Here is a 264,616-nt window from a genome sequence, read left to right on the forward strand (position 1 = left end):
GTCCGATGAATGGTTTTCCTGAAGTGTGAGCAGCTGGATGTGGTGCCTGGTTTAAGCAACTTGCTTCCCTAGAGCCTGAAAATAACCATGACAAACTACAGCTGCTTTATGGGAAATGGGGACAGACCATGGGATTGCACTCAGGAATTGTTTGGTGCCATTTGAATGGTTCTGAGTTACAGGGGTCATAAGCACTCCTGCCTGCTCTCCCAGGTGTTTCTGTGATTCCAGTCCCAGGGCTGCCAGGAGCATCTGCAGCCACTAAAACTCTGAGTGGGAACTTGAGCCCGAACTCAGAACCCCTCTTTTCCAGCCTGCACCTCTGTTCCCCTTTTAATGGCCCATGAGCTGCACTCCAGGACAACGCTGACAGCAGTTGTTCTGAAAGCAATAATACAATGGAGTGCAGATGATAAAAGTGATTTTGTCAAAGCAAAGCTAAGTTCAGGGATTGCATTACCCCCCAAAAACCACATTTCCCATCACAAATTAGACACTAGCAGTGCTTGTTTCAGAGACAATGAGCCCAGCTGAGGGCAGGCACAGCACTGAGGAGTGTGCACAGACCTTCAAAAGGACTCTGCACTGTGTTTGCTACAGATGGTTCAGAGGAGACTCAATTTTCAATGATTTCATGGTGTAAGTTGGGGGTATTCTGTGCCCAGGAAGGTCAGGCACACAGCCTTTTTTCTTTCATGAGCAGAAACTCCTTCTCAGAATTATGACTGAATTGCTGGCTAACATTTTTCTTTTCAACATGCTCTATAACCTGTCACTCCTGTACAGCCCTAGAGGAACAGTTTGCTCCCATTAATCCAGGTAAGTAAGTAAGAAGCTAAAATTTCAGCTTGTTCAGTGTGTAACTATGCTGCTGTATGAAGTTACAGCATCCATGAGCAGAGTCAAGAGGGGATTAATTATAGTACTGCTATCCTTATACATCACAAAAACAGAAAGCAGGGGAAAATAATTTTTAGAGACAGTTCTTTTGGGAAAACAAGGCTTAGCATTGCAGAGATAACTATTTGGTCTGAATTAGGATCTGCCTGTGCACAAATTACAAATGCAAAACTTTATTCATGATCACTCTCCGCCCTCTAATCTCACATCTTAGCTTCTCTTCCTGATAAATAACATAGATATTCATATAGACACACACACCACCTGCCCCCCTCTCTCTATATACGGCTTTTCTTAGCCTGATCATTCCCAGTAAATCTGTTCTCCTGAATCCTGTTCTTTCTCTATCACAACAGTAACCAAGCAGCCAGCCCTGGTACCTTGGGTGTTATCACTGATTCATTCTTCTAGACCCATGCAATGGGCTTCCGATTCCACTAAATAAAATTTTAAAATCTATTTCTGCCATTCTCTGATGCCAAATTGCTTGCTCTAAGCATCCCATACCAAGTATTGGAATGTCTCTTCTTTAGCCTTGTCTTAGATCTATTTATCCTGCAAGGAACAATTTCCATTTCAGTGTTTTAAACACATTTCCTCTTTATTCGCTTCTCCCCACTCTGCATTCTGTTAAGCACCAGTTTTTCTCTTCACTGAAGCTAAAATTTTCTCAACTGGAAAATATCAGTTCACCAAGGAGGAGGTCTTCTGTATAGGAGGAAGAAATTCCATTTCAGGATATTTTTCATAGAATCATAGAATGTCCTGAGTTGAAAGGGACCCACAATGAACATCAAAGTCAAACTCCTGGTCCTGCACAGGAACCATCACCGAGAGTCACACCATGGTCCTGGGAGCATTGTCCAAGCACATCTGGAACTCTGTCAGGCTGGTGACCATTTACATAGGGAGCCTTTTCCAGTGTCCAACCACTCTCTGGGTGAAAAACCTTTTCCTGATACCCAACCTAAACCTCCCCTGACACAACTTAAGGTCATTCCCTCGGGTCCTGTCACTGTCACCACAGAGCAGAGATCTGTGTCTGCCCCTTCCCTTCCCCTCATGAGGAAGTTGTAACTGCAATGAGGTCTCCCCTCAATCTCCTCTTCTCCAGGCTGAACAGACCCAAGCACCTTCAGCTGCTCCCTGTATGGCCCCTCCAGACTCTCACCATCTTTGTGGCCTCCTTTGGACACTCTCTAATAATTTAATGTCTTTCTTATATTGTGGTGCCCAAAGCTGCCCCCAGCACTCGAGGTGAGGTCACCCCAGTGCAGAGCAGAGCGGGACAATCCCCTCCCTTGCCTGGCTGGAGGTGCTGGGCCTGATGCCACCCAGGACATGGTTGGCTCTCCTGGCTACCAGGACACACTGAAGACTTTTGAATTTTTGAAAGCTTTGAAACTTTTTATTTGGAAAATATTTTGAAAAATATTATTTTAGCAATTTTCAAATTTTGATAATTTCTGGCTTTCTGCTTCAGAATTACTTGGTTTTTAAAACTAAGCTTAACACAGTAAAAATACATTGCATAGTCTGTTCGTGGAATTGCAGAGTGGCAACAGCTCTCATGTTAAAGATATTGAGGTACAACCCCAACAGAACATTACAACCCCAACAAAATCTTCCCTCATGCACAAAGCACAGGTCACACAGATGCTAGCCCAAGGGCACCTGAAAATTTGAAGTACAGACCAGGACTGGAACTATACAGCACCTGCACAACACCCTCAGTGGAGATTTCACTAGTGTGTCCTAAGTTGCAGTGGTGCTCCTGAAGCACCATGGGCTGAGCGTGAAAAGTGACATTTGCATGAAAGCTGGAACAACTTGACTCCCCAGCTGCCCTTGGGGATCATTCATGAGCAAAGCAGAGAGAACTTATAGCTTCTTTTCTATAATGAAGTCAAACACAACGGATTTTTTTTCAAGATCCTCACCAGCTAAGAAATATCAAAGCACTGTTACTAAGATTTCATTTTTTCATCTTGATAGCATATGTCTTGATACTATAAATATTTTGGTGGGATTGGGAGAAAAGCTTGAGCCTTTACTTCTAAGTGTCTTCACTGCTTGGTCTCTCCTCGACTCTTAAATCTAATACCCTGTCACTACAGAAAACTTTCTTCCCTTGCTAAAGATAACAGATTCTGTCATTTCTCCTGGAGACACTTTTATGTTTTCTCACAGCCTGTCCTCTAAATCATGGTAAAAATCTTCCCACAAGGTACCATCTTGTCTTCTATCAACTACACTTTTATGCTTTACCTCTGCCACGAATCCCAGGAAGCAGAGACTGGGGATGAATGTGGTTGGGGCTGTGGATGCCATACAAACGTGTTTGTCATGCCAGTATGTCCCTGCTTCACACCTCTGGCTGTGTCCCCCTTGTCACCCCTGTAATCCTGGGCTGTGATAACTTGAGGGCAGGGCTGTGTTTGTGCTTGTTGGCACAGTGCTACAAGGCTGGAGTGCTGATAGAGGCCTCCAGGCACATGTGATGAATAATAAAGTCAAACTACCTAAAGCTGGTCTCATTCTCCCACATTCTGATATATGAGCAATTCATAGAGAAAGCCTCTTATTCTTTTCCTTCCAATGTAAAGCTCTTGGGATGTGTCAGAGTGACCAGGTTAAGAAGTGAAGCCTGCCTTTGTTCCCTGAACAGGGAAAATTGAAAGGGAAGCAGAGGCTACGCCCCAGATGAGACTGAACAAAGCTTTGTATGTTTTAAACTTCTTGAATAGCTCCTATCTTGGTAGCAGCAAATAATTGCAATTGTTCCTCCTTCCATTTTCCCCACCAGTAATTTTAGGAACAATTTCCTTGTCACTAACTCTGAATCCCACAGTCCCTATCTGTCAGAGTATGGATCGCCTGAAGTCATTCTAGGACCCAAAAATCTGGAGTTTCAGCACAACACTAAGGCTGGGATCACATCCAAGTCTGACTTTTCCGCACAGATCTTAGGGAGACCTGCACTGTCAGAACTACTTACTGCTTTTTGGATGAGATGCTAAATTGGGGTCATATCTTCCTGCATCTCTCTGGGAGCTGAGAAGCATCTAAAAATCCCATGGTGATGTTCAGGAAGGGTTATCATTAACTGAGATCCTTGGCTTGCACTCTCCCTCTGCACCCTGCTGCACACACATCTTTGGGGAAAAAAGCTGTGATCCAAGCTGTGCTTGAGCTATTTCAGGGTACATAAGAGTTGCAACTTTAACTAGTTTGCAAATTCCACAGGGATGTCTTGAGTACTCTGCAGCAATTAAATATGCAGGAACTTGAATGGACTTTGAACGAGAGGGGGACAAACCTCTTACTTCCCAAGCTTCCCAGTCTGGAACCAGACTTCAGAGTCCAGGGGCCTCTTCTAACATGGGAGAGAAGACCTCTCAGCTGAAAAGCAGTGCACTGTTAGCCAGTTTTGTTGCAAAGGCTGCTTGGAGAAATAGCAAATGAGGAAACTAACAGAAGTGAGATTGCTAAAATTGGAAGTGTATTGTTGACCTTTATTTTCCCCAAAAAAGATGCCTATTAACCAAAGTCTGCATCAGGGCTCTCAAACTACAGAAGTCAGAAGACCCACATCCAGATCCATTCTCTGCTTCAGGAATCAGCTCCTTTGCAGCCAAGAGACTAATCCAGAATGATTTTTATGACACCAATACTTGGATCTCATTGAGAATCAATAATTCTGACATTATAATCTCTATGATTTAATAGCTTAAATATGGGTGTGCCGTCATACATTTGTGTTTGAAAACTGCATCTCTAACTTGATTTCATGTTTACAAGGTATTTGCAAGCTGAGGGATGTGGTTTCTCCTTTTTGCATTTTTCTTCTCCTTTCTACAATGACAGTGCTACAAATTGGCAAGCTGGATAGTGCAGTTGCACTAGCTGTGACTGCACAGTTTTCAGCTAAAAGCTTACTCATGTCTGCCTTTAAAATACCTTGTAAATGAATTCCTCATTTGTGATCCTGAGGTGTGGCAAATAAGCAATTAAAATTTCATAAGTATCACTATAGTGGCCATAATCTTGGCTGAAGTCCAGGAAAACAGACCAGAACCACCACTGTTAAAAGCACAGCTAGTTGGAGTCTAAGTAACTGAGTCAAGAATCAGTGATCACAACTGGGACAGACTCCCATCCTTAGGAGGTCCAGAACTTGATCTAGGTAGGGATCAAGTTCTAACACCCACTTAATAACAGATTACAATCCCCAAATCCTCAGGCTCATCTAGCTGTCATCTAGAGGGATACACAGTGACCACCAGGGCAGAATGGGTTACTTGTTCCTTGGAGAACTTAATTTCTAACTGTTGGCAAAAAAAAGTGTAGGTCTACAACTCTCAAAACAACAGATTATGTTCAGATTAGTTTGTAGTAACAACTACTGTTGACCTGTGTTAGCACCTCCAATGCTGTCCAAATGCCCTGTAGGGCATGTCCCACGCAGAAGCTGATTGCCTTCCTGTGCTCTGACATCCAGTCTCATTTTCTGAGCAATGTGTCCTTTCATTCCTATCACCCAGGGAAATAGCTCTGCTTTCTTCCACACTCATGCTCTCGATTTTGTTATTATTGGGTTTCACTGCACATAGTTGTAACCCACGAGTGAATGCAGAAAGAGCGGCACTTAAATATCTCATGCCCCAGCAGTATCAAACTCATTTTATAAAACACAATCCTGCAGCTCTGAGATTATGCAGAATGTACTTTAAGAGAGCTAAGAACAAATCAATCTTGTTCAGGACATTTGTCTGCACGAGTAGCTTCAGAAGAAATATGGTGAATGCAGAAGTCTGACCAGAATTAGAAAATGCTACAAAATCTTCCTCTCAATAAAAGCCTTTCAATAATTGGCAACCACCCGGGAGGTTGAAATGCTGAAATTTTCCACTGAAATGCTTCTTTTTCTCTTGAATTTCTCATCTTCACATCTACCCACTTAAAAAGCAACAAAAGTCCCTACCATGGGAAAAAAAAAAAGTGTATCCCAAGGAGTTGAGGATGTAGAAGGAAAACAAACAAATATGCCATGGTAAGAGGTGTATTAAAAAACTCTAAAACAGATGGCATTTCATTATGTAAAGGAGGCTTACAAGAAAGAGGGGGACAGACTTTTCAGCAGGGCCTGTTGTGATAAGACAAGGGGTAATGGTTTTAAACTAAAAAAAGGGTAGATTTCACTTAGATATAAGGAAGAAAAATTTTTTTGAGGATGGTGAAACACTGAAAAGATTTATCCAGAGAGGTGGTAGATGGTTCATCCCTGGAAACATTCAAGGTCAGGTTGGACAGAGCTCTGAGCAGATTGATCTAGTGGAAAATATCCCTGCACATTGCAGGGGGGTTGAGCTAGATGGCCTTTAAAGGTGCCTTCCAACACTTTGATTCTACGATTCCATGAACTACAAAGTCTTGCTCACTTTGTCATGTCCCATTACCATGATTTCTGTGGATTACTGGTTTTAGAAATGTAGGCCTCAGCAAATCAAGAAAAAGGTGATTTTCACGGTTGTGGTGGAGCCCAGAGCTGTCAGGACACTGTAAGCAGGTCTGTCCTGATAGGTGAATCTGCCTGCCAAACCAGCCAAACACCTCTTCCAAAATTCAGCACTGCCTGCGTGGGAGTTGGACAGGAGCTTATAGAATTTTAATAGCTTGAAACAGTGTTATGCTTAAAATCAAGAATGGGTTATTTACAGTGCAGCCAAATTTTCAAGGTGAGCAGGAAGAGAACGCTCAGAAAATATTTTACCAGGTGCCATATTGTAGAGATGTGAACAGGACAGTGTGGCAGTTGAGAGAAAGGGAAAGAAGTGTCTCAGCTAAGCACTTCCTTTTCTTACTTAGCCTCTGTTCCTTTCATATATTGTTCTTTTCTCTTAGATAACTTCTGCTGTAATTACTCATTCTCTCTCTTTTAGCTCTTTTTCCCCATTTGACATCTTTTGTTCTCCCAGTCCCTGATATTCTCCCACAATCCAATGCTCAGCTGCAGTGTTTGAATGCTGACCCTTGTTTGGGCACTCAGCTCTCTGAGTGCAGTTTATCAATATCAACTCTCCAGAGCAATAGCTGCTCCTGCACATCTCCCCTGCCTTATCCCTCTGCCAAAATGCTACAGTTCTGTAAAAAGATGGCTGGAAGAAGCACAGTGGCTCCTTATCCTCTTGCAGTCGATAGTCTGGCACAGTGGATCACAGAGTGCATTGTAAAGGATATCGTGGAGTGTCACTGAATGACTCCTCACTTGTTCCATCTGCCAGAACCAGCATCAGCTCGGCTGCCTTGCTGCTCCAAACACAGCTACAGCCAGACTGTAAACAAAGACTGAGGTGAACATAAAACAAAGGGAGACTCTAGTTCTTAAAAGTCATGTACCCACTCTGAGAACTCCAAACACACTTGGGAATCTCTCAAAATACTGTGGAGCTAGTGGGTGGCACAGATTCCCTGAGATCAGTCAGTAATCCCAGCATGGGTGCTGGGCCTGTGCTGAGTCAGTGTGTATCAGCTCTTTGGGGACAGCAAGACACAAACATGCATTTTTTAAAAGAAGAATGTTATAGGCAGGGGAGGGCTGAGATAAAAAGCTGCCCAATCCATCTCCCAGAAAATAACAGCTGGCTCCAAGGTGAACAGGAGGCTGTACAAGTGCTGGAAAGGCCCTCACTAGAGGTTCTCCATCTTTTTCACACTGAATCCCATCTTGCCTTTTCTAGAACTTTCCACGTAATTTTAGGGATATGGGAGTAACCACCTGGCTATTTCTCTTCGTTTCTTCTGGGTGAGGAGTCTGCAACAGGAGTCTGTCCCCAGGAATGTGAGCAGCCCACAGTACCCTCCTGCATTATTTTAGATGCGTGTTTGAACCTGTGATAATGCAGAAGCTACTTCTCATGTCCACATCCCAAAAATGGAAAGAGCAAGGGAGAACTCTCGGTTGCATAAATGTTTTTCTCTTGCCAAGGAATCTTCTCTGGGCCAGCAACCTGCATTTTTTTCCCTGAAAGCAGCATCCTCTCTTCAGAAAACAGGTACCTTTAACTTCATTTCCCACTACATTCTGGAAATTGCATCAGGAGGAAAAAAAAGAGATTATGTGAGAGTTAAAGGACCCAATTTTTCGAAGCATAAATTCCTGCAATGTCTAAGCCAACAGTGCACTTGTGATAGGCTGATTTTCCTCATGTGAGCAACCACCTCTCCAGAGTTACTGTCTAGACTAATACGACCCTGGATCACCATGGGGCAATGGGTTCACATCTAGGGAATGTGGCTGTCATATAAGGAGATTTTTTAATAAGCAATTTGAAAGAAATAGTTTCTCAAGACAAAAAAAGGAAAAAATCTCATGGATTTGTATCAACTTTACAATATAGTTGAGGCAAAGAAAGGTTTTCTAGTAGCATTAGATGAAGAATCCTTTTGACAAAGAGGTACCAAGGCTTTCTAGAGTGTTTTAAAATGCATGCACTATGCAGGCAGACAAATGTAGCTGCAGCATCCTGGGCTGTTAAAGCTGAATTACAGCTTTTGCTGTGATACTTACTTAACCTCTCCAGTTGAAATTTTTTTCATACACTGTCCTGGAACAGAAATTAATTCAGAGAAAGCACTTGAACCAGAATTTATGCACTGGTGTGAGAACAAAACAAGCCTACCATTCCCTGTTCGTTCCAGTGATTTTTTTGAGCCTGAAATGCTCCCACTTGGCTCAGCTGCTTTTGTATTTAAACTTGAATGGTTTTGAGTCAAAACTAAAGAACATCTGTTTGGCAGTTTTAAAGCTAGAAGTATTTCACATTTTTCCCTTGATGTGCACAATTTGATTCACTGCCCTGTTACACTGATGCTACTGGAGGGGCTTTATGCATGGTTTAGAAGACAGATTGGTGGTGTGGGACACCCGGGATGGCCCGTGGCAGCCAACAGTGCTGTTGGGCTGGGGCAGGGCCAGGAGCCACAACCTCCTTACTGAGGCATTTGTGAGAGGCGGTAGCTGTCAGCTTCTGGCTTAAACTGAGTTCTGAGCTCAGCAAGAGCTGCTGCCTTCCAGAGAGGCAAAGTACCTCCCATCAGCCAACCAGCTGCATGACCTTACTTCTTTGGGAGTCAGGATTGCCTGGTTCCAGACAGGTTTCCCTTCTGAGGAGAGAAAAATGAATCACTTCCAGACCAGCAGTGTAGCCCTCCTTATCCTGAACCTCCAGAGTGCTTCCCATTATTCTCCTCATTCTCCTCACTTAGACCTGCCAAGCTGCTTTTCTGCTCCAGGTCTGCTAAAAAGAAAAAAAAAAAAAATTAAAGCACGTGCATATTCTGGAATTTTAAAATTCTGAGAGAGAAGAAAATATTTGCTGTTTTACTATCAATTATTTTATTAGTTGGACTGTTTCTACTCAGTAAACTATTTTATTTATTAGAGGAAGTGTCAGATGTATGTTTTTTAAAGGCTGTAATTAAGCAGAGTCAGGAGTCAAAAAAAGCAGCATTCAAAAAGCCTGCTGCTTCCCATTAACTAATAGCAACTACCAAAACAAGTGGTTTTTTATAGACCAGGTCTAGATATAAGTGTAAAAGTATACTGGAGAGCAGAGGCACATATTGTACTTAGACATCTCATCTTCATGCCATAGAATGCCCTACTTGGCAATTTCTTACAAGATGGAGTTGAAAATTGCCACTTTCCAAACACTGAAATTACACTGAAATTAATTAGGATTAAACTGTCACCCTTTCCATAAAAATGGGCTTTGAAGATCTATTATGCCATGAGTCACCTTTTATCTTGAGATCAGCTATTTAAATTTGATGCAGGCTACACTTTTTTGGCTAGCATTTTCTATCTAGGTGGAAAAGAGGCTGAATATTGTGGTAGGGGATGTTTCTCAACCCATTAATTATGGCTCTTCTATCTTCTAACCAGTGTTAAATTGCAAATGTCATTGGAGAAAATGAGAAGGGTATAAAGGTGGCAGAAATGGTAACTTTCCAGAATAAAGAAAATATCATTTTAAGACCCCATCTTCTGAGACAGACAAATGTCAAAAAAATACCTTTATTGCACCAGAAAAAAAAAAAAAAAAAAAAAAGCCATAAGAAAATGTTTGGACACTGTTCATGTCACACCATACTATGTTGGCATTTCCATTTGACATGCAGACGTCAGTTTCAAGCGTAGCTGTGAACTACAGATGTTTTTAAAATACAGGCTAGAGGAGAATAGATTTCCATTCAAAATAGAACCTGTTCTGAATGTTTATTTCAGGTCTAAAAAGGACTGAGATTTACAGTCATACAGACAATTTTCCAGCTGTGCTAACAATGACGGAAAGAGAGAACATAGTGAGGTGCTCCCTGTCCTTTATCTTTCAAGCTGGTTTTGAAACCTCCAAACAGAAATAATTCCTCTGTTTCTAGAGACCAGCTGTTCAACAAGAGGTGGGAAATGAAGGGAGCAACAGACAAGCAGCTTTGAAATCTGTTCGTATTGGCATGGCTGAATTGTATTAACTCATCACCTGGCCAACAGCATGTAAAATATAACACAGTTCATAGAGGATTTTCCCACCTGTGCATTCCTAAGTACATACAAGAACATTTATTATACTATCTTTTTTCTGTCTCTCTGATGATAGACATAAAACCAAGTGTGACTGCTGGGGGGCATCCTTCGTCTGAGTAACAGACTTGCAGTGGCTGGGGCTCTCCACAGAATCACAGAATGGGTTGGGTCGGAAGGGACCTTAGAGATGATTTAGTTCCAACCTCCCCACCGTGAGCAGGGTCAATGTGTGCCACTTTTTGTTGGTTACCATCTCCTTCCAGAGTCAATGCTGATGTTGAGGAAAGGTGGCTGAACTGAGGATAGATTAAACAGGAAGCCAAGTTCCAGGCACTGTCCAGCCAGGAGCAGCCACTCACACAGTAAGCAACAACAAAAGGAATTACTGCACATCAAACCACCTACTTCGTGCTGTGCTACTGAGGAGCACCTGGATACAACCACCAGACCAAAATCCACCAGCCTCCCTCAAAGGCATCTCTACTTATGGGAGACCCAGACCACTGCCTGGAAATCCTCCTCCATATGTGCTTTTACATGGCCTCTTCGCTAAGTACATTTTAGTACTTTGCATTCATGTGCTGGGCTAACATCACATAAAATTTTCATATAATCATTGTTATTCCTCTTCTACTCTTAGGAAGGAGAATGTAACATTTGGAGAGCATTTATAGCTAAATGAATGATGTTTCTGTGTCAGACACATCAGGCCAAAAACTATCTTCCATTTGGAGGAATGAGTAATAACTTAAGAAGATCCTTAACTTCTGCAAGAGTTGTGTCCTCAGTCTGTGAACTACTCCCCAAAAATGCATCTACACTGGCAGTTATGACTGAGACAAAGGATCCCATGTTCTCAGCCACCTCCCTGCATCTGCATCTTGCTTGTCAGCACCAGCTTCCACACCATTCTCCTCAAACCTCCATCCAGCTCTGTCTGCAAGCTGTCTTTCTCCATTAAGTCAGATCTCTAGTTGTGGACAGCAAAGACAGGAGGAACAATGCCGTGTGGGATTGCTACTCACCACAACCCACACTTAGGTCATGCAAGCTGCAGCAACCGGATGAACGAAGTATATCATGTACTTCAGAAAAGCTTCTGGGCTCAGACTGAATGGCTGCTGAAGGTTGTACTTATGCTAATTTTTTCATAGGCACCTACAAAGTTGGAGATTGAAAGTGATCCTGAAGTTTTCTGTAATTACCAGGCATTTTCTTAGCCTTCTTGCACACCTGGTCTCCAGCTGGGGCTAACAGAAATTCTAAACTCTCTCAAGCTGAAGGGCTTTGTTTACCCTTGTGGTCAAAAGCTCCCCAGTGCCTTAGAAATAGCACTGTTAACTCCAGCCAGCACCCCAGAGAACATCATTTATAATTCCCAGGCCAGGCCACAGAGCAGCAGGGAACTAATAACTGAGACCTGGAGTTTGAGCACGGGAAGCCAGCGCAGAGAGCAGGAACGAGTTTGACATGCACATGGATGTTTGAATTGTTAAGGACACACACTGCAGTGCTCTGTAACAGTTGTGTTTCCTGAGGACTTGGGGCATTGTGCCAAGTACACAGTACCCCTGTAGATCTGAGAGCAGCTTGTGTTTCAGAAAGCTTTCCTCCACCTCCAGATCTCTTTACCAGCCAAATGGGAAATGGGTGTCTCTGGGCATCTTTCCGGAAGCCTCTGAACCGATGCCTTGATGCAGCAAAATTCAACAGGTACATTCATGTACTTTTTCACCTTGGTATTTGCACTACATGAAGTATTTGCCTCACCTTTGCTGCTCCTTTGGATGCCCACTGGCCTTCTGTCTATTTACCAAAGCAGGAAGTACCTAAGTAGGAACAAAACTGTCTGACACAGCAGTAGTATCTGGCAGACATCAACATTATCTGCCTCAAGCTTTTTAACAATCATTAATGTTAACAAAAGTGTTAAGCTCTATGGGTAGGTGTCCCTTCTGAAGTTACGCCACTGAGCTGAAATTTAACCCGTCTTCACATTTCCAAAAGTCAGTCAGGCTGTCATTGAAACAATGGAATAAAATCACCAGACCTTGCTCTATTCCTGTTTCTATTTAAAGGTGATAAAGAGTTGATTTTACATAAGATCTCATCAGCGTTCCTTAGTCAGCATGATTGTTCTGGACTTCCTGGCATTCTGACAAACTGGGCAAGTAAGGTTGTTTAGGAGCTTAGAGCTGGGATGGATGGAAAGGGAAAGGAGACAGTATGCTGCCACCTTTTGGTTACAGAAATGAGAACAGGTATGATCTGGGCAGATCTCTCAAGTGGAAATTAAGACATCTATGCTTATCTTCTGTAATAAAACTACCTGAAAGCCCAGATACTGCAAGATGCATCCCTTCATGTTCTAAACTGTTGCCATAAGCTTAGCTCCCGTATTTTACATTTTTTTCAGTCTTGCTTGAACTAATTAATAATTATCAAGCCATAATTAATAATTTATCTAATTTAAAACACAAAGGCTTGAGTTCTCTCACCTAAAACTAATGCTTTGCATCACTAAACTGATTTGAGGAACATACAAGATCTTATGAATTAGTAGCTTGTAAAAGTAAGTGACTGTATGTCATGATTCCTGATACTTTCATTACTAGGTTTGCTATCAGTACTTTACAAATTCAGCTTTAACTACTTGAATGAGATTTTCTGTGCTGGCTGACTGCTGAGGACCTGAAGGGTATTTTGTTTGCTTGTTTATTAAAAGATTGGTTCAGCTGTTTATGAGAATAAAAGATTGAAGAATTGCCATCTTAATAAAAGGAATGAAAGGCTGCTCTGTTAAAAAGTTTGTGCACCTCCTAGTTTGATGCAGAACCTCAAACTTTAGCAGAGGAACTCTCTGTATCAGGGATGTGCTTCTCACTGCTCCTATGAGTCACTGTACAAATTTGGGCCAAGTGATGAGCTGTGAAAGTCTCAGTTTAAAAATGTTCTGTAAAAACTTATGGGAGCCTGTGAGTTCAAGTCCATGAATGTTCTCTTACTTTCTGCTCCCATGAGCCAGAGGCTCTTTACATTTACTTCATTTATAAGCATGCTGCATCCTCATGCACAAAAATCCATCAAACACTTGATTTCTTCTTTCTCAGTGCTGGCACTGAGTTCTCTTCTCCTGACATAAGGGTACTGTAAAGGGGGATCCTGTCTGCCTGTACTGCAGAAGGGACAGGAATGCTCTGACCACTACCAAAGCTGTGTTGGTAGGCCTGTAATGTCCTGTTCCAGTGACACATTGGTCCTTGAGGCCTGAAGCACTTGATAGAGTTTCAAGATCCAGCTTTGGGAGTGCTTGATAGGGTGCTGATGGTCTCTCAGATGGAACATGGGGACAACAAACCCTAAGGGTGTCTGGCTGTGAGATCCCCCCACAGGACACTGCTCATGCAGTGAGCAGCACTTTGGTGCAGCTCCCACCTGGAGCAGCCACAGCCACTCAAGCACAGCAAAGCTGTGCAGCAGACCCGAACCCGGCCCTGCTGCCACCTCAGGCCGTTGTCACACTTCACACATGGATGCTCATGCAAAATGTCCCTGTCTCATCAGAGCTTGCAGACCTGTAATACACTAACAGTGCCATCCTACACCACCTGCTGCACACACTCCACTGCCTGCTGCACCTTGAGGAGTTCCAGGCTCTCCTGCCATTTGGAAGAGTATCCAGAGGTCTACAGACCTGAGAAAACCACTAGGAATTATCTTTTTTATGTACTCATCACTCACTGACAGTCCCAGCAGAAGCACTCAACAGCTTCCAGACCCTGTCATATAGAGATCAAGAAGGAGACCTTCAAGAAGGCTGTTGGTAGGAATTTTAAGGCAAAACAATCCCTCCCCTATGTGTTATCACTTCTTCAAGGCGTTTAGCTCCATCACCCATCAGGAAAAGGATGAGAGGAACTGATTTTATCTTGCTCTTTTTAAGAAGGGAAGTAGTGCAATGAATTACAGTGCTTAATCTCTCAGGGTAAGGGGCATCCTGTTACCTCTCACAGGACAGGATCACATTAACCATCTGGGTGGGAAACAGCAAGACACATCCTTCCAGAGCTAAATGAGGCCTCATTTTCCTACCAGCAAATTCCTCTAAGCCTTTTGGCAACCAGAATTCCTCCTCTCCATCTCAGCACTTGTCTTCCACACACCTCATGAGCTGTTTTTCACTCGTCATTCAAATAAAGACATTTAACCTACATGCTCAACACCAGCACAGGCACACACTGAAGGCCCATCAGGGTAGAGAGGCAGAGGAATACCAGGACCTGCTAGAAATATTTGAAGAAATGATCTTTTTTTCTCTCTCTCTTCTTTCTTTTTTTGCTTTTTTTCTCCCTACACCACTCTTCCATCATTTTTAGGGAAGCATATCTAGCTTGTTGGCATAGAGCTGTATATAGCAACTCAGTGAACAGAATGGACCATGGTATGGAGATGAGTCAGGATTTTGTGATGAATCAGATCTTGTCCAGAGAATCCTGGCTTGTTTGTTGCAGACAGTGAACACGGTGACTGCAGGAGGAAAAAAAGGTGTTCCAGGCTAAGGCATTTGTATGCGGCTCAGGACTGGATTCTATTTTTGTCCTTCTCACAGACTCCTAAATTAGCCACTTAAAAACCCATTTTTCATGGCCAGCCATGAACTAGGTACAGGGTTTTGATGAAAGCCTAAATTCTAATCTTGTGCTTTTATGGCTAAAAATGTAGCTGCAATGTAATGTAATTAGCTGTAATGCTATTTTCTCCTTAATTTATGGGGATGTTATCAAAATACACTGAATTCTGTTTGTGAAACTCTCAGCTTCTACCCTGTTGTATATCACTGAAAAAATGCATAACAAAACTGATAACTCTGCCTTCAGAGCAGGATTTGAACAGTAAGTAGTAAGGCATGGAGTCCCATGTCAAGCACCAAAAAGGGAACAAAATATTGAAGAGTGGCTCATTAAGTGACAACTGTCCTTTCTGTCCACTAATGAGCTCCTGTCATTAATGACTACCTTGCAATCAAATACAACAGAAGGCAAATCAAAATTTTTGCAAACAATGCAATTCCTGGCATCTCCTAACTGCAGAATGCTTGACTTTGCAGCCTTAAAAGCTTTTAAAGCTTTTATATTATTTTTGTGTGGAATTTAAAAATACATTACGTAAAACAAAGCATTAAGAACATAAGAGGAAGCCTTGTAGATTAAAAGTGCATCAAGAGTGATTTTTTGAGACAGGGTAACACATGTACAAATCTCATAAAATGGTACAAATCCCTTTTAGCAGGGATTGAGTCAATACAATCCACTGGCAAGTAGAACCACACCAACAGATATCAATAGAACATGTAAACCAACTTTATGCCCTCTGAAGAGCCCTATAAATATGTTCATCAGGACATCACCTCAGTTACTAGAATACAACAAAAGTCTTTATGAAGTCATAACAATAATCTTTTTTTTTTAAAGAAAGAGAATTCTCAGCACATCCTACTAATCTGAGTTAATTTACTGCATCTATAATGGATATGCAGTATCAGTTTGTTCCGAGAGTAGCAATATCTCAATAATTCATAAACAATCACATACAAATATTCTAAGACTGCCTGCAAAAGCTGCAACTTTGTAATTTATTATTACAGTTCTGGAGGAAATCCAACCATGCTGAGAAAATCCGTGCTGGAAAAGAGAGTTTGGAAGGAGAGGTAATATGTTTTATTAGATGAAATCAGACCAAATACAAGGACTATAAGCCTGAAAGTGTTTATTTTTCCAATTATATCTGATAAAATATAATTATGTTTTGGTACAAGCCTAACCTTTCTCACAGATTACAGAAGGATTACTTTAAAAGTAAAGCATTTGCAAGAAACACTTGTACAATAAAGCCAATAAAGCTTAAGATAACTTACAAGTGAAAAAAGATTAGAAGATTTATAATAATTTACATTGTTCTCTACATAACTCTAAAATTGTGTAGTCAGCTAGTAATCTTCCCCTGCTTATCTGGATTTTTCTCATAGCAATGAAAAGAGCAAAAATAAAAAATTTTGAAGTGTTATTTCAAAAACAAAAATAGGTGCAGAGAATTCACTGGCATAAAAAACCTTGAAAGGCTTTCAGTTCATTTTATCTTTAAGGGACTACAGTTCAAGTTCATAGTATCCCTTAAACTATGAGAGATGTTTTGATTTCAGCCAGACTCCTCAGATATGTTTATCTTGTCATGGTATTTGGAGGTGTCTGCCTTTTATTCCTACTGTAATCTGTGTTTTTCAAAAAAGACTCCACTTCTCATAGCAGAATCTGAACTAACACCAGAGATCTTAACTGTTAGGCACTAACTGGTATTTATGGTTTATTCAGACAAGCTGGAGAGCTGGTGAATTTTTATAAATTTTTGATTAATGATTTGCATTAATTTTTTTTTTGTGTGGGTGTGGGTGTGAATTCTTAGACTTTATGCTGGGAACTTAAGCAAATACTGACATAAGGAATCTCTCTTTTAATTATAAGAGTAAGAAATACATCAGCAGTAACTCTGGAAGGCTCACTGGGTCAGGAGCTACCATTAAAAGCAGGAAATTTTGTCTGTGAGAGTTATCAACTTCTAACTTTGAGTATTTCTATCTTGTTTTGCGACCACTGTTGATACTGACCAGGATTCAGAGCAGGCAGAGATGGGCTGTGAAATCAAAGTTCTCCACTGACTCACAAATATGGAGTTTCAGGCCCAGATACCTACATCTCCTAAATCACACCTGGAACATCCAGCTGTACCACACAGGGAGTATCTCAAACTGCAGAAAAGGGCGCATGTAACACAATACTGTCAGGTAACATTTAGATACTGTAATTCCTATCCAGATATTTTAGCATGTCCTTTCTGTGCCCCCCCCCCCCCCCCCGGCTTTTAAACTCTTTTCAAGTGTTCAGTGTGGGATCTATGAAAAAAAAAAAATCAGGTCTCTTTAATTTATACAGTGACACAGATAATGGTCCTTTTTGAGAAAACAAGGGCTGGGCTGCAGTCTGTCAGATGGTTTGAAAACTGGCTGGATGGCCAGGCTCAAGGAATGGCTGACATGCAGTCAGTGGAGAGCACAATGTGTGTCAGATGGTGACACCGAATGCACCCTGAGCAAATTTATGGATGCCAGATTAAGGAGTGCTGACATGAGGACTGGCAGAACTTAATCCAGAGAGATCTTGATAGATTTGAGAATTAGGCTAACAGATACCTCAAGCTTGATGGAAAACCCCAGGCATGAGGACAGGTGGGAAACTGGCTGAGCATCAGCCCAGGAGAAGGACCAAGGAATCACAGTGGTGTCAGGCTGAGCACAAGCCCATCTAGGCCAACAGTGCATTCTCACTGCAAATAATGCAAACTGCAGCCTGGACTCCATTGAGAGGTGTGGCAAGGAAAGCATTACCCTACAGTCATTAAAACAGAGAAATGAGGAGCAAAAAAATTGTCACAGAGGCTGAAAAATTCTACTTTAATGCAAAGTTCATCCAGTTTGCATAAAAAGAAAGAGGAGAAGCTTTCCATAGAAATGGGCGTAGTCTAGCTGGAAAATTAGAAGGTAGCAATCCTTGCCAGAGCAGTGACTTTGTGGAATACTCTTCTGCCTTCAGCAGCAGGATAAAACAATCAAGCCAGTTGCAACATGGAGTTTAATAGCTTATAAAAAGACTGATGTAATAATGTGGCACATGACAGCAAGTGGTCATGTAGGACATCTCATCCAGTCCTACATTCCTCAATTCTACATGCACGAAGAGTGATTAAAAATGAAAGAAGATAAAGAACGGTTTCTGAAACATAATAAAGAGGGGGAGAGAAAAGGAAAGAAACTTATGGGTGCTGGCAAACAAAGTCCCAGAGGATTATGAAGAGAGAAGCATTCTTCCTTGAAAACTTGGTGATTTCCTTGTTGGAGATCACAGCATTGTCTCAACATGCTCTGATGTCACAACCTTTAATACCCCTCATTTCACAGCACAGTTTCATTGTGACAGCTGCTGGAGCATTATGCTTCCGGCAAAATAACAATAGGATGTTTTATACAGTGTATTCCACAAGATGTCAAGTAGGAGATGATCCAAAGCAAGGCCTTTCTACCATTTGGCCATATCATCCTAAGCACAGACAACTTGAAGCACAGTGCATGGACAAATACATGACTTTGAAACAACAGATTTATTTGTGTGCAACACTTTGTGTTTTAGGTCCTAGTGGTTTTTCAAAACCTCTAATGGTTTTTAGTTTTGCACATTGTTAGGTCTGATTAATGGTATTTGTACTGCTCATAGTGATGGTGTTCTTATTTATTAAAAGTAATTGAGAGGGTAATTGAGCTCTGCATCCATAGTTTCATGTTTTAAATAACAAATTTAATTCCTCCTTTTGTTACATTAATACATTAAAAATCTTGTTAAAATCAAGAGTAAAAGAATGACAGTGGAAGAGGTGGCAAAGGCAACCAAACAGATCTGTTTCCAAACAGATGGGTGTTTCCTCAAGGATGGGATCTCTAAGGTGGGTGTGCTGCTCTACAGAGACTTCAAGGAAATTATTTCATCACTGCTGACCTTCAATGCTCAGGCCCCATCAGCCACTACCAGACATGAGAGCCCAGAGTGGGAGTGTATCAAGTGAAACTGCTCTAGAACAAGATAGAAGGGAAATTACTGTCTTCAGTTCTACCTCTCCCTCTTCATGGGCCTTTTTTGTCTTAGGTCTGAAGTCACTACATCATTTTGAAGTTTATTTGGGAGGGAAAATAATCACAGAATCATGTGGCTGAAGTTGCAAGACAGTATGACAGCAATGTAAGCATAACCCTGGACTCAGGCAGCTGGATGGAGCACCATTGAAACAATTACTGCCCATAGTGCCATGCCAATTCACAGGACAAGATGTACCAGGACATTTTTCATAGGTTTTGTCTTTATTTATCTTTATTTCTGCCAGAGGCTTTGCCTGCCAGGAAAGGGAGAGGGCTGTGTTACAGCTGACACAGGAGGTTCCCACGAGGAAGCTTTGCCTTTGACTTGGGGAAGTCAGATAATCTGGTTTTATTTGAGTAAATTCTCAGCCAGTGTTTCCTTTTAGGTCACATTGCTACAGCAAAGTTTTAAAATGGGTCAAATAAAACTCCCACACAAAATGATGCATCCACACAATTTCATTAACCCATAATAAGCAGCAGTTTACAAACTGAATTACTATAAAAATATGTAATGTATTTACAGGTATTAAAACTGACACTAAATATCATTTTATAAAATCAACTACTGCTTAATGACAATTAACTGTGCTCCTTAGACCCACTGACAAACCTCTGTTGTCAGTTACCATAAAGGATATTAGACTTGTACTACTACCAGTTACTCCATTAGTGCCCTTGAGAGCCCCAAACGCTTAACCCCACAGTAAACTTACATGCCAGCCTATATCAAAGGATAAAATTTATCCTCTTATTCTGCTTTGAAAACCTAGGAAACTGCACTTTAAAAGCATATTGAAAAGATGTGGTATTTAGAACTCAAGATACAAACATGAAAGTTCACAGAAAAGCTGTTACTCAGTCCTGATGGCAATGTTGGGGGAGCAGGGTTAATTATATGATAATACACAATCTACTGCTTTGTCTGCCTTCCTGGGCTGGCCCCTGTCAGCATGGCATGAATCACAGCCTAAAGCTTTGCTGGCTCAGACTCTGCCATACTTGCCATTGCAGGATGAAATGCCAGTGGGAACTTAGTGCCACTGCTCATGCCAGCGCTGTGTTTATTGCACATGCCTCAGTGCTTCCTTAAAATCAGTAAAGCAGCTTCTTGTTCACAGAGAGATCAATGCCAACACCAAAACTGAAACCTCTGCCTATGAGTGTACCAGATGCTGTGCTGCTTTCCCTTGAACCAGGATAACTCCAGGCTCTACCCCTGGAACATCCTGCTGAGTACACACAATTACCCTGAATATGACACGTAACACAGTGCAGGACTGATGCACCCCCAGCAGATACAAATCAATCAATCAATCAATCAATCTATCTATCTATCTATCTATCTATTTCAATAGGTTACAAGATAAAACTGCAGGTTGGGAAATTCATGGAGTTTTGGTATGAAACAAAGTTGCACCTTTCTTGAAACAATTATAAAGCAAATTCAAAGAAAAGAACCTTGCCTATGTCTGGCTTTTATTTGAATACTGTCATGACTGGATGAGTGAATCCAGGGTGTCTCCCCCGGTCAATTTTGTAGCAGACTCCAACTCTTCTCAACAATTTCATATTCAACATCACCATCTTTGAAATAGGGACCTGCAACTTAGAGGAGAAAACATCTGCAGACAATTATCTCTGCAATGCAACATCTTGAGGCATATAAAGCATTCCAGAGAAAACAAGTATGTCCTTTCCAGCTCCAGAAATCCCTGAGGAATGAGCACTTTTATATTTGCCATATTACTCTGAAAATTATTACTCAAGCGAAACAAAATTTAGGTTAAAAAAAGTAATAATAAAAAAGCACTTTATTCTACTCCAACAGAAATTGAAGGTACAAGTAGCCGGCAGGACAAAAGCTCTTACAGCTGGCTGGCACTTTGTCTTAATCTCCAGTGTCTGATGCCTCGTCAGTAAAGAGCCAAGAAGGACACATTTGCAGGTGATAGGGCTGGAGCCAAACTGACTGCAAATCTTTACATTCCAGAGACACATCACAGAATAGGCTCCCTTCTCAGGTCACACTTCAGATAAAAGCACAGAAGTGATCACAGCAGCTCAGACGAGATGGCCATGCAGCTCAGTGCTTTAACATTGAAGGTGTCCAAAAATAGATGCCTCGAGGAAAGCACAGGAACAGAATGTGTGTAATAGCCTTTCCTTAGCTTCCATCAGCCTGCAGTTAGCTCTCCTGAGAAAGCCAGCACCTAATCCCGCACTAACTTTACTGAAACAGAGCTACCCTTTCAAAGGACAGCCAGTCCACCCACCTGCACTGGTGGAGTTTGTGCCCTCTCACAGAACCAGGCTCTCTTACAGCTACTGCCTGAAGACAACCAGCTGTGCAAACGTTCTCTGATTTACGTCCCTCAACACAACTTTAAAAGGAGTTGATTATTTTTCTGCACAATTAGAAGGTGAGAACATCACTAATTTTCCTTGCTTAATTATATTTTTTTACACTATCTCATGGATTTTACCCTATTATTTTACCTAAGCATGCACCAAAGACTTACCAGTACTGCTGCCTACCTTTAGCACCTGGGTATAATCAATAGAGGGCAAAGGTTACTAGTGACAATTACACGTTGATTATATGACTTAACTAATACAATTCCTTTACAGTTATTTTTAAAGCTTTTGCTTTAATTAATTTCCTATTCTGTTTCAAATTAAATAATTTAATTCAGTTTCTTAGTTACAATTTTTTTTTCTGTACAAACTAACAGATAAGTAGTTACTCATGGACAAATAATTCCCCCCACAGCTACATACTGAACTCACATACTCAGACAGAAGTCAACTAAAATTCTGGATATTTGTGTGCTACACAAACTGCCTCAACTTTGATTTTGCTCACTGCATACAAAAGATCTGTCTTAAATCAGATTTGAGTATATGTTGTTTGATGGTACCAACAAAATGCATGATTAGGTATGGAAAAAAATTCACAATGTACTAATATATAATTTATTTACATAGAAACTCTTCCCTTCAAAATACTGCCACACTGACAGAAGTCATAGCACCCAAGAGCTGCAGACACTCAGCATTTTCGATATCAGTAAAAGTCAGGAAAAGAATACAATATAAAACTCCACGATGCTGTATTTGGATTTGATATTAAGAGAAATATTGTCACTGAAAAGGTAGTTAAGAATTGGAACAGGCTGCCCAGGGAAGTGGTGGAATCACCACTCCTGGAAGTGTTCAAAAGACGTGGAGATGTGACATTTGGTGACATGGTTTAGTGGTGGCCTTGGCAGTGCTGAGTCGATGTCTGGACTCGATGATCTTGGAGGTCTTTTCCAGCCAAAAGGATTCTGTGATTCCATATTGAGGAAATATAAAACACCTGGGCAACAATTGGTCTGTTCTCACCGAGAAATCAGGTTGTAAACAACGTCTTTTAAAGGCGGAATGTTGTAAAGAAAACGTTTTCATTCAAAAACTTAGGAGAAAGAGACCAACAGAATTTGCTCCGCACCCCTAGAACTCCTGTACTTTAATTTCAACCAGAGACGCGCTAAAATGAACCGTTTATGCTGCACTTGAAAACCTGCTGAATCTTCCGCGATTGAGGCAATTGATTAATTTTTCATAGTTAAATAACAAAGAGCCGAATCGCTAGGAAACACAAATCTATGCGCTGCGGGTTGCTGAGTGCCTACTCCCTGTGCTACGGACACCGAGGTAATCTCCTACACGGCTGAAGCACTAAACACACCAATCTCCGGGAAAAATCATGGAGGAGACACTCGGCCCCTATCAGAGGCAGCACCTCGGCCGGGGCTCCCCGCCTCGCCCGAGCTGCTCTGGGCGGGCAGCTCCCCAGGGAGGCGCGGCCATGGCCGAAAGCATTTAAAGGGGGCATTGGCGCCAGGGCGGGAACACGGCCCGGCCGCGGCGGGACGGGAGGGGCGCGGAGAGAAAGGGTGACCCGCCCTAGGGGTCATGGGGGCTGTGAGGGAAGGAGACGTGGTGCTCCGCCAGGCGCTGCGCCGGGAGGCGAGGGGACCCACCCACCGCGGGGAGGAAGCCCTGCCTCCCAGCCCCGCCGCGGCTCGGCGGCCCGCTCGCGGTTCTCCTCCCACTTCTGCCCAGAAGGAGTCAGGGCGGACTGTGACGGACAATGAGTGGGGGCTAACAGAGGAGCTTCTCTACAGTGAGGCGGCGCCATCTTACAATACGGATGAAAAGCTGTGACGGGAGCCATTTTGCATTTGGCTGAGAGATGAGAAGCGTCTTACTACAGTTCGCCTCCTGGGCGCCGCCATTTTAGGTTACGGCGGAGCCTCCGCCTTCCCAAGCACAACCTCATTGGGCGCCGCCATTTTGGCTTACGAACAAGACGGCGACCCGCAGGGGTCCTCACCCCCTCCCTTCCTCCCTTTAGGTGCCTTCATAAAATGCCCGTCGAGAATCCCCTCTTTTTTCGCCCCGCTCCCAAGATGGCGTCGATGCGGGAAAGCGACACCGGCCTGTGGCTGCACAACAAACTGGGCTCCACGGACGAGCTGTGGGCGCCGCCGAGCATTGCCTCACTGCTCACGGCCTCGGTCATCGACAACATCCGCCTCTGTTTCCACGGCCTTTCGTCGGCCGTGAAGCTCAAGCTGCTCCTAGGGATGCTGCACCTGCCCCGCCGGGCGGTGGATGAGGTGAGAGCCGGTGGGGAGTCGCAGCGAAGCGGGGTACGCGTGTGTGTGTGAGGGAGAGAGGTCGGAGATGGCGTGAGGGGAGAAGGGGAGGCAGTGCCAGCACCACCTCCCCCGCCCTTTTCTTTCCACACGGAGGCTGCAGGGAGGGGGGACCCCGAGCTGCTCGCGGGGCGAAGCCGAGCGGCCGCAGACCCTCAGGCCAGGGGCGTGTGATGGGGCTGGTCCCCACCTCTCCCTCGCAGCCTTCCTTGGACAGGGAGGATTAAGGAAAGAAAGTCTTCCAACTAGGAGGACTCGGTCCTCGGTGTGAGGAAAAGCGCCGAGATTCCCCGTGATAAGGGAGTGAGTGGAGTGGGAGCTTTGCCGCTGCTCCTCCTCTTCCTGCTCTTCGGGGATTCCCTGGTTGGCACTGGCCTTTTGTAAGCAGTTTGGACGTGAAACCCATTGTGTGGCCCACAAGGACTCGTTGTAGGGCTGTGTTTTGGGTGCCTTTTCGGAAGAGGGCTTTTCTGAGGCAGTGGTTGATCAACGGCTAAGACAGAGGCAGGATCCTTCAGGAGCGGTCGTGTGTGCTCGGTTTCCTCCACTCCTTCCTTAGTACTGTCAGCTGTGTAGGTGTCACAAGTCGAGCATCTCGGCTTTAGGAAGGACAGCAGCAAGTGCTGAAACTTTGGGAGTGGAAGATCTGGGGTCTGCACTGAGCAGTGCTTTTCCCCACCCTCCTGCAGTCAGGTCTTGAGTGAGGAAAATTGCTATGCTTTTTGTTTGCCTTTCTTTACCTTTCTGGGAACAGCTGGTGCTTTCCTCTGCTGTCCTACCCCAGCTAATAAAGTGGCCGGCTCGAGTCTGAGCTGGCTCTGCAAGCTTTTTCATTTGGCCCTGGACCATACCTCATCTGTACCTGGTTTATTCTTACCAGTAGGCAGCTACAGATGTTTGGGGCAATAGCTGGAGAATGTTTGGAAATCTTATATTTCTTCAGCCAGACTGGAGGAATTCCTCTCCTACTTCCATCATGTAAAGTAGTGTTTCCTGGTAACAATCATGGAAGTGGTGTGTAGTTAGATTTCACCTTCCTGTGTAGAGTATCCTCAGCTGTGCTTTCACCAGTTTCTTTCTTGGCTAAGACACAGCTGCTGCTTAGGTTTAATATACATATATACCTGGCAGGGTGTGGTATGTAACTTGGATTATTGTATGCTCAGCTTTTGTGCAGTTCTAGTCTGAAAATGGGCAAGCATCACCTTTAAGCAATAATTTAGTATATGTCAGTGTTTGTCTTGCCACATGCATCTGTATGATTCTTCACTGTGTTACACTGGTGTCACTTAAAAAAACCTCAACTTGTTCAGCACGTTTATGCTAATTTTTAAAACATGATATTCATGTTTAGTGCCTGTCCAGTGAACAAGCTGTCATCCTTGTGTGTGATAAATGGGGTCATGTTTTGGATAAATGAAATATTCAAGGCCAGAAAGGAGGATGGAAGCTCATGTGAACTTGTTGAGTTTGCAGAATTCTTCTGAACTTAGTGTGAAAATCCAAGTAGCCTGGAAGAAATTAGTATTGCAGTGTTTAGAAAAATCAGTGGTGTTTTTAGATTGAAAAGAGCTTCAAAAAGCTCAGGGACTTTCATAAATAGCACTCATGGTAACTCTTAGAAGGAGCAGCATTTAAGCGAACTGAAATAATTTGTTAAAATGCTTCAAGAGTGTTCACTGGGTGGGTAAAAATGTTTCAAACCAAACCCAAGAAAGATGGCAGCCAGAAGCTTTCCTGGATCTGTGCTTTTGTTAACCGTGGAGATAAACTGTATGTAGAGAAAAGCAAGTCAGTCAGTGTGCCTTTTAGTGTATCCTTAAAGTTATCAGTTGTGTTCCAAATGTAAAGCTCTTGTTACGGCTGTAACAGATTATTTTGGGATTTTTCAGTTTAGTAGAGTTCATGAATTCAATCGTAAGTTTAATCTTTCATTGTAAACTGATGATGCTTGATTGAAATCTACCCTTAGCATCTTTAATTATTTCAGGAACATGAGATTTTTTTTTTTCCCCTTAAACTGTGAGGAGCACCTTAAAAAAAAGGTTAAAAATAGAAAAACTCCTGAGGCAGAAGCCCTTAGCATTGCTAGTAGGCCTACTATTATCATTATAGACTTGCTTCTATAGATGGTAAAAATAGCTGATGTAGTCAAATTGCTGACAGAAAGGGCTGTTGTCTTATCAGATGCTCATAATTTGTGGTTAGTTGGCTAAGATAGTTCTATTTGGGCAGATTTGTCACCTAAGTTACTGTCAAGAGTTTCAATATTTTAATTGGCATGGAGTATCTTGCACACAATATCCAGAAAACAGATAAATATGTCTGTGTCCAGAATGGCTGTGCTGTGCACGTCTCTGTAGCAGCCTCTGCTTCTGTGTTGGGGGATGCTGGGGGTGGTGCCTTCCTGCCAGGACAGAGTACCTGTAGCTGCCTGGAAGTGAATTTGTCCTTTGGAAATCACTCCCATGCCTGAAAATTATTAAACTTAACTATGGAAGTGCTTAATTAGTCTCTTTGGAAAGTCAGATGTCTTTCCCATGCCGTGTGCCAGTCTGTATTGATCATGTGCGAGAAGCACCGAGCTGGCATTTGGAAGCTTTAATTGTATTGGAAAATACATTGCATCAGCTTTGTAAAGCTTTGGGAATCTAGATAGCAGCTATAGGATATGTTGCATGTTAAAAGATAGTCCCCTCTCTAGATAACAGATTCAACTGAGTTATTTTCTCTTCAAAATATTTTTTTTCTGTTTTCTGTATAGTAGCATTTTCATGAAGGCTTAGAATAACATGGAAGCCGTTTGGGAGCAGACATTTGAGTAAAAAGCAGTGTGGGAATCAAGGAAACTGGTGGTATTTGGTTTAGAAGGGATTTAATTGCTCCTGGTCCTTTCTAAATCTCTATGAAAGCTTCAGTCTAGACAAGTGAATCTTCAATGAGTTCTCTTGAAAGCTCAGTCCTTCACTTAAGTGGTTTTATCCTCATATGTAATATCTTTCAATTTGCATATGTTTTCATTCAAAACTCCAAATATTATATAGATATAAGTGACTTAATCCTCATAATACTCTTGTGGGAAAAGTAAAAATCTAATTTTTTATCATGCTGTGAACCTCATTACTACGTGTTTGTTCCTGCTGACTAATAAGAATAATTGGCTCTCATTTTAATTTTGTGTTTTGTAGGCAGTTACCAAAAATTCCTTTCCCACTGTAATTCTCTGGGCAGAACTTGCAAACTCTTGAATCTTACGGCTTTTCATCTGCTAAATTTTTTCTAGATAATTGCACTTATGTGAAATGATGCCTAAAGTTCAGCGTAGTGCTGACCAGAGTTTCAGTTATGAATTTGGCAGAACGGTTTTTTCTGTTTATTTTGCATATGATGTTCTTGTTAACCTGATTCACAATGACAAGTGCAAGCTTTCTTTTTATGCCAATGTTTAATTTATTTGTTCAGGGTTAGACTGAGATGTTACAACCAAGTCTGGAGCAAGGACTGTGCTTCTGTGCTCTCTGAATTATCTTGAGAGGAAGATCCCTGTCCCAGCAGGGACTTGCCTGTTTATTACAGTAGCTGCAAGAGAGCAGAAATCAAAACTGGTTCTTTGTACTGGTTTGTGTGCACCAGGAGTCATCTATGCATAGAAGTGGGAATTGTGGAGTATGGGTACAAAGGAGTAAGAGGGGACTTGACACTTGCATTTTCCTCTGTATTGAGAACACAAAGGCTGTTGTGCACCTTTCTGGCCTGCGCTTAAAGTTCACAATTATTCTGTGATGTAAAAGTAGTATATTTTAATCCAATATTTCTCTTGACCACTTCAGCTCTTTTTCATGATTAAAATGCAAACCACATACAATAGTGGTATTGACCCATCCTGGGTTTGTATTGTGTAAATATTAATACTGTGTTTTCAATCCAGTGCTTTTAGTTTAATGAAAATGCTCTATAATGATAATGTGGATACCTATTAAATATCATCTCTTCTATAGCTCTGAAAGATTAAAGCTTCATTTGGTTTATTAGCCAACTGTTGATGCAGTTGTCTAAAAGTATTGTCACACATATTAATTTAGGCAGACTATAAAGCAAATAAATGGGAATTCTTTGCAAGTAGTTATCTTAGACCTGTCATGTTGCGTGTTCCCAGTAACACTTCCTTTTTTTAATACGTCCCCACAGTCCTGTTTGTCCTTCCCGCACAACCATTATAATCTCCCTTTGGCCCCAGACTCTTCCCATCCTGCCTGAGCCCTACTTGCTAGATGTTTCTAGTTGTGGCCTGTGCTTTTTCTTATGTGCTAGCAGGCTGAGAAAAATACTTAAGGATCTTAAGTTTTAGATGAGAAAGACACTGGAACATATTACATCAGATCTTGACATTCATGCTTAACAAGATGCTGGTTGGAGCTGGTGGGAGTCTTACTGACCCAGTGTTGCAATCTTAGACAATTAAGAGCTTGGGATTATGGCTGTGCCCTGTAAAGTAACAGGAAAACTGCATGTAGAATTCCCTGTTGAGTTGCATTTCATGCATTCTCAAGCCATAAATGAAATGTTTCTTTTCAGCTGCCAGTTGAACAGTGAAGTGGGAACATGTGTTTAAATTGCCATTTGAAGACAAACCCGAGTCAAACTTGAATCCAGGCTTGTTAAATGCAAAGCCATATTCAGGCAAGGTCTCTGGTTAGCTCACAGTACTTGTTAATGTGCTTTGCTTCCCTATGTGTGATAGTGACTGTTCTTCCACCATGTTCTTTCTGTCATGAGGCCTTGTGATAATGTTATTTGCTGAGTGCTAGGCAAACAAATTGTTTCTTAGCTCCTTTCTTGAAGGAACCAAAGGCCTGTAAAGCAGTGGGTCGTGGCATAAATAGGCTGCCTGAACTTTAGCCCTAAGAGCTGTGAGGATGCAACGTGCCCAGACAAAAGCTGTACAGGAACTTAAATAGTATAGGCATGTAGCTCTGTGAATTTTTGGTACAAATAAGAATTTTGTGAAATAGATATGAAGAGTAAATTGTGAGGATGTAAGAGACATTTTTCCTCTAGCTATTGCCTGACTTTGCTTTGATGAAGGAAATTATATTCTGTACACTTACCTGCATTAGTAGTGTCCATAGAAAAGCTTGTAAAAGCTATGAATTCATCAGCTCTTCTAGGATGTTTTAGGTTTCCAGGTGTTTAGTGTCAATCAGTACCTTGATTCCTTAAGGATAGATAAGAGAACAAAAGACTTGGCTTTGATAGGGTTCACAGTCATTCTCTTCCACTGTAGAAATTACTTTGTTAAGGAGTTTAGGGTTAGAATAGAGAGATTGACAAGTGTGTGGAGGTTCTGGTGGGGTTATGTTTACTGAGGAAGAAATGAGCAATGGAGAACAGCAAAGACTAGAACCTCAGAAATCGATTCTTTCCGCTGGGTAAGCGTTGGTTAAATTTGACAGCACATTAAACAGTGTGTGGTCCTGGTTATGTGCTCAGTTTAATCTAAAGCAAATCAATGGCACTGCTGAAGATGGGAACTGGCTCGTGTAGTGTCTTCTTCCTGCTCTCCTCTTTGTGGTTCTGGTGTTCGTGTGACTGCAGTCAGTCACACCAAGGAGCTGGTAGAGCTTAAAGCTAGAGAGATGCTCATTTTGGGTCAGATGGACTGATGCAGTTTGTTTCACTGGCACATAATGTGTGAGCCCTAAAACTTGCAGGGGGTAAAGGACAAACTGGCTCTGTAGTGGACTTGTAAACCCTTCCAAAATGAGAGGGCAATAACATGTGGATGAAAGGACTTGAGAAATGTCAATGTTTGTTTGCCTCTCAGCTTTAAAAGTAGATGGGAGAGAAATGGGGAGCAGAAATTAAACTTTTATTTCTTTTATTTAGAGTTGTATGCATAGAGTAAGGTTATTTTATTAAACCTTTTAATATGAGTGCTTTAAATAAAGGGAAAGAAATGCAGCATAAAGGCAAAGATGAGTCTCTTGCTTGTCTTCCCATGTTCAGAAACATGATGACTGTAACTAAGCTATTTGTGCCACAATGGGTTGTGAAAAATCAAAATTCATGTATTTCCTTATACTTGCTTGTACATTTTTCAGCATTAATACAATGCAGATAGAGTATGGCAAACTACTTTGTGTAATTTTACTATTGTGTTTTGTGGCATGTTAGACACACAGAATATCTCAGACATCTTAGTTCTATGAAGCTAATGCTGTTCTTGCTTACATGAAAATTTACTTAGAAAAAAAGCAACTGTTCAGTCCTTGGGGATTTAAACTTGTAAATGAAGTAAACAACTAATTTAAGAGATTCACTGTGTAAACCCCTGACTGCAGTCACCTTGGTTTTCATTACATAATGCCAACAGATATGTTGGTTAGTAATTTTAAAAAATACTGTTACAATGAAACTTTTGAAATTCATTTCATGCATTATTCTGCATTTTTCCAAATAGAAAAATAACTTTTTTTCTGACTGTAGAAGCTTTGGGTAGATGAAAACTCTTGTTACTTGTGGCATGTTAGAGGGCTGTGTTTACTTCTGTAATACCTGATTTTTGTCAAACAGTACAGTATTGATTAGGTTATTTTGGCTTAAGCTTAAGTAATATTTTGAAGACTTAATTATGATGCAGATATAATCTGTCTGCTTAATTATGCTGTAGGCTGGCAAGGGGCACATCTTCATTTAGGTGCCTGTTCTAAGTTGCATAGTCCTATCACTGAATAGAAGGTGTGAGTCCACAGGGAGTATGAGTGTAGAATATAAGGAGACAGTAATGTAAAAATTTGGCTGTTGCTTTTAGTAAAAATGCCCAGTGCTAAACAAAGCTTTGAGCTGCCAAAAGCTCAAAACAAACTTGGGTTAGATTGACTGAAAGCAGTATAAAAAAATTACCTTGGTTCATTTTTTGCTTGGTTCTAGAGTTAATGTATAACTTTGTGGAAACAGTCTCCCTCTTCCCTCCCCCAGTAGTAAAACATTGTGCATGTTTGTGTCTTTTTAAAATAAATCCAAGTATAACCTGTTTAAAACTGTTTCCAATTGGTTCATTTTCTTTTTCTTTTTTTGTTAGATGAAAGGGGCACTGACTGAAATTATCCAGCTCGCTACCTTGGATTCAGACCCCTGGGTCTTAATGGTAGCTGATATTTTAAAATCCTTTCCAGATACTGGCTCCCTTAACCTTGATCTTGAAGAACAGAATCCCAATGTTCAAGATATTTTAGGAGAGCTTAGAGAGAAAGGTAAGCCTTTTCTGTTGGTGAAAATGGCAGGAATGTGGTGCCTTTTTTCAGGAATAACCTGTCATTTCACAGGCAGCCTTGCTATCTTAACAGTAGAGGTACCAGAACAAGCACTGTCTTGTCTCTGAGCTACCACAGTTCATGACTTGCATGTTACTGGACTGGGAACTGGTATTTGAGGAACAGTAGCTTTTTAAATTATCTTTTCACATATCATCAGAACTTAATGTCAGTTATTGCCCGGAGTGTGAAGGGCGGCACAAAAGTTGGTGTGGATTCATTAGTCTGAGAGGCAGGCTGTGCTGCATCTTAATCAGTAGAGGTTTTTTCTATGTTGCTCTTCTCACTTTTGTGGTACCAAGGATGCAGCAAGTTCTGTCTTGTGTGGACAGCCTCGTGTGTGTGTATGTGTGTAAACACCACCACTGTCCTGGGCAGGGGCTGCCTCTGCTGGAAGTGTCTGGGCAGCAGGTGATAGGTGCTGGAGGGAGACTGATCTCAGGAAGAGCTGTGCTGCTGATGGTCAAGTAGATAGAGATTGCCCAGCAGCTAAAAATACAGGGTCAGGCACTTGCACAGTTGCTGCTTCAAACAGTAAATGATGATGCAAAACTACTCCTACTTCACTGGGTTTATTTTAGCACATTGTCTAGAAAAAGCCCTCGGGCATCCATGGACAGACATGATCTCAGGGCTGGGATTGCAGCAGAACAATAATTAAATGACTTGGAGGTGGTAACAGTTTGTTTTCTTCCTATACACAAATGATCATTTGTCTGTCCACACTTGTGATTTGAATTTTCATTCAGTAGTTTGGTTTTCATGTATAGTTTTTAAGGAATCTGAGAATTCAATAATTTTTATCTTTCTTTGACAATATTGGCATATTCAAGATACCTATAATTTGACTAGGTATAATTAAAACAGAAGCTTTTATGAAGCTAATATGAAAAACAAACATACTAATAACTGGTTATATATTGTGTAATAATTGGAACTAAATTACTCTTGGTGTTTATACAAGTAGTCTAAAATTTAAAACCACCTGTACAGTCCAGTTGTAAAATGTTTTGTCATTAGCTGTCGAAGAGGTGCTAATACTCATACTGTGTTAACTCTTTATGCAGTAAGTGAATGTGAAACTTCAGCTATGTTGCCGTTGGAATGCCAGTACTTAAACAAAAATGCCTTGACAACACTAGCTGGGCCACTTACTCCCCCAGTGAAACATTTCCAGCTGAAAAGGAAACCTAAAAGTGCCACTCTTAGAGCTGAACTCTTGCAAAAGTGTAAGTAGTATTAAGACTGTGTACAAATTAAATGGTGAAAGGAAGAGTTATATTCAGTCTTATTCTCCAGTATGGTGATATACATTAAAATTTTCTGTTACAAGAGCTTTCGTGGATGAGGATGGACTGACGTGTGGAAGAGCAGGTGCAAGTCATTCCAGCCAGGATTGCATTAAAATGCTAATCTTGATTTAAATGCTGTTCAGATTTCAAGGCATACAAAGAGCTGTAGCTTTATAAAGCACAGATAGGTCCTCTCATGGGTATATTTAACAGTCAGTTGGGAGGACTTCTGAGGGACAGCTTTGGTTGAAGTTCCTGAAACAAAAGTAAAATGAGAACGTAGTTTTATTTTGGCTTGTGCTTTTGGAGCAGGGAGCAAGAGCTTCTAATTAACGCTTTCTTTCACTCAGTATGGTTGTATAGGGTGTAAAAACCAAGAGGGTTTCTCTTAACAAAAGGCAGCATATGTGCACATGTATGTATTGGTAGCTGGTTGAACTAAGTGATCTTAAAATAGTTTACTGCAGCTGCTGTTCTGTTGGAGCAGCTTGCTGCTTTCTTGCATGTAACTTGAGTTGGTCTGGTTAAATACAAGATTTGTAACTTTTTACGATGTGTCATATAACTTTTTAAAATTATTTAAAGTTCTATTGAGTGAATTGCCTGTTCTGGTAATTTCTTTTAGTTTAGGCTACCTTGTCCATTGCACAGTCATATTGATTTTGCATTTTCTTCAAATACTGTGCTTACTTCACATAAACAACTTGGGTTTTAATTAAAATACAATTCTTTCTTTGTTGCTATTCCTATCTCTTTATGTATTAATTAGTAACATTTTGTATAAGAAGCAATGTATTATATATTTTTAGCAGAGGTTCTGTAATAACTAAAGCCCTTCTTCCTTTTAGCAACAGAAACTGCGCAACAGCTCAAGAAGACTGCAGGAGTGCCTTTCCATGCCAAAGGCAGGGGACTGGTCAAGAAGATAGATACAACAAGTATGGCTCACTTTCATCAGTTCTCAGAAAGAAAACCTGATAAAATGGCCTTGATGAAGAAAAAAATTACCATCTGTTTTTCACAAAAGCTTAATTCTTTTTTGAAGCAAAGGATTTTTCCCTTTCTGCCTCCCTCTCTCCTGATACTTAAATATTTCTGACATGTCTTGTCAGAAGGAACAACAGCGTGTGGGGTTTTTTAAATGGCATGTGTATCTGCCATGCTTCTAAACTGTATGCAGCTAGATCATGCCTATAGACTTTGACAGGAATTTAATTTGTATCTCTCCAGGAATAACTCCTGACTAAGCCCTGTTGCTCCAAAACAGAGGAGAGTGGATCACACTAGTATGCTGTGCTCTTTGAAATGCTGTGAAGTAGACTGAAACTATCTTGTATTTGTATAATTCTGTCGGGAGAAAGAAGAGGGGACTGTGTTCTCTGCAGCCAAGGCTGAGCAGTGAATTCTACATGGCAAACCTGTAGAATGATCCTTCAGCTTTGTATTAATACATTTCAGCTGTTTGTTGAAGTTCCTGAACTGCTTGAATTTTTCAAATAAGGAGTGAGAAGAGTGTTCAAAATTAGTTACATACTCTTAAGTCACTGGCCACCAGTGTGAACATTTGCGGGATTTCTTGGTTTTGTGGCTGGAAGCCATGAAGTATTTTGTCTCAGTGCTATTTAAGGTGTAGTCTTGAGGGCTGAAGTTTGGCCTCATGTTCATGCAAAAATTGCAAAAAGTTTAGTTGTAATTTGAACTAAAAATTGTTCCATTATAGAAGAGGACTCTTAGTTCCTGGTATTTTGTGTAGCTGTTGAATTACTAAAGCCAGTTTTTAGACCTGGCCTTGAGAGCCAGTTGGCCTCTAGAAACAGGAGTTGAGGACTAGGTGAGGTTTGCTCTGCTGAAATGTAGTCACATGGGTCAGAGGATTGTCCTGTGGTGAAAACATTTTCAGTACAACATGTAGAGGGATACAGAGTCTCTAACCTCAAACTGAAGTTCTGTGTTTATCTTCACCTTACAGGGCATGACGAGATTGTCAGGAGGCTCAAAGACCTGATAGAGCTGTATATGTGTCCCTAATCTTTTAATAGTTAAGAGATTGCTGTGTTTAGTGGTAGCATTAAGTGTGAGGTAGAAGGGCAGCAGCATAGAGTTGGGGGAAGCAGATGCTTACAGGTGTAGCTGATGCTACTGAGTATTGAGCAAGTGTTCTGTTTGCACTATAGACCGAAATTGGGTCCTCCTCCTTGTGCAAACAGCAGCTGTAGAATTTCAAACCCCTGTGTGAGGCAGTAACTTACCTTTGCAGTAGATCACAAGCCCTTAGCCCTGCAGAAGCTTGGCTAAGAATTTTGGTTATATACAGTTTTACCAAGTAACTAGATTGTGAAACTCAAAGGGCAACTTTGCCAATAATTTGATTCAAAACATTTATGTCCTATACTGATACATGTTCAGAGTTTATTTTTTACAAGTAAGGAAAGCATCTGTGTGTGTAGGAAAAGTAGATTTTGTTAGCAGTGCACCTGTTTGATTACTTCATGTAGAATGGGGTTGCAAGCACTGGTCAGAGATTGGTTCTTACTCCTTTTTTGAAGGGTAAAACCCAATCTGACCTTTGAGGGACATGTAGTGTTACAGACAATTCGACATTATAAACACTTTAATTTAAAGGGGAAGTAGTGTGTGTGTTAAGAAGGGGAAGAGCTGAAGACCTCCTTTTAAAGCATTTTTCATAACCAATTAAACACATATTTCAATTGTTGCTTTCTTTGCTCTTCCCTAAGCACCACTCAAAGGAATACCAAAACAAGCTCCGTTCAGGAGTACTTCCGCACCCAGTGTATTTAGTCCTTCTGGAAACAGAACTCCTATTCCTCCTTCAAGAACACCTTTGCGCAAAGAAAGAGGAGTAAAGGTAGGTGCACTCCTTGTTTTTCTGCTCAGTTCTCTTCCCTCACCTAAAGTGAATTTCTGCTGCTGATTTGAATCAATATATTAAAGGCAAAGAAATTGAGGATGATATTTAGAGATAAACTACATACATTTAGCAATGGTTAGTAAGTTCTATGTGCTCTTTCTTTTTAGCTTCTAGATATCTCTGAGCTGGATATGGTAGGTGCTGGCCGTGAAGCAAAGAGAAGAAGAAAGACATTAGGTTGGTACAGCATTCTACTTACAAAGGCTATCAGTACAGCCGCAAATAGGATCAAGATTTGTAGTACCATTTTGTTCTTAATTTGCTAAAGCTTAGCCAGAGCTAAACTTTAAGAAATAAGGGAATGATACCAACTAACCCAAATAGGTTTTAAGGGAGGATTTTCACTTGTCTCAGTGCTCCTACTCATATTGCCTTGTGCCTAGGTAATATACCTCAGTCATGTGAAAGGATTGAACTAATCAGTTGTGCTTTGGGCAGCCCACAGGTGTGACTGGCTTTGCTGGTGGAATTTTTCTGAGTTATTTTGATATCCTCACTTCTGCTGGCTGTATGGCCAAGTAAATTAATTGAAAGTAATGTTGAAAAACTTTATAGCACTCTGCAAAATTCTGACCCAGAGATCTTAGCAAGTGAATAGTATCTGATACACTACTTCTAAGGCAAGTGACAGGGTAGTGCCCTTCTTAACCATATCAAGAAGACACACTGTGCAGCATATTTGTCCCAAAACAACTTTTTTGTATTAGTTACAAAAAAAAATAACACCTCAGAACAAAACCATAATTGCAATTAAAATGTTGCTTGGGCTTTCATGCTTCCTAATATCAAATTACTCAGTTACTGTATTGTGTACATTGGGGTTCAGTTCATTATTGGGTTCATTACAAAACTGTGTTTGGAGATTACTGTATCTATTTCAGCATATACCTCTTCAAGCATGTTTTAGCAGACTTTGAGAAATGTGGTTTTATACCTTTGTTTAAAAAGTATATTCAGTATTTCAGAGAAAAATTTTGGACTCACTTCCATTTTCATGCAATAGATACGGAAGTTGTGGAAAAGCAAGCCAAAGAAGAAACAGTAGTAGAAAATGCTACCCCAGATTATGCTGCTGGCCTTGTATCTACACAGGTAAAACCAAGCAAAATCGATCAAACAAAAACCAACCAGTCAAAAAAAACATGTGCTATTCTAAACCACTTAAACACTGCAATGGTATTTTACTCACTTGTTGAAACATGTCTCTTTATTTAAAAATTTTTACATATTTTTTTCAAATATCCATTATATTTTCTCCAACAAAAAAACAAACCAGTTGCTAGAAGTCATTCAGTCAGGGAGAGGGAGGGCAAGTCGTGTGTAGGCTTTTTTCTTCCTATTTCAGATACAGTATATTAGAAAATGTGGTGCAGCTTTGTTTTGTTAGTCAGGACATTGCTTCTACAAGAATGTTATGTCCTGCCCTTGGTTTTGAGTAAGAAACTGTCTGTTGGGCATGTGTGACACTCCCAAGGCCAACATACAGGCAGATCATGGTAGGCCAGAGTCAGGAGTGAAGGTTATTGCCTCTCTTTCTGCAGTGCTAAGAGAATCTTTCTTTTAGCGAGTTCCACATTTTACAGAATGTCCCTATTTTATATTGTAGGGCTACCTTAAATTATTTGTCTGTTAGACTTATTCCCCCCAAAACTTCTTTCCTGTCTCACCCCCTTATGTTTACAAGACTGGATCAGGCAGAGAAATCTTCAATCATGCTGCTGTCTTTATGCTGTGTACTCAGTGTCATGTATAATTAAATACAAAATGAGGCTTTTTCTGTAGCCTTATCAGCCTGGATGGCATCAGTCATGTTGGTGTTGACTGCCTGTTTCAGTGGGAACAGAGTTTTTACCTGTGCTGTTACTGCTGCCTTCTGCTTCCCTGAGTCCTAGAGGCCTTTGTGTTCTTGTGGGTGATATCCTAGTAGGCCTTATGCCCATGGATGAACACAGGTTCTGCCTGCTAATGGTGGAGAGCATGTTTTCTCTGGTCGTTCACTTAATCCTAGAGTGTAATTCTTCATAGAGTGCCATCTGCACACATTTCTAATGTTTGAAGTAGAAAGTTAGTGTTGAACAGATTGTTAGGTAGGACTCCTAACAGAGGAGTCTGCAATTAAGTTCCCAAAAGGAGTATCTTAGTAAAACTAATGTTGAAGTTGTATGTAAAATGCAGAAACAGCCCATGAATGCTTGCAGTGTGGCTTTAATACTTTCTTTTCTGTTTTGTAGAAACTTGGCTCGTTGAACAATGAGCCTGCACTACCTTCTACAAGTTATTTACCTGCTACCCCTAGTGTGGTGCCGTCTTCCTCATACATCCCAAGCTCTGAAACACAGCCAGGTAACATCCACTTCTTTGCTCTTGGGACCTGATACCTCCAACTCTGTACAGTTTTACTGTCTGGCTGCTCTTTTATTTACAAACCTGTCCCTCAACTCGAGTGAAACTCCACCTTAGCAATGTAAAATCCATTGCAAGACTCCAGCCTTTGGGTTTGGGGTAACCAGACATGTCATTTAACCTAAGTAAAGAAAATAATTGTTGGCTCTAAATTTTAGAGTGACTGCTAGTTAAGTCAAATAAGCAAAATAATTTCCTGACTTGTTTTTTCTTACACAGTAATGGAAAATCCGGCTTTTATAATCCCCAAAGAGTAATCAGTATAAGTCTGGAGTATATATTCCATGCACACACATGCTAGCACATACAAAACAGTTGCTCTCAGAAGTCAGTTTTATTTCTAGAGGAAAATGCATATTACCTTTCACACAGTTTGGGATTAAGCCATCCATTTTTCTTTTACGTTTGTATAACAAAGATAATAGCAGGACTCTTGCATATTTTGAAAAGTGCTACGTTATTTTCAATTCTAGAAAATTGCCAGTAGTAAAAAATAGTTTTTACAAGTCCTTATTTCCTACACTTTTATTTTAACCCACTTGATTTTATTTTTCCTTCCCTGTTCAGTGTGAAGTCTTTAAAGGGATGTGTCAGTTTGTGCTAACAGATGTGTGTGACCAGATTCATTACCAGATCTGTTTGTTAACAGAGAACCGACATTTCAGTTTAATACATTATTTTTACTTTTGCTTCTGAGGTGTGGCATTTTGGGCACTATGGAAAATTACATATGCAAAACCCAATCATTTCACTTGGCCTCAAAACAGTTCAGAATCTCTCTGAAGGTCCATGCACATCTCTCTCTGGCAGAAAATTGGCATCTCCAGAAGGAATGCAGCCAAGAACACATAAGTGTGTCAGCAACTATAGTACTGTTTTCCAGATTGGCATTGTGTTCAACAGCAGGAAAAGTCTAGTTTAAAATTCTTTATTCTCTATTCTTTTCTTTAAGAGTATGGAATATTTAGCTTTTCGTATGGACCAGGAACATAAAACTGTTTCCTTGATATAAGATGCACACAGAATATCCACAGATTGGGCCTCATATAATCTGAGGTTGCATAATTAAGACATTACTTTATGAAAGTCAGTTATTCTGACGAGATAAAGCCAGTAATGAAACTTGTACAAAATTAAGGAATAACTAATAGTTGCAAATGTTTATCCTCTCAAATGTTCCATGTCTACTGAAAAACATCAATATTGCTAAAACCATTGCCATTCCTGTGCCAAGGTGGAGAACCATAGACGTCTCATTTCTTAAAATCTGATCTGAAGGGCGTCAGTGTAGCTCTCATCCATATCTGCCTTTAGTCTGCTGCTAACACAGTGTAAACAGGTCAGCTTAAATCTCAGGAGGTTTGTGAAGGGTGCTTAAGCAGCTGTGCCTGTGTCTAAGTGCTGCAAAAAACCAGTGTCCACTGGGTAATTACCACTGACTGGACAGATGGTAACTTGCATGGTCAAGCTGCTGTTATTTCATAAGTTGCCTCCAGCTGCAGCCAAGTGGGAATACCATAACTTCCTTAGTGCAGGTGAATGGATCAGCTTTGAGAAAGAACAGAGTTAAGCCCTGTCAAAGTTGTGGGGTTTAAACTTCTAGCAGCTAGTGTTTAAATAATGAGTGATTTATGAAGATTACATTTAATTCTGACATCTGTTGAAGTGTATTTGTATTTTCAATATCTGTTACTTAATTGCCACTTCCTTTGAAAGCTGCTGCTACATTAGGTAAAAACTGATGAAATCTTTTTGGACTTGCTTCTATGTGATAGTACAGCAACAATCCTGGTAGGATCAGAGTACAGTTGTTACAGCAGTATAAGCTAAAAAGTAAATAAAGCAGTTTCAATTTGATTAATCTCATATCCATTAAACATCAAATTTCATGGTAAATATAGTGCAACCCATGCTGGACAGCTAGTTACTCTGTCATCTAATTATTTCTAAAAATAATTGAGTGGAAAGAGCATTAGCTCAACTTTTGCATATGGCTCTTAGATGGCATATTGAATTGTGGTGCTAAAATGAATCATCAGAGATTTTAGTTTTCTTTAAAGACCACTGGTGTGATGCTAATCCCTTTTGTGGATTTTAATGTTTTTAATTATCCTGACTGGTTTTTGCAGCTGGTTCTGCACGAGAGGCCTTGCAGACCAACAGACAGACTGAAGAGCCTGCAGCTCCAAATGCTACTACAACTCTCCCTGCACAGTTCAAACAAAGAACACCCATGTACAACAGTAACTCTAATCCCCCTGCAGCTACACCTACCTCACCCCTAACACCCACCACACCTCCTGCCATCTCTCCTGCGGCACAGGCACCACAAGTGGCCCCCCAAACTCAGCAACAGCCACCACCGAAGAAAAGCCTCTCTCTTACGGTAAGTTAAAACAGGCTCTTTTTGACTGATGATTTTGATGTGGATTGGATCTCATTTATGTTGGCATTTCTTGGCCTTTGGATCATGGAGTGGTTGAGGCTGCTTTTATATAACCGAAGATTACAAAAACACTTTGTGGTTTAGTATTGCTGTTAATCACAAGATTTTTAGTTGTGCAGTGTTAATGTTGCAGTAAAATGTCATTATTTAATGCCATTTGTTACGTGTGTTGCTCTTTAGAAAGAATTTTGGGAGAAAAGTGTATTTCCAGCAGAAGTTGCCCAGCCAATTGCACATAATATAAATTGCTTAAAATTGTCCTAACATTGCTGTAGTAGGAGAAAATATGTCAATAGACTATTTTAAGGTAAAAGGTTTTATTTCTGATCCACCTCATCCCCCCATTACACATTTTCCAAAGCCTGAGAGTGGGGATATATGCTGAAGCTTCTTATTCCTGGTACTTTGGTATGTATTATGTGCATGCTTGAAGTTCAATTCAAGATGCAGGTGATCTGAAGACTTTGCTAAGCACATCTGTAAGCCTGGGTTGCAAGATCTGAACTTTAACAAGCTGGGTGATCTCAGTATCTCTACTGCATTTATTAAAGGAAAAAAAATCCTCTGAGATTATTGCGAGCCTGGGTTTGTTGGACTGTAGAGAAAGCATTGGATTCTTTTCTTTTTTTCCTAATGTTATGAAGGGGACAAAGTTGATAACATAAACATTAAGCCTCTCATGTGTTTCTGTACCTATTTGAAGGTGGAGTTTGTTTTTTTTTTTTTGACTTTCAGAATTCAGTTGTCACTGCTGTGAATGTTAGGTGTAAGTATTACAGAGGGGAAGCCTTGAAATTAAGATGCCTTTTTTGTTAACTTTTTGTAGGTCCTACAAACTTTCACCTTATTCTTTTATGCCCATCTGTGAGTATTAATGTGGTCCCTGTTGGCAGAGTTTTTCTCCACTGGAATTGACATTTGTTGTATCTGTTACAGAGGGAGCAAATGTATGCTGCACAGGAAATGTTCAAGACTGCAAACAAAGTTACAAGGCCAGAAAAGGCTCTTATACTTGGATTCATGGCAGGATCCAGAGGCATGTATTGATACTAATTTAGCTTACTTCTGAATACACAAATCTGAAATACAGCCTAGCATTTCTAAATGTGCATGTGAGAGTGCTTTGCTTTAGCTTTGTCTGTAAGTGCTGGACTCTTTTTGCTTTACTCTGGATTCTACATAATATGGATTATAGTTCTAACTACCTGGAAATGGGTCTTTAGGGTCCATTTCCAGTAAGTCATCTGGTCTGTCGGAGCAGCTGCTGACCACAATATAACTGAACTCATTGTAGAATCATGGCTTAGGGTTGAAGAGAAACAAGGCAGCTGGTCAGCAGTGAACAGACTGGTTGAGTACTACGGCTCTGCCTAGAGGACCAATGAATGTAAATTCTTTAGTGGCAAGTTTATGTACAAGTCGGGTAGTACAGAACCTCTTTGCTAATTCCTTGCTTTAGAAACTGGCAGCTGTTATCTCAGAGACTTTAGATAACTACTGGTACTGTGAATCGTGGGGAGATAAGCTGTCTCATAGCCAGATCCTGTTATGTATTGCCCTTGATAGACCAAAGCTGTTTCACCTAGAAGATTATCAGATGTAAGATGAGAAGGGGCTAAAGAGTCCTTAAGTGAACTCCCATCATCTGCACTAGCTCTGATTTCTAATTTGGTATTTGGGGCTCTTATCACCAGAGTCCTGCAGCCTAAATGTGGTTCATGCATTTGGATTAACACAATACACTAGTGAGGATGACCAGAGCAGAGTTACTGTGGTGATCCCTGAGCTTTAAGTTTAGTACATCTTGCATTAATGACCGTGCTTTTAGTACTAGATGCTACTTCAAATTGCAGTAGGGGACTGTACTTTAATATCTACATGGACAGCTTTTTCTAACACAAGGTAAAATACTATTTTGGATGTGTGTGTGTGATACAGATTCACATACACATATATAGTAAAGTACATATTAATATAAATTCCTTCAGTAATAATGTCAGCACCTTCTGAAGGTTGGATGAATAACTGCCAACTGATATTCTTGAATATCAGTACCTTGAAGTGTAACATTTAATACTTCTACTGGCATGGAACTGAGTCTGGGACTTGTGGTTTCAATGAAGCTCTTTGGGCTTCTTTAACAGCTAAAAACTGTTGAGGCATTTAACTACAAAATGTATCCCAAGTAAAGGAAGTGGTAGTTCAAGTTTACTAACTCCCTTTTAAATATAAGCTTCTCTTCTGACTCTGAGGCAGACAGAAATGACACTGGTGGCTTTACTACCTCTTTTATTGTTCTTCCAATTACTTTAGCCTTGAGCTTCATCTTTTGGGGTCTGGTTTTGTTATCTTTAAAGCATGGTCTCAGGAGTGTGGATGCAGAGAAGATCTTGGGCTATGTGCTTTACTCAGCTTTGGGTCTGAGGTTGTTATTTGTGATTTTTGGGTTTATTTTTCTAAGCATAAAAACGCCTACCTTGTTTAATACTTTGTTGAAATGTATAACATGTTTCTCTCCTTGTTTCTGCAGAGAATCCTTGCCAAGAGCAAGGTGACATCATCCAAATTAAACTTAGTGAACATACAGAAGATTTACCAAAGGCAGATGGCACGGGCAGCACCACTATGTTGGTTGACACAGTCTTTGAAATGAACTATGCTACTGGTGAATGGACCAGATTCAAGAAGTACAAACCTATAACTAATGTTTCCTAAGAGATGCAGCAGCAGCAGACTGGACCAAATCAAGCTTAGAGTCAACCAGCTCATAGAGTATGTCAACTGTACAAAATGGCATTCATGTGTACATGTCTTATTACCCTCCAGAGTAGAAGCTGTGCTCTGCAACCAAACTGAGCTCAGTGAACACAGAAGATGATGGTGTCAAACTCACTTTTTGTTTGGTTTTTTTTTTTATTAATCTTGGGAGAGGGAAAGATGATCTTGAGGGGGGGAAGTTGTCGGTGTGTTTTTGTTTTCCTACAGTTCAAGATGCTGAAAAAGGAGATCACGTCTGAAAGGTTACAGATGAGAGCAGTTTACTTCTAAGTACAAGAAGAGAAGACTACTGCACAGTCATTCACGGTTTGCTGTTAACTGAGGGCACAGATCTTTATTGTAAAAACATTTTCTTTGGCAACATGAGTTCTATCATAAGAATGGATGTCTGAAGCACCACAGATCGGTGCTTCATAATTTTGTATTTCAGCTGCAGTATAACTATTGCAGATGGTAGATGTCAGTGCCTAAAGGTACCCACTGTATGTTTAGCTTATTTATGCTTGGGTCATAGGATGAGATTGAGCAGCTTTGTTAACTCGCTATATTGTCAGTGTACATGCCCAGCATGAGTTAATCTATATTTGGCATTATTTGAGATACTCAGTTTCCATCTATCATAACTTTCTGAAGAAAAAACCCATCAAAATCATAAAAGTAATGGTGGCTTGTCGCTCCTGAAGTGACAGTTTCTTGCCATAGGAGTCTTGGGGTAGAAGCTGGTCTATGGCTCTTGCATAGCAAGCCCTTTGCCCAGCGTAACTTACCTGGAGGAAGGGAAACAACTACATCACAAGACCAATGGGAGCTCAATTTAAAAATGGCCCTAGAAATGGTTGGACATGTATCTGAGAAGTAGTAGTTCTGTTGTCTTGAGGCGCTGTTAATGTATGTTTGGTTGAGCAGTCATAATGTGTTTGATTGCCGAGCCCTGACCCAAAAAGTTTTGAATGACTGTAGCTGTGGTTCTTACCAGTATAGTTTTAGCAGTATAATTGCTAATGTGGCCACAATTATACTGGTGTATAAATATGCCTTGTACTTGTCCTCTGCTAGTAGAAGCACATTTTTCTTTATAACTCTGTTCATACCACTGGTGTAATCTGGCTTTAGTAGTACAAACAAAGCTGGCATTTACTGAGAGGATTTATGTACATAAGTCAGGATTCCTTCTTGGGAGACTTGGCTTCATCATTTGAAGGAGTCTTCAGTTCAGTGTCTGGTTTCTGCCAGTACTTGAGTGTGGAGCTGTGCTTGGTTGGGAATGCTGCTTAGAAGGAAGAAATACAAAGATGAGTAGCAGAGTGGTGATGTGTTGAGGAGGTACCTTGGCTGACTTAAAGGTTCATGTTGAAGTGCAACTTCTAGGACGAAATGAGGCTTCCTTTTTTTTTGTTTGTTTCTTTTTTCTGAAAAGAAAGCAGACCAAATCCCCTAGTACACTTGTATACTAATAAAGACATTTAGATGTTTGATTAGATTCTTTTTTTTATTGGGGAATTTTTATTGAATTTTAACCTTAGTTTTTCAATCAAACTACCCAACAGGACAGGGCAAATATAAATATTATTAAAAAAAAAAACAACCCTGTATTCTGCAGTGTTTTAAGATATGACCAAAAGTGTAGATTTCTTAACTTTATTTAAGCAAATATACAGAATGTTCTAGCTCTGTAATGGGCAGGTTATTTGATAGTAACTGCTGCCATTACAGAGTGTTGTGCATGTTTTAGTGTGAAAGTTACATATTACTGTCACATTGGGGCTGTCCTCCCCAGAATTACCCATTTCAGAAACATAGATTGTAATTTTGGTTGCAACTTTTCTTTATAAACAGCTAGAAAACAGCTTGACAAGTGAGGATGGGTAGTGAGTTTTAGTTTTTAGGAGTTCAGTAGAATGTGTTATGGTTATAACTTATTTGATTTTAGAGTGTTACACAGTGAGGGCTAACAATAGGATATGAAAGTATTCATCTTTTAGAAGAAAGGTTTAAAGAAAAGTGACATTCCTTTTGTTGTCTGCGTTCAGGTCTTAAAGTTTCCTTGTGATGACCAGTTTTCTGTAAACATGTATGATACTTCTGTCTCAATTGTTTGTGCTTGCTAGATGAGCTACAAGTATCAGATACAGTTGTTAAGGAGCATTTAGAAAATTGGCTGGCTTGAGGGGCGTGTTCTGTCATTGTAAACTGTTGATGCAAGACCTGTGCAGTTCAGTCGTGGTCAGGAGCTGCTGTGTGGTGGCTCTTTTGGCTTGCTTGAGATTAATGGTGGTCCCTCACTAAACTTTCTGGGTCCACAAAAGTCTGCATTTCAGTCCTGTGCTGTAGGGTGGAAATAGCTGTCCCTCTGCTCTTAAGAAGCCCTTCTAGAATGCAGTGGAGTCATTTGAGTGCAGTAGTATGTAGGAAGCTTAACCATGCTGCTATTTGTAATTGCTGCATAATGCAGTTGGTCTCCAGGCCTTTTTGTCTAAAGTCAGTCATATGCAATAAATAGACATTTTAAATAGAGCTGTAGTATATTTTTAATTCCGTTGACTTGTTAGGATGAGACAATTTAACACTGCAAAAGTAAATTATTTTTTAAAGTCACTCTATGACCCTCAATACCAGAGCATTACTTCAACTTGATCTGTGTATCTAGAAAGTGTTTCTTAAATGCCTAAAGAAAGGGAAGTTTCTGCAACATTGTTAAAATGATACAGTAAGAAGTAAAACTACATGGAGTTCTTTGGTTCAGCAAATGAAATCATCAAATCTGTGTTCTGAAAGTAGGAATGATGCCAGACAAATCAGAAAGGGCAGTTTCAATATTGAAATTCCAATATATTGGAATTGTTACATACAAAACAAAATCTGGCCCTGGAACTTGACATTTTTTGTCTTGAATACTCAGTCATGTGGATGTGAAGCTATTCAGTGAGGCTCAGTGTGTGCTGTAAGGTTAAACAAAAACATTTTGTTACTCTAGAGTGACTTGCAGGTGTACTGATTTGACCAGAGAAGTAATTCAGAGTTTTCTTAAAGCTTTGGTTTTGTCCTTTCCTCATCCCTTTATCCAAGCATGAAGTTTTAGGAAATAGCAAGCCCAAACTTTAGAACTTTGGGCTTGAACTGCACCTCATCAAGGAGGATGTCCCCGTCTCTCTTGCCCTTGCTTGTAGAGAAGCCCCTGTCTGTGCAAGCCTAGGCATGATATGAATTAGCTTCTTTGATTTGAGTATGAAATACTGGAGAAAGAAGCAATGAAAGCAGCTTGTGTTTCCCCTTTGCTGTCCAAACTTTGTTTTCAGGGGAGAAAGAGCACATTCATCTTACCCAGGCTTCTTCAACAACTTGCCCTATAGTGAAGTGCTGGGTTTCTGAAGGCTCCATTTTCTTTTGTGTGTGCTGTGAGGACCAGAAAGAGTGCAATGAGTGTAATTAAGAAAGGGAGCCCAACAAGGGTGCTGAGCAAGAGTTCTGATCACAGATTCCATCTTTCTGTTCGTTCTTTTGCTACTCTAATGCTTTGTAGTTATCTCCATACAAAACAGTCTAGGCTTAGTACAGTTAACACTCTAGTATTGGGCTGGTATTTTGTGGTTAACCTGATTTTTCAGTGGTGGCTTTGCCATTTAATCTTTCAGTTCAATACCATAGGATGCTGGATGCAGTGGGGAGGAGCCTTTGGTAGTTGCTTGACATCTTTATGTGGAATTGGTCACTTCTCTCACTAAGTTGTGTCAAAGTGCAGACCACTTGTCTAGATAAAAGAATCTTGAGACTGACATGACACGGTTTGAGTGAATCACGTTTTCATTGTAAGATCTGACTGGAAAAAAAAAGACTAAGAAATGTTAAGCCAGAGCCCTCTGGGAATCTGGTGCCTTTAACAAAAACTGTCATTTTGTAAAATGTCACATCTATAGCATAGCCCGTATGTTTTCTATTGGTTTTTGTTTGGTTGGGTTTTTTTGTACAGATGTAAATTCAAAATATTCTGTCTTTGGGTACGTATTTTCAGTGTAATACAGTATGTATAATAAAAAATTTAGATTTTCTAAGGAAATGGACTGATACTCTTATTAATAATCGAGTTGTTCATTGTACTAACAGTTAAGTTGTTGTACCACCAGCCTGAGACCAAATTGCCTGATAATGTGTATTTTTTCATATTTGTGGCATTGTTTCTCTAGGTACATTTCCGAGTTGGCATTTCAAAGCTGACAAGTGCTGGTTTTGCTGGTTTAGGGTATTTTTGAGTAGATTTACTGAAATACCTGCTCCTGCTCTCTGGGTGGGTTCACTGAAAGCTGGTGAGCCCTGGGTGCAGTGTGTGGGTGTGCACGTGCGGAAGCACTCGAGCCACAGCTGAGATCTGATGGTATGAGGAGGATCTGCCATGCACAGGTTCTGTGGATGGGGTGTGGAAGTGTGGAATAAACCCTGTTGTTCTACAGCACTGCCTTTATCTGAATTGGAGCAATGGTGGCTTCTTGCAGTTTGAGTGCAGCAGAAGGTGGGTGTGTTTTGGTTTGGGATTGGTGGTTTTTTGGGTGGGGTTTGTTGTGGGTGTTTAGAAATTGTTTTCATGCTCATGTACTGTTCCTAGGGTCTGGTTCTGTGATAAGCAGGAAGGTTTGTCTTACAGTGTTATGTGGAGATGTGTTGCTGGCCTTATCCCAATTTCCTTATGTGCAGCTGTGTGAAATGGCTCTGTTCCACATGCCTGTGCTGGGGTGGTGCCAGACATAGTCTGAAGTTTTTGTTTTCTGTGTCAGGTTGACCTTATCAAATAGTCAGGAAGGGAATTCTGTTCCAGGTCAGCTGCTCTCGTAGAATGCCTGGGACAAAAGCTTTGGGAGAGGCTGAGATGCACACTTCATTTGCTATTTCATAGGGCACTTGCTCTCTGAGATTTCCTGGTGCCCAGACCCTGATGCACTCCACATAAACAGGGATGTGCCAGTTCACCTGCGTGCTGAGACTGGCCTGGGCAGAATCAGACCCATCTGTTTCTAGCAATCTGTGCCACTGGACACTTTGGAGAGGCTTAGCTGATACAAGGGTGTAGGGGATGTAAAGTTTAGGATGCTGCCCTAGTGCTAACCCTTAAGACTAATGACTAATGGACTAAACACTGACCTCTTCCAGACCTGGACAAACCCATGTCAGGTGCTGTCCTATATTCTGAGTGCCTTTAGACAGAGCTTGAGCATCTTGGACTCCATTCCTCTCCCTGCCATGCAGGTGTGTGTGTGTACAGGCTCTCCTGAGAGCAGGAAAAGGAAAATGAGGCAAGAAGCAAAACCCAGTTGTTCTAAAGTAAATGGGGTGACTTTATTTCCAGAACCTGCTGTGTTTCAAGAGACTTGCATTGTACCATCCCTGGAATTGCTTGAGGCCAGGTTGGATGGGGCTTGGAGCAATTTGGTCTAGTGGAAGGTGTTCCTGCCCATGGCAGGGGAGTTGGAATTGGATGATCTTTAAGGTCCCTTCCAACTGAAAATGTTCTGGGATTCTGTGACCTTTGCCTGAGGAATTTGGGGAGGTTCCTTTATTTGGCTCTCAGAATGTGGTTCCTGTGTAGCATTCGGTATTAAAATATACTTATTCCTTCCTGGTAGAAATTTTTTGGAAACAGAAAGCAATTGGTTTCTCTGAATGGTTGATTGAACTCCTCACTAGCATGTAAGCTTGGCTCTAGTGCCTGCCCCATCATTTGGTGTCACTGAAGTCCATAGTCTCCTTTTTCCTTTTCATCTTTCAATAAAAATTGTTTTTTTTTTTCTTGGCTGTTTCCTCACATAGGAGAGTTGTCAAGGCAAGCTGATCTTGTGCTAAAATTTTGTGATTATCTGCATTGAGCCAGAGCTGCTGGCTGGGGGTACCCAAGCTGTGCCTCAGTGGAAGGTGTTTCCTCCTTCCCTGTCCCAAATGCTGCAGGCACCAACAGCAGAGGCAAGGCTCCCTGCACTTGTTCTGCCTAAAGCACCCTGCTGGGTTTGACGTCCATCCTCAGAACTGACACCCAAGACACACTGGTCCATTTTGGAGGGGTTTTTTACATTTTAAGACCTCCTTTTTAACTGATGGGGGGAATAAATAAGAATTAAATGTTCTGTGCTGCTTGTGAGAAAATAAACTTCTAGCCTCTGTATATTATTATGGTTGGATAAACGATCAGATCCCTGCTGCAGTACAACACCTTTCCTTTGACTAGCTGTACTCTTATTATTATTATTACTATTATTATTATTATTCCTTCTAAATGAGGCACAGAAGAAACACATTTTTAAAAAGGTGTTAGGTTTTTGTTTCAAAGTGACTGTAATAACTCTTATTTTTTACTTAAATTCCTCCAGCTCCCTTTTGTGGGTTTCGTTATTCCCCCTCCACAACACGCACCGTTGCCGGAGGGTTCTGCTGGTGCGGTTTGGGTTTTGGGTGGGGGGTCCTGGTGCCGGCGCGGCGGTGTCCCCCTGCCCAGGCTGTGGTGCCACCGCGTGGCCGTTCGCTCACCAGCAGGTTTCGCTGTCCAGAGCACAAACCCTGCGTGTTCCTCCAGGAACGCTGGCGCTGCTTTTTTCTTCTCACCTGTGTCTTGGCCCCTTCTTGGGCGAAAGGGCTGTTGGCTGCTTGTTAGACCTGTATTCCTAAAGCCTGGACACCCGGCCTGTTTTAGGAGAGTCGGTGGTTATACCTTGGAATAGCTCTGCATCTGAAAGAGGGGTCTGGATTTGCCGTTGCTTCCCAACACAGCCCATGGGGTGGTGCATTGCAGCGGGTTCAGGAGTGCTGCTTCTTTTTGTCTGGAGAGGAGCAAGTGATACCTGGGGGCTGGTACCTCTTCTATACACAGCCAGGTCTGGGTATGAATCACAACCTGTATTGCTTGAAGAAAAGACTTTTCCAGGAAAAAGCCCCTGTCAGAATCCAGCTTGCAGTTTGCCTGAATATGTTGCTCTTTCCCAGCAGCAGCTCAGCCCAGCCCCCAGTTTCTAGGTCAGCAGCAGGGTGTGGGTCAGCAACACTGCCAAAGGATCACAGTCCTCTCAAATAGCCGGGTACAGCACACCAAGGACCATCATCCCAAGAGTCACGGGAACAGGACAGCTTTGCAGTACCTTGCCTGCCTTGGAGCATGACAGTCATTTGCCACTCCAACAGGTGTCTGTTAAGCCTAGGACACCAACAGTGACACTGGAGTGGTGGATAACCATGGAAAGAGCCTAAGAATACAAGGATAAAATGATCTGAGTCCAGAGGAGGACCAATAAGATCCTCAGGGGCCTGGAGCATCTCTGCTATGAGGACAGGCTGAGAGAATTGGGGTTGTTTAGCCTGGAGAAGAGAAGGCTCCAGGGAGACTTTACAGCACTTTCTGATACCTCAAGTGGTTATAAGAGAGCTGGAGAGGGACACAAGGACAAAGGGTGATAGGACAAGAGGGAATGGCTTTAAACTGAAAGGGGTCAGGGTTAGATTAGTTACTAGGGAAAAAAATCTTAACTGTGAGGGTGGTGAGGCACTGGAACTGGTTGACCAGAGAAGCTGTGGCTGCCCCATCCCTGGAAGTGTTCAAGGTCAGGTTGGATCAGTCTTGGAGCAACATTGTCTAGTGGAAGGTGTCCCTATCAGGGACAGGAACAGGGGTGTTGAAATGAGATGATCTTTAGGGATACCTTTCAAGCCAAACCACTCTGCTCTCCTCTGCTGGTAGTTAATACCTTCCTGACCTTAAAGAGTCACCTGGTGACTTACCCTTTTCAGGCTGATGGATGTGTCAATCTGCTGTCAGCTCAAGCCTTCTTCTCCTTTGCATTATCCCTGCTGCAGGTGGGACCTCACCTGGGGATGTTCACACCCACAGCACTTACTGTCACATCCCAGCTGACAAAAGCTGAGGCAGTGGCAGGTCACACGGGACACTGCAAAGAGGGCTGGTGTTTGAGAGAGCCTTCCTGCTCAGTGTTTCTTATTAAGTAGGTAGCTCTTGTAAACAGACAGATCACTTGGACATCTAACACCCAGGTGACTTGCAGACAGTTAATGCAGAGCCCTATGGTGTCCCTTGGGTTTGTAAACCTGGGAAGCTCAGAAATCTAAGTCTGCCCTCAGCAGGTGAGACCTCTAATGGCACATCCTCTGCTTGCTCAGCTTGGATAGATCTGGGCAGCCTTGGACAAGAGCTGTCCTCCTCAGGCTTGGCAAGGCCTAGGAGCTGGTGCAAGCTGCTGGAGTGTTTGAACAGGATGCCACGTTCTTGGGAGAAATGTCACTGTTCCTGCCTCTGCCCTGTAAGCTCTGAGGGTGGGGGGCACTATCTGGTTTATGTGGGGACACAAGGTCTGCCAGCTGTGGAAGAACAACAGAACTGACAAGAAGAGGGCCCTGTGCCAGCCTAGGACATCGCTTTTAATAAACAATGACACTGCTTTTTATTCTCTAGCAAAAGCATTTCATCTCAATGGAGACAGGCCCAGGCAGGTCAGGAGTTTATGAATTTGTCTGTTTGTACTTTTCTGCCCTGAAGTGGCATTAGACTTTCCCTGTCAAAAGTGTATTTCCAGCTTGCCTAGTTGCTAAAACAGTTGAGAGGAAAAGCAGCCTGTCTCATCTCTCACCTGGGCTCTGGTAGCTCATCCAGAAAGGGGGCTCTGAGGGGACAATTTCCCTTTCTCTTCCATGTGTTAGGCTGAAACTTGCAGTGTAAGTGCTGCCACATCCAGTTCTGAACTGCTTTTCCAGTGTGTACATGTGTGCAGTAGCTGCTCAGCAAATGTGTGACTTGGTTCTGGGACTGGGGAATGTGGGAAAGCTCCCCACTAACCAGGGGTGCAGCTTGTGGGATGGAGGGGCCTGGTTTCCTGCCAGCTCCTGTGGCAGGATAAATCTCACTGGGTAGCTGCTGGCAGTGTTTTACCAGTGTACAGAGCTGCTCCATCCTGCAAATGCTGCTTCTGCGGAAGTTGTCCCTCACTGCAGCGCCTCAGCCCACTGCGGAGTGGATGGCCCTGCACAGGTCTGGGTGGAACAGGTTCTTTACACAGACTGAGATCAAACATCCTGTGCAGAGACTTGTAAAACCTGTAAAGTGAAGCTGAGCAATGTCATGTTGAGAGCTCTCCTGCCTGCAGGGAAGGGGCAGCCCTCTACCCACCCCTGCCTTGCCCAGAGCCACTGGGCAGCGTCTCTGTGAGGGGCTGCCAGGGCCAAGTCCTTGAGCCTGATGTCGTGCTTGTGATCACTTTGGCAGTGATCAGTTCATGTTAAGGTTCTAGCTGACAGTGTTGGAAGCCAGCTGGTCACTGCCTGATCTGCACCCACCCAAACTGGTGATCCCAGAGTGCAGGAGGCTGCCCTGTCTCTGTGCAGCTACCATGAAGCAGGGTAGTTAGGCAGACTGTCACTGCCAGAGACAGGAGGACAAGAAAGTGTCCCTAGTCCCAAATTGACCCACCTGGGCCACTGTGAGGAAAGCCTGAGGGTCGGTGTTAGAGCAGGCTAGTTTTGGCTCATCATGGTGGATCCTGCTGAGGATCTTGGAGCGCAAAGGACACGAGCAGTGCATGACAGTGCCTGGTCTCAGTGCAGCTGTGGGGCCTGCATGTGGAGCATTCACAATCCTATATGAGTAGCCCTCTGTTCCCAAAATTTGGGCGAAGATGTGACATGAGAGATGTGGCATTCAGCTGAATACTAAAGGAAATACTCTCAGTGGGGGCTTGGCAATGCTGATTACTAAACAGTGGGGGCAGAGGGAAAGGGGGGATCTCTCAAAGCAGGGCTGCAAGGTGAGGAGAACATGGGGACATCTGTGTCCTCAGGTGGCCAGCAAGCAGTACAGACACTGCAACACATGGAAAATGGGGTGGGTCCTCGTTAAACTCAATGCCCTCACCTCAAAATCATCATCATCGGGATCCTTGAGCTTAATCCTGGTAACAACTTGATGCATCAAGTTGGACACCTTGAGGGCAATAGGGGAGGGAGGGGGAGTGAAATGCTGGTTGGGAAGGCTCTGTGTTCACCAGAGGCTCCATTCTGGTTACAGTGTGGTTGGTCCCAGCAAAAATGGGGACTCTTCTGGGGTTGTTTTTCTTGTTTCTCTTCTTTCAGGAAATCTTGTGTGTCTAAAAAATGAAATCCTCTCACTTGATGAGGTCACAGGGGCTGGCCCGTAGCCAGGCCGAGTTCCCGTGCTGCCCTGCCCGTTCCTCCCCAGGATCCCATCACTTCCTCCAGAACGCTCCTCTCACACGGATTTCTGCACTGCTGTGAGGAGGGGTCTGCTCATCTGGGTGCCTGGGGTATGCTCTGCTCTGAGGAGGCTGTTCCCTCTTAAGACCTGTTGCAGTCTCCGAATATAAACCCCCCTTTGTTGGGGAGAAGTTGACTTGACTGAGCCGCATGATCAGAGTCAGGTGACAAAACTGGGCACAAAAGCAGAGGAGAATGAGCAGCTGGGTGAGGGCATTAGCTGCTGATCTTGCCATTTGACAGGCTGTGTTACTCCTCAGGGAAAAATGAGTGCCTGGCCCTGTCCTCTGCTGTGGAGCTTAACCATGGTGTGTCTAACAGGTAAGTCCTCCCGAGACAGGGTTTCTCTTCCCTGCCTGGGCACAGGGGTGGGTAAAGCCATAATGGGACTGTGGGGGCCCTGGGCCTCACCGATGTGGGGTGCAGCAGTGGGCAGGGCTGGGGGGAAGGCAGGAAGGAAATGAGTGTTGAAAGACAGGCAGTGCTGGAAGTGGGATGTGTACAGTAAATGCAAAAATTTGCTTTTACAAGAAAAAAGAAAAGGAGAAATAGAGCTGTATTATTCTGCATATTGAGGATTTGCAGAGGCTTTAGCTTAAACCCCAAGGAACAGGATGCCTGCTGGTAGGTTGGGAAAGATCAGCTCTGTATCTGTCCCTGACATCCTCAAGGCTCTTGTTCATACCAAGGCATCACATGCAAAATAACACATCCTTCAAGTTTCCCTGGAGATAGTTTGGGTGATTCACAGTGCCCCTTAAAATAAAAAAAAAGAGGCTCTAGAAAGCAAAATCACTGTTCCATGATAAAGGCAGTGAAAGTGCAGGAGAGAAAATGGTTTGTCTGGTGAAGCTGATGTTGTTTGAGTATTGGTTTTTCACACCTGTGACTGACTATAACTGGTAAAATACACAAACACTTTACTAGGTACACAAAACTGGTTTTTTTCAGTTGCTGACTTCTTTTTTTTTCTCCAGAAATTGTTTAAATTATTAAGAAGTACTGGCTACCAAAGGTTATTGATGGCTACTGAAGTTTTGCAAACAACTCTACTATTTTAGTAGCATGTTATGGAAAACTACTTTCCATTTTAAAAAATTCCTCTTAACAGCACCACCATTTGACATTAAAACAACCAACCAATGAAACATATTCAACTAAACAACCCCCAAACCAACAAAATGCATCCAGCTGTGGGCAGTCCAAGGTGTTGAAACCTCTGCAGTGTCTCTGGCTGGCAGAGCTGAGCTGTTGGGGACAGGAGGGAGCTGTGGGAGATCGGACTTTGTTCTCAGAGGTCCTTCTGAGAGGTTTTCCCAGGAGAATTTTACAGTGCCCTTGACTTACTGCTTACCTAAAGATTACTTTGATGGATCTCAGGACTGACTCAGTTTGTTGCCAGAGGCGAGGCAAGAGCAGCAGATTGGCTTCAGCCCTTAAGGCAGGGGAGTCAGATGAGGGGAATTGTGCATCTTGGTTCTGGGTGGAGGCATGGCCACAGTAGTGGTGTCCTATGTGGGCACTGTGGAGCTGCTTTCCCTGCCTTGGACCAATGCTGGCACCTCTGGGCCTTGGATTTGAGCCTGGGGCAAACCAGCATGTTACAAAATGATCACTGTTAGGTCAGGTGTCTCTGTTTTAGGGCTGCAGCAAGGAATTGAGATTTAGCTCAGTTGGTCAGTGCTAATAATGCCAAGGTTGTGGGTTTGATCCACATATGGGCCATTCACTTAAGAGCTGGAGTCCATGATCCTCTGGGTCCCTTCAACTTGGACTATTCTGTAAATTCTGTAAAATGTGGATAGTGGCCCGGATGGCTGGGTGCTCATCTGCTTTACTCAGTAGTTACACCTACATGGGTTTTGGCCCTTGGTGAGGCACAAAGCAGGCAGTGAACATCAGGAGATAGCACTCCAGAAAAGTGTCTCCATGTGATCACAACCTTATAAAGACTCTTTTATCCACTGTTCTGATCCTGGTGCAGAACTTTAACTGGAGCTGCCATCAGCTTGGTCTGCATGTTGATGTTCATCCCATGGTACTGCTGAGCACTGGCACCCCACAGTGCCTGGCCTTGCATGGTGGGGACAAAATTGGGAGGGAAATTAAAGGCTGGGGGTGAAGTAGGGGTGGGGAAAAGGGATGTGGGTCTGACACCTGACAGCTTGTGCTGTCACCCCTCTTGTCACCCTGCCCGTGTCCTTCCTCACCTGCCTCCTGCTGTCGGGTGTCAGCTGCACTCTTTGACCTCCTTGAAACCCATAAACCAGTTTCTTAGGACTCCTTTTGCTTTCCATGCCACTGGTCATGCATTACCACGGGGGTTAGCCGTTGTGTGCTGCTTGGGAGAGCATTTACACCCCAAAGTATCGGCTCCAGTTGCCTACTGGTGCTATATAAGGTTGGATGTTTTCAGAAGTTGCAGTAAGTGTTGAGTAAATCCCTGCCCTGAGTTCCCGAACTCAGCTGGTGGCACAGCTGATGTGGCAGGAGCTGCCTAGTTTGGTTTTGCTTTTCTTCCTTTGCTTAGTACCACACTGCTAAATTAACAATAACTTGCTGCTTTCCATGCTTAGTTCCATGGGTCTCTCCTCTGTTAGAAACTGGAGGACATTCCCCATGCCTATGCCAAGGGATGACTTCCATCAGCACATGATGTTCCAGTCCACCATGTGTCACAGCAAAACAACTTGAGCTGCAGTAATACTTCCTTTCTCTATGGATTTCAGCAATCCTCACTCTGAGGGGGGATTTCAGAATTAAAGCAAGTCTTGGCCTGCAGGTTCCCTTCTGGTTACTGGATGTACCACCAGAATAGCTTAAAAAAATACTGAGCCCCTGACTTTTCTTGGCTGATCTGTTTTAGGGAGATAGGATAAAGCAGTCAGCTACTTGACAAGCATCTTAAATCAGATTGTCTTGAGATCTTAGGCCACTAATTATGTTTTTTCTTCTCCTAGGTATTACTTTAGGTCAGACAACCAGCACTGAAGCTGCCATTACATCAACCCCAGCACCTCTCAGTGCAACCAGCACTGAGGTCCCCATTGCATCAACCCCAGCACCTCCCAGTGCAACCAGCACTGAGGTCCCCATTGCATCAACCCCAGCACCTCCCAGTGCAACCAGCACTGAGGTCCCCATTGCATCCACCCCAGCAGCCCCCAGTGCAACCACTGCTGTGGCCTCTGCTCCCCCTGCAACACTCTCAGCTGGACTGACACCAACCACTGCAAACCCTGCTGCATCCACAGCAGCTCCATCTGCTGATCCAAGCACAGAAACCCCTGCCCAGACTCTGCCCACTACCATGGGGACTGTCCCCACCTCTGGCAGCACGGCCGCCTCTCAAGCATCTACAGGACTGACGGCCACATCCAGCAGTGCCCCAGTGTCCCCTCCAGGAGTGACCACACCCCCTGGGGTCCCGTCGGCAGCTCCGCTCCCCACCACCCCCCAGCCCTCCAACTGCAGCAGAGTGAATGTGACAGCCTGTGCCCGCTGCCCCCCAGGGACAGTCCCCAGCCAAGGTAAGAGTCCCTGCTCCCGGCTTCTGTGTTAGAGGGAAAAGGGATCTGTCAGGGGAGGTGAAGCCAGCACTTGTTCTTGTGTTGGAAGCTTGGACAGGCAGCAGGAGAGGGAGTTAATTCATTTCACCCTTCTGAAATCAAAGACTTGGTCTTTCCTGGCCTTGTGTTGTGCTTTGGTTTTCCTGAGGCTTCCCCCGTGGGGTGACAGAGCAGTGGGATTGTGGCACAAAGTGTAACACAAGTGCAGTTTGATTTTTTTGGCAGAAGAACATCATTTTGGGGTCCAGGGCTAAATACAAGGTCAATTTCCAGCTGTCTCAAATGTTTGAAAGAGAATCTCTGCTATAGAGACAGCCTTTCCCCATGGCCTTGAGAAAACACTTGATCAACCTCTGTTGTGGTCAGCAGTGCATAGTATCACCTTTCCCAGAAGTCATTTATGTTGTAACATGGTTGGATTTTGATTTCAAACACCACCACCCCATCCCACAAAAAAAAATCTCAGAAAAAGAAAATAATTCTCCAAAATACAAGCCATGTACTTTTTGCTTTTTCCCTGCACTACAGGGCACTTTAAAAAAGGGAAATAAGCAGCTCTGATGCTTTAGGGTGAATCTGCAGAGAACAGGAGTTAACTCCCACCTTCCTTGTGTGCAGGATCTTCTTTTACAGGGCCTTTTCCTCTTGCCTGTGTTGGTGGTGCAGCTGCCAGGACCGTCTTGGGCAAGCAGGGGGATGGCAGGTCTGATGTGTGCAGCTGCAGTAAATCCCACCCAATTTTTCTGTGTGGCTGGGATTGGTTTTGTGGAGCAGAGAGGGGTAGGACTTTCCTGCTGGGAATGCCATGGTACCTGTGCTCAAACAAAAGCTGTTGATGCTTAAGGCAGATCCTTGACTCTGGGGCTTTACACATCAGTTCTGCTTCCTACAAGCTTTAAATTATCAGTAATCTAAAGAAGTATATTGGGGTTTTTGGGGGGGAGGAGGGGTTTTGTTTTTTTGTTTTGTTTGTTTGTTTTGGTTTTGGTTTTGTTTTTTTTGTCTCTTTTTTTTTTTTTTTTTTGGCATTGGAGGGAAAACAAGGAAAACTTTCCTGGCCCCTCAAATTAAAGATGGAAAAAGCAGTCAGCTTAATTACTGGAGATTCACACTAATAGACTTGACTCCTTAGATCATCTTATGGCTGTTCTGCAGCTTGCTAACTGTGGGCAGCACCATAATTAGCATGAACATTGCAGTTTCTACCCTTTATGAGTGCCTTGCCAGAGGAACTGCATCCCAAAGCTTCTGCCTTTGTGGCAGTGACCTGTCCCAGCAGACACTGGGGTTTCAGTCAAGTCTTGCAATCCTGATCCTGACTTTTTGTTCCAATTTAGGCACCTTGAGCTGCTCGTGCTGCATGGGGGGCTTGTGCACAGACCCCAGTGCCTGCACACCCTGCCCACCAGGCCACTACCAGCCCCAAAGTGGGCAACCATCCTGCCTGCCCTGCCCACAGGGGTATTACACCAGGTGAGTGACTGAGCCCCTGGGCATGGGGACTGGATGCTGTTCCACAAAACACTTCCCAGCCAGAAAAATCTCTTCCTTTGGGCTGTAGGACAAGTGCTGCAAGGGTTGTTTCCCAGAGGCTAAATTCTCCTTCTCAGGAAACCTTGGTGTGGATATCCTTGTGCTGAGGGCTGTCCCTCTGTGGGCTTCCCTTTTTTACCCCCATGTCTTTTGTCTGCACTGAGGGAATGTGTTGTTTTGTGATGGGGAGACTCCTGGGAATGAGGTGTGGGTTCATCTCTTCAGCTTTTCTCTAGGATATGTCTGTCCAACAGGCTCCATCTCCCTGCTTTGCCCAATTACTTTCTCACTCCCTGTTTTCTTGCCCCCAAGGGATCTCATTACATTTAAGTCAGTGGCATCTAAAGCAATACCCTCAGCTGATAGAGTGTGGAAAATCTGACAAGACATCCCAGCCAGGAGCCCAGTCTTGCAGTTCCACCAGGCTGTCTCATCCAGGGATGCTGTACAAGTGTCCTCTGGCTGCGGGGACACGTGGATGTGCTGCTCTCCCCATTTCCATCAGATTTTCCCTTGCTGCATCCACGTCTGCAAACAGTGGGCTGTGTCCTTTGTGTGGTGGCAAGGACAGGAGGGGTGGCAAGAGCCTCCCAGGATTGTGTCCATTGCAGAACAGCTCCATTTGGGTCAGTCCCGGGGAATGGGAACAAAATCTGGCTGTAGGAAGGGTGACCTGACTGTGCAGTTTGTTTGCAGCAGCTCCTGAGTTTGAGGTGCCAGCAGGATCTTTCTCTGTGTTCCCCCCTTGTAGTTTGTGCTGTGAGGACCTGCCTTAAAAATATACCCCAAATTGCTTTAAAAAGACAATCAGGAGCAGCCTCCAGGGCACACACAGCTGCTGCTATTGGGATGTGGGAGAGGGCCAGGGACCAGAGGGGGTCAGGCAGCAGCGCTGTGCCAGATCAGGGACCAGAAGTGGGGGGTCTGGAAGGGACCTGGGGGTGCAGTGTGTGCATGGCCATCTCCTGGTGGCTGCCTGGGCCTCAGGGCTTCGAAGGGACCATTTAACACTTCTGTGGTATTTGGAGAATTCGGCCTCCCCACAGCTTAGAGCAGCTCTGGCTGGTTCAGGCCCTGTGTTGGTTTGCTTTCAGCAAAGCATTTGCTGTGTTTCCAACTGATTTTTGGTTTTTTTTTTTTTTTTTTTTTTTTCTGCAAATCTCACTCAGCCCTGGAGTTTCTGAAGGAATTAAAGAGCATGTCCTTGTTTTCCTCCAAAGCATCTCTGTTATCAAATTCTTATACCCACATACTTGTTGAGAGGGATTTGGCTCTGTTAGTGATGAATGTAAAAGCTTTCTCTTTTCCTGCCTTTCTCTCCTTTCCTCCCCCTCCTCCTGGAGGTCTGACATATTGCCTCCCTTTTCCCACTATGCTATTTAATGTCAGGGCTCTCACACATCACTGTCTGTGGTTTAGGTCCTTTTCTTCCCAAAAACAGAGCAGCTCCTTCTGAAATCGCTGATGGATGCTGAACAGCAAACACCTTCCCTATTCCATTTTCAAGAGTGGATTTAAGAGTCTGACTTGAAGCCAAGGGTTTTAAGCCTGGCCACAATGCATTTTCAAGACCTTCAGTTCAGATAGTCCCTTTCCATATAGCCCACAGGCACAGGGCATCTGTAATGTTAATAATACAGAAAACTTTAGCTTTTTACATTTTTTTTTTTTACATTTTTTTTTTTTTACATTCAGGTGAGTTCAAACTGATCACCTGAACTCCTTCTTTGTAATTGTTCTATTTCTAGACTTGTCAGTGTCATGCTCTGCTCTCTCTTCTCCAAGTGGATAGAGGCTTGGGTAACCTAAAACCCCATTCCACTCTGCTCCCTTCCCTCCCAGCTTCCCAAGGAGCACCGTGTGCCTTCCCTGCCCGCCTGGACATTTTGCTAATGAGCCTGGGGCTGCAGCCTGCAGAGCCTGTGAGCGAGGTAGGCTTCAGCCTGTGTTCAACCCAAATGCATTTTCATCATGTGATGCTTTTTCCCAGGGCCAGATGCAATTACCAGGTAACTTAAAAGCACTGAAGGGTAAACAGGCTAAAAATAGCCCAGCAGATCTCTTCCCATTCTGTTGTTATTAAAATGAAAAGAGCGTATCTCAGCCATGCTTATTCTTGCAACAAGTTAATGCTAACACTGTAGTGAAAGTCAGGAAAAAAGGTTTATGAAATTCAGTTTTAGCACAAGGGGGAAGCGTTGTCAGGAAAATAAAATATTCTCTATTTCTGATTGCAAAAATGAGTCTAAACCATCCTGGTTTTCATTTAGGCAATCTTCTGCAGTCTGAATATTAAGTGTAATACTCTCCTTAATTTCCACACATTAAAACTGGGGTTTCAGGGAGCTGCATTGCACCTGGCTAATGCCACTCAAGCCTGGTACAATGTGTTTGCAGACGGGTAACAGCATGTGCAGAACAGAACAGCTCTTACTTATGCAAAAACCTAATTCACACATGCAGTGCAGCAGCTCCTCTGCACCCAAGTGGGGTCCTGCTTGAACATGCACAACTGTTCCTTTGAAAATCCGCCCACCGAGCTGCCGGGCTGAACCCAAACCGTGGCTGTCACTTGCTGAGTTTGGGAGGAACAAAATCCGGCTGGCGACAGCAATGGGGTCTGTCACTCCCTTTACTCAGCAGATTTGAACACTCTGTCAGACAACAGGGGAGTCTGTGGGGGTGGCCCCTAAATCCTGCAAGTATAAATGTACGAAGTTCCTTTTTCCTTGCAGGGAGAGGGGAGGTGGGTTTGGCTTCATCCTGCTGTGCCTGCCTGGTGCAAATCTAGGTTTGAGGCAGATCTTACCCACACCACGCCCAGCTCCTCTCTGAACCTTACCTCTGTTCCATGGGGGCAGTGACCATGTTGTGCATCATCAGGCACCTTCCAAACCCACCTGAATTCCCAAGTGCTGCTCTCAGCTTTCCCGTTGGCATGGTGGGACTCACAGGTTGGGTCCTGCTGGCCCCTGGCCACACCCTGGGTGCTTTGGGGAACTTCACTCTTTGCTGTGCTTTGGGAAGGGTCTGTACGTGTCCTCCTGCCCGTCCTGGTCCTTGTGGTGCAGGGAGGGAGGGTTTGCTGCACCAGCAGAGCCATCCTGGCTGGTGGGTCTTGTGTTCTTCCTTTTGCAGGGAAGAAGATGCACCCCAGACTTCCTGGGGTGGGGGAAGGGCTGAGGTGACCAGAGGGGTTTCCCCTGGCCAGAGACCTGCTCCAGCTGAGTAACTTGGAAGTTGGCACTGGGATCACCCATTCCAGCTTCATTCCAGCTCAGCCTGTGGTGCTGGGAAGGGTGACAGGTGTCTCCTTGGTGTGGTTTTGAGTGATGTGAGATGTGACACCAGGGGAACCTGCCTGAGCCCTCCATGCAGGCTCAACATGGCAGAGGGCAGCAGGGAACTTTCATTGTTCTTTCAGAGCTTTTGAAAAATATAAACCCAAATATCCTAAATTAACCCCTGAAATGCCACCTGAAGCGTGTTGTGGAGAGTTGTTTGGTCGCTTGTAAAATGGACATGAGCAAATACACAACAATGTGGGGCAGAGATGTGGAGGCAAGATCCCGAAACCTTACTCTTCTCTTTTTCAGGCTATTTTAGCTCCAAGCAAAATGCAGCTTTTTGTCTGCCTTGCCGGCCAGGATCATTTTGCAAGTAAGGAGCCTCCTGGGGTGCTGGATCTCAGGTGGATAGGGAGAGGGGTGTTTCTTTTAGCCACTGAGCTGGAACCACCAGTGTAGTGCCCAAAGACAAGTCACCTGCCATTTCAGCTGTAGGGACACTGGTGCTGTCCTCGGTGAGAGAGGGACGGTACGATGAGGGGAGGATCCTGGCTGGATGCGGAGGGACCCTGGGATGAGGTGGCAGAGCATCAGCTCACAACCCACCTCCCCCATTCCTGCATTCCAGAGGTGCTGGTGGTACCTCACATGGCCCCTGACCTACTGTGTTAGGGATTCCTGCACAGAGGTTGGGGTGTTCACGTCCAAAGTGAACTGGCACATGGATACTCACCGTCCTTCTGACTTCCCTCGAGCTCCTTTGTCCCGTGTTATGCAGCAGATCTCTGCTGAACCCTGGTGAAATGGCCACAGGACTGGACCCTGGGCTTACCTGGCTGTATCGCAGGTCCAGCCCAGTTCTAACCAGTTCCAGCCAAGTTTGCTAAGGCATGGTGAGTTCATACAAGTTTCATACAAATAAGTGACCAAAGGCAGGACAGAAATGCCACCATGTGCCCAGCCCTAATTTGATGTGCTGGATGGGCCAGGCCAGATGGGGCTTTGAGCAACCTGGTCAAGTGTCCCTGACCATGGCATGGGAGCTGGAATGAGATGCTCTTTAAGGTCCCTTCCAACCCAAACCTTTCTGTGATTCTGTGTGAGAAACTGCAGTGGAGACACACCGACAAAATGGCAAAAGTTCCTGGTTGGTGTGGTTGACCTCGGAGAGTCTAGCTTGCAAGAGCTGGCTTTGATGGGCTGGGCTGGTCTTGGAAGTGCTCATCCTACATCGTGTCCTGCCTGCTCTCCCCTCGCAGCACCAGCAGCTGCTCGGCCTGCCTGCCCTGCCCCGGGGGGCAAGAGGCTCCTCGGGAGGCGTCGGAGGGGTGCGAGTCCTGCCCGCCAGGTAACTGCAGCTGGGAGGGGAGGCTGTGCCCAGCTGGGATCACACAGCTCCAGCTCCAGAGGCTCATTCCAGGCTTGTCCCACTCGACCCAGAGGCTGCAGGTCCCCTGCAGAGCAGAGCTGTGCCCTGGCTGTGAGGGATAGTGCTGGGGTGCTTTGACTGGGTGCTGGTGGAGGCTGTGCCTGTGCCAGACCTTCCTGCCAGGCTGGTTAATGGCCAGTTAACGGAGGTGTGCTGGTCCCTGGCATGCCAGGGAGCCCAAATCCACAGCTGGGTAACAGTTCCAGCAGAAGGCATCTTCACCGGTGGTGGTGGTGGTGGCTTTGCTGAGAAGCACAGCCTTGCTCTAGGAGATGGGGATGCTCTGCAGGGGCAGCCTGGGGCAAGGGGACACAGGAAGGGGATGTGAGGGACATGGCCCTGCTCCTTCCTGTGCTGTCTGGAGCAACACCGGGCTGCAGCAGGTGAGGCAGCAGGAGCTGGGCAGAGCTCAGGCAGAGCACTCCAGCCACCCCCATGACAGTGGCCAGCCTTCAGTCTGGACACAGCACCAGGGGCTTCTCGCAGCCAAGCTGCACTTTAAACATGCAGGAAAGCATTTACCACTTTGAGACTTGGAACTTCTGTGACCTGTCTCTCCCACAAAGCTTGGGAAACTGAGCGGTGCTTTGAAGTCTGCTCAGCAAGTTTCAAACAGCTGGAAAAAGTGTTTGAATCCAGAATTGGAGAGGATGAAACACCGCTGACCTCCAGCTCCCATTTTCCCTCTATATTAAAGCCAGAGCTCACTACTAAACCCCCCTCCCCCGTACTCCTACTCACACTACTCTGTTTGCCAAGGTCTGACCCCAAATATTCTTTAGTCCCTCTGTCCCTGTTGGTTCTGTTCTGACCCTTTGCCACCAAACCAGGACCAAAGTCCAGGCTCAGCTTTTGTTATGCACATGAGCACTTAATGCTCTTTCTCCCTGTGGCTTTGAAAGTTGATTCATCCATTTGCAAATACAAAGGGCCTGGGATCTAGTCTCAGACCTTAATTTTGTGCTTATTTGCTATTTAGGTACATTCAAAGGTCTCAGTGACAACAGATGCAAGGCCTGCAGGACAGGAGAGTACCAATTACAGCGGGGCAAGGAGAGCTGTGACCTGTGCCCAGAAAACCACTACTGCCCTGTGAGTCCCCATCAGCTGGGGGCAGCCTCTGTTAACCACAGAGCTGTCCCATGACAAGCTAAATACACTTCAATTAACACTTTTTTTTTTTTTTTTTTTTTTTTTTTTTTTTTTTTTTTTTTGGTAATCTGAGCTTCTTTTCTTTCAAACAGAGACAGGGCTCTGATGCAGGGAGATGGTTAAAGCTATGACTCCAGGAGCGTGGCTTTGTGCCTGGAGCTGCCTGCTCTGGCTGGGCCATGAGGGGATGGTGTGTGCATTTACGAGGGGGTTTGATGTATGGACTTGCTGTGTAATGACACCTTCTGCTCTTCCCCATACTCTAACGCTGCAGGAGCAGACAAGGCTGAATTTAATAATGGCAGATTCATTTAAAAATTTTTTTACCCCCAGTGCTAAAGTGTTACCTCCCTTTGCCCTGGTTTACCTTCTGCAGTTTATTGGTGCTGAGTTACTTCTTCTCTTGGGCAGAGCCCAGATGTGAACCCCATCAAGTGCCCTCCTGATGCCTTCTGCCCCAGGGGCAGCGTGGAGCCCACCTACTGCATGGAGCTCTTCCTGTACAAGGTGGGGGACTCCTGCCAGCTGACCCCTGCCATGATCATTGTCCTGGCCACCTTCTCAGCAGGTGAGTCTGGGTCCTCTCTGTCCTCTGGTAAAACCAAACACCCCTCCACAGTTAAACCAAGCATTCTCTGCGTGGTGTATTTTGTGTTTCTGGAAAACTGGATTTCTAATGAAAGTCCTTCTTGCTGCTTTCAATGCCAGTGATAGTCCTTTCCCTTGCTCTGAAGGAAGGTGGCACAGTGCTGAATGCTTGTTTGTCCCTGGGAAGCAGGGGTGTATATGGACCCTCAGTATGGGATTCCTTGGCCACAACAAAGTAGGAAAAATTTCCTTTTGGTATGAGACTTCATTTCCTGAAAGCATTCCTGCCTTGAGTCATGCCACAGCATCCAGCAGGATGGGGAGCTCCTGGCTCATGCAGCATTGGTTGTATTGATGCCATAATGTACCTTGTAACCCACAGAATGAAAGACAGCCTGAAGCTGCTGAGTGTGGGGAGCATCCTTCCAGATGCCACCTGCTGTAATTAGCTCACTAGGGCAAGCTAACAAGTGGATGAGCTTTTCAACTGGGAAGCTGTGCCATGAATAATCGTTCCAAAACAATGAATATGCATTTTTGGTCTCAGAAAAGGGAAAAATAGAGTTCTCTTGTTTTTAATCCAAGTTGGGGGGAGGTTTAATCAGAGAGTTATGATGAAAATGAGCATCTATTACTGCTATGGATTGCAAAAAGGGCAGATGAGGAAACTGGGAGGAGGAGGTTGTATCCCGTGCCCAGAGAGATGAAGAGAAATCCCTAAGTGCCATTTACACTACCAGAGATGAAAATCCTGTATCAAGAGAGCCAAGTCATAGAAATGACTAAGCCATCAGAAGATAAAGAATATCCAACAAGCCTCATATTCATGGTTTCTGTGTTTCAAGTGTATTTTATGTACCTTCTGACGACCCATTCTCCACTCAGCTTGCTGCTGTTAAAAGGAGAGAGAGGAGAGATTAAATGCATGTGTTACACCCCACAGTGAACAAGACACACACAGAGCAAAGCTGCTTCTCCAACAAGAAAGCAAGGTTCTCATCACACTCCTCTCTTGGCAGCTGAGGAGGGACTCCACGGGTGCACGGAGAGACAAGGGCAGCAGGGTCTGGAGGAGCTCTAGCAGCACTGTCTGCTGTCTCCAGGGGGCTGCTATGCCTGGTGGGAGCAGATGAGGGTTGTTCTCACAAGCTGTGGCTTGGAGCCATGAGAAAGCTCCTCCACTGACCCCTATCCCCTCACGCCAGGCTGTTGTCCAAAAATCTGCCAAAACAGATGCCATCTGAAGCGAGTATTAATTTGAAAAAAGTAGATTAAACTGAAGTATATGAAAAGACTGTCCAGAGAGGGACAATGGCCCATTAACCAGCATTTGTGATAAACAAGTCTGAGGGTCAGGGAAAGCATTCCTGCCTCTCCCAGAGCTTGCTGCAAAGAGGGAGAAAGGAAACAGCCCACACAGGAACATGCGAGTATTTCACGGCTGGGCTCACAGATCAAGTGTTTACCATGAGACTGTCTGCTCACACAACCGAAATTTGGGCGTATTTGTCTGGCCATATTGCATCACAGCGACAGATTTGTGCTCTTCTGTTCATATCAATTTTCTCTGATGATGCTTCTGCCAGAAACAAACGAACAGAATGTCGCAGTACTTGAGATTTGCCAATTACTTCCATGTCTATGCCCAATCCAAAAGTAATTTTTCCTGACAGCCCTGATCTCAGTCTAGACTCAGAGTTAATCTAGGTTAGTTACTTCTTGTGCTTCAGTGTGAGTGCTGCACAGACCAAACTAATTTCTCAGCAAGATCCTTTTGGTGGGGTCTGCAGTGGATAAGATGCCAAGTGGGAAATAGTTCCAGAGAGCAGAGAGTAAATGGGAGTAGGAAAACAAGTTACTGAATTACTTCATTAAAAGTTGCTGTTATTCCTTGCAGCTTCCAGAGTTAAGCTGAAATGCTGAAGTTAAATGTTATTACTGTTTGTGAAACCTTTTTTTTTTTTTTTTCTCCTTTTCTTTTGGGGGGACAGAGTATGTAGGAGAAAATACCCCTTATTTTACCAGAAGAGGATACCTGAGTTGAGAAGCCTTGGAGCAAACATCACCTGACACTTTACCTTCCCATCTGTGAATAACTACCATTCCCTTCTTTCCAGGTGGAATCGTTGTTGTCTTTCTAATAATTCTGAGGAGGCGGCAAGAGCATGGCAAGAAATCCTTGAAGTCCCTGTTGCTGCCCCGGGGCTCGGGAGGACACACCACATACGGGGGCACGGAGGACACAGAGCCAATCTATGCTGGCTGGTAGCACAGGCCATGATCAGCAGCCACCAGCCTCTCTTTCCCCTGGGGCAACACAGATGTGGAACAGGGCACAATGTTTAACCACGAGCAACCTATTTCTGTATAGCTAAACTCAGTGCTGGGAAATAAAACTGAAGTTTTTGAGTTGTGGCTACATGTGCAAACCAGCCCAGCTCCCTGCTCTGCTGCACTGGGCTGATGGACAAGGTCTTCCCCTTCCAATTCCTGGCTTCTTTCACAAGTAAATACTCTTCTCCTTTCTTCAGGACATTCCCACACAGGTGCTGTGTAAACCCAGCCCAGCCAGCTGTGACCCTGTGTCAGTGCTGTGCTTCACCAGCTCTCCACTGCCAGTAAAAACAGAATCTCTGTCAAAAGATCCACGATTTTAAATGAGTGCACAGAGGTGGGAGCAGGTGTTACTTCTCACTTCAGTCTTGCAGCAGCAGAGGTAGCTGAAGTAACCCAGCTGGGGTGGGGGGGGGGAGGGTAAGTGATTCTTGCCCTCAGCTGCTCATTCTCTCCCCAGGGAAGGTCTTAAAAGTGTTTAAAAAAATTTATAAATGTATCAGTTCTCTGATCTCTCTCAACTGTATCAGGCAAATAACTGGGTGGAAGAGTGGTACATCAGCCACTGTGGTCAGACAAGGTGCCCAGAGAGGCTGTGGCTGCCTCATGCCTGGAAATGTTCAAGGCTTGGAGCAACCTGGTCTAAAGGAAGGTGTCCCTGCCCATGGCAGCAGGTTGGAAGTTGATGGTCTTTAAGGTCCCTTCCAACCCCAACCATTCTGTGACTCTAATCTGGACCAGCAGCAACAGGGATGGTACCTACAACCCAGCACCCAGCATGGGCAGAGCTCCCTGCAGTCTCTCCCTCTGTGTATTTAGGAGAGACATGAAATTTCTCAGCTGGCCCAAGGCTGTGGTTCTCCGGGGAGCAGCAGAGGGACACAATCCTGATGCACAGCCCCAGGTGACCTCAGCAGAACCGTAAGCCACCAGAATCAAAGCAGGTCTCTGAAATGCTTTTTGAAAAAATGTAGCTGCTGTCACAGGTGGGAGACTTCACAAGTGAAGCCAAACCAGACCCAAAAAAACCTATCTGACAAAGCCAAACAGAGTCAAATTCAGACCTGACCAAGGAGGACCAGCACTTGTGACAGCAGAAGGACCCCGAGGGAGCAGTGCTGGCTGGGCTGGGTAGCTCCAGCTCGGTGTCACTAAAGCCTGTAAAATGATGAGCAACAGAGAGCAGCACTAGAAAAACTGGACTGCAAGAAATGTCAGCATTTCTGTGATAAGCAACAGTGTGAAAACAAGCCTAAGCACAATCATTATCACCTCCATGGAAGTGTAAAACAGTATTTCCAGGGCGTCTCTTAGGAAGGCCTGGAGTGTAAGTTTTCCCTATGAGAGAACAAAGCCCTGTTCCCTTGCTGCCAAACCATGCTTGCTTAGTCTGTAACAATTTCACTTTTTTCTTAAAAGAAAAAAAATAGTGCCAAAATAAGCATATAGAGCTGTTTTACAAAAGAGACTTAGCAACTCCTTAAATAACTAGGAATAGAATTCAACATTTAATAAGACATTGAAGTTTCTCAAGCAGTCAGACATGGAATAATGAGACTCAACAATGTGGAAAAATCCCATTAATACGTCTTTCAAGATATTTTGCTTTTCCAAGTAATTCATATAAAAAACCTCCTAAAACCTGACCATGAACACAAAGCTATTGAACAAAACAGACATTTACTTTGATTATTTTCCTAGGTTGTATGAAAATACATCTAACATACTCATCTGAAAATTGTTTCCATGCTTGCTCATGTGATAAAAGAACAACAAATTCTGAAATTGGCTGTCATGTATCAGCTTTTTGCTGGAAAAGGAAAGACATTTTGCTACTTTGACGGGCAAGACACAAAGAACATCATTTAAGGCCACATAATATGCCACAGTTAGATGTTTAGATTAATTTATAAAAGAAAAACCTTCAAGTTGCTGAATGCTAAAAAGTATTAAGTTGCATCATGAGAAAGCTCAAGTCTTAAGGATTGTTTTACCTTGTATTTCAACAGTGGGAAAATGAAAACAATGTCACAACTTCTCTTTGTCTTCTTTTTAAAACAAAACTTTAGCCTGGTTTCCCAGGCTGCAGAGTAAGGTACAGAAGCCTTCATTACAATGCACCTAAACCCCACCTGTCCTGGTACAGAAACCAGAACTCTCCCAGATCACCACCTGAGTGCCTGAGCTGAGCTCACAGGGTTACATGGCCAGTACGTATCAAGGGAGAATATGATCCACATTCCTTCTCAAGATCAGTCTACAGGACGTGCCCAGAAGAAGGAATGAATTTCTAGGAACTCACAAATGAAGTCCCAGTCTGCAGTCTCAGGGAAGCAGAACTCCGTGGGCCCAGAGAGTGGAGCAGTAAAGAGCAGGGAGAGGTAGAAGGAAGCAGAAGGTCAAACAGCCCCTGGCTCAGATCTGTTTGTGTGGACATGAAGTGTCTCTCTGTCCCCACAGGCAGACACAAGGGGTGGCTGTCCTGCATCCTGCCGTGCTGAATGTGCTTGTGAGTCCCCGGAGAGGGGGCAGGGAGCTGGGGGCTCCGTGCCCTGTCCCAACCCCCGTGGGTGTTGTCACTGCAGCAGTGCCTGTCAGTAACTGAGACAGTGGCTTCTGGAAGTGGGGATCTGCCTCTTAGGAACTGGGGTTCATTGTTCCAGAGTGACAGAGCTGTTACACCTACACGTGAACAGGAAAAAGCAACAAAACAACTAAAAATATTAACAAATTATAAAAGCAATGGAATGTAAAGGAAAAATTTTATAATAACTTATTTAAATGCATTCTTACAAAGCCTTCCTTACATGGTATAGTATTCAAAGAATGGTCCCAATGACATCAAATTCCTTCATTTTGTTTTAAAGCAATGAGGAAAATATTTCTGCTTTACCACCTGACCTCGTTTTCCTTCCCTTGAAGCCCAATATTAGAGAAACATCCATAATATCATTTTTTGGTTTTGATTCTAGGCACAGGACTGTTCTTCAGTCCCATGGCAGAGCAAAAGTTTCCCTCAAATCAATTAAGGAATCTTGAATTTTAACTTGAGTGCAAGGCTTGGCATACCATTTTAAAAAATGCAAACATGTAACACTTGCCCTGATTTTGAACTGTGCTATTTCTTCAAAATTATTTAAAAAGAAAAAAATTAACCTTCCAACAGTGTTTATAAAAACTGATTAAAAAAACCAAAGCATTTTGGTCACAAAACAGAAACCAAAGTGTTCAGCATAGGGCAATGCAACATCTATAACCTCTTTCAATTAGTATCTTCTAATAAAACCAAAATTTTTATGTGTTGGGAATAAATGAGGATTTTCGTAATTCCAAAAACAAAATCAAATCCTGAAGAAATACCTTGGAAAAAAAACCATACACTTCCATGTTACAACAAGGCTTCATTTTCAAAAGGGCTACACAGAGTTCCTGCACTATTAAGGGCAAACTAAGCTAGAACATACACAAATGGCTGAATGGACATGGAGGTGCACGTGCTGTTTAGGGAGGGTGGCTCACAATGGCACAACGCAAAACGTGCTTGGAACGCTGCCAAATCACACACCAAGGAGGTGCACTGGGAACTAAACTGGCCAAGATGTTTTTCTTTACCGTTTTTTCCTACTTCTAGTATTATTTCCATCAATACTAAGCCTTGTATATTCGTCTCACTGTTAGTGAGAACCTAACGCTAACAGGAGTGAGGAATTCAAAACAACTTTGTTGACACAACAGTGGTGACAGGACAGTCGAGAGCAGAGCTCCTAAAAATGTAATAAAAAATTTCAGTCTGTCAAGTCAAGAAGCCAGTTTTATACAAGCTTTATCAAAAGGAACAGTCAGGCTAAATTTCACATCAAAATTCTTATGTACTTCTTCAAAAATCTATTTCACTTTTACTTAATTGTTTTGAATTTAGTTTTTGCACTTTAGTCAAGTTTCACTTTCTGTTTCATTCATGGGGGTGGTTTTGCCCCTTGTTGGGCATTTCTTGCATTATTATAAAGTTGAAATGCTTGGACTCCTAACATTCCAAAGAAAAGTTTGCTTCTACATTTTACCTGACATTAAGGAAAAAAAAAATCAAGTAATCTTTTCCAAATAATAGCTTTTGTAAAATTTATTTTTATTAAGACACAAAAATCCTATATTATTGGGCCTAGATTGCAAGACAATATCCCTTTAAGTCCAGACCTTTACAGCTCTGCAAGATCAAGTAACTTCTATTTTGCTGGGATGAAATACAGGAAAAAACAGTATAGAAAAAAATCTCTTACAAAGTAAGATTCCCCCTCTCTGATACAGGGTGTGCCTTTCCCACCACACACCATATTTCTTGGTGGAAGGATATTTATGATTATGATAGCTTAAGAATCATTTTTGAAGAGCACAAACCAATTGTTGTGTGTGTGGCTGTAGCGAGAGACGCACCTGGGTCATGACTGGCATTCAAGCACTTGCTCAAAAACACACAAGGCAAGCAAATCTCATTGGGACCACAGACCAAGCCATTTCTTACTCAAAAGGACTTGAGAACTAACAACTTCTTTCAAGGATATACTATTTTAAACATCTGTTGGTTGACAAATACTATCTCAACAAGACTATGTTTAAGCCTACCTGGTTTGATTTTAACCTACCTCCAACCTGCAAGTATTTTGGAGGGAACATTTTACATTCGTAACAATTCAAGTGTAACTGTAATGCTGAGTAATAAGCTTGGTTTGTCCTGAAGTTTGCTGAACTATGCAGTTCGTTATCAGTGCAGAAGCAGCAGAAGACTGCTGTGGTTGGCTCAGTGGATTTATAAAAACAAAACAAAAAAATCCCCCCCCATTGTAACCTTTACAGAATATATGTAAAATTGTGTCCTTCCCTGGTCATATTCACAACTTATCTACAAGATAGTGTTAGCAGTAGAAACTGCAGTCCATGACTATTTGCATTCAGCTCTCATCCATCTGTTCCTCTTTCTCCTAGGCTTGAACTTGTTCAGTTTTTTGCGGGGTTTCTCAGTCTTCTGAGTTTCAACAGAATCCACCCCGAGAACATGTTCAGAGCAGCATAACTGTCCATTCAACATGGAATTTAGTACTGTCCTGTCTTGGTGCTCCTTGCAGAAAGAGTTTGGGCAGAAGTGGCAGAAAGAAACAGAAGGTTTGCCACAAACATCACAGTGGTGCCAAGGACACTCCCACTTCCCTGCAATCGAAACCAAAGAGCCATTAGTGGCGAGTAAAACACAGCATTATCTCTTAAAGAAGTTTTGTGTTGTAGCAGCTGAACACAGGCACAACTTTCCTGACAAAGCAAATGACAGCAACTACCGGGGCTGATCTCAACATTCCAAATGCTACATCATGCTTATGAAGCTCAGCTGGCAGCTGCAAGGAGCGGACTTGACACAATCTCATTTAAACACAGAAGTCAGCTCCAGCTAGAAGAAATGACTCAGGCTTCACTCAATAGGATTTTACAGAACTTGCAGGCTGGTAGAGCATCCAAACATCCGGTCAGCTGCTGCCTACCTTACAGCAGTCCCCGTCTGTTGCCAGTTTTGCTCAGGGATGACTGGTGTGCTTCACTTACAGCTGCTGTTTCACCACAGCATACTTTACCAGTCCTTGTTTTACTTGTTTCTGGGACAACAGGCTTTGCCTGCTTCCCTTCTTCACATCCCACCTGATATGGCTGACTGGGACTCGGTAACTCCTGTGATATCTGGAACCGCAACCTGATGTCTGCTGCTCTTACATTTCCCTACTTGCCTTGTTTCAGAAGCTGCTGCTGTTCTTCTGGTTTGAACTCAAAGGGCTTCATGCATTTCTTAGATAAAATCAACTTTCCTGTGGCAGGCTCACGGTGCTCCTACCAGGCGATGTGCTCAATTACCTACATTTGTAAAACAAATGCCTCATTTTGCCAGAGAGGCAGGAGGAGGCCATCATTTTGTCTTCAAATCCAAGAGGAGCTGCTCCCACACGATGCAAAAACAAAGTTCCTGCCATACAAACCCAATGTTTTCAAGATGACAATCCTGACAAGGTTTCAGTGCAATAACTGAGGTACCTGCACAAGTTATTTATACAAGTGTAAGACACGGGCTGACTCACCAAAAGGACGTTTCACCAAACCAAGACAGGAGAGATGATAAGCTTTAGTACAAGATTTCCTGTCACACAATACCAGTTGGCCTCCATCACCACAACGGAAACAATCATCTTCAGATTCTTTCTTCCCTTCATTTTTCATTCTGCGTCTCCGTGTTCTCTTTTTGGTCTTTTTGCCTTTTTCTTCTGAGGCATTAGTGGAAGAATTCTAAAAGAGTAAGATGTAAATCTGTAAATGCCAGTTTTGCAAAGGAAAAACATTACACAACCTAGCCAAGCTGTTGGCACACCTGCCAGACCATGCGCACAACCAAACTTGGGGCAGACCTGCCCAATGCCTCACTGTACTCATCTGTGTTGACAAAAAAACTGACCCTTGTGAAAAGTCATCTTCTCCCTACAGGACCTCTCTACTGCAAAACCCCCTTCATTTTCTCATCACTGACAAAATTTCCAGTCTAATCTACCTGTGGCTAATTTACCCTCATTATGTACTTGCACCACCAATCACTTCAATATCCATTTTTCTCTTCCTGTTGTCAATAGCCATGCTGGAATTACTAAAAGCTGCCTCCATTTCTCTTTGAGGTACAGACAGCAGAACTTCAGGAACTGTAGGTAATGATGGAAAGAATATACCAAACCTTATCCCTATTTCAATCTGACATTCTGCTGCTTGCACTTTAACTCTCCTTCACCAAATCATAATAAAATTTTGGATGATTTTTCAACATCCCTACCACCATTCCCTTCCTCTCACCCCAGTAATCACTATCTACTTTCTTTAAAATTAGCCCATTCTATCTACCAATGCAGACAGCCCCATTAAACTAAACTGTAACATTTAATTTCTGCATGGCTGGCTGTGTAAATGTTCACAAGCTTATGTGAAACCTCATTTAAGTCCATCTCTTAACAAAAACCAGCTGTGTGGGTTCTGAAGATTCCCAGTCCCCCCTCTGAAGTGGCTGGTACTGAGCAGTGTGAAGGACCACAGGAAGGTGCAGCTTATCAACATCCACAGGTGGCACTTGTGCCTTCCCTCACACTCCTATGCCAGCCCTTCAGGAAGCTCCATCAACTTCCGCTGGATACAGGCTTCAAACTAACCTGACAGGAATCATACAGATTGTTTATTGATACACTTTGGTAACATTTTTTCCTCATTTGAAACTCACATTTTTTATTCTTCACTTCAACTCAATTTTTTTTTAGTGAATCTTAACAAAATAATCATACTTTAAGGTTTAGATGAGGAAATATAAACTAAATGTCAGAATAATATCACTGACTACAGTTAGGCACATTCTCAGTCAGTCTGAAGCTTCTACAACCCTTCCCCCGACAAGACTGCCAAAATCTCTTGATGTATTACTTGCCTTTGGTCTGTCCCCAAGAAATCCACTGCAGTTTGGGGCACCACATTTGCAGACTGTTTTTTCATTGCCCAGACAGTCAAGGTTGTAATTAAAAGTCAGCTCCGTCCCTGAGCGTGAAAAGGACAAGGTAACAAATTCTATCAAAGTTATTACAAACAAATACAGCTTTTGCTATCTGTCTGCTGTTTTGGGATTTGCTTGTTTCCCTCTCTTTACTGCTCATAAGCACTAACAATGATTAGCTAGATGCCCATATAACATGATGTCTTATGCAATTACATTTTAAAATAAATTTGTTTGACTTCACAAAACTGCGCTTGTGTCTGGCCTACACACATATCTATCCACCCATCCAGCTAAATAGAGCTATAGATAGGTATGTATGTGTGTGACCATGTGCGCACACAAACCAGAACACAGATACATTTAAACAGCCTCCTACATCCACTCCTTAAGCTTATCATGTTCATGGAAAAGATGCATTTCAGAGCTCCAAAACAAAAACTTACTAAGGATACTTGCCCCAGAAGCAAGCAACAAAAAGCAAAAGACTCACAATTAAGAATCATTAAAGTAAAAGGCAGATCACAAAGCATCTCCTCTGTGTGATGAGTTCTCTACAAAAATATTTGCACTGAATCAGTTAAACGATGACTGTCCCAGTCATAACTGCACAAAAGGTTTAACTGAGCGAATGAAACCAAAGCCAAGCCGAGCTGATGTACCTGCAGGAATGTCACACACAGCAAAGAGCCCGACACGAGTGTCTCCATTCACTGTCCACTTTAGAGTTTCACAATTTGGTTGGCAGCTGTGATTCATAAACCGAGAATAGTTTCCTTTGGGGCCAGCATCAATAATACGGTCCTGGAGAACAAACCAGCAACAGGATGAATGTTTTTTCTCTCCCCTCTCACAAAAAAAAAAGAAAAATCATCCATAACTGGTTTCAGTAGTTGCATTTGGAACTGACATGGTGCTGCTATCCAGAGCACAGAAGCCAACTCCTGGTACGTGTTGTATTGGAAACTGTAGTGTCCCACATGGCCTGGAATGTGACACTCCCAAAGCAATACTTGTGCTCTAGCTCACATTTTCCCAGCACCCATCACAGCCACATGGCAGGATAAGTGTTCTTGTGAGCATTGTGGTGGGCATGTTAAGGAACCCCCTCCCCCAGGAAGCCTCAAAACTTAAGACTCAGTCCCTTTACCATTTACTTTGCATTCACAAAGCTGTGAGGCATCTATAAGTACTGTGCTTTATGGCATTTACCAAGTCACTGCATGATTACTTCCACAGATTACTAGCTTCTCTCCAGATTTCTTTCCTCAAATCAGCCTAGTTTACAAAAACAAGCTGTTGGTAAGCTAAAAACATCCCATCCCTAAACACAATTGCTTTTTCATTTCTATCTCCACCAAATATACCAAACATTAACAAAATAAAATGAAGTCTTGAAATTGCCAGAACTATGTTTCTTTGCAGAGCTGCTTGAGAAGGCTCTGCTTATTTATGAAGTATTATTATGGTTTCCTTCTACCTCATTTTCATAATGCATATGTACAAGTATCATGTCTGTGTGCACCTATTTCACTGCATGGGCAGCTCAGCCTCATAATGGCATTGGCACTTTTGGCAAAATAGACCCACAATGAGCGTTTATTAATTACAGTAAGAGTCAAATACATGTTCAGTTCAGATATTTAACACACTGACATTGTATGTCAATCTAGGAGAGGGCTGAGAAACTTTTAAGTGTTCAGAGAAACATGGTTTCATCATCCTGTGGTGGTAACTCCTGTGCAGGAACTCCTCAGTTACAGGACTAATGAAAACAGCAGCTGTGGAAATGCAGAGCAAGAGTCTTGGGAAAAATAATGGTGGTTGGGACTGAAAAAGACGCAGGACTGGCAGCCAGCTCTTGTTTATCTCCTAACTAGCTGTCTGGGGACTGAAGTAATATAATATAGATATAATGTATAACTCCTGCTGTCCAGGTTCTTCACTTTCTCCCACTCCTGAGGAAAATACTCAGAGGTGTGCACAGAACCACAGGTCCTGAATTATTTTGGTGCGTTAATTAATGTGCTGCAACAATTTGCTGCAAATCAATTTGTGGAGGGCTGGCTGGCTACTAACACAGAGAGTGCTTTCAGAAAAGAGTTTCTACAAAAGCACAAGCCTAGTTTTGTTATAAACAAAGCAAGGGACAGATGGCTGCAAAAAATATTAAATGCCCTATATAGGACACAGCCTCACAATTCTATTCCACATTCTCTCAAGTGAGAATTTTATTTTCTGCTGTTGAAATTTTAGTAGAAGTATTGCTAACAGCAATTCCTTCCACTGTATCACTACTATTCCCCCAAACTTCACACTTCATTTTAAGACTAGGCAGGTAAGTTTGTACTTACAGGTACAGGTAAGCACTGTACTTAATTTCAAGCAGCCTATAGACCTTAATATGCAATTTATTACATAACACAGAACTAAGGAGATTCACTATGTACATATAGAATGGAGAGAGCAGGCAAAGAAAATGCAATGCTGTGAATATATGAAACTGTGGTATGTCAAAAGTAGCAGAGTGCCCTACCAAGGTGATCAACAGAAAAAGAGGTCAAAGTAAGGTTGTAAGTAAATAATGGCAAAAACCATCAAATACCCTACCTTATCAATAGTAAGCATATAGAAGTGGGTGATGTCATTTTCATGTGCATATTTGATTCTTGCCATACATTCCTCTTCATCAATCAGCTCTCCCACATACTCATTGACAAACTCCCCCTGAAAGGCACCAAGCATCACTAGTCAAGTATATCCCAAACCCACAAACAGCATTGCAGGTCACCAATTCTCTGCTGGGTAAGAACAATTCCTACCTTTTTGATATCCCTCTTGGCAACCAGACCCCACCCTTTGCCATCAGTTTTGATGATCTTTGTCTCAGGGTACTGACGCTTTGTAAAGCACTGGTTCTGGCACCGCTCTCCCGCCGGACAAACTTGTGGGTGGCACTCGTACATCAGCATCCGATTGAGGCACTCGGAATCGAAGCCACAAGGGTTTTCATCCGTGGGTTTGCAGTTGCACTTGGGAATCTCAGATATATCAGCAGTGTATATCTGCACTTTACCACAAGGTTTATTCACCTGAAAAATACATTAAAATAGTTCAAATATGACTTTAGAACCATTAATTTTATTGTAAGAGTTCCAGTTACACAGTGGTTGCTAATTTGCTTTTGCAGCACTAGATGTTTCCAAAGCAAAATTTTACCATCTCATGACTGGGAAAGCACAGTTACCATCATTACAACCTGACCCCATCTCACTGCTCAGCTCAAACCTTCAAGTACCCAGTGTCATTTCCTCAAACTTTACCTTAATATGTTTGTATGGTGGAGGTTTACGTTCACTCTCCTGGGTTTCTTTGGCTTCTCGCTGTAGCTTTATTTCTCGAAACCGAGCTTCAGCTTCTTGCAAAGCTGAAAAAGATTGCAGCATCAAGAGAAATGCCAGAAAGAGGATTACTCCCCCCAAACTGACTTGCTCATTCCCATGTGTGTTAAAACAAAGCATTGTCTACTTCTTAGTCCCACCATTCAATTTTCTTGCAAACAATGCTTCTGGAGTGTTAATGCTCTTAACAGATGTATACATTCTACTCTTTTAGTCTCCCAGTCTGAGAGAGTCTACTCTCTCAGTCTTTCTTTATAGCTTTCCAGAAAATAAAAATCATCAGATATAATTTCAGTCAGATCCCAGTCTTTCACAAGATGTGAAAATAATGTTTTCATGCAAAGATAGTAATAGTGACTGCTGCCCAGGACACCACAAATTTGTTTAATTCAGTATTGTAAAACAGATGTTCAAAACCCAAGGCTATGTGTGAAGAAAGCAAAGCATGCATATCCTAGGATTATTTTTGTTTACTTTTAGCTATGTACCATTTTTGAAGACTTTTCCAATTCCTTTGATCCCTTGGTATCTACTCCCTCTGTCTCCCTCCATGTAAGGGAACACCCGTGCTTGGTGCGTCCAATAGTAATCCTTAGAACCAAAGAAAAACACAGGAAATTCTCCGATTTCATGCTTCATTTTCTGGATATTTGGGGGAACGTTTTTCGGATGGCAAACTTCTGCAGGCCACCATCTAGCACAGAAGTACAAATAAAAAAATACAGCATTTTAGTCAGGCTCTTTCTGCAAGAGACAGTTTAACAACATCACTTGAAACAGCAGTAACTGATTATTATTTCCAATATCCAAGAGGATTTAAAATCTTTTCTCCCCTCTCTCAGTAGAGAGTGAGAGAAGACTAGAAAAGGAAAGCCTGACACTCAGATCAGTGGGACTTCACCTGCCTGCAAGGTAAGCACACACACAGGACTTCCTCTGTCTGGGTGGCAAAACCGTCATCTTTACAAGGCCTGCAATTAGTGTAATTGTCAAAGATCAAGAGAAGATTGATAACACCCATTAATGTTACAAGGACAACCCCCAGTTACCTCTATCTCACTCAAATCTCATCCAAGTGTGAAACACCAACAACCTGAGTAACTGATGTCCCAGCCTGCAAGGGAGTAATTTAGCCAATTACCAGTTAGACCAATTTATTGGCAGGGATCTCTGAAACCAACAGGGGTTGATAGCTCATACACTGAAGGCAGAAGTCAGAAGACTCAAGGAGTCCTGTATGGGTAATGCCTTGGCCAAGAGCAACAGCAAAGCTGCAAGTCTTTCAACCTGAAGCTTGCAAGGAGGTGAGGTCCTTAGTTCAGAGAGTAGTGAGAAATCAGTGTGCAGCAGGACTGGCCTACAGGAGCAATCAGTTGTATGATCCTTAGTTAAACATGCCAGTACTGTAAAACAACACAAATTCCTTCATCAGACCTGTAATTTCCCAGTTTAACCCAAATAATATCCTGGAAATGGAGCTTCTTGCCCGCCCTGCAGTCGTTGCAGTACCAGCTCCCATCTGGCATTTCGATGTTTAAGCAGTCAGGGTGAAAGGCTGCCGGGCACGACTCGCAGCACAGCAAACTTCCGCCTGCAGAGAGGCAAAAAAAAGAAAAAAGAAAAGGTTGGAAAACATCAAGATCAAAATAAAAGTTTTGCATTCCAGACAGGTTTGAAATGATACACATGTGGTAGGTTCAGTTAGAAAATAAATGGTTAAAATATGCTGACCCTCAGCAACAAATACACACATCACTTTGTTGGGTACAGCAGCCAAAAGGTCCTGACTAATTTATATGCCTGGCAGACTCGGGTTAGTAACACATGCAAAATAACAAGCAAGCTGGTGATAAAAACGCCAGAATAATGCACAAATTATAATTACTTTGCTGTACTTTAATGACTACAATATGTTCAACATAGTTTTAATATATATTAACATTTCTATGTAGGAAAAATTTAAACCCCAACAGATACTTGTATGATTTTGGGGTTTTTTTCCCCCTCAGGGGGAGAAGGAACAAGGTTGTTAGTTTGTTCCACAAATTATCAAGTGGAACGTTGGCTGCAGCTTAAAAGCTGCTATGCTGCATATTAATTTGTTAACAAATCAGGTAAAGTTTCACTGCTACAAGTTTAATCAACACTACGCATTTTGTGGTTCTCAATAAGGAACAGATTTATTGTACAGGATAAAATGAAACACCCTTAATTAGTGGCAATCCCGGCAACAACTAATACTGACTCAATTTTCTGTCTGCTGCTAAACTAAGAGCAACTCTTCAAATATTTACGGTGCAATATTACATATTAGCAATAAAGAAACACAAAAAGCTTTAGTACATTGAACACAGGGGAAAGAACACAGAAATACTCATTAGATATCTCTTGTAAAGAATTAAATCAGGCTTCTGGTTGTTGGATAAAGCCCAGGTAAAACTAATTATTTCTGGAAAAAAAAGGGTATTTAAAGCCCTGAAGCAGCATAAGCTAATCTGACATTACAGCAAAACTTAACAAAGCCTAACTTCATATGCACATTTCGAACGATTTGCTATAAACAGATTAGAAAAACAACACTTAAACTGAAGAATAAAATGAAAGAAAAAAAAAGTTTTGATGCTGCATTTCTGGAGGAGTTCCCCACCCGTTTACCTTTGGAACAAACAAAGCACCAGCTGACATTGACATGGGCGTGGTGGCTCTTCCCCTTCATGGCAGTGAAGTGGTTGGTGCACACGATGCTGTTGGAGGCGATGACGGCGCATCCTGCGGCAATGCAAACGTCCCCGGCGTGGTATGCGACGGGGCAGCGCACGCAGCGCATCATCTTCCCTGGCAAAGCACAACACTCACGGGTTACCTTGGGACAAAACTGACTTGCAGTGAAGCACAATGCTGCTGTGTTACTTTGGGACAAAACTGACTGGTTATTTCAGCAAAAAAGATGGTAGTGCTCAGACACCCTATATGCACGCGCAAAACCCCAGCCATTATGTTTTCAACGCTTGCAACAATACTGAATTAATAAAGGTTTTTAGAGAACCCTACACTCAATTTAAAGCACTCTAAGACTTTAATTATGAACATCACGGTAGACCAGCTCTTCCTTAGTCATGTAATTCTGCCTGCAAATGTTGCCCAAAGCTAAAAACCTGCACAGAATCAAATGTTTCCACTTTCATTGAGCCTTGCTAAAGTGTCTGTACATTCTCAGGTCCTGCCCTCACTGCTTGGCCTCTCTCCTCATCCTCTATGCATTCTAGATTTCATTCTCTCTTGAGAAGAAAACATGGCTAACTATGGATAACTGAAAGCTAGTTAGAAAGAGAACACAAACAAGGTAAGTAACAAAGCTGACTAAAAATTATTCTATTACTACTTTTTTTAAGAATTCTGAATCAATCGATAGTCCATTTATGCCTAACAAAACCGCCGCTAGCAGCTCTCAAATAGGCACATTCCTTACCTTAGCATACCATAAATAAAATTAATTCATCAGTCACAAAAACGTAAAATCAAACTACCTTTTGAAATTCGTGGATGTGAGGGGTTACTAACATGACAACTGAGGCAGCTGTGGAGAGGACACCGAAACCCCCTGTTCTCGAACACAGTGAGATGAAATTTTTTCACACAAGCTTCGTGGTAGAATTTTCCGCAGTGAGACACAACACAGCGTTTCACATCTGCCTTTCTCTCCTTACACACAAAACAGGTGTGCACACCTGGTGGCAAAAGAATAAACAGAATGTAACTCATTTTTCATCCAAACACATGACTTTAAAACATTTCTCTCGTGCCTTTATGTTACGCATGAGGGAGTTGCTTTTCTTGCGTGCAGGAGGTTTATTTCGACAGATCAAATTGCATTACTTGATGTTGTGGATATTCGTATTGTAACAACTTGGTACAGCAATCTATTTACTTTAGTTCTTTAGTATTAAATACTGATCTGCTCAGATATAAATAAAATAAAGTTACAAAGCAAACCCATTTGCAGTTGAAGTATACACAACAACACCCAAAGCTGCACCAATCTGATTTTATGTTCTTATTTATTTATAAGTCTCAGTACGCCAGGACAACTATGAATTTTTAAAATTTTTTTAAACCAGTGAAATAGGATGATGGGTTGTCTGTGGTCCTGTGAAATTTCAAGCAGGACCACAAACCAAAGACAAGCATCCTCTAATCTTTTTTCTGAACTAGTTGGAACAGCTTTATTCTGAAGCAGCAGTTCCAACAAGGTTTACTGCATGTACTGAAATGAGCTTATGAGCAAGAACACAAATCTTATGTAAAGTTTTGAGATTAAGAACTTCTAAGCAGTTATTACAGGATTAAAAGCAAATGAAATTAATAGCAATAAGGTAGTCTTTTAACAGGAAAAGCAAAAGATTGATATAGACACACAAAGGACTGAAAAAGAACTTAAAATGTTTCACTCGCTGCTCTTTTTCTAGGATTTCTTAAGTCTTTGTGACAGACTTTAAATCTCATCTGTAATTGTACTCAGAGAGCAAATAATCTGTAGTTATTAAGGCAATGGAATTCTGATTAAATTAGCCACGTTACAAGAGAGTTCTCACTGAAAATAGGGTGAACTTTGTAAAACATGGCACACTTAGTGGAACTCTATGAACTCCCACCCTGTCAGGTCCAAATGGACAAATACGGGTTCTCAGAGGATACATACTCTGCCCAGGAGGATGTCCTAGAGCAATGGATGGGAAAACTATAACTTTTTTTATTTTTAATTAATAGAAAGGGACAAACTTGCCTGATGTACATTCACTACAAATGAATTTTCCTGCTGGTCTTCCAGAGAGCCCAAGGCAGCTTACATGAAAAGCTCGATAGCAAAGTCCTTCACACAGTAGGAGATCACCTGTTTTTTCACACAGCTTTTACAACACAAAGGCATTGAATGTTAAAGAAAAGTTCATATGTGGAAAAAAACTCTTTTCTTTATTCCTTTTCATACACTGCTCCTCAAAATATCTTTTCCCATTGTTGAAATCAAATTTAACGAGTGAAAGATAATTTTACAAGCATCATCACATGCCCTGGCTTCAAGCTGAAACAGGTAACAGAATCATTAAACCACTAGAAATATCCCCCCCCAGACCATGGTTCAGGAGTAAATACAACCTGACAGAAAAAAAGGAATAGAAAAAAAGCTTTAAGAAATATTCCCTGAGCACACTGATGCATCTAAGTAGGGTTAAAAAGCATCCTTTCTTTCCTTTTCCTTGGCAAAAGGAAATCAGTTCAGTTGGCACAATGATACTTCTGTGTCTGATTGGTTAGCAGTGATACATGCATAACTAAAGATGAACCAAACAACAGTGCTGGCAGAATTTAAGGACTACCCAACATTTATAGATAGATACAACCTCATCCTCACTATGTACAAAAAATGGAAATGTAACTGCTTGCCCAGTCTCATGGAAACAAATTTGATCTGTCTACTTGGATTGTGCTATCATTTCATAGCCTAAGAGCTATGAACAGTTTGAGAAAGGCTTTTGCTTTCAGTTCCTTCCCACCCGCACATCACGGCAGAGCAGTGCTGCTATCTCTGCTGCACACAGAGCACAAACCCCACTGGGCTGGACTCCTTCCTCTGAGCTAACAGAGAAACCAGCATCTCTTCTGCATCAGCTAACCAGTCACCTGGCAACACTCATGTGCTTCTTCTGAGGTACAAATTATGCTTATCTTACAGACCTGGAAACTCAAGCAGAAAGGCTAAGTCACTTACTGGAGGTCAAGAAAAATAATAATTAGGTATTAAGAATTCCATTTACTGCCATGGCAACCTCATCACAAACAGACATCTCAGACTCCCATGATAAACCTGTTTCTGGCCTAATATTGTCATTTTCATATTTAATAAGACCTTTTCTAGGAAAGCTTGGGAAACAGCCCAGCTAATGTCTCTCACCTGACACACATATTCTTTTTTTGTTCCTGCTCCTCGCTCAGATTTTTTGGATGATATAGATACTTCAGTCTGAGTCTCATCAGCACTTTCATAGGGGGACTCTGAGCGCTCATCTCCTTGGCCATCGGAGATCTGAAGATTAAACACAGGTGTTAGAGAAAGCAGCCACAGATGGTCAGTTTTGCACAGAGTAATAACTGATGGAAGCAAACACACTGCAATTCAGACTAGCAGATTTAGGCACGCTCTTCTGGTTTTGTTTCCCCCACCTTCAAAAGAATACCTTGATTAAAACCAGAATATGTATTTGTGGAAGACTCATAAAAAGGACTATACAACAATCCCCCTCATCAGCAACTCAGTAGCAGCCAAAACAGAACACCAAAACTTTGTAACATGGCATTTTATTTATACTCAGTTCTGTAATACAGTTAGCAAGAAGTGCCTAGCCAATAACACAGGGGTATCTTCAAATCCCTTGATTAAAGTTTGAGCATGTGGTTTATGAGAAAGCAACAGTCAGTTTTTAAAAAGAAACTTGGTAAACTCCAAGCTGCATATAAAAGCCTCTGACCCAAGTATTCTCCAAGAAAGTGTGAACAGCATATAGAAGAGAAGAAGAAAAGAACAAGCAGCTCTCAATATGTTTAAGGAACATTACCATCAACAATAAACTCAAAATACTAGAGAAGATAGCCCTCCTTGCTATGGATATATCTTATATAACAGACCTAGATGTAATAAATATGGGGTGTTTTTAAAAATAGTCATAATTTACTTTAAAAAAACCCATCCTTAGTAACATATTTAAAAGAAAATACAGGGTGGTTTTCAGTTCAATAGAATTTAAGGAGGTAATGGACAACCAAGTCATTTGTCTCATCTCACATTACACCAGAAGATGCAGAATTTCATGCTGTTGCCCCCAGATGGTACTCAGTAAGTTGTGCCTAAGTACATTCTCCAGGAGAAGACCACAATTTGGAATTGCAAAAGGACGCCATCACTTCTCTTCAAGCTCGTTCTAATGGTTATTCACACATACCATCAAAAGTACTGCCTCCTGTCCCTTTTGGGTTGTCTAACTGCAACTCACAGTTGATGATGCTTTCTCCAGGCATTTCAGCTATATTAAAAGTCCCTTGGAAGCAGACATTTTCCTCCTGTGGAAGCAGGCTGCAATTAAGCCCGTTTCAATCCTTTTTGTTCCGCCCTCTAATTTTCTCCCTAGGGGACTTTTTCCAGCATCTAGAGCATTTTAGTGGGGTTTCTCTAAACCTTTTCTGTGTTTTAAAAAGGCTGTTGAAAAATCAAGCATGAGAACTGGAGGCAATAACCCATAAAAGTCTTGTAAGTACCATATCCAAAGCAACCCAACATGATGCTATTCTTCTCCACTTCTGTTCTGCTGTGCAAGAATCCCCCCAAGTCTCTTCAATACAGCACTGAAACTCACTCTAAATTGCTGTGCTATTTAAGAGATCATTTTGCCAATAGCCATTTGTCAGGATACAGACACACCACTTTATATGAAGAATTTATTCTCTGTTTTCAGACACAGAATCTCATATTTATCTACAGTAAACCACCTTTTTCTAAAATTGGCCCAGCTACATGCCGGAGACAGCCACATGCAAACCCCCTATCAACCAATCCACGTAATGTACAAATTTATTAGAGGTAATTTATTTTGAAATCAGAAAGAAAAATGTAAGACCAAACCAGGCCTAGACTTAGTCTTCATAAAATCCCTTTAGAAACATTGGTTTTGAGTGATTAATTCTCACTGCTGCTGCCAGCTAACTTGCATTCCTCCATTTAACATTTGCTTTCCTTGATCACGTCTAAAAATATTTTATAAATTGGATCAGACTGACAGCTGCTGGTTGGTTGGTGGTTTTTTTTCCCACATTACTTGCAAGGGTATAAATTCATCTCCTCAGTGCAAATAAATACTATTAAAGCGATTCATACCTCCAGTTCACCTATGAATATTTCTACAGCTGGAGTGACTTGGGGATTCTGCCCGACCATTTCATAAGTGGTTAAAAGAAACTGCACGTAAAGTCATTGCTTTGTTCAGGCACCAGGAAATCTCTGTACCCTGGAAGGAGCTGTGAAATAGTAAACTGCAAATGTGACCTGAGTGCAAGGCCAGGAGCAGCCAGTTCTTGATGGGAAGGGGCAGATAAAGGAAGGCAGCGTGGGAGCACAGCAAAAACACAAAACCAGTTTCCCTTATGGCTTAAGTAAACTTACACACTTGCTCATTTCTGTTTAAACTATTCCCACAGAAACATTAATTAGTGTAAGCAGTGCACTGCTCTAACATTTTTAGTACCTCATTATATTCCTGTTTGAACTAGCCAGAATTAGTCATGGTTAGAAAAGAAAAAAGGAAAAATAAGCTGGAAGGTCTTAGATCTGTATTTCTTTCCTACCTAAAAACACAGCAGAACAAAACAAAGCAACGCAAAACAAGCAGTCTTGCTGTAACCCGACACTAGGTTTTCCACCTTTTCCCCACACCACAAAACACCTAAACCCTAAGAAAACCCATTTGTGCAGCACCCCTTGAGTTAATGCAGCATTCCCAGCAGCAAAAGCCATAGAGCCTTGCCCTTGAGGAAGGTGCTCCTCTTCCCCCAGCACACTGCTTTTGAAGACAGAGCAGAGAAATAGAACATATTCAGTGATAAATATATTCAGTCAAGAGAATAAATCAAAGTAATGCTTTCCAAGATTTTCCTTGGTTTATACACTCCATTCAAACGAAGGATGCAGACCTCTGTATGGAAACAGAACCCTATTGGCAGAAGGTAGTTTTTCAGAACCCCCTAGATATGGGTGACAAAATCCCAGCCATTTGTGAACCTCAGGCTGACATCAATTTTCCTACAGAAGAGAGATTTTACCGCCCCAGAACTAATGCACAGCCCTTTATTTAAATTAAATGGTTACTGAGCCAAAAAAACGAGCAGTGCTGGCAAGAATCAAACCCGAGATCACAAATGCAACCACAAAAGCCAAATACTATCAGCCCATTCAAGATAAAACTTGGCAATTTACACCCACCTATATATTAATGCCAGGTTTCAAGCACAAATACCAATACACAAAGCATGAACAAAATATCCTCAGCTCATCAACTGAATGGCTACCAGGCTGAGAATATCTTTCAAAATCTCTCCTTTACAGCTGTCAGGAGCCTCACACACGTTACAAATCAAATGCTCTATTAACCACCAGTTTTGTAACACACAGACAAGACCGAATACCTCCTTATGGCTCTCTCAGCTCCTGAGAGTCACTACATTCACAAGGAGCTCAGCAATACACTCCTGTGGCCTGGTGCAGGCTGCAGAATGCACCTCTTCATCCCTGCCACCATGACCAAAGGTTTAACCATCATCTCCAACAGCCATAATCCATGCACTGCTCACACACACTTCACTCCTATCCCAGATTTCACAGTTCAGGGCCCTAATAAATGGGAAGGCTAACAGATTCCCTGTTGTAAGAAAGGGAAGCATTTCTCTTGGATAATTCAATTTAATCCTTATTTGCATCTTGCAGAAGGTGAAGTCTCTACCAGACATCTCTGGGGAAAGCTCCCTCTATGAAGAGAGCTGGAATTCAACACTCAGCTCCTGAAGTTATCCCAGAATAGCCAATGGAAATATCAGGGAAGTAAAAGAGCATCTGTTCCTTAAGGCCTACGGAGAAGAGGCCGAGACAACCCTTCATCCAATGCTTCTTCGAGAGGACTTAGAACCTAAGAGAGGTACAGCATGAGGTAGTTGGGAAAACTGTATTTGTACCCCAAGCAAGCTGTAGCAGCACTAACAGGTTCTGATTCATCTGGGGGACACTGAGTTTTGCAATTAAAATATGTGTAGATTGAAACAGTCACTACATAAAGATGATTTGGAAGATTGCTAGAAATCAGTTCATGCTGATGTGACACAGCCACCTCTGCAATGAGACATAACACTTCTGTGGGTGGTTAACACAACTTCCCACAGTGGAAGGTCTAACAGGTCACATACCAGAGCCCAAATCACAGCCTTCAATACAAATGTGGACAGGTTTTGGGGGGCTTGTTACTTTACTTGTTGAGTTACAAATATAAATCTTTCCCTTGTAATCATGCCAGAGCTTGTCTTGTCCTTATTTTTGTAATATAATCCTCCTAGCAAAGTAAAGTGTATATAATTAACTCTTCTGATATTCAGGCCAAGGTTCAAAGTAATCAACATTTAGATTAGTGGCAAAATGTACTAATTGGCAAATTGTAGCTATTTTATTCTGCTTTACATTTGGAGTAATTTCTTATTTCTCATAAAGGCAAAGGACTGTTTTAAAGAGTGTAAATTTAGGGGAAAAAAGCCAAGGCTGTTCACTTCAGATTTTTAGCAAGTGCCAAGTTTCTGCACTGAAATTGTACCTGAACTCTTATCATCATCTCCACCTCTTGCTAGCAATTACTGCTGCTGTGACATGGAAGACACCCCTTCCCCTGCTGAACTAAGGATCACTGCAAACACCATCAGCCTTCCCATACTGCACATCAGTCACGCTTTCCTTCCTACTTCCTTCAATTACTGAATGTCAACATTATCTTGTGAGGACTTGCCTGTAGAGGCTTTCACACTTCACTGCCTGAACGCTGAGCAAGGGTGGTATATCAGAAATCGAATGCAGTTCTTTCTACTGGAAACTATGCACCTGCATACACAAGTGAGAAAAAGGGAGGAAAACAGCCTAAAAACCAATTCATGCTCTTCATATGGGGTGGGCCAGAACTTACTTCAGGGATTACTGAGGTTCCGAATACCATTACCACTCACAGAAGTGACAATTTCCCATCAGGCTCCTAAGGCAATCCTTCCTTTCCCACATCTCAGTCATTATTCCCTACTTACACATGTAAGACTCAAAAGGGAACATGTAGGGACACATTACTGCATTTTCCAAGTTCCCCATAGCTTTATTATTGGAAAAATACTTCACTACCAAGTCAAACTGGGACAAAATTTTGGCATCTCTGTGAATTCTTTGTGTTTAGTATTGTATTTTTACCCTTGAAAAGACAGAAATTGTAGCAATGGGTAATTAAAGAACTGGGTTTACTCATCTCAAGATATTTCGAGCATACATTTTATACTACTACTGTATTTTTGGAACAGTTACTCAGGCCCACAACAGTACAAGGATCAGCATATAAAGACTTCAAATCCCCCAAAGTATTTTTAATTTTCTTTTGAACTATATGCTAAAATTCTCTGTTCACAATAACCAAAAGAAGTGCTTAAGGGATTCTTTTAGACAAACATCAATCTATTTTTAGAATGACTATATAACAATGCTTATAAAAGCCATCTTCAGCATTAATTCCTAACTGAATGAACATGCTTTGCATACTGCAATATTTGATGCATAAAGCCAGATTACATCAGCAAGCCCTGCTGAACACTGGGTAATTGTTTAATTGCTAAATATAAGGATGAGATTTACTTTTTTTCCTGCTTCCTGGACTACTTTTACCTGTTATGTGCAAAAGGGACCTATACGAGCATACAGATGCAAGGACTGTTGGTGGAGTAACGGAGTTTCCTTGGCATGATTATATTGAGTAAATAAGTGTTTGGTTTTCACAGAGCATGCTGAGCAGGCTTAGAGGAAGAAATGTGTGCAACTCTATACAATAGTTATAATAAGAAAACACACTAGAGGATTGAAAGGAATTAAACTGAGTCAGCTATGTGCATTTTTTGAGTTTATATGTTTATATTTTTGTCTTTTTTTTTGTCTGAAGCACTCTAAAATGATTAAAGGGGGGTGGGCAGGAAGTCAATTTGACAGCAGGTTCTGTACACAGATTTTGTATACAAAATCAATTCTCAATGTTTTTCCTCCTGCAAGACTTCCTGCAGCTGCGACACGAGTCCTGCAGCTGCAACACTGAGTCTGAGTTAACTGCACAGCTCAATGCACCATCAATTAAAGCGTTCTAAGGTGAAAGGATAAGCACTAACATGGGGAAACATTTCTCACAGTACATGTTAACACTGAATCCAAATCTACTACGGTTTTTTAAGCATTTTTTACAACCAGGTACCTGATTCCAGTCACAGCCACACACCTCGGCAGAAATGTGAGGCAGTTCTTCATTCCCTCTGCCGTTTTACAAAAAGAGTTAAATGTGAGCTGGTACGTACACTCAGCTTGCATATTTCTAGAACCACATGGGTGAACTTTGCCAATGGTATTGCTACTTCCACATCCGGGTGGCTGAAATGTCACTTATTTAAAAAAAAAAAAAAAAAAAAAAGGTAGTGACACGTTCTCAGTTGGCATCTGATCATACTGATACATGATATAAACTGTGAATCTGTGAAAAGATAGACTGGAATTTAAAAATTCAAATCATGCTGTGGTTCAAAGAAGCAGGTGAAGTCAAATACTGATGTGGACATTTGCTCCACTTACTTGAAGAAAAAAAAAATTTTTTTTCCACTTAAAATTGTCTCCTTCGTTCAGACAGCTCCAAAATCAGAGTAAATACCAGAGCCAGAAAAATCACTGCTCTATAATTTCAAGGAAAAAAGGTCCAGAAATTCTATCTCTGAAAATAAAGTGTCTGTACTCATCCCATCTGGAGCCTGGGAATTTAAGAAGTTAGCACAGTAAGAACAAAAAAATTTAACTGTTCTGCTTGATCAGCTGGTGACCTGGCTATTAAATGTGCTTTTTGTTTTAGAGTTAGGATTAAATCTTCATTTTTAACAGCTGATCTAAGAAAGCATCCTTGCTGGCTCAGTGTTATCCTAGGAGGTGGGGAGGGGGTCATAGTGCATCTTTTTTTCTTCCCTGTAAGTACTTCCTGGCTAAAGGCTGTCCTAGACGACCAGAACATCAGTATTTGTTAAGGCAAAACCTTCTGTCTCAAGGAGCAGAAGCAAGTCCCAAATAATATCCAGTGTGTGTTGGCAAATGCAGACTGAACATCGACACTTCCATGCTCATCAGTTTCCCTGGGACTTCCCCTCTCTAGATCCATTTCAGACAAGGTTTTCCTGCCATGTTTGAAGGCTCAAAACAAATCTGGGAATTTAGACTGAAAAAGTTGCTAACCTTTGACCATCTATGGTGCCCACACTGGAACAGGCTCCAACAGTTGCTACTCCACCAGCCACACACCTCTTTAGACTTTTACAGCCACCAAAGTGCAATTTTTGTTCAAAAAATTTCTTCTTCAGAAAACTCACTTTATCAATTCATTCAGTATAATAAAAGCACTTCTTGTATTACTCATATATGCTTGTGTGACAGCCGTCTTAAGCCTTAAGAATACAAGCTTTGCTCTTAGTCATTCAAGACAAGACAACAATGTTCTTCTGTCACATTCTGTTTAAGCAGTAACAAAAACAGCTAAAGGGCAACATTTGAGAGCCAAAGAAGGCAGACTTCCTCCCCCCCCCCCCACTTCCCCTTGGTTTACTTGAGCATCACCTGCTTTATAATGCAGGCTGTAGAACATCAAAAGGAAACACACCCCACTATGTACACTTATCTTGAAGCTAGGGGTATGTAAAATGAAAACAAAGCATGGCAGGAAATTATTTCCTCCTGCTTGTTTGGCAGGCAAGTCTCCTCCACTGCAGGAGAAGCAGGATCCTAAAAAGAAAGGGCCCACAAAGAGCAACCTGCACCTTTTACAGGGATGTGTTAAGCAGCATCCTCTCCCATGTCACCTCCCATTATATATATCATGATCAGATGATATGAACAGATCATATAAAAAGATACGCGGCATCTTTTCACAGGCAATTTAAGAGGCACGTCTTCACGAGTTCTGAATGCTGTTGCCTACCAAGTTTCACTTTCCTTAACACTCAGGACACTGCTACAATCTCAGACTTCCTGACAAGACTTTAGAGTCGGTGATTTCTACACCACAGTCACCCAGGAGGAAGTGGGCTGGGCTGGGCAACAGCTCTCTCTAGAAAGCTTGGAGTATGCATGTTCTGATAAATAAACTCTTTAGCCTTTCTAAAAAATAAAACCCAACTGCATACTTTTTTCTTATTAACAAAATCCAAGCAGCTAGAGCTTTGGGTTTATTTTTTTTACTCTAAGAACAACTCATGTAAGAGTAAGTCAATAAGCAACATACAAACAGGTCAGGCTGTATTCAAAAGACAATCTATCGTGCACCCACACAGAGACAGAAAAACTGACAGAGCCAATTGAGTTACAGTTAACATTTCCTTTATTTCATATAAGAATTCCTGAACTGAATGAAGAGTGATATTTTGGCCCATACTGCTAGACTAGATAAATTCTTTAAGTATGCGGTGCCACAAGTGTACACAGTACTATAATAGCAAAAAAAAGACAGCCTGGGACAAGTTTCATTTTTATTATTAGCAGGAGTTAGACGTTTCAGATAAGGATATTATGCATTTCTGAATTTGCCTGGAAAGTTAATTAAAACTATGAGAACATTTTAAAACAGTATAAAATTGCCTACAGATATTCATGATACTTTGGTAGGGGATGTGGAATAAAAACCTACATCATGTAAACATTCAGTTAACAGATTCTCTGCACTCTGAAGCCTAAGTAACACACAAGAGGAGAATAATTACATAAGAAACTTAGTTTTCTACACAGAATGTGCCATCAAAGAACAAAAGTGACCTTAGAACTTTTTTCCACATGAAAATAGAACCATTGTAACAAAACTGTATGGTCTGGTGGATGATGCAGGTCATGGAAAATGTCAGAAGCTTTAGCAGAGGTTTAGCAAGGAACAAGTCCAACTACTTGGAGTGTTCCACAAAAATGTACCTCTGACTGCTTACTCGTGCTTTCAAATGGGAAAAAAATAATCCATAGGCATACAGAAACAAACACAGGAAACAACTGTCTGCTAAGTCACAGGTGGCACTAACTTATCCTTAAGCAATGTTTAGAAGAGAAAATTATATTTGAAGGAAGCTTGAACGAAATGCTAGAAGCACAGTGATCTTGTTTAACAACCTGGAAGGTTCACTGCAACTGTTCTTTCTTTAGGTCACTAGTTTGTTTAAAATAACATGAATTCCCTTCTTCCTTCCTGTTCTTAGGATCAAAAAATCAGTTATTTTTACCTTCAGTAAGAATTTTTAGTTGTATACTCTAGGACAACTAGACTCCAGGGTTGATAAATGGAGCTGATGTACTTTTTGAGTTGCAAGCTGTGCATGTCTCATGACTGCCTTCTCAATCAAACACCTTACCTTTTAAGAGCTGTACGTGTTTTCTCCTTTGTGTATACATGCTAATACCCATTAAAAATGCAGATAAATGAAATCTGTCTCAAATCAGTAATGGGGAAAAAATACTGTTTAATATGCAGAAAAAAGAGCATTAAGGCTTGCATTTTATAATTTGCATTGTTAGGCCTTGGAAACACAAGAATTTGTAGCTATAACCAGGAACTGAGCTTGTTTTGACACTGTGTGTTACAGAAGGAAGAAAGAATTCCTCTAAGGAAGATGTGATGAAATTAAAATAAAAGCACCTCTTCAAATCTTTCCCAGGCTTCTTTAAGCTGCCATCTGCTGGTCAGCTCAGACTTCAGGGTGTGATGAATAACAGGCTGGCTGACTTACAGAGTATTACATGTGCTTTATTTTGTCCTCTCTTAGGAAAAGATTACAGTTTCTTTGACAAAGTTTGTAAGTAGTACCTACGGTCTGCACGATACTTTGACACTTATCTGCTGCCAACAAATTCATCCAATTTAATGAAGTCAGACAATAATCACAAAAATTGATTGAAAAGCTAAAGCAGGTATGTTTCATGCAAACACACCAAGTGTGCCAATAATCCAGCAGTAATGGTAATGCAAAGTCTTATTTATTTATTAAAAAAATACTGATTACACTCTTACTGGCACCTACTACATTATTAGGGGGTGGAGGGCCAAGGTAAAAAAAGAAATTAAAATACACCACCTGTATCTCTTCTCACAAATATGTGCTTTTGGATGCTTACACCAAGTTTTACACAGCCAGTAAAAAACTAGTCTGAGCTTTTGCAGACTCCAAAGTGTTGAGTATCTTTTTCACATCTTGCCCTACCAGTTGCTCATTAAGAATTGTATTTTAACAATATCATATTTCACATAAGTACTGGAAGAAATTACTACTTGTGTCAAGTGCCTAGAAGTAAAATTATTTTGTTTCAAAATTAAATGCAGGTATGAAATTTGTTTATTCCTGTATAAACACTTTACTGCTTCTGTCCACCCATCTCAAAACAAGTTCAAAGCCCAATTTTTTGAAGGGAGTAAACGTTTAATCTCTAATATGTCACGTCTAGAAATCTGTTTGTACAAGTCCACATCCCCACTCCTATCTCTCTCCCAAAGTAATTTATCAACTGAAAATTTAGCCTTGCCTGATTTTATAGTATTTCAAATAAACCCCATTTAAAAAATATCCCCCAATAACAACAAAAAGCGTTCAAAATATTTTTAAAATGTCAAATAAGATGCATCTTTCAAACATGAAAGAAATGAGCACACCTTTCCTAGAACTTGGTTATAAAGGACAAACATTTAAGGGGTGTGCAGCTAACAACAGTTCTTGACAAATAACAGTCACAGCCAGGTTCCATTCTGGAACAAGTTGTCCACAAAGAGGATGGGAGAAAAAGAAAGGAGAGGGGAAAAAAAACCAACCAGAATCCTCGTATATACACCTTGTGGAGATGTACGTGCTTGTAGAATACAGAGAAATTTTCCTATACTTGTTAAGAGAGCACCTAAACAAACACTTAGAAGTATTATAGTGAACACAGAAATGTCAAAGTTAATCATTAAATCTATTTAATGTTGAAAAGAATTACACCCTATCCAATTAGCTGTGCAAGGCTTTCATCATTACCTGACTGTGTTCATTTTTTAAACCCTTTCCCTTAATACTGGGAAAGTTTCTCTCCAGATGAATGCTCTCAGGACACACACACATTTAGCCATTTAGAGAAGTGCTAAATAAAAATACAAAAGAGGAAAAAGTTTTTAGAGCCCCTCACACAATCCAGAATTTCTGTCTTTCCTTGTTTTGTAGAGCAGGTCAATATTAATTTCAAAAACACATGCCTGACATTTTTGTTTTATTTAAAGGCAAAATATATGTAATATAGGAAACAAACCGGGCCCAATCCTTAGTTGGTCCAAGTTCAGGTCAGTGTAGTTTTAAGCAATCCAAGGACTATTTGAGTCTACTATCTACTGCCCCCTGCACTCAGTCCCATAAAATATGTTATTTAACAAGGTGTGCTTTCTGTTATGCTGTTCGGGACTTTTTTTTTGTATCTTAACCCTTTGAAAACAATTAATTCACTTTCTAGTTTGTGTATCTGTGTTCTGTGAGCAGTATATGATGTTAATTTTTCTCACATTTTTTACTAGCAGTAGCTGAGTAAATTAGTGCTAAATTTTAGAATTTCCATCCCAGCCATATGTAAGATATAACCATCTCCTTTCTCACATGTGAACCATTATGTTACAACCCAAAATCCTACAAAAATGAGCCTTTAGTTAAGAAAGACTTCTGGATAATTTGTTTTACAATCACAATCTCTAGAAAGAGAAGAATCTTTCTCTTGAGTGCACAATATTTAGAGACACATATTTTGAGCCAAAAAAGACTTTTTTTTCTTTAAACTAGTCTGGCTGAATAGATGGTCCCAAATAAACAGCCATTACACAGCAAGTCCCGTCAGTAAAGCCAATCCAGCAGAAGCTGGTAAGCCAAAAGATGGGAGCCTCTCAATTGAGAGAACAAAGTATTACTTTACTTGGCTGCTGCTAAGGACATTCTTTCCTGTGGGACTTCCTTTGCTTGTTTTATTGGGGTACAGGAGGGAGTATTTATTGGGTTTTTTTTAGTTAAAATGCTTTTCCAGTTATAGTTAAGATATACAGCCATTAACATGCAATCTTTTTTCCCTACCCAAAGGTAAACCGTTTACTGAATATTGCCTAGATATTTTAACTGCATTCATTACAGCACCTCATGCATTTGTTAGGGGAGATGAATGTCTCTAGGAGAGCTGGAAGCCCTACTCCCTTGTTAGCAGGCAAGTATTTTCTCTACAGCTTTTGTAACACAAACTGGGTGAAGCTGTTTGTCTATGGATATTTTACTACATCCTACTAACTACAGATCCAAACCCACCTGCAAACAGCATGCATACTTCACCCTCATGCTGCCACTCTTTGGCTGATTGGTTTTAAGTGTAGATGACTTGGGGAATGGTTTAATGGATTATATGGATACACTTCTGGTACATACATTTCATTTATTGTATGTCATCTGAGAAGAATTACAGTTCCAAATATGCAGAGCTAAGACTATGATTAGCAAGTATCAAAAAAATACATCCTTCACTGCCTGTTTAACTCTACTGGGGATGGAGCTATTTGCATCACAGAGAAATAGCACTAAAACAGCCTGAAAACTAATTTGAGTTAAAAGGGGCTCTGCTCAGAAGACTGTCCAGTTCTAGATCAAACAGAGGATTAGGAAATTTGCTTCAATATAAAAGCTATGGCAACATGACAGTATTGAGTTACATAATGTAACTAATGTAGTACACTTACATAAAAGTCTGTAGAAGAAAATACAGAACACACTGGCATTTTACTTTGCCTCTAATAGAAGGTTACAATTCTAAAACGTTGTTGGTAAATACATTAAAAACCACAATAATATCTCGACGTCCCCAAATCAGACGTTCGTGTTACAATAAATGAATTTGCAATGCACACATTAACAGGTTTCACAGAGGCCAAAACTGTAACTTGTCTAGAGCACCAACGTTAGAGAATTCGCCTTTGATTTTTGCTTTTTTTTTAAAACAAGCTTCACACCTGATCATTTCTGTCATTAAATGGCTGTGTGCAAACACCACTTTTTTTTTACCTCATTCTCAGTTAAGGAAGCTGAAGGAGATGAACTCTTGCTAAAAGCAAGAGTTGAAGATTCTGCTGCTGAAGCCCGATTTCGCTTCTTCAGAGGTTTACATGCATCAGACAGATTTTTCGTTGCTGTAAAATAATTTTGGTTTACAAAGTGAAGTTTGGAACTTTAAAATGTTATCTCCCTGAAGCCATTTAAAATATTCCTTCACATACAGGAAGGAATTATTTAGGTAGGTCTTCTGGGCACCTACATAGGACTGAGCGAACATGAAGTTTCTGAAGCCATGTGTTTTGGCTTGATCTTAAAAATAAAGAGGTTTCCATTAATCAAATACGTGCTAAGATATGTTTTCCCAATTTCTTCTCATCTCATTTCTATTAAAATCAAAATACCTTGTGACTTAAGACCTCTTTAGAGCAGAGGTAACAGTTATATCAGAAGGCCTACATGATGTCGTCACAATCTGAGTACCACTAGCACTTTGATAAGAGAAAATTTATATACAGGAGCCAAGTACCACATATTAGCGATGGCACATCACCACTTCTACACCGTGCAGAACTTGCTGAAGCTCACTGGTCTTTGGCATATCATTGTAACACCTAAAGAGACATGCTCGGACAGAAGTTACCTTTAACTTGAGCATCATTAACAAGTCTGACTTTGGTGTTTCGATCCAAGGTTCTACAAAATTCCCTCTCATGCTCCACACTGCCTCCCATCAAGCACCATTGAGAAGGACTAAAACCCCAGAGTACCTGATGACACTGATGGCCACTGCACTTGTTTTAGTGGGCCAGTGCACCAGGCAAACGGGAGCAGCAGGGCTTGTTCCCTGCTCGCCAAGATCTCGGGGCACCAGCTTTAATCTGGTGCCATCACACGGTGAACTTGTGAACTGCTGCTCTCAATCAGCAAAGCACAATTTCAGTCCAGGATCGAGCTGCAGAAGGGCAGTGATGGAACAGGGCTCCCCCCCAGCTATGGCACAGTGCCTGCAACTACTCATTGAGTCAGTAGAATTTAGCCGGCTGCCTCAGACAACCTGGGCATTTTAAAATTATTTAATTGAAAAAGTTACATTAAAACTTATTCTGACCACATTACCTGACTGGTTCTTTTGTGAAGAGGAGGTTTCTGTGACCTTAGAAGAGTTTGTTTTTGCTGTTTTGTCATTGCTTGTCTCCCTCTGTCACAAAAAAAAATATGAAAAAATAAAAAAACTCCTAATTTATGAGTGGTTGGATAAAACTGGCAATTAGTTCTGGATTTATGTTATTAAAAAGAAAGTGTCTTTACAAATATCTGAATGGTACTGTAGTTAAACTAGCCCCACTTAAGTGAATTTTAAAACTCATTTACAGCACAGGGTACAAACCCATAAACAAATGAGAAATATTAAAGAACACAGTATTTCAGCATCCCACTTATCCATCCCAAATTCAGCATATCAAAAGGGGGAGTGCTAAATGAACATGGAACTTGTAAATTATCCTTACTACTCTTTGTACAAACTGGTCAAATTAAGACCTTTAATTATTAAAGGTAAACTGCACAATTATATATAAATTTGAGAGTAAACCCTGTGCAGAACTCTAAGTCTCAGAGAGGCTTGCTTTCAATTCCACAACTTATAGCAGTGCCATTTTTTAAATTACTATGGTTAAGATTGTTTCAGCATTTCCAAAATACAACCACTATTTTCAAGGGAGAATAAACAGCACCTAAATTTGCTCCAGAATGAGAATTCATAATTAAAAGTTTAGGCCAAAAACTGGGGAAGTTTTTGTCAAATCTTTGTCAAAATTAAGACATTGTTCCTTACACATGCCACTATTTTTTTCCATTTCTTATGTTAAAAATTCATTCAAGTTACTAAAACTGTAGCCTAGAATGCTTAACCCTGACACATGCTCATCTGATCAATAAGCACAACTCTATTGAACAGAAGGCTTTACATGCATTTCCAATGATTTACATGCTTTTTCACAGTCTTCATCTGACAGTTTTACCGAAGAAAGATGTGCAGGTGAACACCTCAAAGGCCAGAGAACTGATTTCCTTCGTAAAAATAAACACGAATGGCTATTGTACTACAGATGTGGCAAGCTGCGCTTTTACTGAGCTCCAAGCAGACTAAGCTGCCCTACCACCAATGCCACTGGAGGCTCCCAGCATCGGTTTTCTAAGATTACTGTTACACTTCTGGGTAAAAATGAAAGAAAAGAGGGTGTCAAGAGGATGGTGCCAGACTTTTCTGTGGTGCCCAGTGACAAGGAGTAATGGCCATGAACTAAAACACATGAAGTTCCACCTCAACATGAGAAAGATTTCTTTACTTTGAGGTGGCAGAGCATTGAACAGCTGCTCACAGAGGTCATGGAGTCTCCATCTCTGGAGACATTCCAAACCCACCTGGACACATTCCTGTGTAACCTGCTCTAGATGACCCTGTCTTGGCAGGGGGATTGGACTGGATGATTTCCAGAGGGCCCTTCCAATCCTAAGGATTCTGTGATTCTGTGAAAATGTACAGTATAGTTCATTCTTATATTTAAAGCATACTTTACAGAACCCCCATTTTGTTAACGTGCATTTTATATACATCATCAAAGCAACAATGAACAAATTAGTTTTTTCAAAACTTCCATATGGGTACTTATAACTTGGTTACTTTGTGTGAAAACATTCTGATTTTGTAAATAAGAATTAAGGACAAAGGGAGAGTATAACCCACAACTCTTGCGCAATAAGTAAAATGTAATGAAATTAAAGCTCCTCCTATCCAAAATGATTGTAACTAAAGCCTGCAGATAAACTGGGAATAGCAGAAAGAACATGTATGGTTAGTGTTTGCTTTTTTGAATCATTACATTGATATTTTCACTGTCATCCACTGAGTGTTCTGCTAAGCAGCAGCACATACAGCTGGAAGTGCCTTGGGCTTGTGAAGGCAGAAAAAAGACTAAGAATTCCTAAAACAAACTACAAACCGTATCTGACCTTTCTGTGGAGCACAAACCCTGCTATATGCATTTAGAGTTTCCAAACTACCTAATATTTACACACATCAGACCCCTTGTAAGCAGTTGTGATAAACTGACCAGAGAGAGAACAACACTTTTCAAAATGCACATTACAAAGTCAGTGTCATTAGGGCTATGTATCTTATGGGAATCATTCACCTTATTTAGTTTTTTATTTTCCTGCTGATACATTCACAGGTGCCACAGCACCACAGATACCAGAACCTCCCATGCATGAACTATACTGCAACCACCTTTCATCCTACTTCTGAGAATGTAGGCTAATTGTAGTGTACAAATGCTGGTGGGACAGGAAAGTAACTTTAGAACAGTCAAAACAAGGACTTTATAGTAGGAATTAATTATAATAGGTAAACTTCATTATTTCATAGATCTAGTGTATTATAATGTATTAAAATCAATTAGAGAAGTTTAAAAAGGTTTGAAAAACTGATCCTAGAAAATCAGATGAATATGCAACGACTATAACATTATGGCAAGAAGTGCAAAAACCAGTTTTGGCCCTTCTTTCTGCAAAGGTAACAACATTAAGAATTATCTCTGTACCTTGCTAGTCAGCTCATTAAGCCTATCTGAAATTATATATATATTTTTCATATTAAACTCTAAGTCAGCAAGTTGTCCTAATATCTACAGTATCAACTGAAGTAGCAAAATAACCAGCCTACCAAACAAACTGGCACCTACAAATAAGACCTCCATAACTCATTTAAAAAATAAATCCACTACCTTTCTTTCCATTAGGTTGTTTCATTTGATTGCTGTACCACTGAAGTTCTGAGCTTAGGTCTGTGGTACTCACACTAAAGTATGATACTGCAATAACACATCTGAACACATGTGTGAGCTAAGCTTTCCACACAAGTAAAACCCATTAAGTTCACTGCTCTATATGCATGACTAAATAAACCTGTGCCTAAGTCTCCACAAGGTTTGTACTGTGCCCACATACATAGTGACCTATGTAAGGAAAATTCTCATTCTCACAAGCAAGCTAACCAGAAAAGAAGCCTGTGATTTGTGTGATATACTTTCACTGCATAAATATCCATTTACTGCAGTTCCCTAACCCAAGAAATGGGTCAGCATGCCACTCTAAAATGTCCTATAGCCTTCCAGTTCGTGAAAAGTAGTTTTTCTGTTCTGCTATACTTGCTTTCCTCTCTTCTGTCTAAAGTAACTATTGACTAAAGGTATTTATTTTACATTCTGGTAAAACTAACTCCAAACCAGGAGGAAAGGAAAAGAACTACAAACCATAACAACACAGAGAGGTCATGACTCCCTCTGCACATTCCTCTGGGAAACAGTTCAAGCAGCAAGTGCAACTTGTCATACCTCTATCCTCAAAACCAAAGGAAAAAATCCCACAGTGGTAAGCTCACATGTATCTCTGAATATTGACAACAGTTTGGTATGATATATGGACATTTCTTTTTTAATCCTGAAAATGGAAATGCTGACAAACTTAACTACAGCAATGTGACTGGTGCTGCTATAAATCAACCCCAACAAACCAACAACATAATTACCTTCCGATTATTCTGTTTATCCATCCTGAGTCTTTTCCTAGGTGCTTCCTGAACTTCAAAATCTTCTGTAGGCTCCTTTGTCCTCTTTTTTTGGTTTCTTTTATTTCCATGTAAATTACCTTGGGATGGGGGATGGGGGAAACTTACATGAAAAATAATCTAAAACCCACTTTGAAATTACTTTGAACTGATCTAGTTATTTAAGGTACTTTTCTTTCAGTCATTATTTTTAAAACATGGTTAAACATTAATACAGTTTGATGACCTCTTAATGCTTAGGGTCTGGTTTCTGGTGCTGAAAACTAACTCTAGAACACATCCAGATCAACTGCTTCATACTCAAGTTATTTTACAAAGATGAGTCTACCTATACAAGCACTAGTTTAAGGTCTGGATGTTACTGCCCAACACTTATTTCATAACATCAGACTGCATGTGATTGATCTATACAGCTTTTAACTCTCCTGCCACTTTGTAACAGTGTCTTATAACCAAAATTAATTTCTTAGTCTCCTCCTTAAGCCTACTTTTAAGTTCTCCAAATGATACAGATGAAGATACTGGTGACATCTATTAAGGGGCCTCTGAAAAAGACAAGATATCACCAACTGTACAGATTAATTCTCTTTCTGGTATGGCAATTCCAGACTCTAACAAGGGGATTGTATTTTACAGGAGACCATTATGATCCCTTCCCTTTATGAACCAGAATCCTATGAACAGAACCACGTTGGCCATTTTAGACCACCAAATTATTAATGTATTTAGATGACTGTTCACTGTAAAGTTCAAGCAACTGCTAAATACAAAGGGTCAGTGAGTAGTCTACATACCCCTGCCACAGGTTCCACTACTGTTTGCACCTCAAAAAGACAGATGAGGGTTTGGGAAGTGGTCTATTTCATCAAGATGAAATGACAACATAATTACACTCTCCAGTACTCTCTAGTTTATGAAGCTACAGAATATTATTAGTACGAAAATTGCAAGCTCCAGGGGCACAAATACGGTAACTGAAAATTGTCCTACAGCTACAAGCATTCTATTCCATTGGGAACAAATACCTGTCAATATTAAAAATATAGCAACTTGAAAATATGGATCATTCTCAAATTAATGGACTTATCTAAACAATCTAGGACATATTCTGAATCCACAAAGCAGACTGAAATGGCTCCAGGAGAACCTGCTACTTACAAAAAGCCAGCAAAAGAAATCCCACAATAATCTTCCAAGTTTAAGATAAGAGGATTTGAGATGGGGAACAATCAAACTGACATATTTTCATCTGTAGGTAACTATAAATGTACACAATATATGTACTAGAAACACCTGGTACAGGTACAATTTCAATTACATTTCTTGCAATATGACACTGAGGAAGGTGAACAAAATTCAGCACTACAGTGTTAAGATATTTAATTTGGGATCCATTAAAGTTCTAACGTCAAGGAAGACAACATCTGAGATAAAATAAAGAGATTATGATACGTGGGCGATTACATAAAAAAATACACTCAATAGCTACTTATAATGATGAGCTATTTGCACACAACACAAATTTCAATTACTTCTGGATCTTGATCTCCTTTTAGGTGAGTCTTGAAACACTTTACGTTTGGCCTCTCCAATATTCTTCAATGATGAACCTTGAGAGATACAGAATGTGGTTTTTTTTAACTGATATCCAAATATTTAACACTTAAAATTTTAAGTTAAAAACTTTTCAATTTTCCACAAAATGATGTTATTTCACACACACACAGTTAACAAAACTGACTGCCATTTTTTATACAAGTTTTTCCAAGTCTCACAAACTTTCAAACACTCCCTCTCATTCTTGTCATTGCCCAAAGCAGCACCTGTTGGCTTCTAATACTTCCATAGTAAGTCTTCTTACAGTGCCGTAAAGCCATTTAAATTTGAAAAATGATAGCTAGGTAAATTTGATAAAGTTCATGCAAATGGCAAACTATCTTCCTCCTCCATTCTCAAGTGACTCCAAACCCCCTCAAATATTTTGTAAAGCAATCAAGACTGTTCATCAAAAACAAACACCAGAAAACAGCAACAAAAAATAAAAGGAGAAAAAAAAGAAAGTATTTGCAATCTTGTACAAAGTCCTAAAAACTTTGAGTAGCACAACAAAATGCCAAATGGACGAAGGTTTCAGAATAAAGTTTGGAATAGTTCTTCCTGAGTTGATGATGATGTGAAGTAATACACTTTAGGTATATATGAAGAAAAGGTGTAGCACTGATTAAATTTTTTAAACCATTTCTAACTGTTCTATAAAAACAACGTCTCAAATTTACTAGTAATAACACTTCATCTTCCCTTCTCACCATCCACTTTGTAACAAGCAGTGGATGCAATGGCAGCTGCTTATGGGCAGAAGAAGAATGAGACATCAGCAATGTCTAAACAGCAGAAGGTTTACATATAACAACTTTTCAGAACAATGAGCAAGAAATGTAGACTTCATGGGTTGCGTTTATTGTAACCATTGGCATTCCTTTGCTATTGGCACAAACACCAAGAATTAAAACTGGAAAACAGTGAAAGCTGTTTTCCCTACAGGGTCTCAAATATGTGCTTAGTTTAACGCCACTATGTATATCAAATTTAGTTAGAGTACACTAGCACAGTTTTACGTTTACCAGAGTCTTCTTCAGATTTGGGAGAGGTCACTATGGCAAACTTTGTGTTATAGCGAGCTTTCTGTTTTTCACTAAGCATGTTCCACTGCGATTCGAGCAGTTCTTCAATCTCCTCACTTGAAGCATCTGGATGTTCAGCAACCACCTATACGTGCAGAAATAGGGTTGAATTAAAAAAAGGGTGACCACTGGAAAGAATGGTGTACATACTTCCATCACTTTGGAAAACTGGATACAACAAGTTATCTAGTATTTCTGCTGTAGACAGAACTAGAATAAAACCTTCTGTATCCAGTTTTGTTTTGAATAACCACTTCTCTGCGTCTTAAAAAAAAATTCTACTAGCTTATTCAGAAGTGTTAAGACTAATTTTGGAAGTATCTATTCGCCTTTTAACATTCAAAAAATGGAGTAAGTGGAATAAATATAAATCCTGTCTTGTGGTCATTCAAAAAAATGTGTATTGTTTCTCAAAGAAGTTTAAATCTATATCCACAAACGACAGGTAAGCAATACTGGAATATACGTTTGCCTAGAAAGAAATCCATAAATTCATAGCAAAACTCATTAATCATAGAACTCAGTACCTCTATCTCAGCAGAGAGATTTACACAAGTTAGCATTTAATGCAACATTTTCCTGTATTGATTCATCATTTTTGTATTATGCATATGAACACTAGGAACTCACAAGCTGTGCATCTTTTTTAATGTTATAAGCAGGACACATAATATCCATCAACATGGAGTTTAATAGAGTTCTAGAAGTTTAATCAACACACAAAAAACCCCCCCAGTATTAAAAAGAAAGAAAAAATCCTCCCAAACTCTTTCAGCATACCCCTACTTCTACTTAAGGAAGATCATATTTGATTAATCATACAAGTCAAAAAACTCTACACTTGTACAGAAATGAAACAGTACCTTTAAAAACAATGCTTCTCACCTTATTACTCAGCATTCTCCAAAATCCTATCTGAGTGACGCAACCGATACCCCAAAAACACAGAGCAAAATAAAAACTAGGTCAAGAAAGCCAATTGTTCAAAGAGTAACACCATTCAACAGAACAGAAATACAATTTTTCTGATAAGGTGAAATGATTAAACCTAATTACTTAGAATTTAGGGTCTTAAAACTGCATTTCCTGTTATCAAACAGGATGCAAGTGTGACTGGTGCTTTTCCAGGTGTTAAAATAGTTGCAGTACCTTCCTTCCTTTGGAATTAGTCAGTGTCTAGTATGGAAATCCATGCTTCAGTTTTTCTCCTAGTAGAGTACTAAGAATTGTCTTGTTTCTATCTGGAATAATCCATTGCATAAGGCTTGAGGAGTACAACTACCTTTGCTAGCTTCTACTCCAAGTTTGATTAAAATCCAACAACTGGTTTCACATTATTTAAAGGGAGGAACATAAACCCACAAGGTACCCTCTCCCACAAATCCCACTTCTTCAGGAAATGAAATTAGCATCCATTTTGACTGTTGTCACAAATGTACAGGTCATTGTGCTCAATGAGGGCACAGAGCTATTTAATCCTCCAAGAAATAACTACATTTACTCAGACAAATGAGACACACATTAACACTACCTCCAGTCTCAACAAAACAAGAATAATAATAACTTTTATCTTACTAGGAGTACTGTGAAATAACAAGGAAAGGACACCCATAATTCTTAATGGTGAAGGGACCCTTTCAAATAAGGCCTCCAAGGAAAATGCTCAGTAGTCTTCTCTAAAGTCTCTATATCAGTGAATTTATTCCTTAATTTTCCTCACAACAAACTCAAGGCCCAAATCAATTAATGTGAATAGTGTAGCTGTCTGCCTCTCACTTGAATCATACCTTTATCTCCAATTAAGACACTCCCTTCCAATGCTTCCTAGGCTTCTATTTTTCACAGGGGAAGCACATAAGAATGCCAATAGTACAAATTACATCTTTACTCCTTTGGTAACAGCACGAAATACTTAATGCGTCACTACAGCCACAAAAGCGCTTCAAGCTTTCCGCAGCTCCCTCAGGGATGTGGGAAGTGTGTCTCTTCAATCACTAAAAATGTTCTCCAGCAGTTAAATAATAGTAAAATCTAACTGATGTATGAATCCTACTACCACACAGAGCCAGACTCCAAGCAAGACACAGCCGAAATGGCTCTACTTTTAAGAGAGCTCAATATTACTACAGGCCCCAAAGAGAAGTCTTCAGTGATCCCTTTCACTTCCACCCTTCCCAAGACTGGGAACAGAGAGCCTCTTCTGGGTCTGTAATTTTCCTTTCTTCTAAGTTTCTACATGCAAATACTAAGACAGCCGTACGCTAAACTCTCCAATGCCACCAATACAAGTAGCTCAAAAGCAGGTTTGTTTTTCAGCCAACATTATCACTCTTTCTAAAGCATCAGAACATCTACAACCCAACAAAAACTCTTGGTGAAAGCCATGCAAGTTGAACCAGATAAGCCTAATGGAAGGGGACACTCCAAATACTAGACTGGGTACAATCTCCACCTTTCACCAATGGCACAAACATGCCATTTTAAAAGCAACATGAAAGGCAAAAAGTATAAATATCTAAATTGGAATTTCCTCACTTTGCCAGTCCAATTCCAGTCAAGACAAAGGGAAGACAGGTTCTTCTGCCCTGATGAGTTAGAGGTATCTGCAGCTTTCACAGAAGCTCAGCAAAACGTTCTAGATAAGGAGGTTTTGAGTTGTTCAAAGATAATGGAACGCCCAGAAGAAATTGAGCCATGTCCGCAGAAAGAATGTAAAAGCTATCTACAAGCAGATTGCCATAAACAGCATAATCTTTGTTATATTTGCCTGAGCATGTATGTATCCATACCTATTATACTGTACATATATTAATGATAAAATATGGCTAATACAAAGGACTATTAGTTTATGTGGGAAGATACTAACACAACCTGTGCTTGAAGTACAAAGGCAGCATCACTATCGTTTTTACATTGCTCACTTACATTCCCTTCTTTATTTCTGTCTAGAATAAGATTTGACGCAGGCATACCTTGTCAAACTCAGAATATTATGGATTGTGCAGTAATAACTAAGTTTTGTTTAATAAAATAAAGAAGTTTCTTCAAGTACAGAAATGAGAAGAGGCAATCAACAATAATAACAGCTAAAAGAGACTAACCTCATCTCTGTGCTTCTGACAAAAGACCAAAAACTGAGATACTGCATCGCCCTTTCTGCTTCGTGGAGTAGATGCTGGAGTTTTCTTTCTATTGAGAGGGGAGCCTATCCCTCTTTTGGATTCTGCCTGTTCAGATGACTTTTGAGGAGTAGTATTCTTATCCTCCAACTGACTGCTCTCTTGCGTATCATCAGCAGCAGACAGTTTTGATGTCCTTCTCCTCCTCTTGCTAGGAATGCCAGACTCCTTCATTGATTTCAGATTTGGAGTGGTTTCTTCATTTGAGTAGGATGACTCATCCATCTCCTCCAAGGGTTCCACAGCAATGCCAACCTCCTTTGCCACTCGAGGATTAAGATGAGGTCTGTCCCTGACATAGATGAAGGTGTACTTGGCCTTGCGCTCGTCCACTGTCATGCCCACCGCTTCACTGGCTTGCTTCACACCCATCTCCCACTGTGGCCGCAGCTTCCCTGACACAGGCTTTAGCATCTGCAAGAGGAGACACAGTGTGAGGAATCTGCTCACTTTTCATTTCAAAATGCCAGCATTAACACAAAACAATTCCAAGAAAGTGTCACCCAGATCTGTAATTCAGAGTTCAAAGGGAGCTGTATTTGATAGTACTGATACTGTGCATAAATCCATGACAAAGCAGAAGAGTACTAATTTTTCTGAGTAACAAACAGTGGTAAATCATCCCATCCTTTGCATCTGTAAATGAAATGTAAGACTGCAAGCTCCAGTGAAACAAGCTGTCTTTAAGCTTTCTATAATATCTATATGTATCTGCTATACTTGTACATACCTGTAACGCTAAAAAAAAAAGCTGCAAATCTTGCCTGGTTTGGTAATGTCTTACCTTTATTTTCTCTGCTTTAGTGAGGGCTTGTCTTGCACTCTCTTGGCATAATTGTTCAAACTGGTCTTTTTCTTTGAAGGGCACCAGGCTCTTCTCAAATATCCAGGCTCGCTCTGGGGCATCTCCAAAAAACTGAACATGATATTGACGAAAACTCTTTTTCTGTCCTGAAAATTAAAACCACATGTATTAAAGATACAACTCTGGTAGTTCTCTGCACTTTCAGACTTGAAGTCTGTAAGCTGCTACAGTTGCCATAACAAAAGCATAGTAAAACTGGATAACCTTTCAAAAACCCACTTAACCAGACTGAAAGTCTCTAAGATATAATGTATGGTCTGACCCAAAAGCCCAACAGTTTAATTCCCAGCAAGAACATGCCTGGATAAATTAACTTGAGGTTACAATCACCTGTCAGTTTTCACATCCATTAACTTACATGTAGGACTGAGTGTTTCTGAAAATGCACTGAGTATTCATTTCTCAATGAACACTGAGAAAGTTCCAGAGGTTGGAGAGCTTGTGCACTCAGCCTCCTCCCTGAGCCTCCTAAACTTTATCTTTTAATATTCTTAAACAGAGACACATACTTCAGCTATTTTTAACCCTTGCAGTCACAACTTCATGTTAATCAAGATTTTTCAGGAATCAAAATAATCAATAAAGGATTTGGCTGGGGGAAAGGAGAGTGGAAGGATAAGAGAACAATTTTGAAACCTAAATAAGAAACATTATTCTTCTAAAAATAAAAACATTCCCTTTTTTTCCCTAGAAAAACTAGAGGAATATTGTCTCACTGTGGTACGATACAGGCATATTCTACCTTCCAAAGGTCTCAGCTATTCTACAGAGAAGGGGAAGACCACATTCAAAATTCATCGAAGTGTTTATAATTAACAATGAATTTCTAAAAGGAAGAGGTAAGAGATCAGACTTAAGATGTCCTCTAACACCTTGTTCATTACACCTTGTAGATTTGCTGTCTAAGTGTTCAAATTAAGGTCTTGTTTAAAAGTAGAAAAGGTTTTAATTGTGATGACCTGCAGTTCTGTGTTTGCAAATTTAATCCTGCTTGATCAATTATGCTCCCTACAGTATCTGTGGTTCCTCCAGTGTCACCACATCAGTATGTCCAACATGTAGACTGGACACCAGAGGAACTCGGGTAAGGATGGACACCCAACAGGAACAAGTAACAGGCACAATTCTCTGTTACAAGTGTCTTCGGACTAGATCTAGATTCCTCTAGGTTATTCATACACTGCATGTCTTCAGGCATAATCAGCAAATACATCTACCCGGTTGCTTCTTGCACTATTATTGGGGTTTCTAGACTTAGAAAGAACTTTCTTTTCTTGCTGATTCAGCCAGTGGTTATTTTAATAGGGGCTTAATCTTGTTGCAAAATGTGGCATCTGGAAGGGTAATATGAAATCAACCTAATTAATAGTATGGGCAAATCTTTGCTATCTATATCTATATCTATATCTATATCTATATCTATGTAATGTTTTATAACAATTACAAGCATACACATATATACAAAAACATATATGAGAACTACAAGAACAATAATGACCATCAGAGATCACATATGAGAATCTAGAGGAATGGCATATGCAAAGTCTTGGGATTGTAAATATCACACATCCAATCACTAGTCTAATATATGTTCCAGTGTTGCATGGTCAGAAACAATTCTCTTGCACAGTAATTACTTTGTCCTCATCAAGAAAATGTTGTTTAAGTAGGGGCTACAGAGATCTGATTACTTAATCTGTCCATGATGAAATAAGGGCTAATGTTTGTATTTTACCAGGATGCCACAGACTATGTTTACAACCACCTGTAAAGATCTGCTGACAGCCCATTACCAAGCAGACAGACAGACACTATGTTCCCTTTGCAGTGTAATGCTGGACACCTGTAACTGCCTAATTAAGGAGACTAAATAATAGTGCCTACCACTAGAGTCACTGAACCTAGCGGGGAATCTTCAGGTATCCTCTGAGAGTTCAATTTGTACCAATGTTCCTGGATAAAATAATGGCATTCATTAACAGTTGTTACATAGGGAAACAAAATTTTTCGCCCACAGAATCCTGAAATAACTAGTTGTTGGCAGTTTGGGAGAGTGTTCTGGGACCCCACCACTTCCCTGGTGCTTCTCTGTATCTGAGCATCTGTGGTTGACCACAGCAAGAGACAGTATATTCAATGAGATGGAGCTTTAGTCTGACTCAGTACATGCTTTCTTACACAAAAATGTACTTCCCACAAGTTAAAGTTATTAATTTTCATCAAGCCGAATCAGCTGGAATGATCAAATCAAGTATCAACATCCAGAAATTCAGACTGCTTATAAACACTTGATCCTAAGCCTAGAAATGAGAAATACAGACATAGCTCAGTATTTCTACAACGTCATGATAAAAGAACTTCTCTGTTTGCAAGAGGAGACTTTTGATAATGCCTCAAGAATAAACAGTGGGTGGAAGGTAAGACTGGAAATACCTACTGATGGAAATACACACATCAGAGTGGCATTTAGCAGTTAGGATGGCTGCTCAGACCCAGACTAAACTCCTTAAGGAAAAGGCAGGCCCAAGCCAACTCCAGAGCAAATATGAGAAATAACCATCATCCACATTACTTCAAAGAGAGAGAAATTAACACTACAAAGTGTATGGGCCCTTCTTTCTGCTCGTGCTCCACAGGTTGCATTCAGACATTCGGCACTGGGTTTTGCGGGGTCTGTTTCTATAGTTTCTGATGAAGAACTACCACAGACATTCTTGATAATGAAACTGAAACCTTGCTTCTTTCAAGGAACAGAGTAATTGTTAGGAACAAATAAACAGTTCTACTACTCTCAAAATCCAGCTCTTTATGCCATAATAGACCTAATAATCCAAAGACTAAAAATGACAGGGACTGCCTGATCCCAACACTGAAAGACCGCTACAAGGAAAATTTGACTGAGGAGTCAGTAATAACCATTCCATCAATTTTATTATGAATGATTCACACAGTTCTCAAGAAGCCATTTAGTTTACTACCAATGTTGAATGTAGCTATAATCCTAAAGATATTAATTTAATTTGTTCTTAAAAACCTCCTATGAATGAGATCAGACCATTTCTCTGGGCAATCCACTCCAATGCTTCACTACCTTCAGCCCTTCCAACTCTTTCTTAATGTGTACTCTAAATATTTATTGCTACTAAGCCTCAAAAGTGTCAGGTATCAGAACAGAGAACAAAGGTGCAAATGAGATTAAGAAATTGTACAGGCTCATACCTAAAATTTCATTAAAACTTGGTAGTTCCTGCATTTAAAATCCACCAATATTGTCTGTAGATAACAGTATTGACTCTATGAATCAGAGAAAATTTAGCTGCCTGAATTATGGATTGCTTTTAGTAAACCATAACCATCAGGAATATTTAATTCTCATCGGCTTTAATAAAATTTTTAGCCTGTATCAATTCTCCAAGCATCTCCACAAAAACAATGGAAAACACCATCAGGTTTGTGTTGTTTTTTTTTTTTTTTTTTTTTAACAAGACTCCACACAGTTTTACAGATCACAATTTTGGTATCTTTCAGAGAACCATGAGTTAAAAGACACACTGCTATATGCTCAAGAATAGCATTTACATGATTTTAACATTCCTGTTGACAACAAGTTGCTCATCAACTAAATAGATGAAGAACAGAATTTTTCCAAAGCAACCATTATTTACACATGAAACAACCTGAATGTTTGTAGCATCACTGACATACCTTTTAGTTTAGTGTAGGCATGGAGAACAGGATCAGCAGAAACCATACATGGCCACCATGGGAAACCAGACACTTTTGACCAGACTAGATCTCCTATATTATACTTCAACAGATGGACTTTTTCCTCTTTGATGGTACTTTGAGTTGGATCTCTCTTAGCAGAAGCCTTAAAAGATAAAAAGAAAAAAAAAAAAAAAAAAGCCAAACTGATCGTCATCTTTCTTCAGACATGCACCAGGATTACAAAATAGAATGAGAAAAGCCAAACCACAGTTCATATTCTGTTAAACACTCTCACTATACGTGAAAAAATACAGTGGTAATAGAAGGAGGAAAAAAAGAAATAGTTCAGAAGAATAAAGTGCTGTCATGTTTGCCAGTATACAGTAATTGCATTTCATGTGTAATAAAAACTTTAAGTCATAACTTTTGTTCTCTAACAGTGAAAAAAATCCACATTCCAGTTATGGTTTTGTTTTTAATTAGAAATATTGGCAAGTAAGCTGTGGTTTGCCTTTATCTTTTCAAATAACTCCGGAGAGACTAACAGAAAGGCTTACTTTGACTTTAAATACATTACCTGAGCACTGGATGTAGATGCGGAAGAGTCAACCTCCTTCTGAATTGAATATTATTAATCAAGTTAAGTGCTATACACACAAATGTACTCTTAGATTTTAAAAAAACCCTCAAAAACACAAAACCAAACAAAACCCCCAGACTAGAACAGACTGAAATACTGTCTTTATGTCTGACTGGAATCTACATAAATAACCGTTTTAAAACCCCAAACCCTCCAGCTTTCAGCTGTTTTTTCACATACGGAGAACTTGTAACATGAACCATTCCCCACATCCTTTTGTGAGATTTTTTTCTCTTCCAGTTCTAGCAGTAAAAGTTTGTGAGTGCTCCGTTCATGCTCTAAAGCTATTTTAGATATTGGAAAACAATTACGGAACTATTTCCACTTCAAGGCAAGGGAGTTTTGTGTTCTCCTGTGACAAACACATTTTTTACTATATCATAACAAAGTTCAGCAACACAGACATCTATTCACCCACTAAAACAATTTCACAGAGTTAGCTGCATTTTGTCTTTTTGTCATCTGTTCTATTTGATATGAACAGAGCGTACCTTTATCTAGGTAAGCACTAACTCTGTAGAAAAGCACAGAAGGTGTCTCATCACAGACATATCACATATTTTATAAAATCACATATTTTGAATCTCCTTTTTAATTTTCTAGTACTAAATTTATATGCAGCATGTATCATCCATCTTGTGTAGTACCAGCTCATCATTCAGAAGGCAGACTGGAGCTTCAGGTTTTCCCTGGATTCAGTGTTAGCGCTGGAGCAAAATTATGTTTTAAAATTAATTAGAAGTGGCAAGAGGAAAGAAAGAAGACCGTTAAGAAAGCAGAAATCTAGAATTGAGAAACAAGTACTTGGAGCATTACGCTGAATCAGAGTAGATCACTTCACCTTGTACAGATTTTCAAACCCAGAAAATAGCACCGTAAGTAATTAAACATTATTTTCCAAACACAAACTAAAATCTTTGATGTGATGCAACTTCAGAGAGATTTATATGCAACTTAAACATAGAGGTACATCTAGTCAAAACCCCTAAAACTTAACGTACTCAGAAATCCTTCCCTGAAAGCTTTTAAAGCTCTGCTTGGTAAACATACATGAAGCCATGTCATCTGATTGCTAGGGACAATTACTCATCCAGTGATTCAGCTTTTCTGATGAATTCAGACTCGGTTCATATGACTCCAGCTACAGCTATGCTCCCGTGTCTCAAGGTTTTTGGCTCACTAAGGATTCTCTGTCAGAAAACCCCTCCTGCGAGCTTGCCTCAAGTCCAGCACTCTCAACAGACCTAAAAGATTCCAAGCAGATGTGAAAAATCAAATGCTCCTTCTAGCAGTTAAACATGATGTGAAAATTTATGCTTAAAGGCTAAACATTCAGAGGTTCATATGCCAGGGGCAGGTCTTACACACACAGACCAACTTCAGCATTTCAACTGAAGAGGTAGGATGAATTTTTTTTCAATGAGTCAACTTTTCAGAAATGCGAAAGTTATGCAGGATTCTGAAGCTCATTTTTAATTTATGACTCCCTATATTCTTCAGAAAGTGCAACTAAGCTACGAAGATTTATGACTCCAGTCTGAGAGGGAGCTGGCTGGAATAATGAAAAGACTCTAGCAGTGCTTCTTACTGTAGCATAATCTAAAAGGGATGGCAGTACAGGAGTGAATATCGCACTCCAATGTGTCTACAAGTGCTTCACAAAATTTAAAAAATGCCCAGAATTCTTTTACTATACTGGATCACGATAAAAAACTTGAAAATGACAGGCTCTGAAAAAACCTGCAAGGTTTATCTATGCCAGACTTGGTGCATTTATGTTTTCTTCTATTGATAAAATGTTCATACTTTAAAAGAATGGCAAAATACAGCACAGAATTCTATATCCATGACTTTTTAAGAGCTCTCATATGAGGTTCTTTAAAAACCTATTGAAAATACCACCATGAACTTGCTCACTTCCATCTTACTTTCCCACACCATTCTGGTTTAGTTTGATTTTCTCATTCTGGGAATTGCTCTGATGTATTCAATAGGTACCTTAACAGTAGACAATGAGGTGCAATTCCTGGCATGTACTTTGGACATGCAGCTGTAGGACATCAACAATTTCTTCAATACTTCCTCTCAGAAACATTTCTGCAAACCAAATGCAGTCATATGTACAGATTTTACTTCAGTATCCCGGTAGGGTTTTTTAAAATTATTAATGGAAGGGGAGAAAGAAATAATTTCAAAACAAATTTTCCACTCAGTCCCCTAATGGCATCTATCTTCTCATACAATGAGGGCTGAAGCTTCTATATGAGACACTTGTATTCTCTGAAATTTTAAAGAATAGGAGATCACTGTCAAGTTACAAAGTGGTATAGAAAAAAAGTAATTTGGCTTGCAGATTCTTCTTCCTCCAGAAGAAAACAGAAATTGTTACTTAGGGAAGTTTGAACTCCTAACAATATGTGGTCAGACAGCACAGGGCATCTGACTGCACCCATGAAGATGGAGAGGCAGGACTGGAAGCACCGTCCTGGTGGGCTGTGTGAATGCACCAGAAGGCAGGGAACATCTCCTCTGCAAGACCTGACCAATTCTTCCAGTGATGATACTGAAGGAAACAAATTAAGATAGAAGACTCCCAGTTTAGAGCCCAACTGCAAAGTAAGGGAAGATTACACAAAATCAAACTATTTTAGAATACCTTCACCTCAAATTTTGGCTCCTTGTGTCTTTTTCATGACTTTTTATTTCTTGAAATTGTTCTCACTTGTAATTAGTAGGATCTCACTAGATCTCCTACCCATTTAATGTCAACAGGCTTCCTGTGCTGCACAGGAGCACAGAACACTCTCTGGTTCTATCACTGCTAAGTAAGTCTGGACTGCCCTGCATATGCCCCATTCCATTAACTTTTACTGCAGTTTTGGAAGAATTAAAACCATTTAATTGCAGAATTTCCTCCACCTCTCCTTCCTTAATTATAGGGAAGCTCTGCAGCCTGAGGGAACTCCCACCTCAGTCACCCTAGCCCCAAACTTTAGACCAGTTATGCTAAACATACGAAGAAAACAGCCTGGGATCGGATTACTTTTCTACTTTAAATAATCTGAGGGTTTTTATTCCCCTTTCAAAACACAAGACTGCAGAGAATTTACATACATGGAGCAAGGCTGAGGTGAGGAGGCGATGACTCCCACACAGACCAGTCCTAACACTGGACACGCAGGTCATTCCACAGGCTCTGCACTACTCAGTATGGCAGACACAGAAATTCCTGACTTTCTGCAATAATTTTCTGGAGTAATGAAACAATTGCTTGAAAAGGCATCTAGATGGATTTGAAGTTTATTTTGTCCAGGAGGATGTGGAGTGTGAAAATTGAGTAATTCCTTTATAGCAACTCAGTTTTCCTTTGAGAAATTACGCCTCGAAGAGAACCAGCATCCACAAAAACTCATCTGGGACAGCAGCTGCAATAGGCTGAGAAGGACTGAAAAATAAAACAAATTAAACATGCCTTTCCTCTTCCCTTAACATATGACAGATTTTGTCATTTCCCTCAGCACTTTCACAAGCAATGAGTGACAGGCAGATTGACAAGAATTTACAACACTGCTGTCAGCATTCTACCAGCCTGAAGAAGTGCCTTGGCCATCAAAACCACTAGTAGTTAATTAACTTTGGCTACACTTGCTCAAAAGAATCCAATCAACTTCCATTTAGTTCTGATCTGCCTAATGAATGAGACAAGGACACACCATGAATAATAGTTCATTTCAAAGCTTAAAAATATCTTAAAATGACCAAAACTTACTTAAGAAGAGCATCTTTACTGCACTGAGAGCTTTAGGTTTGTTTGTAGACTCTGCTACAAAAACACCATGATGAGGAGTGTTTAGTAAACAAGGGACAAAGGTAAATTTTTTTTTATAACACCTAGAAGGCTTATTAGGTGGTGTCAGATTGAGATTACTTTATCCCTTTAAAAAGTACTCAGTGGTGGTGTGTGTGTATTTCAGCTATTTCTTATGTATATGCTCATGTGCAGACATATGCAAGGAATTACAACCCTTCAAAATCACTGCAAATTACCTTGAGCATCAAAGAACTACTACTTCACTATAAAAATGTGAAAAGCTACAGGAGCCATTAAAAAAACCATCCTCTGTTAATTGTCACAAAGGGATCATACAAAGAACAATGTTGAGAATTGGTGAAGAATACATCACAAGAATTCAGTATTTGACAAAAAAGTATGAACTATTAAGACAAGTGAAGACAGTAAATGCTCTTTTCTGTGTAACATAACTTGGAAGTACATACTTCCAAGCTGCAGAGATCTGGTATTTCTGTTTTCATTTTCAAGTCAGTTTCACTCTGTACCAAAGAACTTCCACTTTCACTATAACAGAAGGCCTTGCTACAAACACAGACTGCTGTAGGTCCAGTTGCAGGCCAGGATAAAAACCAAGCTACTCACCACTATGAAGAAACTAAACCAAAATAATCAAGGCCCCTAAACAGAATATATGCATTTAAAATATATTTTGAATCAAAGTTAGAACATACAAACTTAGTCAAATCTGCTTCTTTCCTATGCAACAAGATTTACTATGGAAAAAGCTAAGGTTACTTGCTGACCAAACCCACGTTATTTTTCCATTCCTGATATCTACTAATGCTGTGCTTTGTCAACTAAAACTCCTATTATCTCTTATGGACTTATGTAATGAAAATAAAAGTTAAAAGTGAAAATGTTTTGTCTTGTCTTGCCTGTCTATCAGCACAGATAGAGAACTAAGGAAATGGTTGTAGAAAAAACTTCATTCCTTTCAGAGGTTCAGGAGAGGTGGTTGGTTTGTCTGGAGAAGAAGGCAGCCACAGAACAGAACAGATTATTTTTGTAATATTTTTCCACTTGAATTCCCCAATGACTCAGGACACTATAACCCAAAAAACAAAAAACCAAAGTAACAGGACAACAATCCCATGCCTTCCTTCCTCAAAAAACTGCCATAACAATTATGTTCTTAGAAAAGCTCTTGTTTTGTGAAAAACTCAGGAATTTTGTATGACAAAAGATAAATCAACATTCAGTCTTCAGCCAAAGGAACCCAGGGATGCAGCTACTATCCCAAAGAGTGATGCCCCATCATTCCAGACAGAGAAATGGCTGCTTCTCACTCTGTGTCTGACGACAAAAATCTCATTAACTCAAATCACTTCAAAACCCGAAACTACAACTACAGCTGATCAAAAGCAATGCAACTCAATATGTACTATTGCTTCAAATAAAAAGTGCAGCACCTTAAGTCTGTTAAGAAATGGCCAATGCTCATTCTAAGTGATTCTGTCTATAAAAATACAGTATCCTCACAACGCTGACTGCCTAAGTGGTTTTTAATTTTTTTTTAGAGATTATAATTCACACTTTATAGTAAATCTGTTTATCCCCAAGGGGCCTGAGAGGCCCTATGTTTATCCAAATAGCTCCCACCTTCTGGGATGTGGGGGAGTATATTTAGATAGCAAATGACAAGTAACTGAATACATTAAAAATAAAACTAAAACTTTTTTCACTTGTTATATTCTGTTCGCTACATAATGGAAGAATGCTGTGCAATTACATACTTGGCAAACCACTGCCTACAGAGAGAATGTTTCAGGCACAAGAGTAAAGAGTAAACCAGAACCTCACAAGATTAAGGGAAAATGTGGGATTATTACTACAAAATGGAGAAGGATGAGGAAACATAAAGAAAGAAGCAGTGAACTGGCAAAGTTTTATAATCCATCTTCAGTAAAACAGAAGAGGACACTTCAACAGAGCATTCAAGAGACTGCAGCTCCCACAAGGCCATTGCATCCATATCTGCACAATTAAATCTGCAACAACCTCATAAAATATACAGTGAGGTAAAGACTTCTGAGAGGGAAGAGGACATGAAATGTCTACATCAAAACAGAAAAGCATACAAACTTTATTTTAAATTGGTTTGTTAAGTTTTTCAGATTTCTATTTGTTTTATAACAAATTGGAGATTTAACTAAAATCTTCCAAATTCAATATTGAGAGCAATTACATTAAATGTATTTCCTCAGTTATCTTTCACTTTATTCTATTATTAACCACTTACTTGATTTCTTCTATCACTAAAAGGGGGTCAAATCTGGCAGGGTGAAAAATTATGTTTGCAGAAGACAACATATTTTCATCTTCCTGCCACAACCAGGATTTTTTTTTCCCCTCAATGTGCTTAGATGGTAAAGCTATAAAATAAGGTCAAAAAATGCTGAAGAAAATGACTGCAGATCTGAAAACTCTTCTGTGCTGGCTGAGGCTGTTTGAAACCACATACTAAGTTTTAGGATTTTAAGTTTGTTACCACCATTTTGTCCCACAAAATCATCTAAAGTAGTTTGTGGACAGCGGGTTGAGTATCACCATGCAGGACCCTCCTCTCCAGGAGGGAAAGCAAACAAAAGACAATGAAATTCATTTAAGTTTAGACAGGGATTCATAATGTAGGTTATGGATTTTAAAACAAGACAGAAGTTCAAATTTGTCTTTCAAATCAAGCACTAAACTCCTGGTTCCATTTCAATTCTTTTTTTTCTGGCTTTGGTTCCCTCATTAGCAAGTCTCTAGCAGATGAGACAATTTCATTTAAAGGCAAATCTGTCTACTCAAATCAGCAGTCCTCCTTTACCCAAACACTACACACGCAAGTATTTCAGACATAACATGGTATTTTAGTAACTAGGACACAACTCTTCTTTCGGAGTAAAGAGCTGAAGAGAAACAGATTCAATCACTCACAGATTCAGTAAAATGTGAATTCTGGAACACTTCCCAATCCTCGGTCTTTCTTAAAAATGTGGAGATTAGTTTCTTTCAGCTGTTTTACTGAATTTCTGCATTTACATTTAGATGATCTCTTAAATTTTAAGTTACTGGCTTATTAAGGAAAGGTTCCATGTTTCAGAAATTTAAGGTAGATAATGTTTGATCAGAATGAATAAGCCTACCTTTTATACTGACTATTAGAAAAAGATTTCTGCCTACATCCTGTGTCTCTAACCTTCAACCACCCTCAAAGGTTTAAACTTTTGATGTGGTATCTGGGTATATAAGACAGTGTGGATACAAGATGCTACAGAAGTCTGTAAAAATCTAACTGTAGATCCATGAGGAACTCTGGCATGAGAAATTATTATTTCTGAACAATTTCCATATGAACTTCACACAGGATAACAGAGTGAGACCTAAATCATCTCAGCATACCTACAGATTTTCAGAATGCCATATCCATATGTAGCTTGTTAGTTGCATGTACCATGGTCTCACATTCTTCAACACCAGAATCTGTATCAGGACCTTATCTTTAGCACTCTTCTACACCCTTACAGAATTTTCCCAAGACACTTTCTGAACAGGTATCCTCCTCCTGGCAGCTCACAAACATCCAGGATAGCATGAGTATGTGTTTTGAATCCCAATATTGATAGAAAACAGAAAAACCCAAATTCAGATAGCGCTGCCCAAAAGGCCACCAGATCTACAGGACGCTGTTTTCTGGTGAAGGCAGAGACTTATCTCTACCTTTTTTTTTAATAACAAGAACACTTCTGAAGGCAGCTGACTAAGCTTAAATAGAACAAATGCTGATTTGGCATAAAGGGGCTGTGTTATTTAACTAATATTTTGACATAGTCCAAGTACTACTTTGCTCTAGAGACGAGACCCCTAAAATTAATTCCCACACTTACTGCAGGCATGAGAGGTTTCACAGGTTGTGCTGTTACATATACCTAGTAGCTCCTCCTCTTCTACAGATGAAATGCCAAATCAGTGGTTAATAAGCCTGAGACAGGTGGGGGGAAGACAACCAACAAAATCCTGAACAGACAGATGTTATCTTGACTTGACAATGCTGAAGCTTATTCCTGAAACATCACTTATTTTCAGCAATAAAACATGCACAGAAAACCTGGGAAACTCCAACCCCATATGAACATTAAAATAGGGCAGTCTTTGCAGTACAAAATCATGATGCTCGTGACCAAAGTGCCATCAATTCCACCAGAACTAAGATCCCAAATTGTTTCACTTCATCACAAGCATCCACAACACACACTCACATTGACATTTATTTACCAAACAAACAAAACAGCAAAAAAGAAACAAAATCCAGCTTTTCTAGCAATAGTTGCTGCTATGAGGTCACAGATTCACTTCCCTTTCTCACACAAGCACAGCAGGGCTTGTTTTACAAAGACATAAACAAGATTCAGTTTTCCCTCTTCCAGTGAGCTTCCAAAATAGTAATTTTACAAATGGTCCTTCTGAAAAGGGAATTAATTTATTATTGACAATTTACAGTTTTAGCTAGTGCCATTCTATAGCACAGCAGCACAACTCCTGCAGGTACTTAAGGTATTCCCAAAAAGCAAAAATATAAACATTAGCCCAGTGGGACTTATTTATTTATAATAGAAAGATAATGAAAGATGGTAACAGACAAATATAACATTAGTGTCTGTGAACAAAGACCTCTTTTGGAGGTCCTAAAGTTTATCTGCTCTACATGAAATCCACCCTAGAACATGGAAACTTGTAAAGGAGGCGGAAACCACTGCTCCAAGATTGATCAAAATATTTTGCTTTTGCTACTTTGCTGAAGGGTTACTACAAAATACCTTTTTTCTTGACAAAAGGGGGCTATAAGGGCAAGAAATTACACCTGGTACAGATCACCAATGTTTCCCAAATATCTTCCTGTAAATCCATCCAAGTAACACAACCCTGAACTGTAGATCTAACTCTTTGCTACATGCAAGACTTAATACATGCATTATTTTAGTTATGCAGAACACTGAGCAGAGCAACAGAAAGGCTTTGCCATATCTTGGACAAAAACGCCCAGTGAAAACAAGCAGCAAATTCCTTGCCAAACCAACCTGTAGTTGTCAACACAGGAGGAGGAAGAGGAAAAGCTGGGATTTAAATCATTTAAATCATGACATTACCTGCGCAGTGACTGAGAATAAATCTGGTCTGCTTATAAAACCAGAAACTGCCATTAATCGCTCAACACCATCTGCTGCTGACATGTAAAGGCAAGTTAGCTCTTCCAAAGATGGCTTGCTCACTGCTTTACTTCATCTGTCATGTCCACCACAATGCCCAAAAGACCAAAATAAAACATAAAAAGCTCTGGAATGCACAAATGATTGATAAATATGAAACAATGCAAGAGATGCTGACATTCTTCGAATATGACTTAGCTACATCTGGTCAGCTCTTTTCTACAGAAACCTGGCTCAATGTTCAGAGGCAGTCAGCAATCAATCATATGCTAAGTATTAGTTATAATGAAAAATAATGAAATTGAGAACAATATAGAAATCATTAACATGCCACTGTATGCATTCACAAAACATTTGTATTTTGAATGTCCTCTACTGTGGTTCCTAATTCTCAAAACAAAAGAAACAGCAGAACCCAAAGGGCATTGCAGTTCAGAAACAGGATGATACCATGAACTAGCATTCTGGAATGGCTTCTATAATATGTGGAACAACACTAGAACTGGTCAAGCTGAAATAAAAATAGATCAGGTTTGTGAGAAGTCTATACGACAATCAGTAACAGAAGTCCATGATCCCCGTGTCTATCATTATGAGAGAATCCAGCAAAACGAGTAGGTAGCAAACTGAAAAAGAGCTGCTCTATTGCCGTTACTTAATGTCATGGATGCAAAAAGCTCACACTGGCTCAAAAAGAACCCGAGGTCTCCTTCCACAAATTTAGCCATCTACAGCCATTAAATACAAAGTCACCAGCTCCAGAAACCTCTGAGTCACAAACTGCTGGAGGCTGGATATATTCAAAAAGATCATCACTCCATGATTTGCCATGTCTGTACCCTCCATTATGCCTCCTCCACTGAACCTCACCCCAAACTGAGGTGCTGAATTAAACGGCTCCTTGATCCAACTTGGTAGTGCTATTCTTAAGCAGTATTTTTGTCAACACTTCAAGATATTATTTCATACTTGATTTGGATTCTCCCACCAATGTGTTTACGGAGAGGGCAAAAAATGTATTTAAATAATACATATTGAGACAGCAGTTTCACACAGAAAGTGTTCTTAATTCAGCCACTTTTACATACAAGAACAGGAAGTCTGGTACGGAAAGCCTGAACAAATACTCAGGCAATTTCTGCAATTAATTTTGTAGCCACTCTGAAAATACTCACAGCTTCTAATCTCCCCTCAAACCAGTATATTGCTGCATGCTTATTGGTGCTTCTTAAAGAACAAGTAGTTCTTTAAGACACTTTTCCAATGAGGCATTAAGAAAAAACAATTTAAAGTTCTGAAGTAACAATTACTGCTGCACATCATGAACTGCTTAGCACTAACAAGTTCCCAAGGCTTAGCTAAACTTAATCCTTTAGTAAGGGCTAATGCAAAACAGTAGCTCAGAAACTCTTCCAAAAAGGGTAAGAAATTATTTCTCTTGCTCCTGAAGAGATCAGCAAGAAGAGATTCTTAGGACTACTCCTTCTCCTTTCGGATCCTGGTGACATCAGCCAGATAGCCTGTGTTATCACTTGCCTGAAGACAGGATCTGATTTAACAGAACAGTCCATTAAAAAGGAAAACATAATTGAGTTCATTTTACCCTACAACTACAGATCCTGACTCCTGTGGTAGCTTAGCTGCACATTTTGTGACACATACAGTAACTGTACTTTACCAGGAATTTCTAACAACTGATGATAAGAAACAATCAAGTCCTTCCCCTGAAAACATATACTTATTTGTTTTTATTTTTGAAATTAAGACAAAACAAGCAATCTCTGGATCTGGCTGTACCATCTGCAACAGGATAATAAAACATTTGATGAACTCCTTTCTCCAATCTTACAAAGGGAGCTTGTTGCTTTGTGCTGGCCTCTACTGATAGATGCAAACATCAGAGCAATATCATCACCTTCAGTGTCCCCAGCTTCCTGTATTTAGTTACCACAGACACAAATTAGAAGATCACCCTCAGATTGCTTCTGTTCTCCCCTTACTGGGTCTTTAAATCTTTGTCTGTATGTAGATATTGGATATAATGGATCTGGCCAGAAGAGTTTTGTGAAGATGAAATGGCAACATAAACATATGACAAGGACTAGTGGAATTTCTCCAGAAATTTGCAGTTGCCCCCCATGTAGCTACTGCAAGGTCATTATAGGCCATATCCTGCAGAGAGAGAGTAAAAACCTGCCAAGTTTCTGTTATAATACTAGAAGAGAACTGCAAGAAAAGTGGATAGGAAGCTATGTGGAAGGTATCGTTTTTGGATCATGTACATATATTACACAGCTGGAAACCTTACACTAGCAAGTAGAGCAGTGTGTGGACTTCCAGGTTTGTTCTGGACACAGCGCTGCTGCTTTTGTGAGCTACTGCACCCGTGCTGGGAAGCCAGGCCAGGAAACCTAGCCAAAAGGGCAAACTGCCACTTGTAGGCCCATCCCAGCTTCTGCAGAATGAGCTCAGATGTGCCAGGATCACATACTGGGCTGCTCCCAGGGTCAGAGAGCACAGACCTACCCTGGGACCCACAGCATGAGAGCTGCACATGTGTGTACTCTGTTTCCTGTACAGAAACTCTGGATTCTCTAGGGATCAGACTCAGATTAATATATGAAATAAACCTCTGCCTTTCTCCTCCAAACAGGATTGCTTCACTTCTAACACAAGCAATGAGTAAGAAAATTTCATTCCTCACTGGTAGTGAAAACAGTGACTTGAAAAGCAGTCAGGACAAAATCCAGTCCCAGAGCACCCTGGCATGTGAGCAGCTACCAGAGCCCACAGGTCTGGTGTCAATTCAAACCCCCAGCATAGGATACCCACCACCCATAACACAGACCATTCAGGAGTGCAGTGCTTTGGCAGTAAAGTTGCTAAACCAAGCCTTATCATGAGAGGCCTGGATTTTAAAGTAAACTTCTCAGGTGAAGAAGATACTGGGGTGTAGGGAAGAAGGGTGAAAAGCAGGAGGGAAGGAGGAAAAGAGCCACAGGTTGTCCCATTTTATCTCCTTTACCCTGGGAAACGAAAGCATTACAGCTGTTTCCCAGAAGCCTGGAAAAGCTGGTGGTTATCAACAGAAATCCAACATCAGAGCTGGGCAGATCACATTTATTCCCAGCTGAAAGCTAACTCGCAGATTTTAAATAGCCTTCATTTCTGTTAACAAAAAATGCCCAAACAACAAGAACACCCAACAGCAGAGCACTGGAACATTTGTTACATGATATGCCTCTCACCTCAGTGCAATAGTAATCTGCTGTGTCCATCAGACAGAGATGTAATTACCCTACACAAAAGGCAGTATTCAAACCATGGTGATTTTTGCTAAATCAAAAGAGTAAGAGGTTGAACAACAAGAAATTGAGAGAGAAACCAGATGAAAAATAAAACCAGACAAACAGGTTCTACATTAACATGTAGATTAACATGTAACCTACAATAAACAGGTATCTGAGTGCGAAATTAATCAGTTTTTACTCCAAGGCCATTCACCTAATTTCCACTTTGCAGCCACAATCAGTTATATAAAACCACAGTATGATGCACTAACATTAAGGCTTTGGATGCTGGCCATGAAATAACAGCTAGAGTCTGAAACCGAAGAACACTGATAACTAAGATATTACAGTTATCATCATGGAAAAAGCATGTATGTCACAAGCCTGACAAGTACATGTGGACAAACATTTGAACAATCTCCTTCACATGTTCCCTCATATCTGTTTTTCCTTATTTTAAACCTGCACAGTTGCAAACCCTCCCTATGAGAGAAAGAAAAGCCCCAGTTTTTTACAACCAAGGAGTTATATCATAAAATAACATCTTGCGACTTTTAAATGCTTTTCCTTTTGACCTTTGAGCTTTGAAGTGCACTATGATAGGAAATAAAGAAGCCAGAAGCGTGACCCTCTGTTTCAAATTCTCTGAAAAGAACAGGGCTGCAATATTGCAAGGTCTGAGATCAAGCAGGTGGTTGCCTTGATTCAGCAGTTTGGTAGCTCAGGGGTTTGGCACAGGAGCAAATAACCCTATCACTCACCAGCCACCAAGTCCCAACCACTCTGGGAAACAGCATTGTCATGGTTTTCTCCTAATGATTTCTGCCCAAAAGACAACTCAAAGAAGCCAGACAAACTTTTCTTTTCATTTTAAATGAACTGCATACCAGGAAAAATTAAAGGCCACTCTTAATGGACAACCAGTGTAAAAGGCTTCAGAATAAACTGCATAGGTGGACATATTAAATATCACCTCCTCTTTCTGAAAAAAAACAAACTAACAAATCCACACAAATATGCTCCAGTTGTCAACGCTATTGACCATACCACCTTTTAGTCCAATATAGCCTCATTAACAATGAGCTGGACAAAGAATTACTCAAGCTATTGACTGTGCCCATACCTTTTACCTCTGAGTAATGATTCAGAAAAGTCTGAACCAGTTAGTGTTAAAACATTCTCTTTAACAAAATTAAGGAAAACAAACTCTTTAACAACATTCCTGAAAACATCAGCATTGATAATTTTAGGATGAATTATACAGTCAAACCATCAACAAATGATAAATACTTCTGATACCTAGAAACACATTTAACACAGTTCTGTGAACTCATTTATTATTTAGTTTTATTGAAAAGAACGGTAAATAAAATCAGCAATACAGCAGCTGTGTTTTCTCTCTGTATGTGTGACCTTGGGAGAAAGCAAGAATCAACAGGGCTGTGTTAATGGTAGGACTTAATGATCTTAGAGGTATTTTTCAACCCCTGATTCCATGATTAACTGCAGTTGACAGAAAACTGTAACGTTCATTCTGTGTTTAAGGTGTGCAAACCCAGGACCTTTTAACAAGCCAAAGCATTCATTAACATTTACCATTGTTATACAACACCATTCTCAATTATTAACTGAGAAACTTAATATACATTGAAGTATCCCTGCTATGTAGGGCTTTTCCTCTGAGATAAAATTACTGCAAACCACATTCCTTTAAATGGAATCTAGCAACAAAAGCTAAATAAACGGGGAAAAGGGCTCCCAGCAGCATTCTTATTTACAACTTGGTAAGGCAAATTGAAAAAAGCAAAATATCCATTTCTGCCCATGTTTAAAAGAAGCAAAAAACAGATGAGCTTGATGACAAAATTAATGACACCAAATACAAGATCTAGATATTTTCAATAAAAACAAGTCACTAAGTTATAGCAAGCAAAACCAGCTCTTTTCAGATGACAAATATGCAGAGGGACTACATTCCAATTGCCAAAATCTGATGGCAAAGAGCCCAGCTGATCAGCCAACTGACTGCTGAGTACATTGTTCTTTAATGCAGAACCAGGAAAATTGCTACATGTCTCGAAGTTTCTGTTTCATACAACACATCCTTCCACACACCCTGATTTGCTCTGGAGACTTATTTTACTGATACAGACACAGAATTTATTGGGTATTCTTATCCTAGGGAAGAAACAGGGACCAGAACTAGAGTGCATTCTGTCCTTTACTGAGACAAAGAGAGTCACAGAAAATGACTCCCCGTTCGTGGGAAGCACCTCCTAAATGCCTGAAGATGAGCACATGAACACTGAAATTCCAGTATGAACAAACTTAACAAAAGGGAGAATACATTAAAAAAGTACTACCTTCTTTTCAGTGGTGCTTGAAGTCTTTGATACTAACGCTGTTTCAACAAGACCCTGCTCAAGTAAGGAGTCATATTTTATGCTTCTTTTTCTGCTTCTCCTCTCCTTGTTTGCTGGCTTTTGTTCATTTTCCTCCGACTGAGACACATCAGCACCATTGTCTCCACAAATGGAGGATTCAAAAAGAGGCTTCCCATTCATGTAGGTTTTAGTGATTTTCAGCTTTATTTCTGGAGAGCCATTCTTGATAGGAGTAGTGTTAGCGGGTGTTCCAACTCCCTTTATTTCCTGGGGTTCAAAGCGCAGCTTGGCATCTTGGGCCCCGGACTCGCCATTAAACACCCGAGAGGTCAGATCTTTCAATTTATCAGCTGGAATAAATGGAAGAGTCTCATGGCCGTTATATTTTTGCATGACACCTTCCTGTAGAGTGGCAGAAAGTTGTGCTTTGCCCAAGTAGACAGAACATTCACGATTCACTTCACAATTCTGAGGTTTCCCATTGGTATTTCCAAGGATCTCTGGTACCTGCTTCATTTTGATGTAGTTAATTTTTTGAGTTAACAGTTGAGAACTTCTTTTGATGCTAAAGTCCATTCAGCCCAGATGTTTCCAGTCTTACACTGCTATATTGAGACAAAAAGAAAATATTTTTAATAAGAAATGTCAAAAGTATTCCGAAAGACGTCAGCACTAATATAAAATTTAATGTATTTCATTCAAGTTTTACTAAAAAAAGCTTTGTTTACAATCTTCACAACCAAAATGCCTCAGTATCTGTTAATATGCATTACAAAAAACATCCAAGAAAAACATATCTATGAATCATCAATTTTATTAAATCAAAAGCAGAAAGTAAAATCACAGCTTTCATTTTAACCATCTGTTAACCATCTACAGCATGAGTCTTGCCCACAATAATTACACAAAGGTACTACACTATTTAAAACAAGTAAGAGTTAGACCTAGGATAATATCATTAATAACAACATAAACCAGATGAGTTTATTTCAAGAGGTTGTGCCAGCATAGCAACCTCAGGGGCTGTGTTCCTGTAGCACCTACACCATGGACAGCAGCATCACAAGCTTCCCTTCCTCACTCTACAAACAGACATTCAATCTTCCATCGTAAAACACCTCCTGCAGAAGCACTACAGCTCAGACAATCTCCAGACATATCCCAAAGCATTCTGGCTGTAAGAATGAATAAAGGGTGAGCCTTTTGGGCCAGGAACACCAGCCTAACTGGGAAACAGCTAATCCTTCAGGCCAGTGGTCATACTGGCCAAAATTTAAATGATCAAAGCAACTGCTGTAATTTCGTATTTTTCATGATAACAGTATCATCTAACACCCACTTCTCATACCGACATTTGCAAACATGCAGCAAGCTAAAACTGCACTATTTGCTGCCCTAGATAGGTTCTCCAAGGGTTCTAAAAGCTAACCCTGCCTATTTCTACATTATATCATTGAAGCACACAAATCAATCTGGCAGAATGATTCCTTTGTGCTCTTAGACCAGATTATTTCAATTTTTAAAATTCACATGCACAGATTCTTCATATTACCAGGTCCGGTATATACATGATATAGAAAAATACACCATCATAAATATTATGAAAGCTCATCACAGTCATCACTATATCCATGCTCAAGGTAACCAATTTCATATATGATTAAGTCCAAGCATTGTCACATCGAATCAAAATTTCATCAAATCTAGTCTCATGTGCTTCCAAAAAAGTGCAGTAAAACACATGATGAGTAACTATTGAATTGTCAGTTGCTATGGAAGAAATCACTTCTGAATCTCACCACCTTGTTTATTAATGCCCATGGTTATAATGCTTACAACTGGCATATTCCTCCAACTTGCATCTTTGATACCTCTACATCAGGAATAGCAATGTAAACATGTTCATAACTGAGCACTGCTGAAGCCTGGCAAAACTTCTTAAGGATGTCAAGCCTGAATTCATTTCATGACAAACATGAAACCTTTTTAATTACAAAGATGCAGAAAAAAGAATTAAAAATCATAACTCCATCACTCCTTAGCAAATGTTCCCATCTCCCTAACATGCTGCTCTAAAATACCGACAAGATAAAGGGTATTTATCCACACAAACTATATAGCCTCATTTGAAAGATGAAAACCATTCTTGTTCCAGGCACAAACAGTAGGCTGAAAATCTGGCATTAAACAAGGTAAGAAGAGCAAGTGTACCTGAACTCCAAGTGAATCTGCAAGAGAAATGGTTCTAATCTTTCTTTAGTCAGATGAAATTTGAATTACCAATAAAAGCTCTCATAAAATGAGTAGGAAGCAGCCAACTACGTCAACTCTTCTTAAGAGGAATCAGAGATAAAAGGCAACGCAAAACTCTACTAGAACAGAATAAATGACTAAAGCAAAAGAGAATTCATGTCCTTTCACAACATCATCTCTGAAAACATGGACATGAGACAAACTCTCAACCCAATTAATAATATGACAGTGTTTCAAGCTGTGATTCAGCAGATTTAACTGAAATCATATTTCGCCTAAGAAACAACCAGTAACAAATTCTATAAATCTCTGGGCAAAAGGCAAACCCGCTGGGAAACATTACACTTACAGTTACAGAGTGCAAATCTCCTTAAAAAGAAAGTAAACCAAACCAAACCAAACCAAACAACCAAAACACCTAACTGTTGCTAAATCGGTACTTCCTTCCCAGGGATTCTTACCAGAGTAAACCAGAGATTTGCTCCGGGCATGTAAATTCCGAGTTCCGTCCGTCTGAGGCAGCAGCGCGCCTTCGTGCGGCCGCAGCGCCCCCCAGTGGGTGCCGGGCTCGGCGCGGCTCACCCCGGCTGAGGAACATTAGGATGGCTCCATAAACTGCTTATCAGGGTATGGATTTCTGCATCGGGACACCTGCATTTTTGTCATCCAGAATTTGTTTTGTGCTGCTTAATAATAATTCTTACTCTCATCACATACTACGTTAAGCTACAAAGCCATCAAGCTTGAGGCACACCTCCAAAAAAGCAGTAAATAATCCAGTTAGACTGTGTTACTGGTGCAGTCAATCTCAGGACACTGGATGAATTAAAATAGATATTTTAAGAATTTCAAAACATAAAAATCGCCACAGTCATAGAATAACTTAGGCTGGAAGGGATTTCCTCAGATCATCTATTCCAACTCCTTGCTTAAGCCAGATCAAACTGTTCAAGGCCTTGTCTGAAAAATGACCAGTAGATAACTATGTGAAACGCTATGGTTTAAAGAAATCAAGTAATTCTCTTCCTAGCTAATAAACCTAACAGTACTCACGCCATATCACAAATGAAAAAAATATAAAAGACCAATAAAGCCATGCAGTGAAAGACCCTGAACTTCTAGGAGTTACCTTGATTTGCCTAATCCATCTGAAGATACATAGATTCCAAGAACTTCAGTGAGTGAAGGTTCAGTTAATGATTCTCACTAATACAAGTCACTAAAAACAGCCAAAAGCACTGAAAAGGGCTCCTCAACTCACTGGAGCCTAGAGACAACAAATCCAGGAGTAATACTGGTAAAAGGAAGTTAACGTACCCAGGACAACAGTAAATGGGAAAATGAAGCCGAAGGCAGTAATTTGAGACTGTAAGATATCACAGCCAGCAGATACAGATTATAAAACGTGGAAAATGGACCACGTTTGTACAAAGATTTAATGGAACCAAGTGAGTAGAGGCTTAAAGTAAGAGGCAGAATAATGGGCTCTGACAGCAGATGTGAGTACCTTTAAGAAAATATAATCCCACTGGGGAGATGAGACATGTAGACAGTATTTACAGGTTAATCACCATCTCTAGAACAACCAGTGGGATGGAAATTATTGATACGCATCTCAGTCTTTCTTGCAAAAAATAAGCTACATTGTGGGGTCTGGTTAAATGAAAGTTAGCAAATCTACACAGAGGAATAACAAAGGGTTTCAGGAAAGAAGATCAAAATTAAAGCCAAGTACATTTTGCCCCACCTTTACTATAAAAAACTTCATGGTAACACCATAAGGAAGAAAAAGGACCAGGCCTTTTATGAGAAGAGGACAACAGAGCAGAAAAGAAGGGGTGAGGAGAAAATAACCATCAACAGATCACCAAGCAGTGCTGCTTTTGAGTTTGGAATTAATGCGAGGAGATCTAGAAGACAAGACATGAAAGAATGAAATAAGATAGGTCACAGACAAGATCTGGTTGATTCAAGTTGTAAGAGTAAGGTCCTGAAGCAGCTGAGCATACAATTAGATTTGGTAGCTAAATTCAAGTGCTCTCATGCTGGACCACCGCATCACACAGAAGCAAAAGCAATCCCTTATCTTTTTCTAGATGACTCTGTATCTATTGAAAAGGAAAATGGGGGGAGGGCAGGGAAAGGAAGGGGACAAAGGCACCACACGCTAGTAGCAGCTAATGAGCTTAAGCCAGTGTCGTCCCATATTGAATGTCTGGTGACCCAACAAGTACCATTTTGATTAACAAAGGGGAAAAAACCATTATAACCAGGAGTCTGCTGAATAAACATGGTATTTTGGCTTGTGAACAAACAGTTTTCAGTATGCAAAAGAAGACTTCTTATCAGACGAAGGTCTCTAGGATTTTTAATCATATAATGACAACTGGACAATCCTTGCAGCGGCTTTGTACACATTTTCAAACTAAAAGAACAGGTTCTATATAAGGCAAACTATCTTGCAGACATTTAAAATCACATATTAATTACTTGAAAGTTCTTCATCTGACAGGAATCATGAGCGAAATACAGTTACTGTGCATGTCAGATTCCTCCTTCACTGTCCAGGCCACTATCATTTATGTGATATTTATTAGTCATTTCTTCCACATCTGCTGTAATTTCAGGGATGCTTTTCTGGTGTGTCAGAAATAATGGAGTACTCCATTCCTTCCAATTCTGCCAAAGGGAGTGAACTCAGTAAGTAACCATCAACAAGCATCTCTATTAAATATCACTTTTGTTTTGTCTATGGGTTTTCTTACTCTGGCGAATTACTCATGGCAGGCACAGGGAGGTGGGGGAAAGAAGGGGAGGAAGACACACCTCAACAAAAATTCACACTAAGAGAACTTTATCCACAAAAGCTATTTTTATTACCTACAAATCAGGCTTTCAGCTGGCACTAAAAAGCTAATAGATGGCTGCTGCTTTTTTGTGTTAAGATTGCTTTCCGATAAGTGCTCTCTATTGTCTCATCAATTTTAAGACAGAAGGTTATTCCTATTTTCAGATCAGAATGAGAGAAAATACTTAAAGAGATTAAGAAGGTTACAACACATTTTTGCTAATACATTTGAAAACTTGAGGATGCTTACTCAGATTATCTTGTATAAAACCCCTAAAATATCAAATAGGAGTTGATATTTACAATCGTGTAGTACACTGTAGCTGTTCTTCACCATATTAAAACAGTGAAAAATTACTGCAGGATCTAAACAGAATCTTATTTTAGAAGAAAACACAACTAAAAAATTGCATTGCAAGTTTGCCCAAAGTTGTCACAAACCAGTTCTATCCAGAAAATTCAAAAGCATTATCTCTTTACTGTAGTAGCTGAGATAGAACTGAAAATAAATACACCAAACCTTTCTAAAAATTTACCACGAGTCTTAGGAAAGTTAAAAGAAAGCATTCGTCCAAAGGAGATGATTTTTAATGTAAAAGCACCTGAAGTAAAGACTTCATTAATCTTGCAGTAAATATAACAAGATAAAGCACATTTTCAAAACTCTGTGAAAAAATTTAGTGTACTTACAGTTGCACTTAATACCTAATATTACCTGCCACCAAATATTTTTCTTGGGGGAAAAAAAAGTATCCATCTTTTTTGGATTTGCTTTGTTTCCCTCGATGAATAAAATTTCAGAACTTTAATGTCACAGCCTATTTTCATGAACCTAAACAAGTACTTACTGCCTTCTTATCAAGACAATAGGCAATACCAACTTGTACACTTAAGAACTGTAGAATGGAAAGTCATTTCTTCCCTTTAAATGCCACTCGCTACAGCAGAAAGCAAGCTTACAAAATGGATGGACTTGACTTCTTGCTCTTCTTCAGGAAAGGCTTTTGCAACCAACTCTTTTCTGAGGACAAGGCTACAAGATTCTGTAAGAGAATTCCTCCCCATCAGTTCCTTCTCTTTAAAATAGAAGAAATATTTTTTTCCACTGCTGCAGGAATTTAATGTCAGTTCCACTCCTGCTGCTGGAGGTGGGTGAAGCAATGAGATGGATTTGAGTAAAATCAAATTCTTCTAAGATGTCATAATTCTGTCTGAAGAGAAACTGCAGATACCACTGTGGTGGGACCACAGATGAAATAGAAAAGAATGGCTTCTCCTCTGCACATAAGCAGGGAGGAACACTGGTGCGTAAAATGGTAGGAACTAATGGATATACCAACAATATTTAATAAGTACTAAAAGGCAGCCCCCAAACCTGAGATTTTTCTGTGTCCTGGAGAGCTCCAAAGGGAATGATCCCTTCTCTAGCAAAATAGGACTCATCAGTTCAGTACTTCCTCAGTTTAGGTCTTTGCTCACCAATGAAATGATGTCTCTCTCTGTCTTTCAGGTGGGCCAGAGTTGTGCAGTTGGCATCTATGTAGCTTGGGAACAAAGAACCAAACACAATCTCAAATAGTTCAGCACTATGATGCAGAGTTCCTTATTTATACTGCTTTTTCACCTGTCTAACACTAGTTTAATTTCCCACACCTTTTTTAATCCCACTGCCTTTTTTCGTCAGCATCCTAACTCTACTCCTTGCACCACACTTTCAGGATCTGGATCCTCTCACTTACATAATATTCACTGCAGCAGATGAACACACTATAATCTGTTTCCTCTTCACTGTGGCCATTGATTCTGCTCTTATTCCCATATGTGGTTGTGACAGCACAACAACTGCCTGAAGCTTCACCATGAGAATCATGAAAATTTCCGATCATGCAAATTCGGAGGGAATTCAAGGAAGGGAAGATCAAATCTGGGATGACACCACAAAATGTTTTAAGTAACAAATCAAACTGCAGTGTTAACAAAATGCTATCTGCTACACCTCTACAGAAGTAGTTTCCCAGATCTGACCAGACAGCAACTAACTTTAATCCAGAGGCTACAATCATTTTGCTTAGACCCTGACAAGTCTGCCCTCTTTGTCTATCACAGCATTAAAACCTGTTCATCCAAGTGGGTGCATTTAAATGCCAGAAGCACACTTGGTGCACAGGAATCGTTCTAAGAAGCAGCAGTGACACTGGTGATATATGAGGCTTTGCCAACACTATGAAGGCCCAGCTGTACGTACACAGAAAGGACATAGTAATCCTAGAGCAGTATTTGGCAACATCTTCTGTTGCTTACAGAAGCAGCAACACATTGCACTGATAATACACCTCTCTGATGTGGACAGGTAGTGTGTACAAACAGAAGATTTCTTTCACCCGGTACATTCAACTTCACGTCCCATAGCATTAGGTAAAGATCTGGAGGGTAAAGTTTGCAGGTAATTAATTAGGACTCCACAGCACTACAGAATTTTACTTACAGATATGCACCATTCACCAAAAACTGCACATATCCACATCTGAACAACATAACTGTCTGTAACATAATCCTGGCCATACTGTGCTAATTCTGATCTACTTCACACAGACTATAACCATTTACATGCAACTACATTAATAATTCTATCAATGTATTACCTTGAAGCAAAACACACACAGAGGGAACTGGCAGATGTATGCCAGGAACACTCAAACAAGGCCTGAGACTTCAAACATTAGACACTCTTCAAACAAATCCAAATACTTGCTACAAAGTGGCCTTTCTCATTTGGACATTAGTTGAAGTATTTCCCTGTGCTGGAGCTTTACCATACTCCTGCCAAAATGCATTACCACCATTCTCAGGGTTCTTAATTCCTTTCTTATTTCTTTTGCTACATCTACATCAAAAATCTCTCAGAAAGTGATTAGTGTAACTGTTACAGGTGGAGGTCTGGAATTTGAGTCTTAAGCTTCTGTAGATATAGCGTACCTTACCCATTCCACTTGGAGACAGAAAGATAATACAATTCCCTGTCTAACAAACCAATTCCTTCTTGTCCACTTTCCAAAACTTCTGCATAGAGAGGTTTGCAGTGGGTATCTCTTGCAATTTTCTGCTTTCCTTTCAGCACAGTACCAGCTTTGTGCACTACTTCACTGTCTTATCAAATTTAGTTCTTTGGACAAATTCTGTTGCACATACTTCTCATGGGAAAATCCAGTTCTGACTGCAAAAGTAAGTAGTGTTGAGCAATTTTAGTTGCTCTCCTTACTTGCAGAGTTTCTGAAGGCTCAGCTATCACTACCATTTTGAGCCAAGCTTTCACCTGATGAATAGGTACTGCACATGCACCTTCTGCTACACATTTTAAGACTGGAACTTGTTTTTAGCGCAACGGCTGAATTTCAGTCACATTCCACATTTAATCCCAGCATTTGTTTCTAGTTTGTTCAGGAGTGCTACTATAAACCAGCTTCTGATAGTCTGTCTGCATTTTACACTCACAAAAAAATCACAACATTAATTTCATTCTGAAGTATTTGATTGAAAGCTGTTGGCAACCACTCCATATAGGGAAATGATCCATATTCAAGTATCTTTCACCCTACACTGCTCTACAAGGTTCATACTTTGGCTTAAATCCCTCTGGCTTTACTATCAGCCTAGAATCTAGGCATTCTTTACTACAGAGATAACTCCCCAGTTTAGATGTTTCTGAGTGCCAGTGCAGTCAGGATCTTTGCTCCGATGGCATCCCACCAAGGCTGGCAAGTTCCACAACTGATTTATCTGATACATGATCTTGGGAACCTCAGCTCCACAGACTAACCCACGCCACAGCAGGAACATTTACGCTTCTGCTTACTAGAATGAATACGTATGTGAAATGGGTCCCAAACACCATGACAGAAGGCTGCATACTGCATATTCTTTCTAATGCTTTTTTTATTCTTTAATCAGTAGCTTTTCAAAATATTTCAAATTACATTCAAATAATATTTCTAATGAGATCTTCCCTAACCTCAGCCATTTCTCTTGAAAATATTTTTGTCACAGAATATCTATCTTCTGCTCCTCGGTGTATCTCGTTTACTATGGCAGAACTGAAGAGAACAGAACAGAACTCACTTGTGTTACATTTTTTGACTTTGGCAAAGAAAACATGGAATTCTGATCTTAGCCCTCAAGGCTAAATATGTTTGAAGATGATTTGTATATCCTGAGCTTGGCTCAGTTGGGTGGAGCATGGTGCTAATAACCCCTACGTTGTGGGTTCATTCCCTATACAGGCCATTCACTTCAGTGTTGGACTCAGTGGTCCTAGGGGGGTCTCTTTCAACTCAGAGCATTCTGTGATTCTGTATAAAACACATTTTTAATGTGTATTTTAGCATGGGTGTGAGATTCTAATGTTTTAGTATTTTGTGCAAGGCACAAGCCAAAGAGGTTTCACAAAGACAGTTAAATGGTCATCTTTGTCAGCCAACAGAACAAGACATCCATGTGCTCCTCCAAAGAGACACAGAAAACCAACAGTATCCTTCACAGACAGCAGAGGAAAAATCTTAAAGCTTCTATGAAAGTCGAGTTCAATAGTACATCATGCAGTTTTCCAGTCATTCGCCACCTATGTATCCTTACCCCAAATAGGAATGTAAAATAGCTCCAATTTGTGCTGGGGAGCTGAATACCAAAGTTCAAAAGAAGATCAAACTGCTATCTTGCACCAAGATAAAAATAGGACAAGTTTAAAACGATGGGAACAAAACTAGAAACAGAGCCATCACCTGTTGAGGAATCCTTGCAATTTAAAACATGCTTTAAGTCTCTTATATATTTTACTGGAGTCACAGTAAGTCAAATATGAGAACCTGCATCAGTGGTGCCCCAGGGCAAAGTCATTTTGCCCAACATATGAAAACTCTGAAGTACATTAGGTTAGTACTTCACTTTTCCATACTCACTAAGTGCAATTTGACTGCTGTTAAACATTCAAAAACATTTTCAAGCACCTACTTTCCACATGTAGCTCATCACACCACAGTACCATCAGAACAACTTCTGTGCCATGGTATTACTTCTTAACATTAGCAAGGTTAGTAGAAACCTTGCTTTTGGTTCAACCATGATTCACAGTTGTTTACTGCACACAAAATACAGTTTAAAAAATTCAGTTTATGGTATAATCTACTGTATTCTTTGGACAGAAGTTGCTTAATGAATGTACCAGAGAGTCCATAAATTATCTGGTGCTAAAGTTTAGAGTTACTTGTCAGGAAGGTTAATGCATAGTCCATCATGCATTACTTACCATCACAAGGCATTAATATATATTAGTATATATTCCTGCTCACCATGAACTTTGAGTATTTTTGTAGCTTGCTATTCAACCCAAAGGGCAGCAGAATAGAGTACGGTCTACATTTTCCTTCTAGACATTCTAAAAACTTCTCTTCCTGCTGATGCTAGAAAATATAAATTAACTGTTATAGATGTCACCAAATTTGGTAAAAACACTAAAAATAACACCTGATGTATCATTTTAGTAATTTCTGTTGGTGTAAAATGACAGGAAAAAGGCAAATACATTTATACAGCTACCTCCAATGACTGCAGGTCATAGAGAAGCTATTTGAAGGCACAATGAAGGGAGAATTTAGGTAGTTTCTCTCTTTTCCTTCAAAACTGTTCTCAGAATCAAAATCTTCCAAGTAACTAGTAACTGTATAAAATAGCTGACTGGCCCATTCAAACAACTACATGAATTTACAACCAGCAGGGTGACTACTGACACATCAACAAGGCTGTCCTTACCAGCCCCCTTTCTCCCAAGTGCTCCACAATTATGCGCCAAAGGAAACTTGGACTCACATGCCAAGCTCTGATGAGAAGTTTTTTTCTCTCTTGACTTCATCACCTGACCACCTATCCTGGGGCCATGTTCCATCTCCACTTCTCATTTACACAACCAAGATTCCAGTACATCCTTGGTGAAGATATTTCTGAAAGCTATAGCCTAACTGGAAAGTGATGTTTCCCTAGAAACACAGGACTTACTGATCCACTTAGATCCACTTGAGATGGGACTTTGGGCAACCTGGTCTCCTGAAAGGTGTCCCTGCCCATGGTGGTGGCAGGGGGGACGCGGAGCCAGATTATCTTTAAAGTCCTTTCAAACCCAAACCATTCTCTGATTCCATCATCTCCATTCTTCCTTCATCCAAAGACTAGATTTGGGAATTACAGCAGATCTATCACATTACTCAACTGTAAGGCCATTTTAATTCTCTTTGCAGGAAAATAATGAAAGAGCTCAAATGGTATAGCCACAAACATAGCACTAAAACATGCACTCACCATCATCCACTGCATTATTATTAGTCCCACCCAAGCACTTCTTTACTGATGCCTGATTACTGACTGCTAGGGAATCTGTTGTTTCCAGCAGTACCACTTAGTGGTTGCTTCTCACTGTGCAGCACACTGCTCCCGAGGTTTAATCTTTTCCTCCCAGAAAAGGCCAGGCCCTTTACCTTGCTCTATACAGGAAATACTTGTTATTTTCATGCATTAAACCATCTTCTGTGCTTAAAACCTAAGAAATGTCGTGTCGTTATGTAAGCAGGAATGACCAGTGGTGACCAAAATGCTGCAAGAATACTGCCTGTATCTTCTCCTCAGACACTAGATCCTTGATGCAGGAATCTCAGTGGAGCAGGTAAACATTTATGCACGTGGAGCCCCAATGCAGTCAATGGGCTCTGATCGACCACAAGGAAACGCTCGCATTTATCAGCCTGGAGAAACAAGACCTCGCTTGGGAAATGTACTGACACTGGTGGAACAAAAAGCAGGCTCAGTACAAAAGTGAGAGGTGAAAGGGCCGCAAATAATAGGACACTGAAAAACAATCTCTTCTTGTGATTCTTTTGCTATTTTATTAGTGCAATGTTTTGGACACAAACTCACATGTATGCTTATATTCACCACCCAGATACTAGAAAGCCACCCATCAGCAGTCATTTTCACTTCCAGTCTAAACCCAAGTAGGGTTGGTTTTGCAGTACAGGCAGTAATTTAAATGCAATAATTTCACCTGCAAAACTACCAGTGGCTTCAGAAAAGGAACGTAAGACTACAGATAGTAAACCACAATTTTTTTCAATTCTCACCAGCCATGTGTTGAATTCATTTTGAACTAAAAAGCAATGTATTTTATTATTATTTTCCATCTTCCAGACTACTTTAAACCTATATCCTTAAAGTATAATGACCTAGTTTCTTCTGACATTTTCAAATAATATTTGATAAAGTAGTAGGTTTTACTGTACTTTTAATATCTGGATTTTTCCAAGCATGTATGAGGGTGGATAGTCCTATAACCTTCACAAGAACTAGCCATACAGTCTCCAGGAACATTTAGAGCTTTATATTCACATACTGAAAAAATCTGTCAGATTTTCTGATGGTTGCATACTAAACAAAAATCCCTGTATGATTTAATATATGGGATATAGATAGTTACTGAAGCAATCAAAAATTGCATACACTGTAAGTACTGAGCCCTGAGTAGCCCTCCAAAACAGTGGTTTAATTTAATTATTTAATCCAACAGTCAAATAATCCACAGTCAAATTTGCCACACTGTGAGACTGAGGAGTTTATTAAGGTTGGTAAGCTGCATTTCCTGAGCAAAATTCCCACAGCAAACAAGCAAATAATAGCTTCAGCAATAAGTTTACAGATATTCTAATAACATATGAACATTTTGGTAAAGAACCAATTTATTTTTGCAGCTGAAGCCACACTTTCCATGTGTAAGGAATTTTAGTAACCATATATATGTATGTCTGCTTAAGTCACCAGCAACGACTCCTGGCAAAATCTATTACAAACTTCACTGCCGCCCTAGTGTTTACCTTCCCTGGATGTATGCAAAGGCTAAAAGCCAAACATATCTTCCTTCTTTTTTTTTTTTTTTTAGCAGACCTATTTAGCTTACTCAGTGTGGGCAGCACTAGCTCCTAAATTTAACAATCATTATAAACCAATTTTAATGCAAATAAGAAAATATTCACACTCACAAAATACATGGGTAATGACTGATACCCGCCTCTTGCTTGCCTTGGATCTGTTAGCAAGAAGACCATTTTCTCTGAAATCTGTTTAAATATGGTGTTTACCGTCTCTGTACTTGTACTAGTGTTTACTCCTCCTTTCAGCCGACATATTTAAAAAAAAGCCAAAACCAAAAAGCAAGTATAAATACGTTCAAGAAGTATGGCAAATTCCCTTCTCCACCCCCAGAGCAGTAAAGCCACAGCAGATGAGCTGTAACTATGGCCTTGGGAATACAAGTTCCCCAGGCTCTTTTACCACACAAATATCAATTCAAGTTACAAGAGCCCTATCCTCTTATACTTAATGAAGATTGAGCCAACGAACCCGCACGCCTTCGCAGGAATGTTTTCTTTCCGTTTTCCTAACAAGGCTCTCCTCCCATACCGGTCCAGGATGGACTGCAGAAGGGTGTAAGTAGAAGGATCATCACACCAGTGTTTAGTGGAGGAATAAATCAAACATGGCTTCCCCCTCCATACATTTCCAGAGTTACATTCACTCCTGCGGCCGTACAATCTCAGTCCTACCCGGCGGGAATGGGCAGGAGCAGCCTCCACCTTCCCACACCCTCACCGCCACGGAGGGGGGGCATTTGCAGCCTCACGACCCCTTAAGGGGGCGGTTTAAACCCTGGGGAAGCTTTTTTTCCCCCTTCCCATCGGTCGGGTCCTCCCCCTCCGGTTTTCTTTCTGATTTGCACTGATTGATCCCCCATTCCCCGGGGAGGGAGGTGGGACGGGTGGGCACCTCTCCTTTACCCCTTTATGCTGCCCCCGACCTCCCGCAGCGCCGAGGAGGAGGAGGCGGCGGTCAGGGGGGAAAGGATGAAGCTGCAACAGCCGGGACTCCGGCTCGGCATCGCTCCTTTCCGCTCCTCCGCCACCCAAGAGTCAGGCCCAGCCAGCGGCACAAATCCTGCGGCAGCCTCCGGGCGGGGGGGGGCGAGGGGCAGGCGGGGGGACCCGCGGCCCCGCAGCGAGGGCCAGGTAGCGGGGGGGAGGAGGGGGGAGCGAACAAAAAAACCCTTCTCCGGGGAAGAGGGAAACGGGAGCTGCGGGCTGCCCGGGCAGATGGAAACGGTAAGTTTGAGGGGAGCGGAGCCTAGGCGGAGGGGGAGTCCTCGGGGGAAGCGCCGGGGCGGCAGGGGGGCGCGGATGCTCCGCCACGGAACCCCTCGTTCCCCACGCCGCCTCCGCTGCGCTTTTGCCGGGTAGGGCCCGCGGTCCTGGCCCGGGAGGGGGCTCCCGGTGCCCGCGGCGAGGCGCGGGGCCGGGCGGCAGCATCCCCGCGGGCGGGCGAGCCTCGCCGCCGCCGCTCCCGCCTCCCGCCCGGGGCCTGCGGGAACGTGCCCCGGGTGCCTTCTCCCCTCCCGCGGGGAAGAGCCAGCCGCGCTCCCGGCCTACCGACCTGTGCCCTAGCGCATCCTTCTCCCCGGGGAGCCGGGCGAGGCGGCGGCGGTATCTCGGTGCCGGGGAGCAGCGGGAGCCGAGGCAACACAGCGGCAACAGCGGCGGCGGCGGCTCCGGCGGGTCCTGCGCGGCGGCCCCGCCCCCTCCTCCGGCCAGAACCAGCGCGAAAAATCGGCGGCGCTGATTGGCCGCCGCCGCCGCGCGGCCCCCGGAGCGGCCGTTTCAAATCCCCCCGCGCGGAGCCGCCCGCACGCGCGGCCGCCGGGAGCGCCGCCCGCCGGGAGCGGGGCCGGGAGCGGGGCCGGGAGCGGGGCCGGGAGCGGGGCCGGGAGCGCCGCCCGCCGGGAGCGGGGCCGGGAGCGGGGACGCCCGGCAGAAAGGGGACGCCCGGCAGAAAGGGGACGCCCGGCAGAAAGGGGACGCCGGCCCGGCTGCCAAGGGAGGGAAGGCCACGGGGCGAGGTGGGACCAGACCCGCTCGGGGGAGCCTGGTTCGCCGCCTCCAGGTGGGCGAGAGCGGGTCCAGGGCCCGCCCACCCCTGTGGGAAACGCTTTTTAAAAAATATCTTTATGTTGTTATTATTTACCTCCCCTGGGGTATGGGGATGCTGTCTGTGAGCCGTCCCCAGGCGCGCAAGAACGCGTTAACCTTATCCTCCCCTTCCCCCTCCCGCCCCGCCCCATAAGGGAATATACAGAGGTTGGTAAAAAATGTTTCGTTTTAAATATCTTTTATATTACTATTTATCTCCTCCTGGCCGGCTGAAAAGTGCTCTCCTCACCGCTGGCATCAGCCACTGTACACGTGCGCGTTCTGAAAATCCTGATTTAAGCCAAATGTTTTGACTTTCCTTACAACTGCACACAATTTGGAGGCTGTCGAATGGTTGTAAGAGCCGAAGTGTGCCTGGCTGCGAATTATCTGGGCTGTCTCTTCTGGAAGTATGGCCTCGGTTATTTTATTTTTTTTTACGCTTGCATCAAAATAAGTACATATGTTTGCAATTTGCCAATTGAAAACATAGCTTTTTTCTTTTTCTCTTTTTTTTTAGGTCAAATTGTTAAACAGCCGTCATGTTACAATAGGAACAAATATTCTCATGAACCGTTGCACCAGATAATGTAAAGCAGGTAATGGCCAGGTTTTTCAAGCTTTCGATGGGTTAATTAAGGATTTATGGAGCACTGAGAACCTGTGCTTGTGTGCAAGGCAGAGAATAGAGTTCCTTGGTGCTATGGATACTGTATTAACCTGGTAACTACGGACCTGTCGCAACTCCTGCCAAAGGTAAACAGATGATAATTGAGCGAGGGGAACACAACAGCATCATACTTCATGGATAATGGTGAAATTAGGCCATCTGTTGCAGAAGGGCTCTGGCTATTTTTTTTTTTTTAACGTAATCCTTAATTTACTTTCATATGTTAAAGTTTGTTGATGTTTTTAGGTGAGTGTTTAATGGTGGCTGCATGGCAGTTAGAAGTGGAACAGTGTGAATTTAGTGCTAAGTACTTAGTAATGAAAATCTTAATCGTCTGATTAAACTGAAGGTGGCTGGAGGAGATCTGTCTGTAGTGATAAAGGTACTTTAACTTGTTTTACAGCCTTTCTGTAAAAAAAAAAAAAAAAAAATACAGTATCTTCAAGGTGTTAGACAAACAAGATTTAGCTCCCTAATGTCAGTGTTTACAGCACTAAAGAGAAAGATAAAGTGCCATTACATTTTAAAATACCTAATTTGGATTAAGAGTCACGACAGTTTTATGCAGCTTCCTTTCTAATGTTCAGTTAAATGCAGTCCCAGCAAAACTAAAGATCCTTTCTAATTAAAAATAGAGATGCCAGTATAAATACAAATATATAGAAGTACAAGTATGTGAATCCTGTTGTTTACATAATGGAATACACAGGCTTGCTTTTCTTCTATAGTTGAACAATAACGCTAACATACTAAAAGTACAAAGCATGCCATGTATGCAGGGGTGTTTTCTGTTCCCTGCCCCCAAAACCCCAAACTTCAATGAGAAACATAATTATGAATAGTTGGCATGATACAAATGCTTTATCTACGTTCTCTTGGGAATAAATTCTGTGTGCAGGCCCAATGGTAAAAATTCATCTTTACATATGACTTACAAAAGAAACAGATTTTCATTTTGTACTTATCACTAATGCATAATATCCTACAGATAATACAGTTCCTATGTTTGCCTCCTGTGTCAGTTCTTTAAGGTGTAAGTGGAAGGATTTTGTTATCATGGTCAAGGTGACAAATCTTCCTTAGGCCTTCCAATTCCTGTAGATCACTGGCCTTGTCTATGAGACCAAAATTTGCAACTGTGTAATTACCTCCTGATAGACCCACCACGCAGGTTTCTGGGAAAGCTTATGCTGGGAGTTAGCACCTTTAACTGGAATACTACTTTATATTGTAGATAGACGCTGGTGCAAACTTGTCCAACATCTTGACCCTTTAAATAAAAACTGTGCTTGCAGGTTTTTTAATTTTCAAAACAATTAGCTGTTTCCTTGAGCTCTTATTGTGGTAATAAAGATACCTAATTTTTCCACAGCAGTACATAAAGAGGCTGGTCCTTTGCAAGGGTATATAGTTATATGACAGCTCTGAAAACTGAGTTCAAAAAAGCTTTAACTTGTCAAGGTGTAAATGTACTTGCAGTGCAGAACGAGCTTGTGCTGACAAATCACAGGCATGCTGCATTACACTTGAGTGATGGCTTTGAAGGAGCTGAAGGAAACATCCTCTAATCAGTTTCTAGTAGTCACAATTTCCCAGGCTGAACCTCTTGGAGATTTTGTTTTTCCATTATTATATTTCCTTGTGATTTTAAATTAGCCAATATTTTTTAACAGTTTTGGTTTCAATGGCCTATCCAAGAAATATCAAAGATGCACAACTAGAGCAGATAAAAGTATTCATTTATTAGTGACTCCTGTTTCATTTGGTATCTAAAATTTTATTGCGTCTTACTTTCAACTTCTATATTGTGTTAAACAGTATCACAATTGATATCGCTCTGTTCAACTCAAAGGCATTTAAATAATTGTAGTGGTAGCATATTGTCCTAGAAATATTTAAATATTTTGGAGATTATCAAGTAGTTACTAGGCCGAAAGATAATTTGCAATTCAAGCACTTTTTCAAGATCTCTTACTCAACAATAACTGAAGTCAGTGCCCCTGGTTTTAGGCATGTGCTAGGATGTAATGGAATTCTGAAGATGAAGGAAGTTTTGTTTTGTTGCTGCCACAGCACAGTTAGTGCTGGCCAAGCCAAGGCCTTGCACTGCTGTAGTTCCTCGGTTTGACAGAGCTCAGGAACAACCAGTGTGTGTGTGGCACTGCTCTGTGTAACAGTGCAGAGCTCCCTCCTTGGAGAGTTTGGTCAGTTTAATCTCATTGTAGATCTCTGTGGCAGGAGCCTCGTGTCTACATCTCTTTCCTGTATGGATGCTAAGGATTGACTGCTTTCTAAATTTCTTTCTTGTACCCTTCTTTATTTTTTTTAGGATTTTATATCATAATCTGTCTAGTATGTATTTTCCTGAATGCAGATTATCTTGGTGGCAATGTTAACTCAAAGCAGTGCTAAACTGAAGTTACATGAGTGTAGTCCATGTATTAACCAGATATTCCCAAATTCGTAGAGCAGCACAGCATGTTTGCAGTGTTTATTGTACTAAGGTGTTTAATAAGATAAGGCCTGTACTAGGCCATATAGAATCTACAGATGTCGTTTTTTGTTTCACAGACTCCTCCATGTATTGGGGGTGAACACTGAAGACATTACAGTTCAAGCTGTGAATACACTGGTAAAGTTAATGCTGCCCCTTGTCCTGTTTTGGTGTAGCACTGATGCAGAAATACCTGCTCAGTGTTATCCCTACTATCACTGTGACACTTTCATGCTGTCAGCCCATCACCTGTGCACTGACTTTTGCCAGCAGTCCATGCTTTTTCTTTGGATCAACAGAGTAATCATTGTTTTCAACCTGTCTGAACCTATCCTTAGCTATGTTAGGTATAGCTAGACAGAGACACTGATCTTCAGTCCAGGTTTCATCACAACTGTTAAGAAAAATCTTTATCAGCATGTATGTGTTCATGTCTTTGACCATGCAGCATATTGCATGCTGTTTAATATGGACATGGCAAGCTGCTGCTCTAGAATTAAGAAAGAATGAAATATGAAATTTAAAATCAGTGTTTCAAACTATTTTATATCAAGTGTACCGTAGTCATCATAAAATGATAGTAGTAAATGTGTTCTAGAGAACTTAGACATACATTTGCTAATTAATTTGAATGAAAATTCATTGAAAATGGTTACTTGAAAAATTTGATGTGTATTAGAATGACTTTTAAATTATCTTGAAAATGAGAAGGTACAGGCTTTTCCGACTTTTTGTGTAATCCCATTTAAAAATGGAGTAACAGTATGTTTTAAAAGAAAGTTGATTCCTTGGGAAAAAGAAAATAATCTACCTTGAGAATTTGAAACAAAATTAGTCTCTGTCCAAATGAGGGACATCTTAACTGCAGCTACAGTTTATGGCTTAAATACTGATCAGAGTAAAATATGATTACCTGATGAAAAAACACACTTAAATGTGAATGTTCTTCATACTACGAGTTATACACCAGCCCGTTTACCAGGTATGTTTTCAGATAGGAAATGAAGGGAATAAATGTCACTTTTCTTGCAAATATCTATTTGTGTTTGCATCATTTGTGCTGAAGGAATGGAAGTGTAATTGAGGGAGCAAAAGGAAGAGGAAAGTTGAAGACATGAGGGAGTGGGATACATCTTCAGGGCAAGACAGAGGCCAGGAGAAAGGAAAACTGAAGAGCATGTCCCTGCTGTTTTCCAGTGTTGGGATGATAAAAACCATCTGTATACAAGTTCTCAGCAGCTAACATGCTTCAGCCTGGTATAAGTAACTTCAGTGAATCAATAAATTTATCTATAGAAGTTATGTCTTTAATTATCTTCAACATCAGTATGACTTTATTCTGAATGTCAGCAATGTTTAAATTAAGTAAATCTAATCTATGTAGAAATGCACAGCTTGAGCGTTCAAAACATTAACCCTGCTATCTATTGATAGCATAGTATGTTACTGTGTTGCTAAACATAATCTCACTTAGAAGTATAAATTTCAAAATACATTTATAATCAGAATTAATGTTTAGCACAACAGAGCAAAAATACAGTTTTTTGCAATGTGTTTGGGATGCATTTCTAGATCTTAGAGGTAAGCTTTAGCCTTAAGCTAAGTCTTAGCTTTTGAGGAGCTGTAATGTAGGTTTGAATGTTAAATTCTTCTGCATTTCAAATTGCTGACTTACATTTAATCATCATGTAATTATTGGTCAGCGATAATCACAATGTGGTAAGTTATATAGCAATGGAAGTCTTGAAGAGTGGGGTTTTTTTCATTTTGGCAGAGAAGTGACTATTGATATTTCCATTCTCTGCTGATGCTGAAGAATAAAGTTTGTTAAGGGTTGAATAGGCCAGATAGATAATGCTACTACTGTTTTCAGCAGATGCTAATGCAATGTTTTATTTTGCACATATATTAATCTTTGCTGCCTCAGTACAGAGTGGTGAGGGTAACTATGTCGGTCCTAAAGGTTAATTTCATTCTTTTTTAAGGCATGCCATTATTCTGTTAACAGTAATTGCTCTTTTTTGAATGATTAATTTGATCATATGAACTGTTTCTAATTATGCTGGTGACTGGCAATTTCCTGTACTGAGAAATTGTAGCTGTGATCATATCCTATTTACTCAGTATATGTGCCTTGAGAAAAATGCTCACTAACAGGCATTTTCAGAAATATCCACTAATTCCAAGAACTGTTTGGAGACTTTATATAAGATGCTTAGCACTTGTTTTACATTGGTGTTGAATATGTGCAAATGTACTTGACAAATGAGGGCTGAAACAACTGGATGTGAGGCACAGGATGAGCAGGTTTGCAAATGCAGGCCTATCTGCTAAATTATCACCTGTGCTGTCACTGGTGTGAAAACTGAAAGGAGTGGGATGTGTTTCTTGCGCAGTTTACAATGTTCTTACACTCGAGCTGGATATGCTCACTGCTGGAAGCTCTGTTTGCTCGCTTCAGTTACTGTTAATGAGGCAGAGCGTGCGCAGTGCCAGTCTGTGCAGCACTGAGAAGCTCCTGCTTGGTAAGCCAGCCCTGGCAGGGAGCAAGGGGCTGCTGGGCTGCCTGCAGGACTCAGACTGTGCTCCACTGTCAGCAGCTCAGCCCTACACACAGCAATGACCCTGTGGAGGCAGTTCTGGCTCCAGTGCCAAATCTGCATCCAGTTTACAAATAGCAGAAAAACACTGGGCTGTCTCAGCTGCATTTACAGCAGCTGAATTTAACTGTGATTCAAATGAAGAATGTACCCAGCAGAGAAGAGGTGCTGGGCTTGGCCAGGGTGTAGGACACTGCCTACATGAAGATTCACCCATTCTCTGTTGTCTTATGCTGAAAGCTGGGCATGGTTGTAGTACCACTCTGCTAAGAATAGCATCATTCCCATGGACACAAGCCACCGGGAGTTGAACACTCCTCCTTTTGCAATTACTACAGCAACTGGCCATGTAGTATTTTCTGAAGGGCTGATGTTATATGCATCTTCTGGGCCTGAGCTGCTTCTTCAAAGCAGGAATAAACTGTTTGCACTGGTTCCACAGAAGGTGATAGGCACTTAAATGGCATTTAGAATCAAGGAGTCTGTGAATCAAAGCCCCAACTTCTGTCTCACCCCTGAAGTGCTTCAGAGGGCCCAGAAGAGGTATTTTTGCCTCCTATTAAAAGTACACTACTGATAACATAACCAGGAGCTGCAGTACCAGGATCCTGAAACTGAGCATTCTCTCTGGTAATCTGACATTCAAAGCCTTCAAGGGAAGGCATTCAAGGCTTTCAAAGTGCAACTAAGTGCTTTGCCACAACATACCATCTTAAATGCACATTCGACATGTGTTCCTTACTTCACCTACACTTGTAAAACTGTTACATTTGACTTATCTTTGGAATCACTCTAGTAAATATATGTACTTATCAATAAGTAGTCTCTGCAGCCCTACTTATGTATGCTCCACTACAGCTGTAATGCCCAGTGCCTGTGGGGACTCTGGTGTAGTAGCCTACTGTAGACCTGCAGGAACAAAGAGCTGCAAGCCTTTTTATGTACTCCCTGATTTACCTGTAACCTGTCCTCAAGGATTTTTACAGGCAGGCCTGTAGGCCTGATATTGATATGTCCCTCACAGTAAATTAAAGAACTTCATCAGCTGTTCACTGGCTCATCAGAGTGGCACCTGTGATCCCTACCCATTACACACGCTGCTGCTCCAGCTGCATATTGCCCTTCCTGATTACCTTTGCCACCTCTAAGGCTGGGACGTTTATCTCTGTGAATCAGCTCAGGCACTGCTGCAGTTCTCAGCCTGGTGAAAAAGGTAAAGCAGCTCCCTTCATGAGTGGATCACGAGTTCTGCTTTAGTGTTTTGAGCCAGAGAGCTTCTGCTGGCCAGCTACACTTCATTGTCTGCCTTCATCTGCCTGGTGCCATCCTAATAAACTATGAGGTGTGCTCTCAGAATTTACTACTTTGCTGACTGTACAAACAGCAAATAGAAATCTGAAGGATGCTTTGGAGATGCTGTTTACAATGCAATATAAACACAGTGAGTGGGCCTCTTCAGAAGTCTGTGGATGTGCTCACACTGGTATAGTTGCTGGGCCTAGCTGATTCAGGAAAGAACATAAAGTCATTGATTCAATGGGAAACATTTACCCAAGAGTTGTGTTTGAACAGCTTATGTCTCAGAACGGAATTCCACTTTGACAATTGTCAATATTCATTTAAAAACGTACTTTGGCTTCTGAGAATTAATTTCTAGGTTGGTTTAAATAACCAGTTATCATATTCTTTCATTTTCTTTTCATAGCATCATAGGCAAATTAATTGTATGTTAAGTCTTGAATAATTTTAAAGATTTAATTTATGACCCAACTATACTTGCCTTTTAAAAAGTCCAAAGAGCAGAGACTTATAAAGCCTTACATGTTCATATGGCACCAGTACAGGAGCCCTCAGCATGTGGGTGTCCTGTAAGCAATATTGAAATGTAAATGTTAAATAATGATGTCTTCTAAAGGTAAGAGCCATGGTTTTTCCAAACCTTTTGCACGCTCATGTGTATGTGGCAGGCAGACAAGTACTCCGGAGTTTGAGAGATTACTCCTTTTTGAACTATAAGCATCCCATCTCCGTTTGATTCCTAGGGAGAAAGTCTTGTTCCAAGTGTTTTGGATTTATGTAGGCCCTGTGGAGTTCACTGGTGGGTTTATTTGGCAGGTGGGCCTTATTAACCTGCCAGCAAGGGACTGTTTGACCTGCTTAGGTTTGTAGAGCTTGTAAATAAAGATTCTGTCAGGGAAGAGAGATTCTCTTGTGCTTCAGACTATTTATATCTCTTCTAACTGTGGCTGTTAAAGCTTATAAAGAAACAGAAGGTCTGGGATGTGAGACAGAAAACCCTGAGGGTGTTTTACATGTTGTATTTGGATTGCTGTGTTAATATCCTAAAATAAACAGCATGACAGAAAATGGGGAATATTTTTATTGTAATTATTATTAACTCAAAGACATAAATTATTGGTTATTGAATGGAGCATGGCTGAGCTTAGCTGCAGAGGACAATAAAATAACCTCTTAATTTAACACTAGCAGCTATTGGCAATCAATGGGAGCCAGACATTTAATCAGCTTCATTTCCCTCCTTTTTTGCTTTTTCTTTTTTTGCATTGTTCTCAAGTTTAATAATTACTACTATTAACATTTTTTACAGCTCAGGTTAATAATGAATACAATAAGTTTACATTAAATTGTAAACATAATAAAACTATGATAGACTCTCCATCAATGGAATTATTTTAATTGGACAGAAATATTATATTGAAAGGTGTGTTGTATTACAGATTGAAAAAAAATCCCTTTAAGAAGTCTTTTAGTCTGTCTAGTTCAGGTCTGATTATATGGTCCTTTCTAACTCTGCAACATGTAATTTTTAATAGGTGTATCTTATTCAGTGAAAGGACTTTATGCTTTTTTTTATATTACTTATAATGTAAGAAAATGTTTTTCTCTTACTCAGAAGCTATCAGTTTGGACTAGCTGAACAATCTTTTTGAGGAAGGTTTCCTTCTGTTTCAGCAGACCTACTCAGATACCCAAGTGCTACTGTAGATCAAATGACACGGGGTTCAGCATCTGCCAGAGTTGAGATTTTGAGTCTCTATTCCTTATTCATTCATTTGAAAGTCAATTTTGCAATATTTCTGCCTTCTGTCCTGAATGGACTCGATAAATGTTTTTTGACCTTAATCACGTTGGACTGATCTGTTATTTAGACATTCTAGGGATGTTATAAAATATTAAGTCACCAGTTTATAGAGAATATGTTGAATTTACAATTACAAACATACTGTCTGCAGAAGTATTTCACTCATGAGCTGCTGTTCTGGCCTGGGAGAACTGGCTATTGGGGAAGGAGAAGTAGGGTATTACTGCTGATGCACACTGAGTGTAGAATGGCTTCCAAATTCTTCTAGGCACCAAAACTTTACAAGTGGAAGCCACCCAGGAGAAATGTGAAGACAGGCCCTTTCTTCTTTTGTTTCACCTCCTTTCCAGTGGGCATCTCTTTTATGAGCTGGATGCCCTGGCTCCCAGCCCTGCTGTGATGTGGGACTGGCAAACTTCTGTGCACCTGTTCCAGGAGGATTAGCCACTGGTGACAGCCCATACCCAGAATTTCCTCCACAGATGGTATTACCCTTCAACAAGTGAGTCAGAACCACTTGACTTGGAGCTTTTTATAGTTGTTGAGGGTAACGATAATCATCCTAATAAAGTAGTTCTTAATCTCTCATACTGAATAGTTTGCCAGTGGTTGAGGAAGATACCAAGCTCCCATCACTCCCATCCCTATCAGTTTTACCAGCACTGGCAAAACACTGTTAAGCTTTCACAATCATCTGTCATTAGATTGGGAAGTGAGTGTTGTCTGGTGGATGAGATACCAGGCTGAGGCCAGAACTGACTCCGCTAATTAATTCACCATTGGGAAATCTAGAACTATATTACTTCCTCTGCTGTTTTGGTTTTCCTAACAATAAATACATTCATTTGAGAATTCAATAAACAGCTCATGCTGAAAATCAAGTATGCCAGGGTTGGTTTGCAGAACTGGGCTTTATGTTAAGTTTTCTTGTCCAAAAAATCAAATACTATTCTGCATTGTATTCCCACATGTTGATATGCACCATATTCCACTATGATGCTAATTGATTACAGAAGTAATATTCACAGGGTTTTTTCTCTTTTGTCTGCTGCTTACAAGATTTTATGTCATTCTAGTAGTACACAGTTTTTTATATAAATACTTTATTATTTTGAAAACTCTCCATATAGTTCAGAGAATAAATGTCCTAGATATGATTCCACCCAAGTCTCTAGTTTCTTTTTATCTTTTTCTCTTCTCCTTTTTATCGCCTCCTTTTCCCTTTTTTTCCTTTTATTTTTTTCTCCCTGTCTGCAAGTACATAAAAAGAATCAGGCACTTCCTGCTATCCCTAAGCACAAATTTAGTTCCTGGTATATCCACTCTAACATATTCAGGAAGGAAGGAATAATTTTTCTGAGGCTGTCGTGCTTTTACAGTGGCTGCAGTAGCTGTAGCTCAGGCTGTAGCTCCATACTGGAGGAACTGTGTAATGTTTGATCTTTGGAAGTAATAAGGAACAGGCCCATTCATAGGTGAGAATAATATGCATTGTGCAGTGCAGTGAAGCAGACAAATGTTCATGCATAGAGGAGACTACCATCTCCTAGAATTAAACAACTCAAACCAGCCACAAAATTCACTGAGTAACAATAATTTTTTCCTAAAATAAACCCTTCCATTTCCTGGCTAGGATAAAGTAAGACTGATTAGGTACCACTTGTAAAAGGTGGATTTTATGAAAGAAGAGGATGTTAAGTGCTCTAGAGGAGGATTTGCAGGAGAAGCATGATAAGATAAAGATTTGTCTAAAATAGGACTGGGAAATGGCTAAGTGGGAACTGTGAGCTGAGTGTGTGGGAGGGAAGGAGGCAAGAATTCATTTCACCAAACATTTAAGAACAGAAAAAAGGCACGGATGGAGGGCAGATTTCTTTTTGTTAGTCTGCTTAAAATTGACCTGTTGATTTCAGTTCCTGCAAGGCATTAAGACTGTGTTCAGTGGGCTTTTAATGTAGATTTATCAATCAGTTTGTTGTGAATAGTTTCTATCTTCTCTTTCTTCTAACTACTCTCTTTACCTCACCAAAAAAATCCAAGAGGTAACAACCAGCCTGATTCACCTTTCAGTTCAAGGAGATTCTACTTGATGTAGATCCAGCTGCTTTGCTTTAAAGATATCAGCTGTTAATTTTAAGCAGCACACTGTAGAGCACTGTGTGCTCTAGCTTTCACCTGTGAGCAGTCAGGTCCACCGTGCCCTCATACCCCTGTGTAAGCCTTCTCCTGGCTCCCATGGCAGCGGATGTGACGACAGAATAGCACAGACTGGGTTACACTGTTGGTGTGGGAGGGAAACAGCTGCCTGGTAAAGCAGCCTTTTGTGGAGTATATCAAGTTCTGGCCCTGTTTTGCCATAAATTAGCTGGTTTAATAAACATTTCCTGCAGCCTTTAGTAAACAGACTGTTTCATGCTTGAACTTACTAACATGCTCTTATCTTTGCTATAAAATGTATATAATCATGAGAGATTTCCGAGTGACAGAGTGGATTTGTGAAAACATCCGCATCATGTTTTTCCACTTGCTTTCAGCCCCGTTCATGGATTTGCTGGCTGAGACAATGTTTGGAGTAAAGTCACATGATCAATCTGCATTTTCTTGCAGTCTTTCTGGGCTTTTGCACCACTCTTCTTCATGCCAGGTATTCTGTTGATATATAGATCCAGGCTCCTTCTTTTAAGAGTAATAAATCAAAATCACACAGTGTTTAGGATTTCAGTCAGAGAGATTATGTCAGAATTAGAACATTCCTGAGTGAAGGTCATATAAATCAATCCTTCAGTTATTCCATTTTCAGTTTCATTGTAATGAACAGTCCCCTGCTTGCAGTGAGAAAGCTTATGGTGCTGGAATACTGATAAGATGATACTGCATTCAGAGAACATTTTCGACTACTGGATGAAATCTGCAATGCGATATATGACATATATGCAAGGGTCTGAGTTGAAAAGTCTTGAAATTGTCAAATTATAGCATTCTAGGAATGAGGCTGGTTTCAAAAATCGTTGAATCCTCTTTATAGCAGAAAAAATTTTAATGAGCAAAGTAATAGCAAAGGGCTTGTAGTAGAAATGTAAAAGAAAAACATACCACTCTTCCAAGCTAACATGTTAAACAGGTTAATGGTATATTGTTGTGCATGCTTAACATGGGGGTGTGATTTTTACCTGAGTACTAATGCGTAACAACTAACATCACTTTTCCTACTTAAAATACTTGACAAGTGATGTTGCTTGTAATAACATAATGTAGCTAAGTAGCCATTTTAATTGCTTGTGAAATTGTAACACTGAGAAGGAACTTGGTGTTGGGATCAGACTGATGGGATTTGGCGTATGCTGCCAATTACTCAGGTTATTGTCTTAATTCCTTGATCAAACAGACACCGTATATGTACATCCTAATGTATATATTGAACCTGTGCTCACAGGACAGTATAAAGCAAATACTACTCTTTGAACACACTCCTACTCACTTTACCCTGGGGAAATTGCTAAAACATGCACATCTCTATTTTTTTACTATACACAGCCCTCCACTGACGTGCCAATACTCCAGGGCCTGTATGTTCCAGTCTATTTGCTCCCTTCCCTTTGACTAGCTCTGCACTTCCCACCAGCTTCCCCCGGGTCAGACATATTTGGTTACCACTCAGCCCTGATTTGCATGTGGCTTCCTCCAGTTCCTGTGCACCCTTGCCCTGCACAGAAGCACAGCTGGAGGCCACAGGGAGGAGGAGGAGCTCTCCAGGGTTCTATTCAACCTGAGGTGCGAGGATCTGGGGAGAAATTCCTCAAATCTGCCCTTCAATCCAGCAAGCTTGAGTCAGCTTACAGAAATCCCCAATGGTATCACACTGGTAAAGGCTCTCCATCGCAAGGTTAAAAATGGAAAAGGGAATTCTGACAACTCCTTATCTACCTGCCTGCACTGTGATGTTCTGAGTAGTGCCCTGAGTGTGGAGCTTGTAGTCCTCCACTTGTTTCTGAAGGGATGGTAGACGAATGGATGTGGGAACGATTGTTACAGTGTGGATACTGCAACACGCATATCAAACAATGAGGCCCGTGGAAAAGAAATATCTATGGATGGATTCTCGATAGATGTTTCAGAGATGTTTATTTCTCCAGCTGCATGGCCGGGATCTGCCGAGGAACTGCTCAATCACGGGACCCGAGGTTCCTTGCCAGGGCAGGGGAACACAAAACAACCAATGGGGAATGAGGCTGACCAGGGGCAGGGAAACCCCCTGTCTCCCCCCAGGGCCCCTCTCCCAGGACCACATGGCAGGGGGGAAGGGACCCCAACAAATGATGGTTGTGGAGGAGGAGGTGACAGACTTCCAGGAGCCATGATGAAACTCTGAGCTCACCAGAAGTGGGCCTGCAGCTGACAGATTTGATTTCTGAGGATCCATTCAGGAGCAATCTCATCATGCTGGGAATTGCAGTTAGCCCTGAAGCAATGTGAAACATAGCTTTTAAACAAAATTTTTAACAGGGATATTTAAGGAGATGCCTTCAGCATTATCTTTCTGGTTTTACTGGGCATCTAACAGCATCACCTTTTTATTGGCAGCTTCAGCAGGGACAATTGAAAGAGTCAGCCTCTCTGTGCTACCTGATGGATTGACCTGAACTTGGGCCACACAGGGAAATTATCTGCAGAGTTTTTACACTGCACCGAGCCTGCTGTTCCCGAGTGTAGGAACTGAGGGATGACAAGCTTAAGACAAAGCACAAGAACCACAAAGGCCAGTGATGATAACCATGTGAAAAACAGAGGAGCCAGAAGGAATGGGCAAGAGATAAAGGGGCACAATAAGAAATGCACTGGGGTATTATGCAGCTCTTCAGGAAACAATCACAGATGTTAAGCAGCTCATTAGGGAGGAAGAAATCTCTCCATAATACCAGACTTGACCAAAACCAAACTGAATGCGAGTGTGGCTACGTGAGCACGGGTTGTGTGTGCCTCTGCACTGCAGAGGCTTGAAGGCGGGTTTGCCACCAGCACACATGAGCTGGGACACAGCAACGTACAAGTAACCTTGGTGACAGAGGCAGGACTGAAACAGTGGATTCATAGCTCCCAGCTCTGTGCTCAGACCACCAGACTCCGTTCTCTGTGTGTTTATCAGCAGTGATGAAATACAAGACACTGCTGCAGGCAGCACAGGCAGCAACGTTCTCTGCTCACCCCATTTCTCATACTCTTTCCCTAAGCACTCATTTCTGGCTATGACCAGAGATTGCATAAAGGCACTCACAGGCCCCCTTGGTTTAGCCCAGTGTAGTCGTTCTAGCTTCCATAATGCCAAATGAAGCCTTCATCCAACCTAAATAAAGAACAGGATGTGGCACTGTAAGTTTCTTTGTTTACAGTGTCTTAATAAATTCTAGAACAAATGTACTCAATTTGGATGCAAAAGAACATTCTCTTACTGTCAGCTCTACAAGCTAGTCTTGAAAGCTGATAGTCACTGAATTCTTTTTGTCCTGTACATCAATGCAAGGAAAACGGTAGAGACAAAACCTGTAAATTTCTTCTGCAGTACCTCTTCCCTGCCTCCACATCCTGCCTCAGCACTGTCTGCAATTCTTACCTTCAGCAGGTTTATGAAACGTCTCAGCTGAATAAAATTATGTTGTAACTGATACAGGAGAAGGATTGGAATTCATTTCATCTTTATTACAGTGAAATGAAATTAGTTATATTGGCAACTCAGTTATGAAGGGAGGAAAAGCTACAACATTTTTATACCCATGTTAGTAAAATAACTTGATGATATGCTGCATTGAAAAATTATTTTTGTATGCTGCTATTTCACAAAATAATGTAAATATATGCATTGCATAGGTGTTTCTAGGAGCAGAATTTGCTCACAATAAATAATCTGTGATCTTACTTTGCTTCAATAGAATTCCAATTTATCTTCATTTTATTCATTCTCCTTGTGATACCTATTTGCACATAATAAAGACTCTTGGGGTTCTAATTAGTGACTTCTGTGGAACACCATTTACTACAGTGATTTGAGGAAAAGGTCAGTGCCTCCAGGAACCTGGAAAATACTTGGATTGGAGCACAATGTCTTTCATGTTGTTTTATTTAGGTAATTCAAAGTTTTAAACAGAAAGGTAAGATATAATGATTAATATGATGCCTACTATCACTGGAGAAATATATTATCAAAGCCTGTCCTAAAAATTTCTTTCAACCAGATCTGTCATTTTTCATTTGGATAATATTGACTTATTCATCTTTTTGTTTGAAATGTGCTTTACCACACACATACACAAACAAAAACCTCCCAGAGTAGTCAAAGAAAGGAAATACCTTTGAGATTAATCCATAATATATTTCCATTAATCTAAATGGAGTAACAGCCATAGTATCCAGCCTATATGCTCTGCAAGGAGAGAAATGCAGTTCCATTGACAAAAGGCATGGTCTGGTTAAATCAATTTCTATAGCATCTTGTCTCGACATATTTGAGAGCACTATCCTTCTCAATTAATGTCAGCTCTGCTCTGGGAATACTCTTTGATAGTTAACTGTTGCTGTTAGAGAGCTAACTTCAGATTGAACACAGCTGGCTTATGTATTTTGATGTTGATAGTCTTGGTAATGGAACAACAAATGCAAGGGGAACAAACTACAAAGCAGAATGCAGATTTTCAACCCAAATAAATCAACTTTAAGGATAAGAAAACCGAAATGTAAATTTCCTTTGACTGACTCCTGATAAAAAAAAATAAATTACTAACTTAAGGTAGGTCTCAACGGTTTCCTTTTTCCCAGATTTACATCAAAGTCAAACAGAATCCCCTCAAACAGCCCAACTCCTCACATAACACAAGAATAGAGAAGGAGCAGATAGGATGTTTAGGGAGGGTAGGAAGAAAACATGTAATGTATGTGTGAGAAAGATCACAGATGAAAGAAGAAGAAAGCCAACTGAAGAAAGGAGATAAAGGAAAACAAGTGCAAGGCAGATTTTTAACACATCTCAGTATTGCTGTGGCTTTCATGGGTAATTAATTACCCACTAGAGGGAGATCGACTGTAACTTGTTGCCAGGCGGATTATGGCAGAAATTGGACTTTGTAAAGTGCAAAGAGGAAACACTGTGGTAAGAAAGCAAGAGAACATGCAAGTTCTGTTCCTTGGTAGAGTTTCATTCTGTGTAAGTTACCAAGTGGACCGAGATCTCTTCCGTTTCTGAAATGGCTTTCATTATATTTCTACACAAAAAATCCCCACCCTTATTAACTTATTTTTTCTGTTGGTGAGAGCAACACGTGGAGCTTAAGGGTGGCAGGAGGAGTGTAGTGCTTGTCTAGGACTAACCAAACTGCCATAGGTCCCCAGCATGGGGTGAGCCATGCCCGACTCAGTCAAGTGCCTTGAGACCCACTGACAGGACCCTTTAGTCCATCTCAAACACCTCCTTGGTTCCAGGCTAGGACTTGCATCCCACAGCTTTTATTAGCTGCCCATGGGTAATCATTTATGGTCTCTTACTCTCACCTCTATTTGTGCAAAACAGAGGAAGCTTTTAACATTCAAAGCAGGCTTAGGCATGTCCTTTCCTCAAGGGAAACCAAGAAAGGAAGTAGTAGTGGATGCTTAGAATTGGAAACAGAGCATAGGAAAAGTAGCTCCCACCCATTTGTGTCATTCCTGCTTCTGAAAATCAGTAGTTTAGGGACTTCCTAACTTCCGAAGAGGACAGTGCTGCTAGACGAGCATGTGTCAGGGACTTCATGAAGCCTAGCTCCCTTGAGTGTGCCTATTTTCTTGTTGAGCCTATTGATTTCTGTTTTGGGGTTTTAGAACATCCTGTGGCAATGAGTTTATATGAAAATATATTTCCTTCTTTTTTAAACCCTGCTCCCAGATAAACTGGTTTAATTAATATGGCACTATGAGCAGCAATAATAACCATTTTTTATTCACTTTCCTCCCACCTTATTTTCTAGACCTCTTGTGTCCCTTTCCTGTTGCAACACAGAATTCTAACCTCACTCTGGCTCCACTTATACTAGGATTTTTGAATTATATGAATGCTTTTCAGAGTCAAGCTATTAGCAGTGACAATAGTCTTAACTCTAACCTTGCCTTTCTGCATAAGAACTGTTGAATACAGAACAACATAATGCAAACTTGGAAAAGATGCATAATTATTTCCACACAGGAAGTTTGCAGTTGATAGTTCGGTGTCACAGATAGAAATGACTAGTCTAACATGCCATGAACTAAGTCAGAGCCAAAACAATTATCTAATGCCTGTGAACCCTCAGGGTCAAATATACTCTCTGCTACCACGTGCAATGCCAGAAAAGTCTGCTGACAAACACCAGCCATCAAAAACACTTCTTCCTCACAAACTCCATGTCAGAATTTCCAAAGTGGCCTGTGGTTACATCCTGGTTACCTTCAAATTCCCTCAAAAATACTGCAGGGGTTTCTGGGCACTGCTGGTTCAACAATCCTGGTTTAACAATTATTGAAAATACGGCATGACTTCATTTGTCAGTGCTCTGATATGATCCTTAAACCAATTTAATGTAAACATAAAGCAATGTATTTGCAAAAATCCAAATATAAGCAACACATTTACATTGCTTATCCAAAGCAGTACACAGGAAAGAAATAGGGTATACAGGACCTTTGCAGACCTAGCAGAGCAGCTGGCTGTGCTCTGTAAGAAAACTAGGCACAGGTGCTGGGATTGCGCCCAGGGCCCTGATTTCCAGCTGGCACACTGAAAGAGGCTTCCCGCTCAGGGAGAGTTAGATGTCTGTTCCTTGGGAGGAGAGGCCTCGCAGAGGGGAGGAAGTTGTTCCCTTGGCACAACAGGGAAGCACTGCTGGCTGAGCCAGCTTTTTGTTGATATCTGTTGGGCATTTTTCCTTTTTCAGCTGTTGGATTAGTGATTAAAAAAGAAAATGATTGATATGTGTCATATTAGAATGAGTGTGGGACTGATGAGCAGGCTGGATGGCTCACTTTTACCTGCTGCACAGATTAGTCCCAATGAGCTCCTCTGACTCTATCCAGCTGATGAACTGCTAGATATTTGCAGCTCCCAGCTAAGCCTTCAGCTTGCACACAAAATTCCCCCTTGAAGTTGCTTTCAGAGGAGAGCGTCTGCTTTGGGGGACTTTTCTTCCCCTGGATACTGATCAGATCCAATGGTAAAATTCTTCTATGTGAACTTTGTATTTTCTTACATACACGACTTGCAAGCCACACTTTGTACACACATGTAAACAGGATTAAAGCATATAATGTGTTACTGAGAAAATGCCTAATTGCTTGAAGGTAGCAGGATGTTTGGGGGTGAATGCCTCCCAAGTCTGTCTCTAGGGGATACTATAATAGTAATAAAGTGAAGAGAGGCCTAAGACAGGCAGGAGAGAGGTTGCTGATTACATGGGAAAACCCAGACAAAGCGTCTTCTGTTTCTGATGCCTGAAATTCAGCCGCACAAGAAAAAGGCAGGATACTGGCAAAGCACCACTGGGATGTACTTGTGCTGATAGCTCTTTGTTGTTTTTCTATGGCTTTACATTTTAACAGGTATTTCCCGTCAAGATTCTCATATACCTACAAATCAAGTGTTGTCAACAGAGCTGCCACTTCACTTGCCTTGGAGGTTGCCATTCTTTCTGTCTCACAAAAACAAAGATTAAGATGTTAATTTTTATCTCTGTCCAAGACTTTTATGATATTACCTGTCAAGCACCGGGATTTGATCTTACAAATACATAACTTCACTGTTCCTTTATCACTCTATGTGAATGTCTCTGTTAGCAAAAGGACATAGCATGCATATGCATGTGTAAGACTGGGGGCCAACAGCTTAGGTCCTGCTGAGGTCAAGGCACAGACATCCAGACAAACATTGATTTGGAAAATTTACAGTATAGAGGATGGTTGTAGAAAGGGAAAGCGCACTGACCATTCCGAAGGAACCAACTCCTTTTTAAAATCTCTTAATCTGCTTTTCATTATCTCTGTGGGGAGGCCTCTTGAGAAAAGCAGCTCTTTGACTTGAATAAAGGAGGGGCTGTGGGCTTGCACACTGGAATGGGGAGGTCATTGTACGGCAGCACGGAAGATGGGAGTGTTAGTCGGGTCAAGGAGAACAGGATGAAAAAGTGTGAGATCTGTGGTACAGACTTGGTGTGGATTATATGAAAGGTAGAAATCTTAAAGCTGAAAGGTAAATAAGAGAGAGTGAATTCAAAGGTTGGAAAAACACATTCTGGGTTATTCAGTCTGACTATAAAGGGAAAAATATGAGCCAGGACTGATAAGATCATCAGCAAAACCAGCAAGAAAGAGGTAATGACAGCAGAGGCCCAAGAGGGCTAAATTCTACATAGGAATTTTAAGCATTAGGCTTCAGCAAATGAACATATCCATCTTCAGTATTTTTCTCATTTGTTCTTCTAACAGAAATGCTTAGCTCTGCTCACCTCCTCTGAGGCAGAGAAAGCACAAATATGCCTGGGGGACAATAGGACTACGTTGCATTTTGCCTGCACCAAGTCATCTACAGCTGTGTGCATGTGCTGGCTGTAACCTGCTCCCCTCCAAACCCATGCTTATCATAAGCACCCTCAGCCTTGCCAAATTGCTAAAGAAACTTACGTTGCTGCCATTAAAATGGCCCTTGGAAGTAGCACATTTTTCTCCTTTTTAGACTACAAACGTAAAAATTCTCCTAAAATGGTGTGCTAACCTTCTGCTGTTTCTTTAATGGACACAAACTGAAAGGTATCTCTGTTTCACAGGGACCTCCTGTTTTTCCAGTACTCCTATAACACTACCTGACTTCACCAGGAATTTTATGATATAAAAGAAGTGCAGGAATGGGTCTACAAAATCCGGGATGGGGTGGGGGAGAGCCTTCCCAGTCGCATGCACTTCTTGTCTTGCTTCTTGATGGGTGCATAAAAGCAGAGGTGGCAGATTTAGGGCTTTTATTGACAGTAACACAACATTTGGTGTTTTCTTAAAGGCCTAACTCTGAGAGGCAAATGATGATGTAAAATTGTTGGCTTTCTGTGTTTCTAATTGCAGACAGGAACTTGCAAACCCTACAGCCTAAAAAATCCTGGAGGCAAAGAATAACTCTAAATGCATAGTGTTAAAAAGTCTGTCATTTATAAAATCAAACTGATTCATTTGAGGCACAACAGGTTACTTAATACAGGATTGATGATTTTGCAGCAAAATCTCAAGTCTTTCTCATATCAGCTGGAGCTAACAGGTGTGTTTGTAAAACTAGAGACTCCTTTTTTTTCCCCTCCCTCTGTATTTCTCAAAGTCTAAATCAATTTGCTTTTTATAGCTACATTCACCCTTTTTTTGTTGTGCACACTACCTGCCCTCCCTCTGCTTGATCCTGCCTTGGCCACAATCTTGTGGCTTTCTCCCCATGTGTTCCTCCAGTGCCCCGATCTCGCTTTGTGCGGTGGTTCTGCAGCTTCTCCGCCTGTTTGTTTCACATAAGCTCCATCTGCTGGGAAAAGGGAGAACCTCGGTGGTTTTTACTCTGAATGGGAAATACTTTTCTCTCAATTTGGAAAGATTTTCAAAATTAACTGTTTCTGCTCCCCCAGCTGTGCTCTTGCCTGCTGGCATGGCAAGTTTAACTATTGACAACCTGATATGTTATTTTTATGTCATTTTGTGTGGCTAATTTGGGTCAAGCCTAAGCAATCTTTTAAAATACCACTTTTTGACTGGAATTTGAGCGGGTAGTTAATTATCTTTGGATTGGGAATGACTGTTTGCAGCACATTAGTGCCATCAAGGCACTCTCTGCATGGCTTTTCAGGGCAGTGTTTGAAGAGGCACCCAGGGCAGCCTGTTTCTGTGCTAATGCGTAGTCAGTGCTGCTTGGTTTTGGCACATTTACAGACAGGACTCAACTTATGACCTGGACCTTCATACAGCAAATCTGTAACCCAGCCACCACTTGAACTTTTACCTTTGGGTGTAACACTGACAGAGCAACAAGCTTCAGTATCCCATTAATCTCTCCTAAAAATTCACAATAATGAATGGGAGTACTTTTTTAAAAAACTAATAATCTGCTGGCTTTCTCCCTGGAGTAGAAACTTAATGCAACTTGCTACACAGTAATGTCTTCCCCCCCCCCGCCCCTTTCTCTACATTTACACCGAACACTGGTGAATAAAGATGAGGTTAATCCCATATTGTTAAACCTATTCAAGGAGACAACCTGAGGGTTGCCATGGAAACAGATTCTCCAGCCTAAAAGCATAATTCTGCTTCTAAGGACTGTCTGTGGACCTGCACTGATAGTAGCTTGTAGAATCAAACTCTGTACACAAACATGATGTTGCAGCAGTGAAATGGCAAAGGTGCCTCCCAACTCATCAGATGCTAATTATGCTCCCATCTCCTCCCACTTACAGCCCAGAGCATCAAGCACTGCACATCCTCCCTCTCCACACCCTGAATCCCATCTCCTGGCCCTTCCTGACTTTGCTGCCAGCTCAGTTTGTCATCAGGGTGTCCTGAGGAACTGAGGCTGTGTCTGTGTCTCTGGCAGGACTGTCACAGATTTGATACTGTCACACAGCCACTGTCAAAAGCTACAGGGCACCTCAAGTTGGGAGTGCGGGGAGCTACTATCAATCACCAAAAACATCAACAGGATCTAGGAGTGCTTCCTGGGACACATCTTCAGGGAAGGGGTGACAAACTTACAGTTCTGCTCCCTGTTCATATTAACATTTGCCCCCCAATGCCTAGATAGATTTCTAAACTTCCTCAATAAGAATTATGGATTCATCTGCTCCTTTGTCATGTCTCTGCAAGTAAAGCACAGCCCTAGGCATGTTCTCTGCTTTTATAGGTGTTATGCATCATACCTCTTTCAGACAAGTGAAACAGTCCTGCCTTTGTGATATCACTGGGCTCTGCTCATATAGCAGTAAAATACATATTTCAATAGTCACACAGCCTATAACAACCATCAAAATTTCCTTTTATTTGGAGGTTGTTTTGAATTGATTTAGACAACTCTTACCTTGCTTTTGCTTCTATTTAATATCCGGGGGGGGGGAAAAATTGATACTTAACATGAAATAGTAATCTTAGTTTTGTTCAAATGTTACATTTATTTTAATAATTCTCAGATACTTATTAAAGCCATCTAGAAAAAAGGCTTTGTATTTCTTCCTTTTAGTCTCTCATCCTATTCCTGCTGGGAAACATATTTTTCAGCAAGATGGCTGACAACTTTTCCAGACAACATGGTTGCTTTAAGAACCAGGTCTAAAATGGCTGTGTAGCAGTTGACTTTTTTTTTTTTTTTTTTTAACAAAACCCCAAAACCTTAGTAACTATGTGGTACTGTGATTTATTCTGGGGATAAGTGCTTTCTCTGTGAGCTCAAGGGCTGTTACTCTGGCTGGAGTAGAAGATGTTTTTCTTTAAAACAAAAACTGACTCCTGGGGAAAAGCCCATGTGTCACCTACAGTCACTCGGCCTTTTCATGTGGGAGCAGTTTCTACAACTACTTGAAAATTATGAATGCTTAGTCTTTTCTTAAGCATTACTTCACAATGCTTGGTAAATGCACACAATCAATTAGTATTTTGAAACTGTATCTATTTGGGAAATTTTCACAGAGTGTATTATCAATCCTTTTCATATACAGTAGCAAACCCTGTAACTTCCAGGTATAAACAAATCTGGAACAAAAGACTGTACAAAAACATAACGAATTCAGCTCTGAAAAGGCCCATGCATCTACATTGTCTGCCACCCTGAATACTAATGAATTTAATGAAACTATTGAAAGGCTGGTTACTTGTCTGCATAAATGTATTGAGACCTCTGTAATCATCTGTTTGCTGTCTGAAATCTCTTGTCAATAGTTTAATGACTTCAGAGCATATTATTCTTCTTGTACAGGCTTCATATAATGTTTCTACATAATTAAGCAGCTTTGTTAGAGGAACTGCCATTAGTTGCCCCATTTCATTTCGTTTTGTTATCAGTCAGCCAGAAAGAAAAAAAGAATAACAAGAGAAAGATACAAACCCAATCTAGTGAGAGATGTGTAGATTGGGAAGATGTTTGTTTAGGGGTTTTTTTCAAGACTGCCATTAATATAAAGCACTATTATCAAGTTGCGTATTTTAAATTACTTTAACCATTTAAATGCACTACATATTTAAATACTTGTAAAGCAAACACAGCTGGCTAAAATCCTGCAGTGCATTTAGGAGCCTAACATTTTAAAAGGAGCTCTAATATTAAGGATATAAACAATAATACCCATTAATTTGTTAATTATCACTAGATGTAAACAACACTGGCATTTCTATAGCCATAGTGAGAAGAGTGTCCTGATCTTTTAAAATATTCAGTCAATTGCATCTTCAATTGCAAATCCATCTTCATGAATACTTTTGAATTAAAAATATAAGTAATATAAATTTCATCTAGATTTTTTTGTACTTTGGAGAAACCCTGAGGATTTTCTTTAAATACATAAAAGAACTCTATAAAATTACCAATTAATTTCCTGCATTCGCCTAGTCCTAAGCATGAACAAATAAACTGCAAGCTCATTTGCTTTTTATTGCTACGAGATGCTGTTTTCAGTCACGTTTTGGGTCAAACCTGAAAGTTTCTGCTACCCTTTATGTGTAAGGTTAAATAGCACCTATTTTCTTTGGGGTTGAGGTACATGTAGAGGTGACCAAATGCCTGCTGTTGTGAGTTACCTGTGAAGCAGGAGAGGTCTGATCCCACGGCTCCCTTGTCCCTCTGGAGCCCTGTCCTTGGGGCAGCCATCTTGTTGACAGGGCTAGCAGCCATCTTGTCCACAGACAGTCCCAGCAGCTTTCCCCCCATTTTTTCTGGAACAAGGAAGGCATTAACACCCAAATCTCATGTGCATAGTTTGTAAAATGTCAGTGTTCTCAGATTAAATTATGATTTTTGCAGTTTGATTCTGGTTATTCACTGCATCTGGCAAAACACTTAAAAATAAAGAAAAAGTACATACTGCATAATACTGTATTAACTGACTAATAAAATATTTGATAAGAGATCCTACTGCTGGTCAGGATTCGACTAATAGCTGAAGAATAACATGCTACTTGTAGTCCAACTACTAACCGGCACTAGTGCAGCACATCTGTCAATTGACTGATTTATGTGTTATTTCCTATCAAAACCATCACAGCTCCACCAGAAAGCCATTTCTTCAGTCACATGCCGAGATCCACAAGCAACACACGTGTGCGCAGCGGAACTGCTGCTGCCAGCCTTCGGCCGCAGGCGTGCGGAACAGGGCCGCACACACCGCAGCATCACAGGGTCGTAGGGCTGAAGGGACCTCTGGGCATCATCCAATCCAACCTGTGCCACAGTGGAAAGCACCGTGCCGTTCTGGAGCGCTGCACTTTGCACTGGGGTTATGTGTGCCCACGGCGGCCTGGGCGGCTCCGTGAGGCACCGGCGCCCTCCCTTCACAGCGGGCACGGCCTGTGGCCTTCCCGGCGTGGCGGGGACCGCGGGCTGCGAGCGAACCACGCTCGGGTGGAGAAGCCCCGACACCGGGCCAAGCCCCAGTGCCCGCCGCAGGTCCCGCCGCTTCCCTCGGGCGACCGCGAGAAAGAGCCGCGGCCGCCGCTCGGTGACGCCATCCCCCGCCGCCCGGCGCCACCGCCTCCCTCACCGTGCGCTCTCGGACTACGGCTCCCGGCGTGCCCGGCGCCGCGGGGCGGTGCTGGGCGAACGCGGGGGCTGGGCGCTGCTGGGCGTGTGGGAATCGCCGCGGCCCGGGCGGCGGGACCGGAGCGGGACAGCAGCGGGCCCGGAGCCGCCCGCCCGCTCGCCGAGCGCCGCCATGGCGTCCATGCTGCTGCAGAGCTGCGGGCGGCGCGCCTGCCGCCTGCCCCGAGCGCTGCGCCGCCCGCCACAGCCCGGTGAGGCTCCCCGCGGGCCGCCCGCCGGCTCCGGCCCGCCGGGCCTGGCCGGGAGGGCGCAGGGAGGGAGAGCGGGCGGAGGCGTCTGGGGGCTGCCGGCGTGGGCGGAGAGGCTGCTGCGGGAGGGAAGGGCCGCGGCCGAGTCCCCGCCGCTCTGTCCGCCGGGACTGGCGCTGCTCCCGGCCCGGCCCACGCTTGGCGGCTGCTGCGGCCTCTTCGCATGTGCTTCCGCGGCAGCGTGGTGGGAGGGGATGATTTACCCTAAGGGCAGTGAGACACGCGTGTCTCTTAAATGCCGGCTCGTTGGGGATGGGAAAAACACGTGCTTTTTGTTAAAGTGCAGGAACGCGTTACTACGTCTCGGTCCTGCCTGCCTTGCTCTCGGCGTGGCTTGGGTGTGAAATGGGGTTGTCACTAGTTATGTGCTTCTTTTCTTTAAGTACAAGAGGTTGTTTTCTTAGTGTGTTAGGGAGGAAACATGAATTACCTTTTTCCAAGTGCCTTTGAAAGCTTAGGAAAATTAAAAGGAAGCGCAACGTGTGATACGGATTAATAATGAAGATAATTTGGCAGTTTAAATATCTCTGGGTGGTGAAGCTTAGCGGCATGAAACAGCTGATAACTTGTGACGTGTGTGAGGCCTGTGGCTGCTCTTCACATTCTGAGCTGGAATGGCAGGGGGTTAGCGAGGGGCTGCCTGTCACTGACACAGAGCCCTGAGCTGGAATGGCAGGGGGTTAGCGAGGGGCTGCCTGTCACTGACACAGAGCCCTGAGCTGGAATGGCAGGGGGTTAGAGAGGAGCTGCCTGTCACTGACACAGAGCCCTGAGCTGGAATGGCAGGGGGTTAGTGAGGAGCTGCCTGTCACTGACACAGAGCCCTGAGCTGGAATGGCAGGGGGTTAGTGAGGAGCTGCCTGTCACTGACACAGAGCCCCGACTTGTCAAGGGAGTGCTGTCACTGAGAGCAGTGCAGCTGCACTCTCCCATCCAGACAGACCTGATGAGCCATAGGGATGCTTGTTCATTGCGAAGAACAACTGTCCTCTTGGTTACCAGTAGTCACTCAAGTGTGGTATCTTCTTCTAGTTGATGGTTTTTGTTAGCAACTGTTGTAAAGTCATTTATTTAGGTTGAACATGGACAGTGTCCTGAACAAAAAACTGGGGCATCCTAACCATCCAGTTTATTTAAAATGGGGAAAAGCACATCCGTGTACCTTCAAATTAGGTGGGAGCTTTGATTCTTCTTGTGGCATAGCATAAAAAGTAGTGCTAATGATTGCTGCAATTTTGGTTGTTATAAATCTTAGACAACCTAAGCTGAAGTGCTGTGATAGAATCAAATAATTAGTGTGCTGTGGTGCACTGTGGTTATGATACAACCAATGCTTTTATTTGGAGTGTTAATCTATTATTAACACATTCTTGTATGGTGTAATTTTTTTCTGTGCTGTTTTGCTTTACTTAGCTCATCTTCTTTGCTTTATGTGTAAGTAGTCTAAGATTAAGTTAAAGCTAAGTGCTTCTAAGAATCCTCCACGTTATTCCTGTGAAGATCAGATTGTTAAGTACTGGAAGCTTACACTTCTCTAGGGACTTACTTCATGATAGCATTTTATTTTTAAAAATTCTAAACATAGTAACAGTACAGCTATTTTATGTTAAAAATTTTGGGTTTGATGTTTCATTAAATTTAAGTATAAAGTTTCCCATGACTGCTTTTCCATGAGGAACATGTTAACATGCAGCTTTTCTGGCACTACTGCCTTTCTTTCTTACAAAGCTAATGCAGGTTTCTTAAATGAACAGTGTTGAGCATGGTTAAGCAACATTCACCTTGTTCAGACACTTTTGGATGTCTCTTATCCCAGAAGCAAGGATTATGGGCTTTGCCCCTTTCTGAAGGAAGTATATATTTTATTTCAGGGCTGGTTTGCTCTTAGGTACATGCTTATAAAGAGACTCTGCAAAACCTAAAGAGCTCTTGTCAGAACTGGCAGAGTTGGAATTAACATTTTCTGTGGGCCTGTTCACACACTGAACGTGCTGTACAACAGGAAGCTTGGTCAGCATGTTTTTTATGGTAACCTTGGAATTTTGTTCTTTGACCACTTCCTTAACATTTAATGAGCCTGGTTGAAAAGAAGGTAAGTGAAGTGAAAGTGTCTTGCTGTTATGGTGTTTTGTCTAAGAAACTCCAAGCCAGTTTTGAGCTCCAGATCACCCCTCTTAGTTCTAGGGGCACCTGTCCATTGCAGGCAATGTCGTCTCCTCGTAGGACTCTTGCCTTAGGTACATGAGGCCTTGTGGGCTTCCTGTAACTCGGGTGAGACAAAAGCCTGTGCTGTGACTTATCCCTCTAGACATTGAGTACTGCTCTGCTTTGCTCAGCTGCTCCTTGAGGTCAGGGATGTCCTTCTGGGTTTGCCTCTTTGCGTAAGTAATTCAGCTACTGTTCTTTCAGTAAATATTGGAGGTATTATAATGCCTTCAGAGATTCTTAGGGCTTGCTTTTTGAGCCAGAAGAGACAATTTTTCCCTGGCTCTACTTGCAGTGGCAGTGAGTACCTGTTAGAGTTTGATACAACTTGAGATTGGTAAATCCTTTGACTTGATTATGCCACAGCTTTTGCTGTGATTACTTTAGAGCCCACTTAGCATGGGACATCCCTTAGTTACCAAGATTTTCAAGATAAGTTAACTTCTCTTCTATACCTTCTGATTGTCCCACCTGATTTTGGCAGCATCTCTTTTCCCCTAACAATAAGGGTATTTTGTTGGGGAAGGCTTTTGGTCATCAGTGTTGGGTGTTTTTCTCAGATACAGGTGTCTACTTTAGGTTCTGTCATAGGCCGTATCTTGGCTTTGATGATGGGAAAGGGTACCACAGACGTCTCAAATGACCTTTCTATCCTGCTGTCTCTTAGGATTGACCAGAAATGGTAGGTTCCAGATGAGAGAAACAGTATGCCTAGTCTATCCAGCCTTCCAATTTTAGTTTGGTTATAGTGAATTCTGAAAAGATTGGCCAAAAAGAGTCAAGACATTTGGAGTCTTGCTTGTGTGATATTTTTGTGATCTGTCCTGAAATCTTTTTGCTCTTGGTAGTAACAACCTATTGAGTTATTGTAGCAAGGTGTTGATACAAGATTTATTTTTTTAAAGTTTCTTTAGGAAGATGAATTCCTTTCTAGTGGGCTCAGGGATGACTTTCAGTGACTGTAGATTGTGTACGGCTACTAGGTAGCATTTTATTTGTTGATGCTTCTTCCACGGTTGGAAGACTTTCAATCATGGCCCTTTATTGAAGCATGCGACTTAGATGATTTATGATTTGATGATCTTCTCAGTTTATTTCCAGAATGGATGCTGTTTGTCTCTATACCTGGATGGAGGCTGCCTGTATATATGTGTCAGCCCTTCTTTTGGACTTTATTAGCTCTTGTTAGGACTGATTCTGAGGTAGTGTTTCAAATGTGATTTATTTTGAGAGACACAGTGTTTTCTGGAAAGCTGACTATTCATATGCTTCGGGTCAGGTTCTCACCCCTCTATTCAAGACAATTTCTATCCTTTGCAGAGAGATCATGGGGTAGAGCTATTTTTACCAATTGCTAATCAAAATGGACAGCAATGTATTGAAATGGTGCAGTGGTTCCACCTGTCTAGTGAAGTATCTTTAGATCCCTGCTCATGTTTTATTTGTTTTGCATAAAACATCATCTGATACTGTGTTGTCATTGAGCTGTTAAAAAATTACATTTGCTTTCAGTTCTTCTGCAATATAGTTTCTTGCCTGAGGGACCTGTAAACTTGTCTTCAGACAGTTGAACAAGAGCAAACAAACCTCACACATGCACAGAGTTTGACTCTGCGTGTTAAGCAACACCTTTTTTGTGCTTTCAGTAGTAGCCATTTCTATGTAAAGATCAATCTTCTAACTCATGTATTTGTGTGCAGTTCACTACATGGGTAAATGTCCTCCTGAATTTCAGAATTGGTGCTAATTATTGGTATTTTTCTAGGTAACTTGGGAGATCGGGCATGTCTTAGCTGTACATCCCTGAGGCTGACAAACAAAATGTGAGTAAATATGAACATTTTTCTGAACTATCAGTTAGTATACTGTCATAGAATGTAGGTTTAAATCTAGACAAAGTGCTAAAATACTAGATTCGGCTTGTGTTATTCACAGATTAAAGGAAGTCTGAGTATAACTCGCTTCACCTGGTTGGTTGTGTACGGGAGAAAGAAAGTGAAATCTTCCCTTTTTGCCCACTTCCTCCCTTTCTGTTTCACTTCTGAAATGAAAACTGTAGAATATTAATCTCTATCTTGGGTGATTCCAGGTGTGCCCTGGAATCATAATGGGATCTGATAAGCTTCTTGCATACTTTCTCCATGGAGTTCCATAGAGTAAGTATTCAGTCACAGCTATTTGAAAATCACAGTTGACAGATAAGAATGTAGAGCATCTGAGTGGTATCTCTGTTAAACCAAAGAAAGGAGTGTATTGTATGTTGCAGCCTTGGGTGATGGTGTCCTCTTCTGAAAACACATCCAGCTGTTGTGTGCCCTTATGGAACTGAAGGGGTTGAATGTTGGCAGAATCCATTCTCTGTTCCTGGCTTGGCTCACAAGGCATACTTGTAGATAAGAATTTCCTAATGCCTTTCCATGGAATGTTAAAATACGTGTTCTGTAGTTTATTTATGATCTGGCTGCTCAGGATACAGAGACTATTCTTCGATTTCCTGAGTTTTCATTTTAGCATAAGGATGTGTCTCTAGACACAATCTTCTAATACAGAACCAACCAGTTCGTTTTTAGACATGTTAGTCCTATATCACTTGCTATAGAATTAATTATGATTAATTTTTAAAAATAAATAAAACATTTTAAAATACCTATTTTTAGTGTGTTAGTATGTAAGACCTCTCTGTTGGGAAGTTGGAAAATTATGGTTTTAAGCCTGTTAGGCTGGAGCACCTCTCCTATGGAGATAGACTGAGAAAGTTGGGGTTGTTCAGCATGGAGAAGGCTCCAGAGAAGCCTTACAGCACCTTCCAGTACCTGAAGGGGCTACAAGGGAGCTGGAGAAGGACTTTTGTCAATGGAATGGAGTGACAGGGTGAGGGGGAATGGCTTTAAAATGAAAGAAAGTAGGTTTAGATTAGATATTAGGAAGAAATTCTTTGCTCTGTGATGATGAGACACTGGAACAGGTTGCCCAGAGAAGCTGTGGATGCCCCATCCCTGGAAGTGTTCAAGGCAAGGTTGGACAGAGCTCTGAGCATCCTGGTCTAGTGGAAAGTGTCCCTGCCTGTGGCAGAGGGGTTGGCAGTGGATGGTTTTTAAGATGTCTTCCAACCCAAGCCATTCTGTGATTCTGTGGTGAAATCAGCAGCAGGCTATTGGGACAGAAAATCTTATTCTGTTGAGAAGGTTTGGGGTGGGGTTTTTGTGTTTGTTTTTTTCTAACCAAAGCTGCTATTAATGTAATGTTGCTGCTTAAAATAAAACAAAGTAATGCTTGCACCCCACATGACCCAGATCTGAATGCAGGGGACTCTAGTGATAAGTACTGAGGACAGATGGGATAGAAATTGTGTCTGACATCACTCAGACACACATTGTGTGTCTGAAAGTGTGTTCAGAGAGGGACATTTCTTGCAAAATTTTTATTTCCTGCAGACTCAGAACCAGTTTGCTGTCAGAGCTCTCTTCCTCTTGGCATACAGAAGAGTGTCAATGTATGTAGGTGGAACTTGGTTTGTAGGCCTGGAGCTCTGCTTTTGGGAAATGCCTTAGAGTCAGGGTGGATTGATTTATGCAAGTGTTTAAATCTGGTTTTGAATATATACTTCATTTTCTTAAAGTAATTAAGCTGTAATTCTTATTAGTTAATATCTGCGCAAGTGTGTCGCTTTCTAGCTATCCAAGAGACTGTTTTGTGTAACTGCATATGTTCCAGCAGTTGTCTGACCACTGAGAGATCAGATGCTAAAACTTCAGTTTAAACTAGAAAATCATGTGTCTTTAAAAAGTAATAATTTAGTCTTTTTATTCTTTTTTGTACAAAGTTCTATTTAAATAACATTGAGTAGACAAAACCATTACTCATTTGAACATGTAATAATTAAGCTTAAAAAGTGTTTCTGGCTGAAAATTGAGTGAGGTTAACACTTCTAAGTGTATGAGAAACCATTTTTTCCTTAAAATGTTACTCAAGCTTGTAGAGCCACTTGCACCTATTTTTTTTGTTCATTGACTGAAGACAAAAACACATTCTGATTTTGTTTCGGTAGTACAAGGGCTCCATGAAGAAAACACCCCAGTCATTTCTGTCCTGTTGATGTCTTAATGCTGGTATCTCAGTTTGAGGGACACTAATGGAACTCATTTATATAAAACATTTTATCTACTGTTTTATTTTTGTCCTGTCTTTTAATAAAAGCATGTACAATCCTACTTGCGTATAACGAGTGGTTCTTCTGTGTGTATAAGGAATGTTAGGGGTGTTTGAGCAGTGCTTCCCTGCTAACTACAGTCTACATTTAATTAAAGAAAAGAACAAAGTTCTCAACAAGGTAGAAGAGTGTCGGTTCTCTCTGCCCCAAATCAGTACCGTGATGGAAGTTTTTGCAAAAGTTTCTGTTGAATAAGGAAAACTGGATGCATGGAGATGGTACGAGAGGAACTCTAATGAAGTTGGATTCCTCTGATACTAATTCTCTGACTTAGCACCTCTCCCAAGTATACAACTTATATTTTTTTTGTCTCAAGTGTTTTGCACAAAGAGGTGAAGTAATAGAAGGGACTTTATGTTACTTATGAATTTGCATGTTAGTTTTCAAATGTAGCTTTCTAAATGGAAAGCACATGTGGTAGCTGTTCTTTATTTAATTGGAGTAAAATAAACTACCTTTTCAAAGTTGTACAATGGAAAATTCCCTGCAGGTTAATTTTTTTTTTTTGGTCATGAAGTAAAGCCAAGTATTCTTTTCAGGTATAGACATTGGGGGTTTTTTTCCCTTAAATATGCAGTAGATAGTTTTCAAATTACATGTTTTATAAATACATAAATATATATATCCATGCAAATGTATATATAAAACTAGCTGATGATCTGTTGCTAATTCTTGAATGCTTTTTTCTTTTTAAGGACTGTACACTTTAAATATTGCACTAGTGTCCCTCCTGTTTACGCCTACTCCAAAAAAGCTCACTATTGTTGTTGGACTAAAGGATCTGAACAAATACACTTTTCTCTTGCGAGCTCTTCTGGTTCATGGACGCCACTAGCAACCGTGGGTGTTTTAGGTCCCCAGTATCTTCCAGTTAGGTGGTGGCATTCTTCACGTCCCCTTCAAGATGACTCCATAGTTGAAAAGTCACTGAAGTCCTTAAAGGACAAAAACAAGAAGCTGGAAGAAGGAGGTCCTGTATATAGTCCAACAGAAGTGGAAGTTGTGAAAAAATCTCTTGGGCAGAGGATTGTGGATGAACTGAAGCACTATTACCATGGGTTTCGATTGCTGTGGATTGACACAAAAATAGCTGCGAGGATGCTCTGGAGAATCCTGCACGGAAACACTTTGTCTCGTCGGGAACGGAGACAGGTACTGAGTCAAGACCAATTTCCTTTGGGTGTCCTCGATGGTTGCTCTGTTTTGTTAAAACTGAATTAGTTCTTTCTGTTGTCTTTTGTTCCTAGAATTAAAATTGCTAGGTGTGTTTCCTTTCTCCTTAGTGTGTGGAGTATTTTTGGGTATTGCCCCAAAACTTTTTACTTGTGTTGCCCATTATTGAAGATAAATTTGTTATTTTCTAGTTGGACCAGCAGAGGATTCTTCTCTTTTGTCACATGGGCAGCAATTGTGGTTTGTTCTCAAGTTCCCAGCCATGTACCATACATATGGTCACTTTCTCTGCTTTTTCACTCCAGCTGGAAAAATAGAGGGAAAACACTGCTAGTAAAGGTTGTATCTGTGCCAGTTCTGTTCCTGTTTGCTGCTTCATGGGGTTCTTTTGAATGGGATAAAAGCTGCAGGCTGAAATGCATGATTGATAATATACTATTTCAGTTATAAATATATCTGAAATAATTTTAGCCCAGATACATTTCCTTTATTTATGACATGTTGCTTACATTTATGAAACTATAAAAATGCAACTGATAATTTTAAAGAAAAGGGAGATGAAATCTGGAGTGCAAAATGTGAGTTCTCTCAACTTTGGATAATATATATGTATTTCAATAGTAATTTCAGGTTTTGGGTGAAATGAGCATATTTAATTAGACTGAAAAGTTATATGGATATTTAAAAACATTAAATGTGAGCTCGTATATGAAAAGACTGCAAAATATTAAGCTGGTGTAGTTAATTTCTTGGTTTTGGTAAAGAATGCATTGATATTCAACTTCATTAGCAAAATATTAAACATGCTGATTTGACAATTCTCATTTTACTGCTTTTAAGGACAAGATGTTTAAGCAGTTTATACTGATTAAAAATTCAAGTCTGCCTTCCTGCCTTTATAAAAAAAGCATTTCAGCTGTTACTGGAAAGATGTTCTAGAAGAAATGCTGGAGAGCAGGTGTGTGTGCTCTGGGGCAGGAGTGCACAGTGCTGCTCGTGGCACAGTGTGGTGCTCTGCAGTTTGTACCCTGCACACACAATGTGCTGGGTTCACATCTCTGCCCTCAAAACTTCCAGTAAATGATCAAAAATACGAGTATCTGCTCATTGTTTTAATCATTTCCTGATAAAATTAGGTCACATTTGAACAATTTGTAAAGCGCATCACATATAAGTAAAGCACATCACATCTTAAATGCAGTATGAAAAAGTTCTTCCTAAATTCACAAGGTTAGACAAGTAGCAAAAATTGTTACATGCACGTGTAGCAGTTTCTGTCTGTGAGTATGTGTGGTCTCCTCTCGGACAGCACTGCTTGATGGTCTCAGCATCTTCATGCTCATTAAGTTTTGCCCTCTTCCTTGTGCTGGTACAAGAGTCTGCTTGGCAGCTCACCCAGCTGAGATGTTGCTCAGCAATAAATATAACAGTCTGTGCTGACGTGAGAGGGGATTATGTAGTACCAGAAAGAGTAACTGAGGACAGGGGAAGGTGAGGACTGCAGGACTTCTTGAAGTAGCAGTTCTACCTTGTGCCGACTTATTGAGAGCTTTGGGGAACTTGGAAAGCCAGACAAGACAAATTAATTCATGGTTTAAAACAGAATCGGAAATTCTCCAGGGAGAAAATTGGAACCATTGGTTTTCCTGCCTCTTTCATATTTACTGAGCCATACTTCTTAGAAATTATATAAACAACAGTAATATTCCATCGATAGATGGATTTATTCATTCATTTGATTACCTTTTGATTTTGTCATCTAGTGATGATAGGGCTGTCTTTCTCATGTTTAAGTAGTGATCTGGCATTTGGCCTTCCCAGATTTGGGTTTTTTTGTGCAAATGTTCACTTTTTGTATTAATTCTCTTTTTAAATGAAATGGACATTTATTTGTTTGCAGATATAAATTAGTGTTTACATTGCTGTAGCCTGTCTCTTATCTAATGATGTACTGTGTGTTTATATGCATGCAAATGCAGTGTAGGAGATGTAGAGAAAATAGTTTTAATAACTACAGTAATGTTAGTTTCTCAGTCTAGGTTTTGTGTTTTCTGTATTGTATGTCCTGAGGAAGAGGACATCCTATCTCTGGAATGAGGGCATGGTAGGCTCAGAAGCTGGGGTCAGTGAAAAGCAAAAGCCTGCAGCTGAACAAACCCTCTACATGTTGGGTTTTTTTAAACCTTATTTCAAGTTTGTTTCAACACAGTTCATTTTTTATCAGTTCAACCTTAAATTGTAGTATATTGACTGATTTAAAGAAGTCTTAACATTTTGGTGCCGGATTACCTCCTGAACTTTTAAAAAATATAAAATAAAAATTGAAGTATATACTGCTTTGAAAGTATTAAGCTGCACATGAGCTGACAGTCCTAGACAAATCTTATCTTCATGCAGACTGACAAATGAGTTATTTCTGCCTGCCCTTTCCTTCCTCATTGGAGGCAATAATGGAAAGATATCCAAGTAATCTAACCACATGAACAAGCAATTCCAGCATGGCTAATGCAAAGGGACCTATTGTTTATGTAAACTAAGTCAATTCCAAAATTCTGCTTTGTACAATTGCTGGCAGGGTTTGGATTCAGCAAGGTCACATATCTACACTTAGGAGAGAAGGCAGGAAGAGGTAAAACACGGTACTGTTAAAACCTAACTGCTCTAGTGCTGACTCCTGCAGCAGGATGGTTCAGAACGTGGCAGTGAGCTGGCAAACACAATGGAGTTTGTGGCAAGTCCACCAGCTTTACAAACTCTTCCCTGCAGAGGAGGGAAGAGTGGAATACACGGGCTGTAGCAGCAGATACAGAGTAGTCACAAGGTTCTCGTGCTGTGCTGCCAAATAATGTGTGTGTAATCGTACACCATTGTATTAGGTTCCTGCGTAAAGCTGTTTTCCTTGAGTCAGCCGAGGGTGCAGTTCCATGATTTGTGAAAGCTGATCCAGGACAGTGCTGCTGTGAAAAGCTTGGTGCTTAAATCAAGTTTTCCTGCCCCACCCCTGCTTGGTTTATTCTGTTCCTTTTCCCCTTGTATGTGTATGTATTTATGGGTCAGTTTTAGCTGGATCAGTGGTGTGAATGCCAGTACACCTTCACGGCTCTTTATACCTCGTCTCAGGTTAGCATTAGGTTGGCTTATCCAGGGGTAAAACTGCTTCCTTGGATATGGATTTTGTAGAAATACTTGCACCCACTGTCTGAGAATAGAGACTGGGTAAAAATAGGAACTCTGTACTCTTATAGAAATTTTGAGGTGGGTTTTTTTAGGGAAAATGTACTTTTCTTCTGAGTTTTAAAATTTTCTTCCAAACTTTGTTACTTTTTTTTTTTTTTTTAATTCCATGGTAGTCGTTTGCCTTCTATTGTTGGAATGAATGGAAAAATCCTTGAGCCTGTAAACAAAGGACCAAAGCATGCCTTCTGGGAAACTGAATTTTTTTATATACAAAGAAAAATGCCAAACTTTGAATCTGTAGAGCATGTGCATTCCACATACAGCAGTGCTTAAGATTTTGGCTGGTTTTATGCAAAGGAAATTCTGAATGAAGTTTTACAGGTTTTGTATTTTAGCAAACCGGTCCTGAGGACATGGGATCTGTGCTGGCTGTTGCTGCTGTTCCCCTTGATTACCATGAAGCCTGAGGAGGGGCTGGAGTGGGGAGCACGGGTTTACTTTTGTAATAGCATTTATGTTGCCAGTTTTTGCCACTCAAATCCTGATGTGGAATGACAGTGCTGTGGCAGTAGAGTACTGGAGCGTACCTCTGATTTAGGAACTGATGGGATTCCCAACAACCAGTTTTTTCCTTTGTAAAACGAGATAGAGTCAAAGAAGATCTGCACTCCCCAATATAAACAGAGTTATTAAGCTTTCAACAATTACTGAAAGATTTGATAATAGACTGTACAGCCTAATATATATATTTGTGAGTGTACAGAAATCACAAGGATAGTATTTATTTCATGCAGATCAAGATTCCGTGACTAACGCCGCCTGCTTCAGAGGATTACTGCTCTGGAAAAGCAGTGGTTTTAAAAACAAAAAAATCTACCAAGCTGGGCTCATTACCCTGGATTTAAATGTACATTACAATTGTTATAAGGCAGAGGGGGAGGGATCTTTCATTTTATTCTTGGTTACTTAGTCCATAGTAGCTCATGCATGTAAGAAGTGGTGGAGCACAAATAAAGATGCATAAAAGAAGTTAAGCAGCTTTAATGACAACAAATGACCACCTCCTGTTTTCAGGTGCTTTTAAGAGGTTTAAATGAGATACTTGTCCTATAATCCTATTGAGACACAGTGAGGCTTTTGAAATACTTTCTATAGTGTTGAAAACTGGTGAAACTCCAGCACTCTGTAGTATATAGCAACTTGAAAAAAAACCACTAGAAACTGACTTTATCACATCCTTTTACTGTGTTATTTTAAAATTTCTTCATAGCAAATATGTATATGTGAACCTAAGTGATAATTGGATGGTCAAAACAAGTATTTTTAAAATAAGTATTTAAACTTTAGCTTATCAATATTTTTTTTTCCCCTTCCAGTTTCTTCGAATATGTGCTGATCTTTTTCGTCTGGTCCCTTTCTTGGTTTTTCTTGTTGTCCCATTTATGGAGTTTTTGCTTCCAGTAGCTCTTAAGTTGTTCCCTAATATGCTTCCCTCTACATTTGAGACAAAGTCTAAAAAGGTAAGCAGGTTTGAATTTATAATCCAGTGATATTTTTTTAAAAAGTTAGAAATTTCCTTGGTGAAGTAATTAGAAGTCTAAGATTTTTTTTTTCAGTGTTAGGGTGATGCTTTAATCTTCCTTATCTTATTTTGAAGATCTTGCTTTTTAACATATTATAATGAACCAGTGCCATCATGGTTTTTATATGTGCAGGTACCAAGCTGTCAGGGCTGAAAGTCTTTGTGCTGTCCTCATCTCCATTTTCTGGCTCCTACAAAGGAGAACTGAAAGCTATGAGATGTTATTTTTCTGGTTGTATTAAAACAGATGTAACATTTGTAGTCTTAAACCTTGATATAAAATTTAGTATTTAAAATAGCTTCTTACACTTTTTTTTGATTAAACTTTATTTCTTTTAGTTAACTTTTCTCAGAATTGTTAAAAACCCACCAAAAAACCCCACAAGTTTTCACTTTCAGAGCACACAGAGAGCTCTTCAGCTCTTCAGCTTTTTCAGTGTGATTTGGAGATCTTTGGGAAGAGTGAATGCCCCCTTGGAATGTGTGTATTATAGCAGCAGTCCAGAATTACTCCACATAACTTGTCTGGGGGCAGAAGTGATATTTAGTCCATGTGTTTCTGGAAGGAACTTTTAAAACAAAATATTTTTCTAACAGGAGGAAAGATTGAAGAAAGAATTGAGAGTAAAACTTGAATTGGCTAAATTCCTTCAAGACACCATTGAGGAGATGGCCTTAAAAAATAAAGCAGCCAAAGGAAATGTTACAAAAGATTTTTCAACATTCTTTCAAAAGGTAAAAACCTTGGAAAATGTATTTTCTCTTCCTACAAAAAAATAACTTCATGATTTTTTTGGTCTGTGGTAATTATCAGATACCTTTATTTTGTTGGACTTGAAGACACAAGATGTAGTAGCTTTTTTAGGATAAATTTCTTTTCTGTAAATAATACTTCAGTATGATGAAGTTTTGCTCTTGCTAACTTTGGTGTTCTAGCTGGTGCTTCTACTCTCTAATTCTAGAAGCAGTGTATTTCTGCTCATTTGCTTCTTCTCTTATATGTTAATAAGTTAAACTCTGACGTGAAACATTGTGTGCTCAGTGGTTACTCTGGTAGGTTTTGACCTCTTTTTTTTTTTTTTTTAGTATTGGATATGAAAACTGGGAGAAGACTTCTTTTCTAATTAACTGATTGAAAATTAATAGGGGGGAAGTAAAATTTTTTGTCAAGTTTAATTCTGCTTATAAAACAGTTTTTAAGTGCACAGTTGCTATATTGACTAGAATGTGGTATAATCTGAGGTTTAGGTAGAATGTGGTTGCTGTGCTTGGTGCAAAATTCTTCTATTTAAGATCAGTTGCTGACAGAGAGACTTTAAGTGTCAGGCATCTGCCTCCTACATTGATGGCCTTTAGGTTTCACAGCATTTCCTTTCACCAAACTCTAGGTGAGAGTAAGGTACTTCCTGGAGAGATGAAAAATACCCTCTTAAGTCTTCTCAGGACAGTAATTATCTCTGATTTCTCTTAATTGTGGGACTGTTGATTAAGAGGTGGAGCCAACAACATCCCCAGGTGCTTTGTTGAAAGAAAGGCAGTAGAGAGAGTCCTTTGGAGAGAGTGTGTATTTGCACAGAGAAAGGCACATAAGCCCAGGGGTTTCAGACATGAACTTTACAAGCCCTGTCAAATAGCTTTAGATTTTCCTCCATGTCAGAGCTAAGAATAAAGTTTTAAAGTGTGGGGTAGTAAGATGATGCTGATAGTGCCATGTAGATCACCTCAGATAATCATAGTGGCAAATTTTGCCAGTCAGTAACTGCTTGCAAAGTCCACGTACTTTGAAGCCTCTATGCAGTCATCTGTTTCTGTTCTTTGAAATCTGCAGAACATTGTAAGCTGTTAGTTACAGCACTTAGTGGCTGAAGCACTGGGCCTGCAGGCTCTGGGAACTTGTCACTGCCATGCTTCATGTTTGGAACATTTCATTTTCTTCTGAAAGAACTGCTACGGAGAACTTACATTTGGCCGTTAATTTCCATGGAAATAAATGATGTTTCACTCCTCATTTGCTGGAGGAAGTCCCAAGTTCCTCTGATGACTAAAAAAGAAGTTTCAAGCCCTGCATTTCTTATGTGTGGGCGTGCTTCTTACAGCTTTATATTTCTCATTTGTGCCACAGAGACAAACTTCATTGATCTCATTTCACTGTGCTGGATAATAAATGTCAGAGCAAGAAGAAGCTTAAATGTTTCCCACCTTTTTGCTGTTCTTTTGCAGCTGCTTCTGTGGTGAAATATTTGATGCTGCAAGACTCATTGATTACAGGCTTAACATGTCTGCTGCATAATTCCAGAACTTCTCTCTGTTGCTTTGTAGCTAGTGATGTACTAGAAAGCTTCAGTTTGTACTTTAAAGAAACACGTGCTTGGCTATGTCAAAATTCATCTTTAAACAAGGAGAAAATACTTCCTGTATTTTTGAAGTGCCATTTTTGGCTCCTATGGTGAAGGCACTGGCAAAGTTGAACAACAAGGCCTTTTGACCTTTCTTTCTCCAAGTTGGTTTCTCTGCTACACAAGTATCCTGGAGGTTAATGGACTCAAGGCCATCTTGTCTCCCGATTTTTACCTTTTCCTGTACTCAGTAGCTGTTCACTAAAATATTTGAGTTTGCAGGTAAAACAGGTAGGCATGATAAATCAGGCAGTATAGGTAATGTTAGGTTTTCGACCTGTACTTGATGTCACGTAGTTTTAAAAGGTTTTTTTGGATATCTGTGTACTTCCTGTTTAGACCGAATGTGTCAAGTGTCTGGGAGTACTTAATTGTGAGTTCTGTAGGTTTTTGATGGAGTGATGTCTCTAGTAAGCTTTTGGTGGCATACTTAAAATAGAAAAATCGACATCTGTACAGGTGATAATGCTTTACTGTGACCTGATGAGACTAGGGAATTTTTCTCCTACTTCTTTGAACTGTTATTTCAGCTTCCAGTAGTTGGATTTAATGACTGGGAAGTCATTGGCAACACATCACTGAAAACCTTAACTTTGCATTTGTACAAGCAGTTACATAGAGCCTTCATCAGGATGCAGAGTCCTTTCCCAAACAGTGGTTTATACTTTGGAATAACTTCAAGTACAAAAACATTTTCACTGGGGTGCTGCAGAGCATCTAGGAATTGAAAGGAAAACAGTATTGTAACAAATGTGATGGTGGAGAGAAGTAGGTAGGTAAGTGTCCTAAACTGTGTTTCAAAGGGACACCAGTGTTGCGAAATTTTTGCCATTGGATGTACTTCTTACTTTTCTTCCTGTCTTTATCTTATGTGTTTCTGTGTTTAGTAAGTATGGTACCAGAACAAATACTTGCCAGTGTGACTCCTGTAGCAGCTATTTATTAACTCAAAGGTAAATTTTTTTTTTTGAGTATGTCACGGCAGTGCAGTTCAGATAGACCTGCTCCTTTGTGTACAGATACATCTAATTTTTGTTTTGTTAGTTTTATCTTAAGTACATTGTGCAGTGTTGTTGGAAACTGTCGACACCATCTTTTGCCTAAGTAAGTTGTTTGTTTTTTAAAAACTTCTTTTATTGCTTCCTTGTGTGCTATTTCTTATCCCAAAAGTGCTGCAAAGTGCTTGACAAGCAAGGAGAGTACTTTTATTCAAAATAATGCCAAACCATAACATTTGCTTTGAAAAGCTTTGTGTGTGTTTGTTTTTTTCTCACAGATCAGGGAAACTGGTGAAAGACCCAGTAATGAGGAGATCTTAAGGTTCTCTAAACTGTTTGAAGATGAGTTGACACTGGACAATCTGACCAGGCCTCAGCTGGTGGCACTTTGTAAATTGTTGGAACTTCAGTCAATTGGGACAAATAACTTCCTCCGCTTCCAGCTGACCATGAGGTTGAGGAGCATAAAAGCAGATGACAAGGTGAGCCATTCTGAATAGGCACTGGGTAATAATTTTGACACATAACATTAGTGAGTGTGTGTGGATATATGTATGGGTTTTTTTCTGGGCATTTTCCTTTTTTTGTCTTTGTCTTGTTCTTGAGCTAACTTTGAGCAAAAAGGCTTGAACAACTTGAAATCATAAACGTCCTTATTTGTTAGGAAAAAAACGGACCTTTTTTAAATCTACCATTACTTGCAATGAAAATAATTATATCACAAACAAAAACGTTTCTATGAAGCTATAATTTGTAAGGGAGCTGATAGAAATACCAGCTTAAAGAGAAAGATGAGCCGTGAGTGGCCGTGCCGGAGCTGTGTGAGCAGCAGGGGCTGTTCTGTGTTACCGTAGCAGCCTCTAGTGGCCGTTGTAACACGCGGGCTTCTGGCTGTGCAGTGCCCGTGGTGCCTCTGTTTTGAGCTCTTACACGGTCAAATTTCCTTTCCATTGTGCAGATGATTGCTGAAGAGGGAGTTGATACCCTGACTGTTAAAGAACTGCAGGCAGCTTGTCGTGCCCGAGGGATGAGAGCTCTTGGTGTGACAGAGGAGCGTCTCAAGGAACAGCTTAAACAGGTATGGTTTTGCAAGACTGAGTACGCAGACCAAACTACAGTTGTTAGCACTGATGCTCTGATTTTTGTCTTGATTCTGAGAAGTCGTTTTGATTCTGTTCTCATTAAAAAAGATGGTTAAAACAGTCTTTCTTCTTAATAAGCTTTTATCACATGTACTTTGTAAGTATGTAGTAGCTGTGGGTTGCTGCCTTTTGACTGGACCATGATGTTTTTATGATGCAGATAGATACTTAGACTTAAACATACCCAAAATATATTTGCAATTCTGAAAGTTTGTCTTGCTAATTATTGTATTGCTCTGTAAAGAAGTTTTCACCGAGTAGATCAGTTCTTTGTCTCTTGGTGTTGCCTGGTTTAGGGGGAGGTCTGTTGGAACACATCCAGAGGAGGCCAATAATTTGATCACAGGGCTGGAGCACCTCTGTTATGAAAATGGGCTGAGAGAGTTGGGGGTTCAGCCTGGAGAAGAGAAAGCTCCAGGGACACCTTATAGCAACTTCAGTACCTAGAGGGGGCTTACAGGAAAGCTGGAGAGGGACTTATCACAAGGACATGTAGTGATAGGACAAGGGGGGTTGGCCTAAAGCTGAAGGAGGGCAGGTTTAGATGAGATATTAGGAAGAAATTATCTTCTGTGAGGGTGGTGAGACATGGGCACAGGTTGCCCAGAGATGTGGCCTCCCCATCCCTGGAAGTGTTGAAGGCCAGGTTGAATGGAGCTCTAAATTTAGTGGGAGGTGTCCCTGCCCATGACAGGGAGTTGGAACTAGATGGATGATCTTTAACCCAACCCAAACCATTCTGTGATTTTAAGATGCATGTGAAACAAACCACTTGTTCAAATATTCGTTCAATACTTCTTGAAATGCTTCTTCAAACAAAATATGCCTTCCTATATTTCATTGCAATGGCTGTAATTCTTAGCTGGTTATCGCCTGTAGTTCCAGTGCTGGGATATTGACTGATAAGAGGTGGTTAAAAAAAAAAAAAATTGTATTTGCTTTTTTGTGTGTGCTTGATTTTGTCTGTAAAAAAGAAAAAAACATCCTGAAGTTGAAGATTTGTTTTTTGTATTGCACTTACAGTGGTTGGATCTGCACCTGAACCAGGAAATTCCTACTTCATTGCTTATTTTATCCAGAGCCATGTATCTTCCAGATACCCTTTCTCCAGCTGACCAGCTCAAAACAACCCTTCAGACACTACCAGACAGTGCTGTAAGTATTGATGGACATAGTGTATAGCTGACATTCAGTGTCATGACTGAAAATCTATCCAGAGAAGTAGATGTTCTTCTCAGTCATTGCTTTGCCTTGAAAAACTAAATCATAGGTAGGTTTATTTGAGTGACCTTCAAATGCAGAAGTTGGGTTGTATGTGGAGAGGTATGAGGATAAAGTAAATACAGGGCAATATTGGATTACATGACAGCAGACAGTAATAGCATCAGAAGATTTAGAATACACCTTTCACTTGCAAAAAAAACAGTAAATGCTTCAGGCTATATAAAGACATTAATACTTGATGAAAATACATGACGTTATGTAGAGAGAGAAATTGTCAGAGTGGATTGTTGGTAGTCTTGAGAGAAGGAGAATGAAGAACGTGTATGATTTCAGGGTGAACAGTTCACATTTCCACTCTCAAGAAAGAGAGTCATCTTCTCTGAGAAATGCAAAAATAGGGTAACATTTGGGGGCTTTGACTTTATTCATTAGCATACCTGTACTATCTCAGTCAGGATATCTAAACTTACATTATGCAGACATATCTATATGTATATATACACGCTTTTATTAGACTGCTTTTGTTATTTTTAGGCTAAAGAGGCTCAAGTGAAAGTGGCAGAAGTTGAAGGTGAAAAAATAGATAACAAAGTGCGGCTGGAAGCAACACTTCAGGAAGAGGAAGCCATCAGAAAAGAAAATGAAGAAAAAAAATTGTCTGAAGCTGCAGAGAAAGCCAAAGAAACTCTTGAAGTTGCAGCCATGGTAGGTTCTGCTCACAACCATTGAGAAGTAAATGTCAAGTGATGTGAAAACTAGCATGTTTTGAGTTATTGCCTCTGCTCTGGGTATTGCCTGCAAGAAACTGGACTTTAAATCCACATATGGAAGATGTGAGAGAATATTAAAACTGACTGCAATGCAAGAGTTTACTCTGAAATGTTGTCTCAGTCTTACTTATCTTTGATTTCCTTCTTAATTAGAGCAGTAAGCAAGACTTCTTTTTCTTTAGTAAAGGTAGTGGTTTTGTTTGAGTTTTTTAAAAATTTTCTACACCCCATATTTTAAATGTTCTTATCTTTGGGTCTTTGTCATTAACCTGATAATGCTATTGTATAATATTTGATTGTAAAGCTGCTGTCCTGCTTTATTAGTGAATTAAGCCTCAGGAGCTCACAAAAGTAGTTCATTAAATACAAGTGAGTATGTTAATGTGAAACCACTCAGTAAGTTGCAGTTTTTTAACCTCTTCTCATAAAAATGTGTGTGTATACTTTGGCAACTATTTCTATTTTGACAAGTCATTCTTTACTGATGCTAAAACAGATAATGTTTTGGTGTTTTTTTTAAATGAAACCTAATGAGATGTTTTAAATTTAGAAGGCAATGGAACCAGCAGCAGATCTTGAAGCAACTGCTCTGCAAGCTAAAAAAAGCCAGGTGGCAATGGATACTGAACCAGAAGTGGCACGGGCAGGTGCAGCAGTGCACTCAGAGGCACTGATAGATACAGCACCAGTACTGGAAGGCATTAAGGTAATCTGGATAACCACACGTTTTCATACTTCTGAATGTAAAGAGTCAAAGCATCCATGTGAGAACTATGATATATTGTTTGTCTGTCCTTCACTTTTAGCTCCCTCACCACATTCTGTCAGTTGAAAACAGCTACTTAGTGGGTTGAAAATTCACCAATGCAGAAGCTGAAGTCAGCACAAAACATCTCAGAGCATCTCCTTTATCTATCTGCATTATTGAAATTAATATAATTTCAATAATATTTTATATATATAATATATATATATTATATAATTTGAGGGGCATTTGCATTATCTGTAGATGGAATGGCCCTGTGCATATTTTATTCTCAGCTTTTCAAGAGACAAGTGTACTTCACAAACTATGGATGTTCATCCTCATTTTCACAAGGGTTATTGAAAATAACCTGATAACTTTACTACAGTTCAACTTTCCAAACTTTACAATTTTTTTGGTGTAATTTATCTTTTCTCACACATAGTGAACTGTTTCTCCGTTGTTCTAATTGCTTAACCTAGGAATGAATGAAATAAAACATTCTTAAATTAGATGATCATTTAAGATGAGATGATCTAATAGCCAAAACTCACATAATCAATCACATTAGCTGAACTGGTGCACTTAAAAAAAATTATGTACTGTAGCAAACTAATTGCCTTACTATTTAAAATCTTTGCATTAGCCTCAAAATGACCTTGTGATAGTAGTGATGCCAAACATGGAAAAAGAATCTTGAGTTTCTCTTTTCTACTAAAAGACTGCAAATCTTGGAGTAAAATCACAAATGTGCCTGTCACTAATTTGTGTATATTTTCTTTTACAGGGTGAAGAAATCACCAAGGAGGAGATTGATGTGCTGAGTGATGCTTGCACCAAGCTGCAGGAACAGAAAAAAGCACTAACAAAGGAAAAGGAGGAGCTTGAGGAGTTGAAGGATGATATCCAGGAGTATAATGAGGTGAAGAATGGGTCATGGAAGTTCTTTTCATGTTCATGTTTTAGCAGAAATGATCCACAAATTTAAAGATTATCTTTCTTGGTTGTCTGTGTGTCTGAAGTTGGAAGCTGAGTGAATGAATTTTGTATGTGACAATGCAGAGCCTCATTTGCATAACATGTTCAAAGCCTAATTGTTATCACCGGAGTAGTTCCCAGCAGATGAGAATCCTGCTCCTGCTCTTGTTCCCAGGGTGACTGGTGGGGTAACAGGAGCTGACTGACTGCTGTGTGCTGCAGTTCTTTCTTAGCAAGTGTAGATGTCAGTATTACAGAAACTTCCAAGATAAGTAAAATGTACCTTATCCAGTCTTATGAAAGATATGGAAAATAACATTTAAGGGGTGCATGAAAAAGGCAGCAGTGTTAGAATTTATTGTTCTAATTCCATCTAGCTTTGTATGTCCCTACACTTGTATTTCATCTACAAATGGCTCCTGTCTTGAAATGCCGGTTGAAGTCAGTAGTGTCTGTTGTGAATTCACACCAGCAAAAGCTTTTCTCTCTCTTGACCTCATTTCTTTTAGGATTTGCAAGAGATAAAGGAGCTTTCTAAAACTGGTGAGGAAGAGGCAGTGGAAGAGTCAAAGGCAAGCAAGCGACTGACGAAGAGAGTGAACCGAATGATTGGCCAGATAGACAAAATTATTGTGGAATTAGAGACAAGTCAAAAGACAGCGGATATAAAGCTGGATGGTGAGGATGCTCCTGCTGGGTAAGTGACCTGGGAACACTGGATGTGTCTCTGGTTGTTCACCTTCACTCTTGCTTTTGTCTGATGTGTGGTTAGAAAAGACTTGGTGAATAACTCGTTGTTTAGAATGTTGAAATAATTGGTTTTAAAAACAAAATTAACAAAATTGTGCTGTAGATTTTCTCTCTTCTAAAGCTAAATATGTTTGAACTGATGAAGGAAAAAAGGATGTATATTTCCCCAGCTGCTAGTCCTGCAGGTGTTCTGAAAGTCAAAGTGTTCATTAGAATCTTACTATCTTGCTCGTGCCTCTGGCACTAGCAGGATTACAGGTGAAACCTTCCTTTTAGTCGTGCTCCTCACACAGTAATTTTTCCCTGTGCCATTGATTGAAAAGGTGCACAACAGTGTGTGAGCATGTCCATATTTGTTGTTATTTAGTAATAAAGATGTTAGTGAGGAAAAAAATTGCAAGGATCTGTGGTGTCTGGAGAAAAGTGCAGAAATGGGTCTAATGGAAGTGAGATCATTTTACACAGTCCCTTTCCAAAAGATTTTCTTCATTTCAATTTTTTAACACGCAGATTTTCAAAGAAAGATCTTTCCTGATAGTTTTGTTACAAAATTCATTTATCAACACTTATCCAGGTCTTGATATTATTGGAGAGTCTTTCACGCAATCCTGTGTTAAATGGTCATATACTGCTTGTTGCAGACTCTGAAATACCTGAAAACTGAGACACGAATTCTCATGTGATCATGAATGCTGTTATTAATCTAGTTTGTTTGCACCATTTTGTGTGATTCATTAAGAGAGTATCCCAGCTCCCAAAGAGCATAACTAAACAGAAGTAAGGATTCTGCTTTTGTTGCTTCTGAGCTCTGTGTTTTCCAGTCCCCAGGGCAAACGGTCATTTGTTGCAGATTTTGTGTTGTAATAGCATTATGGCAGCCATATGAGTGCTGCTAGAGAGAAGCTGTTGATCAAAACCATCTGAATTTGTAAACTAACAATACAATGCAGAATCTGCTTGTACTGAATGTAATTGTACTTTTTAATGGATGGTTTTCTGGATAATTTTGTAGGTGATTGTGGATGATTGAAAATTTTAAGTTTGAATATTGCTGAGTTGTCAAAGGCTTGTCTTCTAACCTTCAAGTTGGTGCAGTCATTATCAAGCCATGTCGAGGACATTTAGTGGCAGCTTGAGAAATGCTCCTTGCATGAAAGTCTGTCTGTGCCCAGAGGAGCTGGGACTACACTGATAAAGCCTTCTGTTCAGTATTTATTGGCTTCACTGTCTCCTGCATTTCAGCTGGATCTGTGCTGGACAATGCTTCTTTAAACTAGTAAAATACATAGGCAAGCAGGGGCTTTAGGTTGCAGCAGACAGACAACTTGAACTTCATGAGATGAGTGAGCAGAGAGTGTAACATCTGAAACCTGCTGGTCCTTCCTTCCACAGTGTCTGGTCCTTGACAGGAGCAAATGAAGCCGATTTTAACAAAACAGCTCAATTGCTCAAGTGATTAGTTCTCAGCTTTTGTTTTCCTGTGACTTATTGATTTTCTGTCAGCCAGCCTCTAAATGTAAATGGATGACAGAAACATGGCACTGCGTCTTTGGTAAATGGGGAGTGAGGGGACAAAGGGCAGTAGATACACAGCCTGGGAAATACAGAAACCTTTATTTCAAATGCTACTGGATATTTGTATTTGTTCAATAAAACATGTGGAAACTAAAAGCATGAGAGATTCAATGGAAAGATAAAAATCTTGCTGATCAGTAACTCCTTTTTGCTTTTTTGCATTCTGTTCAGGAGTATTAATAATCAATGAATAATTTTACGAGCATCTTGCAGTGTAGTAACTTCCAGTACTGCCTTTTGTCAGCCTTACTCCTTTGGAGTAATTGCTTGTCATGTAGAGTTTGTGCTTTCTCTTCAGGAAGAATCTCATCAGTATTGCTGAGCTAATTAATGCAATGAAACAAATTCAGAAGATTCCAGAGGAGAAGCTGACAAGGATTGCAGAGGCACTGGATGAAAACAAGGATGGCCAAGTCGATATAGATAATGTTGTTAAGGTAAGTTTGTGGACTTCTTTAAGAAAATAAGGCAAAGCATTCTTCAAACATTGGACCTGTTTTGACATAAATTTGCAGTGCAGTCTTTTGCAAGAGTCTTTACTTGATGCCAGTGAGGTTTTTCGTATGTATTATAGATCTTATATAACAGCATCTTGAGAATCTGTATGGGTATTTTGGCGGGAGGGGAGGGGAATCCATGTCTGTTACCCACATTACCTTTAAAGCTGTAGGTTTTCCTGTGTCTCTCTGTCAAGTTCTGTAAAATATGGTAATTTTGTTATTACTTACAAATGGGAGGGAGTAGAAGAACTACCACTGTTAGCAAAACTCTTGACATAACATCCATAGATATATTTCATATCAACACAAAATAGTAGCTTCTCTTGCCTCCTTGTATACTTTAGATGTTTCATTGAGACCTGTATTTCCTGTACTTGAAAGACAGCAGACCACCAGTTGTCTTTTAAGTCCACTGTAAATGGCCTGTGTTTGTTGCCTGATTTGTCCTATTTTCTCATTTTGCAGAACATTCTCAGGTTTTCTCTGCCTTTCACCTTCATTTTCTTGTTTCTTTTTCACTTGGTAAATGTAGATATGTCCTGAAACTTACTTCCTGCAAGCCTTCTGCTACCCGATACAGAACTAGCATTTAAACTATGGCCAGCTAGAAAATACAGTATCAGCCTTTTGAAACACATTTTTCCTCTCTACTGCCCCGTGATGATTATCTTCCCTATTGCTCTAAACAGCCGTTGCACATTTAGCAACACAGATAAAATGTACTTCTAAATTCTGCATATATTGCAGAATAATTCTAGGAACTTGAGGAGATATGCCAAGAGTACATTTGTACAAAAAGCTATTTAAAGGAATTTGGAATCATTTACTAGATTATTTTTTTCATTTGCTTTCTGAACAGCCCATCCCCTGTACCCTTAAGTTTTTCTGAATTTGTGCCTATCTCGTACAATAGGTCTTTTTAATAAAATAAAATTAAGCCTATAAATTATTGTCTTAAATACTGTTACAGCAGGTACTGAATCTCAGTTTTCCATTGAAACGGGTAAAATAAATGGGTCTGTTTTACTAATGCTTTAAAATGTCTTGGTGTGCTGCACACACAAAGGTCAAAAGTTCTAAGTCATTTAGTTTACATTTTAGCTTTTTTTTTAATATTCTGGATATGTTTGAGGGTTTGAATTTGTCTTCCATGTAAGAAAAAAAATGCTGTTTTTCTTGAACTTGAGAAATGAATACTTTTGTCATCTTAACAAAATTTATTATAGGAAAATGCCTCCATCATGTTAAAAACTAAATGCACTCTCAATTTCATTTTATGTTCATGTAGGTAGTAGAATTGATTGACAAAGAAGATATTGATATTGGCACCAGCCAGGTTGCTGAGATTATGTCCCTGCTTCAAAAAGAAGAAAAACTGGAGGAAAAAGAGAAAGCAAAGGAAAAGCATGATAAAGAAGCTGCAGAAGCAAAGAATTAAGCTTCAGAATCTGAAGCTAATCACAGTTGTAACCAAAATCTTGTATATCTTTCTGTGTCTAATGGCTTACAAATTACTTGAGCTTTGTGATTATGGGAAGTGTTTTGAGCTGATTCTGGTAATAAATCGTAGATACGTTTTCTGACATATGGAATGAAATTTCCGTTAGTCAAAGAAGTGATTTAGTGTCATTCCATACTGATGAAAACAGAATATGCTTCTTTAGCAGTGCTTCTGCCCACAAAAACATGTATTTGCACTCATTGTTGTGGTACAGTGATCCATTAAACTTGGAAGTTTGCTGTATAAATTAAGTGTATGTATCATGGAAAAATGTTTCCCATTTATTTTCTTTCGTCATTACATGGGGCCCAATCTTGCTCTGCTTCTACCTTTTAGCTTTTTCAGAATTTAATACAAGCTTTTTCTGTTCCGTCACAATATTACATATTTTCTAATCTGCTAGTGAAGATCCTGTGGCTTCAGTAGTTGCTCTATAGATGTAGAATTTTTTAAGCTAAATATCACTAAGCTGTTGCCTCACTGACAGAGAATGTGGCATTCTGATCACTTTTATGAATTCATGATTATTATTATTTTCTGTTGAAGGGAAAAATCAGATTTATTTTTCCCTAGAATGGAAACTTGGCATGAAGTTTGCTACTTATGGGTGCCTTAAATTTCATAGGACTAGGGAGTAGAGTATGTTGGTTCTACTCAAAACTCCATGAATTATTAAAGCATTGGAATCACAGGAGCCTTTAAAATAGTTTCAGAACACAATCTGTCACATGGTAAAGTGAGTTAAAAGTGTTTGTCTGAATAGCAGAATGAAAATAATCAAAAGGGAAAAATGTCAGTTGTGATCTTTTTGCATATATTTTTAAAAATGTAGCTGTATTTGTGTGCTTGTTTTTCATCTGATAATTATTTACACCATAACTAGTTCTCTTACCTCTCAATTTTCATCTCAGGTATAAAGTCATTAGCCAGGTATAGTTGGAGTGCATAAATATGTTCATCTCATGGGTTTGCTTACTGTGCAGTCAACAAGTCATTTCTGGTATTGCCAGCGTGCTGATTACATTACTGGTTTTCTAATTGCCTATAGTCACTGTCTTTAAATGTGTGACTACATACTGGCAGTAGGTCAAGGTTTTCCCATTAATATTTCTTCTTAGTAGTAAATTTTAAAGTTTTAAAACTAAAATACTAACTCTGGGATGTTCCATAATTCATGGTAGCCTAAATTTTACACTTTTCTTAAAATCTGTTACAAAATACATATAGTGTGGCTTGAACCAGCAGGGCTGTAGTTTGGGTTTTTTATTTTGTTTTTATTTTGCACCCAGTATTATAAAATGTATGAACATTCTTGATTTTGTGTACACTATAGAGAGCACATCTTACAATGGCACTGTACATGGTGATATTGAGGTGGGCAGTTAGTACTTAGTGCTTTTAGTCATAGTTGCATATTTTCATAGAAAATGTCAACTCCCGAGCATATTTCAGCATAATTTCATGTGCAGTATTTATCTAGATTGGCTAAATTATTTGTACAAACTTATTTGAAGTTAGTGGAACAAAAGAAGTTTTGACAGTCTCATGGCTTGCATGATATGGACCATTGTATTTAGTTGTTTCCAAAGCAATATGTACAGTGAGATGTACAGTTCTAGAAAAAGTCAGTGTCTAGTTCAACTATTGAGTTCATATTCTGTACAGTTTGCAAAGAAAGCTGCTTACAGCGAGATCCTTCTGGGAATGACTGTAATTGTATTTGAAGTGTAAAATTGCTGTGATGAAGCTGAAATTTCAAATCAGTACAGTCTTTATGGTTCATGGATCCCTAAACAAGGGGGCTGTTCTCTTCCTCATAAATCGAGATTACCTTGGAGATTTCAGCATGAAAGTCACTTTGTAGATTTTTGAAGGTCTGACTTCTCTAGGTGCTTTTTTTTTTAAGGCCAACGCTTGTATTAGATGAAAATTCAAGAATAAAACTGATTTCACAAAAATACAATCTAGAAACTAATTTTACATTTTATAATTTACAGCTAGAATTTCTGGGCTTTGAAGTACGCTAAATTTTTACAGTGGCATATTTTGAATTTGAAAACAATGTATAAGAATATTACTTGACATTCCTGAAACATGGTAAAGATAATCTAAAATTGCCTGCTACCTTTCATGGAATATCAAAAACCTAAGAATTGTATTCACTTGAATGCATGCAGATTTAAACCAGGAATATAGCAGAAAAAGCTGTTTTCAAATATTTATTGATTGAAGTTTTACAGAGCTTTAACTGGCCTGAAAGTAAATTGGCTGATGGCAGTATTTGGGAGTTTAAGACACTTTGCTGCTGTTCTGTGTTTACTGTTCACTTAAATTTTCTGTGGATTAAATAAGAAGGGAGCCAAAAATAGCTGATTTTTTTGTTTAAATGCCAGTCACAAATGCCAGCTTTCTACTGTGACCTAAAGCGATCACAGGACTTGCACACCAACCATAGAAAGGACTTTCATGGGGAATACCTTCCTTCTGTTGAAAGCAGGCAAACTCATGACAGCTGGACTTCAACAACACATGTTCTGCAAGCTTTAAAGGATTAGGAAGCCATCAGTGATCCACTTTTACCCAACTTTGAACCTCCCAAGCAGCTCTGTCTCTGTGATACAGGCAGCTGCAGCAGATTGGAATAGCTCCAGATAATGTGCTTAGTTGCCTTTGGTGTTGACCAAAAAACCAGAAGCTGTGGTACGTTCAGAGAAAGGATGACTTCCAAGTGTACAGTAACTGGTCAGAACTTATTCCTGAATGAATATTTAATCAGGAGATGTAAATATTTCTTTAAATAATTTAAAGGATATGCGAGATTCCGATGACTTTGTGACTTACACAGGCAAAGCCTCTGAGCTCAGACTTAGGTAATTGGTAAGACCATTGATGGGGTTGTTGCAGATTGAAATAAAACAGATTTTGACTATAAGCTATTCGGGGGAAATGTAAAACACACAAAAAGCTTTTTTAAAATTCCATTTAGCAACAGGAAAGAAAAGTAGAGTAGGATGCAATTCCCCCCTTCAAAACAAGTGTGTTATAGGACCTATTTTATGAAAAACTTGTTTCCATTTCATCTTAGCCCAAAAGATGGTTTTCACAGAGATTTTCATCACTGACTGCATGCTGTGAGAGTCAGTCTGCCTGCAGGTTAAGTGCCAGAAAGCTGGTTCAGTCAGAGTTTGTCAGCAGGACTGCATGCAGGTAGAGAATAGTCTCTTGCCAGGATAGTTCCTTACCCTTATGTAGGCTTTGTCTGGGGAAGAAGTTACATCTTTTATACAACTCCAAAATACTTGTAACTTTATATCTGCATACCTTGCTGATAATTTTAACTTTAGCTACTTCAGCATGTATTTAAATACTTTTAAATTGTTAATATCAAATAATTGGGTATACTTAATTAGAAGAATAATCCCATATTCTGTTCTTTGTATGTATTCCAAGTTTTGCTTTTCAGTTGATGAATTACAGCCTGTGTTATAAATTTAAGTTGAAAATCATTTGTCTGTGCTCTGAGCATTCTGGTCCTGTGTTTGCCATAACGCAGTAGAAAATTTTTATATTAACTGGAGCTTGTGTCCTTTGTTTAGTTACAATAAAAGTATCATTTTGAAACTTAATCTCTCCATTTTTTTAATGTTGGTTTTGATTATTTAGTGTTAATTTCTTGCTCTTCTGATGAAATGCCAGGCACAGGGCTGGATGCTGATGAGCTGTGTCCATGAAGGTAGTGTCCTGGGTGCTTTAAAACAGGATTTGGGAACATGCAGATGTTGAATCTGCTCTCTAGTGTAAAGTGTTTCAACAGGTGGCTGAAGACAACCTTCTGCCTTGACATGTTTTTAAAATAATAATAAATAAGCCAGGTTGAGTTGTAGATTTTTCCTTCTGCTTAAAGCCAAGTACCAAATAAAAAGCTTTAAAAGTGGCAGAACTTGTTCCTTTTAAGCTTTTGCTTTAAGAATTTCCTTTAATGACCCTTCAGTTAGGGTGAAAAGGAGTGGTGTGCCGCAGCATGGTCAAACTGACTAACAGAGGAATTGGGGTTTGAGTTTGTGAATTAAATGTGGACATTAGCAAGTGCCCTTGATCATATTTACCTGAATTACCAAGAAAGAGACTGACTTCTGGATCCACTGTTATCTTTGCTGAGATACATTGGTTATAACAGAGAAATTACACTCTTTAATGAATCTTTATGACGTATTTATAACAATTGTGTGTAATTGTTAAAATCTAAGGGAAAAATGGGGACCGCTCGTAGGTTGAGATAAGGCAGTTTACTAAGGCAAAAGCAAAAGTTTGTGCATGCAAAAACAAAGAGGAAAAAAATAAGATTTATTCTCTACTTCCCATCATCAAGTGATGTTCAGCCACTTCCCAGGAAGCAGGCTGCAGCAGGTGTAGAGGTTGCTCTGGGAGCCAAACACTGTAAGTAACAAATGTCCTCCCTCCCTGCTCCTTTCCTTGGCTTTATATCTGAGCTGATGTCACATGGAATAAGAGATACCTTTGGTAAATTGTGTCCCCTCCCAAGATCTTGCCCACTCCCAGCCCGTTGATGGGGGGAATGTTGAGGCAGTGCTGATGCTGTGCCAGCCCTGCTCAGCAGCAGCCAAATCATGGGTGTGTTATCAACACCTTTCCAGCTGCCAGTGCAAAGCACAGCACTGTGAGTGAGGGCTGCTGTGGGGAAAAGAACTCCAGCTCAGCCAGACCCAATGCAATTACAGACGTGGATTTGTGCAGTCTGCAAGTACCCACAGAGGGAATGGCAACTGCCTGCTCTAATAGCAGATAATGAACGTGTTGCTGTGACTTCACTAGATGGAATCATCCTCTGCTTCAGGTTGGTGTTGCAGGCAGGCAGAAAACTGGTTGGGAAAACCTCTGACTTCATGACACTGCGGTCTGAAAAGGATTAATATAGAAGCTTTATTGCAAACTATTTCGGTGAAATGTCATTTAGAGGGTGAACTCATCTGCATAGTGGTGGTGAGAGATTGATAGCCTTGTAGTTGTTTCATTGACCTGAGGCTTGAGATATCTGTGTTCAGTAAATGCCCAGTCTATCAATAATACATCGCTTGGCTCTTGTGCCGCTGTAACATAAAACCTCCTTGACAGTGACTGGGCAGAAAACAAGTTCTCCAGAGCAGAGTTTCTCTGTGCAAGGACCTAGTACAGCATTTTGTAGCAATAAGGCTTTTAAATACCAAATGCAGACAGTGACAGATCATACCAAGTAGTTTCTCTGGCTGAGGATTCTCACTTTTCTCGCTGCTTATATATTTGGTATTTTCTTGAATTATTTCTCAGTGCTGATGTGAGCAGGAGGATGTTTGTAGTGTGTTTCTAATTCCCTGTACCCTCTGTTCACTTCCACTTTTGTGTATTATCGGATATAAATCTTTCTCAGTAGTTAAATATCCTTCACAGGTCAAAATTCTTTGGGGGCTCATTAGCATGTACCCTTGCCAAGCCTTCTGTGGTTTGCAAGCATCAGTTTCTCTCATCTAGCTGGTGTAAAGGATTTCTACTAGGATAGAGATGGATCTAATGCAGATTTGCTGCATTCCATCTACTCTTTCTCTCTATGTATATTGGCAGAGCAGCCCCTTCATGACTGGCCTGATTTATGTCTCAGGGAATGCTGCAGCCAGCAATTTGAGATGTCAGGTCTCCTGTGCATGTTGGGAGTGGCTGTGGATTCTCCCTCCCTCCTTTTGTGTTAGCTCCAGCCCAAGAGCCATGCAAGCTTTTTCCTAGTATTTTCTAACTGCATTTTCAGGAAGATTAAGGAAGAGTTTCAGACTCTGTCATAAGGAGAGGTTCTGCAAGGAGCTGAAGGGCAACTGGGAGATGAGCAACAACAAAAAAATAATTACCAAAAAAAAAAAAAAAAGAAAAGAAAGAAGCAAGAGAAGTCTTAATAGTCTTACTAAATTAAGATGGGGAGTAACAATCATTTGTGCAGAAAACCTGGGGATCTCTGCAGCCTACCCTAGACTTGTATAAGTATTTTCTTCCATAGATTTAATCCCAAAGCAGTGGGCAAATCAGTAGGTTTTTCTTCTCCATCCTTCCCATGCCCCAACCTTTCCCTTCTCTCTATCCCTTACTTAATATGCAGGACCAAGTAGGAAAGATACATGGAATCCTTGTAGCACTTCAGTTCCTCAGAACCTTGCTTTGCCCTGATGAAAGTGCAGGTGAAATACAGCAACCATTTATGTTTCCAGTGAGCATCTCCTCACTGGATGATGGTCAGTGCTTGATCTATGCAAACTCCAGTCATCAGCAGCCTTCATCAAGTTCTACTCTCACCTTCCTCAGTCATAACTATGCCAGCTCCTCTGCGGCCCCTGTGCAGTCTCTGCTCCTAAGAGCAGGATGCCTTTATCCTTCCCTTCGAATCCTGTGTGCTCTTATCACTGGGAGCTGTATAAACCACAACATTTTGGTGGAAAATATGTTCCTAGGATGAGTCTTCAAAATCAAGAGTGATATTGAGAGGAAGGCATGCATGTGGCTATTTTTAGACCTACCTTCTGCAACCATCAAAATATGTGATTAAACTAACACTGCCATCCCTAAGTGACCCAGTGTGATTTGAAGTTTACCTAAGCCACTTGGGGTCTTTTTCCCCAGAAAATCCTTTATACTCTGAAAATGAGAACCTGTTGGGTATCTAGGTTTTGGACTTTCAAATTCAAGAATTGACTGGTGTCAATCCCAAAAGCCCTTTTCATATAAATGACAGGGGAGAATGCACTAACAGAAAACCCCTTATTTGTAATTTTTATGCCTTTTGTTACATAATTTGTAGCTTTGTGCTCAAGAGAAATCTGATGTGGAAAACAGCTCACCTAGCCAGGGTCAAGGAAGATTTGTAACAGTGAATGGAAATATGCAGGGAGAACTGATAGTAGCATTTTAGTTGTTCATTAACCCATATAATTTACCCTGGAGTGAGTGGGAGAGTATAATATTTATTTATTTTAATTTTGTGAATATAAACACATCCTCAGTCGAGACAAATGTAGTAGAAATATAGGATATAGAGAAGTAGAAAATTATAGATGTAGTTATAGATGTACCACCAGGCCTGGTACTCTTCCTGAAACTGTTGCTGGAACCTGGATGCTTGAGAAAGGCAGCAAAGGCTTTGAAACTTCATCTCGGCTTTGAATGAGCGATGCCACGGTGGAAGAAGAAGCAGCAACGTCCCCTGCGTTTTCCAGGAGACCAGAGGGAGAATGAATTTGCGCGTCCGAGCCCCAGGACCATCATCCCGCCGGGATCCCGCTGCACTTCGGGACCCCCGAGCCCGCCGGGGCCGCGCGGCACCGCTGGGAGGCGCCCGCCGCCCGCCGGGAGCGCCCCGCCCGCTTGATCCCGTCTGATCCATCCTGGATCCCGCCCGCATGATCCCGTCTGATCCCGTCTGATCCATCCTGGATCCCGCCCGCATGATCCCGTCTGATCCATCCCGCATCCCGCCCGTCTGATCCCGTCTGATCCTGTCCGATCCATCCCGCATCCCGCCCGTCTGATCCCGTCTGATCCCGTCTGATCCATCCTGGATCCCGCCCGTCTGATCCCGTCTGATCCATCTCGCATCCCGCCCGTCTGATCCCGTCTGATCCCGTCTGATCCATCCCGCATCCCGCCCGCATGATCCCGTCTGATCCCGTCTGATCCATCCCGCATCCCGCCCGTCTGATCCCGTCTGATCCCGCCCGCATCCCGCCCGTCTGTTCCCGTCTGATCCATCCCGCATCCCGCCCGCATGATCCCGTCTGATCCCACCCGCATCCCGCCCGTCTGATTCTGTCTGATCCATCCTGGATCCCGCCCGTCTGTTCCCGTCTGATCCCGCCCGCATCCCGCCCGTCTGATCCCGTCTGATCCCACCCGCATCCCGCCCCTCTGATCCCGTCCGATCCATCCTGGATCCTGCCCGTCCGATCCCGCCCGCATCCCGCCCGTCTGATCCCGTCTGATCCATCCTGGATCCCGCCCGTCTGATCCCGCCCGCATCCCGCCCGTCTGATCCCGTATGATTCCTCCTGGATCCCGCCCGTCTGATCCCGTCTGATCCCTCCCGCATCCCGCCCGTCTGTTCCCGTCTGATCCCTCCTGCATCCCGCCCGTCTGATCCTGTCTGATCCCTCCCGCATCCCGCCCGTCTGTTCCCGTCTGATCCCTTCCGCATCCCGCCCGGAGCCCGTCTGATCCCGCCCGCATCCTGCCCGTATCCCGCCTGTCTGTTCCCATCTGATCCCGTCTGATCCCGCCCGGATCCCGCCCGTCTGTTCCCGTCTGATCCCGCCCGGACCCCGTCTGATCCCTCCCAGATCCCGCCCGTCTGATCCCGCCCGCATCCTGCCCGTCTGATCCCATCTGATCCCGCCCGTATCCCGCCCGGAGCCCATCTGATCCTGCCCGCAGCCAGCTTGGATCATGTCCGCGTCCTCTCTGATCCCATCTGGATCCCGTCCAAATCCTGCTCGGAGCCTGCCCGCATCCCACATTGCCTTCATCCCCAGGCTCTTGTCTGGCACTCACGGGCTCTGCTTCACACTCCCACAGGATGGTCTGGTTGGAAGGCACCTTAAAGATCACCTTGTTCCGAGCCCCTGCCACGGGCAGGATCACCATTGCTACATCAGGTTGGCCCATTCAGCCTGGTCTTGAACACTTCCAGGGATGTGGCACCCAGGATAACCTGTTCCAGTGCCTTACCACATGCCTGGTATCACAGAATATGATGTAGGAGAAGACTTACAGGATCATCAAGTCCAACCTTTAACCAATCACCACCTTGTCAATGAGACCATAGCACTAAGTGCTAAAAACCTACTTTATATCTAATCTAAATCTACTCTCTTTTAGTTGAGAATGATTACACCTTCTCTCATCACTGCAGGCCCTGAGAAAAAGTCTGTCCCAATTTTTCTTATAAGCTCCCTTTGGGTACTGGAAGGTGCTGTAAGGTCTCCCTGGAGCCTTCACTTTTCCAGGCTGAACACCCCCAGCTCTCTAGCCTGTCTCCACAGGAGAGGTTCTCCAGCTCTCAAAGCATCCCTGTGGCCTCCTGAGGACCCACTCCAACAGGTCCATGTCTTTCCTGTGCCAAGGACCCTGCAGCTGGACACAGCACTGCAAGTGGGGCTTCATGAGAGCAGAGGGGCAGAACCACCTCCCTTGCTCTGCTGGTCACACTGCTTTTGATGCAGCCCAGCACAGGATTTGCTTTCTGGGCTGTAAATGCACATTGCCGGGTCATGTCCAGCTTTTAATCTGCTGTTTCCCAGGTTCTTGTTTCTCAAATTTTTCATTCCTCCCCCTGAGGATTCTGTTTTCTCAAGGGGATATTTTGCTGTTTCTGCTTCAGTGCTTGGTGCCCTCACACTCCCTCTTCCCATGTTTCATCTCTGTGTTAACAAGATAACCTTTTCTTGTGAACCAGAATAAATCTTTGCTATCTGGTCAACTGACCTAGTATAATCAGACACTGGACTTCCCAGAACTAATCCCTCTTTAAAACACAGCATCAGTTCTAAGAAGTTCTCCAATCTCAGTTTAAAATTTGACAGTGAAAGAGAATCCGCCACGAACATTTGGTGAGCTCTTGTGCTCATTTATTGCTATCACTCTGTGGTTTGTGGAGGTTTTCTTGCAGAGGGAAAAGAGTCTTTAAAAATAGAAAAATAAATTAGCTCCTCACCCTTGGAAAATCAAATAACAAAAAGCGAAATTGTGTCTAGTGAATTTGCCTAATGCTGGTTTCTATTCAGTTAGCTTCAGCTGGCTTGGTGGAAAAGCCCCTGACTATGTTTTCTTTGTGGGGCTGCTATGGGCTGCATTACCGTGGGTAACTCCAGAGCTGCTCAGCTCTTCCAGAAGTTTCCTGACTGTCATCAGTGACCTGTGTCCTGCCCTCCCCAGAGTCCTTCCCTCTGCGCTGGTGGTGTGTAGCATTTGCTTATTAACTCTTCAGTACTGAGAGCAAGGTGTTCAGTCTTACCTGATGGGGTTTTGTCTGCCCTGACTGCAGAGTAGTCAATGTGATGCCACATTGAGAGGTGACATCTAAACCCCCCAGGAAAATATCCATCCCACTTGTGATGGATTAAAGTGTTAATCTGGGTTTGCACGGATTAAGAGCCCAGCACCTTCCTGTTGCTGTAAAAGCAGAGGCGCCAGTGTGCTCTCCTGTGCAAAGGCAGATTCAGCTCTTGTCTTAACAAATGACATACTCAGTGCTATAAACACTTAGTTAGCAAAAACTGAAAGTCCACTCTCATTTCTTTGCCATGAGACACTTTCAGGATCAAGCGGTAGGTCAGGTTAGAGTAGGTTACACAGATGTGATTCAGCAGCTTGGATGCGATGCTCCAGGTGATTTGGGTATGCTATAAAAAACCATAGCCTGGTGAAAAGGTGTGAATCAGAGAATCAGAATAATTCAGGCTGGAAGGGATCCCTGGGGTCATCTAACCTTCTGCTCAGAGCAGGACCAAATTTAGATTAGGTTTCTCCTGGCCTTTTGCAATCATGTTCTGCTTGTCTCTAGGGATGACAATCACACAAATTCCTGGGCCTTGTGTCTGAGTACCTTCAAGGTGATAATTTTTTCCTAAAATCTGGTGTGTGTTGCAGCTTATGTCTGCTGCCTCTTGCCCTATTTCTGTGCAACCCAAGGAGGAGTTTGGCTCCATCTTCTCCACAACTTCTCACTGCAGATTGCAGTAGGGTGTCCCTGAATCCTTCCCCTCTCCCAGCTGGCAGGCCCACCCAGCTCAGCCTCTCTCCATACACTCTGTGCTCCAGCCCTGGCCATCCTGGTGGTCTCTGCTGGATCCTGGTATGTTCACATCTGTCCCGTGCTGAGGAGCCCAGGAGTGGACCCAGCCCTCAAGGTGTGCCTTACCAGTGCTGAGCAGAGGGAAAGGACCATGCCTGTTGTGGGCAATGTCCTTCCTAAGGCAGCTGTTGACCTTCCCTGCTGCAAGAGCTCGCTGACAGCTCATGGCCATCTCCACCAGGACCTTTTCTGCAGAGATTCTGTCCATCTGCTCAATGACATCATGTGCTGGTGCATGGGGTTATTCCTCCCATCTGAAGGGCTTTGCATTCACCTATGTAGCACTCCATGATGTTCCCATTAGCCAGTTCTCCAGCCTGCTGAGCTCCTCTGCACACAACTCTCCCTCCCCTCCTACACAAGCACTGCTCTGATTACAGTGCTGAACACTCCACTGAACAAGAAGGGTTGAAAGGAAACAAGGAGGTCACACAGTTAATGCACAATGTGGAATAGCTGAGTCTCACTTGCCAAATCCAAGAGGTTATTTGGGGTAAACCCTGTTTAATGACAGGCATGACAATTTATGAAATTATTATTAAGTGAATAAACTAGCATGTGGTGTTACAGAAGGTCTGAAAAAATATTAATAAGCTGTTGGTTCAAATGTGAAAGTGCTAAACTCATTGACTAATATGTGCTCTAAAAATAGAGACTTGAGCCTCCGCATCAAAAAAAATAATGCTTCCCTTAGGAAGACTTAACCAGGTCCAAGCAAAAAGCTTTCTGGCTGAAGTCCAACAACTATTTTTTTGGAAGTCCTGTAATTAACTTTTTTTTCATTACTTTCTGGTGGGAAAGTTCTTTTTTCCCCCCATTTCTGTTAAGCAGTAGTGTGTGTTCAGTTGCTAGGATGATAACAGCAATGACATTCCTATCACCGTGAAATGTTTTAAGTTGAAAAGTTTATGTGATTTTTGTACAGACTGATCCTACAAGTTAAAAATGACCTGTTCCCTATTTATCCTACATGGAGTGAAACTTTAAACAAAGAGTTGTTCTTCAATTCATTCTCTAATTGTGTTTTCAGTCCTACATGTTTTCTAGATGTGTACTATAACAATATAGATTTTTCAGTTTATTTAACAGAGCTGGTAACTGCAGTTTAGAAAATGCTGTGCAGAAGAGCTGGAACCTGCCAGACCTTTGTCCAAAGTCAATGGGTTCCAGGGTTTTTGTCTGATCTATAGATACTTACACTGCCTCAGGTTTACCTGCCCTACAGAAGAGAGTTAAATGCTGCCTCAATAGTTCAGAGTTGCAGTTTGCCAAAAAGGGCTCACAGCAATAGGGACTGTTGGGTTGTTTGCTTTCCAGTGGTACCTAAATGTTATAAAAAAATTACTAAACCCCTGAACTGTCGAAGTCCAACACAAACCTGAATGCAGGTGAGGATTTCTTTGGGTTGAGAATCACAAGGCAATTGGGTAACTGCAGATCACAGTGAGAGCAGTGGGTTAAAAAGCATTTCCAGACCGTCATAAAACAGAATATAAAACATAGTGATATCAACAAAGAATACAGTGATATCTTCCATATTGTGCTCCACACTCCCTGGCTCCCAGCCCCGGAAGACTCGATTTATGCAACGATTTTGCCTATAGCTGCTGTCGAGCTACCAAGTCTTTACATCATGCTGTAACCTCCTGGGTATCACTGTGAGCTGAAAAGTGGTTAGCTGGAAGTTAACTATTGAGGTAACCCCCCAGGCAGTGGTGGAGTCCCCCCTTGCTGTCTTCCACCTGAGGTCTAGTTGTCATTCCTTGCATGGGATGCACATCTCCCTGGGAAGGAAATGCTACTTTTCAGGAGCTAACCACAAACCTGCCATCAGCAAGATGTGAGCAAGAAAGTATGATCCAGTACACAAATTCCTAGAGGAGACAGCAGCTGGTGGGGCTGCAGCGTGATGGAGAAACATCTGGAAGCTGTGGGAGACTCTAATCCAAGTGGGATTGCGCTGACGCCGTTTGTCTGCCCCAAAAGAGCTTTCTGGGCCAGCTTCCTGGGAAGGCTGGATATGAGATAAGGGAGGTGGCTACACCAGGTGTTGATGAGGTCTGAAGTATAGTGTGTTGAAGCCAGGTTTGGGTATTTCTCCTCACCCCTAATACCAGTGAACTGGAGCAGGTTCAGATTAAAGAGAAGCAGTTGGTTGCGGTGAGGAAGAGTTAACAGCACTGAATGGCTTTAATCTAGAAAACACGGGGCTGGAGGCAGGGAACACCCACGTTTGGAAATGCTTGCTGCACGGGGCCTGGTGCTCCATTCTCCTCAACAACTGCTGGGATGAGACAAGAGCAATCAGCTTAATTTTCAATGAAATTACCAGAACAGTGGGGTTTCCACAGACTCTCACTAGCACAACTTGAGGCATTGCAGTTTCTGGTACCGGCTGGAGGTTGCTGGGCCTGTAGCTCACAGCTGTGACAGCTGCTGCAACTCAGCAGTTGATGTGTTAATTTAAACCAACACCACTCATGCTTTAAGCTACTGTGCCAGACTACACTATAGAAGAATTTGGGATGAGGCCAGGGGACCTCTCTCATCCAGTGCCCTGCACAAAGCAGGTTCCAGCAAGACCAGGTTGCTCAAGACTTCATCCAGTTGAATTCAAGGACTCAGCTCCAGGGTAAAGATACCACAGGCCCTCTGGATAACCCATTTAACCACCTTTATAGAGACTTAAAAAAAAAATTATATTTAATTGTTACTTCCCACATTGCAACTTGTGTCCATTGTCTCTTTCCTATCACAGGGTAGTTAATACTGTTAGCTGTTACTTAATACATCCCTCAATTATTAACTTGTTTCCTGGTAACCAGCCACTGGACTCTGGTTCCATTTCATGCTGCAGAAGTGGAAGACATGTACCATTCTTGCTTTGGCCAGGTTTGAGCATCCAAACAAGACTTCTGTACCAGCTGAGCTGCAGAGATGCTGCTCCTCCCTAGCACTGAAGCCTCTCTCTCATAGCATGGCATGGCATGGCTGGCTGGAGCCCTGGGAACAGCCACCTTTTCACAGGGCAATGGATTCATCCCTGTCTGTAATTGATGTGCAGTTGCTTAAAGCACTCTGGGATCCTTGGGGATGAAAAGCTCTGTAAAGACTGGAATTGTTTATTATGATGATTACTAAAATAAAACTTTAAAATGCCTTAATGTAAGGAGTTCATTGGAAGGTTTACAATTTGGGGTGTTTTATGAGGGGAGAAGTTATTTCCAAGAACCACATTAGAGTAAGTCCCCCTTAGGATGATGCAAAAGGAGAGTTCCAGTGTATTACAAAATTAGCATGGCTATAGCTTTCTAAGCTTTTAAGACCCCTTAGTATCAAGGGGAAAGGGGAAAGGAGAGTCAGGCAGCCAGAACAGGAATCTGTTTCTATTGGGAAACTATTAGAAAGATGCAATGTGATGGCTGGGACCCAGACAGAATTTAAATGTCATCCCTTTCCTATAAATAATGAATAAGCATAATTGTATTTTTTAATGCAGAGCCCAGAGGAAAATAATCTCTCTTGATTGAACTGGGATGCAATGTTTTGGACTGGAATTCAGAGGTCCCAAGCTCAGGGGTTCCCAGTGGTGTATCCCAGCTGCTGGGTGCTCTCCACTCCCACTCGAGCATCTCAGGAACAAAGGGATGAGGATCCTGTGCCAGAAACAGATCAGGGGCTGCAGCATGTCATTCTGAGAGTTGTCCCAGGTGCACTGCAACCCCTACCAGGAAAAAGGGACGTTTACTTTGAGTGATTTTTCATCTCTGGAGCCTGAGTTTTACCACCTACATTGAGAGTCACAGGGTTATAAAGTCACTGCTGTAAAGCTTTGCCCTGTTGCAGTCTCACAGGTGGTAGAAAATATCACAGTTCATTTCTGCTGAACACTGAAATTGGAGACAATGCCCCTTGTTTGGCATTTATGATGTGAACAGGCAAGGCATGAGCAAGGATTTGAGTCCAAAACTCAGAGGCTAAAGCAACTTGGCAAGTCAAAAGACATGCAAAGGGGTGAATGACATGTCCCACATCCCTGTCAAGTGTCCCATCTCATAAGAGGCACTGTGCTGCTCACCTCCTGCCTCAGTGCCTTTGAATTGCTCTATGTGCAATACATTTCTATAGGAACTGACTTATTTACACAGCCTGCCCTCTCTGTGTCTGAGCTAGAGAAGAAAACTGATGGAAGAAAAATGAAGTGGTTACTAATTAGCAAATGGTTCATTAACAGAAGACATCTGCTTCATATTAGGCAGGGAGAGATGAAGGCTGAGTCTCACATCCCCAGTGACTGGCTGGTTATGGAATTGGCATTAAACTTGAAATCAGGCCCTTTTTAAGGTTGCTTTTTTTCCACCTTGGAGATGTCAGTGTATTGGGGGCTGAGTGCTCTGAGTACCAGTGATGAGACAGGGCATCACAGCACAGGGAACCCGGCTGGGAAGGATCCTGTATTCTGCTGTGTGAGGGGTGATCCACCCTGCCCCGCATCCCTGCTCTGCCTCATTCAAATTTCTTACCTTGGTATGGGTGGGAACAGGTAGGAGGCTTCTGAATTTGGAAGGAGAAAGTGGAATTACTTCTACAGTGAATTCAAACAGGCTTAAGCCTGGTCCTTGAAGTAGTGATGGGAGCAGTCTCCTGTACCAGGTGACCAAAACTCCTCCCAGGATACACAGCTCAGTCCAGGGAGGTGACGGATCTGAGAGTTTATTTGTTTTTGTGAGCTTTGGATGCAACACCAACAGCTGAATGACCAAACCATTTTTAAATCTGTTTGAACAATCAACTTCCTCAGCCACCTAGCTGCTTTGGGCAGTGCCCATCACTGCATTGGGTGAATATTTCAAATAAGGATCAGGAAAAGCTACCAGTTCCTCCAGAGCAGCAGTGGTTTTCTCCTAAAGGACAGGGAGAAGGAGGATGAAGAACCTCACATGGGATACTGCAGAACTGAAATACCCCGAAGTCCAAAGGTGAGATTGTTGTATGTGGCCTGGAAAACAGCAGGCAGGACATGCCTGGGAAGTTCTTGTAGTTTTATTTTCTGCTGGAGAATTTGGAAACTCTGTGTGAAGAACACATAAAAATCATATAAGAACATACAAAATGCCTTTTTTTCCCTTGAAAACCATGCAACTGACCATAATCAAATCCTCCCCTATCAGAGCAGCAAAACTCACCTGGATTTCAGGAGCAGTGGGGTGGGTCAATAGATTTTGGCACCAAAAAGAACAGCAGACTTCTGACTGCATTAGCTACAAAACTCCTTTTCCTTGTCCCCACATGGATTTTCTGCCTATGTATCAAGAGTATTTGAATTTTGAGGCTTTTCTACCAAGCAAAATTGCCCAGAATATTCTGATTTGCAAGAGCTGCTCTGGAGCTGCTGCTCCTCTGAACCCTACTGAGGGAGTGTATTCCAGAGCAGTTATTTCTCTCTGGAAGGGAGCAGTAATTATTCCACCCTAAAATGACTGTTGCTGTGCAAGACAGTCTGAGCAGGGAGCTGCTCCAGGACAGTGACTGTGGAATGGGTTATTCTGCAACAACTCTTTTGGTCAAGCTCCTGGTGTCAGCAAGGTGTGAATCCCTGCTGCAGCACAGGTGGGAACACACCTGGCACACACAGCCCTTGGCTTTAGAGGCAGCTGGGGGGCTGCAAGGATATTAACACTTCTGCTTGCTGGATTTTTCCCCTCTGTTACACTTAAGAACTCTTCCACCTCAACACAGGTATGTAACCCTCCTCCCCTTCCCTTCCCATGGAAAAGCTGACTTGTTTCACCAATGTTTCTTAACTCCCTTGACCTCTTCCCAATTGGATGCAACCTCCTTTTGTTTTAACCGCATCTGGGACTTTCTGTCAGTGCTCCTTGGATTCCCTTTTTCTCTTCCCGGATGTCTGATGAGGTTGAAGTGCAGCAGGCAGCTCTCAGCCCCTTGGTGCCACAGTGAGAGCATCTCTGCCTGTCACTACCCTGTGTTTACAGTCATCTCAGGCAGCTTTTGGTCGGCATGACACTGTTTTCCTGCCCTAGCCAACGTGAATTAATTTGGAGCATAATATTCCAGGAGACAGTATCGAGTCCTTCAGTGAAATCCAAATAGATTGCAGCTGCTCTGCACTCTATTAACCCCATTATTTTGTAATTCTGTCCAAAAGAACCAGGGGGAAGGGCATAGAAAGCTGGAGTCTGGAAGGATTTTGATTCCACAAAATCAAAATGCAAACTGGAGGGAGTGTAAGAAATAACTTTCCTGGAGCAGGGCAGCAGGTCAATGAGATGGATTTCTTCACTTCTGCATGCTCTTTCATCCATAATTAATGGTTGTTGTATTCTCCACTGTGGAAGTATGTGTGTCCCTCACGGGTAGTTTTCTGAAGATCTCATGATTTTGGCTCTAAGGTTCTTATCTGATATCAGCTTCCAGGGGGATTTCTGTTCCTCAGAGATGGGTTCTTCAAAGTAGTTACAAGAAAAAACTAATAATAATTTAAAACACCCTCTCCTCCCACTCCTCATTAACAAAATCTTCCCAAGACCCAATACTGACAAAATCATTGGATGCTGTTTAGGGCTTTGAAAGCTGTTGACCTCAATAGTGCTGTGGCACACAAACCAAAGTGAGAATCTTGCCCAAAATGCTCTATGTTTGGTTTTGTTGTTTTTGGTGTTTGTTTGTTGTTGTTGTTGTTGTTTTTTACATTTTACATTATGTTGGCTCCCTGTTAGCTTCTTAATGGATCCTGGCCCTGTTGTCCTCCAGGTGTTTAATGGTTTCTCTTCACTCAGTCATTGCCCTGTTTCTTCTTCCCCCATTTTATGCAGCTTCTATCCTTGCAATGATCATTGGTGTTTGCTGTTCACCACAAGTAAGTGTGTCCTGGTCTTCAAGTGCTTGACAAGAAACCAAACCAGAAACAAACCTCTCGGTGGTATAAAAACTAGCCAGTTAATTGCCTCACTGGGATAAGAGGAGAGGAGCTGAGCAAGCTCATTTGTGCATGTTCACTTTTTCCACTCACACATTTCTCTTCCCTAACTACCAAGCTGCCTGGCAGCTGCCCCTTCCTGCTAAAATATCCCAGCTTAGTGCTTGTGTCCTCCTTGCTGGAGAAACCTGCAGCACAGTGTGGGTGTTTCCATTGTGGCCATGAGTAAAGCCAGAGCCTGCTCCAGATGCTGCAGGAAATGAGATGCTTCTGCTGAGCGGGGACGGGACGTGGTTACGGACTTTGGCATCAGCCAAAAGGCTGCAGTGCTGACCTCGGGATTTTCTCCATATAGTTCATATCACAGTATGGAGGGAAAGAGATAAAGACAAAGCCTTGTGGAGGTTATTTCTGGGAAGCAGCTATATTTGTTTCACTTTCCTTCCAACCACATCATCTCACCAAAATGTCACATAGGTGTTCTGAGGCATCTTTGCCACCTACTGCTATGAGATAACCTTGACAGCCAAATCCCTCTCTTCTGCTCATTCTCTTTTCCTCTAAACAAAACAAAACAACCAAAAAAATCAAACCAACCAACCAAAAAAAAACCCCACAAAAAAAAAATCAGATTTTCTCTTTATTCTCCCACATCCAATGTATAGTTTTAAGGTGGAAGAGCCCTTCTCTATGTTACTTTTCAATCAAGTATTTTCTGTTAGGATGTTTCCTTATTAATATCTGTAATGCATCTTAATGCAGACTTCCTTTTCTCTTCAAAAAGTACAGCAGAAGCTCAAAAATAAATTGTTCCTGTCAGAGTGATTCTGATATATTTGAATAATAAAAGGTGAAATAAATTCCCCATGCCAGTGTCAGAAGAGGAAGATCTGGGATACTTTTAAGCTGTCTCTAGCCCTGGTACTAACTCTCTGTGGGAACCTTGCTTAGACAAGACCCTGTACAAGGACAGGGTGTCTCTCTCCCTCAAAGGTCTTGAAAAACTCAAGCCTACCTCTCTGTCTCATTTTTCCTGTTCTCAAAGCATGGGTTGTACCTCAAACCCAGCCCAACTCCAGATGTTCCACTGATGCCAACCAAAGCAGCTCCTTCACAGCTGGCGTTGGCCAGAACTCATGTGCTTGTACTGCTTATAGCTCTTGTCCTTCCCCACGTCACCTCTCTCCTGGTGATTTATTTGTCCCTTCATGCTGTCATATCTTGATTTATTCCATTGCTGCTGATGGCAAGGCCTTGCCTGGATTCTCTGCTCCTGGCATGCTCTACTCTGTGGCAAAGGTAACTACCAGTAGCAGAGAGCAAGAGGTTAATTCCAGGCTCCTTTCCTCTGCCTGGAGCAGGCATAAATTCTCAATAGAATCAACAATGCAAGCAGCTGCCACTCAGTACAGAAATAAATAACTCCATTTTTAAGAAAACAAATTTTTTATGCCGTGCATAACTGGAGAGGTAATATTTAAGCCTATTTCTGTGGGTTTGGAATTAAATCTTCTATGCAGAGGTTTAAATACTGATTATCTCAGTCCATTTTCATTCAAAACCCAGCATAGTCTGAATGAAGCAAATATTTCTATAAGCATCTAAACATTAAGTCTGATTTTCAGACTGATGGAGAAACATTAAATGTATGTTTTCCTCTTTCATTACGCTTGCTTTAATTACTATTATATTTCTAGTAAGGGGAATGAATATTTCCCGCTTTGGCACTCTGTTTCATTAAGCAAATTGCTTGCTATTAAATCAAACTTAGTTGGCTCCTTGTATGATTTAAAGATTTTACCCACAGTCCCTGAAACAGTCTGGTGGTGATACCATCAGAAGGGGGCAAAATCTGTGTAATGGAAGGAGGTTTCTCCTTATACCCATTATAGTTTCAGTCCATCAGCAGCTGGCTGTGCACACAGGCTCCCAGGTAACACACCAAATAGTTTTTGAATGCTTTCAGGGACAGTGATTCCACCACTCCCTGGACAGCCTTTTCCAATCTTTGACAAGTCTTTCAGTGAAGAGATTTTTTCCTAATACCTGATCTAAATCTCCCCTGGCACAACCTGAGGCCATTTTCTCTCATCTGGTCACTTATTTTCTGAGGGAGGACACCAACACCCATCTCACTACAACCTCCTTTCAGGTCTGTCTTATCTGGCAGTCACCACTTGCAGTAGCTCATTAATTAGTGAGATTTTTGCATAACTTGGTGCAGCTGATTATTTCTGAGACACCATGAAGAGAACCAGAACACAGACTGCATAGTCCATGGCTTACATCTGATGGCCCAACGCCAGGGTAAGGGTGCAAGAATAACAACCCCAGGGATCTGATTCCTGATGGGAAGCTGAAGAAAATCTCAGAGCAACAGCCACAGGTCTCAGGAAGTGTCCACCAGAGCTGCAGCTCTCAGCAGCAGAGAGGCTGGGAGACTATGCAGCTGAAATATCTCATCCATCCAGTAACTGCAACTGGGTTCACCTGGAGAAAGCTCTGCTCCAAACCCCAGAGCCTCAGGGGTGGGGTCAGGACAGTTTTCTTCTGCAGAGCAGCCCTTAAAGGGAATGCTCTAAAGCAGCTGCAAAGGTGTATCAAAAGCATACAGCAGGGTGCTTGAGCATGAGGTACCTGGCCAGGCACAGCGTGGGCTGGCACTGCTAGATTCTTGTAGGTACAGGAGTTGTGACAGTGATGTGGGAAGTTTAACGTGAAAGTTTTTGGTGGCAGAGCTGGGGAGTAGGTCGGGAGTGGCTGCTGGGGATGCAGAGGGCAACGAGGGACAGTGACTGGCTGAAGAGGTTCTGCAAAAGGGTCTGCATTGAGGAACATACCTTTTATGAATGGTTTCTTTAATGGTCTTGGTATGAAAAGCTGTAGTTTGTTGGTGGGAATTCCTCCTGTGCATTCCCTCCTGCCATGACTGCCTTTTGTTTGGACTGTAGTTAGCAGTGACCTGCCTCAGGCTGAGGTATCACCAGAGCTGTAGAGGGAAAAGAAGGAACCTGAATGAAGTGTGGGAGATACATGCCCTCATGACAGGACAAGAAGCTGTTTCTTGAGCCACAGGAAGCACTGTTCCAGGCAGGTCATCTCGAAGATAACATGAAGATGTCTATTTCTCAATTTTTGGGTGGATGGGTTGTCTCAGTTGTACAAGCATACCATTAATAAAACCTTAACTTCAAGTTTGTGCTTATTTGTCTTTTGGGCTGCAAGGAAACAACATTGAGATGTGAAGATAAAAATATTAGCATCTTTGGTTGAAAATTCCAGTTTGGGACTAATGTAGAAGGTAGCAGGAGGGGCTCAGCTCAAGAAAGCAACAAGGAAAGCCTGGTGGAGGAAAGGAACTTCTTCAGAAAGGAGTTGGGGTCTGGGGGGGGGCGGCACTAGGTGAAGGACCAACAAGAGACTCCTGAAAGTGATCTCTCTAAACAGTTTTATTCTGTGCATGTCTGTCCAGGCAGCTCACATTGACTTGATTCTGAACAATCTTTCTGATTTTAAAAACTGCAACAACTCACAAGCAACTGCACATGTGCTTCTCTTGAAACACTCATGTAGCTGCATGTCTGATTATAATTACACTCCTGTGAAAATTTCTGGTGGACCCAAGGACTTAATCCCACAAGCCTGACTGATCACATCGCTGTACGCGAGAATTTATGCTTGCAGGATTAAATGCTGCCTTTAGCACTGAAGCAATTAATTGTTATATGCAGAAAACACGCAGGGGTGGGGGAAGAAGGGACAGACTAAAACACACCATGAGTGAAAGGAGATCTGCTGCTGCTGTGGGTGCATATCCCTGTCACTAGGGCTCATTGCTGGGCAGGTGGCTGGCTCAGGCTCCGTGCTCATCAGGCAAGTGATGATTTACTCTGCTTGACCCAGAGAGGGAAATAAAACCTGATTTTAATTCCAGCTGTGTAAGAATGGGTGTGCCAGAAGTGCTTTCCCTGGAGAGTTCCTACAATTCATTGCTCTGGTTTGCAAATCTCCTGATAGCCAGAGAGCTGCTGGGACTGTGCATGGCTGCAGGCATGGGAGCAAATCTCTGCCTCAGCCAGGGAGTGACCACCCACCCAAGAATGCCCTGGTCTAGACCAGCTGGGCACATGGTGTGAGTTAGTGAGGAGAAAGAAGGGGAAGGGAGGTTTGACTGAATTGAGGACTGAACAAAGAAAAGTTTGTCAGACACTGAGCTCTGAGCACTGCTGCATGGGAGGTCTTTTTGCTGAGGCTGCATTGGAAGACCATGGTGCTGTGGGAAAGGATTGCACAGCCCAGAGAAATTGCCCAGTTTCCTCCTGTGACCTCCACCAGCTCAGCTGCAGAGTTCAACAGGCTTTCCTCTTACTTGAGGCTGTGTTCAAAGCCATGCTCCTGTGGAAAGGATCTTTCTTCTTGTGGGAAGGAGAACTTCTTTTCTTAGTTATTCTCCTGAAAACCTTCAGGAGGATTCTCCCAATCCCCTGGTACACAACCACATAAAGATGAGATTTTGCAGAGGAGCACACCTTCTCCTGTTACTCTAGTGTAAATGTGAGGTTCAGAAGTAAACCACCCTGAAGTCACCTGGTTATTGAGGAGGCCACCTGCTGATGGTGAATTTCATCCCTGGTGTAAATCAGGAAAAACCTGAGTTCACCTGTTGGTGGCATTATCCCCTTTTGTAAATTATCACTGTCCCATTGAAATCAGCTGAAGATCTAGATTGAGCTCTTTATCCTTTCCCTCCTCAACAAGAGAAAAGTGAGGGAGTGAACTGAACACAGTGAAGGAGTAAACTAGGATTTCCAAGAGGCAAGAAAAGCACTTTGGAGCAGACACTCAGCTCTTTCTGCTGAGCAGAAGGTATCCTTTTCCTTCAATAGGTGTCAGAGTAGTGAAAAGGTTGGTTATTGGCATTGTAAATGGATGGAGCAGCATTAAGCAGCTGCAGCCATGATGGTCTGAGGTCACTAACCATATAAAGTTAGATTTTTCCTCACTCACTTCATCTGAATATTTGGGGTAGGGAGGAAAAAATGAACTTTTGCACACCTGGACTCTTCTTCCCATCTGTATATGCCTGTGTCTTCAGAAATGGTCTGTAGCCTCCCTAGAAATGGCAGGAGGGAGCTGGAGCAACCTCAGGTCCTGGAACATGAGGGTGGGAATCTCTGATACCCTTTTTTCCTGAGCTATTTGATACAGAATTTGTCTTCTCTGTTTTCAATTTCTCTGCCATAGAAGTGGGAAGTTCACCTGTAAGGGCAGCAGGAGGCAGCTGCTGTCCCTTGGTCTTCTGTGACTGCTGACCTGCAGGGGCTGTCTCCCCTGAGAAGTTTGGTGCCAACATTTGAATAAGTTGATCACAGGCATTCAGAATGTTCTGCCAGAAGCCCCAGTGGTTTGGCAGATTTTCCAAGCTCATGCCCCTTCTTGCTTTCATTGATGTCCGTCTTAATTATTTTATATATGCCGTTCCTTGCTGCATGAAAGAGTGTTCTGAATGTGTGAGAAGGAGACTTTGTTGCCTCTTATTACTCATGTAATTAGGCAGTACTGGTAACTTTATGTAAAGGAATATGAAAATATTTAGGTTGCTTTTGGCCAAATGCCTTGCAAACTTCAGAATCCCCTGAATTTAGATGAATTTCATATTCTTCTGGGGTTGCTGTAATCTCTAGAGGAGTTTAGCCAGTTAGGTACAGCAGGTCTCTTCAGGGCTTTCTGTCCCTTTGTTGTTATATATCAACCTCTTAAATCATGAATTAAGCCACTGTCATTGACAATGGCTGGGAAACATTCTCATAGTTAAAACTAGACCAGCCCACAAGCTTTAAACGTCTGCAGTGAAAATGCTTGTCACCAGCTCTGAGAACAGTGGAGCGTGTAGGTCTTAAACGGGAATGGCTCTATAGGACTAAGGAAACAAATGGAAGGCTTGCTGTTTTATTAGCTCAACAAACTACATTTCAGTCCTGTCTCTGTTTCCCTTCCTGCGTAGCAATATATGCCCTGTTCCCAAAACGCTCCTGTAAACAATGGGGAGGGAAGCCTTTTGTGTGGCTTTCGCTAAGATTGCAAGTTGTGTGGGCAATGCAACTCGACAGAATTTCAATGAGATTTGCAAGCCTGTGTGCTTATGCAAAGGGAAGTATTTCATAATGCCTGTTCTCTCTTAATTGACTTATTTTTTTGCACACCGTAATTTATATGAAGGCAAAAAGGAAAAGTGCTTTAGCAAAACAGTCAAGGCTGTCTTTGAAGAACCCAAAGAAATTTTTTTCTGGGTAGATTTATTCATTCTGTAATTAAAACACTTTGATGCAAACATGACATACTCCAGAATTTGTAAACTGCTCTGCTTAGTGCTCCAAAGGTCTCCTCTCTTCACATTAGTCAAAGTCCTGCTCTGAATTGTATATTATGCATTGTTTTGTGGACCAGTTGAATTATTTTTAGGTGGTTTTTTAAAAAATTTGAATCTAAGTCTGCACCATTTGGCTCCACATGTTACTGAAGAAGTTCGAGTTCCTGTTGTCTGTCCTGTATCCTCATTCATTCTTGATGTCTCCACAGACATCACTTAATTATGACAGTGAAGAGAGTTTTAAGTACCTCTTGCAGCATCCAAATTGGTGTTCATAATGAGAAAATCAAACTGATACCTGCTTCACATTATACAGAAAATATGCTGGGCAAAGTGTGTGTGTGGGAAATAAGTCTGAACTTAAGCAAAGTAGTGGGGCTACAGGAAGTTTATGCTGGCTGCCCCAGCAGACTGTGAATGCTGGTTTCCATCTCACTGGCTGCAGAGAGATACAGCCACATTCTCCCTGCACTGGGTTCTACTGTGGTGTATTTGTTTATGAATATCAATTTTGTGCTACCACTGTAGCAGCAGAACCAAGTCAGAGAAACCTCTCTGGAAGACCCGTGAGTTTGGGGTGGTCCTTGGCAGTGGTGGATTTAGATATGTTGGAGTAGGTGCTCATGGTCAGAGGAAGCATGTGGATTTCAGAGGGCTGAGGGTGAACGGAGAGTCCCGGCATGGTGGTGGTGGTGGTGCGTGGAAAATCCCTTGTTGCCAGCACAATGGCTATCCTGGATCTTGAGGGGCTTTGTTCTAACTTCATCTACTTTCCTGATGTGCTGGCAGTGGAGGGGCAGTGGAGGGGCAGCTTCATGGGACCTGTTCTGGGAGTGAGGGCCGTGTTTATTTGCATCCTTTTGAAACAGGCAACAAGCATTTCTAGTTCAACAGTGAAGAACACAGCCATGGAGCTTGAAATGTGGGATCTTTGGGGAGTTTCCTACAGAGGAACCCAGACACCAAGCCTGGTGTGGGAACTCATTTTTCTTGGGAAGATACTTAGGAGTGATGGGAAAATGGGCTCTGGGAATCTGGACATAGAGACTGCTCTCTGTTCCCTGGCCTGTTGCAAAACAGCTCATGGTGCTTCATCCTCGCTCTGAAATCCCAGGGATGAACTTTCTCAAGGACCATTAGCCAAAATGTTTGTGGCATAGCGTGGGACCTCTTCTCCTGTTGTACACAGAAGGAGGACCCAGAGAAGCTGCAGTGGGTAGAAAGGTGAGTGGCCCAGGAAACCCCCACCAGCAATAACAGAGGCACCACTGGTGCCCTTGGCATCAGCAGGGCCTTTTGTTTTGGTCTTGGCAAATGCCAGTGGTGCCATTCAACAGGGTGCAAGGGTGGAAAGGGGAGATCTACAGAGTGGAATATGGGGTTGGGGTCCCTTGATCCCAGGACAATTCCTTCAGGGCAGAGCCTCTATGCCCTTGTTCCCATCTACACTACTGCAGTCACTGCTCGGGAGCATCGGGCAAAAATACTGCTTCCAGTCTTGTAATGTGCTGCCCAAGCAAATGTAAAATATTTAATCTGGCATTGCCAAAGGGGTGCTTTATGACTTCTGCCAAATTACATTATATAAACATAATTAAAGGGTTAGCTTTGTTTGAATCTGTCATTCTAAGCAATAAAGATGTCAGATAATTTATTGTTGCATTTTGATACTCACCCTATTAAGCTAATAACTGTTTTTGTGTGTGTATGTATGTATACGAGAGCAGTGTTCATGGAGTTTGTCTTTCTGAAGGGTGACCAAGTCTGAAGATGTTGCTGATGGAGTCCAGGCATATTTCTCTGCTACAAAACTGCCTTTCAGTTGCTTTTGAGCCTGGATGCCTGTCATTCTCAAAACTGCTTGGGAAGGCTGAGAGGGACAGGAATCAGTGCATCTGTGGCAGTGAGGATCTGGGCAGTGGTGCCAGGAGAGGCTGGCACCACTGCTGGGGCAGAGCTGGGATTGTGCTGGGTGAGCTGTATTAAAGATAGGACTTGACCCCTGCAGACCAGCAATTGCCAAGCTGTGATGGGCAAGGATTCAACAGCCTGAAACATTAAAAACACATGATACTTCACATGAAGAAAAGGATTTTTAATGACTTGTTTCTCCTGCACTGTGGACCCTTAATGCCCAAGAGATTTCATTTTGCCTAGCAGCAGGTGCTTCACCTAGTCTTCAGCATTTTAGCCAAGTCCTGTCCTTGTTTTAGGGTGGAGGAACAGAGGTGTGGCTACCTGGTTTATTGAAGATGGGGGAGGATTTGGCTGGGCACATGCCTGTGCTGTAGGTACCAGACTGGAGCAACCCTGGCACAGTACAGGATGGAACAGAGCAGTGGCCAAAGCCCAGGGCATGTCCATCCTTATCTGTCAGGGAGCTGGGATGGTTTTGGCTCATGATGGCAGGAGCTCTGTACAATGGGGCTGACATGCTGGGTACACACTCAGCTTCTGGTGCAAAACAACACTCTCCCTCCCCCTCTATTTTAAGACCTGTGTTACAACCACTAAATTGGTAGAAAAACAAGCCCAAATCCTGTCGAGTATTAGGACAAATATTTTTAAAGTTATTTTAAGATTTATAAAAATATTAAACTAGAGAGTAAAATACACTTTATTAAACTGTCCTAATTTACAGTCACATACATGGACTCTCTGCTGGGATACAGAAAGTAAAGACGCCTCTGAGACTTGCATTATCAGATTCTGAGAGTACTTATAAATTAGTAGGTACAATTATCCTCTTGAAATCGGCTGTTAAGATAGGCTTTCCTTAAAGTCAGCTTTTCTTATGGCTGCTGCTGAGTGCACATGTGGAGCTGTAACATGCTGTTTGTTCACCTCTCCAGAACAGCAGCTTCACAGGGAGCTGAGTTTGTCAGTCATTCATCACTCCTATAGCATAAAGTGTCCTATTTAATACATTGCTGCTGGATGCCTGAAGAGCCCAGGAATACTAGAGGGTTTAAAAAAATAGTTCAATTAAAGACCAGGGCAAAAATAGTTTCATGGGTTTTCTGTTTCAAATTAAACTCTTAAAAGCCTCTATCCCAAATTTCTTCCATTCGAGTTTTGGATCCAGTCCTAAATGCTGGGTCTAAAACCCCAAATTACACCGCAGTTTGTGCCCATGTCAGTGACTGGCTCTATCCAAATAGCAGAAGTAACCACACTGAAATCCAGGGAAGCTTGGGGTCCCCTGCCCAGGTTCAGTGGAGTCCCTTTGCCTTGTGGATCCTCTCTGCCATGCCAGACCCCCATCTGTCCCCCCACAGCCAGTCCACCCCCATCTAATCCACACAGGGCCAGTCTGGGTAAACATAACCTATGACATAAATATAAAAGGATCTGTGTTAGCTGTGAGGACTGGCAGGGGTTAAGTCTTTTATAAGTTCAATTAGGAAATTAAACTCAGTGGGAGACCTGCAATGCTTTCCAGTTGTTCTCCAAGTATCACAACAAACCTCCTCATTTTAGGCATGGTATCTAGGGGGGTATCTGGCTTTCTAATCTGGGGTTTGGTTTGGGCTCATCTCTACCCAAAATATTATTTTAACCACTCTTTGTATTTCATTTCCATACTTTTTCTTTGGTATGCTTTGAGAAAAGATTCTGCCAAAGACAGAAATGCTTTGAGCCTGAAAAACATTTTTTTGCAGTGTATATGGAAGGCGGTGTTTTGTTTGGCTTAGCTTGTGAAATACATGGCACAACCTGCATGAAATATTTGAGGCCATGAGGAGACATGAGCAATTCTTGAAGAAAAAAAAAAAACAAAAAAGTTAATTTTCATTCAAGGGTCTCATTTGCTTAGAGCCACACCCAGACAGGAGGTGCAAGGCAGAGCAAGGAAGAAGAGTTGATTTATGAACTTGTAAAATTAAAAGTATTGTAAAGTTAAAAAGAAACAAAGCAAACCCCCAAAAAGCTCAGACTCATGGGAAGGTTTCTACATATGTGAGAAGGAATTAAACCATTAGCATTTGATAAAAATTCATGAGACTTTAGAACCACCAGGGGTTGAGATGAAAGCTCTGCCCATATACCCAGGCTGTGGGGAAAGGGCTACCAAGTGCCCCTGCCCTTACCTAGGTGGGCTTTTCCTGCCAAGGGCAGCAGTATGGGGTGGAAGACTAATGGGGAGTTAATAGAATTGTAGGATAATTTAGGGGACCTACTGGAAGGGACCTCTGGAGTTTTTCATTCTGACTTCCAGCTCCAAGCAGGGTCAACAGCAAATCTTTACCTCCATGGGATCCTCTCTGCCCTCGGAGTGTCCATGTACCTCCCAACAAAGGTGTGGAGGAGAGATGGCAGAAACAACTGAATCTGGCTCAACCTGCTCTTTAGCAGGGAACTCAAACTAGAGAAGCCCCTGCATTCCCCCATTTCATACTGCTGCTCCTTGGATGGCCCAGCATGAGGCCGGGCTTGTGGGCAAAGTAGCATTGTGGCCACTCAGCCTGTCCTCATGCCTGTTCCTCCACAGTGTGGTGCCACAAGTTGTTTGACAACGTGTCTGAAACATGTAAGCTTGATTTCCATCCATTCCATAAGCTTGATTCCATTTCCATTCCATTCCGCCTCTGCCTGTCATCTCTCTCTGAGATTTTGGATACAGGAAGAGTCTGTGAACAGTGAGCACTGCTCCAGGTGATGTGTTGTCATGCTGCCTGCCAGCCACACGGTGGGTCAGGACAAGGGGAACTGGTCATTGTTAGTATCTGAATATTCCCACGGGCCCATGATACCACACCAGAGCAAAGCAAGACAATAATCCTACCTCTCAGATTTCCAAATCCCAGCCACAGCCCCATGGATATGTAAGATGGGGGCAGAGGAAAGCAGAGGAGGAGCTGGGGTTGCTGCAATACACAGCAGATGTAGGATATTAGCTGTCTCCTCGACACTGCTCCTGCTGCAGCTGGTGGGCATTTTGCACTCTAGTTTGCTCATTGTTCATTGCTTAATGCCTTGCCTGGCAGTTTTCCTGACATGCCTCCACCTGCAAGTGAACAGCTTCTCCTGCAGCCCCTGGCAGAGCAGACTGCCCCAACTGGGGAAGTTTCTCAGTGAGATGCTGGCGGGCATGGGAGAGAGAACCAGGACTTAGGGGGACCAGCTGGTCCTTGGGCCAACCCGCTCTCTACATCCAGGTACCTTTCTACATGTCAGAGGAACTTTTATTTATCCAGAGCAGACAAAATGATTAGGAAGGCAATAAAATAGAAAGGCTGAGGTTCTGTGGGCACCTTGTGGGATGCTGCTTGCTTGCTTTTAACAAGAAGTGCCTTTTATTCTAAAATTGTAAAGTGTACTTTGAAGGTGCCCTGGGGTGCTGCCCAGGGCAGTTTCTTTAGCTCAGGGGAAAGTGTGTGGATCTAACACCCTTGGGACAGATGGTGTCAGCAAACTGATAAGCTGATGGTTTAGGGAAGTTTGCAAAGCCAGTGGTGGCATGGGACATCCCATTCCAGTGGCCTCCATGACCACAGCACAGCATGGGCTCCACATCAGCAGCTCAGTCATGTTCTGTGTCTCTTAAATGCCTCTTCATTTTGCTGGTTGCTTGCAAGGGTTTGATAGGCAAAAGTGATGTTTTGGAGGTGGAAGAGAAGATGTATAGACTTCTAAACTAAAAAAAACCCTGACACTTGTCAAAATTTCTTGACACCACCCTTCCTACCTGTCCCCCCTGCTGTGGCTGGAGCTACAGCTTGTCCTTCACAGCATGCTGGTGTGCGGTCCTTAACATGTCCACTCGATATTTCTGAAGACTTCCAAGACTTAATTTTCCTCTTCCAGTCTCCACAACCCCAGTGCAAATCTAGTCAATAAACCAAAAAATGTTTGGAAACTGCACTTCTAGCAGAGAGTGCTGGAGTCCAGATGATGTCCACAGTTGTTCCTGTGTCTTCTCTCCTCAAACTCATTTCTCCTGTCACTGAAGCAAATCTTGGTAGAGCCACAGATGTTGCACAGGGATGAGTGAGAGTAAAACCACCAAGAGGAGCTTGCAGGACAGCCTGATCAAGTCTGTTTGTGCTGGTTCCTTCCAGGTGAAGCAACTCCTCTATTCTGACTATCAGCCCTTGAACTATTCAGCCCAATCTCTGTAGCTCATCTCCAGGTTGAGCTTTCATCATAACTAGCAGGAGAAAAAATTCCTTTTGACTGGAAGAGATATTCTCCTTGTTAGACTCTGAAAGTGAAGCACGTGCACATGGCCCTGGTGCTTTGGCTGCAGGAGTCATTAAGTCTGCTTAATTTGGCTGTATCAATGTGCCTGGTGCCTGATGCATGGCAGGCAAGCATCAACACACCAAAGCTTGGGCACCGTCCTGTAAGAAGGCCTAGGCTTCAAGAAGGGGAAGAAGGGAAATAGGAAACTGAAAACCACTCTCAGGGAGGGATAGTTTTTCACTGCTTCTTTAGGAGGATTTAAATAGCCCATTAGGGAGCAGGTGGAAGAAATTTGTTGGTCTTAGGAAGTAAGCAGCTGCTTTCTTTAGAGCTGTGCACAGGAGCTGCCGGGCCCAACAGTGGATGGGCCTAGGGGATGTTTTTGCTAAGGAGAGGGAAAGTGTTGTGCAGCTGATCTCAGTGAGCTGGGTCCTGAGGGGAGGGCACTACACCATGGCGGTACAGTGGTTAAACATCCCCAAGGATGTCCCTGTTGAAAGTGGTTCCATCTGGTGTTTGGGAGAGAAGGAGCAAGCCCTGAGGGCTGGGACAGTGGGATGTGGCTGTCAGGGGCACTGATATAGCCAGCAGAGGTCAAATTTTAGCACAGGAAGAACCTGAAGAAATGAAAGAAGGGGAATGAAATAATTCCTGATCCTGGACACAGTGGTCAGTCCCCCTGACTCCAAGTACACATTCCACTGCCAAGCAACCATTAAGTTGCCAAGTAAACACTTGCAGAGGTTGGAGTAGCCAAAGGGGCTATTACAGATGTTGGAGCAGCCATAGGGCCTTTCTCCAAGGCTGGAATAGCCACGGGGCTGTAGAGGCCATGGGTCAAGGAAGATCTGAGGAAAGCGGAGGCAAGAGGCTCCCAGGGCTCATCCCCTGCCTGCTGCCTCCCTCACTGAGCCCTCAGGGCTGAAGGGCAGCCCCTGGGCTGAGCTGGGAAAGAAGCAGTGTTGGCAGGACCTGGACTCCCTGTTTCCTGCTGGTGGCTGGAGGAATGGAGACTTGGAGCAATGAGAAGTCAGCCCATTTCCTCAGGATACACACGGTGGAACTCCCACCCTTGCTCAGGTGAGGGGGTTCCTCCACCGGCCTGCATCCTCTTCTTCAGCCTTCTCCATGCCTCCTTCCCTCACCATGGCAAACTCCCATGCCTTATGTCCATCACCTCAGCCTCCCCTTCCCCAGCCCTGTTCCACCCTGTAACACTCCTTTGCTCTGTCAGAGGGATGCCTGCTGGGGAGGGGTGGGGATGCCATGCTGCCAGATGGGATCTGAGATGGTGTTGGGATGCTCTTTCCCATCACCCGACCCAGGACACAGTCCAACATCCAGAGCAATCCAACACCATGCCAAGGAACCCAACTCAGAGTGTAACCCCAAGGAAAACTCCTGTGGCAGGGAACTCACAGTGACAGAGGATGACTCCCCATATTCACTTATTCGCCTCCTGAAGAAGAAGAAAGAAGCCCAAGAGATGGAAAAGGCCCTGGCAGAGAAATACAAGGTGGGAAAGATGTGTGGGTGCTGAGGCATGGTTGGGAGAGCTTGTGGTTTTTTGGAGGGTTTTTGGGAGGCAGGTGACAGATTTTGGGTGTAGGCAGCCAGGTCACCCTCCCTCTGGTGCTGCCAGGCCTCCAGGGAGAGGATGAAAGTCATCGCTGACCAGTGGAGGGACCTGCAGGCCAAGAGGGCCCAGGTGAAAGTCTACATGGAGAGATGTGGAAGGACTATACAGGTACACCAGATGACCTTGAGCCACAACACCAACTCCTCCCCTCCCTTGGTGAAGAGAGTCTTGGGCCTGCAGTACTGTTCAAGCCTCCTGTAGAGACTGGAGCTGTGAGGAACAGGACTGGCAGGGCACAAGGTTTTGTACCACAGATATGGAAAGCCCTGATAGGTCTTGGGTGGAAAAGAGCCTGTCCTGTACCAGTGTGATCTCCTGGGGGCCCAAAATGTCCCCCAGGAAAGGTGTTAGCCTTGCCCCCACTACTGGCACACAGCTGTCTTCAGGGGACAGATCCAAGGAGGTCTGAAATTCAGACTGCCATCCTGGGTACCTGTCTCCAGGACCTAAGGGTCAATGTAAGAAGGATGGCCCTGTGAAACACGGAAAGGAAATGCTCCTGGGGTGGTCCAGTACTGGTCTCTCCTCTCTGAAGAAATGTCCTAGCAGTGCTGTTAAGTGATTCAGCTCCATCTTCCCTTGCCTCCCTTTCCCTCTCTCTGTATGTGCATGTGTGCTGGCGGGGGAAACCACCAGGAACGCGAAGAGTTACGAATCCAGGCTCTGGAGACAAACAGCAAACAGAGAGAAGAGAGGATGAAAAAGGATGGTAAGCTTTTGAGAGCCAAGATGGAACTGGAAGCCCTCAGAAAAAAGCACTGGAAACTCTGCAAAAGAGTGCAGAAGTGCTCCATCTTCAAGGAATACCTGGAGAACGTGGTGAAGGTCTCACAGGTGAGTTTGGCTGGAAGCAAGACAGATCATGGCCTTGGGGAGGGCATTAGATAAATGCTATAACTAGAGAAGATAAGGCAAGTCCAGAACACTGGGCACTTGGTCGAACCCAGAGACCTCCGATGGGATGGAAAAAGATTCCCTGCAACCAAGGTGAGCCACAGGGAGGGGAGTTAGGGTAGGAGAACCAGAACAGGAAGTAAAAGATTGAGAAAAGCAAAGAAGAACCATGAGAAGGGGGAAAAGCTCAGGGCTGGGGGGAACGGGGACCCCTCTGTGTCACTGTTTTGGGTCAGATGGATGGTTTGGGAGAAATGAAAACTGCCCTGAAAGTGCCCTCAGGCAGCTGTCAAAAAGCTGTGCCCTCTCTCAGGGCATCACTCCATGTATTGCACATACTCCAACCACCCCAGTCATGGCCTCCCAAGTCTGGGGATGTGGCTCTGGAAGCTGCAGTTGTGCTCTGTGTTTTGTCAGAGCACTGCTCACCTGGGGAAGAGGCGATACCTCCCCTTGCTTATGGCAGTGACAGCTCTGGCTGTGGCACAGTGGGAGGCCACCACATGGGGAATGTAGCAATGCTCAGGAACCAGCTGGGGCAATAGTCTCATCGAGAATGACAGAACCCCAGAACAGTCAGGGCTGGAGAAGGTGGGAAGATCTTTCAGGTAGGGGAGGCATTGGCCCTGGTAAGGGCACGGTGCCAAATGGCATGAGACCTGCAACTGGTGTGCGGAGGGCAGAGAGGTACTAACACCAGGAACTCTGTGCTGCAGTTTGAGGACACTTCAGAAGTCACTTCATGGTACAAGTTGCTGGTGAGGACACAGAAGGACCTTCTGCAGTCACAACAGGGGCACAAGCAACTGACTGAGCAAGACAAGGTGTTACTGGAACAGTACAGAGCAGAGAAAGAAGCTGAGATGGTTCAGTACAAAAATGAGCTGGTGCAGTTCAAACTATGTTTTGACCAGGCTCAAAGTGACATCCCCCTCTGGGTAAGGAATTGTGGGGTGGGCAGGGGAAGATCTCCAAGCCTGGCTCTGTCAAGACTGGCTGATGTCTCATCCTTCAGCCATGGGGTCATGGCAGAGTCCAGTAACAGTGTCTGGGATTGGAGGAGATTCCTAATTTTTTCCCCCTCCATGGGGTTGCAGAAGGAAGAATGGAAGACCAGTCTGGAGTATGGAAGTTTGGGTCTCCAAGCCAGGGGCTCTGGTGCTGAAGCATCACCTTTGCTGGGGCATGTCCCCATGCTGCCTGTGTCCTCTCCTTCCAGGAGGCTCACTGGGCTGACATCCAGAGCAAGACTTCCGAGAAAACCAGGAAGCTGTGGACCATCAAGCTGGCCATCCACAACCTTTTCCAGTCCACCAACATGTGGCTGCAAGCAGAGTGGAATGTGTTGAAGTATGACAGCTGCAGACAGCTGAAAATGGTAAAGCCAAGACAGAAAGAGGAGCAGTAACGAGTCTCAGCAGCCCAAAGGGAGGGGAGAGCCCACAGACCCAACAGACACCTGCCTTTTCATTTGGGCTCTCTCTCAGGCATGGGGAAGGGGCAGGGGACACCACGCAAACCTGTGTCTTCTGAGGAGGTGGAGCAGGGTCCTTGCCTGGCAGAACAAGTGGGAGCCAGGCAGGCTGAGGCAGGGGATGCAGGGGATGCAGATCAAGCCATGGCCAACACTGGCTTCATTCACCCTTGCCTGGGACTCAGACTCCCCCACAAAAGTCCATTCTGTTGGTGCAGATCCAGCAAGGCAAACGCTTTATCCTCCTGCTCAGTTTGACTGGTGACATTTGCCATCTGAAAGAGCCAACAAACCTCCCTCTGACTTCTGTTCCCATCCCTGCGCTGAGCTCTGCCATCTCTCTTTTCCACCCTAGATACTGCAGTGTATCCAACACCTTAAAGACATCCAGTTCTATGCAGGATGTGCAGAAGCACCAGACAGTTGCTACACCTCTGAAGACAAAAGGGACATGGCAGCATGACCTGTCCTGCCAGTGAAGGTTCAGTGGGTTGGGAATGGAAAGAGGAAGACAAGAGAACCCGACAGATATCCTAGGCTAAAAGAAATAATAAAGGTATCTCTTCATTTCCTGGGAGGATGGGACACATTAGAGCAACTCCATCCCACAGCTTCACCCAGACACCATTGGGGGGTGTTCCGGTTTGGCCAAATTTAGAAATATATCCTCTGAGAGAAGGCACAACCACCCCTCCCCCACCAGGTTCGGGAAAAATAAATTCTCCTCGAAGGAAAGAGATAAAAACTATTTATTTACACAAACACACAGGAAAAGGAAAATAATGCTAAATAATAAAATCTCTCTCTGTGGAGAAAAAACCTGGGAAAAGTGTTAGAGTCCTCCCTTTGGTCTCCTTGGAGCTGGCTCACCCTCTGCGCTCGGTGGAAAGTCCTCCTGTTGTGCTCGGAGGTTGAAGCAGTCCAGTAAAAAAGGAAGAAAATCCGAAATTCCAGGGAAGGAAAAAGCAAAGACTCTCAGTCTCTCTCTGGAGAAAAAAAGAAACTGAACCACTGGCCCAAAGCTGAATGGAAAGCAGCAAGCCGGGTGCTTCCTCGTTCCCCTGCCGCACTTGGGAAAAAACTGCTATCTTTGTGTGACCTTGAACAAGCTGCAAACTGCTTTGAAAAAATTTTGCTCAGTTTTTCCTTCCCCCTCTCAGGCTCAGTTTAGAGGCACAGAAAGGCACAAAGTTAATTTCTGGGCATAGGGCAACCACATGGGATACACATCATAAAGTCACCCCAAGACAGGGGCCTTCCTCAGAATTCTGGTTGCATGACACAGTGTTCCTGCAAAGCAGGCAAGATCGTGAGAGCAGACTGGGACAGGAATACTGACAGGGATCAGTAATACTGTTCACATTTGGACATCCCACTCAGCCTAAGCTCTTAGATATTTGAGAGACATGTCATGACAGGGTGGGGAGACTGTGCTTCAGGAGAGCTTCAGAGAGTTTCCACCACCACACCTAGCAATTCCATGGATGTGGATTTCTCTGCACAGCCATGTGTTATGGACTAAAGCCCAGCTTTCGCTCAAGCTCTTATGAAAAGTGTGGACAATGGACATAGGTGACAGATGAACCAAAAGCCGAGCATTCAGCTGTTCATCGTGTGTGCCACTGGGATGAATGCAAAACAAGAGGACTAACAGTGGCTCTGGGGACACACTATGGTAGTCAGGTCAGGCTCCACAGTCTTTTGGGGGGACCTGTTAATGCAACAAGGACCCAATGACATAAACTCACAGATTTTGCGGTGAGAGGCCGTTGATCACATGCTCTTGAGTCAGGTTTTTGCGTGCTAGCTCAAAGAGCGCCCGGAGGCCTAGCTGCACCCCGACTGCACTACGGCAGCACACACACGAGCACAGGCAGACAGGGGTGCACCCCTCACCCGAGGGAGCCGTCCCTGAACTGATGTGAAGGCACACAGGCAAAGAAGGGAGAGAGAGGGGACTCTCTGTGTAAGTGCCATGCAGAAGGTTTACTGAGGTGAAACAGCGCAGGGAAGAGACGGAGAGCTGAGGATCTGAGTCCAGGGATTTTATAGCAGGGATAGGAAAGGCGGGGATAAGGGACACAGCAAATGGGATACTTGACAGGAGGCAGGGTTGAGGGGAAAGGAACCAATGGAAATAACACAAAGGAGGGATTTAGGGAAGGAGCCAATGGGGTGTTGAGTACAACAGAACTTTCTAGAATTAATACATATTAACTTAGGGGAAATGAATATTAGCAAACACATAAAACAGGGAGGGGAAAACATGAACCTATCACATAAAAATATGTAAACAGAGGAACCAGGGGATTATGGGCTCTCACCCTAACCACGTGAGGCATTAAACTTCGGTGCCTGACCACCACAGCTTGGTGTCTGTTGGATCTTCAGGGGTCAGAGTGGCTGCAGCCACTTGCAGTGCTACACTCTTGCTCCCCGCTCTCCTGTCCTGAGCTGGGGGAAGAAGAGGAAATAAAACCCTCTGAGACTGGGGAAAGGTTGCATAGTGCAATGCAGAAATGCTGTGTGTGATGCTCAGCTGTCCCCAGGCTTTGGGTGGGATTTGTGAGGAGCAGGGCTGGAAATGGAGCATCTGGGAATGAGCTTTGAGGGCATGTCCCAAAACACCCACCACTCATTCGGAGGGATGTTTCACCTTCCTCATGCTCTCCATGGTGCAGACCTTGCAATTTCTGGGTTTTTAGGTCATGGCCTAGACATAATTTGGAAGAATTAAGAATTGGTGGAAAAAAAGCAGTTCAAGTTCTTCAGCATAGTGAGCATGAGTCCTAAACTGGTGCTCTTTTTAGCCAGGCAGGTTCTGCCATCCACTTGGTTTGATCTTCCAAAAAAACAGGGTGTGAACTTTGATATTTCCACGTTGTATGGCAAGAAATAACGTGTCTGTAACAGTTTTAATCCTGGGTATTACCTCTCCTCCAAACTTCAGAGATTTACTGATATACACACCCTGCCTTCCCGCATGCGGGTGGGTAATTAGGAAGAAAAAATCCTCTTTGTGTGTTGGTACATGTCCTTCTGAGCAATCCCAATTTCCACAGGGATCACATGTGGCTGAAATGCAGCCGTTGCTGGTATCCTGTGTGCTTTGCAGTGCATTGTGCTCATAAATAAAAAGTGGGACAAATTTTAGTACCTAATCTTTTACTCAAGAGAACTAAATGAGGGCTTCAGAGCCCTTATTGTGTGCCAACACAGGAGTGAATAACATCTGAATACTCTTACAGGAAACTTCAGAATGGTATAAATTGAATATATTAGATTGAATGGTCATGTGGGTTGTTATCTTTGATATTTTTTAAAATATCTTTTCATGATGTATGTTAAAACCAACAAATTAAGTCCTTTAATTAAAATCCTCTTAGTTGGGAATATGACCATTAAGGAAATGTTTCCATTTTATAGCTATGCTTTTAAAATGAGGATACAGAAATATAGAACTTACATCTCAAAAAATACTATTTCTTTCACTATCCTCACGTGAGCCTGGTTCAGTTGCCTGCATCTCCCCACATCAAACTGCCATGAGTTAGGAAATAAAGCTACAATCTAAGGCTGTTATAGAGAATCATCTTTCTTGGTTTGTTTGTTTTTGCTTTTTTGGTTTTTTTTTGTTATTTGTTTTGGTTTTTTTTAATGAATTCATGAATGCCTCTTTTTCAACTAAAAAAAAATTGAAGGAAAGAAAAGCCTTACACTTTCTTTCAGGTGAATACCAACTATTAACTGAGACAAGGCAGTGCAATGCCTTTGTTTCTTTTTAAAATTCTAGTATAACTGAGTTTTTTTGACATTAGTTGGATTACTAAGAGTGCTGGACACAGACTGAAACTGAAATCTGAGCGCATAACAGGAATCCATGCAGTGGTTAAGGAGTATCAGGGAAAATTTATACTTGGAGTTATATTGAAATAATTCCAATGTATCTTCACTGGAATTAATGAGTTTATTTTGGATTCATTCTCTTGTAAGTAGGAGGTTGGCAGCAGCAGGGATAAGAAAGTGGCTTTCTCTGGAATAGGAGAGAGGAAGAAAAGAATGCAATCTAGGAAATGACACAGCATCAGTCTCTTAAGAAAAACCTCTTTCTATAACTTTTTTGCCTTATTGTATATTTTGCAGAAGAAAAAATTGTAAAAATTAAATGGAATGGTAGACGTGTGTGAGGGAGACAGGATGACTCCTGTTTAGAATTTGGTTTAAAATTTGAGATTATTCATGTGATTATTCCTCAGCAAGGCATATCTTTCTCATTGGGTCAGGCAGCCACCTGGGTCCACTCCCCTTCTTCGTGTCACGTGGCACTGGGTTGTGTACAAATTAAAGACTGACACACTGTGCTGCTCCCAGGCTGGCCTTGGGGTCACTCTTTCATTAAGAGCTCAAACTCTGGTGTGCAGCAAATCCTCCACTGTTATGGGGAATTGCAGCAAGTGCTAGTGCAGCCCAGTCACTTCATGTGAGTCCATTGGGACAAATTCCCAGGATTACTGTGATTATGTGATGTTTATCTCATGTTACACCCTGGGTTCCAGGGTGGGATGGTCCCTATGCCCTGTTACACATGTACCTGTGCCCTGCTGGAGCCCCAGAGGTCTGGGGTTCCTGTGGGCCATGATGCATTTGGGGTGAAACATCTCTTTTTGTGCCCCCCAACACCAAGAGCCATTGGATTAAATGTGGAAGACTGTGACTGGGCTTGTCCTCTGCCAGGCTGACACCTTCCACAGTTCTTATAAAATTCTGATTTTAAGTCCACAAATACAATGTATAGACCAATTTGATTCTTCCCTTCTACTCTGCTCAGCTGAGTTCCCACCTGGATCTCAGGTGGGATCCAGCTCTGGCATCTCTCAACAGGAGAAGGACATGGAGCTGTTGGAGCAAGTCCTAGAAGAGGTCACAAAGATGCTCCAAGGGCTGGAGCACCTCTGCTATGGAGACAGGTCAAGAAAGCTGGAGTTGTTCAGCATGGAGAAGGCTCTGGGGAGATGTTACAGCACCTCCAGTACCAGGAGGGTCTCCAAGAGAGCTGGAGAGGAGTTTTTGACAAGGCCATGGCATGATAGGACAAGGGGGAATGACTTTAAACTGTCAGAGTGCAAGTTTAGATTAGATTTTGGAAAGAAATTCTTTACACAGAGTGTAAAGGGTGGTGAGGCACTGGAACAGGTTGCCCAGAGAAGCTGTGGATGCCCCATCCTTGTAAGTGTTCAAGGCCAGGTTGGATGGAGCCTTGAGCAATCTGGTCTTGTGGAAGGAGTCTCTGCCTGTGTCAGGGGGCTGGAATTAGATGATCTTTAAGGTCCCTTCCAACCCAAACTATTCTATGATTGTATGAAATTCAGTCCACTGTGGGCACAGAACATGCTCAATGGTAATGGGAATTGCAATATCCTTGGACTTGGCTGTGAAGCATTTGCAAGACGGGAGAACAGTAGAAAGAACAGTGCTGTAATTTTTGTTTAAGTGGCTTTAAAGAAAAAGAAAGCATTCAATCAGATATCACCTCTGAACTGGTCAGAGTTTATGTAATGGCCAATGGTTATTTTATGGCCAGAGAGGGATGCCATAGAGCAGAGTTGATTATGAGATAGAGTTAAATCTAAATATATATGTAAAGTCCTGGACAGGAAAGGATAATCTTTCAAAGAGTGTGTACAGCTGCTCACACTTGTTCACTAACCCTTCCAAAATGTGTCCTCTGGGAATTCCCACACAACACCAAGTAAATTGCAGATTCAGGAGGAAGCCATGCTGCTGAATAACAGATGTTCAAGTCACCATTCACCCTCTGCCCCCTTGGATGGTGAGGCTACTGTGGTCTTGCTCCACACCTGCCCTTCTCTCCCCCCTCCCAATCCTCTCACTCGCGCCTTGCTCGATGCAGACGCTTTGATTCATTTTTCATCGATACAATTGTGTGCACATAAAGTGCATGGTGAGGAAAGCAGGAGATAGAAACACCTGGTGGGAGCTTCTGGGGGAGAAATGCCTTCAAGAAGGTGAACCCAGAGCATTTTTGCTTCTACCGTGTATCAGGTGATGGGCAAAGGGGTGAGGGTGGGGCTGGGGCTGTGCATCCCTGTTACACCTTCCACCTGGAGCAAATTACCTTCATCTTAGAGGTGTAAAGTGCTTCTGCTGGTGCCAGGGAAGGGAGGAACAGTGAGCGGGACAGGAACCCTCTGGGGAGCAAGGAAAGAGGAGTCCAGAAGATGTGCATGGGAAAATTCCCTCTGAGAAGGGTGATGTGGGTAGGCCTTTGGGTGCACCAGTTGGGTTGTGATAAACCAGGATTTGCTTTTCTCTGTGAATGTGGCACCTTGGGTAGATTTACCCTGCTCCCTTTCCCCCTCATTGCAGTTTATGTCACAAGATCCACCTGTTAAAATGTCAATATAAAATATGTAGTTGGTCCATAACATGCTGTACGCTTCTGACTGGTGCAGTTTTTGTCTCCATATGCAGCTCCTTACTCCATGGCTCAGTGGTGTCTACACAGCTATTCAAGGCTCATGAATTCAGGGAAAGACAACTTTCATGGAATGTCAGTCTGGTGGCTCTTGCTCTTCTAAATTGTCTTACAGAAAGAGGAGTTGAAGACACAGGGTTTCAAAATTGAACCAAAATTCACAGTATCACTTTTGCATGATATTTAAATATGAGGACCACAGGAACCTCTTGTCCTGGGGAAAGACTGATAAGAGACTAGAGCTTGGCATTTGGCTAGGCCTAAAAGAATAGAAGCTGTAAATTAACATAACAAAGATAAAATTGTATAATGGTTTTCATCCTAACTTGGTTAGCAGTTTGTTACAATTTTCAGCTTTTGGGATGAAATTTTCTAGGCTTGTTTTCAAACTGGGAAAAAAAAGCACACAAATGTGTGTAAACTTGTTTAAATTAAATATTATTATTTAAATATGATTAAATAATCTCTGTATCTAACGAGAGATAAGAAACTTTTCTCCCATTATTACTTCCTATAATTCCTTCAATGAATGTTGACAGAGCAGACACAGCTGGTTGTTACACACTGAAATGTGGGCCAAAGGTGCCTGATTTCATATGAGCTATTGCTGTTCTTTTTGGCCTTGTGACTTTTTGAAGGTTTTATCTTATTTTGTTTTCAGGTCTGCAAAGCTAGCAAGTTCCATGAGACAAAACTCTGGTTTGAGAATTGTATCAGTTGCTCAGGATTTTTAGAAATATTGTCATTTATATTAGAAAGATTAACCCCAGGAAATTCTCGCCCAATTTCCCTGTGCCTGTACTCCTTCTCCTTTGGATGCACCTCAGACAGGAGCTGATCTGTGGTGCCCCAAAGAGGTCTGGCAGCCCTGTGGCACTGGCAAAGCTCATTTCTGTCAGTAAAACCCAAAAGTTTGCTTTGTAACAACCAGTAGCATGTCAGCAAGGAAGAAGAGACACAGAACTGAATTTGATTGCTGGGGTTGGAGATGATCTTTAAAGGCCCCTTCCAAACCAGACTATTTCTATGACCTATTCTGTGGCTGGTGAATTTGGTTCACATGGTGCAAAAAGTTGTATAACAGCCTGTGTCCCTGGGTACATCAGAACTGGCATTAACTCATCTCCTGCTCTGAGGCTCAGCAAGGCACTGTGGGGTGTGTGTGCATTAAAATAAAATCAATGTCATTCTGCTGCAATAAAACAGATTTATGTCTGCACCAGGTATATTTTCTTGTATGTCAAATCCAGTCAGAATTAATTTCATGGGCTTATTGTATTCTTAGTGCCACAGTTTTAAACCCAATAAAAGATGCTCAAATGGTGATGGTAAAAACAGCGAGAGCAGGCTTGAAAATCAGCCCCTTGTTGCTTACACTGCATTTATATACAGATCTTGACATTTGAGCTGGTGGAATTTTCCAGAGCTACGTAAAATTAGACCTTCATATTTGTTTTTATTTTCTATCTGCCATTTATTTTGTTTGCCTTGGTTAAGTTTCCAATTTTCCTTTTATACGGTCCCTGCATACTGGTTAAACCTACTTGCTGGGAACATTCTTGCTCAGTTTGTAGGAAGATGCTTTGCTAAGGGGGACCTGCTTGGATCCCAGACTATAAATAGCTACAACTGGAAATTTGGGATGTATTTTCCCTCTTGAAATCAGGTCCACTAGCAAATATCACAGTCTAATTATCATACCAGGGAGAGCCAGGATAGTAGTCTGACTGCTCTATTTAATGGCTAAAAATGCAGGGTTGTAAACTGTATTCTGTCCTCTGCCAGTGACAGGTTCAGGCATTTCAACACCTCAGGTAAGCCCTCTGTGCCCACTGGAGTGATGGTGATTTGCCTCTCCGTGCTGTCACATACCTCATTTAGCTCAGCCTTGCAAATATTAAAATCCTCAGACACCTCAAAGAGTTGCTTCTGCACAGAGCATGCTCCTAAACCACTATTTTGATCTTCAGAGATTCTATTGCTGCTGCTGAAAGTAGGTTTTTTTCATAAGCAGAAACTTTTTATCAGGTCTTTTATCTTTTTTATCAACTTTTGCTGTTTTCTCAAGAAATGGATTCTTAACCTAATTGCTGTTAGCAAAGCTACTGACACTGCAGGTGCAACCCTGCCCCTGGGCTTAGAAATTGTTGGCAGAAGGAAATGAGTTTGAGGAATAAATTGCTTGCTTTGGTTCTAATTATCTCACACTGAAAGCCCAGAATTATTTCAGGAGTCCATTTGATTGATCTTTATAGATTATTGATCTTGGTTCCAATTAATATCTACCCTGTGGTGACTGGATATCCAGGATATTCCTAAGTGCTTGCACTATCCAGTGTCTTTCCATATAATTTGAGAGTGGTTTTCTGGCTTGTGATGTGCTCAGAAACTTGTCCTCTTTCCACTCTGAAAGTTGATGTTTGTGCAGTTTAAGTTTTTATATAGGTTGTGCCATCCATTCCTAAAAATAACACATGTGTTAAATGGAAAGCTAATATGTCATTTTGGGAGTTTACAACTACCCTAATGCTTTAGAGGACATGAACTGTTTTCATGAACAGTTAAAAGCAAAAAAGCATTTTCCTTATTAAAGCAGGCAACCCTCTGCTCAAGGCAAATTCAGGGGGAAAGGAGGATTTGTCTCTCCAAACCAGCCCTGGAGACAGGTGAGCTGCAATTTCATTCTTAGACCAAGTAATCCACTTCTCTGCTTCAGGGAGTGTCCACTACTAGGGAAGCTGTACTAGGGCTGTGTGGGGCAGCAGGGCCCTTGCCTGGATTGGACACAACACCTAATCCTGCCTTCAAGAACAATGTTTTCTGCAGAACACAGATTTTAATTAATAAATTGGCAGACTCTGGTCAGGGAGTGTGCACAGCCTGTAGAAATGAGCTCCTGGCAGTGCTAATAGGTCTGCACCCAGCTCTCAGTGTGCCACGGAGATTTGCTTTTCACAGTGGTCCCACTTTTCCCCTACCAGACATGGAAGTTATTTGGGGTGAATAAATAGCTGGAAGCAAGAATGGGAGGGAGGGGATGTGGTCAACTGATGGAAAAATGCAAGTTTGCATTGTGAAAGGCATCAGAAGCCACTTCCTTGCAGGCAGAAGTACTGACAAGTGCCTGACATGAGTATTCCCAAAGGATCTGTCCCAGAGAGACCGAGTTTCCAAGTTCTGTTTCAGCCACTCACCCCCCCTGGCACCTTGTGCCTGCAGCCTGGGCACAGCATGGAGATGTGGCAGCAAAGCAGAAGGGCAGCAGGAAGCAGATGCTTTTCCAGTCGGCTCCGTGCAGTTGTTTGTAGAAGGAAGGTGTTGTATTTAGGTGCATTAGAGTGCTAAGGAGGTCACCTTGCCATGACAAAGGAGTGACTGTCACATTCATGTGGTAACAGTCTATTCTTGCCCAGCACAAAGTAGATTTTAGTATTTGCTTGATGTTAGGGTGTTGCCCTTACAAACCTTAAGCCTGTATTGAACCTGCTGAAGGGACAGGGCAGTGATGATTATGTGTCCTCAATCCTTAGGCTTTGAATCATGTTTAGTAGGAGCTGGCCATACAATAAAATTAATATGGGGTCATGAGATTGGGCCTGACATTGGGCACATGACATTAGGCCTGTGGAAGAGAGAAACAGTTGAGACATCCCTCCATAGGATGGCCTTTCAAGCCACTGAAATAAAATTTATTGTTCAAAAAGGCCCTGTAGGGCTGGAAGCTCCCAGAGGAGCTGAGAGTGAGATGCCAACAGCAGCAAGGCTGTGTGGGTCCTTCTCTATGTCACCTCAGAGATGCAAAGTGTGGCCCAAACTGCACTACAGCATAAAAATCCCCACAAAGATGGTTAGGGAATGAATGAACCATTCAGCCAAGTCTCCATACCTGTACTGAGGTGAAGCAACTATTGAAAAATTGACTAAAGCCACAGGAATGAAAAAGCTGAATATGATGACGTGAGAAGCTCTGGTTAATGCAGGTCATGAAAAGTGTTTTCAGTGACTGCTTTAACCAGGAAAGAGTTGTAGGTGAGGAAAAGCTTTGCTCCGTGTGTTTCATCAGTTGGGAAAACAAATAGAGGTGAGGGAAGGAGTGAGGTGGAGACTAAAGACAGAAAATGTTGTGAGTGGGATGAGCAGCATGGCCTCATATATCCCACAGCTCCAGGTGCTGGCCACATGCTTCGGAGAGGGGGCTGAGGGGACTCACCGTGGCAGGAAGATGGAGAAAAGGGAACATCATGATCATGAGAGAGCCTTTGGTTTTCCTTTCAGTGCAGGAAAAGAGAAGTAAGCAAAAACTCAGTAAAATGAAACAGTAGGGAATTCAAAACCAATAGGAAGGTGGATGCGTGAGCAGCATGAGCCTGGTGGATCACAAACACATCCCCCTGCCCCTCAGCCTGGCCCAGCAAGTGTAAGATAAAGCAAATCAAGAGCTGTACTGAGCACACTGTGTTTGCTCATATTTTGTAATCATTAATCCACCCATTCATTCACGAGCTGCCTTAAGGTGTTGCTAGAGTTAAATCCGGAAAAGGGTACACAAACAAACCCAGCATGCAGAACCCTTCCTCAAAGGGCTGTGCAGCAAGCAAGCCCCAGGGAAAGACAAGAGGAATGCAGCAATCAGAGCATAACTCACTCTGTTAGTAATTTTTCTTGACTCTATCTCATGGAGAGTTTATTTTGGCAACTGTGGGGCATGAAAAAAGCCCCCGAGCATTCCAGTTGTGAGTATTGTGTATCTTTCCTGATCTGGAGAGAACTGCCTGGATGGGATAGGGCCGGGTCATTCCCAATGGATTGAGTCCATGGACAGAAGGACAAGACTTCGCTGACAAATCCATGGAAAAACTTTCTAGCTTGCAGCAGACAGAAAATTGCCAACAGGTATTTTCTAGTGGAATTAATCCTGGAAGAAGATTTGTGTAGAGCTTGACAGTGAGTGTGGAGCTATATTCAGTTCCAGAAAGGACGGAATTTCTGCAGTGTAATAACTTCAGCGTGTCAGAGATATCGCTGCGAGACCCTGGAGGGAGACAAGGCACAGATGTGGTTTTCTGAGAGGCAGCAAGGAAAGGCAGCTGTGGGTTGGGTGCTGGTTGGCAACAAATACCTCCTCACCTACCCATAAGGTGGGAAAACCTGCAGAACCTGTGGCTCCCACCATACTTAGGTTGTCATGGGGGACAAACATCAAGCTCAAAAAGAAATACAGCATCAAAATAATCCACCTCTTGTCACTCCTTATTGATGTGCAAAGGATGAGCGTCTTACAAAGGTCTTTTGAAGAACTAATTCAAACTAACAGTCATTTACAGCATGCTCTTGCAAAAGCTTGTGGGAGTACTGTGGAAACAAGATTATCTGCTTTTCTCTTTTCATGTCCCTTTATGTAGCAAAGGAGTGCATCTGGATCAGCCCCCATTGCCTGGGCCACAGGAGCAAAGATGATGTAGCAGGAAGCATCCGACCGCTGTGTAGATATCCTCAGTGCATCTGTGTCCCTTGAGCAGGCAGGACAGGCCAGACCATCCTTTAGTGCAGGGAACAAATTATGAGCAAAGCCCAGATTGTTCCTTCACTTGCATATGCACCTCTATATGGCAGCTACAAAACCTGAATGTCTGCAAACATGTGTCCTCCTGCTCTACAGCAGCAGATTATATTTTCTAGTCGTCTGAGTGGCGGGTGCTATCGAGGTCCTCGAGGCTGATTAACCTTGACAGAGGAATAAAAGAGGGTAGATTGGATAGCACACTGTGGGCAGGCAGCCTGTGCTGTGAGGGGTTGCACACTGGAATCTTTGCTCCCCAAAACTCATCTTGAACCTGATCATGAGCCGGAGTCTGTGCAATTAAGACAATTAGTGATCTTGGGCTTGTGTGGGCTTCAGCCTGCACTGGGTACCCAGCTGAAACATGGATGCAGGACCTGACTGAAGGTACAGTGAAGCTAATGAAAATACAGATACCACAGATACTTAGTGTCCCCAGGAAAGACCCATGGGGCTGGTTCCTCAAAGGAAAAGTTGATTTAAGCAAGTATATCTCCATTCCCTTGCCCTGAACTCCACCATTCTCTGTCCCAGGCCGAAAGCTGAAATTCATCAAACCTACTGGATGTCCCAGTTAGAGGCATTACTTTACCTTAAGCTTTGGTCAGTGTGTAGGGCAGTTTTCATGGTCATCTTGCTGGTCAAACTGTCTCAAGCCCTCTTGCTCATCTTTCCCCACAGCCTTTTGGACCCTCAGTCTTGTAAGGCACATCAACTACAAACAAGAGTCAATGCACTCTGCAGGCCAAATCCTTTCAGCCAAACCTGAATAACTGTTTAGTTACAGTCCTCTCTATAACTGGGGTATTTTCCTCTACAGATGATCAGAAAATTTGTCTGCTTAGAGAAGATTTTGGCTGAGTTCATAAGTAATTTTAATTCTCATGACTGTGGAATAAACTTTTGTTTTGGCAGCTGCAGTGTCCAGCCTTGTTAATTTATTTCTTTGTGAGCTCTGAAGAGCTTGGATTAAGCTCCAAGAAGCGGACCATAGCAAACGTTAGAGAAGAGCAAATCCCATTTTCCCTGTCTCTCTGAGCCTGGGGGTTGCACCAGGGATTGGTGGTGCAGAAACACCTCCTGCCCCCACACAGGTGTTCAAGCAATTAACCTTTTGTACCTCTTGTCCCTACAGTGTCTGAAGATGAAGAGACATCTCCAATAGGGTCAGCTGTGCAGGCTTCTTACTGATTTGGAGGTCTTGGTAGGCTGAATAGTACAGGCACACAGCAGAGAAATAGGCTACAAGAGGAATATAAAACAGGAGAGTTTTGGTGGGCTTGTTCTGTTTACCATTGTATGAAACATCTGTTTCATTTCAACAGTGGTAACAGGGTGGATGTTGCTTTGATCCACTATTGCAATTCCTATTTGTGTTACTGTAAGGGCTGAAGGTTGATGGTGACGTCTCTCCCGATCGCTGTGCATATTGTTGCTCTCTGGCACTGACACCAGCAGCAAATCATTCCAGTTTGACTGGCAAATCTACCCAATCTCCTGCTCACGAAACAGCTCTGAAAGCTGCTGTCCCCTGGGAATGCCAGTGTGTTTGGATTTATGGGGCTGCCTTGAATAAAGGACTGCAGATGCTGCTGTTGAGAAGAAAGTCGTACTGCTGCTAGGCATGGTTTTTGGTCCTAGACTTTTTGTTTTCCAGAAGCCTCTCCTTATAATTTCTCTATTTGGTGACTGTGTTATTTTGGTAGGAACATTCACTTTGCCTTGTCTTGGCAATATTATCAAGATACCAATGTCATAAGCAAAAATTTGGTTGAGAGTCACAAGGAGCATTGACATTACTCCAGCAGCAGACAGCGAACGGTTAAATATATTTAATTTGCTTCTATGTTTCATATCAGAATAACTGCCAGCTTATACTCCACAGACTACTTCAATTGTACACACAAGCTATAAGAATGCCTCTGATAAGCTTTGTCTTGGACAGTGTTTTTGCAAAGAACCCACTTCAAATGAATTATTGCAAGTTTCCTCCTTCCCTGAGTAAATTACTTCATTCGTTGTAAATTATGTCCCTGCAAATTTTGAATTATTTGCATTCCTGTGAAAAGTTCCTCTGTACACTTTGTGCATTTCCTATTATTCTATGGCCAGAGGAGTCCTTCCTGGTGGCTGGGTTCATGCTGAACAAATCTGTGGCCTGTGCCGAAAACTAATCATGGTAAATGCTGAGATTGTTTCAGCTGTGTTTCATGTGTGCGTTTATCCAGAATTTGGCTGAACATTAATACAGATGAAATGGGAATGGTTTGTTTTCCTGTGACTGCATCCATTCCATGGATACTTCCATGTCTTGTAGACTTGACTCTGGTTGAGTATTTCATTGAAGTAAGTACTGATGAATGTGCTGTTTTTAGAAGAATCTGACAAAATAATAGATCATTGCATGCACCCCCATATGAAATAAAACCTGTGTTGTAAGTAACACCTGTGATTATCAGAAACAAAAACATTTTACAAATGTAATTAGTTTGTTGCTGATTAATGCTGTTATAATAATACGTTTCTATTCCTGATTTTTGCTGATTATTGTGAACATCACAATAATTTGGCTTTGTGCAGTACAAGGAAACAGTAAAACGGAAAACTGCAATTCCTAAAAGCTGTCGTGAAAATACTTCCAGTAGTGGGTGGCCAAATGAAAAGATGTTTAGTAAACTTGAAAACAGGCATACAAGGACGTGTCTGTATGGATGGATGCAAACAGATGTGAACTCTCTTGGTCTCCAAGCCACCTGGGCACAAGCCAGCTTCGTCAAGAAGCCATGAAGCCATGCTCATGCAGTGCTGGGCTTAAATATTCCACCCTGCCTGTTAGGAGCCTGTTTTAGTTCCCCTGAAGCAGCCAGAGAGCTCATGCAAGCTCGGTGTGATGCCGAAGCCATCTCGAGTCAAGCTGGCTTGGAAGGCAGACAGAGGAGCCTGCATGTGTCTGCTCCCATCTGTGTAGACATGCCCTAAACCAGGCTGGGTGAAATTTGGAGCCTTAATTAAAAACTATGTTAATTAATTCAATAGGCCAAAATTTTGCCTGCTGCTGGCATGAATCTGTATTGGACAAGAAGAATGTTTTTCCACTTCCCAAGCAGACAAAATATTGGAGCTCGTATCTTTGAAGTTGGAAATGACAAAACTGACACAGATTATTTCTGCTTGAAAACGCCTTTCTTTGTGTTTCCATCTCAGGTTGGGTGTTCACGTGGTTCCCATCCCCACAGTGCCTGGACACCTTGTGTTTTTTGATATACAGCTCTAACAACCCCTGTGAGAAGGGAACATGCTGTTTTTTCCCATTGGGTAAGTGGGGAACAGAGTCCCAGAGACAAAAGGGAGATTTCCCCAAGGCTACAATGCTGCCTCATGCAGTGACATCCTGGACCAACTCCTCCAAGGAGTCATGAAGAGTTTCAAGACTCCTTTAGAACTTTCCTTTGGGCCTTTTTCATACAGAAAACGTGGCCTCTTTGCTTTTCTAAACTCTAGCAAGTCACACACTGACCTGGCAGCATGAGGTCAGCATGGGCAGGTCCCACAGCTCCCGGGCCACTGGCGGACATGAGTGGCCAATACATGGTCTTTGCCCTGGCCTGCAACCGTTCCCACCACTTTGGTGTGAGCAAATGCTTTGGCACAGATTTGGTCTGCATTAACTCACTCTCTGCAAAGTGGTGTCCTGGCACCATCTGGGGAACACTGAGCACAGAGCTGTTCCCAAAACTCATCCTCTTGGGGTGGTGAGAACATTCACTCATCCAGCCTCTCCTATGTGCCCAGGCTTGGGGGACAGCCCCTTGTCCTGTTTTATTTGGATTTTTAGGCATCAAATCACTTCATTTGTAAAATGCTCCCATGAACTTCCCAGGGAAATGAGGACGCTGCTTGACCTCACACTCGGGTGGGACAGGATGTGGGAAGGAACACCGCATGGTGGGAAAACATCTGAATTACGAGCCCCTTTGGGGGAGAGTGACTTCATACTGACGACCTACAAGCAGCAAAGCAGGCCAAATGACTGCAATAAACTATTAATTGAGTGGAGATTGCCATAATGTTACTAAAATATTTCTGTGCTGTTTTTCCACCACTGCTGTCAGGGAAGCTGAACGATCAAGCCATGCATCCTAGACAGGATTACACCTTTATTCAGGTAAAGCCTTTGGACTGGCACAGCTTTTGTGACAGTACACAATGGGAAGAGCTGGGATGGGATGTGGCATAGCAGGGACTCAGGCATCTGAGGACTGTGTAGTTGGCAAACAGGGCATGGGCATTCACCTAATCTCAGGCAGCATGAACTCTCAGGGTCTCCACTGCTTTGCAGGTGCAGAGGGCAGGTGTGTTTTTAGGGCACTTCTTAATTCCCAAGGTAGGCAGATGTGCTTTGAAGCAGCTGAGGTTTCTGAGCTGTTCTCATGGCTCCTCCACTTGCCTAAGGACAGGGAATGGGGCTGGGCTTGAAACGATGAGTTGAGTCCTGCCCTCTTTGAAGTCCCTGGCAGAAATTCCCAGTACCAGCTATGAGGTCTGTGTGGCTGAAGGGGCTACAGCAGAGCAAAATTCCTTGTCTGGCCAGTTTAACTGGGGAGCCTGGGACTTCTTGGTCTGGGGGAACATGATGGGGCACATCAGCTGGGTTGGTCAGGTTGGGGTGCAACAAGCTTCATGGATCCATGCCCAGAGGATTCATTCAAGCACCCTGTTAGAATTTAATACAACTCATCCCTGTCTCTTTTCTCTCCTGAGAGCCCACCCTGCTGTGACCAGCACTTGAGTCCTGAGATGTAAGGAAATAGTTTAACAGGCTTCAGGCAGGGGTTGCAGTGTTGAAAATTAGAAAAATACAGTATCTCATAGAGACAGAGCCAATTGGATCTGGAAGCCATGGAGGAGGGAGAAAAAACCTTATCTGCCTCTTGGCATGGGGATGTTTGTATCTGTGTCTGCTTGGCTGTGCTTCTGATAGATGCCTTGAGCTTCTGTATGTGGTGCCTGGCACAGCTGGGCTGGGGAGATGCAACAGGCAGAGGAACACATGTGACTGCTGCTGGTTGGTCTTGACGTTTTGGACTGGTAAAGTGGTTCTGCTTCCTCCACCCACTTCTGTATGCTCGTCCTGTGCTTAGTTTGCACGGTCTGGCACAAAGCTCTATATAGGTGGCAATAAACCTGTGGGCTGCAGCCAGGCAAGAGAAGGGACTGTGGAGCATCACAGCCCTGGATATATTGCACTGTCCCAAATGTGTGAAAATGATTGTAAAAACTGACTTTACTGCGTAGTCACTGGTGACACTAAGCAAGCACCCCAGATGTAGTGCTTGTCCCCTGCCCTTTAATATGAAGGACACCAACAAGAATCTGCCCAAGTTTGCCTTCATTTCTCAGGGTTGCACTGGCACAAGCTGCCCTGGGTCCCTGCTGGCCAGCATTTGCTCCAGCAGCAGCTGTGTGCAGTGCTGCTCCCAAGGAGAGTCTCTGCTTTGTCAGCTGGATGGATGGTCCCAGCTGGCTTGAAAGGCAACACCACAGCTCCATGATGTGTCCAATTCTTTTTAATTTGTTTCTCATTATGCAAAATTTCAGGCATATGTCTAATGCCATCTTACATTTAGACCCATATAGTAGATGTTTGCAGGACTGCAAAATCCATGAGTCTGCAGATTTTGCCCCCTGCCTGTTTGACTGCTGTTGCTGCTCCTCTCTGTAGTCTATTCCTCCCCCTGCCAAGACAGATTTGCTGCTATCAAAGTCCTGCAGTTGATATATTTCTAATCATCCCTTCATTGCAGTCTATCTTCTGTAAACAATTAGTGAACCCCTTTTGGGATTTGGAGTCATTGTTCTAACTTCCTAATTATTTATATTTTTTTGGCTCTTTTATTGCTTGGCAAGAAAGATTTAGTGTCCAGGAGACATTAATACACTTGCTCTCCAAGTTCCTGCACTTTGGTTAATCACTCCAGCTGAAACCTGTTGATACTGGATGATTTCTGTAACTTTATTATGTGAGTCTTTACAGCACATTCAACAAAGGAGCAATAAATGAGCTCGGTGGCAGGCATATTTCTTTGATGGAAATTGCTTTTCCCTTTGGGACAGGATCCAAAGACCACTGAAGTGAGTGAGACTCTTTCCAGCAACTCAGTGGGTTTGTTCTGGTTGCTGATGGAGGGACTGTCACCCAGTCACTGATGGCTGGGACTCCTCTGCTTTCCTTGCACACTTGGTCACATCTTGGTCCCTGGGAAGAACTGCTGGTGAAAAGCCTGAGTTACTGAACCTGGGTCTCTTGGGGCTGTAAGGGAAGCTGATCAATGTGAGCTGTGCTCAGTAATTTTGCTTAAAAAAGTTCTCCCCTGAGGAACCTCAGTATTTACATTGTTGTTCTAGACTAAGAGTTGTACAAAGCAAAATTAGTTTTGATGTATTTTTCCTCCCAATACAGCTGTGATTATTAATTACCTCTTGCACAAAACCAGAGCACAGCCATTGGCTAGGTTTGCTGCATAAGATTACTCAAGGATTCTCCAAATCACCTTTGGTTGATCTCAGGTACATCCACCGTGACAAACTGACTCAGACTGGCCTGTTTCAACTGTTCATGTTGGCCTTCTCCTTTTATCTCCTCAGGTTGTGCCACCCTTGTACCTATATGCTGAAAGCTTTCTTTGTTAAACTGGTGAAAACTAACCCCTCATCAGACTTGGAAAGGTTCTGCTGTCCTGTCCTGGCAAGCTGCCCCTCTCAGCTAGTCCTGGGTACCATCTTCTGAACTCTGAGGAGAAGGGATTCCTCCCACCATTTTTCAGGCATTTCAGTGTCAGCCTTACATAATTCATGTATTGTTCAAGCCATGTTAACATTGGTCTTTTTCTTGATTACTCCTTATTAAAGTGCTATATCAGCATATTAGTTTATTTTCTTTCCCATTAGCTTCCAAGAGCTTGGCTCAATCCTTTCCATATGTTAGTGCTCTCCTCCAACCAGTTATGGGTCAGTGTTTGAATAATCCTTATGCACGAAAGCCAAACATCCACACACTGCACAGGGAATCATACAGGGTGGTAGTAATGAATTTCATGAGGGGAAGGGCAGAGGAAACACTGAGATTTTGCACCCAGATTTCTCACTTCTGAACAAAACCACTTGATGAATCTTTGTTTCAGCACCAGAGAATGTTCCTTGCACTCTGTTCCTTGTGTTCTGGTGGCCAGGGATACCTCTTCCTTCAGTAAGAACAGACACATTCCTCTGGAGGAAGATTTGCATCTTCAGTGGTTGTACTTGCCTTCTGGAGAATCCCTTCTCTGGCCACTGAGCACAGGGGAAGCTTAATGGAGCCCTTATCACACTCACCACCTCAGAGAAGCCTGACATTGCCTGTGGAAGTTACTTCTGCATGGACTAGAGGTGTCTGTTATGGCTGGAGACCCAAAGTTTGGACTTGGTCTGATGGACAAGAAGAGTTAATCATTTCTGTCCATTGAAAAACTGGAGAAAGCAGTAATGCTGTGCTTTCCTCACTCCTCCCCATGCCCAGGCCTATAAAATACCCATGTGGGATATGGGAGACTCCCATGAGTGATTTTTCTGCTGCTTGATGGGACTTGAACTTGCTTTTCCCAAAGAAATGTCCAAACAAATCTCTTGAAGCCTCTCCCAGACTCTGAAACTTTTAAAGATGTTCCCATTTGTATAAAATAATTAAATTGCCAGTGAAACAGTCCAGGTCTCTCCCCTTCCCAGCTGAAAGCCCTAATAACAGGGTGTAGTGATTCAGGAAACCTGCCCACACGATCTGTGGTTTTTGTTTGAAGGACTGAGATCTCAAAGCCTACCTGCATCAAGAACCCATTCCTGGCTGGGTTACCAACCCCCACCAGTCTCTGTCCATCAAACAGGGTCTGTTAAGCACAGTGGTCCTCCCTTCCAACAAAAGCATCATGGACAGCAGCTTGGGACCTCCAGAGAAGTAGTTTACTCAAGGAGGTCACCTTGCCTGTGGGCACACCAGGCAGTTCTTCATAGTGGACGACACCCATTTAAAGGGAAAGCCTGAGTAAAGGGGCTGGTCTGGAGGGAAAGCTTTTCCCCAGATTAGGCTCAGAGGAAACTGCCTGCCTCTGCAGTTTCATGAGGACAAAAGGATCCCTCTAGGGGGGTGAGCTCTGTGTGCTCCAGTTCAGTTTTGATTTTCAAGGTTGCATTCAGCGAGGCCATGAGTTTTCCACACCCTCTGTGCCATAGGTTTGTTGCTGAGGACAGCTTGGTGGGCCGTGAAGACTTAGGCCCATTCTGTAGCAAGTATAATATTTCACTCCAAATTATATTTTCCTATTAGAAGTGATATAAATAAACAGTAAAAAATTTTTGTGCAGTCACTAAGAAGCCTGTATTTCATCGGCATTTGAACAGGCATTCATTAATGTTCTAGTTATATTTTAACACATTTTCCTAAGAATTAAAAAAGTCCATTCACTTTGCAGTAAAATATTTTATTTTCTGGTTGGGGGTTTCTATTTTAAACACACACATTGTGTGTGAGTTTATATATTTTTATATACATATGTATATGCATATACATAAAATATATGCGTGTGTGTGTGTGTGTGTATTTTATATAATATAGGCCTGTGTGTGTCTATATTATATTTGGCTTGTATCCATTCTGGCCTGACTGCCCTGAGCTTAGAAACTAAACAGTTGCAGGCTTGGCTGGTGCTGGGATGGGGGACCACCTGGGAACCTGGGTGCTGCAGGGACTGGCCAAGGAGTCGTGGTTAAACACGTGGTGAATTTTAGACCATAAAAATTGCATGAGTGGAAAGACTTCATTTGGCACCATTTTTGCTGTGGAGCTGATAGATGGGAGATTAAAAAAATATATATATATATATTAAAAAAAAAAAAATCCCTCCTCCTCACGGGTGGGTGTGGTGGCTTAGATGTCTGAACAGCAGAGCCTCCCTACCCTCCAGAGCTTACACTCTGAGGCCTTGAACCTGAAAAAATAAAAACAAATATGCTTAGCAGTATGCATGTGAGAACTTGTATAACTTCACAGGTCTGGAGCCCGGGGGGAGCTCTGAGAGCTCTGTGTAGGGAACCAGAGCAACACTGGGCCTGGGCATCCAGGGAGGCTCTGGTGAGGAGAGGGCTGTCTCGTGAGTTTTGCCTTTCTGTCTTGAGTGTGGTGAGGATGCCACTGGTGCTGGCACTGGGGTGGAAACAGGAGGACTTGGAGTTCTTCTTTCAAGGACTGGAGCTGTTTTTACTTTTTAAATATTTGTTTATAAATATACATGTGACTGTGCCTAAAAACCAGTGTGTGCATGTTTCCTGCCATCTCATCCCTTTGCAGGCACGAGGGGAGGAGTGCTCAGAAGAGGTGAGAACGTCATCCCAGGGGGTTCAGCAGAAATTCCGGGGAGCGTTTTGCTTTGGTTTATACCATTCCTGGAACCCCTTTTTCATTCCCTACAGATAAGAGTGTGCCTGCACTCAAAGGAGCCCAGGGGACAGCAGCACACAGCTGTGGGATAGCCTTGTCCTGACCGGCCTTTGGGATGCTGCTCATCACCCTTGGGGTCACCTCTGGGGTCAATGGGGTGTGTTTTGGGGATGCTTTCCAGAGCTGGGATGCATCTGCTGTGTCTCAGTGAAACCTTTTGCACAACCTGCTGCCAATACTCTGACAAGGATGATTTCATAGCAGATAGCTCACAGCTAGTTATTTATAGCTATATACATAGCAGGGGCTGGCCCTGGTTCTGTGTCTGGCGGGTTTCACCCCCAATGCTGTGCCTACAAAGGCCCCTGGACAAAAGCAGAGATATGAATGAGGGCCAAGGATCATTACCTTGGGCAACAAAAGCTGTCCTGGAGAACAAAAATAGCACAGAAAGAGCCCACAAAAGGCAGAAAATCCTTCCTTCCTGCCAGCTCCTCTCCGGGCCTTGCCTCCAGCGCAGGGGAGTGCAAGGGCAGGCGATACCCTCGGCTGAGGAGCTCCAACAAAGAGCCCTCGGCACAGCCCCGGCCCAGGGCTACCTTCGCAGCCCCGCCGTGCCCTCCCCTGAATGCCGCCCCATTGTGCGGGGACACAATGGCGGAGAACCCCACGGTGACACTGAATGAGTTACAATGCCAACATCTGTGAGACAGTTTCTTTGCCGGGTGATGGAGAAGAGGCAATAAATTCCTGATAGGCTGACTTGGGAGAGCAGTCACCCATGGCAGGGCCGGGGCACGCGGGGATGGAGCCGCCTATTTAACGCTGCCGCATGTGTCCCCAGCTCCCTGCCCGCGCCTGGAAACGGGGGGTCAAATGCTGCAGCCCCCCTCTGACACGGCGCTGGCGAAAGTCAACAGAGAATTAGGGACAGGCAGCAGCCACCGAGCCATTTAACTCATCTTCTTGTTGCCGTCTGCTCTTTGTTCGGCTTAATGTGAATTGACCCAGCGATTGTTGGACTGTCTAATTCTTCAAGCTGGAGCCTGGATGCCTGTTTTTTGGTTTCTTGTGGGTTTTATTGTGTTTTCTTATTTTAATGAAATGACTTTCTCTAGCTGCCTCGTCTCCTCTAAAGGGGTGAAGCAGCCTGCAGGGGTGATAGGAAGTATTGACAGCTGGAAGTTTGAGGAATGTGGGTTGAAATAAAATTGAATCAAGTTAGGTCTGGCCAGTGCAGATAGCTGAGCTCCCCTCTGCTCATTCATTAGGGTAGGTAGCAACAGGGAAAGGATATTTTCTATTTTAAAAACAGCCACATGTGACGTTAAAACTGTTTCTCTGCTTAATACAGCCTGTTTCTCTATCTAGTGCAGGTTGTGTGGTACCACCCAGTGACTCCTGCAGCCAGGCCATTCCACCTGGCTGAGATATATCAGGTCTTTAATAAGAATGAAGAATTTCAGCCTTGGGCTGAGATAGTATTTTCTTTTCCTGCCAGATGTCCAGCTATTCATTATCAAAGATGAGTTGCCTACTAAAAATAATTCCTGGCATTTACATTTCCCAGTTTTCTGAAGATCTTGTAAAGAACACAGAAGCAATGATTAACTATCCTGATGCTAATTAATTATCAGACTTCTAAGAGGCCATGGATATCCATACAGCAGCATGATTCCATGTATTTTTAAACATTCTTTCTTCTACATTATACATCATCCTCTTGGGACTACTCCCCATCTGACTTGGGAAGCGTTACAACTTTCAACTCTAGTTTATTGCAAAGACCAATCTCTCTTTTAATGGTTGAAACTTGTACAAACTTGTGGGAGAGCTAAAGCAAGTTTCCCTTCTGAATTTGAATGTCAGTATTTAGTGATGTGCAAAATTGTTTTTGGCAAAGTTCCTCTCCAGTCAACACGCTATCTCAAGTTAATTATTATAATTTGACCTAAAACTGTTACATGTTCTGGAAACTCTCTGAGATTGAAGGGAAATCCTTTGAGTTCTTAATCCCTTAGCATGCCACCTAAAACCAACTAAAAGCTGATGCATTGATTTGTCTTTTGATCTTTTCTCCCTGTGACTATGCTAAAACTGCTGATCCATGATACCCTCAAATTGTCAGCAAAAACACTGCATATTTGTTTATTTGTTGTTATATGGATCTTTAATTCGGTTTGGTCTTCCTAAATCTCTTATCTCCTAGGAAAGATGCAAAAAGAATTGCAGAGGATCCAAAAATAGAAATCACTTCTGAAAAGTCGTTCATTGATGGAGTTTCAGCCAGTAGGACCAGGAGGGCCCATTAGATCATCCAGTCTTGTCCCCTATAAAACACAGAGCTCACAGAACTTCATCCATTTACTTTTGTATTAAGCTCAATACTTTGTGTTTCACTGAATTGTATCTTTCAGGGAATCAGGCAGTCATAATGTTAACATGGAAAGAGAGAGATAATCCCCCTGGGTAAAAGGCTGAGCATGCACAGAAAGTAGGGATGAAGAAAGAAATAACCCCTTCACTCCTTTCTATTAATATGACAATTTATTTAATATATATTTTGTCATCTTTCATCCAGTGTCCATAAAACATTCTGAAATGTGACTTCTTTAATTTCCTTTGACAAATTATTCCATTATTAAAGGAACTGTGGGAACAGCAGCTGATATTCACACTAAATAAGTTATATTTAATTCAGTTTCCTTAAAATGGCCATACCAGTTGTTATTACTCTCATTTTATTGCATAAGTTCTTATATTTGCCAGTCAGGAAGAGTGGTCCCCTGTACTGTAGCAGAATTATGGAATTGTAGTCCCCCACAGGAGTTGCAGCCCCCCTGCACTGCAAAGGATAAAGATGATCCTTGGTTTAAACAACTCATGCTGCATAATTTTTCTCGTTCAATCCCAGTAAATTTCTTTTTCCTTGTCATCAACGAGCCCCTCAATCTGCCTGCTGTGGCTCCACCATGTAGGAGCTGGAAAGGACTGAGCCGCACAAAGGCAACAATCGGAAGGGCTCGTTTCAGTGTTACTCTGGGAGGTGCAACTTCCTCAGTTGGGCCCTAAAAGCCTCATCCTGCACCTGGGATACCTCAGTGTGGTAACAGGGTTTGCCCCTTCTCATGTCCCAAAGTGGTGGACAAGCTGCTTTGCCTTGACACAAAGCCACAGAGATGACACCGTGGCTTTGTCTTGCCCTCTCCACATATTTTAGCTGTCCCTACATGGCTCAGAAGGGCTGCTTGTCTCAGGGGAAGGAGCTCCTGTTATCTGCTTGAGTCACTGGACTTCTGGAGGACCAGTGTGACCTCCTGGGTGGGATTGGTGTTCGGACTGACTAACTTAACCTCCCACCATGGACCTGCTGTGCATTGTGGTGTGAAGCTCACTCTTTGTATGGTGCATTTAGCTAAAAACTTGAAAACCGGGGCTTTCTTCTACTGAGAACATATTCAGTGTGTTTCAGGCTGCCTGGATATGCTGAACTAATGCAGGAGGTCAGAGTGTCTCATTATGTTTGGGAGGGAGGGGATGTGGGTCTTTTGTTGTCATGAATGTATTGGTGGGTTGGTATCTGCTCAGACTCAGATCTTCCTCTTCTATAGGGTCCTGCTTGTTGGCCTGGATCCATGTCTGAGCTTGCACTACTGTGTTATTTCATCTGGCCTCAACTTGATGGCACGGTCCTCCATTTTTCCAAAATCCTGAAAAATTTTCCTGTGTGGAGAACAAGCAATTTTGGTTCAGAGGTAACCACAGAATTTTTTCTCCTCTCCTTCACAGTGTCACTAATGGCCTGTCCAGAGCTCCCAGGGGATCCCAGGGCCAGCTGTGGGCTGCAGGCAGAGGAAAGCCAGCATGTCCAGCCCGGTCCTGCTCTGCTGGTCCCCACGGCCACCCTGCTGTGCCCTGCAGGGACACTGCTGCCATTGCAGCTGTTTAAGTCAGCCCTCCATAGTCCCAGGAAGAAGGGTTTTCTTTAGGAATGGCTTCATTTGCCTCTGGAAAATACTTTTTGCTCCTAAAAGCAGTGGAAATTAGACCTGCTGGAAAGGGTTAAGTACCCAGTACACTCACTGCCTGCTCTTTGGAAACTGTTCCATGCATTACCTTTACAAAGTATTTCAAGGGATTTTAGTGTCTGAGTCATTCCATTAAAACCACTGTAGTAAAGAATTGAGGGTATCTTGTATTTCCTAAAGGGCTGATTTTTTAAACTATTTTGATTTTCTTTTTCTTCAGGGCTGAGTGCTGCAGTCAGGAGGCTGCAGGCAGTTCTTCCTTTCCTGCTCTCATTTATGATGGTCACTTGGAACTTCTTGGCTGCAGAGAGGTCTTGACTCCTGTGCTGGAGGTTTCTCCTTTAGGTTTTTCCAGGATGGTGGTTGAGGCAGGCTCATGGAAGCAATGTTTAAGTTCCCTCACCCTGAGGATGCAGCTGAATCCCAGTCTGTTATTTCTTGGCCAGGTGCCGTGGCTGCCATGGTGTTGAGAGCTTCCCTTGGGATGTGTTTTTGGTGAAGGTGCCAGTGGCTGCTGTGCATCATGTTGGCACACCAAGTTCAATTGGCCCTGACATTTCATGCTGTTAGAATTCCCTGCTCAGGGAACTTGTGTATCCCAAGTGGATTTGTGCAGGAAATTGTTTTTTCCTGTTTTATCCAAGGAGGAGGTAGCTCTGGGCATGCACAGTAACAGAACTTTGATCAACCTCTCAAATATGATGAAAATGTAATTGACTTCAGCAACTATTTTTTCATCAAATAGGAAATTAAAAACAGGTTGTACCTTCAGAGTCACCCTGTTGTTAATCCAATATTGTGGCAACACAATTACAGCTGCCCCAGTGTGGGGTCGGCACAGCAGGATCCGGATACTTGTGGCATTGGGGATGGAGAGGATGGTTAGGAAACCTGGCAGCGCTGTGCGGCAAAGCAGGGAAGGCTGCAATGCTTTTGCTTGGGAAACTGTGAGATAATGTGCAGACCTGGAAGGATAAACTGGATTGAAAGCTGCTGTGACAATAATTAGTGCTGTGCTAATAATCAGAGGACCATCAGAACTAATATTCTCATAGTTCTGCTCAGTTTGTACTTGAGTTAAATATTTCTTCCTGCATCTGTGGGTTGGGATATAGCTCTAGGAATCCGTCCTGGATACTGGGGCATTGACTTATGCCATTTATTACTTGTAACTCCATTCAGACCTCAAGAATGTGTTTAATAATCTCCTGCTTGATGTGTTGCACTGGATTGTTGTGATGGGATTGGAGCCATGGGAAACAGAACAGAAATCAGAGCATCCCAATTCACATTGTCTTTGCTACTGTTAGATGCCTCTGTGCCTTGGGTTTATACCCATCTTTTTGTGCCAAAGAGAGAGATAGCTCAAAATATACAAAATCTGGTTGCAAGCAGCAGATTGGGAGCTGGCTTGGGTATTCGGGCATGTCTGCACAGAGGGAGTGTGAATCCAAGGTAGGAGAGCTGTTGTCTTGGAACACTGTCATGAAAGTAAATATATTTGAGTTCCTCAGGGATCAGATTAACTGGTCCCTTGTTCCATATTAAATAGAATTTGTACATTTCCCCTGCCTTTTTATTGTGTCTCTTCGGGGCTGTATCAGCAGCTGCTTGGGTAAGTTCCAAGTGAGTGGGGCTGTGCAGCCACTATGCACGGAGAAAATCCAGCCAAGCAAACCCTGTGCTTGAAGTTCTGCTATGGAGATTGATGGAGGGACATGTAGATCCCTAGGCTGTGTTTTGCTGTGATTGTGTAGGACCCAAAATCCCAGCTTGGATGCCAAAGCAGCTCTAGTACCAGGTTCTGGCAGAGACTAGTTTGAGCCCTTGGCGGGTGACCCCTTTCCTCTCTGTCTCTGGGTCTGGCTCCTCTAGTGGTCCTGCTGCTGCTGAACCCAGTGGGATCCACAATAGCATCAGCCCCAGGAATCCCAATGCAGAAGGAACTCCATGTGGCCTGCCTCAAACAGGATCCTCAGACTTTTCTTGAGGAAGGTGTAAAAATGTTGGCAGTTGTTGGAACTCCTTTCCTAAATCGCTCGGTTTTAAAAATGCTCCCATTAGAGGATAGCTGTTTTCCCTCTCCTACCCAAAGTACTGCAGCACTTGGCTGCCTCCAGAGCATGTTCCACCTCCCTCTCCTTGTTAGTTCAGCCATTCTCCTCCTCCAGGGCTCGTCCAGACTTGGCACAAAGGTGCTAACACACTTGTACTGACACATTTCCAAACGAAAGATGACATATTTTCAACTGAGCAACTTTATCTTTTCCTGCTAACACCTGCTAAAAAGCAGCTCCTTCTGTCCACACTGGGATTTGCAAACCTGCTTGTTCAAATATTTTAGCTGACACGTTTCAGAAATGCTCTTTTTGCTGTCATCAGACTAGGCATTGCACAGTGGGCTGTGTTCCCTCCCCACCTGGGAATGGGGCGACAGCAAAGCCTGGCTGATTTGAACAGTGCAGGGTCAGGTCAAAAAAGAGTAAAAAGCCCTGTATGCTTTCACTTAGAATCCAGGCTGGGGCAGGAGAGGAAATCTTTATAAGCCAGGCTGTTAGCTGCAAACACCGACCTTCTGCAATTTAACACCTCTTTCAGCTGAGCTTCCAAATGAAAGCAATTTCTCCTGACATACATCTTCCTCTTCTACTCCTTTCTGATGGTGTCTTCAGCTTTGACTCATTTCTCCTTGCCCATCTAAGAGTATGTAAACTTAATCAGAAAGATTATTATTTCTTTATTTTCAAAGAAACCGGCATCAGGTATCTCTGGCAAGGTGCACTACCTCACAAGCCAGTTGGATTGAGCTCCTGCCTCCTGTTTTGTGAGTCAGGTCAGGTCAGGATTACCTGAGGTCTCTTCCCAAAAATCCTCCAACCTCATCCACATGTGGAGCTGCTTCTGTAAGTAAAGGAAGAGCTGTGGGAGTGATGACTGCAGGGCTGGGCTCAGGAGTTTCAGGCCTTTTTGGTAAGGAATTGTGGTTCACTGTTTTCTTCACTACTCACACAGGAGCCAACCAGCAGAATGGCTCTGCTAACAAAAGGGATGAGTTAAGGTGCAGTAATGATGTCCTGTCTCGGCTAAATCCCCCTGAAGTGAGCTCATTGACAGCACATCAGCCCTTGGGCAACTCTGTTGAGTGTAGCAGGTCCCCTCTTGGGAATAAGGAACAGCACAATGTGGAAGAGATTGGCAGAGTCCTGCCATTGGTTTAGGGAGTGAATTACAAGACCTTCCACTGCTCCTCACTATGCATAAGGAATGTAAGATATAATGCTGGATCCTGGGTCCAAAAGTTTAGGCAGGGCTATGGCAAGATTTATTTCAGGGCAAAATCTGGAAGAACCTTGTGCAGTCTGCCAGATTGAGCAACACCTCCTCTTACCTTCTCCCCATCCATGCCATGTCCCAACCCACACCTGCCCAGGCCTTGCTCTGCCAGCCTGGAGCTCCACAGCTCCCACCTTGATTTGGTGGGAGCTCTGCTGAAGATGGAAACCTGTGCTGGGAGGGGAACACAGCCAACAGGAAGTCATAGAGCCACAGAATCTTAGAATGGCTTGTGCTGGAAGGGACCTTAAAGCTTGTCTCGTTCTATCTGCCTGACAAGGGCAGGGACATTTTCAGTAGACCAGGTTGCTCAGAGCCCCATCCAATCTGACCTTGAGCACTTCCAGGGATTGGGGTTTCACAGGTTTCAGGGAAGGTGATAGATAGATGGGTGGTGGGGCCAGGTGGGATTAGCTGTCACTGCCAAAAGACAAGAAACCTGGTGAACATTCCTTCCTTAAGGACATGCTTTGTATCCATGTGTTCAGTGGTAGAAAAAAAAACATTCACTGTGTATAATCTAGAAAGAGGACTTTGCTTCCTAATATATTTCCTTGAAGCTACTGGTGTTCAATAGTATTAATAGGGAAAGGAATGAGGGAAAAAATCCTCTCTAATTACAACTGCAGTGAGAAATGACTGACATTAGGCTGAGTTCATGGGTTTTCTAACATTGTCCCCTACAGCTACTGATGTAAGCAGATAACTCTGTTTTGGCTTTCATAGCTTCAAAGATAGTTTTCATTTTGCATAGGAGCAGGATAGAACTGTTTTAAAGTAGTGTCCTAAAATGGAATTTTTAAACATTACTGGGTTTGGGTCAAGAAGTTCATTAAAAGAAATCTACACCATACCATTACATTCCTCTTAGGTGTAGATTACTCCAGCTTCTAGAAAATCTCCCCCAAATACATTGTCAAACCCAAATGTCTTCACAGGATGGCTGTGCTTTGATGTGGTGACACATTTTGAGAAACTGGAGATTTTCAGTGTTTACCTTGCTGCCTTGAAGTCCCTCTGTACACAACATCTGAAATCTCACTTCACAAGCCTCTATTTCTAACAAATTTATCCATGGCTCAGCAATCCCAGTAAAGATCCTTGGGTACATCCCCTCACTAATTCCCTCAGTAAGAAACAGAACTTCTTCTCCTAAGTGTATATGTAAGGCTGCAAGTCCACTTTAGCCATGAAAAGCAGATCTATCCACAGAACAGATGCATTTTCCAACCAGATTAATCTTAGGGGAATGATTATGCTCAAGTCAATGGAGCTAAGCCAGTTTGCCCCCACAGGCCCCTGTTTTAAAATGAAGTGATGAAAATGGGTGACACAAATGATAATTGCCTGATGATTTTCATTGCCCTGAGCTCGCTGGTTGTTCCGTGTGTTTTATGATCAAAGTGAGGCATGGATGGGAATGGTCTGCTGCTCCTCACGTGCATTCCTCTCGTGGTTCCTGTGCTTGGTTGGTTTGTTGCAGATGCATCTTTGACTATTCACATGTCATTTCAGATCTGGATGGAACTACAAGTTTCTATTTGATGTGAGAAAGAGCAGCAATCACAGGGCTTGGAAGCGAAAGGCACTGTTTGTTTTCTGATGCTCACAGGGATTCCTGTTTTGCAGCTATGACCTGCATATTTCATAGCTGTGTAGACAGCTCCTGTCAATTAATGTGAGTTATGGCTCCAGAAGTGTTCATTTACCATAAACCTGCAGCACATTAACTCCTGAGTTTCAACCCCTGCCAGTGGAAAATTCATTGCAATGCAGATAGAAATAATTTTGAAACTTACAACTGGGAAGACTTTTCTCTTATGGGAGTGCTGTTTCTGATGCTGGGGGACACTTTCTGATGTCCCCTGGGGACACTTTGCATGTCAGATTCAGGCTGCAAGCTCCTCCTGAAGCATGTGACTTCTTGCCTCTGATTCTGTTCCCAGCTAGAGAGGGAAAATCCCTGCCCCTGGCATGGCAACAGTGGCACAGGCTGGTAAACCTGGCCTATCCATGTGTATAGAGAACAGCTGAAGGGAGAGCACAGCCCAGGATCCACTCACAGGAGAACCCAAGAGCTCATCCAAGGACAATCCAAGAGCTCATTTAGGACAAACACCCAGCTTACCCCCTCTCCTTCCTCCCACCTCTGCCTCAGCCTATGTGGTCTCCTGGCCCCTCCTGAGCTCTGGAACTTGCCAGCCCTCCCTCTGAGCTGTTCACTCCTAGCCAAGTGGGCTCTTTCGGAGGCAGATTAGTCTTCTGCTGGTCAAGGGCATTGAATAGACTCATGGAATAGTCTGTGTGTGGCTAGGAGGTGGGAGATTGGATAAGAGGTTGTGTGAAGCCCCAGGATTTCAAAAATCATGAGTTAAATTGGCTTTGTCTTCTGGCATTGCATCCTGTGAACTCAGCTCTCTTGAGAACTCTTGGTAACGTTTGATACCTGTCAGGGGTGAAAAGAGTTGCAGGTGTAAACAAGAGTTAACCTTAGAGAGCAAAGGGAGATGATTGCCTGCAGGGCTGTATCCATGCAGATAACTCACCTGCTCATGTCTTTTAATAGCAAGGAATGCAGGGTTTGCTTATTTTTACAAGCAGAAAGAGCGGAGAGAACTTTCTTTTCTGGGTCCACAGACTGGATGCTGTGTGTGTGGGTATTTAGGCAGTGTGCTCAGGCACTCCACTGTGGAAAACAGATGGGTTTCAGGTGGGGGTCCTGCAGTGGTGCTCAGCAGAGCTGCCATCTCCACTCTGCTGCAGGCCCCTCTAGAGTCTTTGGTCCTTTGCTGAGTCTCACCTGTGTTTCAATCACCACCTTTGAAACTAAGGCAAGGAAAAGTATTGATCCAGGCATACCTTTGCAGTGCACAGATCTTCATCTTAGGGGATCCATGAAAGCACCTGGGCTGGAAGATAAAGCAAAAGTTGAAATGCTGCTTAGAAATTTCTCCTGACTGAGGAAAGGGTAGCTTCTGCCGCATGGACTTTTCAGACTGTTGGCCCAAGTTCTTTGCAACACAATCTCTCCGGCTTTTCTCAAGCCAGGGCAAATCATTCTGAACCTGATGTTTTGGCTTCCATGTCTGCTCCCATTGTAGAGTTTTCCTAGGCAGCTGAGTAAGAGTCAGTCAGCCAGAGAAGCCACATCAGCTGCTCTGTTCCACTATGTCAGTGCAAAACAAACCAGAAAAACTGGCTATGCTGCTAAGGGAAAGAGCTTCCATGGGCTGAGGAATCCTCTGGTGGGGCAGAGTCAGTGCAGGACAATCCTCTCTGCTGGCACATGGACTGGATTAAGATGGTTAAAGTGCCAGTAGTGCCTTTACCCTGATGTGTGAGAAGTGAGCTTGTGTAGGTGTAGTTCAGATGATGACAGGAACCTTCAGAGACCTTTGATGGTGGCCTGTCGATTGACTGACTTGGCCTTGCCATAGTCTGTACCTTACCAAGTGAGGCCCAGATGGATCTGGTGCTCACAGGTTGATTCTCCAGTGCTGCTCTGATGTTGCTATGCTGACTGACATCTGCTGACCCCTGCCATGGCTGAAGAATAATTTATTTGCTGCAATAAAGCACTGCTGTAGCTTTTGCACCTCCCAGATGGGTTACAGAGTGGGAGTGTGTAATTTGGACCTAACAGGTGCTTTTCACTGTGTATGTGTAGGGCATAAGGATCAGCTTGAGGACATATCTTACAGGCAAGGTTTGTTATCTCCTTCTGTCTAAGAACTACTCCTCTGTGTGTAGTATATTCAACTGGAGCCTTTGCACCTCCTCTATTACCTGCTTGCACAGGCAGAGTTGCCTGTAACCACTGGAGAGGGAGCGTGTGTTTTTCAAGTGAATAATATGAGCATTTGCAGCAGAAACCTTTACAGCATCAGCTTTGGGAAAACAGTTTGGTGGGGACTGGGGTGCACACAGTCACCTCCAGGTCTGAGGAAGTGCACAGGGAGGAGAGTTGTGCTTGTGAGCATGGCTGTGGCACATGCATAGGCACAACCTGCTCTGGTGTCCAATAAGCTCTTTGTAGGGAGTGTGCATTGCTAATTCATCCAGAAAACAGCCTCCAGAAATTCCCAAGAAAAGTCTGGAGCACCAAGCATTGCCCAGTTCTGTGGAATTTTCAGTGTGCAGAGCTCCTGTAGATGCCATTGCACAGAACTGCCCCTGCTGTGAGGCTCCTACTGAGGTGGGTGTTGACCCAGCCCACACATTTATAACCTCAGAAAGATTTTCATTTATTCAGTGGCCACCAAAACTGGTTCTTTTGCTATGGCTTGTGTGTTGTGGGAGACTGCCTTGTGTTGGAAAGGATATTATCTGACATGCCTTTACTAGCACCATGTTAAACGCTGCTTTGCCCAGCTGTCCTTGCTGCTGCCAAAGGCAAAGTAATATTGAATACTGTGGTGGTGTTGATCTAATCATGCTAACGAATATATTTGCTAAGACGAACTTTTCCAAGATGAACTTTTCCACTGTAGACATAACCTGTAGTTTCAGACAAGTTAAAGAGTACATAAATGATTCATCTCTAGCTGGTGTCTGTGCTCACTGTGGTTGTAACCACCAGCTGCTTTTACAGAGATGTTTGTTAGAGAAGAGAACACTGACCCATTTACCTCAACAGCACTGTTAGTGGGAAAGGTGGGGGAACTGGGAGAAAAACTTACTGCTCCCTCAATTTCTTTTCCAACATCAAGGCAGGTGGGATGGAGACATTAAGAAGATGGTCAAAGTCATTGTAGGTACAAAGTAAGGAGCTGAGGAGTGTGCTCTTGGCCTCTCATTGCTTGTTGTTGCTGGCCTGACCCTGTGCAATGCATACTTTTCTAAGCAACTTGATAAATCTTCTAACTTGAGTCAGGAAAGTGGATTTTGGAAATTGTTTCACCAAACTCTGAGGCCAAGACATGCACAAGGGCTGCTACTTTATCTGCAGTATGGGAGCATTTATCACTTGGTCAACCCCGTTCATGGCTGAAATTTCAGCATTTCCCTGTTGTGGATGCCCCATCTCTGGAAGTGTTCAAGGTCAGGTTGGATGAGGCCGTGGGCAACCTGACCTAGTGAATGGCATCCCTCCCCATGGCAGAGGGGTTTGGAACTAGGTGATCTTTAAGGTCTCTTCCAACCCAAACTATTCTGGGATTCTATGATTACCACTCTGGTACCAGGGAAGCCAGAGAGGTCCATATGTAACTGCTCATTTAATCTCACAGAGATATTAAGCATTTTATTATGCATGACAGAGATGGAACTCAAACTGGATTTAAACAACTCAGTAACAGTTGTTCACTCTTAACCTTCTCCTGCAAGCCAAAATCAGTGCATCACTTCCTTTGGGAGCCACTTCTGAGAGTCACAGAGGAAGTGTGGCTGATAAGATGTGTGGCTCTGGGGGTGATCGCAGGGCTTCCCTGCACACAGAGCTGTTCCAGGGCAGTCCTTGTGACTGCAAAGGGCTTTTCATGGGATGGTCTGGAATTTGAGGGAGGAATACACCCATTCAGCTTCAGGCAGCAACCTGGAGCATTTTAGGAGCTGAAGATGATGAAACAATAAATAAGACAATCCGGCAAGTTCTGAGGTACCACCATCACTTACGCCTGGATGCACTAATTGGGAGGAGACTGGAGGCAAATTTAAATAAAAACCCACTGCATAATTATGAGAGATTAAATCAAGTTGGATTTACTGAAGATGCAGGAGTGAAGGGAAGAAGCACATGGCTGGAGTTTGAGTAGGTATTATAGAAACTCTGTCCTCCAAACCTCCCTGACACTGAGCATCCCACCAGAGGCAACTCTCGGGTAACCAGCTGAAGGTGGCTCAGCAAACGACCCCTTTAGCTTAACTCTTGGATCAGGTGGGTAACTCTGCAAAAGTAAAAGGGTTTGTAGAGATATAAGGTCTGGAGGTCAGAGCTGACTCCTGGAGGGCTTGTGTTCGTTGCCTGACTTTCTTTGGTGCTGTCTACAGCCTCATTTCTCATCTCAGCCTGTGCCACAGCAGCCATTTAGAGGGCAGGGGTTGGGTGCCATGTGCTTAAATGAAATAGTGCTTAAATGAAATAGTGAGACTAAAACCAAGAAGCCCAGGAAAGGCTTTTTGCCCGTGTCTACTCAGAGACTGTTGCTTGCAACCTGATGAGAAGAACACACAGAATCTGTAATCTCAAAATGAAGCTCCGAAGAACCACCACCAAATCATGGAATCATTTAGGTTGGAAAAGACATTTGAGGTCATCAAGTCCAGCCATTAACGCAGCCCTGCCTAGGCCACCACTAAACCATGTCCCTAAGGGCCACATGTACACATCTTTTAAATACCTGCCAGGATTTAAATACCTCCAGGAATGGTGACTCCACCACTTCACTGGTCAGCCTGTTCCTATGCAAGGGCACTGGGCCGTTCAAGAGAAGTTCTAGCTACAAATCCATCAAAAGTAGACATAGGGTATTAAAGTATTACTCACTTGCTTTCATATGGCTGAAGATTAGGTGTGAAGCACAGAAGAGACTGAAATAGCACCTCTCACAGAGGTTTTAGTGGCCAGTCACCACCACAAATCTAAAAAGCTGTTCTACTTCAAGCAACATCAGCATCAGAGAGATGGAAAGAGGCTGTAGTGCATTCAGAACTGAACCATCATCTAGTTTTGCAAAACTTACAGATATTTTCATGTCTGAAGATTGTCTTAGGAAATATTTTTACACTATCTTAAACGTGAGTGAAAAGCAGAGTTGGTAACTGTCATCTTTGCTTCCTTTCTTTGAGACCTTAGGTACTGGGGTTGTGACACTACATGATGTTTAGGTGTTGTGAAGAAAAGCTGTCAACATCTCTTGGAAAGCACCCTCCAAATTAAAAAGTGAAAATTCAAATGAAAAGGTGTCCAACTGGTGACTTAGACTGAAAAGTGATCCTGCTTCTTTGGTCTGGAATTGTGGAAGTGTGGGTCTATTAGTACAGAAAATTGCTATAAAACCCATACCCTGCATTTGTCTGGCACAGCACAGTGTCTTCTGCCACGCCCACTGAAGCAGGACTTCCATGGGAATTCAGCCTTTGGTGTCAGGGATGGATCAACACCAGGGGGCTAAGGGGAGTCGTCCTAGTTGGCCAAACAGCCCATTTCGCATAAACCAAGGTGGAAGCCCAGCTAGAGATCCATCCCCCAGGCTCTCCCCAAGCACGGATTCACATGGGGAAATGCAGTTCCCAGGGTGCTCTACAGCCACCTGGTCACTCACTCCAGTACTGACCTGGGTTAATTACAATAAACACTCTTTGAAACATATTATGGAGAGGGAATAGCAGGTATTTCACCCTAACTGACTGAGTTAAGCTTCTTTCCTTTTGCAAACTGTTGCCCAAAGTACAGCAGTGTTAGTTTGCTCATCTTCATCCTGAAGTGAGAATAATTTATGTGGAACGCATTTTCCCTCCTGTTAAATACTTTTTCTTAGCATGTCAAGCATGTACATTGCTGCTGGCAAAAAGCAACCAGACTTGTAGAAAGAAAAATTTCTGAAGAATGTGTGGGGTGTTTGGGTGGAGCACAAAGGAGCAGATGTTCCCACAGAACAACAGGGTTTTATGGTGAATGAGCAGAGGTAAAGCCCTGGCTCCAGGGCAGCTGGATGTTAGATGTGCTCCGCTGTAAGAGCCACAGATGCAGCAGGACTGCAGGAAAAATGACTGCTGGGATGTGACTGAACCCTTGAAATGCTGTGTCTGGGTGTTTCCTGCTGAGGGAGATTATTGGGATGGTTGGATGTGGGATTACTGGGATAATCTGTGCCCAGTTCACAGCCACCCTCAATCGACATTGTTTGGCTTTCTGAAGCAAACTGACTAATGTGAGGTTTAATGTCAGGCAGAAGAATGCCTGTAAAAAGTTTCAAACCTGAGCATTTGAAGATGGGCCCTCTAAATCCACATGTTATTTGGAAATAGTAAAACATTTTTTTGCTTGTAATTACTTTATTTTTGTGAGTGAGTGGTCAAAAATTATGAAATATCTCTTTCAACCCACCCAGGCAAGGGCGAAAAGCCCAGAATCTAATCCTCCATTCCATGCCAGTGTGGTCCCCATGCCACATTTCCTAGGGTTACTGCTGCAATGTGATCAGATAGTTAACAAAGCTATTGCTTAATTTGCAACATATTGAATCTCTCAGCCCTTCTGAAAAATATGTGTCTTAGCTTCAGTGTCTGTAAACTATGGTAATTAGCTGTAGAAACTCATCTTTCAAGTTTGACATCTTTGGCACCATCCTAAAAGATTACTCAGAGAAAGGAAAAGCCCCTCCAGGGCCCCCACTTGCCACTGGACCCTGCCTACCATGGTATTCCTGGGAGATGTGCCACCAACGCACATCATTCCTTGAGCTTGCATTGCCCCACTAAATACTCTATGAAATTTGCAGAAGTCTTTCTTTTTAAGCACCTGTAAGAAGTGAAAATAGAGAACTTAACGATTAACCTAAATGATTCCCTGATTCTATAATAATAATTTATTTTCTGCTGAAATTCCCACTCTCTGCACATTAGATGCCCCACCCAAAATCTGCTCAATTGGTGCCTGAACTTCAAAGTACCTAAGATGAATGGTGTGAGCTGTGCTTCTGGAGTGTTACTGAGAGCTTGGTGATATCTGATTTCCTCTGTCTTGTTTGTATCTTGCTCATGCATGCATTCTGCACAGAAATCTGGCAAACGTTTGGCTGAACTAAATTGAGATGTTTCACCTCATCTGATATTTAATGTGAACCATTCACACCTTTCAGGCTGGAATTAAGTATTAGGTTTCAG

The 264,616-nt window shown here is 42.0% G+C and overlaps 5 protein-coding genes, 3 long non-coding RNA genes and 1 other non-coding gene across 16 annotated transcripts; 6 read left to right on the top strand and 3 right to left on the bottom strand.

Annotated features, from left to right (window-relative positions):
• The first annotated feature begins 23,143 nt into the window (after positions 1–23,143).
• NELFA (negative elongation factor complex member A) lies at positions 23,144–47,144 on the top strand. The gene is made up of 11 exons (XM_069014619.1): positions 23,144–23,890; positions 31,011–31,182; positions 32,310–32,471; positions 33,383–33,472; positions 35,270–35,400; positions 35,571–35,640; positions 36,467–36,555; positions 37,695–37,806; positions 39,996–40,252; positions 41,249–41,348; positions 42,843–47,144. The coding sequence occupies exons 1-11, from the start codon at positions 23,639–23,641 to the stop codon at positions 43,025–43,027; spliced, it is 1,620 nt and encodes a 539-aa protein (XP_068870720.1). The 5' UTR covers positions 23,144–23,638; the 3' UTR covers positions 43,028–47,144.
• A 6,164-nt stretch (positions 47,145–53,308) lies between these two features.
• Positions 53,309–67,305, top strand: LOC138110023 (uncharacterized). 2 transcript variants are annotated; one of them, XM_069014621.1, is made up of 10 exons: positions 53,309–53,502; positions 53,599–53,659; positions 56,299–56,868; positions 58,245–58,380; positions 60,283–60,371; positions 62,037–62,100; positions 62,987–63,075; positions 64,136–64,248; positions 64,720–64,876; positions 67,014–67,305. In XM_069014621.1, the coding sequence occupies exons 2-10, from the start codon at positions 53,605–53,607 to the stop codon at positions 67,163–67,165; spliced, it is 1,425 nt and encodes a 474-aa protein (XP_068870722.1). In that variant the 5' UTR covers positions 53,309–53,502; positions 53,599–53,604; the 3' UTR covers positions 67,166–67,305. The 2 variants fall into 2 exon arrangements, with proteins under 2 accessions (XP_068870722.1, XP_068870721.1); XM_069014620.1 differs by having other exon boundaries at positions 53,309–53,659.
• Positions 67,306–68,795: 1,490 nt separating this feature from the next.
• Positions 68,796–167,283, bottom strand: NSD2 (nuclear receptor binding SET domain protein 2). Of its 5 annotated transcripts, XM_069014623.1 has the most exons (24): positions 166,731–167,283; positions 166,334–166,468; positions 127,506–128,131; positions 112,165–112,330; positions 108,379–108,545; positions 107,517–108,008; positions 104,356–104,500; positions 103,267–103,344; positions 101,696–101,814; positions 98,224–98,305; positions 97,117–97,241; positions 84,134–84,265; positions 82,967–83,090; positions 81,711–81,911; positions 80,839–81,018; positions 79,618–79,774; positions 78,672–78,877; positions 78,106–78,209; positions 77,605–77,874; positions 77,393–77,509; positions 75,445–75,586; positions 74,720–74,826; positions 73,344–73,548; positions 68,796–72,432 (listed from the first exon to the last, which is right to left on the bottom strand). In XM_069014623.1, exons 3-24 carry the CDS (start codon positions 128,100–128,102, stop codon positions 72,167–72,169), a joined length of 4,182 nt encoding a protein of 1,393 aa, XP_068870724.1. In that variant the 5' UTR covers positions 128,103–128,131; positions 166,334–166,468; positions 166,731–167,283; the 3' UTR covers positions 68,796–72,166. The 5 variants fall into 5 exon arrangements, with proteins under 5 accessions (XP_068870724.1, XP_068870725.1, XP_068870723.1 ...); XM_069014624.1 differs by lacking the exons at positions 166,334–166,468; positions 166,731–167,283 and adding an exon at positions 142,144–142,324 and having other exon boundaries at positions 127,506–128,128; XM_069014622.1 differs by lacking the exons at positions 166,334–166,468; positions 166,731–167,283 and adding an exon at positions 142,144–142,324.
• On the bottom strand, positions 75,735–75,865 carry LOC138110162 (small Cajal body-specific RNA 23). The gene has a single exon (XR_011150796.1). It is a non-coding gene; the product is annotated as a small Cajal body-specific RNA 23 (non-coding RNA).
• Positions 167,284–167,463: 180 nt separating the features above from the next.
• On the top strand, positions 167,464–196,151 carry LETM1 (leucine zipper and EF-hand containing transmembrane protein 1). Of its 2 annotated transcripts, none has more exons than XM_069014627.1 (14): positions 167,464–167,542; positions 171,570–171,627; positions 174,710–175,166; positions 179,741–179,884; positions 180,544–180,681; positions 183,619–183,822; positions 184,299–184,418; positions 185,506–185,637; positions 186,241–186,411; positions 187,027–187,182; positions 188,009–188,143; positions 188,709–188,896; positions 190,823–190,961; positions 192,313–196,151. In XM_069014627.1, the coding sequence occupies exons 1-14, from the start codon at positions 167,464–167,466 to the stop codon at positions 192,460–192,462; spliced, it is 2,271 nt and encodes a 756-aa protein (XP_068870728.1). In that variant the 3' UTR covers positions 192,463–196,151. The 2 variants fall into 2 exon arrangements, with proteins under 2 accessions (XP_068870728.1, XP_068870730.1); XM_069014629.1 differs by having other exon boundaries at positions 187,030–187,182.
• Positions 196,152–208,036: 11,885 nt separating this feature from the next.
• Positions 208,037–214,892, bottom strand: LOC138109164 (uncharacterized). The gene is made up of 3 exons (XR_011150320.1): positions 214,714–214,892; positions 213,185–213,333; positions 208,037–208,475 (listed from the first exon to the last, which is right to left on the bottom strand). It is a non-coding gene; the product is annotated as an uncharacterized lncRNA (long non-coding RNA).
• Positions 212,935–213,538, top strand: LOC138109165 (uncharacterized). The gene is made up of 2 exons (XR_011150321.1): positions 212,935–213,020; positions 213,296–213,538. It is a non-coding gene; the product is annotated as an uncharacterized lncRNA (long non-coding RNA).
• Positions 214,893–215,071: 179 nt separating the features above from the next.
• Positions 215,072–219,252, top strand: LOC138110027 (uncharacterized). Of its 2 annotated transcripts, XR_011150763.1 has the most exons (3): positions 215,072–215,210; positions 215,553–217,938; positions 218,468–219,252. It is a non-coding gene; the product is annotated as an uncharacterized lncRNA (long non-coding RNA). The 2 variants fall into 2 exon arrangements; XR_011150762.1 differs by lacking the exon at positions 218,468–219,252 and having other exon boundaries at positions 215,553–218,366.
• Positions 219,253–223,922: 4,670 nt separating this feature from the next.
• Positions 223,923–227,370, top strand: LOC138110153 (coiled-coil domain-containing protein 42-like). The gene is given in 9 exon segments (XM_069014875.1): positions 223,923–224,066; positions 224,069–224,146; positions 224,148–224,252; positions 224,255–224,416; positions 224,543–224,647; positions 225,176–225,373; positions 226,150–226,371; positions 226,653–226,811; positions 227,263–227,370. Coding segments are annotated over 9 exon segments (1,281 nt in total).
• Positions 227,371–264,616: the final 37,246 nt, after the last annotated feature.

Source organism: Aphelocoma coerulescens, chromosome 4 (genome assembly GCF_041296385.1).
Source record: "Aphelocoma coerulescens isolate FSJ_1873_10779 chromosome 4, UR_Acoe_1.0, whole genome shotgun sequence".
NCBI classification, from domain to species: Eukaryota; Metazoa; Chordata; class Aves; order Passeriformes; family Corvidae; genus Aphelocoma; species Aphelocoma coerulescens.

Excerpts from the sequence above, each read along its gene's own strand:
- NELFA (XM_069014619.1), top strand. The coding sequence starts at position 23,639 with ATGCCCGTCGAGAATCCCCTCTTTTTTCGCCCCGCTCCCAAGATGGCG. Across the intron at positions 33,473-35,269 it reads CAAGAAGATAGATACAACAA|CACCACTCAAAGGAATACCA; the intron begins GTATGGCTCACT and ends CTCTTCCCTAAG. Across the intron at positions 40,253-41,248 it reads AGAAAAGCCTCTCTCTTACG|AGGGAGCAAATGTATGCTGC; the intron begins GTAAGTTAAAAC and ends TATCTGTTACAG.
- NSD2 (XM_069014623.1), bottom strand. The coding sequence starts at position 128,102 with ATGGACTTTAGCATCAAAAGAAGTTCTCAACTGTTAACTCAAAAAATT. Across the intron at positions 104,501-107,516 it reads GTCAGAAGCACAGAGATGAG|GTGGTTGCTGAACATCCAGA; the intron begins GTTAGTCTCTTT and ends CTGCACGTATAG. Across the intron at positions 84,266-97,116 it reads CTTCCTTAACTGAGAATGAG|ATCTCCGATGGCCAAGGAGA; the intron begins GTAAAAAAAAAG and ends TTTAATCTTCAG.
- LETM1 (XM_069014627.1), top strand. The coding sequence starts at position 167,464 with ATGGCGTCCATGCTGCTGCAGAGCTGCGGGCGGCGCGCCTGCCGCCTG. Across the intron at positions 171,628-174,709 it reads CTGAGGCTGACAAACAAAAT|GACTGTACACTTTAAATATT; the intron begins GTGAGTAAATAT and ends TTTCTTTTTAAG. Across the intron at positions 188,897-190,822 it reads GGTGAGGATGCTCCTGCTGG|GAAGAATCTCATCAGTATTG; the intron begins GTAAGTGACCTG and ends CTTTCTCTTCAG.
- LOC138110023 (XM_069014620.1), top strand. The coding sequence starts at position 53,605 with ATGAGTGCCTGGCCCTGTCCTCTGCTGTGGAGCTTAACCATGGTGTGT. Across the intron at positions 60,372-62,036 it reads CTGCAGAGCCTGTGAGCGAG|GCTATTTTAGCTCCAAGCAA; the intron begins GTAGGCTTCAGC and ends TCTCTTTTTCAG. Across the intron at positions 64,249-64,719 it reads CAGAAAACCACTACTGCCCT|AGCCCAGATGTGAACCCCAT; the intron begins GTGAGTCCCCAT and ends TCTCTTGGGCAG.